At 42.2% G+C, this 288,358-nt stretch overlaps 5 protein-coding genes and 1 pseudogene across 9 annotated transcripts in view; 2 read left to right on the top strand and 4 right to left on the bottom strand.

Moving 5' to 3' along the window:
* LOC134359805 (immunoglobulin lambda-1 light chain-like) overlaps nucleotides 1–2,586 on the bottom strand; it is a 5,845-nt gene extending 3,259 nt beyond the window's left edge. The window contains exons 1-2 of the mRNA XM_063073474.1: nucleotides 2,492–2,586; nucleotides 2,040–2,390 (exon numbers count right to left, since the gene is read on the bottom strand). Coding sequence (XP_062929544.1) covers nucleotides 2,040–2,390; nucleotides 2,492–2,534 — 394 coding nt within the window. The 5' untranslated portion in view covers nucleotides 2,535–2,586. The remainder of the gene's footprint in view (nucleotides 1–2,039; nucleotides 2,391–2,491) is intronic.
* A 29,173-nt stretch (nucleotides 2,587–31,759) lies between these two features.
* On the bottom strand, nucleotides 31,760–37,208 carry LOC134359801 (immunoglobulin lambda-1 light chain-like; annotated as a pseudogene).
* A 26,789-nt stretch (nucleotides 37,209–63,997) lies between these two features.
* On the top strand, nucleotides 63,998–66,742 carry LOC134359796 (immunoglobulin lambda-1 light chain-like). The gene is made up of 3 exons (XM_063073450.1): nucleotides 63,998–64,099; nucleotides 64,209–64,568; nucleotides 66,268–66,742. The coding sequence occupies exons 1-3, from the start codon at nucleotides 64,018–64,020 to the stop codon at nucleotides 66,600–66,602; spliced, it is 777 nt and encodes a 258-aa protein (XP_062929520.1). The 5' UTR covers nucleotides 63,998–64,017; the 3' UTR covers nucleotides 66,603–66,742.
* Nucleotides 66,743–92,622: 25,880 nt separating this feature from the next.
* Nucleotides 92,623–232,272, bottom strand: LOC134342587 (protein HIRA). 3 transcript variants are annotated; one of them, XM_063040906.1, is made up of 26 exons: nucleotides 232,141–232,258; nucleotides 217,373–217,477; nucleotides 187,417–187,479; nucleotides 186,685–186,795; nucleotides 184,489–184,579; nucleotides 183,727–183,821; nucleotides 179,744–179,839; nucleotides 178,776–178,936; nucleotides 173,562–173,729; nucleotides 165,105–165,218; nucleotides 163,961–164,031; nucleotides 156,378–156,483; nucleotides 154,393–154,605; nucleotides 149,076–149,161; nucleotides 136,759–136,950; nucleotides 125,822–125,992; nucleotides 123,217–123,421; nucleotides 119,728–119,826; nucleotides 119,132–119,280; nucleotides 113,987–114,148; nucleotides 110,776–110,834; nucleotides 105,262–105,367; nucleotides 100,003–100,125; nucleotides 96,172–96,335; nucleotides 96,003–96,091; nucleotides 92,625–94,081 (listed from the first exon to the last, which is right to left on the bottom strand). In XM_063040906.1, the coding sequence occupies exons 4-26, from the start codon at nucleotides 186,761–186,763 to the stop codon at nucleotides 93,965–93,967; spliced, it is 2,916 nt and encodes a 971-aa protein (XP_062896976.1). In that variant the 5' UTR covers nucleotides 186,764–186,795; nucleotides 187,417–187,479; nucleotides 217,373–217,477; nucleotides 232,141–232,258; the 3' UTR covers nucleotides 92,625–93,964. The 3 variants fall into 3 exon arrangements, with proteins under 3 accessions (XP_062896977.1, XP_062896975.1, XP_062896976.1); XM_063040905.1 differs by lacking the exon at nucleotides 217,373–217,477 and having other exon boundaries at nucleotides 92,624–94,081; nucleotides 232,141–232,272; XM_063040907.1 differs by lacking the exons at nucleotides 136,759–136,950; nucleotides 217,373–217,477 and having other exon boundaries at nucleotides 92,623–94,081; nucleotides 232,141–232,272.
* A 1,192-nt stretch (nucleotides 232,273–233,464) lies between these two features.
* mrpl40 (mitochondrial ribosomal protein L40) lies at nucleotides 233,465–245,282 on the top strand. The gene is made up of 4 exons (XM_063040900.1): nucleotides 233,465–233,597; nucleotides 236,302–236,385; nucleotides 241,132–241,287; nucleotides 244,830–245,282. Exons 1-4 carry the CDS (start codon nucleotides 233,563–233,565, stop codon nucleotides 245,137–245,139), a joined length of 585 nt encoding a protein of 194 aa, XP_062896970.1. The 5' UTR covers nucleotides 233,465–233,562; the 3' UTR covers nucleotides 245,140–245,282.
* Nucleotides 245,283–246,771: 1,489 nt separating this feature from the next.
* c2h22orf39 (chromosome 2 C22orf39 homolog) lies at nucleotides 246,772–267,658 on the bottom strand. 3 transcript variants are annotated; one of them, XM_063040903.1, is made up of 5 exons: nucleotides 267,551–267,635; nucleotides 261,580–261,684; nucleotides 254,783–254,950; nucleotides 254,208–254,301; nucleotides 247,017–247,150 (listed from the first exon to the last, which is right to left on the bottom strand). In XM_063040903.1, exons 1-4 carry the CDS (start codon nucleotides 267,572–267,574, stop codon nucleotides 254,227–254,229), a joined length of 372 nt encoding a protein of 123 aa, XP_062896973.1. In that variant the 5' UTR covers nucleotides 267,575–267,635; the 3' UTR covers nucleotides 247,017–247,150; nucleotides 254,208–254,226. The 3 variants fall into 3 exon arrangements, with proteins under 3 accessions (XP_062896972.1, XP_062896974.1, XP_062896973.1); XM_063040902.1 differs by lacking the exon at nucleotides 254,208–254,301 and having other exon boundaries at nucleotides 246,772–247,150; XM_063040904.1 differs by lacking the exons at nucleotides 254,208–254,301; nucleotides 261,580–261,684 and having other exon boundaries at nucleotides 246,778–247,150; nucleotides 267,551–267,658.
* Nucleotides 267,659–288,358: the final 20,700 nt, after the last annotated feature.

Genomic DNA, 288,358 nt, shown 5'->3' with positions numbered 1-288,358 from the left:
AGGAATGAATTTTACTCTTGCAAACCCGGAGAGATAATAATGGAAGAAAGTCAATTAGCTTTACTCTGTGCTTGATTCATGCACTAACTTCTTCCGTGTCGCATGAAACACTTTCAACAACGTATCTCAAGAATCAAATAAAAACGAAGTCTCCCTCCACACAATTCGGTCAAATACTCCCGGGTCAGAAACGGTGCAGTGTAAATATTGGAAAAGTGTCCTGAACCCTCTGGCATCGATTACATGAGATACCTATTCTGATCATACAAAGCAGAGGGAGCAGGTGCCAGCCATGAAACATAACCGAGCAGTTAATGTCTAAAAATAGCCCAATCTGGTAACTTTCCTTTTCAAGATAACTGCAGAGTGATAGTTGCAAATGTAAATTAGGTTAATGCAAATTATTTAATGTTCTTGCCCGTTATTTTCGATTAATATTACTGTAAATTCAAAGAGAATTCACGTCATGTAAGCTTTTCAATGTTTGCAGTGTTTACGACAACCATACCACAGCGATGTAAGGTGAGGTGAAAGAAATCTCCGTGCAAAGTCAATCGTTTCTGGGTTTTTCAACCTAATACATGATTGCAATTGTTCACTTCAAACCATTATGTAACAAAGATGTACTTATTTCCATTAGTCCTCTGGGTTAAAATGTCCTGACGAAGGGTCTCGGCCTGAAACGTCGACTGCGCCTCTTCCTATAGATGCTGCCTGGCCTGCTGCGTTCACCAGCAACTTTGATGTGTGTTGCTTAAAATGTAGGTATTGTTTTCAAACTAACCTTCGTAACCAGTTCTATTTTAAGGTAGCTATAGATGGAATTAAGTTGCGAGCAATAAATCTCAGTAGTCTTATGTTTAGAAAATAACGAATACGTGCTGGTGATAGATTATACAGAAAGAGTTCTGCCTCTTATTAATTGTTGGAATTAGTTCGTTGACTCCCTTTCTCAGGTAAAAATATGATGCAAAGAGGACATGAATTTCTAGCGTTCGAAACTCATCCTTAAATTCTGTGTTGGTTTGGGAGACTTGGGGAGCTTCTGGTTATCAGATGCTAATTCTCGGCCCGAAAGGAATTGAGAGATATCCCTTTAGCCCAGGTTCTCTCCAGTCTTTTAACTACAGTGGCACATACACAAACTACTGGAGGAACTCTACAGGCCATGCAGCATCAATTCTAACTGTCCCTTTCAATTTTATTGAGTCAAACAGTCTCTTCTTTCCATCGCCCCCCACCTCAGAAAATGACACGAATTTACTGAGTTTGGCCTCATATATTTTGAGGAATAAATGAACCCCTAAAATAGGATAATAACACTCATGGATTAAATATTTTATCTAAAATTACTTTTCCTGCTGATAGCTCCTCACGTCCCTAAGTTAAATATATTGTAATTTACCATGTGCAATGCTTTGACAATTATTAAGAGCTAGGAATTATTCTCGCTGTTCACTACTTCTGCATGAACCGTGAGACGAATAAAAAATTTAAGCTTTTACTTCCAGAATGCTGCTTAATGCATACAAATGCATGATCGGCATTTTGTGCAATGCTGTATGACGTGGGCAATGATGGACTTCTCCTGGGCTCTGATTGCTCTTGGAAAATATTTCTACAGAAGTAGTTTGCCATTGCCTTCTTCTTGGCAGTGTCTTCGCAATCCATTATCAATACACTTCAGAGATCATCTGCCTGGCGTCAGTAGTCGTATAATCATATATTCTGATCATACGTCCATCCACCACTTGCTCCCATGGCTGCGCGTTACCCTGATCAGGGAGCTGAGTAGGTAATTTACCTTGCCCAAGCGTGACATGCAGGCTAGCAGAAGGAAGGAGAGCCTTACACCTCTTTTGGTGGAGACGTATCTCCACCCTACCACCCAAATATAATCATTAGACAGTTTAAATTCTGAGTGCCATCTTCACGTAATACTTGGAGCTATAATCAAATTGACTTCATGATTTTGAAAAATTGGATTCATTGAACGATAAAGAAATTCAACTGCACAAAATACAATAAGCACTGCTTACCTGTTACAGCCAGCTTGGTGCCTCCGCCGAAGTGCAACGCGTTTGACTGCCACCAACCACAGTAGTAATCGGCGTCATCCTCCGATTGAACATTGGTAATAGTTAAAAATGCGGCGTTGCTCGAAGACTGAGACCTTCCAGAGAATCTATCGGGAATGCCAGTACCCTTTACGTCCCGGTTAAGATCATGATAGAGGAGAAATCGGGGAGTACCATCAGGTTTCTGCTGAAACCATGCTATATCAGAATTTCCCAAGGTGGCCCCTGACACTCTACAACCGATCTTCGCAGTTCCTCTCGGCTGAACGGACAGAGATCCCTCTTGACTTAATGTGAACTCTGCATTTGAATCTAGAAAAATAAACCAGTATTAGATGGAAGGCTTCATGTGAACAATTATCTGCAACATGAACGCGCTCTGAAAATCCAAATAACTGTTATTGGACACTTACAGGCTACGCAAATTATCAAGATAACACCCAGCCTCCTGGACATCGTGAATTCGGAAGCGTTCTGTAAAGTGCACGGTTTGCAGCCAGAATATAACCCTGGCCGGCTCTCCTTGCCTTATCAGTGCAACGAATAGGAGCACGTGATTACGTGCTCTACATTTATGCAAATAAACGCTGAGATTGCGAGGCTTAATTGAGCAATTGTGTTCAGCTCGCCATCTCGTAACATTTCCCACCTGGAAATGGCGAAATTGACTGACAGACTGACAGTGATTTTGCACGTTATATGTGGAGTTCTTGAGAAGTAACTTCACAAACTTGCATCTATAACTGCATAAACAGCTCAAAGTTGTCGCGGTACCGATTGGTTAATTTGTCTAAATGTTTAACCTTCCTTTTACACGTGGCAAATGCAGCAAGTTTAAATCAGAGAATCAATCATCTTACTAACTTTGCGACAACCCCAATATTCTTCAATAAAGAAACCTATCCACTAGCCACAGCTATCTGTACCGTGCGTCGTGAACATGCGTGATCGTTAGAATTAAGTAGATTTTAATGATAAATCCAAAAATGCTTGATTGTTCCTGTTACTTACAGATGTTTCCAAGCTCCACGAGTAAGCGAGAGAGTAACAGAATAATTCAAAAGTGTACAACCTGCTGAAAATACTATATTCCGTGATTCAACATGCAAAATCAAATATAAAGGATTGACGGTGGATTTGCAATGGCAAGCATTTAAAGATTGCATGGATGAACTACAACAATTGTTCATCCCAGTTTGGCAGAAGAATAAATCAAGGAAGGTAGTGCACCCGTGGCTGACAAGAGAAATTAGGGATAGTATCAATTCCAAAGAAGAAGCATACAAATTAGCCAGAAAAAGTGGCTCACCTGAGGACTGGGAGAAATTCAGAGTTCAGCAGAGGAGGACAAAGGGCTTAATTAGGAAGGGGAAAAAGATTATGAGAGAAAACTGGCAGGGAACGTAAAAACTGACTGTAAAAGCTTTTATAGATATGTAAAAAGGAAAAGACTGGAAAAGACAAATGTAGGTCCCCTGCAGACAGAAACAGGTGAATTGATTATGGGGAGCAAGGACATGGCAGACCAATTGAATAATTACTTTGGTTCTGTCTTCACTAAGGAGGACATAAATAATCTTCCAGAAATAGTAGGGGATAGAGGGTCCAGAGAGATGGAGGAACTGAGCGAAATACATGTTAGTAGGGAAGTGGTGTTAGGTAAATTGAAGGGATTAAAGGCAGATAAATCCCCAGGGCCAGATGGTCTGCATCCCAGAGTGCTTAAGGAAGTAGCCCAATAAATAGTGGATGCATTAGTGATAATTTTTCAAAACCCGTTAGATTCCGGACTAGTTCCTGAGGATTGGAGGGTGGCTAATGTAACCCCACTTTTTAAAAAATGAGTGAGAGAGAAACCGGGGAATTATAGACCGGTTAGCCTAACGTCGGTGATGGGGAAACTACTGGAGTCAGTTATCAAAGATATGATAACAGCACATTTGGAAAGCGGTGAAATCATCGGACAAAGTCAGCATGGATTTGTGAAAGGAAAATCATGTCTGGCGAATCTCATAGAATTTTTTGAGGATGTAACCAGTAGAGTGGATAGGGGAGAACCAGTGGATGTGGTATATTTGGATTTTCAAAAGGCTTTTGACAAGGTCCCACATAGGAGATTAGTGTGCAAACTTAAAGCACACGGCATTGGGGGTAAGGTATTGATGTGGATAGAGAAGTGGTTAGTAGACAGGAAGCAAAGAGTGGGAATAAACGGGACCTTTTCAGAATGGCAGGCAGTGACTAGTGGGATACCGCAAGGCTCAGTGCTGGGACCCCAGTTGTTTACAATATATATTAATGACTTGGATGAGGAAATTAAATGCAGCATCTCAAAGTTTGCGGATGACACGAAGTTGGACGGTAGTGTTAGCTGTGAGGAGGATGCTAAGAGGATGCAGGGTGACTTGGATAGGTTGGGTGAGTGGGCAAATTCATGGCAGATGCAATTTAATGTGGATAAATGTGAAGATATTCACTTTGGTGGCAAAAATAGGAAAGCAGATTATTATCTGAATGGTGGCCGATTAGGAAAAGGGGAGGTGCAACGAAACCTGGGTGTCATTTGTTACGTACCCCGTAACTGGGTTGCCAAACCAGCAGAAATGGATCACTCAGTTGGAGTCTGGAGTACTAGAACTAAGAAAGTTTTATTAAAGAAACAAGCAACACAGTAATCGAAAGGATAATAAATGCAACAGTTCAGCGATGATAAACACACATGTGCACAGAATTAAGATAACAGCATCAATCAAGCTCTATCGTTGTCTAGGGGTAAATGACCAAATTTCAAAATGACTCAAAGTTCAGTCCAGTTCAGTTCGCAGTAATCGTTGCCATGGCGATGGACAACGTGGGGGAAGAGAGACAGAGAGAACAGGAACAACTGATCATTCAGAACACTGCTTCACTCACAGACCTGCGAGATGGCTCACAAGCAGCTTTTGGGCGGGTCCTTGGTGATGTCACCTGAGGTCACCGACTGTGACCCCTCCTCCAGATGCGGTCGATCCTCTGCAGTGAACCCGGCACCCAGGCAAGGGCGGACACACACCGGGTTCCCGCTGATCGTACCTTTCCACCCTGGTCGTTGTCTGATACTTCTCACCCACTCGTGAGAGGCGCACCGCTTCCAGGGTCTCGTTACCTCGGGTGGCGTGTGTCTGTCTTAGCGAACCTGTCCCTTTTTATCCCCCTGCTGGGGTATCGCCTGTCCATCACTTCAAACAGTTCAGGGTTCAAAGGGGGTGCCGCTCCAGACAGCTCTCTCTCTCCCACGTCCCTTCATTACACATCTCCAGACGCTGCTCCATTGTTCCTTATCTCTCCTTCCCCTGAGGGCAGGTGGCAGACCAACTGCTGATGCCACTGATGCTAGCCCAGGCCAGCAAACATCTTAATTTTATGTGTATTCTCGTAACACATTATACACCAGTCAGTGAAAGTGGGCATGCAGGTACAGCAGGCGGTGAAAAAGGCGAATGGTATGCTGGCATTTATAGCGAGAGGATTCGAGTACAGGAGCAGGGAGGTACTACTGCAGTTGTACAAGGCCTTGGTGAGACCACACCTGGAGTATTGTGTGCAGTTTTGGTCCCCTAATCTGAGGAAAGACATCCTTGCCATAGAGGGAGTACAAAGAAAGTTCACCAGATTGATTCCTGGGATGGCAGGACTTTCATACGAAGAAAGACTGGATGAACTAGGCTTGTACTCGTTGGAATTTAGAAGATTGAGGGGGAATCTGATTGAAACGTATAAAATCCTAAAGGGATTGGACAGACTAGATGCAGGAAGATTGTTCCCGATGTTGGGGAAGTCCAGAACGATGGGTGACAGTTTGAGGATAAAGGGGAAGCCTGTTAGGACTGAGATTAGGAAAAACTTCTTCACACAAAGAGTGGTGAATCTGTGGAATTCTCTGCCACGGGAAACAGTTGAGGCCAGTTCATTGGCTATGTTTAAGAGGGAGTTAGATATGGCCCTTGTGGCTACGGGGATCAGAGGGTATGGAGGGAAGGCTGGTGCAGGGTTCTGAGTTGGATGATCAGCCATGATCATAATAAATGGCGGTGGAGGCTCGAAGGGCCGAATGGCCTACTCCTGCACCTATTTTCTATGTTTCCATGTTTCTATATTGATTATGATTGTGTTTATTACTTTAAATAGTTTGCCAACCACACAGCATATATTTTGAATCAGAATATTGTCATGACATAAATACTTACGTTAGCTGAGAGACTACATAAAAAATGATCGATTAGCTGAGAGAGGGACTTTGAGAGTAAGCTTGACGAAGACATTAAACATTTTGAATTTTCTTTTATTATAGATGTATATATTTATGGCAAATTAATTGTACCCATAAGACACTGACATAAGTAATAGGCGAAAAAGGCAGCAATAAAGAACAACACTGCAGAACTTCATTGTGGAATATTTTGCAGGAGATGGTGTTGGGGAAAAAAGACATTTTAAAATACTAGATAAATAATTGTTATAGATAAAGTTGTAAACTCCTTCTCAATTTGATGATCCTCCAAACCACGGAACCTTTTGCATACAAATATTATTCACGCCAGTCTATTCCCCTCGTTAAAATAACATAGACTATTGATGCACTCTTAAAGGGGAATAACTCATGGCAATCAACGATTGAACGCAAAGTGACATGCAGTCCACCCATCGGGTTCTTTTTACTTACGCTTGTTCACATCATTACAGTTTGTTAGGTATGTATATCTAAATTGGAAAAGGCCAATTTTGATGGAATCAGAAAGGATCTGGCAAGTGTGGATTGGGACAGGTGATGATGCTGATGATGATCTGATGATGATGTACTTGGTTAGTAGGATGCCTTCAAAAGTGAAAATTAGAGTGTAAAAGCCCTACATGTGCCTGTTGTTACGTAACCCGTAACTGGGTTGCCAAACCAGCAGAAATGGATCACTCAGTTGGATTCTGGATTACTAGAACTAAGGAAGTTTTATTAAAGAAACAAGCAACACAGTATTCTAATCAAAAGGATAATGAATGCAACAGTTCAGCAATGATAAACATACATGTACACAGAATTAAGTTAACAGGATCAATCAAGCTCTATCGTTGTCTTGGGGTAAATGCCCAGTTTCAAGGTGACGCAAAGTTCAGTTCAATTTAGTTCAGTTCAGTTCGCAGTAATCGCTGCCGTGGCAGATGGACAGTGTGGGGGAAGGAGAGAGAGAGCAAAACGAATGAATATTCAAGGCTTCCACACGGACTTTCGCAATCAGCTTTTGGGCGAGTCCTTTGTGATGTCATCTGAGGTCACCGACCGTGACCCCTCCGTTTCCAGATACGATGGTTTCTCTGCGGTGAACCTGGCACCCAGGCAAGGGTAGACACACACCAGGTTCCCGCCGATCTTGCCTTTCCACCCTGTGCGTTTATGGCCCGATACTTCCCACCGACTTGTGAGAGTGGCACCGCTTCCAGGGTCTTGTTACCTCGGGTGTCGTGTGTGTGTCCTGCCTTAGCGAACCTGTCCCTTTTTATCCCCCTGCTGGAGTATCGCCTGTCCATCACTTCAAACAGTTCAGGGTTCAAAGGGGGAGCCGATCTTGACAGCTCTCCTTCCTTCATTAACATCCACAAATGCTGCGCCATTGTTTTCCTTAACTCTCTCTCTCCTGAAGACAGGTGGCAGACCAACTGCTGATTCCACTGGTGCCAGCCCAGGCCAGCTACGTCTTAATCTATGTGTATTCTTGTCACACTTCCCCCCTTTAAGGATTTTTACCGGGGGTAAAAATTACAAACATGAATACATTATTTGATACACACAAATACACATCGTTATCAGCTATTTGGCTAATACAGTGAATTTGAAGTTGTGAACACCTGACAGACAGTCAGCCATCACATTTCCTGTTCCTTTTATATGTGTTATTAATAATCCCTTAGACCAGACTCCAACTTAGCAAACTTCATAGTGGCCAAAAACACTGATGAATTGCGATCAATGTAACCTCTCATTGGGTTTCGTCCCAGACCACAATAACAAGGGTCGTCCCATTCCGACTTAGTTTTCTCTCGCAAGGGCTTAGTAGGAGGGGGAGGGGTAGTGACCGCAGAGTTATTGCAAAACTTCCTACAGTACCCCACCATCTCCAAGAGCCTCCTGAGGGCCCTCTTGTCTGTCGGGGTTGGGAGGTCAGCGATAACCCGCACTGTGGCTGGCATCGCTGCCAGCTGCCCCTGTGTCACCACAATTCCCAGGTAAGTGACCTTCGTGTGGCCGAGCTCATTTTTTTTCAAGGTTCGCTATCAAGCTGGCTTCAGACAGCCGTATGACATCGCCAATACACACCTCTGTGTTCGTCAGCCCTTTAGTCACTGAATTTCTCATTCTAGATGGATGTTGCTCGCTAGGCCACCTTAGTGTAACAAGCACCACCCAACGTCCCACTTCTTTGCATCGCCTCGGGACAATCAAACACACGTGTGCGAGTCGTTTAATTACTTCTCCTAAAGAGTCGCTTTGTTCGGAGATTAGGAGAGAGACCTTATCAGCAGAGCTGGCCAAAAGAATAGCCTTCTCCCATCTGGTCGATACCATACTCATCTTTTCAAAATGGTTTTTTTCTCTTATCAGGGGGACCCTAGCTTCATTGATTTCCGCGCTAAAACCGACTAGGTTTGTTAGCATATCAAAAGCCTGTGACCATCTCAGTTCGCGTCGGTCATAATTAATAACATCCTTCCTCCTGGGCAGCCAGTAAACCTCTTTCATGATTCCATCAACTGCTTCTTCCAGCACCGCAAAATGTCCACCGAGGGGTACCTTGTGGGCCAGGTTAAAAACCTCATCCCCATAACTCTTTTGCACTACCCCCCATTCCTGATCTGCGGGCACGGTACTTGGTCTCCCTTCCTTCCTTAGCACTTCCTCCTCCACCAAAGCCATCAGCCCCTTGTCTCGCTCCTGTGCCTGCACAAATTCCTTCCTGGCTAATGCTAAGTCTGTCTCAGCTCCCTCACTACCTCTTGTTTCACAACACTCCTTCTTTTCACTTTCTACCCCCTTCTCATACAAGGCTGGCAGAAACGTCTCAGCTAAATTTACTACCGCGGTCCCGTGATGAACCTGTGAGTCCATGGCGGGGCCTCAATGCTGGCAGGCTGACCTGTCAATCTCACTGCTTCGAACACGATTCCCCCGGCGAGGTCATTACCGAGCAAGACTTCCATGCCTTTCATCGGTAATTCGGACCTCACCCCGATCGTGACTAGTCCAGAGACCAGGTTGCTTTGTAAGTGTACCTGGTGCAAAGGGACTGTCTCTGTCCCTTCTCCAATACCTTTGACCTTGACCTCCCCAGTCTGGGTCTCTGAGCTAAACTCTAATACACTCTTCAGTATTAGTGACTGACACGCTCCTGTGTCTCTCCAGATCCGCACTGGAACTAGTTTTAACCCCTCCTTCACCGACACAAATACGGCCGAGATAAACCTCTCACGCCCTTCCTGAACTTTCGCAGAGCTGTCCTTCCCTAGCGGCTCGTTTACCAGCTCGATACAGCCAGTTAAAATCGCCGTTTTTCCTTTTCCCGTCTCCTTCTTTGGGGCAAAGCACCTGGGCGCAAAGTATCCGACTTTCCCGCAATTATAACAGACGACCCCAGGAGACTTCCTACCAGACTGCTCCCGGTCTACCTTATCCTTCTCACTAGGCCCGGCTTACTTTCTGAGTTTTCCGGCGGACTCTCCCCGCCGTCCTGACTACCCTTCTGGTAGCCTTTACTCGGGGCAAACTTCATTTTATGCGTCAACGCATACCCATCCGCTAACTTAGCAGTTGCGGCTAACGTGGCTGCCTCTTTCTCATCTAGGTAGGGTCTCATACCCTCAGGGACACAACCTTTAAACTGCTCAATCAGGATCAGCTGTAGCAGTCTGTCATAATCCCCCTCTACCCCCTTTGACGCGCGCCAACGCTCACAATATGTCTGCATCTCACGGGCACACTCTAAATACGAGCGGTCCCACTGCTTCCTCGCATTCCGGAACCTCTGCCGGTATGCCTCCGGGACCAAGTCATAAATCCTGAGGATAGCCTCTTTCACCACCTCATACCTCTGGGCATCTTCCGCGGACAAAGCTGAGTAAGCTTCTTGGGCTTTCCCTTTCAGTACACTCTGAAGCAAAGCAACCCACTTATCCCTCGGTCAGTCCTGACTTGTAGCAACTTTTTCGAAGTGGAGAAAGTACCGATCCACGTCGGTATCGTCAAATGGGGGACCAGCCTAACCTCCTGGGTCGCCCGGAACCCTCCACCTTGGTTCGGCACGGGCCCTTGCTCTGCCCTTATCTTTAACTTCTCCAGCTGGAATTCCCTTTCCCTCTGTTTCTCCTCTCGCTCCAGCTGTGTCTCTCTCTCTCTCCTGCCTTTCTAACGCTCTCTTCTGCCTTTCTGTTTCTCTTTCTCCCGCCTTTCTAACTGCTTCTCTTCGTGTTCTAACTGCCGAGCCCGGAACTCGTGCTCGACTCTCAGTTTTTCAAGATGCACCTGTACCGCGTCTCCAGCAGGTTTTTCAATAGACACCACCTCCAGCTCGCCTTGGGGAAACACACCTTTAGATACATAGTGCTCTACGATAGCTCTGTGTATCTCCTTCTCTCCTCATTGTCGACTTCCCCTTAGCAAGATTCAACCGTTTGGCCACAGCTACCAATTCCGTTTTCCTGGCATCCTCTAATGCCTCCAAGGTCGGCGCCTTTATAATTTCCTCAGCCTCCAATTCTGCTGTTTGTCTTTTCTTTCTTTCGGGAATGTTGACCCAATCAATTTACTCCGTCCCAAATTTAGCGTTCAAAATCGCGGACGAGAACCCCACTTATGTGACGTACCCCGTAACTGGGTTGCCAAACCAGCAGAAATGGATCACTCAGTTGGAGTCTGGATTACTAGAACTAAGAAAGTTTTATTAAAGAAACAAGCAACACAGTACTCTAATCAAAAGGATAATGAATGCAACAGTTCAGCAATGATAAACATACATGTACACAGAATTCAGATAACAGGATCAATCAAGCTCTATCGTTGTCTAGGGGCAAATGACCAGTTTCGAAGTGACGCAAAGTTCAGTTCAATTTAGTTCAGTTCAGTTCGCAGTAATCGCTGCCGTGGGAGATGGACAGTGTGGGGGAAGGAGAGAGAGAGCAAAAACGAATGAATATTCAAGGCTTCCACACAGACCTTCGCAGTCAACTTTCGGGCGAGTCCTTTGTGATGTCATCTGAGGTCACCGACCGTGATCCCTCCGTTTCCAGATACGATCATTTCTCTGCGGTGAACCTGGCACCCAGGCAAGGGTGGACACACACCAGGTTCCCGCCGATCTTGCCTTTCCACCCTGTGCGTCTATGGCCCGATACTTCCCACCGACTTGTGAGAGACGCACCGCTTCCAGGGTCTTGTTACCTCGGGTGTCGTGTGTGTGTCCTGCCTTAGCGAACATGTCCCTTTTTATCCCCCTGCTGGGGTATCGCCTGTCCATCACTTCAAACAGTTCAGGGTTCAAAGGGAGAGCCGATCTTGACAGCTCTCCTTCCTTCATTAACATCCACAAATGCTGCTCCATTGTTTTCCTTATCCCTCTCTCTCCTGAAGACAGGTGGCAGAATAACTGCTGATTCCACTGGTGCCAGCCCAGGCTAGCTACATCTTAATCTATGTCTATTCTTGTCACACTGTCAAAACAAAAGTTAAAGATAATATGTGCAGAGAACCTTGGGGTTTCAAGAGATATTGAGGCCCTTTCTAAGGAGAAAAAGGAGGAACATCGAGGGTGTTGGCAGCAAGGGACAAATGAGGTACTTCTGGAGTGTATGAACTGCAAGAAACCACTTCAGAAAGAAATCAGGAGGGCAAAAAGAAGGTCTGAAGTTTGCAAAGTGAATAGAATCTTAAGGAATTCTACAGATATACTACGATCAAAAGTATTGCAAGGGTCAAAACTTGTGCTCTGGAAGAACAGAATGGTAATCTGTGCGTGGAGCCAGAGGAGATGGGGAGATCTTAAATCTTTTTTTTTTTTGTTGCGACTCTATTCACTCGAGAAACGGACACAGAATCTATAGAAATGAGGCAAAGCGGAAGCTAAGTCGTGGACTCTATGCAGACATCAGAAGAAGAGGTGTTTGTTATCTCGAGGCAAATTACGGTGGATAAATCGCCAGGACTAACAAGGTGTTCCGTTCAACTCTGTGGGAGGCAATTACAGAAATTGCAGGAGCCGTAACAGAATGATCCTTAGCGACAGGAGAAGTACGGGAGTATTACAGGATTGCCAGTGTTATCCCACTGTTTAAGAAAGGCTCTAAACATAAACGAGGTAATTAAAGGCGGGTCAGCCTGACATCAGTCTTGGAAAAGTTGTTGGAAGGTATTCTAAGGGACCGGATATATGAGTATTTGGATACAGAGGGATTGATTAAGGATGGTCAGCATGGCTTTGTTCATGTTAAGTCGAGTCGAACCAAGTTTTTCGAGGAAGTTACCAGGAAAGTGCATGAAGGCAAGGCAGTGGATGTTGTCTACATGGACTTTAGCAATACATTTGAAAATGTCCCGCATGGGAGGCTGGTCGAGAAGGTCAAGTTGCTCAGCATTAAAGTTGAGGTAATCAAATAGACTAGGCATTAGCTTTGAGGGAGAAACCAGAGAGTGACAGTAGATGGCTAGCTCTCTTCCTGAAGGCCTGTGACTAGTGGAGTGTCGCTGCGATTGGTGCTGGGTCCGTTGTTCTTTGTCATCGATATCATTGATCTGGCTGGTAATGTGGTTATCTAGATCAGCAAATGTGCGGTTGACACCAAGGCTGGGGGTGTAGTGAACAGCGAGGAAGACTATCAGAGCTTCAAGCGCGATCTGTCCCAGTTCGAAAAATGGGCTGAAAAATAACAGATGGAATTTAATGCTGACAAGTGCAGGGTGTTGACCTTTGGTAGATCCAACCGGCCGGATTTACACACTGAACTCTAGGGCACTAAAGACTGTCGGGATTAGTGTTGACAAGCCGTACCCTTCTTTCAAAGGTCAAAGTACATTTATGATCAGTGATTACAACATTGATATCTATCTTCTGACAAGCAGCCACAAAACAAAGAAACGCAATAGACCTGTTAAAAAGGAAGACCATCAAACACCCAATGTGCAGGGGTAAAAAAGAAGTCGTACAAACAATAAAAGTACGTAAATAGCACTCAATACTGAAGTTCAGGGACAGCCACAAAGCCAGTCAGAAAGCTAGAAGCCCAACAGTCTCCTATGTTGTTTGTACAAGGCCTTGGTGAGACCACACCTGGAGTATTGTGTGCAGTTTTGGTCCCCTAATCTGAGGAAAGACATCTTTGCCATAGAGGGAGTACAAAGAAGGTTCACCAGATTGATTCCTGGGATGGCAGGTCTTTCATATGAAGAAAGACTGGATGAACTGGGCTTGTACTCGTTGGAATTTAGAAGATTGAGGGGGGATCTGATTGAAACGTATAAGATCCTAAAGGGATTGGACAGGCTAGATGCGGGAAGATTGTTCCCGATGTTGGGGAGGTCCAGAACGAGGGGTCACAGTTTGAGGATAGAGGGGAAGCCTTTTAGGACCGAGATTAGGAAAAACTTCTTCACACAGAGAGTGGTGAATCTGTGGAATTCTCTGCCACAGCAAACTGTTGAGGCCAGTTCATTAGCTATGTTTAAAAGGAAGTTAGATATGGCCCTTGTGGCTACAGGGGTCAGGGGGTATGGAGGGAAGGCTGGGTTCTGAGTTGGATGATCAGCCATGATCATAATAAATGGCGGTGCAGGCTCGAAGGGCCGAATGGCCTACTCCTGCACCTATTTTCTATGTTTCTATGTTTCTAATAGTATACTCACGTCCCATCTTAACAGCACGGTACCTGAAATTTTCATTTATTTTTTATTTATTTACGTGGCCCTTCCGACCCAATCAGCTGCGCAGCCGAGCAACCCACCTATTAATCTTAGCCCAACCTCAGGAAAAATTATAATATGGATTTTTGGAATGTGTGAGGAAACCATAGCACCCGGTGGAAACCCGCGCGATCACGGGGAAGAACGTACAAATTCTTTACAGAGGACGTCGAGATTGAACTCCGAACTCCGCTACCGAGAGCTGTAAGAGCGTCACGCTAACTGCTATACTACCAAGGCGCTCAATTGGAACAGGCAGTAAATCCTTTTCAAAGGATAGATGCGAATACGTTGACATGAAAAGAATTGTCCGTTTTGCATCTGGGCGGAGGGGCTAATTCTATGTGAACAGGTTACACAGAAAATACCTGAACTATCTAGAGCAGCCTTTCTCAACTTGTTTGCCCTGGAGGAACCTTTGTAAATAGCTTACAGTTCCTGAAATTAATCTCTTTCTTTCCCTTTCATAATTGTTAATAAACTCATTCGGAAAAATTCTGTTAATCAGCTGGCTGAAGGCAAAATGTGAGTTAATTTTTCTGAAGGTAGGCTCGGTAGAATTAACTTATAGCAACACTTTCAGTACGCTGGATGAACTCAGCAGGTCGGGCAGCATCAGTTAGAAACGATGAGTCGACGTTTCGGGACGGAACCCTTCATCAGGACTGAAGAATGAAAGATGGGGAAGGATTTGAAGAATGCTTGTAGCTTCAGTTGAAAGACCAGTAATTTGAAAGACAAAGCGGTTGGGGAGGGGAAACATTGACGTCATAGCCCTGAAAACAATGGGTAGTAGAAGAAGGAGGCGGAACCATGAAGGAGCTGGGGGAGGGGGTAGATTGAAATAGAGATAGAGGAAGGGAGGGGAGGGAATTACCGGAAGCTGGAGAATTCTATGTTCATACCAAGGGGCTGGAGACTACTTAGACGGTGTATGAGGTGTTGCTCCTCCAACCTGAGTTTAGCCTCATCATGGCAGTAGAGGAGGCCATGTATGGACATATCTGAATGGGAATGGGAAGTACAGTTGAAGTGCGTCGCTACCGGGAGATCCTGTCTCTTGTGTCGGACGGAGTGGAGGTGCTCGACGAAGCGGTCCCCCAGTCTGCGTCCGGTTTCACCGATGTAGAGGAGTCCGCACCGGATGCAATAGGTGACCCCAACAGACTCACAAGTGAAGTGTTGTCTCACCTGGAAGGACTATTTGGGGCCCTGAATGGTTGCAAGAGAGGAGGTGTAGGGACAGGTGTAGCACTTACGCTTACAGGGATAAGTGCCGGGTTGGAGATTAGTGGGGATGGACGTGCAGATAAGGGAGTCACAGAGAGACCGATCCCTGCAGAAAGCTGAGAGGGGTGGAGAGGGAAGGATGTGCTTTGTGTTGTGGTCCGGTTGAAGGTGGCAGAAGTTGTGGAGGATAATGTGCTGGATCCGGAGGCTCGTGAGGTGGTAGGTAAACTGGATTAATTTATATAAAGGTTGTAATTTCAATTTTGATTAATGCTATTTACAACGTGCAAAATTATTTGCAATGTTGAAGAAGTGCGTTGTGGCAGCATCAGAATTTTCTATTTTACAAGCGTAACGTCCTGGTTAAGATTTTTATTGCTATGCTGTAGGTATTTCATTTTAGCAGTTCTGTAAGAGCAGTCTGTTCTGCTTTCAGCCTGTTTGGGTTTGAGCTAATTTTAATTTAAAAAATTAAAAATGATAATTGTACATGTTGGCATTTTTAGGTTCTCACCAACTGTGTGACATATTCTTTTCTGGGTAATTGCTTGCTTCTGAATATTTTTACTGACTGTGACTTTATTAACAAAAGCTTTAGTCTGTTTTGAGATTCCAATAGCCAATTAGAATAATCAACATTTTTAAAAACACAAACAACAGGAATTCTGCAGATGCTGGAAATTCAAGCAACACACATCAAAGTTGCTGGTGAACGCATCAGGCCAGGCAGCATCTCTAGGAGGAGGTGCAGTCGACGTTTCAGGCCGAGACCCTTCGTCAGGACTAACTGAAGGAAGAGTGAGTAAGGGATTTGAAAGTGGGAGGGGGAGGGGGAGATCAAAAATGATAGGAGAAGACAGGAGGGGGAGGGATGGAACCAAGAGCTGGACAGGTGATAGGCAAAAGGGATACGAGAGGATTATGGGACGGGAGGACCGGGAAGAAAGACAAGGAAGGCGGGGGGGGGTCCCAGAGGATGGGGAAGGGGTATATTCAGAGGGACAGAGGGAGAAAAAGGAGAGTGAGAGAAAGAATGTGTGTATAAAAATAAGTAACAGATGGGGTACGAGGGGGAGGTGGGGCATTAGCGGAAGTTAGAGAAGTTTGCTTACATTTCACGTACATCTGCTCTCACTCCATCCTCCCGCCTCCCCACTAGGAATAGGGTTCCCCCGGTCCTCACCTACCACCCCACCAGCCTCCGGGTCCAACATATTATTCTCCGTAACTTCCACCACCTCCAACAGGATCCCACCACTAAGCACATCTTTTCCTCCACCCCTCTCTCTGCATTCCACAGGGATCGCTCCTTACGCGACTCCCTTGTCCGTTCGTCCACCCCACTCCTCCCCACTGATCTCCCTCCTGGCACTTATCCATGTAAACGGAACAAGTGCTACACATGCCCTTACACTTTCTCCCTTACCACCTTTCAGGGCCCCAGCCAGTCCTTCCAGGTGAGGCAACACTTCACCTGTGAGTAGGCTGGGGTGATATACTGCGTCCGGTGCTCCCGATGTGGCCTTTTATATATTGGGGAGACCCGACGCAGACCGGGAGACTGCTTTGCTGAACACCTACGCTATGTCCGCCAGAGAAAGCAGGATCTCCCAGTGGCCACACATTTTAATTCCACATCCCATTCCCATTCTGACATGTCTATCCACGGCCTCCTCTACTGTGAAGATGAAGCCACACTCAGGTTGGAGGAACAACATCTTATATTCCGTCCAGGTAGCCTCCAACCTGATGGCATGAACATCAACTTCTCTAACTTCTGCTAATGCCCCACCTCCCCCTCGTACCCCATCTGTTACTTATTTTTATACACACATTCTTTCTCTCACTCTCCTTTTTCTCCCTCTGTCCCTCTGAATATACCCCTTGCCCATCCTCTGGGTCCCCCCCCCCCCGTCTTTCTTCCCGGACCTCCCGTCCCATGATCCTCGCGTATCCCTTTTGCCTATCACCTGTCCAGCTCTTGGCTCCATCCCTCTCCCTCCTGTCTTCTCCTATTATTTTGGATCTCCCCCTCCCCCTCCAACTTTCAAATCCCTTACTCACTCTTTCTTCAGTTAGTCCTGACGAAGGGTCTCGGCCTGAAACGTCGACTGCACCTCTTCCTAGAGATGCTGCCTGGCCTGTTGCGTTCACCAGCAACTTTTATGTGTGTTGGTTGAATCAACATTTTTACATGTCCTATGACTGTGATTTGTAGTTAAGTGCCTTTTTAATTTTGCTGGCGCCATTGCAGGATTTCTACGTTGTTTGCCACAGAGTAGACACAATGGAATAGGACATCTTGGATCGCTAGTCCATGTAATACCCACTGAAAAGTAGCTTTCATTGTAAAGACGGACTATATAAGAAGAAAGGTTTAATAAATAACTGAACCAGAAAACCACAAAAAAATGAAAATTTCACAATACACAAATGAGAGAAAATCTGCAGGTGCTGGAAATCCGAGCAACACACACAAATTGCTGGAGGAACTCAGCAGGCCAGGCAGCATCTATGGAAAAAAGTACAGTCGACGTTTCGAGCCGACGGTAACGGTATGCCAGCAGCTGAGTCTCAAATTTCCTTCTTTAGAATGAAAAGTTCTCTCCAATTTTCTCGACACTGGTAGTTTGTTCGCTCCCATAAGTCAGTCGGCGCGCGTAGAAGGCAGTTGGGAGAGTGAATTGGTAAGGAAGAGGCTGACGTCACAGCCCAAGTTGGGCGAATCCCATTCAATGCTCGGAAAACGCACTTCACGCTCCTCAGCAGCAAACCGTCGTCCCGTCCGTGCAATACAGCATTCACCAATTATCTGCCTACCGTCCTCTATTCCGTGTAATACAGCACTCACCAATTATCAACGACAATCCCTCACCCCCATCTCGCATCAAAAACTGAGAATATCCTCAAGCAAGTAAACATGGTCCTGCTGCGCACTACCATAATGGGCTGAAGGGCCTCTAACGAAATTACTAACGGAACTACTCAGTCACTGCCCACCACTGCGAACGCTGGCACCGCGAATTGCTCGAAGTTCACAAAAAAACGATGTGTTTTTTTCAACCATGATCTCTCGAGGAACACCTGGCGACTCCACTCATGGAACCCCAGGTTTCCGCGGAACCCTGGTTAAGAAATCCTGCTCTAAAGTTTAGAGCGTTGCTTATTCATTCGAAAGTTGCTATTTGAAACCCATCATTTAGAGCAGCTGTCCCCAACCACCGGGCCGCGGACCGGTACCGGCCCGCAGAGCATGCGCTACCGGGCCACGAGGAAGCGATGTGATTTGGTGATATGAGTCAGCTGCACCTTTCCTCATTCCCTGTCACAGCCACTGATCAGCCATTACGCATGCGAGGTCATGACCCGCGCGTCATCCGTGTCAGGGCGGGAAGGCGATCAACTCCTCGAGCTTGCAAATGACAACGGGCTGAAAAGTATGTTTGACATAACATCTCTGTCCGCATTTTGGATCAAAGTCAAGGCTAAATATCCTGAGAGAGCCACGAAAGCACTGAAAACGTTGCTTCCATTTCCAACATTTTTCTGCGAACCGGAGTTTTCTGCAATGAATGCAACGAAAACTAAACTGCAGAATAGACTGGACATCAGGAACCCCCTGCGAGTATAGATGTCTCCCATCACCCCTCGATAAGACGGTGTTGTTGCAGGGAAACAAGCCCAGGGCTCCCACTGATTCAGCGATATTGGTGTGTTGCAATGATTTTATATATTCATACGGGGAAAATATGTGCTGTGCGCTTAATATCCAAATGTTACTTAAAATGTTATGATGCTATTGACTTATAAGTGACCTATATAACCATATAACAATTACAGCACGGAAACAGGCCATCTCGGCCCTTCTAGTCCGTGCCGAACGCTACTCTCACCTAGCCCGCTGACCTACACTCAGCCCATAACCTTCCATTCCTTTCCTGTCCATATACCTATCCAATTTTTCTTTAAATTATCATATCGAACCTGCTTCTGCCACTTCTACTGGAAGTTCGTTCAATACTTACTTCAAGATCCCCTGATAATTGACTTATCATTATATTCGCGCTCTGTGTTTAAGATTATATTCGTTAGATAAACCCTTTTAGAAACAAAATTGAGTTTATTACCCACTTATCACCTATATTCTGGTAATGATTAACACCCACGCCCACGAACAGAATCGCCAAAAAGGATTTGCTGGGGGGGGGGGCGGGGGAGGAGGGGAAATCGGCAGGTCACGACGCGCCTGCGCATTGGTTCCCGCGCAAAGCTTCATGGTTATTGTAGTCTTTTGGGTAAACAACGAATTTGACTGCTACTCTTGTCCGTTGACAACCCTACCCCTTCCCCCCCGGTCGACCGGTCCGCAAGAATATTGTCAATATTAAACCGATACGCAGTGCAAAAAAGTTTGGGGACCCCTGATGTAGAGAACGAAAGGGGTACGCTGGCAACTACAAGCAATTCAACTGCTCATTAATGGGAACAAAATGAAGCAATAGTTTGTATAATTACGGAACCGGAAAGAAGGCACTTGGAAAATAATAATAGGAATGGACTGAATCAGCATGGATTTATAAATAGGACCGACGTCTTAACGACTTGGCCATTCGCCAGGGTCTGAAAGTCTCCAGTTCGAGCCAGCCTCAGTTGAGGCAATATGTTGTGTCCTTGAGCAAGGCACTTAACCACACATTGCTCTGCGACGACACCGGTGCCAAACTGTATCGGCGCTAGTGCCCTTCCCTTGGACAACATCGGTAGCATAGAGAGGGGAGCCTTGCAGCATGGGCAACTGCCGGTCTTCCATACAACCTTGCCCAGGCCTGCGCCCTGGAAACCTTTCAAGGCGCAAATCCATGGTCTCACGAGACTAACGGGTGCCAATTATAAATGGGAATTCACGTTGATCTGGTTTATTGAAGGCTGTTCGTAGCAGAATACAGAAGACATAATCAGTGGCATTGTGTGTTTGGACTTTCAAAAGGCCTTCGGATAGAAGCATAACAACGGGTTAATAGTCAAGATTTTTTAAAAACACCATATTAGAGACAATATATTGACAGGGACTAAGGGTTAAGGGCTCGTTTTGTTTGGGTAATCGTGGTATTCAGGTAGTTTCAGAGCTACCACGACTACTGTTCACAATCTACGTCAATGATCTGTATACGGATACCAAATGCAACACATCCAAATTGTTTGCATTGTGGGTTGTGAGGAGGATACAGTAAAGTGCCGTGTGAATATAAAGGTGTTGTGGAAATAAGCCTATGAGAAATATCTCCTTATCTGATAGTTAGTTAACATGGGTACTGGAAACGGAGGATAACTACCTTAACAGATTCCTAAGGGATATAATCGAACTAATGAAATTGACAAACATTGGAGATATGGCGATTCCAAACCCCTCCTTCGCCCTTCTGATGTTTATTACTCGTTTCCACTGTCTGTGCGTTCCGGGCATATATTAGATTCTGCATAAAACTTAACTCATGTTGAAAATCTGAAGCAGAATACAGTGGATCTTGGAACGAAAAACGCTCAGCATAATGAACAGCTTCTGAGGAGTGAATATCATTTGATGTTAGTGATTTTAGGAAGTATTTCAGCATGCACAATTGCGTTAAGGCGCCCATTCCTTCTGTATTGCTCATCTAGAAAAGTTACCCTTACATGGAAGTGTCACGGTCTGGTCGTTGACTCCTCATTTCAGTTAATTTCCTTTTCCCCGTGTTGCACCGGGCTCCTTAATTAGGGCACCTGATCCTCATGCGAACTGGCAGCATAAAAACTCCAGCTTACATCGACTCGGGGCTGGACCGTCACACCGCAGCCCGTGCAGCAATGCACGTTCCGGAGCCGCCGAGAATACTGGACTCGAAGTTGCTTCGGTGCCTGGGGTTGCTTTGTGAATACCGTCGCTTTCGTGTACAGTTAAGTTTAGCCGCCGTCTGCCGCTACTCCGTGTCAAAATACGAATTCTGTCGTTTTCGTTGGCAGCTGAGAATTGTCCGCCGTTTGCCACTACTCCGAGCCAAGATACGAATCGTCTACCGTTGTTGGGTTTTGTCGTCTCGTGTCCAGCTGAGTGTTGCAGGCCGTTTGCCGCTAATCCAAGTCAAGTCCGAGTCCAGGCTCCGAATCCAAGTCAAGTCCGAGCCCAAGTCGAGTCCAAGTCAAGTCCAAGTCCAGGCTCCGTGTCCAAGCCAAGTCCGAGTCCAGGAGCGGTGTCCGAGTCCATGTCCAAGTCCGGGCTCACTGTCTGAGTCCAAGTCCAAGTCCAGGCTCTGCGTCCAAGTCCTCGTCCAAGTCCAGGCCCCGCTTCCAAGTCCAAGTCCAAGTCCAGGTACTGCGTCCGTGTCCAAGTCCAAATCCAAGTCCATTTTCCGTGTCGGAGTCTAAGTCCAAGTCCAGGTTCCGCGTCCGAGTCCAAGTCCAGGTTCCGTGTCCGATTCCAAGTCCCAGTTCTGCGTCCAAGTCCAAGTCCAGGTTCTTCGGGTTTGTTATCCAACGTCCATGTTTACCTCCATGTAAGCATCTAATCCTCGCTCTCCTGCCTTCCTGACAACTATTAATAAAACACACTTCTGTTAATGTGTCTGTCTCCTGCACTTGGGTCCGCCTCCAACGCCCCTTATAACAGAACGAACCAGTCAAACGCGGACCCAGCAGACACAGACACTGTCTTACAAACCCTCGTTAACCAGAGTCCCCTCCTGCCAAACACACCCCGCCCCAACCGTCGGTAATCTGGGCAAGTCTGTTGCATCGCCTGCAGGCTCCCATTTAGGGGGGAAACTTTCATGGTCCGATCTGTTGACTCCTCGTTTCAGTTAATTTCCTTTCCCCCGTGTTCTACCAGGTTCCTTGATTAGGACACCTGCTCCTCATCTGAACCGGCAGCATAAAAACTCCGGCTTACATCTACTCGGGGCTGGACCATAACACCACAGCCCGTGCGGCAATGCACGTTCCGGGGCAGCCGAGAATGGACTCCTGTGCTATGCGGCAATGCACGCTCCGGGCCGCCAAGAATAGTGGACTCTAAGTTGCTTCGGTGCCTGGGGTTGCTTTGTGAATACTGTCGTTTTCGTGTCAGTAGACAATAGACAATAGGCGCAGGAGTCGGCCATTCGGCCCTTCGAGCCAGCACTGCCATTCACTGTGATCATGGCTGATCATCCACAATCAATACCCCGTTCCTGCCTTTTCCCCATATCCCTTGACTCCGCTATCTTTCAGAGCTCTATCTAACTCTTTCTTGAAAGCATCCAGAGAATTGGCCTCCACTGCTTTTTGAGGTAGAGCATTCCACAGAACCACAACCATCTGTGTGAAGAAGTTTTTCCTCAACTCCGTTCTAAATGGTCTACCCCTTATTCTTAAACTTTGGCCTCTGGTTCTGGACTCCCCCGACATCGGGAACATGTTTCCTGCCTCTAGCGTGTCCAATCCCTTAATAATCTTATATGTTTCAATCAGATCCCCTCTCATCCTTCTAAATTCCAGTATATACAAGCCCAGTCGCTCTAATCTTTCAACATATGACATTCCTGCCATCCCTAGAATTAATCCAGTGAACCTACGCTGCACTCCCTCCATAGCAAGAATGTCCTTCCTCAAATTTGGAGACCAAAACTGCACACAGTACTCCAGGTGTGGTCTCACCAGGGCCTTGTACAACTGCAGAAGGACCTGTCTGCTCCTATACTCAACTCCCCTTGTTATGATGGCCAACATGCCATTAGATTTTTTCACTGCCTGATGTACCTATATACTTACTTTCAGTGACTGATGAACAAGGACACACAATCTCGTAGTACTTCCCCTTTTCTTAACTCGAAACCATTCAAATAGTAATCTGCCTTCCAGTTCTTGCCACCAAAGTGAATAACCTCACATTTATCCACATTAAACTGCATCTGCCATGCATCTGCCCACTCACGCAACCTGTCCAAGTCACCGTGCATTCTCATACCATCCTCCTCACATTTCACACTGTCACTCAGCTTTGTGTCATCTGCAAACTTGCTAATGTTACTGTTAATCCCTTCATCTAAATCATTATTGCATATTGTAAATAGCAGCGGTCCCAGCACCGAACCTTGCGCTACCCCACCAGTCACTGCCTGCCATTCTGAAAAGGACCCGTTAGTCCCTACTCTTTGTTTCCTGTTTGCCAACCAATTTTCTATCCATGTCAGTACACCACCCCCAATACCATGTGCTCTAATTTTGTCTACCAACCTCCTATGTGGGACCTTATCAAAGGCTTTCTGAAAGTCCAGGTACACTACATCCACTGGCTTTCCCATGTCCATTTTCACAGTTACATTCCCAAAAAAATTCCAGAAGATTAGTCAAGCATGATTTCCCCTTCGTAAATCCATGCTGACTCGGACCAATCCTGATACTGCTATCCAAATATGCCGCTATTTCTTCTTTTATAATTGATTCCAGCTTCTTCCCCACCACTGATGTCAGACTAACTGGTCTGCAATTGCCTGTTTTCTCTCTCCCTCCTTTCTTAAAAAGTGGAATAACATTAGCTACCCTCCAATCTGCAGGAACTGATCCTGAATCTATAGAACATTGGAAAATGAATACCAATGCGTCCACGATTTCTAGAGCCACCTCCTTAAGTACCCTGGGATGCAGACCATCAGGCCCAGGGATTTATCAGCCTTCAGTCCCATCAGTTTACTTAACACCATTTTCTGCCTAATGCGAATTTCCTTCAGTTCTTCCGTTACCCTAGGTCCTCTAGCCACTATTACATCTGGGAGATTGTTTGTGTCTTCCCTAGTGAAGACAGGTCGGAAGGACCCGTTCAGCTCGTCTGCTACTTCCTTGTTCCCCATAATAATTTCACCCGTTTCTGTCTTCAAGCGTCCAAATTTGGTCTTAACTAATTTTTTTCTTCTTCACATACCTAGTTTAGCTGGCCTTTTGCCGTTACTGCAAGTCAAGATACGAATTCAGACGTTTACGTGGGCAGCTGAGAATTGCTGGCCGTTTGCCGCTACTCCAAGCCAAGACGCAAATTGTCTGTCGTTGTTGGGTTTTGTCGTCTCGTGGCCAGCTGAGTCTTGCAGGCCGTTTGACGCTACTCCAAGTCAAGTCCGAGTTCAGGCTCCGTGTCCAAGTCAAGTCCGGGTCCAGGCTCCGAGTCCAAGTCAAGTCCAAGTCCAGGCCCAATGTCCATATCCAAGTCCAAGTCGAGGTTGTGCATTCAATCCATGTCCAGGTTCTGCATCCAAGTTCAGGTCCAGGTTCTGCGTCCGTGTCCAAATCCGGGTTCCACATCCAATTCCAAGTCCATGTTCCTCTGGTTTGTTGTCCAACGTTTACGTCTATGTAAGCATCTAATCCTCGCTCTCCGGCCTTCCTGGCAACTATTAATAAAGCACACTTCTGTTAATGTTACCTCCGTGTCTGTGTCCAGCATTTAGGTCCGACCCCAACGCCCCATTGTAATAGGAGGACAGGATAAATATTGCGATATTGCAGAGTTGAATATTAAGTCGTGACATTTAAAATTAAAAGCCGATATTCTGACATCTTCTCCGATGCGCTTTTTCGCTCTGCCCTCTTTAGTTTAGCAGCAAGTAATTTTAATATTAATTTGGATCATATTATTTCATGTTCCATTATGTATACTGTACATTATGTATGTAATTCCATTAAGACCCTGCTCAATGTGCATCTTATAGACCAATATCTTTATTAAATGTTGATTCTAAAGTTTTTTCTAAGTTATTAGCAAATAGACTAGAAAAAGTACTTCCTTCTATTATTTCGGAAGACCAAACGGGTTTTATTAAAGGTCGTTACTCTTTTTATAATATTCGTACATTGTTAAATATCGTTTATACTCCCTCACAAAATGTTCCTGAGTGTGTTATTTCTTTAGATGCCGAGAAAGCTTTTGATAGAGTAGAATGGCCTTATTTATTTAAGGTGCTTGAAATGTTTAATTTTAGCTTGAAATTTATATCCTGGATTAAACTGTTATATCACTCCCCTGTAGCCTCGGTTCGTACTAACTCTTTAAACTCACCTTTTTTCCCTCTCTTTCGTGGTACTCGACAAGGCTGTCCTCTTAGTCCCCTATTATTTGATATTGCATTAGAACCTCTTGCAATTGCTATTCGAGAATCTTCAAATATTACTGGGATAACTCGGGGATTAAAGTCCCATAAATTATCACTCTATGCTGATGATTTACTTTTATATATTTCTAATCCTGAGAGATCTATTCCTGCTGTTTTAGAGTTATTAGCACAATTTGGTCTTTTCTCAGGTTATAAACTAAATCTTAGTAAGAGTGAACTTTTTCCGATTAATAAACATCTTCCCTTATATTATAAATTTCCATTTAAATTGATTAATAATTACCTTTCATATCTTGGGATTAAAATTACTTGTAAACATAAAGATTTATTTAAGACTAACTTTTTACCATTAATAGACCATATTACTCAACTTTCATCTAAATGGTTTCCTTTATATTTAACTTTGGTTGGTCGTATTAATGCAGTTAAGATGTTTTTTTTGCCAAAATTTTTATATGTGTTTCAGGCATTACCAATTTTCGTTCCTAAATCTTTTTTTGATAAAGTCGACTCTAAAATTTCTTCATTTATTTGGCAGAATAAGAATCCGAGACTGGGTAAAATACATTTACAGAAAGCTAAGAGAGATGGAGGTTTAGCATTACCTAACTTTAGATTTTATTATTGGGCTATTAATATTCGACATATGAAATTTTGGTTACTTGACCGGGACATACTATCTATTCCTAAATGGGTAGCATTGGAATTACAATCTGTGCAAGTAATTTTAATATTAATTTGGATCATATTATTTCATGTTCCATTATGTATACTGACCATTACTCCAAGGTGTTGCTGAAATTGTACAGGGTGCTCCCGAGAGTACGGTACATGTGGAATACTGATTGCAGTCTGTTTCTCTTTACCTAATATAGCCTACACATGATTTGGAATGAATAAAGCATAATTTTACTGGTGTACTTCGGCAGTGAAGTCCTATTACCAGATATTTAAGAAGACTGGTGTAACGTCACCGGATTTCAGCAAAATGAGATGATCTCATTGCGACAGGCAAAAAAAAAGCTCTGACAAGATGAATTTTAGAATTCATTTCATCTTGCTGTTTAGGATCTATAAATGAATCACCGAAAATTACTGGAAACAATCTGCAGGAAGAGCAATAGGACATGATAATAATGGTAAAATATCATAGTGGACACACAGTCGCACCTTAACAGGACGTCACCTGAAGATTTTATTTATTTATTTAGAGACACAGCGTCTAAGATACCCTTCTGACCCAATGAGCCTCACAGCCGAGCAGTCCGCCTATGAATCCTAGCCTAATCACAGGACAATTTACAATCCAGATCTTTGGAATGTGGAAGGAAACCGGATCACCCGGAGGAAACCCGCGAGTTCACGGTGAGGAGCCTACAAACTCCTCACGGATTACGTAGGGGTTGAACTCCGAACTCCGGTACCGCTCAGGCTCGCGCTAACCATTACATTACATTATCGTGGTGTCCACATTGGACAAGTTGAAATTCACTCTCCAAGGAGGAATACGAATGCAAGGAAATGAAGAGGATTCATCAGTTTAGCATCTGGGAGTAGGGATTAATTCTATGTGGAGAGTTGTGAATGTTATACCTAAATTCTCCAGTGCTCAGAACAGAGTGGTCATCTCATCAAAATAGTGAAAACTCTTACCAGACTTGACGATGTGGATGTTTGAAACTAATATTAAAATAGCTTCCGACGAGATCGGATAAATCAAACGGAAATGGGGAAATCTGGAGTGGTGATATTTCATTCCGTATTTCGCGCCAAAGGTTGCGGTGGTGCGGAGCAATAAATCAAAGGTAATGTTTTGACTTTTATAATTAATTGACAGTAAGTCCATATTTCGACGCATCTTCTGACGTTTTCTTTCGGATCTTTCAATTTTGTTTGACAAATGTAATAGAAAGTGTTTACAATATTACTTTCATGCATTATTGTTTGGCTTCGCATAGAGGAGGTAAGTGGTATATTTAAATGAATTCTTCATATTTTACAGGAAGTTCCAGAGACCACAATTTTTTCTACTTAGTGCTTATTATCTGTGTCGAAGACAGGATATACTTGCTTGGAGCCAGTGCAGCACAAGAGACTGAATTAATTCCTAATGTGAAAACAATCTCCATTAAACAGATATTTAAGAAAACTGGAGTAAAGTTATTGTAGTCCAACAGAATGTGAGACAATTTCTGTTAAGAAGCATTTTACGTAGCCATTAAAACTAGACCTTGAGTCAACCGTCCTTGAGTGAAGATTTGGATAATCTGAGGACAAAAAGCTTCTTTTTATACGAAGCATTCCCAAAGTTCGCCTCAGAGATCAGTCATGTACGGTATTCATCGGTGACTCTGCTAGATTTTAGAATACCTTGTACGGGGAATACAGCGTACGAGGAACAGCAGGACAATGGGTAAGACATATGGTCCTACTGGAGTAGGGATAGGCAGTGGGTGGAGCTAGATAATCCTATATTGGTACTGCTGCATCTTTCTTCGGTCTTTGACTTGATGGATGTGACCAAAATATTACTAATTTACAACAAGGAACCTATAATATAATCAGATTTTTTAGTCTAAGATTGCATGCTTACGGAAATGCTGAACTGTGTCATCTAACTTTTATTTCAAAGATGACTATAAATTGCTGGAGAAATATTAAACCTGAGAACAGAACGAATGTGGTGATTAGAGATTTCACTGGGATTCACTTCGGAGAGTTCTTATTGACGTCACTTTCCGGTGGAATTTTTATGTACCATAGGAAGAGCCAAGTTTAAGCAAAGCATAACATGCAAGCATAAAATGGACGTTTATATAAGGATTGCTTCGACAATGAGTGGGAGATGGGCTAGAGGGATTTTGTATGCCTGGACAACGGAATCCATTCAGGTTACTCACAGTACCAGTCTCACACTATTGTTAATGATCTCAGCGACAGGGAGGAAACATCCGCCATTTAAATGCACTGTTGAGAAGTATTACTGGCCTCAGCCTCACACGCATGCTCAGGATCAATAAACACCTGGACAAATCCTAACTGTATATAATCCCAAAATTAGCATAATTAATGTCTTCTCGTTACGCACATTGATCATTGCTCTCATAAGAGTCATTGCCGGCGATGACTTCTACCTAATATTATTACACCCCAGCATTCGTACCCCTACTGCGACAACCACCAGAACATCTGACATCTTGTGCATGCGACCAGCAGTACATAGTAATCGTTCATCCCACATCCCACACTTTCAGTAAAAAGGTGGAACAGAGGTTGAAAATATGGTTTCTTTTTATCTATTATCAATGTATAAAATCTGAAATGTTAACAGTTATACGGAAACTCTCTGACTAGATCAGCACTCGCTGTTTTGATTAAATCTTCTTTAGACTACAAGGAATTGGTAATTCTTTGTAAGGTGCGCATTTTCAAGCTACGAGAACGATTTTTTTGAGAACTATCTGCATGACGGTCAGTTTTTGTTGGAGTACAAAAACCTGCGCTGTAGCAGAACCGAAAGGACAGCACCCAGAATTGTACTGTTATAGACCCTTGTGTCTTGGGCCACATTCACCACTGAAAACCATTGGAGACACCATTGTTTGTGGAATGTAAGTAAAAGATGAGTTGTGTAAAATGAAAAATGGATCGTAAAGATTGATTGATAGATTGTAAGATTAGCTTAAATTCATTTATTATTTTAACTATTTGTGTATTTATCTGTTTCACGAACAAATTTTAATTAAAACGTTAGTTTAGTTGTTTAATAACATGTTCCAATTTTACTATATTTTGCAAATATTTCAATATCAGAGTATATAACTTTCATGGTAGTGTTGTTTCGGCTTCCTGAAAGCCGAAGTGCCGGAACAACAGACCGCGAGGAAGACAAATGTTATCTTAGACTTTGTCTTGAGAGAGATCTAAGTACACGAACGGTGACATCATTCTGTAGTTTTGATATCGCCGCTTATAAAGATGGAGGGATTTCAACAAATATTCACCAGACTAGTTCCGGAAACAGTGGACTCACCAAATGAGAATAATTTGCATAGTCTGGACCTGTTTTCTCCAGAATTTACGAGTATAAGGGGAGATCTCGATGAAGTTTAAGATTCCAACAGATCTTAACACGCTGCATGAAGACAACAGACTCTCCAAGAACCATGGCTCCAGTCTCAGACTGGGCGGTTGCTACTTGGAACTGAAGTGGGAAACATTTCGGGCCTTTTAGCGGAATTCTGACTAGCGGCGTTCCGTCATGTTCCCGTAAATGGCAATTGGCACAACCTACTCATCAGTCAAGATCACGCACTTAATGTGCACTCGCTGGTGGAATTCTCCACCCTTTGAAGGCACAGTTATTAAATTCGTTCAAAAAATCGACGGATTTCTGAATATTAAGGCAGAAGGCAGGAACGTGACGCTGAGGTCGAACCTCAACTACAACTTGATGAATGTCTGAACATGTTAGGAGGACAAAATGCCCTTTTCCTCTTTCCAGTTTTATGGTTAATAACCGATACAACCAGGGTCACATCATCAGTTGTCAAAGAATTTTGACAGCATTTCAGGATGTAACTTTCTTACTGCTCCGCCTTCATTGGGAACAATGCAGAGCAGTTCTGAGGTATTTTGCGGTACCATTCCGAGTCTAGGTCGAGAGCTAAAGGAAATAGCAGCATACATAGACTTCATAGATTTTTGGCTTCTTTCTCTGAGATGACATGAGTACAAATTCCATCTGCAGCTAACTACTGCTGTTCACTTCTGACTATGGTTATCAACATACGCAGCGGAGTAGGCTGAAATTGTCCCATTTTTGCATCCCCACAATCGCTACTGCAAATCAACGCCCGTAGCTGCTGTTTTACTACCGCGGCATCTCCACTCAACACATTCCGCTGATGTGATAACTTGTAACCGCATCAAAGTTGCTGGTGAACTCAGCAGGCCAGGCAGCATCTCTAGGAAGAGGTACAGCCGACGTTTCAGGCCGATACCCTTCGTCAGGACTAACTGAAGAAAAAGCTAGTAAGAGTTTTAAAAGTAAGAGGGGGAGGGGGAGATCGAAAATGATAGGAGAAGACAGGAGGGGGAGGTTTGGAGCCAAGAGCTGGACAGTTGATTGGCAAAAGGAGTATGAGAGGATCATGGGACAGGAGGACAGGGAGAAGGAAAAGTGAGGGGGGGGAGCCCAGAGGATGGGCAAGGGGTATAGTCAGAGGGACAGAGGGAGAAAAAGAAGAGTGAGAGAAAGAATGTGTGTATCAAAATAAATAACGGATGGGGTACAAGGGGGAGGTGGGGCATTAGCGGAAGTTAGGGAAGTCAATGTTCATGCCATCAGGTTGGAGGTTACCCAGACGGAACATAAGGTGTTGTTCCTCCAACCTGAGTGTGGCTTCATCTTTACAGTCGAGGAGGCCGTGGATAGACATATCAGAATGGGAATGGGATGTGGAATTAAAATGTGTGGCCGCATGCACGCTTTTCGATTTCCGGGCAGTTTTGCCTTAAAAGACTGGCGATTTTTGGGATTGAGTTTAACACCCTGGTCATACCCCACTTGGAGTACTGTGCTCAATTCTGGTCGCCTCACTACTTCAAGGACGTGGAACCCATAGAAAGGGTGCACAGGAGATTTACAAGGATGTTGCCTGGATTGGGGAGCATGCCTTATGAGAATAGGCTGAGTGAACTCGGCCTTTTCTCCTTGGAGTGGCGGAGGATAAGAGGTGACCTGATAGAGATTGTCAAGATGATGAAAGGCATTGATCTTGTGGATAGTCAGAGGCTTTTTCCCAGGGCTGAAATGAGTAACACGAGAGGGCATAATTTTAATGTGCTTGGAAGTAGGTACAGAGGAGATGTCAGGACGAAGTTTTTTGTTTACGCAGAAATTGGTGAGTGCATGAAATGGGCTGCCGGCGGCGGTGGAGGAGGCGGAAAAGATAGGGTCTTCTAGGAGACTCCTGGATAACTGCAAAGCACTTAGAAGAATAGAGGGCTTTGGGTAACTCTAGGTAATTTCTAAGATAAGGACATGCTAGTCACAGTTTTGTGGGCCGAAAGGCCTGTATTGTGTTGTAGGTTTTCTATGTTTCAATGTTAAAAGACTGGCGCTCGTAGTCTCAATGTACTTAGATATTGATAGGTGCCCATGCTCTGTTTATACTCAACTGTTGACATACAAAATATACAGTTTGCCAGAAGAATAATATTTTATTTTATTTAAAAAAAATTCTAGGACTTAATTACAAAATGATTATTTTCTTATAATGTAGATATTGTTGAAGTTCTACTTTTCGAAAGCCGCTCGCCAATAGAAAGGAAACAATCGTAAAACGTTGCCGTGCCCAACCACAAGTAACATCGCGCACCCAGCCGGCCGGCTCTCTCTTACGCACAGCCCGACTTCTGGATGCTTCGCTTTGGTGGAGACCCGAGAGACTGGTGTGTAACCCCGCAAGTGTACACTTCGTGTGAGTTCCACTCGGAGGCGGTCAGGGTGAGGTAACTGCTCAGGCTGTAGGTCTGGTCGTTATTCCTGACGGTTCGGGTCGTCTGGACACCAGCCTTCACGGCATTACCGTCCATTTCCCAGGAAACCTCCACCAATCTAGGGGAAAAATTATTCACCAGACACACCAGAGTCGCGATCCGTCCTTCAGTGATCTGTTTTGATGCGGGTGGAAGAAGAGCAATCGAAGGACGGGTCAATTTTCCACCTGGAATGACAAAAAAAGTCCATATGAAAGAACGATAACAAATTGTGTCTGAATCATTTAATACTTCGTGGCTTGACGTGCGGCCTCTCAGATGGCAAGTTGCGGGTTCAGGTCCAACACCGCAGACGAGTGGCAAAAAGTGGACTGACATTGCAGAACGGTGCCGAATGCGTGTTGAACCATCGGCCTTAGGTTGGTACGGTGACTGGATACGACCTGTGAGATTATTTCAAGAGGAGCAGGAAAGATTATTGTCCTGGACAATGTTTATAACTCAGAAATATCACAATTACATAGCCGCACTGCAATTACTGACACTCTCCCGTGCTAGAATAGGCTGCGCAGTTCCAGTCACAAATCTAATATTTTTTGTCCGCGTCAATAAACACCCTTATATCTGAGGGTGATTTCTCTTATCCGTTGCAGAGCGGCTACCTCGCAGTCTTCACAGTGAGCTGTCATGCTCTAAATGCATGACTATACAAGAAGACTGGAGGTCGCTCTGCTTCATGGGTTTTAACAAAATGACCCAGGATACCAAAACAAACGGAGCGCTACTCGCACACTTCCAAATTCGCGCGGCATCACATACACCTTTCACCTTCAGCTCTCTCCCTATCTCATGCGATGAAGGCAGTAATAGCGAATTTCGAACAATCGCCCTGCGGTGTGTATTCCTGAGTTAAGAGCCGTCAATGCAATAACTGATCCATAAACGCACTTACCACTCTATGGCGATCAACACCTCATAGAAACACGAGCCGCATACTGGAATCCTAGAGTTATACAACAAGAAAACAAGTTCTTCGCTCACTTCGTTGATGCCGAATAAGGCGTCGATCAGCTGGACCCATTCATCTGCATTTGCTCCATATCTCTTTAAACATTACCCATCCGTGTACATCTCCAAATGTACTTTAAACTTCGCAACTGTTGCAAAACCTATTGTTTCCTCTGACACATTTTGCCATTTAACCACCATCTTTGTGAAAAAAAAATTCCTTTAATTTTCCTCCGTCTTCTTAAACCCATGCCCTCCAGTTTTAAGCACCGTGATAATGAGAAATAGACTTTGACCTAAAAGGATCTGGTGCTTTCCCGGCGTATATGACGAATAAACGCTTCTCGCGTTTCCTGCCGGATACAGGTATCCATTTTAACCGACGTTTCAATGGCAAACTCTCCACCTTCATGATGAAGATGGCACGGTTTGTCATCGACATGTCGGTAAAAAGCGATACTTGTACCCGTCTGGAAGCCATTGAGGGGTTTATTAGACGTTCACCGTTCACCTTATGTATTTCCGTCATGAATTAATAAACCTCTAATGTCACACGTCAGCCTCTTTGCGTTGAAAGGAAAGCAATCCCAGTTTATCCCAGTAGTTCATTATAATTCACGACGTCCATCCATGTGGTCAACTAGAGCCCTGCTCACATCAATTGTTTTGGTCACCTCTTCAAAACAGCTAAGTAAGTTTCGAAGACGTGATTTCTCACACATAAAATCATGCTGACTATTCCTAATTTCTTGCCTTTCCAAATGTATATAGAGCTCCTGTCGCAGAATCACCTAGAGTAGCCTTCAACTAATGTTAGGGTCGCCGGTCTGTAGTTCCTTAGCTTATCCTTGCAGTCTCATGTAAAAATGAAACTTTAGTCAAAATTTAGATTTCCGAAAGCATGCATGCCGCTAACAAAAATACAGAAGGCTCTGCAAAGATCCCAGCAATTTGTTCCCAAGCTTGCTACATGATTGAGGATATAGAGACCAAGGTCCCGAGATTTATCAACTGTTATTCTCCTCAAAAACGCCAACAGTCCATTTTCCATAACATCATTATGCTTCGGGGCATCGCATTGTTCATCGCCGATTGTCCGAGTTTCTATGACTTTTCCACTTTAAAGTAGATTAGAAGTATTAATTTCATTCCACGTCAGTCTCCTGAGGATCTACACATCTACGATCAAACTAATCCCTACGTGGAACTTTTTTCTCCCCAGCTGCCTTTCTACTCTTAATATATTTAAAGAATCTCTTCGGATCAACTTATCTGCTAAAGATCTGTCCACATTTGCTCCTATTTTCCTCATTAACTAAATTTCTAAATTCCTTACTTTCCCATCAGCTTTTGCTTGATCTCAGTTGGCTGTGCGTCGCATTTTCTGTGTCCTGAGCAGAACCGCAATAACCTACCTTGCCTTTCATCTGACAGGAACATATTTGCCCTGAATCCCCTGCGTGTCACTTTCAAAAACTTCCGACTTGCCAAACTTCACTGCACCTGCTAACAGCTTCTCCGAATCAATCTTTGAGAGTTCCGGTCCAATCCCATCAAATTTTACTTTGCTCCAATTTAGGCTCTAACTTGTGAACTACACGTATCTATTTTTCAAAAATACTTTAAAAACTAATAGATTTATGGTGACTGGTCCCAAAGCGCTCTTTCAATCGCTTAACAAGCCTCATGTCCTAAAACGAGATCGATTCTGATTCTGGAGACGAAACAGTGGAGCACTTTAACTAAATTCTATACAGTATTAGGTTTCAGGGTACGGTGCTACTGCAGAATTCCCATAACCTGCTGAGGATTGATACTAACGGACGGGCAGTCTAGGGCCTCATCTTTCCATCTAACTCGTGATGTCCTGGCCTTGCCAGTGTTTATTGCGATATTGTAAGTGAAATCGATTTGTGTTTAACTCATCATACTCGTACCCTTGGAGTGTTTGAAAGGAGAACCGTACAGGAATGGATTTTAGTCTTGCAAATACGGAGAGATAATGATGGAAGGAAGTCAATTAGCTTTACTCAGTAAAGTAACTCAAGAATCAGGAGCAAACTAAATCTCCCTCCACACAACTCTGTCAAATACTCCCAGGTCAGACACGGTGCAGTCTAAATATTTGAAAAGTAACCTGAACCCTGTGGCATCGAATACTTGAGAAACCTGTTCTGATAATATAAATCAGAGGGGGGAGGCGCCAGCCATGTAAATCCAATGCAGCAGTTAATATCTACAAAAATAGCCCAAATCCGGTAATTTGCCCTTTCAAGATAACTGCAGAATGATTGCTACAAATGTAGATTACTTTAGTGCAAATAATTGAATGCTCGTGCACTGTACTTTGATTAATGCTACTGTAACAACAAAGAGAATTCGCGTCATCGAAGCTTTTTCAATGTTTGCCGTGTTTACCGCAGCAATCTATGGTGAGGTGAAAGAAATCGCCGTGGAAAGTCAATGGTTTCTGTGATCATCATCCTAATACGTGATAGAAACTTGCAATTGCTCGTTTCAACCCATTTTGTAACAACGATGTACTTATTTTCATCAGTGCTCAGGGTTTAAATGTAGGTGTTGCTTTCAAATTAACCTTCGTATACGGTGTTATGATAATGTAGTTATAGATGGCATTAAGTTGCAAGCAATAAATCTCAGTAGTCTTATGTTTAGAATTATCGAACACATGCTGGTGATAGATTATTCCGAAAGAGTTCTGCCTCTTTTCTATTGATGGAATGAATTCATTGACTCCCTTTCTTATGTAAAACTCTGATGCAAACAGGACGTAAATTTCGAGCGTTCGAAAGTCATCCTTAAATTCTGTGTTGGTCTAAGAGATTTCGGGGAGCTTCTGGTTATCAGACTCTAATTCTCGGCCCGACAGGAATTGAGGGATATCCCCTTCTCCCCTGTTCTAACTACAGTGGCACGTACACAAACTGCTGGAGGAACTCAGCAGGCCAGGCATCATATGTTCTCGCTGTCCCTTTCAATTTACTTGAGTCAAACAGCCTCTTCTTCCAACACACCCTCCCTCCCGAAAATAACACAAATTTAAAGAGCCTCATATGCTTTGAGGATTCAAGGAATTCCGTAAAATTCACGCTGATGGCTTAAATATTTTATCGAAAATTACTTTCACTGCTGATAGTTCTTCATGTCCCTAACTTAAATATTTTCTCACTTTCCCATGTGCGATGCTTTGACTATTATTAAGAGCTGCAAATTATTCTGCTGACAGCTTCTGCATGAACCATGAGACTAATAGAAAATAAAGCTTTTACTCCCAGAATGCTGCTTAATGCATAGAAACGCATCATCGGCATTATGTGCAATGCTCTATGACGTGGGCAATCATGGTCTTATCCTTGACAAATTTGCCCTTGGCAATTTTTTCTACATAAGTGGTTTTCCATTGCCTTCTTCTTGACAGTGTCTTCAGAAACTATTATCAATGCACTTCAGAGAGCATCTGCCTGGCGTCAGTAGTCGCATAATCAGAAAATTTGATAATACGTCCATCCACCACTTTCTCCCATAGCTTCACGTTACCCTGATCAGGGAGCCGAACAGGTAATATACCTTGCTCAAGGGTGACATGCAAGCTAGCAGAGCGAAAAAGTCTCCTTTGGTAGAGACGTACCTCCACACTACCACCCAAATACAATCTCAAAATTGTTTAAGTTCTGAGTGCCATATTCACGTAATAGTTGCACCAATAATCTAATTGACTCCACGTCTTTATAAATTGGATCCCTAAAATGATAAGGTAATTCAACTGCACAAAAAAAACGCTGCTTACCTGTTACAGCCAGCTTGGTGCCTCCACCGAAGTGGAACGCGTTTGACTTCCAATAGTCACAGTAGTAATCGGCGTCGTCCTCCGGTTGAACATTGCTAATGGTTAAAAATGCGGCGTTATCGAAGACTGAAACCTTCCAGAGAATCTATCGGGAATGCCAGTACCCTTTACGTCCCGGCGGAGATCATGATAGAGGAGAAATCGGGGAGTACCATCAGGTTTCTGTTGGTACCAATTTATGTCATCGTTTCCCAAGTTAGTGCCTGACACGCTACAACCGATCTTCACTGTTCCTCTCGGCTGAACCAACAGAGATCCCTCTTGACTTAATGTGATCTCTGCATTTGAACCCAGAAAAATAAACCGGTATTAGATGGCGGGCTTCATGTTAATAATTATCTGCAACAGGAATGCGCTCTAAAAATCCAAATAACTGTTATTAGATACTTACAGGCTGCGCAAATTATCAAGATGACACCCACCCTCCCGGACATCGTGAATTCGGATGCGTTCTGGAAAGTTCACGGTTTTCAGTCAGAATATAACGCTGGTCGGCTCTCCTTGCCTTATCAGTGCAACGAATAGGAGCACGTGATTATGTGCTCTACATTTATGCAAATTAATGCTGCCTTACGAGGCTTAATTGGGCAGCTGTGTTGAGCTCGCCATCTCCTAAGATTTCCCAGCTGGAAATGGCGACATTGAAAAAACAAACTGACAGCAATTTTCCACGTTATACTTGGAGTTCTTGAGAAGTAACTTCACAAATTTGCATCTGCATAAACACCTCAAGAACATCACGCTACCAATCAATTAATTTGTATAAATGTCTAACCTCCCTTTTACAGTGTCAGTTACAGTAAGTCTAAATCAAAGAATCAACCACCTTACTAACCTGCAACAACCCCGATATCCTTCAATAAAGTGACCTATCCATTAGCTTTAGCTGTCTGTACTCTGTATCGTGATCATGCGTGTTCGTTACAATTAAGTAGATTTTTAATGAAAAATCCAAAAATGCTTGAATGTCTCAGTTACTTTGAGTTGTGCCCAAGCGCCAGGAATAAGCGAGAAATTAACAGAATAAATCAAATGTGTACGTCTTGCTGAAAATACTATATATAAGTGATGATATCGGGTGATTAAACATACAAAATCAAATATATTGATCATGATTGTGTTTATTACTTCAACTAGGTTGCCAGGCGCACAGCATATGTTCGGATTCGGAATATTGTCAAGACGCAATACTTATATTAGCTGAGAGTCTAGTTAAAGAGTGATTGATTCGCTCAGACAGGGGCTTTGAGAGTAAGCTTGACAAAGACATTTACTTTATGAATTGTCTTTTATTATAAATTTATATATAAGGAAAAATATTTATGGCATAAATATTTGTACCCATAAGACACTAACAGAAGTAATAGGCGAAACAAGGCGGCAATAAAGAACAACACTGCAGAACTTTACTTTGGAATATTTTGCAGGAGATGGAGTTGGGAAAAAAGTCTTTAAAATACTAGGTAAATAATTGAAAAAAATGAAGCTGCAAACCCCTACTTAATTCGATGATCCTCCAAACCATGGAAACCTCTGCATACAAATATTATTCACGCTAGTCTATTCCCTCGTTAACGTAACTTAGACTATTGATTCACTTTCAAGGGGGGAATAACTCATGCAATCAACGATTGAACGCAAAGTGACAGGCACTGCACCCATTGGCTTCTTTTTCTTCTTATTCGCCTCTTTTAAGTTTTTTAGGTATGCATATCTAAATTGGAAAAAGGCCAATTTTGATGGTATCAGAAAGGATCTGGCAAGTGTGAACTGGGACAAGCCGTCTTCTGGTAAAGGTGTACTTGGTAAGTAGGAGGCCTTCATAAGTGGAAATTTGAGAGTAAAAGTCTTGTATGTTAAAGGTAACAGGTTCAAGGAACCTCGGTTTCCAAAAGATCTTGAGGCCCTGGCCAAGGAGAAAAAGGAGGATCATCGCAGCTAAAGGCAGGTAGGAACAAATGAGGTACATCTGGAGTATGTGAAATGCAAGAGAACACTTAAGAAAGAAATCAGGAAGGCAAAAAGAAGGTCTGAGGTTTGCAATGTGAATGAGGCTTCTTCAGGTATATTACGAGAAAAGGATTGCAAGGGGAAAAAACTGGTCCTCTGGAAGATCAGAATGGTAATCTATGCGTGGAGCCAGAAGAGATGCGGAGATCTTAAATCCCTTACTCACTCTTCCTTCAGTTAGTCCTGACGAAGGGTCTCGGCCTGAAACGTCGACTGCACCTCTTCCTATAGATGCTGCTTGGCCTGCTGCGTTCACCAGCAACTTTGATGTATGTTGCTCGGAGATCTTAAATCCTTTTTTTCCTTTTTGAATCTCTGTTCACTCGAGAGACGGACACAGAACCTATAGAAATGAGGCAAAGTGGAAGCGAGGTCGTGGACCCTATGCGATTTCAGAAGACGAGGTGTTTGTTATCTTGAGGAAAATTAGGGAGGATAAATCCTCAGGCCCAACAAGGTGTTCCCTTAAACTCTGTGAGAGGCAAATGCTGAAATTGCAGGGGACAGAACATAATCATCCTTAACGACACGAGAAGCACCGGAGTATTACACGATAGCTGATGTTATCCCGCTGTTTAAGAAAGGCTCTAAATATAAACCAGATAATTAAGGTCGGGCGACCCTGACATCAGTCGTGGTAAAGTTGTTGGGAGGTTGTTCTAAGAGACCAAATATATGAGTATTTGGATGGAGAGAGATTGATTAGGGATGGTCAGCATGGCTTTGTGCGTGGTAAGTCGAGACGAACCAAGTTTTTCGAGGAAGTTACCAGGAAATTGGATGAAGGCGAGGCAGTGGATGTTGTCTACAAGGCATTTGAAAAGGTCCCGCATGGGAGACTGGTTAAGAAGGTCAAGTTGATCAGTATTAAAGTTTAGGTAATTAAATGGATTAGACATTGACTTTGTGGGAGAAACTGGAGAATGACTTTACATGGTTAGATCTCTTACTGGACGCCTGTGACTATTGGAGTGTCGCAGCGATTGATGCTGGGTCCGTTGTTCTTTGTCATCTATATCAATGACCTGGTTGATAATGTGGTTATCTAGATCAGCAAATTTGTGGTTGACTTCAAATTTGGGAGTGTAGTGTATAGTGACGAAGACTATCAGAGCTTCTGGAGGGATCTGGCCCAGTACAAAAAATGGGCTAAAAAATAACAGATGGAATTTAATGCTGACAAGTGCAAGGTGTTGACCTTTGGTAGCGCCAACCAGAGTAGATCTTACACAGTGAACGGTAGGGCACTAAAGACTGTCGGGATAGGTGTTGGCAAGCCGTACCCTTCTTTCAAATTTCAAAGTACATTCATGATCAGTGTTTACAATGTGACGGGGTCCTGATTTACCCCTATGAACTGTGCTTTTGAAAAAGAGAGAGAGAGTTATATAACACCGATATGTTGTTTTGAAAAGAGAGAGAGAGAGACTAAGACTAACTGTTGGACTGTCACTTTAATGCACTGGAAGTAACTTTTGGATTTCTGCTGAGTTGGAGTTGGAGATGGCACCGAGCAGCTTGTAAGTTGCTATGGTGACCGAAGGCGGTGTTAAATAATGGACACTCGATGTTATGATTCCCGGCAGGTTGTTGACACTCCTCAAGGACTTTTGCCTGCTTGCATTTCTTCACAAAGAGAGGAAGGAGGAGTTATTTGAATGACAATTGATGCTCAGCACGAGAAGATAAAATAGGAGGTCAGATGATAGACCTCAGACACATGCTCTGGACACTGAATGAGCATTGTTGTGCCCGCAGGAAAAGTGGGTTTTGGAGGATCGATCAGGCGGATCGATCAGTAGCTCTTGCAGTGGAAAGAGGAAAAGGGTTGACTGGTGAGGAGTTATCCATGTGTCCACCTTGGCCTGGGGGATAGCTCCACCACAGAAAACCGGTCCCCTTTGCTAAAGTCACAGTCGGTGACTTTTAAAGGATTTCTGAGGACAACGAGAAGATCGAACGGCGTCAGCTCACTTGAACACTCAAATCTCTCCCTCCCTCTCTCTCTCTCTCTCTCTCTCTCTCTCTCCATCACTACTTAACTAAATACCATGAACTGAACTGAACTGAACTTTAGTCATCATCGTAAGACTATATCTTTTTACCCCTAGACCTAAAGAAGCTTGGTTTTTCATACATATATTTCCACACTTACTGATATACTTACTTATATATGTAATCATTGCTAACCTGTTTGATTTATCTACATTTATATTACTGTTTTGCGTAGTTACTAATAAATATTATTAGTTAATAGCAATACTGGACTCCAAAGTGTTTTCCATCTCTGCTGGTTCTTTATTCCTGTTACGGTGTACGTGACAAAACTGGGGGTTCGTCCGGGATATGAACAATTTGGTCGGGAGGCTTGTTTGAATTGATTGGGAGAAATTCCCTTTTGATTTGGTTGTGTGGAAATACAGCAGAAATTGATGTTATTATTGAGGATAAGCTTCAGCTTCAGTTGGAAAAATTACGAATGGAGCAAGAATTGAAATTGAGACAGCTCAAGAGAGAGGCTAGAGAGGCAGCAAAACAGAGAGCAAAGGCAGCAAAACGGAGAGAAGAGGCAGAAAGGCAGAGGCAGCTCGAGAGGGAGAAATGGCAACGTGAGGATCACGTGGCAGACAAGCAGAAGCGGTTCGAGCTGGAAAAAATAGAGAGGTTGCAGCAAAGAAGTTCAGTGTCGGACCCTGATGATTTTTCCAGCTCCGAAGGGCTTGTTTTGTGTGATAAATTTAAAAGTTGTGTTCTTGATGATGTAAGGGCATACCCAGATGCAGAGGATGCAGCTACCCTGCAGGGGGTTGATAAAAAAGCAGACGAAGAAGTTTTAACCCACGAGGTTGAGTTTACTCCAGATGAATGTTTGCCAGAGAATAGCTGAGAGGTTCGGGATGACCTTGAATTTGAAACTGAGACACATGATGACAACCCAGAAGAGGCAGCTGTTCCGATTGAATGTGTTCAGGTTGTTGAAGTACCTCTGAGTTCACAGGATTCTAAACCTTGTGTTGAGGCTCAGTTGAAGTCTGAGGTGTCTGGCTTGGTTAGAAAAGAATGCAGTTTTTTGTGTCAGATGATCTTGGTTCAGTGAATAAGGGGTTAACCTTGGTACCAGTGGATTGTGAGGATTCTCAGTCATTTGTATTAGACCGTGTTTTAAAAGTTGGTGAAAAGGTGGAAATTAGTAAGGTCAGTGTTGCTGAAAATAATGGGAAAATTGCTCTTCCTGGACCTTTGGATAAAGTGCTGGAAAAGGGTGGATTGGTTGCGCGACTCTTGACCCTGCTTGCAGGACGAAGTTTGGACACCTACAAGGTTATGATGTTGTTGAGGAGAAGAAGAATTGTTATAGTTTTGGGGTGGAAGTTGCTAAGGAAGAAAGTCAAAATGGAAGTTGTAATCAAATGAATGTATTGTTTGGCCTCTTCCATAATGTATACATGGTTTTCATCAGCCTGGTGATGGTGCTGAGTTTAGTAAACAATGGAGGCATGTTGACACCTCTCCAAGATAAGAGTGTTTCAGCAATTCAGCTGATGAATAAGGCTGTTGTTGAGACCTATGATGGCAAAACCAGAGGTTTAAATTATAATGATGTGTCACAGTCTTTTCTACCTTCCAGATTTCCGCAGGACTTAGAGGGTAGTAAGGCTGAGGAAAGCAAGGAGAAAAGGAAAGGTTTGTCCTTATTGAGGAAGGAATTTATAGTGGAACAGAAGCGAGATTCTGAAATGGTGGCTTTAAAGGAGATAGCTCTCACAGGAGAGGAGGTTAAGAGAGAGTCAGTGGGGTGTTGATGAGGAGGTGGATACCAGCCACAGTGCCTGCAAGTCACGTGGTGGTTCTGGAAGTTTACAGGGCTGAAATTTTAAACATGGCTTACAGTATGCCTTTAAGTGGACATCATATAGTGAGAGAGACAGTGAACAGGATTACGAAGGAATTTTACTGGCCTAGTTTAAGAAAGGATGTTGTGAATTGTAACAGGGTTTTCCATACCTGTCAAGCTGCTGGGAAATCTAATCAGATTATTCAGGTAACACTACTTAAACCAGCGGTCCCCAACCACCGGGCCGCAAAGCATGCGCTACCGGGCCGCGGCGAAACGATATGATTTGGCGATATGAGTCAGCTGCACCTTTCCTCATTCCCTGTCACGCCCACTGCTGAGCCTTTACGCACGCGAGGTCAAAACCCGCGCGTCATCCATGTCAGCGCGGGAAGGAGATCAACTCCTCAAACTTGCAAATGACGGCGGGCTGAAAAGTGTTTGACATAACATCTCTGCCGGCATTCCGGATCAATGTCAAGGCTGAATATGCTGAGATAGCTACGGAAGCACTAAAAACATTGCTTCCATTTCCAACATATCTCTGCGATGAATGTAACAAAAACTAAATTGCGGAATAGACTGGACATAAGGAACCCCGTTCAAGTATCGCTGGCTCCCACTGATTCAGCGATATTGGTGCGTTGCAATGATTTTATATGTTCATACGAGGAAAATATGCGCTGTATTTTTAATATCCAAACGTTACTTAAAATGTTATGATGCTATTATAAGTGACTTATATAACCATATAACAATTACAGCACGGAAATAGGCGATCTCGGCCCTTCTAGTCCGTGCCGAAAGGTACTCTCACCTAGTCTCACCGACCTGCACTCAGCCCATAACCCTCCATTCCTTTCCTGTCCATATAGCTATCCAATTTTTCTTTAAATGATAATATCGAACCTGCCTCTACCACTTCTACTGCAAGTTCTTTCAACACATACTTCAAGCTCCCCATCCTCCCCTGATGATTGACTTATCACTATATTCATGCGAGGAAAATAAGCGCTGTGTGTTTAATATTAAATTCGTTAGATAAACCCTTTTAGAAACGAAATTGAGTGTATTAGCCACTTATTACCAATATTCCGGTCGTGATTAACACCACCTCCACCCCCGAACAGAATCGCCAAAAACGGTTTGCAGAGAAGAATAGCGGCAGGTACACGCATGCGCACTGGTGCCCGGGCAAGGCTTCATGGTCATTGTAGTCTTTCTCGGGGCAAACCCTACTCTTGTCCGTTCACAACCCTACCCGCCCCCCCCCCCCCCCACCGCTCCCAGGTCGGCCAGTCCGCAAGAATATTGTCAATCTTACACCGGTCCGCAGCGCAAAAAAGGTTGGGGACCCCTGACTTAAACGAATATCTGCTTTTCGTGAACTTTTTCCTAGTGTCCTTGCAAAGGAAAGTTTACAAGATCGAATCAAAATAAGACACTTGGTTGCTAGAATTACAGCTGGGAGAATTGTTATGGCACAAAATGGAGTCATGGAATCTGATAATGGAGTGGAAAAACATGTTTACCCACTGAATCTAGTCTCACCAAAATGTCAGAATTCCATTGTTTTGGAAAATATTACTGATAAGGTCCATCAGGTCATATAGTGCGCATGCGCCGGTCGTACATGCAGCCTGTTACAGTTGCTCCGTAGTTTTTTACTTCTAAACTTTTTAACTTAGTTATTTGTTGTATTTTTTTTCTCACGGTAGCACGTTGGAGCTGCACCCTCTCTAACACGCTGGTGGAGAGAGTTTTACTTGTTTCTAGCGCTGGAAATAGTTACATTCGGACACGTCTCGTTAGCGTGGCAGCAGGATGGCCGCATTGCGTATTCCAGGGACCAACTGATTGCGCTCATGTCCCCCGGTTTAGCAAACAGAGCAACGGACATCCCGGCTGAAATCTGGAGGAAAACATCAGAGGATGCAGAGGGGAATCAAAAAGGCGAGGGAAGAGGACCGGGTCGGGATAACAGAGGCTTATGGAGAAGAGAAGTTATAAGCCGTGTCTCCCCTCTCTCATCATGGGAAATGTGAAGATCGCCTGGGAATAAAATCGACGAACTGACGGCGCTTGTCAGGAGTCAGAGAACATTTCGGGAGAGCAGTGTCATGTGCTTTACTGAGACGTGGCTGAACGAGGACATACCCGATCGAAGCGTTTCCATAGAGAGCTTCCAGACCGTTCGGGCTGACCGGAATTGCACTGAGAGCGGTAAGCGTAAAGGAGGGGGCTGGCGGTTCTCGTAAACAACAGATGGTGCAATCCTGGGCATATTACTATCAAGGAACGTGTTTGTAGCCCGGATATTGAACTTTTTGCTGTTGGACACCGGCCTTATTATTTGTCAAGGGAAATCTCGCATGCAATTATGGTTGTTGTGTACATCCCTCCCTGGGAAGGTCAGATCACAACCTGGTGCATCTAAAACCCTGCTACGTGCCCCTGGTGAAGAGTAAACCAGCAACCTCGAGGACAGTGAGAAAATGGTCGGAGGAGGCTTATGAAGCGCTCCAGGGTTGTTTTGAGGTGACAGACTGGCAGGCACTCTGTGAGCCACACGGAGAGGATATTGATGGGCTCACATAGTGCTTCACTGATTACATCAACTTCTGTGTGGACTGCAATGATCCGACAAGAACTGTCCTTTGATATTCAAATAGCAAGCCATGGGTGACAAAGGACACTGAGGACATCCTGAACGCTAAAAAGAGGGCATTTAGAGATGGAAATAGGGAGGAGCTGAGGGCAATACAGAGGGACCTGAAAGCCAGGATCAGGGAGGCTAAAGACAGGTATAGGAGGAAGCTTGAGTGGAAACTCCAGCAGAACAACATGAAAGAGGTCTGGAAGGGGTGAGGACCAGCACTGGGTTCCGGCAAACTAGCAACAGAGGAGCTCAACGCAGTGTGGACAGGGTCAATAAACTTAACCTGTTCTTTAACAGATTTGACATTGTGACCCCTGCCCATCCCCCACATGAGCCATCTGTTGTCGGACCCAACCAACACCTATTGCACTCTCCCCCCCTACCCCTCCTCACAGTCCCGCACCCTGCTATCATGACTATACCCCTTCCCCACACGAAACCACCACGGTGGGCTTCACAGCTGAACAGGTGAGAAGACAGCTGAAACGTCTCAACCCAAGCAAGGCTGCACGACCGGATGGTGTCAGTACCAGGGTGCTCAAAGCCTGTGCCCCTCAGCTATGTGGAGTACTTCGCCATGTATTCAACCTGATCCTGAGGCTCCGGAGGGTTCCTGTACTGTGGAAGACGTCCTGCCTCGTCCCTGTGCCGAAGACGCCGCGCCCCAGCGGCCTCAATGACTACAGACCGGTGGCATTGACCTCCCACATCATGAAGACCCTGGAGAAACTTGTTCTGGAGCTGCTCCGGCCTATGGTCAGGTCACACTTAGATCCCCTCCAGTTCGCCTACCTGCCCCGACTAGGAGTTGGGGATGCCATCGTCTACCTGCTGAACCGTGTCTACGCCCACTTGGACAAGCCAGCAAGCACTGTCAGGGTCATGTTTTTTGACTTCTCCAGTGCATTCAATACCATTCGCCCTGCTCTGCTGGGGGAGAAGCTGACAGCGATGCAGGTGGATGCTTTCCTGGTGTCATGAATTCTTGATTACCTGACTGGCAGACCACAGTACGTATGCTTGCAACACTGTGTGCCCGACAGAGTGATCAGCAGCACTGGGGCTCCACAGGGGACTGTCTTGTCTCCCTTTCTCTTCACCATTTACACCTCGGACTTCAACTACTGCACAGAGTCTTGTCATCTTCAGAAGTTTTAGGATGACTCTGCCATAGTTGGATGCATCAGCAAGGGAGATGAGACTGAGTACAGGGCTACGGTAGGAAACTTTGTCACATGGTGTGAGCAGAATTATCTGCAGCTTAATGTGAAAAAGGCTAAGAAGCTGGTGGTAGACCTGAGGAGAGCTAAGGTACTGGTGACCCCTATGTTCATCCAGGGGGTCTGTGTGGACATGGTGGAGGATTACAAATACCTGGGGATACGAATTGACAATAAACTGGACTGGTCAAAGAATACTGAGGCTGACTACAAGAAGGGTCAGAGCCGTCTCTATTTCCTGAGGAGACTGGGGTCCTTTAACATCTGCCGGACGATACTGAGGATGTTCTACGAGTATGTGGTGGCCAGTGCTATCATGTTTGCTGTTGTGTGCTGGGGCAGCGAGCTGAGGGTAGCAGATACCAACAGAATCAACAAACTCATTCTTAAGGCCAGTGATGTTGTGGGGATGGAACTGGACTCTCTCACGGTAGTGTCTGAAAAGAGGATGCTGTCTAAGTTGCATGCCATCTTGGTCAATGTCTCCCGTCCACTACATAAAAGTGAGTTTGGCCATGCCACAGTTACATATCTGGGTTATGTAGTTGGCCAGGTCCACCTGGCTCCTGGACAGGCCAAGGTTCAAGCTGTTGCTCAAGTTCCTGTTCCGACTGGCAAGGAAGCTTTAAGAAGGTTTTTAGGAATGGTTAGGTATTATTATAAGTGCTGTAAGAACTTTGCTGACGTCGCTCTCCCCCTAACAAATCTCCTAGGGAAGAGTGAAAGATTTGTATGGAATGACCATTGCCAGGAGGCATTTGAACGTCTGAAAATCATCCTGTGTTATCATCCTGTGTTATCATCCTGTGTTATCATCCTGTGCTCAAAGCACCAGATTTTTCAAACCTATTTTCTATAGCAACAGACGCTAGTGATGAAGCTGCTGGTGCAGTACTGTTACAGGAAGAAGTGAATGACATTGAACATCCAGTAGCTTATTTCTCAAAGAAATTTAATGTACACCGGAAAGATTATTCAACTGTTGAAAAGGAATTATTAGCACTTATTCTGATCTTACAACATTTTGAGGTCTATGTGCAGAGGCCTCGAAATCTTTCTGTTGCCCAGAGATCACTTGTAGTTTACATGGGTTATAATCCGTTGATATTTCTAACTAAGATGAAGAATAATAGAAGGTTGTTAAATTGGAGTCTGATGTCATAAGTGTTATGTAAACGGCAACAATGAATATCAATCGAGACAGGTTATATAAAAACAACCAAACATTTATTAAACACGGATAAACGATAAGGAAAAAAAAACGAAAACCTGAACCGGAAGTTAACAGATATGCAGCCCTTCACCAACCCGCCACTGGGCTCTGGTTCTTAAAGCGTTAAATGCGAAAACAGTTCTTAAAGCGATAACTTCGTAAGTCCAACAGATTTACACGTTCAATTGGGAGAGACTTCTCTGGAGAAGGATTTCTTCACAGACGCAACTTTACCTCTGGTTCTGTCCACAGGATTCACGATGCCGAAAATAAACAGTTTAAATAGACTGACCTCAAATTCCTTTAGAGAGAGAGAGCATCTTTTTGCATGAACTCCTTTCTTTTTTTGGCAAGAGTTATCTTTAATGCAGGTAGCTACTACTCCAACGAAGACTCAATAAGGTCGATCCTTTATGAAACTGCCAAACGATGCCGACTCCTCTCGATCCCTCGATCCTGCACTTCGATAAATTCTTCACTCTCCCTCTAATGTTGGAATTGAGTAAATCAACACATTTAGCAAAAATTTCCAGTCCAAATAATAATTGTATCTTGCAACAGAACGCACAGCCGTTTTAAAAATGAAACTGCGTCATAAAAACAAGCACGCAGCAGAAACGGAGATACAGCACGTTCTACCTGGAAATCTACAAACTAAAAAAAAACCCACTGTGTCACCTGGGTCGACTCTTATATAGTCACGGAGGGCACATGTCATTACGTGACCTCACATCGGCGGGAAAATCACATCAGGTGACCTCCAAAAGACCATTACATCATTCTCACAAAAAAAACAGATCTCCTTGACCATGTAACACAAGAATATGACTTAAAAATCAAACATGTAAAAGGTACTGACAATATTATAGCTGATTAGTTATCCAGATATTAAGTTGGAAATTGTACACATTTTTGCTCTGTCATCTGATGATTTTACCTGTATTGTTTCAAACTGTGTACTTTACATTTAGACTAAAAAAAACTCTCGCCTTCGTCAGAATTTTTTTCTGAGGAAGGGGAGTGTGACGGGGTCCTGAATTACCCCTGTGAACTGTGCTTTTGAAAAGAGAGAGAAAGAGAGTTATTTGACACCGACATGTTGTTTTGAAAAGAGTGAGAGAGAGAGAGGGAGAGAGAGACTAAGACTAACTGTTGGACTGTCACTTTAAGGCACTGGAAGTAACTTTTGGATTTCTGCTGATATACGTACATATATATATATATAATCATTGCTAACCTGTTTGATTTATCTACATTTATATTACTGTATTCCGTAGTTACTAATAAATATTATTAGTTAATAGCAATACTAGACTCCAAAGTGTTTTCCATCTCTGCTGGTTCTTTATTCCCGTCACGGGGTACGTGACAACAATATACAACATTGATATCCATCTCCTGACAAGCAGCCACAAAACAAAGAAACCCAATATAACCCATTAAAAACGAAAGCCGTCAAACACCCACTGTGCAGAAGGAAAAACAAATCTTGCAAGCAAATAAAATACGCAAATAGCATGCATTACTGAAGTTCACGAACAGCCACAAAACCAGTCAGAATGTTAATGAAACAAGCCTTGCGGCCCCTTCTGTTGCTTCTAACCATCCACACGAATTGAAAATTAAAGCAATCGATTAAAGCAAGAGGCTTTGATCATATTGGTAAATAAACCAATAGTGTATTCACATACTATCTTAATAAGACGGCACCTGCAACTTTTTTTTTAATTTATTTGCATGGCAATTCCGACCCAATAAGCCGCAAAACCCAGCAATCCATCTATTAATCCCAGGCTAATCACAGGACAAGTTATAATATCGATCTTTGGAATATGGGGGGCGGGTGGAAACCCGCGCGTTCACGGGGAGGAATGTACGAATTCTTTACAGAGGACGTCGAGATTGAACTCCGAACTCCGCTACCGCAAGCTGTAAGAGCGTCGCGCTAACTGTTACACTACCGAGACGCTCAGGTTGTAAATCCCTTTCAAAGGATGGATGCGAATGCGCTGACATGAAAAGGAGTCGACCGTTTTGCATCTGGGCGTAGGGGTTAATTCCATGTGGACAGGATATACTTAACACTCTAGAGCAGCCTTTCTCAAACTTTTTGCCCTGGAGGAACCCTTGAAATACATGTCAGGTCTGCGTAACAATTATTATATCCACAGCAGACGGTACGTTAGCGTGATCAGTAAGTTGTCAATATCATAATGCAATAATAATTGTCGATACTCTTTTCAGAACAGTACGAATTTTTAGCCAATTTTTTCTTTAAAAAAACAGGTAGTTAAGCTTAGCTTGCCTTTCTTGAAATTAAGCTTTTACTTTCCCTTTCATAAATGTTAATAAGCTCAATGAAAACATAACAAATTTCAGTTAAAGAACTGGCTTAAGACAAAATGAGATTTAATTTTTCTAAAGGTATGGTCGGTAGATTCAACTTAAATAAAGGTTGTAAATTAATTTCAATTAATGCTATTTATAGCATGCAAAATTGTTTGCAATATCCAAGGAGTGTGTTGTGAGAACATCAGAATGTTCTTTTTAACAGGTGTAACGCCCGGGTTAAGATTTTTACTGCTATGCTGTAGGTATTTCATTTTAGCCGTTCTGCAAGAGGAGTCTGTTCTGCTTTCAGCTTGTTTGGGTTTGAGCTAAAATAAGAGGTTTTGTTCTTCAACTTAGGAATGTGCTGCCAGCCAATCAGGATAGTGGAATTCAGAGAAGGTTCTGGAGAACACTGCGTTGAAGGTTCTTGTTGGCGGCAGCGGGAAGAAGACAGGGGGGAAAGATGGCTGAGGCTGCCGTGCCTGTTGCATAAGGTCTTTGTGTAGATGAATGGCTTCAGAAGGAAGAACCAATACTCCCGTGGGAGACCCGTTTGTCCGAGATGGATTTCGAGCGACGCTCGGATAGTGATGTGTGCTTTCACCAGACCTAGGGTCCAGCGCGTGAGTGACAGACAAGTTCAAGATGAGCTCCAACTTAAGAACACATTTGACTGTTTTAGAGTAATGGGCTCTTTTTGTTTTTATTTTCTTTCTTTCATTTAATAACTATTTGTTTAAATCAACATTCTTAAATATATTTTATAAATTGTGTGCAGTGTACGATCTGTTATTTCCTGCCGAGGGCAGCGAATCATACAGCATTCACACAACCAGGATTTGCCTGTACCAAAGTTGTATACACCCTAGTCGTACGAAGCTGGAGAAAGATGGGTTTATCACCGCGGAATCCAATAGTTATTAGCGAGGGGCTAACGAGTTGGTTTTCCAGAGACAGCCAGTAAAAGCGGGTTTCACAAGAGAAACGTAACCTCTCATGGAACCAACCATTGATGGGGCACCATCAGTACAGTCGTCAACACAGTTCCCCCAAGATAGACACTTTGTTTCCAGATATGAAGACCAGACATTAAATATATCTAAGCCTATTCTTTTTTCGGTCAGCTCTTTGCAACGATAAAAAAAAGGTTTCTTGAATTTCACCATCATTTATAAATTTTACAAATGCTACAACATGACATTTATTGGAGAAATCTGTTGACTCATCAACCTTGATAGAGAAGCTGTTGTTTTTCAGTTTATCACACAAAACCTCTTCAGTATCATGTGACATGTCAACAATACATCGACTATCATACCGTTTGTAGGTGAAATCTTTTCAATTTTTCGTACTGCACCTTGCCCTAGAATTTTACCCATTATAATTTTACATCTTGGCATTGTTAAGTTCTCACCAACTGTGTGACGTTTCTTTTTGTGGGTAATAGCTTACTTCCGAAACCTTTTACTGACTGACTTTATTAACAAAAGCTTTACTCTGTTTGTTTTAAGCTTCCAATAGCCGCGTACAATAATTAGCTTTCTACGTGTCATACGGCTGTGATTTGTAGTTAAGTACCTTCTCAGTTTTTCTGGAGCCATTGCTGCATTTACAAGTTGTTTGTCACAGACTAGACACAATGGAATAGGACAACTTGTATCACCAATCCATGTAAAACCCACTGAAAAGTAACTTCCATTATAAAGACGGATTATATAATAAGAAAGGCATAATACATAACTGAACGAAAAAATAAACCGCAGAAAATACGAAAACTTCACAATACAGAACCATAAGAAAATCTGCAGGTGCTAGAAATCGGAGCAACACAGACTAAATGCTAGAGGGACTCAGCAGGCCAGGCAGCATCTATGGGGAAAAAAGTACAGTCGACGTTAGGAGCCAAAGCCCTTCGGCAGGACGGGTTCACAATACAATTCACTTCTAAACTACACAATCCACCTTTGCAAAATTTACAACAACAGCAAAGCCAAAAGCTGAGTCTAAAACTTCCTTCTTTAGAATGGAAAGTTCTCTCCAATTCTCGCTACATTGGTGGTTTGTTCGCTTCCCTTAGTCATTCGGCGCCTGTAAAGAGAAGTTAGGGGAGTTAAGTGATAAGGAAGAGGCTGACGTCACAGCACAAGTTGGGCGAATCCCATTCAAAGTTCGGAAAACGCACTTCGCGCTCCTCATCAGCCAACCGTCGTCCCCTCCGTGCAATACAGCATTCACCAATTATCAGCCTACCGTCCTCCCCTCCGTTCAATACAGCATTCATCAATTAACAGCCTACCGTCCTCCCCTCCGTGCAATACAGCATTCACCAATTAACAGCCCACCGTCCTCCCCTCCGTGCAATACAGCATTCACCAATTATCAGCCTACCGTCCTCCCCTCCGTGCAATACAGCATTCACCAATTATCAGCCTACCGTCCTCCCCTCCGTTCAATACAGCATTCACCAATTATCAGCCTACCGTCCTCCCCTCCGTGCAATACAGCATTCACCAATTATCAGCCTACCGTCCTCCCCTCCGTTCAATACAGCATTCATCAATTAACAGCCTACCGTCCTCCCCTCCGTGCAATACAGCATTCACCAATTAACAGCCCACCGTCCTCCCCTCCGTGCAATACAGCATTCACCAATTATCAGCCTACCGTCCTCCCCTCCGTGCAATACAGCATTCACCAATTATCAGCCTACCGTCCTCCCCTCCGTTCAATACAGCATTCACCAATTATCAGCCTACCGTCCTCCCCTCCGTGCAATACAGCATTCACCAATTATCAGCCTACCGTCCTCCCCTCCGTTCAATACAGCATTCATCAATTAACAGCCTACCGTCCTCCCCTCCGTGCAATACAGCATTCACCAATTAACAGCCCACCGTCCTCCCCTCCGTGCAATACAGCATTCACCAATTATCAGCCTACCGTCCTCCCCTCCGTGCAATACAGCATTCACCAATTATCAGCCTACCGTCCTCCCCTCCGTTCAATACAGCATTCACCAATTATCAGCCTACCGTCCTCCCCTCCGTGCAATACAGCATTCACCAATTATCAGCCTACCGTCCTCCCCTCCGTGCAATACAGCGCTCACAAATTATCAACGCTTTCCCTATCTCGCGTCAAAAACTGAGAATGGTCTCAAGCAAATAAACGTGGTGCTGCCGCGCACTGCCACACTGGGCTGAGAGCAATCTCGACCTCTAACGAGATTGCTAACGGGGCTGTTCGGTCACTGCCCACGGCTGCAAGCGCTAGAACCGCGAATTTCTCGAAGTTCAAAAAAACTATGTTTTTTTTATCACGGTCTGTCGAGGAATTCCTGGCGACCTCACGCGGAATCCCTGTTGAGAAACCCTACTGTAAATTTAAAGTGTTTCTTATTCATTAGAAGGTTGCCATTTGAACGCCATCATTTAGAGAATGACGCTGGCAACTGCAAGCAGTTCAACTGCTCATCAATAGGAGGAAAATAAAGCAATAGCTAACTATAGGAACTGGTAAGAAGGCACTTGGAAAATAATTATGGGAATTGACAGAATCAGCATGGATTTATAATTGGGAATTAACGCTGAGGTGGTTGATTGGAGGCTGTTAGTAGCCAAATGCAGAAGGTATAATCAATGGCATTGTGTATTTGGACTTTCAGAAGGCCTTCGAATGGAAGCATAACAACGGGTTAATACTCAAGATTTAAAAGAAACACTGCATTAGAGGCAATATATTGACAGGGACTAAGGGTTAAGAGCTCGTTTTGTTTGGGTAATCGTGGCTATTCAGGTAGTTTCAGAGCTACTACCACTGTTGTTCACAATCTACGTCAATGATCTATATACGGAGACCGGATGCAGGACATCCAAATTGTTTGCATTGTGGGTTGTGAGGAGGATACAGTAACGTGCAATGTGAATATACAGGTATGGGCACAGGAAACGGAAGAACACTACCTTAACAGATTCCTAGAGGATATAATGGAACTAATAAAATTGGCAAAATTGGAGATATTGTGACTCCACACCCCTCCTTCGCCCTTCTGATGTTTGTCACTGGTTTCCAATACGCATGCTGCTCATTTGCATTCTAAACTCCCAACCTTGTGGTCATATAAATCCATGTTGCTTGTGCCCTGACTTCGACTAAATCCCATTTACGCACACTTTCTGTGCGCTCTAGGCATATATTCGTTTCTGCATAGAACATAACTCATGTTGAAAATCTGAATCAGAATATAATGGATCCCTGAACCAAAATCACTCAGCATAACGAACAGCTTCTGAGGAGTGAATATCAATGCGATCATTTGAAGTCAGTGATCTTACGAATTATTTCAGCATTCACAGTTGTGTTAAGGCACCCATTCCTTCTGTATTCCAAATCTAGAGAGGTTAGCTTTTTATAGCAGATGGGATCGACATTGCGATGTTGCAGAATGGAATATTAAGTTGTGACATTTAAAATTTTAAAGTCGATATCCCGACATCTTCTCCGATACCTTTTTTTCGCTCTTCTCTCTTTAGTTTGTCATAATTAGCAGCAAACAAGTTTAATATTAATTTGGCTCATATTATTTCATGTTCCATTACGTATAATGACAATTATTCCAACGTGTTGCTGTAATTGTACAGGGTGCTCCCGAGAATACAGTACATGTGGAGTACTGATTTCATTTTGTTTCTCTTTATCCAGGATAGTTTATACATGCTTTGGAATTAATAACGCACAATGTTACTGCTGTATTTCTGTAGTGTAGTCCTATTACCAGACACTTAAGAAGACTTAAATGTCTGATAATAGGACTGCGCTACAGAAATACACCAGTAATATTATGCGTTATTAATTCCGTTAACGGATACCGGATTTCAGCAAAATGAGAGTTGCTTTCATTGCGACATGCAAAAAAATTTGGTGAATAACATGAATTTTAGAAGACCTTTCCTTTTGCTGTTAAATCCAGAACTGGAGAGAGCGCTGCCGGGATAAGATCCATTGTTTTAGAAGTGGAAAAACTGAGTATCCCTCTGTATCGATTATTTCAAATTTTCTTGCTCAAAGAGCTGAGGGTAATCCGTCACTGGGTGCATTCAGTGGTGAGACTGATAGGTTTTGGAACACAGCGGGGATCATCGATATAGGGATCAGCTGGAAAACGAGCAACTGATCGAGTAAACCATGATTTAATTTGAGACAGGAATGGGCAGTGTACTTAGGGGTTGCTACGGTCCTACAGCGATATTCCAGTCTCTTTACTTACGTTCGTATGTTGTTAATTGCGAATAAGATTTTATAAAGGTACCATAAGAATCCGAACAAAATATAAAATATGACGTGAGTACAGACATGCTGAACTATGTTGGAATATATTTTGCTTCAATCTTGTCTTTTCAAATCAATGCAAAACTGACAAATATAAGAACAGAACGCAAGCAGCAGTAGGCGGGAAATCTCGTCCATTGAACCCATTCTAATATCAAGGAAGATCAGGGATGATCGAGCTTTGCCTCGCCTCGACTTTTCAGCCTTTTGTTTTATAGACTGTCTCGCCGACGCCAAAGGTATTATTTGGCTATGAATAAATACATTGATCCAGCCTCCACAACTCTCAAGGCTAAAGAATTCGAATTTCGCTATGTGCCGTGTGAAGAAATTCATCCTCACCCTATTGCAATGACTGAGCCCATTCGAAGCTGATGTCCCTTTGTTCCAAATTCCACCAAGGGGAACACATCCTCAAAGCAACTTTTTTGTCACGTTCTCTTGGACCCTAATATACTTCAGAAGGATAATTTTTCGTTCTTCTTATCTCCAAGAAATAATGATCAATATGTCCCCATAAACCAGTGGTTTTTAAAGAATAATCCGACGTAAACAATGTGATTCACAAGATTCAACAGCATAGATTAAATAGATTTGTACAGTTGGGAAACAAGACAGCCCAAATTTGATCTGGTTCTACTTGCTTGCATTTGGCCCACCTCCCTCTAAATATTTCCATCAACCTGTCCAAGTGTCCCTTAATCGTTGTAATTGCACCGCCCTCTACCAATTAGTCTGGCAGCTCGTTCCATGTACTAATCACTTTCTGTGTAATAATCTTGCCCTTCAGATCCTCTTTTCCCCCTCTTACGTTGTACCTCTGTATTCTAGTTTTAGGCTCCCCTATCCTGGGGAAACGACTGACTATCCACCTTATGAATGCCCCCCATTATTTTATAGCCGTTTGGAGGGTCACGCTACAGTCTCATTCGCTCCAGGGAAAATAGTCCCACACTAGTCAGTCCCTCCTCCTAACTCAAGTTGTCCAGTCCTAGCGACTTCCTTTCTTCTCTGCTATACACTTATCATAGAACACTTATTGCATGGTGAGCGGAAACGCGCACAATATTCCAGCTGTTATTTGACATCTGACTGCTGTGCTCAACTGCCCCACCCGAAGAAGGCAAGCATGCCTCAGGACGACTTCACCAACTAGTCTACTGTGTAGTCACTCTCAGGGATCTGCACTTGAACCACATGGTCTCTGCGTTCACCACCACTCCTCTGGGCTCCGTAATAAGTTCCGACCTGAAATAACCTTCCAAAATGTATCACTTTTCTCTTCTCTGAGTTAACTTCCATCTGCCATTCATTTGCTCGCCATTCCAGTTAACATACACCATGCTGTAAACTTAGGCAACCTACTTCATTATCTACTATGCCATGAGTTTTAGTATCATCTTTCAATGTAATAATCTTGCCACCTGGATCCTCATCCACATCGATAATATATCTAACAAAAAAACAGGGGACAAAGCGACTGTCCCTGCGCCATACGAATTATCACACGACTCCAAACTGAATACCAGTCCTCCACTACTAGCCTCTACTGCCTTCCACCAAGCCACTTTATTACCCACCTGGCAATTGCTCTCCCGATCCTTTGTGATTCTCCTTCTGGAGCAGTCCGCCATGAGGAACCTTGCTGAAAGCCATCCTAAGATCCATTAGGTAGCTTCTACTGCTTGCTCTCGTCAAAATTCTTGGTCATACCTTCAAACCACTAAGCTAAATTCGTAAGACTACATTCTTTAATCAGCGTTAGCCATGCAAACTCAGATAGATCCTGCCTCTTAGAATTACCTTCCTAACTTCATGCTTTTGCAAATAAACTGCATCAAAATAAAATCTGCATTTGCTTCTACAGCTTCAAACTTAATCTAGTTTTACCAAGATATGAGCGATGTTTTGCTTGGTTCCCATTTTTATGTGATTATATGACTATGTTCTGTTATTTGTTGTGGCCTTTAAATGTATTAACCTAAGATGTTAACAATGAGTTCTGTTGATTCCAAAGCATTCCACAGGTTGTCCCCGTTTCCAACCTGTCTTTATCTTAACAAATTAAATGTAGAAAAGGAATAATTATATGCCAGCAATTTAATGAGTGAGTAACTCATGATCATTTTGTTCATATTTCATCCTGTCCCCTCAGTATTGCGATCGTGACCAGCGATTTATCATTCTTGTTCTTATTCTCTAAATGCAGTTTTGAGAGTAGTTCCCACCAGCTGAAGGCAGTGATCAAAGATTTCACTGCATCTCAGAGCGGAAGTGTTCAATAACTTCAATTGTTTCTGTGCTTTATTTTCATATTTGCAATCCATACTTAAGTAGGGCATAAAACGTCAGTGTCATGGTCCGGTCCCTGAAGTCCACGTTCCGATTCACGGTCAGGTTCATGGACTCCGGACTCCAGGTCTTCCGGCTGTTCCTTGTTTCAGTTGGGCTTAATCATAGGCACCTGATGCTCGTCTTGGGCCTGGTAATAGAAGTGGCTCTGGGTTCGAGTGGGGTTGCTGGTTCGTCTCGTCAGTATCCCGTCCTCGCCTCTGTAGGGTAAATCAGGCCGTCTTTGCCGTTACCCTGCAGTTGGATCCGTCCCTTCCTGTCCTTACCTCCGTTGAGTAAGCCAGGCCGTCTTTGCCGTTAGCTGAGGCTGAACTACTCCTTTCCCTTCCCCTTCCTTCTGAAGCCTTGCCTGCAACCTGTGTCTGGAGTCTTGCTTGCAACCTTGTCAAGTTCAACCACCGGAGCAAGACCAGAGCCTTGCTGTGTCAAGATAAGGAACTGCCTATCGCTGAGTTGGAACTGTCTGTGTGTCCACACCTTCGCTGTGTAGGTCCGGCCGTTTGCCTCTACCCAGTGTTGGGAACCGTCTCTGTGTCCACGCCTTCCCTAGGTAGGTCCGGCCGTTTGCCGCTACCTAGTATTGTGAACCGTCTCGTCGTGTTCAGCATTCTGTTTATGAGCCCCGACCCTACGTCCTGTTCCCAAGGAGGGGTCCCGGCTCTGTGTTCCATGTTCCTGTCTCTCAAGTCCAAGGCTCCGTATTCCCGTGCTCTAGACCAAGGCTCTGTGTTCCTGTCCTCGCCAAGACCAAGTCAAGGCTTCCAGCTTTGTATTCCGAGGTTCCTGTCTTCCAAGACCACATCATGTCCTCGCCTCGAGGAACTCAAACCATGTCCAGTCCTGTAGCCACGTCATGTCCTCGCCTGCTTCCGGAGTCCGAGCCCAGTTAAGACCCAGGTTCCTAGTTCCCAGTTCCTAGTCCTGGTCTCGCTTGCCCAGCCAATGTCCTAGCCCAAGTCTGTATTCTTGTCCCAGTTCCTTGTCTGCATCCAGTCACGTCCCTAACTCTAGTCTCCAGTCCTATCCTGTTCCTAGTACTTCAGTGTCTGTGTCTTGCATTTGGGTCCGCCAGCAGCGCCCTTTATGACAGTCAGCCTTTATTTCCTCACGAGTCCTGTATAAAGAGGTGCAGTGGGAAAATGGTTCCCCGGCGCTCAGAGGCCCAGGAATCCATCCAGATTACCATGAAACAACAGTGTTGGAGAAGGTCAGTAACATCCGTGTTAAGGACAAAAATCATTGATTGATGACATAGATCTATTGCTGGGAAAACACTTACTGACATCATGCACACGCTTATGATGAATACACACATTGACAAATACCAATAAGCAGACAACGAATATCCTAGATGGTTCAGTGGTTTGCACATACATCGCTGCTATAGCAATAACTCTCATCAACTGTCACCTACACCTAATAACGTTACACTACGGCAACTCTCACCCCACATTTGACGGCTAATACATTCTCCCAGCTAATTAGTTATGGCAGCCATTCACTAATACACAGCTTCCTATTTTCAGACAAGGTGGAACACAGTTGCAATGCTGCAAAGCCACGTGCACTCAGGGGCCTATGGGACTCTTCTTCGCCTTGGGCCCTTGGTGTTGAGGATCACTTTCTCCAGCCCGGTTCTGGGATGGCTACTGGGGCCAACGCAAAATCTGAAATATTTCAATCAGTTGGGGCAACATCTGCTTAAAAGCGGGGAGAAGTGATGGATCACTGGTAATTTGGTGAAGGTCTCCTACTTTCGCTATTGACACTGGGCGTCAATGAGCGCCCGTGAATGGATTTGAAGTTCCCAGTGCAACCTATACCGTTACTTTCCAGTTTATGTGTTTTTTCAACTTTCTTTCTAAGTATATATAGGATGCATATTACGTAAACAACATTTAAAGAGCCGCGCAGTGTTCAGGCTGTGTAAAAATTTCCTGCTCAGAGCAATTGTTGGGCCGTGCAGCTGTAAAAAAAAAAAATAGAGGAAGCGTTGGGAGAGCAATATTTTCGCCTCACCGACCGTGGAGGTGATTTTGAGTAATTTGGAAAAAGTGGAATTCACTTGTTTACTGAAGAATATGCAACACCAAATTGTTTCAACTTTACAGTCCAGTGAATAGTGCCGGCCGAAAATAGAACGAAGCCTGAAACCTCAACACCGTTTCTCTTTTCACTGATGCTACCTGAGCTGCTGAGTATCGCTGTAGCATGCTGCGAGCCTGTTCGGCCATTCAATAATATGAGAACTGCAAGAATACTTTCTTGAAGTAATCGCAGATTCTTTGACTCCTTAATAGGCATTTACACTTGCCTTGTTTACATTCCGAGACTGAACCTCTACCGCCCTCTTGGATAAAGAATTACAAGGACTTTCTAGATTCCGAGTGAAGATATTTGAGTGATGGGTAAAAAGCAGGAAATGGAGTGGATGTTCAGCAGGTTAGGCAACGTCTGTGGACGGAGCAACAAAAGGGAAGTGTTAATATATAAGACCATAACACCATAAAACTTAAGAGCAAACTTAGGTCATTCGGCCCATCGAGTCTGTTCTACGATTGCAAGGTTGCTGATTTCAGTTTCAATGGGTACACTTAATGCCAGAGAAATGTATCCATTATACATCCTGAATTTTTTTTTCTTCGCAAACTTCCTCGGAAACAGAAGAGTGCCTCAAAGAATGAATGACAGATAAACATTAGAACCCTAAAGTACCGCTGCCCACCAGCTCCCCTCTCCCACGCACAAGCAAGAGCAAGAAAAAGACAACCACCCTCCCCACCCCCACCAGTAAAAAAGCATCACCGCCCTCCACCGAGCACTCAAGCGTGCAGCAAGCAGCAATAAAGACACATACTTGCAGTACCCCAACGTCTACTCTTTCACCCGGTAATTCGATATACTACAGGCTCTCTCTCTCTCTCTAATAAGGAAAAAGAGGTTTCTCCGTTGGACAGCAAGAGGGGAGACATAACAAGCAAATTGCTGATTTACGATGTTAAAAGTCTGCTGCGTCTCCTTTTCCGAGCTCTGCGCCCAGAGAGTCGGCCCAAGAAAGGCGAAGCTCTCTGGGCACACAGCCCACGGCAGCTAACCCGCTGCTCCCGATGTCCCGTGTTCTCCAGCAACGCTTCAGTCAGGGGCACCGACGTAGAATCAACACGTCCCCAGAGCCACGAAACCCGAAACCCTGAAGGCGCACTCGCCTTCCAGCCGCGTCCGTGGGATAACAGAAAGAGGCCCGCCGTGAGGCCCTGAGAGCGGGTCCCACTCCCGCACAGAGCCGAAGTCAGAGTGTAACTCCAGGTCAGGGTCTTCAAAAGAACTTTGAAAAGGGAAAAAAGAGATATCAAAGATAGAAACTGTTTCCGAAGATGCAAGGAAAGGAGTCGCCATTTACCGGCCTCTCAATCTCATTCTCCTGCCTTCCCCTCGTAACATTTGATCCTCTTAGTGATCAAGAACTTAACCACTATCCGCCTGCACAGCCGTCTGCGGCAATGAATTCCACAGACTCGCCACCCTCTGGCTAAAGCAATCCCTCCTCATCTCTGTTCTAAAGGGACTTCCTTGTATTCTGAGGCTGTGTCCTTTGGTCCTAGACTCCCCCGCTACAGGTAAGATACCCTCCATATATTATCTTGGCCAATAAACATTCAATAAATATTCTCAAGCGAAGTCGAGCCAAAAGCCACCACACGCTCCTCAGACCCTTTCATTTCCAGGATAATTCTCGTGAACGTCCTCTGCAACCTCTCTAAGACCAGCAAATTCATTCATAGATAAGGGGCTCAAAACTGCTCGCAATACTCCAAGTGCGGTCTGATAAATGCCTTATAAAACTTCAGAATGACACTCTTGATTTTTTTTTTATTCTAGTCCTCTCAAAATGTCTGCTACCGTTGAATTTCCCTTCCTTACCACCAATTCAACCTGCAAGTTAACCTCTAGGGAACCCTGCATGAGGACTCCCTAGTCGTTTTGCACCTGCTTTTTGGATTTACTCCGCATTTAGAAAATAACCAATGCCTTTATTTCTCTTAGTAAAGTACATGAACATACACTTCTGTGCAACGTATACCATCTGCGACTTCTCTGTCACATTCTCCAACTCTAATTCCTGCTCCAGATTCCCTGCTTCCTCAGCACTATCTGCCCCTCCATCTATCTCTGATTGTTAGCTTCTCACTCTCAAACTGCGGGGTGAATTCTATCATATTATGATCACTGCGTCCTAAAATTGAATACACGCAGTAGACGGAATAAGGTAGATGAACTTGGAACACAGTTACAGATTGGCATGTACGAAGTGGCGGGCATCGTGACTGAATGAAGATTATAGCTGGGAGCTTAACGTCCAAGGATACATATTGTGTCGAAAGGACAGCTGAATTTTAACACCAGCACATCTGCAAAATAGCTGTGCAGAACTGTTCCAATGTTATGGGTTTTCCTGCCTGCAACACGCTGCTTGGTATGGTGGTAGAGGCAAATATATTAGAGGTTTTTTTTAAGAGACGTTTAGATAGGCGCATAGATATGAGGAAGATGAGGGGATATGGACATTGTGTGGGTAAGAGGGATTAGTTTTTTTTTAACTTAGTTTTTAGGACGTTGTGGGCTGAAGGGCTGTCCCTGTGCTGTACTGTTTTTCGTTCTATGCTCTATGACTGACAGGTAGGCAGCGGGAGTAGGTTGGCTCTGTTGGTAAAAAATGAAATGAAGTCAGTGAACGAGGTTATCCATTTCCAAACAGCATCTGTCCGTCATAAATCGGAACAATTCGATTCACACTGGGAAAAATGGTTTGACTACATAACACCCCACAGCCCTGATTTTATTCTCACAAATCAATGATTATGTTGTAAAAAACAGATCACTCCCTATTTGTACATAGTGTTCCTTTTGTTTGTTCTTTCTTTTCTTTTCTATAAGTGTATACCTCAGATAAATACTATGTGGAGATTTGTGGCAAACATGAATATGTGATCTTATTTCCTGCCATAATTTACATATTACTATTTAATTATTTATGGTTTTATTACCATTTAATTATTTATGATGCAAGTGTAACGAAAACCAATTTCCCCTGGATCAATAAAGTATGACTATGACTATGACTATACATACATACAGTATCTGAAACACATCTTACAGAAATGTTTGTATGATGCTGAATTTCAATTGAAAAAAAAAATAAATTACAAAGAAAAAGAGGTTATCTACGATCGGAAGGTGTAGAATCGTTTGGATTGTGATCATTCAATAATGTTACGACTGCCGCGCCGCTTTCATAAAGTAATCGTATATCAATTTACACTTGCCTTCAAATTATTCAGAGATCAAGCCTCCACATGCCTCTTGGGTAGAGAATTACTGAAATATTTAGCTTCTGAGTGAAGATATTTCTCGTCACCGATATCCTGAAAAGCCAAGCATTGATTTTTGAAGCTAAAATATGGCGAACCATTTCCAGCCCAGTGAGAATATTTCTCCCGTGTTAACTTGCAGGAACAAATATCTGACCCATTTTAAATAATAATAATATTGTGTATAGAATGTACCCCTACTTCAGCGATAAATTAGCGCGCTGGAATAGCATTTGCTCCGAATGCTCAAAGAAAAGCGTAAGCAGTTAAAAAAAAAGTACATTTTACGTTGGTATTGTTCAGGACGTCAACAGACTGGAATGGGTTGCAAGTGAACAAACCGCTCCCCAGCTGCTCTGTTCGTGAGAATGATCCCGCAAGACAAAAATACATATTAAATATGCTTTAATCTCCATGGAAATAATCTGCCCTGTTGTGCACTATCGGTCACAGTCCTTCGAATTGAACATAATATGCTTAATCGCAATCGAAAATAGAATAGAGCGTTATTAATGTCATATAATTGAATCAACACCGCAAACGCAGCGTTCGCATTTCCAAGACTGCTTTATTTGAAATTCATGACATGGGATTCGCTTTGAACACGCGACTTATTTATTCATTATTAATATACAATCTGATTTTGCAGCTAGCAATTAGTTGCCAACCCCGAAGATGTAATATATAATATGGCATAACCCCTATCTGCAGAAAGTCAGAACACCGTATTCAGAATTGTATAGCTCCGTGTGCATGACGCACTAACGTCATTCCTTACAGAGCTTGCGTTTGACTTGACCTCAGTTCAGATGCTCCAATCGTGTTCTGCCCTTTGGTTAAGGATTTGCATAAATTTGGATCCTTCTTCATAAGGCTGATAAAAGGAGATTGGGACACAGATAATCGATCAATTTCCGAGGCGTGTCATGAGCAGTTCTGGGTTTATTAAATTCTTCGCCATGTGTAAGCGTCTTGGTGTTGTCATTCTGATAGTGCTTCTGGTCTCAGGTAAGTATGTCGTTAGCTTTTCCTTCCTTGTTGAGCGCACCGTGACTAAGGTTAAAGCACTATATTAAATATTCTGAGATATTTCAAAATTGCCTGTCTTCCCTTTTAGAATCAAAGGCACAAGTTATTCTAAGCCAACCACTATCTGTTTCTACTGACTCGGGAGGGAACGTCGAAATTTACTGTACTTTGAAAGGCGTCGTCATGGGAAACGCTTTAATAACCTGGTACCAGCAAAGGACTGAAAATGCTCCTCCTCGGTATCTCCTGCGCCATAATTCTCAAGACCTAGTCAGGGCATCAGGTACTCCAGATCGATTCTCCGGTAGAAGTGACTCGTCACTCAACTCCAGATATTTAACCATCACTGGGGTTCAAAAAGAAGATGAAGCGAACTACTATTGCGGTGTGTGGGTAAGCTCCAGTAACACATATAACTTCGGAACTGGAACGAAGCTAACGGTGTTATGTAAGTAACCTTAATCCGTCGGATAGACGTACGATTGAATATTTGGTACCGTGGATTAATATTTTTTTCATATATGTAGCATATGGTGACGTTTTTAAAGGTATCCCTTGTATATAAATCTTGTTGTTTTGATGGAGAACCTGATGGGTTTCCAGCGCCATGGGTTATGTCTTAATCATTCGAACTACTCAATGAAAATCGTTAACTTTGAGACCTTTCTCTTCGGGACTCCATCTGAGATGCAGAGGCTAAATATTACTCTTCTTCCTTCCCCCCGCACCAACCCCCGACCTGTCCTACTTTGTTTTCCTGTATTAGACACTGCAAGAAGACTCAGCTTCAGTGTCAACATGGTTCATCCACACTTTCTCCGTAGAGGTCGATACACTTTTTTGTTTAAAGGAGTAAGATAGCAAGAGATAAAATTCACCATACAGTTTGAGAAGGAGAAGTTCAAGTCAGATACATCAGTACTACAATGAAGTAAAAGCATTTACAGAGGCATGATAGAGGAACAGGCCAACATTGATTGGAGCAGGAATGACTGCAGAAAAGCAGTTTCTGGGAGCAGTTCGGAAAGCACAGAATAGATACATCTCAAAGATGAAAAAGTAGTCTAAAGGGAGGATAATGGCCGACAAAAAAAGTCAAGGACAGCATAAAAGCAAAATAGAGGCATAAAATACAGCCAAAGTTAGTAGTAATTTGGCGGATTCGGAAACTTTTAAAACCCAACAGAAGGCAATTTACAAAAAGCCACAAGGTGAGAAAAGATGAAAAAAGGTGAGCTCGCAAATAAAATAAATACCGAGGATACCGGAAGTATTTTCAGATGTACGCAGAGTAAAAGAAAGGCGAGAATGGATATTAGACTGCTTGAAAATGATGCTTAATAAGTATTTTGCGTCAGCCTTTACTGTGGAAGATACCAGCAGTATGCTAAAACTGCAACAGTGTCAGGGGCCAGAGGAGTTTATACTCGTTATTAGTAAGGAGACTGAAGCTGAAAGGTCTAAAGTTAGATAAGTCACCTGGACCAGATGGACTACAGCCCAGGGTTATGAAGGAGATAGCTGAAAAGACTGCGGAGGCATTACGATTGAGTTTTCAAGAAACCCTGAATTCTGGAATGCTGTGTATCTTCGTAATAGACAGCTAGTTATTTATCGTTTATCATAGGGCAGACAAGATAGTCTATGGGGCCTTTTTATGGAAGCACTTCAAGCAGAATGGGAGCAGAGAGAACGTGGAATGAGATTTTAATTTTTATCTATATTACAACTAGAATTTTAAATGGAATGACCAAAGCGGGCCATTTATCCGCGCTATAATGCCGGCCCGATTACCATACCGGACGTTTTATATGTTGGTTATCTTTTCTTCGTTCGTTACAGTCCGCTATTGTACATTTATGGTGACCGATTGTCGGGAAGCAAATCTCAGCAAGACTGTAGTTACATGGTGATGTAAATGAATATTAACTTTCTGGGAAAATTCTAAACTGTGCCCCAAGGAAACTCTGTCAATGTACTTCATACCCAAAATCTTAGGTACATTAACAAATTATTTAGAGAATATTCCACCGTCGGTCCCGGGGCATTGGTAAATGCTAAGGATCTCCTCTCAAACAATTCTTTTCTTTCCGTTTCAAATGAACACCCTCATTATCTAGTTCCTCCAAATCTCTTTTTTTTTACAGCCCAAGAATTGTCCAGCCCTAAGGTCTCCCTTCTCCTGCCGGCGTCCGATCAGATCACTAAAGGAAAGATGGCGACTCTGGTGTGCCTAGTCAATAATTTTTACCCTGAAGGGGTGACGGTCTCCTGGAGCACCGACGGCATGGTGGTCAACGCAGGTGTTAAGACATCTCGAGCAGTGAAGGACACCGACCAGACCTACAGACTGAGCAGTTACCTCACCCTGACCGCCTCCGAGTGGAACTCACACGAAGTGTACACTTGCGGGGTTACACACGCGTCTCTCGTGTCTCAGTTGAAGCGAAGCATCCGGAGATCGGAGTGTACGCCATCTTAGTGGCCGCTGTTATTTACCATCGGCGACGATTAAACATTATTCTCAATAGATGCTTTCAGTCGTTATCGAACAAAAGTCGGGACTCTTCGTTTTTTTCCTTTCGCTGTAAACATGTTTGATGTCATAAGCATGCCACTCGTTCACGTTGTACAATATAATCACATTTCGTGAGCTATTACGTTGTTGTTATTCTTTAATCAACTCAACGGTTGCGAGGCTAGCCGTTATATAGTTCTACCAAAGGACCACTATCCCTTAAAATGTTAAGATTATTTCTGAGACAGAGACTGAAAATGCCGGAATCTGGAACAAAAAGAAACAAATTACTGGGTGAACTCAGGGGGTCAGTGGAGTCAAATGGTAGCAATCAAATTGTAGGGTCTCGAACCCAAACGTCGACTGCCCATTTCGCTCCATCTCACCCGCCGAGTTTTCTCCCCTGCACTCTGTACTATGAATCCAGCGATCCGCCTTCACATCGCGGCGGAACCCTATAACGAACCGGCGCTATTCTTTTGAGTCTATCGTCAAATGCACCACGGATCATGTGGAAGATTAGATTTAAAGCTGTGGTTATTGGCGCCGATTCAGAACCTGTCACTGTTCAATACTGGAGTCAAACAGGGCTGTATCATTACACCTTGATGTCTTTTTTTTGTTTCAATATTACTTCGTTCAACATTGATCGACTTTCCAGACCTGTGGTTCATATGAATTAGAAGTAAATATTTTTCAACCCGAACTTTTCAGACGTTTGGGTAGAAAACCTTGGCTGCCCTGTCTATTTCATACCCCTGAAATACTTCAGAAGTTTGATGGCGATGCACAGTTCTGTCGCCAGGAGCCACTTGTCTGCGTTTCGCTCATTCCTTCCCGCAGAGCCGAGGAGAAAATTGTGGGGAGGCGGGGGAGGAGGCACATTCTCAAAGTTCTACACCCCTCAGTTATATGTCCCTTTAACCTGCTCTGCTCCAGAGAAAACGACCCAGCCTGTCCATATTTTCCACATGATTAAAACGTTCCATGTCGAGCAAAATCTTAGCGACTGTTCTCTGCAACCTCGCCAGCACTGCCCCGTTTGTTCTATTTCATGATAACCAGAACTGCATGCAGTACTCCAGCTGCGATCTGACACAATATTTAATGTTGGAGCAGGACCTCTTTGCTCTTGCATTTGATGTCCCCGAATAATGAAGTCTACTACCTCATATGCCTTTTTTTACCAAGGTCATTATTAGGCCCGCACTGTAGCGCAGCAGTTAGCGTAACACTTTACAGCACCAGCGACCAGCGATCAGCGATCGGGGTTCTGTCTGTAAGGAATTTTTACGCCCACCCCCCCCCCCCACGTGAACGCGTGGGCTTCCTCCGGGTGCTCTGGTTACCTAGGACATTCCAAAGACATACTGGTTAAGTTCAGTTAGTTGTGGGCATGCTATGCTAGCGCTAGAAGTGTCCTGACACTTCCACCCCCCTCCCCCAACACATATTCGGACTGTGGTGGTCGTTGATGCAAAAACGACGCTTTTCGCATGTTTCGTTATGCTTGGTGCAAATAACGATAATCTCTAATCGCTCTCTCTCTCTCTCTCTCTCTACCTGCCTGTGCTGAAACCTTCAATGATCTTTGCACTTGGGCACTAAGTTACTGTTTCTCAATATCCCCATAGCATGATTGGTCCTCCTGAATGCATCACACCGTATGTATCAGAATTTAACTCCATTTGCCATTTAATAGACCATAGCAGCCTGGGGTTACCACCACTCCCACTAGCCACATCAACAACTCAACCAGCCTTCGCGCCATCTGCTAACATATTGTTCACGCCTTCTCAGTCGCATCCAAGTCATTCACGTATAGTCCCAGCCCAATCCCCGTGGAACACTACTATTCACAGGCATCCAGCCACAAAAGCAATCCTCTACCACCCTCCCCTATCTCCCATTGCCGTTGTAATTGGATCCAATTTGCCAACTAGAGCCTTATCTTTTTAGCCATTTCCGTGCGTGACCTTACCAAAGAGGTAGTGTTATCTTTGAACCAAATCTACTGCCCTGTCCTCATCAGTACACTTTATTATGTCTTAAAATTTTTCTAACAGATTGGTTAGTCGAGATTTTCTCTTGACATATATGAATATCATTGATTCGTTCCTACCTTTCTAAGTGATTATGAAGTCCGACTCTCAAAATGCTTACCAATAGATTCACAGCCATGGATAACAGGCTCAAGGGTCTGTGTTTAGTATGCATTTTCCTACTCTCATTATTACAAACAGACCTTTTTGCCATATCCCAGTCAGCTGATCATCGGGTACTTGAACTGCGACCAGCTAATGTTTAAAAATCTCAGCTAGATCCCTAGCAATCACCTTCCTTGCCCCTATCCATAGCAGCCTGGGATAAATCGCTTACAGCCCTGGGAATTTATTCACCTGTAATCCCACTAAAGCTTTAAGTGTCTCCCCTATTTTAATGGAAACCTGCACTGGACTTTCATAAACCTCTTCCATGCTGTCGCCATCTATAAATTCCTATCTTTAGCCAATACCAATGGGAAGTATTAATTTCGGACCTAGCCGATACGTTCTGGTTTCACGCACAAATTATCACGATGGTCTCTAGATGTACTACTCTTTTTCTGGTTATTCTTTTTTTCTTAATTAAAATGTCTTCCGTTTCATCATATCAGATCAATATATTTTTCGTGCATCCTCTTTTGTTTCCAAATTTCCTTTTAAGTGCACCCCGCACTTTGTAAACTCCTGCTGGACTTCTCCTGTCTATACGTGGCACTAACTTCCTTTTTTGTCTTTATCCAACTCTCGAAATCCCTCCAAATCCTTACATCTGTTGCACCTAGCTTAAATGCAGGAACATACTGGCCCTGAAATGTCGTAGTATTTGACGAATTAACGGAATGGGAATAAAATAAATTCCCATGACCTGCTGATCTGCACCTCCGTCTTTTGAAAGAGTTGACGATGGAGAGAGTGTTTGCTGAAGCTGTGCATTTTCTAACATTCCCAAAAATCAAAAAGCGAAGATAGTGACTAGAACCCTAAATCAGAAGAGGAGGGAAACTGGCAAATGGCAACAGGAGAGGAAAAATTTAATTACATTCGATTTTGAAGACAGCTAGAAAACAATAATGGGTTTATCGCAGAATGGGCATAAGTTTACGAAAGGGAACTGATGTTTGACAGATCTATTAGAGTTTTGTCAAGTATTCTACAAACGGAACACAAAGGACAGAATCGATGGATGTGATGTGTTCGGACTTTTGAAAAGTTGCATAACAAGAGATTATTAAGCAAGAATTAAAATACCCGTAACAGGAATAATATCCTGACTGAAGTGAAGATTGGGTATCTATTTATTTAGGAATTCAGCGTGGAACAGGCCCCTCCGGCCAAATGAGCCTCACCACCCAGCGACCCATGCATTTAATCCTACCTTAACCACGGGGCAATTTACAATGACCAATTGACCTACTAACTTGTATGTCTTTCGACGGTGGGTGGAAACTGGAACATCCAGAGGAAACCCACCCGGTTAACGGGGAGAACGTACAAGCTCCTGACAGACGGCACTGGAGTTGAACTCCAAAGTCCGGAACGCACTGAGCTGTAACAGTGTCGCAATAACAACGATGCTACGGCGGCATGTTAACATCAGGAAAATAGAAAATAGGATTAAAAGGTTACTTCGGTTGCAAGATCTCTCTAGTCAGGCGCCTCAGGAATCGGACTGCAACCCCGGCCATTCAAAATCCACATTAACGATTTAGATGAGGAGACGTTGTATAATATTTTAGGGATCATGAAACGATGGTTGCTACTGTGCAAACTATTACAGTATTTTCAGCTAGAAAATAATGATATTTAAGACATAAGGCATTAACTTGTTCATCGATAAATGTGAAGTCACAATCTGCAATTGCAGAGAAATCAAAAACTGACCATTCTTGTACCTCATCTTCAGGAAACTTTTCTTCTAAATGAACACAAAGACTATTTATAAAAGTCAACAGTGAACTTGTATTTACTGTGATGTTTTCTTCACGTTGTTGGCTTAGCAAAACTTTTGAACTTTGTCACTCTACGAAACATTGTCTCCCAGATACTGCTTTGTTTTCTTGTTAATTTTGCCTCGCGCAAAATGAAGTGAATCAATCGGTGTGAGGCCACTTTTTTGCAGAATCTTGCACAGTGCAGCCAGTTCGTCAAAGATATCACTAAAAACCTGTAAAGCTACTTCAAAGTGATGCTCATCAAAGACATTACTTAAAACCTGTAAAGTTCTTTTCCGCTTCACGCCCTTCGCTTCTTTTGAATTCGACATAGTGAATTTTTTTTCAATTAAAACTTAGTAAGCTATCTGCAGGATTTGAAACAGATCTTTGTAAACTTTACTGTACGAACACTGTCCGCTAAAAATAGTCCCCGCCGTGATGCAGCTGTACAAACCGGAACAGGAAATGTAAGGTGACGTGCATTGTGGTACTTGAAAAACCGACAAACTAGTTAACAGAAACATTTAGCTAAAAGATTATGTTCAATAAGTATAATTATTAATTACTACATTATTTTAGGTAGCTAACCTTTTGTGCGCACATTAATTTCCTTTGTGCGCCGGTTGAAAACCGCGTGTGCGCGCGCACACGCGCACAGCTTAGCGGGAACTCAGGTTGCCAGTATGATTCTAAGAGCAGTGTGGGTGAATACATCTAGGCTGTGGATGGAAACCTTTGGCATGAAAAATGTGAGGTCACGAATCTCGGTTAAAAACAAAATAAGTGTGCTTTAAGGGGTGCGAGACAAAGTTGTCAGTGTTTAGAAACACCTTAGGATGACTGAAAGTTGAAGTATATGTAAAGCAAGTAGTTAGAAAGGCACTATGACTAGTTTAAGACCGGACTTTTGTCTCATATTTACAACTATGGGAAGGATGTTCAGACTTCGGAGAGGGTGCGGAAGTTTACTGAGATGCTGCCCGGTTTAGAGTGCATGTGCTATCATGAGAACGTGGTCATGGACAAATTTGGGACGTATGTACAGTATTTCCAGAGAGCCATCCTTAATACATCGTTAAATGGATTCTGGCTTGCCAAAGATTGTTTGAATGTTCAGACGTGCCTGTCAATTGAGATGTATTTCCATTGAAAATATGTAACTCTGTGGAACTACTTGACCACACCTACAATACTGAAGTAAACTATGCAAATATAATTGTTGCAATTTTATGTAATTAACAGTTGTTTTCTTTGCACCTAAAGAGAATAAATCATATTTTGAATCCAGATAGATTCTTCCGAGAGGCTCTTCTACCATGCTTCTCCCTAAATATTGGATTGTACTAAATCACCTTACTTTTTACATTTTGCTCATCCTTTACATCTGAAGCTCCAGTTTCCGTGAGGATCCGACTCATAGCATATTCCATCAGCAGATTTTTTTTTCTTTGTCCGGGATAGAATACGACCAGGAAGTTTGTTCTCTTTCACTCTAACCCCCTTTTTAACCAAAGGAGATGCATTTAAACCTGGCAACATAACGTTTGGGGTCAAAACGTATGGCCGCAAACATTTATTCCTCTAGACGTATTACTATCACACGAAGTTATTCTCATACAGCAAGGAAACAGGCCGTACGGCCCAGCTTGTCCACATTGACCATGGTGCTCACCCGAGCTCGGCCATTGTTTTCTACCTGTGTCCTATATTCCTCTAAACACTTTCTATCTATGAATCTGTCTGTGTCTTTGAGTTATTATAATTGTACCCGCTTCTCGCAGTTCTTCTGACCGACTATTCCACATATCCATCAATGAGTGGAAAAGGGTACCACTGGAGTCGCATTTAAATCTTCCCCCTCTCATATTAAGTCTGCACCTTATAGGTTTAGACTCAGTAACCGTCGGAAAAAGACTGTAATAATTTACCCTATCTATGTACCTGCATGTACCACTTTCCTTGAAACACAGATGTCTGCCCCTTCTCTTCACCTCACCTACCTATCTCTTCACTCTGGTGCCTTTCCTCTTTCCTTTTCTCCCATGACCCATTCTCCTCTTCTAATAGGTTCCTTCTTGTTCACTCTTTTGAGTTTTCTACATATCACCTCAACCCGAATTCTTATTCTGACTTCTTCCCATTTCCTTTTCAGTCCTGAAACCCGAAATGTCGACTGTTTATTCTACTCCATAGATACCGCCTGACCTGCTGAGTTTCTTCAGAATTTTCTGTATTACTCTGGATTTCCAGCATTTACAGAATCTCTTATGGTTACCTTATCTATGGCCCTCGTGAATTTATAAACCCTTCGGCTTCTGAGAAAAACAGTCCCAGCCTATCCATTCTGTCCTGATAACTCAAACCATTTAGTCACAGTAACATGCTTGGATTTTTCTCCCTGCAAAATTGCTCATAATTTTTTAATCCACATTCATTAACCCTGCCGCAGTTTGAAAGTCTGGTGCCAAGCGGCAGCGAGCAGCTTCTTCACAGTTCCATCATTGTTCGGCCCGTCCATCTCCCTGCTCCTGAACATTTCTTGGCCTGTCTTTCCTCTTTATCCTGTGTTGCAGTTCCCGGGGAGACCTGCAAGTACCCTTCCATCGCCGGCACCCGTTTGGACTACTTAAAAACAAGGCCGCCTTCTTTCTTTCTTTCTCTCACTCTCATTCTTCAGCCAGTACTACCACACCACATATCACCCGTTTCCCCATTACCTTAACTTTAATTTAATAAATGTCTTTTGCTTGATATTCCTTTTGTGGCCTGACTCCTTCCTGTTACTTCTGGAGAGCTGACGTTGTAACATAATGGGGGTTCGTCCAATTTTTTTTTTAGTTTTGGAAGGGTGGGCCTAAGTTGAATTTGCCCCTAGATTTCTGTGTGCTGCACAGGCCTGTTGTGTGTTTGTTACTTTGTTTCATGACGTGTTGTTGCTTCGCCATTTATCTCCCTACTTGGTACAACTGCTGTTGGGTGAGTACTGTTGTTAAGAGTGCTGTTAAATTAACTAGTGCATGATGCCCCGCTTAGATAGGGGAGTGTTCCAGATGGACTGAGTAATCTGTTCTTCCTACGGTTCACTCGGTCATTATTTTCCCTTTATTGTTATGGTAGAGACTTATTCGCTGGCGGAGGTAAGCGTTTCAATACTGCATGACCATTCGCCTAATGGCCGATGCTTTCTGAAATTTTGCTGTTAAAGTCATCGCTTCTCCGGTACACCTCAGAAGATAGGTGGGATAGAGGAAAAGCTAGGCAGGCATATGGTTGGTTGCTCATCTGTATTTATTTGCGTATTGTTCAGATCAGCGCTCAATGGCTATACTCACCTTGCAGTGGGGGGGGGGGTGTTCTTTACGGTCCCGAGTTCCGTATTCATGAACACACACATTCTGATCTTCCATCCTCGTAAACTAACAATCCCTTTTCCCCCATTAAGACCTCCTACAAATAACCTTCCAAACCTGTAACTCTATATCAATAACATTCCAGTCACAACGCCCCGGCGGCATCAACCCTTCTCCATACTTTTTCCTCGAAGCAGCTCTGACCGAAGTCGCCAATGACATGCAACGTGATACTTTCACGGGCAATGTATCCATCATCTCCCTCGAACAACAGGAATTCTGCAGATGCTGGAAATTCAAGCAACACACATCAAAGTTGCTGGTGAATGCAGCAGGCCAGGCAGCATATCTAGGAAGAGGTGCAGTCGACGTTTCAGGCCGAACCCTTCGTCAGGACTAACTGAAGGAAGAGTTAGTAAGAGATTTGAAAGTGGGAGGGGGAGGGGGAGGGGGAGAGGATCAGCTCCCTCGGCCTATTTTCAACCTTCCACACCATCTTCTGGTCGAAATTCAAACCGCACGGCACTGGACACGCTGGATTTTGTCCGTGGTTTATTCAATCACGGCCTTAGAATCACCACGGCAGGTTTTTCTCCGCTCGCTCCCTTCTACTCCTCGTGTTGTCCAAGGGTGTAGCCAAGGCCTTTTCTAATTCTCATAATGTCTGCTGGCCGTCAGCAACATTATCCCAGTCACATATTTACCACACCCCCAGTCCTCACCACCATCCCCCCACCGCTGTCTCTGAATCGCTGCCTAACTGTCCGAACAGAAATGTTCAATCAGTTCTGTAACTACATCCTGACATTGATCTATCTGCGCTTTTTTTTTTCATATGTAGCCCTGAGCTGTGTGTTGGACAAAATATCATCAAGCCAAAGCTTTTAACTCTGTTTCTCTCTCCACAGGTGCTGCCTGAACTGCTGGGCAATACTTTACTTTGCATCACTATTCACTTCACCAGCACTTCTCCTCTGGGAGCTTTCATCTTGAAGGAGCTCCGCTCCTCCTCCCGACAGGATTTCCATTTCTCTCCCTTGCCTTGTTCACCTTTACTGCTGGAAAACAGAGAATGGAGGAAAAACGCAGCAGAGGAAGAGAGTTAAATCCGCTGGAGCTGACTTCACGTGCTAGGACAGACAGATCCCTGTCTCACCGGGCTATGAGGCCCACCAGCTACCCTCACCTGGTTTAGCCCTACTGTCGAAGCGGTGTACCGGGGTGCCCCACTGTTGTATGCAAACAGCTACTTGGAGCCACACCTGGGAGCTGATATCCCGTAGGGCGAAAGATGAGTGAGCTGCCCCAGAATGGACAAGACAAGTTCTCTACTAGAGTTGCTATCCCCCCGTCTTACCCTATACACCTCACTTTTGTTGCGGTTTCCTGTGGCATGGCCCGGCCCCAGAGGGGCAGACACGAGCCGTTCGTTTGGGTGCCTCATTTGTAGCGTGCAAATGGGTTCAATGTGGTTATAAGTGAGCTTAGAAGCAAGAAAACAGTAATTTTGAGATCTTCCGTCAGGTTATTCTGAAGTGATTTTTTCCAATTCTAAGAATACGTGAAACATGTGTCCAAGTTCCCTTGAATTGAGTGGAAGGGTAATGACACAAACAGTTCTTCGTCTAGTTCAGTGTCCTCAAGCACATACTGTGCATCAACGGTACATTTTGCATTTTTGTATACCCTCTATAATTGACTCACTTCTCTACTAATGTCGTGCTTTTCCTGATATAATCTACAGGAAATTTGCCTGTGGTATGATGACTGTTTGCAATTAAACTGTTTTAATAAACAGCTATTTCGGATAAGCCTCCCCGTGTGATCTCAGATTGATTGATTGAACTTGGCGGGTAACGTGGGAGCACAATAAAATCACAGGAGCTTAACAAGAGCGTCACTGATGGGACAGGGATGGGAAAGGGAGGCATTTATATCAAATACAAAAGAGTGTTGCAGTTACTAGGGTAGGTAATGGAAACAGAAGAGAGGAAACTGTGTGGACTAGGTTAAGGCTGGGACACTGTGCATTAAACAAAACATTGAAAATAATAGGGAAACACCAGACAGGATTGTGTGAGGAATGTCAGGAAGAGGAGTCAGTAGAACATGTAGTTTTGTGTTGCAGGAAGTATGGGATACAGAGAGAGATGATGAGAAATAAATTAAGGGAGTTGGGGATGCAGGAATTCACATTAAAAGGGTTGCTGGGCATGGGTGAGAGAGCACAAGTCCGGGTATTTTTAGCATTTTTAAGGGGTACAGGGGTTTTTTTATAGAATATGACGAATAAACAGGAATAGGATACTAGGATGGTCAAAGATGGGAGGGTGAAGTGTAGGTGAGTGTGTGTGTGTGTGATTGGGTGAAGGGATTTAGAATGTATGTCTAGTGCACATTCTGGAGCAGAGGGTGGCGGTAATGCACCATTAAGCTGGATGCCAACCGCCGTAAAACAAGATACAGACAGAAGAGCGTCACTGAAATTATGCCGACAGCAGAATCTCCTTCTTCGCCTTGCTGCCGGCAATGAGATCTGGAACGGTCTGCAATGAGCAATGGATTAGGCTTGAACAGTGTTGCTCTGTGTGCGGTAAATTGTATCATAGAGTCCTAAAGCACAGAAGCAGGCCATCCGGCCCATTTAATCTGTGCCACACTATTATACTGAGTAGTATCATCGACCTACACCTGAACCATAGCCCTCCATACCTCTCCCATCCATGTACTTACCGAAATTTCTCTCAAATGCTGAAATTGAACCCGCACTCACCACTTGCAGCAACCTGCCAGTTACTGACCTTTCAAATCCTAGTGTGGAAAAGAAATCGATTTTTCAGTTCTCGCTGCTATTTTCAGTGTTACGTCCTACCTTGTGTCAATTCTAGTTAGTTTCCGTCCTCATGACATTACCTTCTGTGGCATTTAGATAAATCATTACAAACGGTTGAAGTTTTAAACTAGGGAAAATTTATACAAATGTAGAGAGTGCTGGTAAGGTCATTCCTGGAATACTGTGCTAAGTTTTAACTTTCTAACCTAAAAAATAAATATTAAAGCATTGGAAGCAGTCAAAGAGAGATTCACCAGGCCAATTTCTGGATGTCCTAACAAATGAAGTTAAATAGTTTGGGCCAATAAACCTTGGATTCAGAAGAATGGGAGGTGTCCTTATTGTTCTGAGATACTGATAGGACACGACAGCATAAATCTTGAAAGATTAGGGGAGAGTCTTGAATAAGTGGATATGGTCTACACGAGGCGCTGGCTCAAGAAGTGAACATCTGTCATCCAAGATTCATACCATCTGACTGTGCCATCTTTTCACAGCCTCCATAGGTACAGAAGCCCAATGTCTATGCCAACAGATTCAAGAATATCTACTTCCCTTCAATCAGCTGGTCCTTGAAACAAGGTGCACAACCTTAATCCTCAGTATAACAACATTTTGACCACTTTGTAATAGTTTTTTTTATTATGTGTTCTTCCTTGTATAATTTTGTATGTTATATTCAATGTATGTTTTTTCTTGTGAATGTTGTGTTTCTAATATCATGTGCCTGTGAGGGTGACGCAGGCAAGAATTTCATTGCACATGTGCATACGTGTACTTGTGCATATGAGAATAAACTTGGCAAAATAAAGCTCTGATCATTTAAAACAAAGGTACATAAAAATTCTTTTTGCAGTGGATGGTAAATGCCTGGAATTCTATATTCCAGGGAGCTAAGTTATTACATGTATTTAACGTACAAGAAGATAAAGTGAGATCTGGAAATTGAGAGATATGGGGAACTATCACGGCAGAGAAATTGAGGCCAGCGTAGGTAGACCAGCTGAACAGCATGAACATACTGAATAGCAGGGCAGATTTGAGCAATGCAATTCCTATTGTGTTCTTGAGGATTCTTTTCTGTTGTAAGGGCTGGAACCAAGTTATTTTCCAACGTATGACATTTCTAATTGTATCCATCTGTTTTAAAGCAACTGCATTAACCTTCACTGGTTAGTTTTGAATACAATTGCAAAGTGATTACAGATATTTCGTTCACATGTGTTTGTATTCTCTTTCTGGAGCTCTTTCTGACTTTTATGGCTTCTGTTGTGTTCGTGCACCTGTAGCTACTGATGAGATCCGAAGCCAGTCAATAGAACAAGCTGGATTTCGAAATAACCGTTTATTCGGTAAAACAACACCAGTCTCAAACTCAAAGCGGTGTACTGGAGAGAGTGAGTTGAGTTCTTTGGTTTACCCCAGAACAATTGAAAACCTTGATTGGGACAACGACCTATCAGTGAAAGTGAGTCGAGGACTGGTTTCAGCTGATCGCTAGGTGGTGATTGTTTCCCTTGCTGTTTTCTTATCATGATTAATTTTCCACCGTCTCTTGGATCAAGAATACTCTCTTTTACGTTGCATTATATTCCAAAGTGTATGTTATGTTTATTTGGAAAGTGTTTCACTTTCTCACCGGGGATATATAACATACAAATTTTATCATCTAATTGATTATTGCTAATACACAGTTTACAGTAATTATTCGTGGCCTGAATACAGAAGAGTTTGCTGCAGAAAACTATTTTTAATGTGAACAAATTACTTTCCTCGACAGAGTTACTCTGCTTTCCCGAGTGTATGTATAAAATATGAAATCCCCTACTAATGCAACTTGATGTTTGCTGTATAGCTTTGCTAAACTCTGAAGTTAACCATTCTGCCACAGCACTCCCATCCGAACAGTGATCTGGCAGAATGCATAAATTCATAACATAGATATAACCCTATTCAGGCTTGCCTTATCCTCAATTTTAACCGCAGGTCTCCAATGATTTTAATTACTTATATTCTCCTGACAAGCAATTAAAGGCCACTCTTCCTTGCTGTAGTTGCCCAATCATTTCTAAATATCTGATAAACGGGAATACTAATTTCTAAATCGAACCAATTCTGATTAACAGACCACTATCAGTACGGAGAGGCAGCTACACCTCCGCCACAAGTATTCCAAACCCTGGTGCTCTGCAAGATTTCGTCCTCAGTCCCCTACTCTTACCTACCATTCCCCCCCCCCCCGTACACGGATGGCCGCGAGGTCAGAATTTGCCCTAACAAGTTGGTAGGTGATACCGGCATATTGGGCCGTATCTCAAACAACGAATCCAAGTACAGGAACGATATAGAGAGCTCAAGAACATGGTGTCATAACAACAATGTCCGCGAAATAAAAGAGTTCGTCATTGACTACAGGAAGTGAAGGCGGTGCACATCTCCTGTCTTCATCAACGGTGTAGAGGTTGAAAGGTTGACAGCATCACAGCCTCAATTTCCTGGGAGTGAACATCACCAAGCTCCTGTCTTGGTGCATCCACGTGGACTTCATGGCCAAGAAAGCTCACCAGCATCTCTGCTCCCTCGGGGGGGGGGTGTAAATAAATTTCGCATGTCCCCTTTGACCTTTAACAATTTATATCAATGCACCACAAAAAAGCACCCTATCTGGACGCATCACGGCTTGGTATGACAATTGCTCTGCCTGTGACCACAAGAAATCTCAGAGAATTGTGGATAAAGCTCAGCCTCCCCTCCATGGCCTCTGTTTACACTTCTCACTGCCCTAGCAAAGCAGCTGGCATAATCACCCACCCCAGACGTTCTCTCTTCTCCCGTCTCCTTAGGCAGAAGATACAAAAGTCTGGATGTAGATACCACCAGGCTCAAGGTCAACTTCTACCACACTGTTACAAGACTATTAAATGGTTCCTTAGATGAACTTCTCACCTCAGAATCTACTTCGTTGATACTTACAACTTATTGCCTACCTACATTGCACTTTCTCAGTGGTTCTCTCTATCTCACTGTGGTACTATGACTTAACTGGAGATTCTCCAGAAAAAGACATCTCTATATATCTTGGATTACTTCAATGTCCATAAACTTCTATCTTTTATTGTTCTGATACACAGTTTGAACTGATTATTCATTTATTATTTGCTCAGTTGGTAATTATACTTCAGATACAATAAATTTGCAAGACCTATCTTATATTTGGTTGGACATTTCGTTTTAAATATTATCTGCTCATCTATTGCACCCCAGCTTAAACTATTCGCCATTTCTTCCACCTTCCCATTACCACCAATTGCACATAACGTAACTATATAAAGTATAGTGAACAAGCCAAGGTGACATTTTTTCAAGTCCAGGTTTTTCCAAGTCCTAGTTTTGAAAAGAGCTTGAAGATGGCAGGGTAATTAAAGAGAACGCATTGGATGAAAATTAGGTACCAGACGTTAATAATGATAAAATGCCAAACGAGAAGCTGCAGAGGGTTGTACATTTTGTAGGCTCGTACCCAAGATGGAGCCCACTAAGTACCCAGGATATCTTCAGGGAGCAGTGTCTCAGAAAGGCAGTGTCCATTATTAAGGACGTCCAGCACCCAGGGCATGTCCTTTTCTCACTGTTACCATCAGGTAGGAGATACAGAAGCCTTAAGGTACACACTCAGCGATTCAGGAACAGCTTCTTCCCCTCTGCCATCCGATTCCTAAATGGACATTGAACCCGTGAACACTACCTCACCTTTTGAATATATATTATTTCTGTTTTTGCACGATTTCGATCTATTATATATATATATATATATATATATATATATATATATGTGTGTGTGTGTGTGTGTGTGTGTATATATATATATATATATATGTATATATATATATATATATATATATATATATGTATATATATACAGTAATTGAGTTACTTATTTTTCTTCTTCTTCTTCTATATCATGTATTGCATTGAACTGCCGCTGCTAAGTTAACAAATTTCACGACACATGCCAGTAATAATAAACCTGGTTCTGATTCTGAAAAGTTGAAGAGGAACAACTAAACAATAATCTCCAAATTGGCTTTGACAATTTTATGTTCCTGTCCTGAACATTAAAAGCACCCACAATTATTCTTACAGCTTTCATTCATCCCTATGTGAATTCTTGCTTTATAGTACCCTACAATAGAGCTGCCACTAGACAAGACTACCAGTGACTTCCTTTCCATGTTGTTTATTTCCAGCCAAACCAATTCTACTTCTTGATCGTGAGTCAAATCATTTGTTATGCCTGATATATGGTTTCTGAGTGCACCGTGTTGTATATGTGTACAGTCAGACAACAACAAACTTGAATGTGAACTTGCCTCATCTCATTTCCTCCTCTTTTTTGCCTGTCCTTCTGCGTTCAATTTGAGTGACCAAGGCTTGCAGTCTTGGTCACTCTACCACTATTGTGGTCATCACGTCACGTTTATTTCTGTTTGCGTCATAGAATACTATCGTAACTGAGAATAAAGAGATAAGAAACAATTTGATCTCAATATTTTCTCATGGTTTAGAAGCCTGTTCTTTAACTTTACTGAATATTCTTAGCATCTAATTAGAGATAAATCCCACACTGGTCTGATTTTGTCCTTGCCCACATCTTACTACGTTATAGTTGGTGTAAAGTGGAGACCTTTCAATGAAAGCAAATTAAGTTGTCAATAAAATAACATTGCTCTGTTCACAGCCTAAGTACTTCAACTTCTAGTCAAAGGTGCACAGTTTCTCTATCTTTATTTTTTTTTTAATTTATAGGAAGGTTTCAAATCGGGGGTGGGAAGGAATGCAACTATCCAAAGTTTCCAAAAAAATAGAATCTAACATTTAAAATGGACGGAAATGATTATTTCTCAAAACCAAACAAAATTATGTTTGTAGCAATAATATATTATAAAATAAACTAATCTCATGGAGTCATAGAAAGATACTGCCCCAGAAACCGTCCAATAGGTGAACGGCATGCTATTCAAATAACCTTTAACCCCTGTCTCCAGCTGATTGTATTTATGTTCCTTTTAAATCAATAAAAAGATTAATAAAGAAAGAAAGAAAGATCCAGCAGGGAAATGGGTCCTTCGGCTCATCATCCACATGCCCATCAACCATCTCATATTAATCCTATTTATTAATCTTCCCACATTTTAATCAACCCTCCAACCCTCACCCCCCCATCCTAGATTTTACCACTACTCACACACACGTAGTGATCTTACAGTGGCCAATTAACACAATTTTGGAATGCAGGAGCACCCAGAGGAATCCCACACTGCCACGTTGGAATTGAGCAAAGCTCACACAGGGGTGGCATCCATTGAACTGGGGCCTCTGGTATTGAGGCAACAGCTCTTCCAGGTGCACCATCAAGTCTGCTATCAAGTCTTAAATGTGAAGATCCCTGACTTCTTTTACTTCAACCATCTGCAAATGGCTCTGTGCTGTGAAATTATGTTAGAATGGAATCCATACACAGTGTCACCACCACATCATGGCAGCAAGTTAACTGAAGACACTGAAATTGTCTGAAAGTTATATGATGGCATGTCTATGGAAAGCAAGATGCTGCCTCGTCATTGACCATTGCTTAACAATTCAAGACGCAGTTGAGGTATGGAAGCTGCACCCTCTGTATAATTTTTATTTTTCTAACTTTTGAGAAGCAAGGAAGTACAATTGATCTGATCAGAAGTAGAGTGCTGTAATGACTTTCAATGGAGTGTTATCAAACAAAGAAAAGTCACCAAGCCTCGTGGAAGATATATCAGAATAGGCAGGCAAACCTGGTCTAGTAGTAGGTTTAAAATCTTAAATTAAATGGGTTTTGTGGATTTCTGAATAAAGCACTGCTTCTCTGTAACAGCGGAATACTGCAATCGAGTGGATAGCCAGAGACCTTTCCCCACCACTGTGTAAACCTACCTAACCCATTCCCCATACTTTCCTCCAATCGCCTTAAAAATATGCCACCTCGTATTAATCATTTCCAAGCTGGGAAAATGTCTATGGCTGCCCGCTTAATCTGTATCTTTCATCCTCTTTCAGTCCAAAGAGAAAAACTCCAGATTGCTCAACCAGAAGCCAAAGCTGCCATAAGCTGGCATGTCTCATAAGACATGCTCTCTAGTCCAGGTAGTATCCAAGTAAATCTCCTCTACACCTTCTCTAAAGTTTTCACATCATTCTTATAATGTCTTAAACTAAATTTCCCTCATCCTGTTGTGAGATCACCTAGCAACTTGCTCCGCAGATGACGTCTAAGCCGCTGAGTATTTCTAGCAGAGTTTGTTTTGGTTTCAGATTCTCAGCATCTGCACTTAGCGACTTTCCCATTTCAATACCAGCCATCTTAAACATGATTAAATACACGGACTGTCCATTTCTAAATCAAGCTGGAGGGGATGCAAACGTGACCAGTACAGCTGGGAAAGAAGGCAGAAGCTGACATAAACTGGCATGAGTTGGGGAAATTTTTGGAACCTAGCAAGCGGGAAGAAGAACGATGGCTGAAGAAGGACGTCAGATGCTTGAAACAGTTGGGAGAGAGCTTCACTTTGTATCTAATCACTTATTACTGTGCCAGAGTTTGCTAAGTATTTAACGGTACAGTATATACACAGAACATTTATCCCTGACTGAACACACATGAAGGTGATACACTAAACAGTAATCCTGTACATTTATCTACAGCTAGTAGATTACATTTGGAGTAAACTATATTTAATCTTTGTTTGACAAGCTGCGGAACTGAAAGTCACATCTGCTGCCTCAGAGTGTGAACTCCAAAACTGAACAATTGCTGCCCTCTAGTGGATGAAGCGTCAAGACCTTTTACTCCCGTCAGTCAGAACCACTTACAGTGTCTTGCTTCGAAGTAATTTCCAAAATTGACTCCAAACACTTTAAGAAAGAGAAGTCCACTTCTATTCTCGTCAGAATGTGCGAATTTTCCATAATGTTGCAATGTTATATTGTACATAAAAATGGAATATACCTTTCACCCACTCCACCAACCTTCACCAGCACTGCGTAGGATGAGAATCCTCGATCCCAAATGTTAATTCGATTTCAGTTCCCACCCTTGGAACCTGCCAAGCTGAGATTGTCCAGCGGTTTATTTTATGTTAGATTTCCAGCATCTGTGTGTTTATTTATTTTTTGTTTTGATTTTACTTTCAGCAAAATTAATGTTTCAGGTTGATGGCCATTCAACAGAACTTGATCACTCTTTTAAGAATTCAGAATTTTATTTACTTGGTTCCTGCCTGGATTCACTGCCTGCTTCCCAGACGTGCCCACTCCCCTTCTCCCCGCCTCCACACGCACACCCCCACTCTACCCCCTCCTAATCCATACTCCCTTATGACATTGAATGGCCCCCGAGTGCACACTGTTTTTCAGAATATTCTTATTCCAACTACCCGCACCCCCTTACACATGCAGATCTCCCTATAGCATCTGCTTCCCACATTCAACTCAACTACTTCACCACCACCCATTCTACAAATGACCCACGTTCTAGGGGCAATTTACTGCAGCCAACTGAACAATCAGCTCGCACGTCATTGGGATGTAGGTGGGAATTCGAGCACCCGCGACTCATGGACCACAAGCGACCTCCACTTAGGAACCGTAGGAGGTCAGGATTAAACCTGAATCTCCGGCTGCTTTGAGCAGCCGGTCTGTGAGCGGCGGCACTCTGCTGCCCTCATCTGACGGGAATCCAGTAAGACAGATCAGGCCGTGTTGTACCAGTCGGTGTCGGGCAGTTTGTTCCAAGATTCCAGTCTCAGAACAGCCTGACAGCCTTCCAGCGATCAAAACATGTAAAAGTCATTTTAACACCTTTTAGAATTACCTTTTTAAAATTAAATGTACACTAAAACACCAAAAAATTGAAAGTAAGCTAAGAAAGCATACATCTTTCCCACAACGTGAGGTGCCTCATGCAAGTGAATGGGATCACTATTCCCACGTCAGATCTTCCCAGTATAGCGCAAGGGTAGAATGCAAAGTGCATCTGGAATCACTCCTTTGTACTTCCCTCTTCAATCTCTAGACTCAAATATGCCAGCATCTGCCAACCAGAACCTCTGGAGCTACTAGCTATCAACCAGAACAACGTGGTCAATAATGTTTTCCAAACACAGTCCACAATGCCCTTATCATACCTTCAGCTGTTGATCCAAATTTTGCATATGCTTGACACGCAAGCGGGAAGAGGACAAAAATATTTGATTTGTGTAAATATTATAACCTCACAGACCCCTTATTCCAGGTAGGCAGAAGACAACAGAACTCATGGATATTGCACCTGAATATGATCACACTTTATCCCATAGAATGCCCATGAAAGAAATTCAAAATAGTCACTTGTATTTGTCAAGTTAATTTTGGATATCAATTTACAATGCAAGTTGACAGGCCCATGCTGTGCGATGCAGACAGAAGCTACATGAGCAGAAGTGCTGGTTTTTTGATTGGATATTAAATCTGCGTCCTCAGGTGTTTATAAAAGACTGCGGGATTTCAGGATACTGGGAGACATGATACGATTGGCCGTAGTCAGCATGGTTTCCTTAGGGGAAAATCTTTGAAGAAATAACAAGCAGAATTGACAAAGGAGAATTGGTCGATATTGTGCACTTGGATTTTAAGAAGGCCTTTGACAAGGTGCCACACATGAGGCTGCTATACAAGTTAAGAGCCCATGTATTACAGGAAATATTCTAGCATATGCCAGATTGGCAGGAGGAAAAGAGTGGGAATAAAGGGAGCCTTTTCTGACTGGCTGCCAGTGACTAGGAGTGTTCCACAGGGGTCTGTTTTGGGATCACTTTTTACGTTATATGTCAATGACTTGGATGATGGAATTGATGGCTTTGTGGACAAGTTTGCAGACAATACGAAGATAGGTGGAAGGACAGGTAGTTTTGAGGAAGAAGAGAGGCTACAGAAAGAATTTGACAGATTAGAAGTGGCAGATGGAATACAGTGTTGTGAAGTGTATGGCCATGCAGTAGAAGGGTAGACTATTTTCTAAATTGAAATTGAAAAATCTGAGGTGCAAAGGGTGTTGGAAGTCCTCGTGCTGGATTCCCTAAAGATTAATTTTCAGGTTCAGTCAGTGGTGACCAAGGCAAATGTGATGTTAGCATTAATTTTGAGATGACTAGAATATAAAAGCAAGGATGTAACATTGAGGGTTTACAAGGCACTAGTGAGGCCTCACTTGGACTATTGTGAGCAGTTTCAGGCCCCTTATCTAAAAAACGATGTGCAGACATTGGAAAGGGTTTAAAGGAGGTTCATAAAAATGATTCCAGGATTGAAAAGATTTTCACATGAGGAGTGTTTGATGGTTCTAGGCCTCTCCTCACTGGAATTTAGAATAATGAGAGGTGACCTCATTGAAATCCATCAAATATTGAAAGGCCTCAATAGAGTAGATGTGGAGAGGATATTTCCTGTGCTGTGGGAGTCTAAAACCAGAGCACAGCCTCAGAATAGAGGAGTGTCCTTTTAGAACAGAGATGGGGAGGAATTTCTTTAGCCAGAGAGTGGTGAATCTGTGGAATTTGTTGCCACAGGCAGCTGTGGAGGCCAAGTCATTGGATATATTTAAGGCAGAGGACGATAGATTCTTGATGAGTCAGGGCATGAAGGAATAGAAACATAGAAACATAGAAAATAGGTGCAGGAGTAGGCCATTCGGCCCTTCGAGCCTGCACCGCCATTTATTATGATCATGGCTGATCATCCAACTCAGAACCCTGCACCAGCCTTCCTTCCATACCCCCTGATCCCCGTAGCCACAAGGGCCATATCTAACTCCCTCTTAAATATAGCCAATGAACTGGCCTCAACTGTTTCCTGTGGCAGAGAATTCCACAGATTCACCACCCTCTGTGTGAAGAAGTTTTTCCTAATCTCGGTCCTAAAAGGCTTCCCCCTTATCCTCAAACTGTGACCCCTCGTTCTGGACTTCCCCAACATCGGGAACAATCTTCCTGCATCTAGCCTGTCCAATCCCTTTAGGATTTTATACGTTTCAATCAGATCCCCCCTCAATCTTCTAAATTCCAATGATTACAAGCCCAGTTCATCCAGTCTTTCTTCATATGAAAGTCCTGCCATCCCAGGAATCAATCTGGTGAACCTTCTTTGTACTCCCTCTATGGCAAGGATGTCTTTCCTCAGATTAGGGGACCACAACTGCACACAATACTCCAGGTGTGGTCTCACCAAGGCCTTGTACAACTGCAGTAGTACCTCCCTGCTCCTGTACTCGAATCCTCTCGCTATAAATGCCAGCATACCATTCACCTTTTTTACCGCCTGCTGTACCTGCATGCCCACTTTCAATGACTGGTGTATAATGACACTCAGGTCTCGTTGCACCTCCCCTTTTCCTAATCGGCCACCATTCAGATAATAATCTGTTTTCCTATTTTTGCCACCAAAGTGGATAACTTCACATTTATCCACATTAAATTGCATCTGCCATGAATTTGCCCACTCACCCAACCTATCCAAGTCACTCTGCATCCTCTTAGCATCCTCCTCACAGCTAACACTGCCACCCAGCTTCGTGTCATCCGCAAACTTGGAGATGCTGCATTTAATTCCCTCATCCAAGTCATTAATATATATTGTAAACAACTGGGGTCGCAGCACTGAGCCTTGCGGTACCCCACTAGTCACCGCCTGCCATTCTGAAAAGGTCCCGTTTATTCCCACTCTTTGCTTCCTGTCTGCTAACCAATTCTCCATCCACATCAATACCTTACCCCCAATACCGTGTGCTTTAAGTTTGCACACTAATCTCCTGTGTGGGACCTTGTCAAAAGCCTTTTGAAAATCCAAATATACCACATCCACTGGCTCTCCCCTATCCACTCTACTAGTTACATCCTCAAAAAATTCTATGAGATTCGTCAGACATGATTTTCCTTTCACAAATCCATGCTGACTTTGTCTGATCATTTCACCGCTTTCCAAATGTGCTGTTATCACATCTTTGATAACTGACTCCAGCAGTTTCCCCACCACCGACGTTAGGCTAACCGGTCTATAATTCCCCGGTTTCTCTCTCCCTCCTTTTTTAAAAAGTGGGGTTACATTGGCCACCCTCCAATCCTCAGGAACTAGTCCAGAGTCTAACGAGTTTTGAAAAATTATCACCAATGCATCCACTATTTCTTGGGCTACTTCCTTAAGCACTCTGGGATGCAGACCATCTGGCCCTGGGGATTTATCTGCCTTCAATCCCTTCAATTTACCTAACACCACTTCCCTACTAACATGTATTTCGCTCAGTTCTTCCATCTCACTGGACCCTCTGTCCCCTACTATTTCTGGAAGATTATTTATGTCCTCCTTAGTGAAGACAGAACCAAAGTAATTATTCAATTGGTCTCCATGTCCTTGCTCCCCATAATCAATTCACCTGTTTCTGTCTGTAGGGTACCTACATTTGTCTTTACCAGTCTTTTCCTTTTTACATATCTATAAAAGCTTTTACAGTCAGTTTTTATGTTCCCTGCCAGTTTTCTCTCATAATCTTTTTCCCCTTCCTAATTAAGCCCTTTGTCCTCCTCTGCTGAACTCTGAATTTCTCCCAGTCCTCAGGTGAGCCACTTTTTCTGCCTAATTTGTATGCTTCTTCTTTGGAATTGATACTATCCCTAATTTCTCTTGTCAGCCACGGGTGCACTACCTTCCTTGATTTATTCTTTTGCCAAACTGGGATGAACAATTGTTGTAGTTCATCCATGCAATCTTTAAATGCTTGCCATTGCATATCCACCGTCAATCCTTTAAGTGTCATTTGCCAGTCTATCTTAGCTAATTCACTTCTCATACCTTCAAAGTTACCCCTCTTTAAGTTCAGAACCTTTGTTTCTGAATTAACTATGTCACTCTCCATCTTAATGAAGAATTCCACCATATTATGGTCACTCTTACCCAAGGGGCCTCTTACAACAAGATTGCTAATTAACCCTTCCTCATTGCTCAAAACCCAGTCCAGAATAGCCTGCTCCCTAGTTGGTTCCTCGACATGTTGGTTCAAAAAACCATCCCGCATACATTCCAAGAAATCCTCTTCCTCAGCACCTTTACCAATTTGGTTCACCCAATCTACATGCAGATTGAAGTCACCCATTATAACTGCTGTTCCTTTATTGCACACATTTCTAATTTCCTGTTTAATACCATCTCCGACCTCACTACTACTGTTAGGTGGCCTGTACACAACTCCCACCAGCGTTTTCTGCCCCTTAGTGTTACGCAGCTCTACCCATATCGATTCCACATCTTCCCGGCTTATGTCCTTCCTTTCTATTGCGTTAATCTCATCTTTAACCAGCAACGCCACCCCACCTCCTTTTCTTTCATGTCTATCCCTCCTGAATATTGAATATCCCTGAACGTTGAGCTCCCATCCTTGGTCACCCTGGAGCCATGTCTCTGTGATCCCAACTATATCATAATCATTAATAACAATCTGCACTTTCAATTCATCCACCTTATTACGAATGCTCCTTGCATTGACACACAAAGCCTTCAGGCGCTCTTTTACAACTCTCTTAGCCCTTATACAATTATGTTGAAAAGTGGCCCTTTTTAATGCTTGCCCTGGATTTGTCGGCCTGCCACTTTTACTTTTCTCCTTAGTACTTTTTGCTTCTACCCTCACTTTACACCCCTCTGTCTCTCTGCACTCGTTCCCATCCCCCTGTTGTGAACTAACCTCCTCTCGCCTAGCCTCTTTAATTTGATTCCCACCCCCCAACCATTCTAGTTTAAAGTCACCTCAGTAGCCCTCGCTAATCTCCCTGCCAGGATATTGGTTCCCCTTGGATTCAAGTGTAACCCGTCCTTTTTGTACAGGTCACGCCTGCGCCAAGAGGTCCCAAATATCCAAAAACTTGAATCCCTGCCCCCTGCTCCAATCCCTCAGCCACGCATTTATCCTCCACCTCATCACATTCCTACTCTCACTGTCGCGTGGCACAGGCAGTAATCCCGAGATTACTACCTTTACAGTCCTTTTTCTCAACTCCCTTCCTAGCTCCCTATATTCTCTCTTCAGGACCTCATCCCTTTTCCTACCTATGTCATTGGTACCTATATGTACCATGACCTCTGGCTCCTCACCCTCCCACTTCAGGATATCTTGAACACGATCAGAAATATCCCGGACCCTGGCACCAGGGAGGCAAACTACCATCCGGGTCTCTGGACTGCGTCCACAGAATCGCCTATCTGACCCCCTTACTATCCCCTATCACAACTGCCCTCCTCTCCCTTGCCCTACCCTTCTGAGCTACAGGGCCAGACTCTGTGCCGGAGGCACGGCCACTGTCACTTCCCCCGGGTAAGCTGTCCTCCCCAACAGTTCTCAAACAGGAGTACCTATTGTTAAGGGGCACAGCCACCGGGGTACTCTCTATTACCTGACTCTTCCCCTTCCCCCTCCTAACCGTGACCCACTTGTCTGCCTCCCGTGGCCCCGTGTGACCACCTGCCTGCAACTCCTCTCTATCAACTCCTCACTCTCCCTGACCAGACGAAGGTCATCGAGCTGCAGCTCCAGTTCCGTAACGCGGACCCTTAGGAGCTGCATCTCGATGCACTTGGCACAGATGTAGACGTCCGGGAGGCTTGGAGACTCCAGGGCCTCCCACATCCGACACCGAGAACAACAAACTGCCCTCACACTCATACTGCCCCCCTCCTCAAATAACAACAGAAAATGAATACCAAACCTTCCTCGCCTCGCCTGTTGAGCCGAAGCCCTTAAGCCTTCACTCTGCTCCCGGCTCACTCCGCCACCCGCAAACTACACTGCCCGCTCTATGAGGCTCTGTTCCTTTTAAATCTGCCGCGCTTCACTGCCCGACGTCACACGCCTGCACAGTCCCGCCTCTCTGAACGCCGTTGGAGAAAGAAAAACATAGAGAAGGCAGGAGATTGGAGCTGAGAGGGAAAATTAATAAGTCACAATGAAATGGTGGAGCAGACTCGAAGGGCCAAATGGACTAATTCTGCTCCTATACCTCACGGTGTTAATTATTTGGAGAAAAGCAGGGAAAACATTTTTGGTGTGAGGAGCAATTTTACGCTAAACAAAGTTCAATAAAACAGCTTGCGAAAAAAATTGTTATAAGAACTCAATGAAACAGGATCTGTGGAAACAAACAGATAATTCACATTTCAGGTAGAGACCCTGCATCAGCCACCTGCTGGGTCTCAACCTGAAATGTAGATTATCCTGTCTCCACAGATGCTGCTCAACCTGCTGAGTTCTTCCACAATATTTTTATTTGCTCCAGACTATAACATCTACATTCTTTTGCGTCTCACTGAAATTTGCCATCTGGTAAACATTTTATTACATCGTGGGATCTTTTTGTGCCCAAGTTAAAACAACGTTTTTTGCCTTCAACATCGGCTGCATTTAGGAGCACTTCATTGGTCATAAAGAACTGAGGATGTGAAAGTGTTCTATAAATTTTTATTCCCATTTGACACACTGACTTGACGTCTCCTATTTTTAAGTACAGGTTATAGAGATTCCCAGCAATGTGCAAGGATGAACTACTCCAGTATTTGTGCATCAAATCCATCACCCATTTCCCTTTTGTTATCACAACTGCATCCAAATCTGTGCTAAATCATCAGTCACACCCTGCCTGCAACTTGCAGTAATGACTGAAGTGCTCTCAGCAGGAACAGCCGAAATGTTTCCACTTCGCAGTGTAGGGATGCAGAGGCCAATTAATATACTCATGCTTCTATCCGTATGTCCATGTATCCGTGTTTGTACCAACTTAACAAGGACTCCTTTTATTCGGACATTTCAGTCGTATACAGGACGCTCGGCTTTCTAATACACAAAACCTCTGACCCTGAGACACCACCAGTAGGGGTGCACTTACACTTTTTTTTGGAAAAGCAGTTATGCTCCCTTATTTTCTGCACAGGTGCCCAACTTGCAATAATTCTGTTCCCTTCCCTCAGAACAAGGTTCAGTCAGAAGACTGAATCCCAAAGTGAAGTACAAAATGAGGACAGAGCCCATGGTTGGTGACCACATTGATCTGCATACAGTTAATGTCAGGACTCTTAACCGTATTAATGTGCAGAAGGATCTTGAGCTTCAACTCCATGGTTCCTGAAAGAGGATCCACCAGAAAAAGGCAGCAGATGGTAGGTTTCCCTTCACTGACTGAGACATTAAGTATAAGAGCAAGGAAGTCATGTTACAGCTCTATAAAACTTTGGTTAGACGACAATTAGGACTATTGTGTGCATTTCTGGTACTCACAATAAACGGATGTGCAGACTGTGGAGAAGATACAAACTGCTTTCAGGAGAGATCGGAGAAACTTGAGTTGTTTGAGAGTATTAGCTTTCAGGAGAGATCGGAGAAACTTGAGTTGTTTTCTTTGGAATAGCAGAGGCTGAGAGGAGACCTGATGGCAGTTCATAAAATTATGAGAGGGATAGATAGGGTTCACATAGAACAGAACAGTACAGGCCCTTTGGCCCACTATGTTGTGCTGACCTTTTAACCTACTCTACAATCAATCAAACCCTTCCCTCCTACATAGTCCTCCATTTTTCTATCTAAGACTACCCAAGAGCTACTTTTTCCCAGGATAGATATGTGAAATACCCGAGGACATGAGGGGAGGGAACTTTAAAGGAAATGTATGGGGCAAGTGATGGTTTTAACGAGTGGTCGGTGCCTGGAACGGGCTGCTGGGGGTGCTGGTGGAAGCAGACACCATAGTGGCAGTTTAGAGGCTTTTAAACAGACACATGAATACGCAGGGAATACAGGCATACAGATGTACAGGGAGTAGCAATTCATTTTCATTGGACATTGTGTTTGGCACAGATATCATGGACAGAAGAGCCTGCTCCTGTCTATACTGGTTTACGTGCACAGCAGTTTAGCTTTACTTTATTTCCACATAAAGGTATCAGGGGACCATGCTGATCAGCAGGGCGCCAGTGGAAAGCCAGGAGAGCAGTCTTCAGATCCAACTGATTTCACACTTGGGTTTCAGGCCTATTACTGCAATGGAATAGTAATCCTGAACATCCTGGGCTTCGTGCAGCTGATTTACTGCAATGGTAAAGTTGTAAATACCAGTTTCCAGCATCTTCCAATCCAGCTGGAACAACCCGCTCCCTCCATATAATTCAGCAGCTTGCTGCAACCACATGCACCTCTCTGCCAGGAAAGTGCAGTCTCTCAGTGCCTGACACACAGTGTTTTACCTGCAAATCAAAGAGGCTTTACTGTGTACCTAGAAGGGAGAAACAGGGATGCAATATTCTATCTTTATTTTATTAAAAAAAAGACGAAAAATTTGCCTGTATAAAGTTAAACGGTACCAAAGGGCGAATTAGGTTTCTGTACATCTCTGCCGTGCCCATGGTGGCTCATTAGAATTCTTTTCTCCCCATTCACACATCTAACAAGGACATACATTAAACAAGTATGTAATTTAGTAACATCAGGCAAACAGAAAACTAACACCATGAAAAGTCTGAACTCAGCAGTTCATCTTCTAACCAAGAGGGTCCGAAGACTGACAGCTTTCAGTTGTGCTGTCCTTGCCTCTCCAAGGCAAGGAACAACAGTAAACTTCTGAGTGTTGAACAGTATTGGACTTGACAGTTTATAAAATGAGCAAGGACTGAGAAGTCAATATCTGGCAAGTAGGGAGGCCAGTGTTTGTCACACAGTGGCTAGAGATGTTAAAGTTTGGTTGCTTGTAACCATTCTCTGGGTGCAGTACTGGCTCCCTGCTCACCAATGTCCCCCAGTACATTTATCAATCATCTCTCCCGTGCGCTGCACGGCCGCTTGTTGTGAAGTGATGCATTAAGACCAGCACCGTCTGTTGCGCTGTTTCTGTGAGCATGTCATCCACTGCAGTGGGCCAGCCTAGTGTAGCTGAATACGGACTCTTCCCTCAGATTGAAACCCAAACCTTCTAAAGTCCATCGCTCCCAGGTAGGGTCACCTGCCGGCCGCAGCAAATCTCCCAGAGAGCGTTCGCGGTCAGATCCTCATCAAGCACCCACTAGGGCAGTGTTACTTGTCCCTCAAGAGATCCAGCTGGTCCTGATACTCTGTGAAGAGCCTCTGGAACCGAAGGTTCTGGCCAATCACTGGAAGCATCTCCTTCAGTAGCTCCCTCTTCCGAAGACCCTGGCAAAGGAACAAGGAGATTTAATAACTACAACATAGTTCTGTCATGCAAGCAAGAAGGAGAAAAATTATTAAGTATTTTAAGGAAGAGATTTCCACATACTAAGTTCACACTCACTGAGATGTAGAAATAGGTTTTTAAGCACCAACACTCACTCCCATTAACACAGCCACTTGTGGCATCTGCCCTCCCAGTTCAGTCCCTCATTCACATTTCACATTGCAGGCTACAGACCCAACGTCTCACTTGAACAAAGCAGCAAATCTGAACAGCCAGGCTCTCAAATAGCATTAGGTCCTTCCCTGTTTCTTCACCTTCCTGAATAATTAGGTAATGTAAAGCCATAAAATCATTATACAGGGAGACGGGCCCTCTAGTCCAGTATAGCCAATCCCTACACTAATTCCATCTGGCTCTCCCCAAATTCCCATCCACTCCTCCCGGATTCTTCCCTCCAACTCTATTCCAGGAGTAATTTACAGTGAAAGACTAACCTATGAACATGTACATCCTTGGGACATGGGAATAAACTGGAGAGCCTGCAGGGAATCAACACTGTCACAGGGAAAACATGCAAACTCTACACAGGCAGCAGAGGTCCCTGGAGCTGTGAGGAAACCGCTCTCCCCACCGCATCACAGAGCTGCCCGCATAAACTGAGTATCCTGGCAAATATTTGTACATGGACAAATACAGCACAAGTGAATACGTACAGATAAATGGAATAACTTAATTCATGTTGTTTTTGTAGCGAAATGATTTGTTACATTTCACTGCAAGGATTAATTACACGGAATGATTACATGTATTTGCCAACTGCTGGCCAATATGCAACACAGCTTATAAAGAAAATATACACATTAATAAACCCAAGCTTCCAGAGGAAAAGGATAAAGCGGGCATCATTTTCCTTCCTCTCCTGTGCTACAGATAGCATCATGTCCTGAAGCACAGTTCCACGTCCATGATTAGAAAAGCACAGGGAAACTCAGGGAATTTCAGTCTTGACTTCAATGTCTATCCACTTGTTAGCAGGGTTGCAGAGACTGACACTTTTGCTCTTTTTTCTCAACAAGATAGCTTGTAATAGACCCTACAGTCAGCTACCCCAGGTCAAGCACAAGTGCTTTCTGACCGGTCCTGTGCATTTGCCAACTACACAAGGCATGTTAAAATCCAAGGGAGTATACAAGAAAGCTCTCTTGAAAGCTAATAGATCAAACAGGAAACCAGCAGGTGTGAACTGCAACTACTGTATATTAGATGTACTGTAGTATATTCCGGTACACTGGGCCAGGTCGAGCTAAGTAGGCCTGTCATCCATGGCTCTTGCGCACGTACATTTAACTGAACTAAACGGAGCAAGCTGATCGCACAAGCTCTCTGCACCTTCAAATACAGCAGCTAGGCCTGAACGGCTGCTGGGCCTCAGGTCAGAGGACGCAAGAGACAAGCCCACTGGAATTTACTGACAGTCTTAATCAAAAGCAAAAGCTGGTCAAAGTCATAATTTATTATCAACGTATTTATATGTAACCACATACCACCTTGAGATTCATTTTCTTGCCGGCAATAAATAAGTTTAATAGAATTTATGAGAACTATACTTGAACAAAAGATAAATCAGACAGACAGACAGACAGATAGACAGATACTGAGGACATGAGTTGTAGTCCTTGAAAGTAAGTCTGCAGCTTAGCGCTCAGTTCAGGGTCGAAGTGAGTGAAATTGTCAATGCTAGTTTAGGAGCTTTTTGTACAATTTCTCTGATCCAGGGCGTTGGTATTTCCATACCAGGATATGATGCAATGCGTTGATGGTTTGTGCTTGAAAGATTAACTTTAATTTCTCTAAACTGTCAACATTATCACATTATGAATGTTTTCATTGTGTTTTTTGAAAAAAAACCGAACTGCCTACCAAAACAGTCGATTCCCACTGGCTACTGGAAGAGTTGTGAACTGGGCCGAGCAAATCTTTGCAGAGTTCCCTTAAGCGCGGTTCAAATCCTGCAATTACAAGTAAATGTCAGTGGAGTGTATGCTTGTGATTCAGATCACCGAGTCAAAGCAACAAGAAACTCCCTCACCTTCATTTACTAAATAACGGGTGTAGATGAGAAGCCAGTGCCGATATTCCTGGCTAGATTTTAGCGTCATTGCAGCTGCAACCTGGTTCTCGAGATAAGCCAGTGTGGTCCCTCGCTGTAAAACATGGGGCATCGAAGAGAGTCTGGCAGCCTGACGTCCAGCACTGGAAAACAGCACGTCACCAATGAAAACAGAACACAATAAAATAACCTACAACAGAGACAGTTAATTCCTTCACAAAAAACTACTGACTTTTGTGTGTGAAAACAGCTGATTCAACTGAAGTTGACTATGACAGCATTTAGAGGAATCTCCTCCACACTACCCCGTCAGTACAAACCATACATACAGTAGATTCTCCATTATACACTAATGTTATTTGCTCCAATGTCTCCATGTATTAGCAAGCTTCACATTCACACCATCCTCTGGATAAAGTGTTCGGGAAAGGCACAGTATGTACTGGCTTTCCCTCCTTAACCAGCAAGAACAAAGCAAAACCAATGCAAGTTCATCAAGTGGGGGAGTCTAGGACCAGAAGGCACAGCCTCAGAATACAAGGACCTTCCTTTAGTCATAGTCATACTTTATTAATCCCAGGGGAAATTGGTTTTCGTTACAGTTGCTCCATAAATAATAAATAGTAATAGAACCATAAATAATTAAATAATAATATGTAAATTATGCCAGGAAATGTCCAGGACCAGCCTATTGGCTCAGGGTGTCTGACCCTCCAAGGGAGGAGTTGTAAAGTTTGATGGCCACAGGCAGGAATGACTTCCTATGACGCTTTGTGTTGCATCTCGGTGGAATGAGTCTCTGGCTGAATGTACTCCTGTGCCCACCCAGTACATTATGTAGTGGATGGGAGACATTGACCAAGATGGCATGCAACTTGGACAGCATCCTCTTTTCAGACACCACCGTGAGAGAGTCCAGTTCCATCCCCAGAGTTTAGAACAGAGATGAAGAGATATTTATTTAGCCAGAGAGAAGTGAATCTGTGGAATTCATTGCCACAGACAGCTGTGGAGGTCAAGTCACTGGATATATTTAAAGTGGAGGTTAATAGATTCTTGATTAGTAAATCAATCCATGGCCTCTCCTGGTTTTCCCAATTCCCTTCTCAAAGGTTATGGGGAGAAGGAGGGAGAATGGGATTGAGAGGGATGATAAACCAGCCATGATGGAATGTGGAGCAGACTTGATGGACCAAATGGCCTAATTCTGCTCCTATATCTAATGGTCTTATGGAAAGGTTTGAGGTAGGGTACAGAAAGTAAAAGCTCTGTGCCAGCTATGCAGTGTGCTTCTGTATCCTACTGCACAACTTGCTGAGGTGCCAGATCCCCTGGCAAGCTTTGGGATTTGGATAAGTCATACAGGTCAAACTGAGAAGCATTTCATCAATGAACTGAACAAAGCAGAACAAAATGTGTCCAGCTTACAGAAAACATGGGAAAAATTAATGATTATATTCAGACCATGAAAATCATCCCTCTATCCTATGTACATAAAACATGGGAGCAGTACAACACAGGAACAGGCCATTCAGCTCATAATGCTCTGCCGACCAGCTAAAATGCCATTCAAAACATCCAAACACCAATCCCTCTACCTACATAATGTCCATACCTTTCCATTTTCCTTATACCCATGTGCCTATCCAAACCTCTCCTAAAAGTCTCTGCCTCCATACCAGGCAGCGCATTTCAGGCATCCACGATTCTCAGAGTAAAACACTTATCCCTCACATCCCCCCTGCACCCACCCCTTTCACCACAACATACCTTCCTACAGTGGGGCGACCAGAACTGTATGCATTACTCCAAATGTGGCCTAACCAGATTTCTATAAAGTTGCTACATAACCTTTTGACTTTTGAACTCAATGCCTTGACTAATAAAACCAAGCATTCCATAAGCCTTCTTAATCACCTTATCGACCTGTGTAGCCACTTTCAAGAAGCAATGAACCTCAAGATCTCTCTGCTGAGCGATACTGTTAAGGGTCTTGCATTTGCCCTACCAAGGTGCAACTCCTCACATTTATCTGGGTTAAACTCCATCTGCCATTTCTCTGCCCACATCTTCAAATGATCTACATCACACTGTACTCTTTGCCAGACTTCTACACTATCCATAGCTCCACCAGTCTTGGTATTATCCTTCCCATCTACATTTTCATCCAGGTCATTTACATACATCACAAACAGTAGAGATCCCAGCACAGATCCCTGTGGAACACCACTAATCACAGATCTCTAGCTCAAATAAGTCTCTTCAACCACTACTCTTTGTCTTCTATGAGCAAACAGTTCTGGATCCAAACAGCCAATTCACCATGGATCTTCTGGATTAGTCTCCCATGAGGGACTTCGTCAAATGCCTTACTAAAATCCATATAGACAATATCCACTGCCCTACTTTCATCAATCTCTCTCCTCACCTTGTCAAAAAGCTCAATCAGGTTAGTAAGACACAACATGCTGGCTTTTTCTAATTAGGCCATGAGCTTCCAAATGCTCATATATCCTATCCCTAAGAATTTTCTCTGCAATTTCCCTACAACTAACACGAGATTCACTATCTATAGTTCCCAGGATTTTCCCTTGTTCCCTTCGTAAATAGAGGTACAACGTTAGCCACTCGCCAGTTCTCCAGGACCTTGCCTGTGGCTAGAGAGGGCATGAAGATACTGGTCAAGGGCCCAGCAATCTCGTACCTTGCCTTCTTCAATAACCTGGGGGTAAATCCCATCAGGCCATGAGGACATCCACAATAACACTCATTAGGAAGTCCAACACTTCCTTCTCCTTGACCTCTAAATGCCCTACCATACTTATACACTCAGCACTGATCTCCTGGTTCTCCATATCCTTAAAAAAGTACTCGTTAAGTATGTCACTCACACTCTCTGCATCCAAGCAAATTCTCCCCCCTTTACCCTTGAGTGTCCCACTATCTCCCTAGTTATCCTCTTACTCTTGACGCATGTATAGAATGCATTGCGATTAACCTTAATCCTACTTGCCAAAGATGTTTTCTGGCCACTCCTGGCTTTCCTAAATCCCTTCTTCAGTTCTTTTCTGGCTTCTTTATATCCATGTGCTTCATTTGATCCTAAATTCCAAAGTTTTATATACTTTTCTTTTTTCTTCTTGAATAAATCCATCACCTCGCTGGAAATCTAAAGTTCTCTTATCTTTCCATCCCCGTCCTTCCTTCTAACAGGAACATGCCTTTCCTGTACTCTATGCAATTGACATTTAAACAACCTCCACATGTCTGATGTGGACTTGTCAGAAAAAAAGGTGTTTCCAATTAACTCTTCTTAATTCTGCCCCATCTAACCCCCTTGCACTAAGAAGGACCCAGTTTATATAAAGGAAGTTGAAATCGCCCATGACAACAACCCCATTACTTTTACAGATTTCCTTAATCTGATTACATATCTGATCCTTAATGTCCTGGTGGCTATGGGGGGGGGGGCGGTCTGTAGTACAATCCTATCTGTGTGATTGCACCCTTCCTATTCCTGAGTTCTACCCAAATTGACAGTGCCTGACCCCTCCGCTATTTCTCTCCTGAGTGCAACTGTGATGTTTTCTTTGATTACTCGGGTACTTTCCATAAACCCCTCACCCTCCCACTTTTACTCCTCCTCTATCTTTTCTAAAACTTTGAAAACCTGTTAAATTCATCACCCATTCCTGCCCCTCTCTCAACCAAGTTTGAGATACTGATCCATGTACTGATCTATGCTGCAAGTTCATCACCCATACCCATAATAATCCTAGCATTAAAACATACACGAATCCTATTACTCACTTTATTCCACATCCCTGCACAGTAGCCAAGGGTCCAGAACACAACATGGCCTCCTGAGAAGTTAAGCAGCTGCGATAATCTGCACACTGAACCAGTGAGTCCTGCTTATCTGAGATCAAATTCCTGTAAAATAAAACAATTAAATGAGATAATAGGTTGACACAGGTCAATTTTACTGGACTACTACTTCATCCCTCATTGGAAACAGATCATTACATATTAATAATGCCTTTGGAAAGTCACCCACAAGGATTAGAAGTATTAGTCACCTTCACAAAGTACTGGATAAGAGTCTGCGCATCATCTCTATAATGACGTCATATTATTCTTCCAGTAATGAAGAATTGGGCTGTAACAGTAATTGAAGTTCCCCATGTGTGCAAGTACATCATATAATAAGTCTATGCTGGATTGCTTCCAAGGACATTTGGCAGCACCAAGCCCATCAGGATCCATGGACTTACTGACAGCCTACCGAAGAAACAGGCTGTAACAAAGTACACTGCATTCTGGAGCAGCAGCCAAACAGAAATCTTCAGTGAGATTTCTGACTAAGCACGATGGCCAATTTCATCTGCTCTTTTTTTTATTGTTTTCAAGCTTGGGAGTAATACAACAACTCAATTTGGACAGAACACCTCCCACACACATACATGAAAAGTATCTGCTCCCTTAACCCTCACTGATCAGATGAATCGGTTAGCTTCAGTTCAGGTTCATATTGGCAAACACTTCATAGTAAATATCAGATGCTTTTACGGCAAGGTTGGTTTTAAGAGACATTTTCCACACAGTATTTTTGACAAAAACATAAAAATTACATTAATGTTCCCAATTACAATCTTGGGCCACTGCGAGAAACTCAACTCGAGCTATTCTCAAATATTAATAGTTATTTCTAACTGCTTGGAATACACATTGTACTTAATCACAACAAATTTGAAACTGTACACAGTTCAATATATTTGCATGTGGTAGTTGAGCAGTGTTCACAAGCAGACAATTTTGTAAGAAGCCGCAATGTAAATGTGCACCTGTGCAGCATGGGATCCATGCAGACGCGACTGAATGCTGGTCCTTCCTCTGCGGCTGTCCAATGCAAAGAAACGTAACCGAAAGATTGGTCTGTTATCTTTACATACAGCACTAGTGCGCTGCACAGAAATAGGTTGTTTATACCAAGGGGAAATCCCAAGAACACAAAATATCTAAATCTGACTGAAGAAACAATCCCAAGCACTATTTATGAATTATCTGACTACTGAGTTTGATCTATTTGGAAGTACAGGCATCCCCCTAGTTAGTCAAATCAGTTAACTGGTATCAGTTACAGATATTTAGGTTTATTAATCTCCTGGCGTACAAGACAACAGACCATAGTGGCTGTAAAAATAATACATCAAAAAGTTTCAAGTATAACTTGTTCCAACTATTCTGGGGCTACTCAAGAATTAAACTGTGTAATTAAGATTGTCATGCAATAGTTACATCCATTAATGAGCGTATTGTAAAACCTTCTGATAAAGGAGGTTTGGGCTGATGTGAAAGGATAATGACTGGGACTACCAACCTGTCCATCACACAATATTTGACAGGCTTTGAAAGACACACTGCATTGATCTACTTCGAAATTCCAAATACAAGTTCAAAAATGCAAAGTACATTTATGTATACAGAATACAACTCTGAGATTCGTTCTCCAGCAGGCAGCCACAAAACAAAGAAACATCATGGAACCCGTTCAGGAAAACATCAAACACCCAACACGCGAAAAAAAGAATAAATAGCACAAATACAATTTAATTATAAACACAAAATTAAAAATAATACGAATAAGAATTTGGAAAGAGAGTAGCACTGTTAAGAATTATGAAGTGAAAGGGTATGCTTGGATTATATGACTGTAATACTTATAAAGCATAGTGTCCCAATACTAAACCCTCAATGTCACTCGCCCTAATGCAACTTTGGCAGAGTACAACTTTCTCAGTTCACTGAATTATACCAAGAGCTGCTGCACTCACCATTATACATCATGACATTACAGACATTGCTAAGCAAAGGCAGTCCAGTACTTCACTTACAGAATAATAATGGGAATCAATTCACCAGAAATAAATTTCAATGATGTGCAGTTAATAATAACCGTATCATCCCTAATTACTACTCTGATGATTGCTGAAATTACAGCAAGGAAGGGGTGATTCACAAACAACTTGATCCTATTTAATCCTTTCCACTCTGTTACCTGCAGACACAAATCTTCTATTCCCTTATGTTTGATTCTCTAGTAGAACCAGCACAACCTCTTCTCCATGACAAATTACTGTCACGACAGTAGCCAACACCTACCTGGTGATACCTTGCAGAGATCGCATTATGCATCTAACTTGACCTGCCAGCTAGGTGTTTAGCACCACATGGTCTCATTTGAACACAACTCCTGAATTTCATGAGAAACATGCCTTTTGATTCTGACATCAGCTACCGAGCTGCCTACATTTTTATGATGCATTTAATGCAACAAGAACATTCCAAGATGATTTATAAAGTTGACAATTGGATACTGTTCAATCACAGAATGAGGAACATTTGGCGAAGGAGAGGACAAGGGGTTTGTATCCATTTATATTTATCCATAGTGTGGAGCAGATGAAACAGACAGTACTGGCTATGAAGGTGGGTATGGAAAGGGTAATGTCAAATGACAACAGACAGGCTACTGACGTATCATAATGAACAACGGTGGAAGATGATTGATTTGAAAAATCCATGGAGGATTTGCAAATAGCAAGACAGAGCTTTGAATTGGTTCAGAGCACAGCTCCAACAAACTGGCATCCTAATGGTTCAGCAATTAGCTCACTCATTAGTTTGGAACATGAGCAACGAGCCCAGGAAACAAGCAAAGTGTGGCCAGAGACAAAGGTCTAGGACAGGGGTCCCCAACCTTTTTCGCACTGCGGACCAGTTTCAGGTTGACAATATTCTTGCGGACTGGCTGACTGAGGCGGGGGAATAGTTGCCAACGGACAAGAGTAGCAGTCAAATACGTTGTGTTTACCCAGAGAAAGACTACAATGACCATGAGGCCTTGCGCGGGCACAAGTGCGCATGCGTGACTTGCGCATGCGTGCACCTGCCGATTATTTTTCTACAAATCGTTTTTGGCGATTCTGTTCGGGGGGGGGGTGTTAATCACTACCAGAATATCGGTGATCACTGGCTAATACACTCAATTTCGTTTCTAAAAGGGTTTATCTAACGAATTTAATATTAAACACACAGCGCATATTTTCCTCGCATGAATATAGCAATGTCAATTATCAGGGGAGTCGGGGGAGCTTGACGTAAGTGTTGAACGAACTTCCAGTAGAAGTGTCAGAAACAGGTTCAATATTATCATTTAAAGTTAAATTGGATAGGTATATGGACAGGAAAGTAATGGAGGGTCATGGGCTGAGTGCAGGTCGGTGGGACGAGGTGAGAGCAGCGTTCGGCACGAACTAGAAGGGCAGAGATGGCCTGTTTCCATGCTGTAATTGTTATATGGTTATATAAGTCAATAGCATCATAACATTTTAAGTAACGTTTGGATATTAAACACACAGCGCATATTTTCCCCATATGAACATATAAAATCATTGCAACGCACCAATATCGCTGAATCAGTGGGAACCCTGGGCTTGTTTTCCTGCAATAAGACAGTCCTATCGCGGGGTGATGGGAGACAGCAATACTCGAAGGGGGTTCCTTATGTCCAGCCTATTCCGCAATTTAGTTTTTGTTACATTCATCGCAGAGATATGTTGGAAATGGAAGCAACGTTTTCGGTGCTTCCGTGACTATCTCAGGATATTGAGCCTTGACTTTGATCCAGAATGCCAGCAGAGATGTTATGTCAAACATACTTTTCAGCCCGCCGTCACTTGCAAGCTCAAGGAGTTGATCTCCTTCCCGCGCTGACATGGACGACACGCGCGTAATGACCTCGCATGCGTAATGGCCCTACAGTGGGCATGACAGGGAATGAGGAAAGGTGCAGCTGACTCCTATCGCCAAATCATATTGTTTCCTCACGGCCCGGTAGCGCATGCTCTGCGACCCGGCACCGGTCCGCGGCCCGGTGGTTGGGGACCGCTGGCCTAGAACACCAGGGATCAGAAATGGGGGTAATTTTGCAGCTAGAATTGCAGCCTGCAGCACTTGCAAACGTTCTTCTTTTAAATTCACGGGTACTCTGGAAATAGTATTTTACTGCTTTGTAATGTGTAAAACAAAAAAAACAAAATGAAGCTGTGTTTATGTAATAATAAGAACATACAATTGTCCAGAAAATCTGCGAGTCCAGTACTGCCAAAGGTTAAATGATGCTGGATTACCAGAGTTCTACTGCAAAGTGTGAATATTCTTTTCCACATTTCACACATTTTTGCAACCATATGCCACTTGTAGCTTCAAGACATTGGGACACCATTCACCTACTGGGAAACTAAAAGAAAGCACGTAAAACCAGTAAGAGGCAATACTCAGTATGGATACTTCAGTGTGAATATCTAGAGCAGAGGTTCCCAACCTTTTTATACCATTGACCAATTCCATTAAGCAAGAGGCTAATGGACCCCAGATTGGGAATCCCTGATCTAGAGCTAACAACAGCATGAATATAGGTCTTGAGATGTTAGGGAAAAAGTGATGAAAAAGGCTGGTGACACCTTAAGGAAACAGGAGATCAGATGATGAACTGAGCTTGAAATTCAGCTGTCTTAAACAAATGCCCAGGCTGTTCAATGTCTGCCTCACCTGTGTCATCGGGAAAGAAAGAGAAATGCTGAAGCTGAAGAATATTTGGTTGCAGACAAACAAGTTGATTTCAATCCAAGGACACAGAGAGGAGGATGGCTTAGAACTGGAACAGCCACAATGCATGCTCTGAGGTCATGGAACAGCATTCATGCGAATGTTCACTCCATTCCCAGGAACAACCCAACATGAGCAGAATGTCAAACCTTGCCCATCTCCACATGGGGTGGGAATCATATCAGAGACAATGGCTATGTGGTACATCAGGTAACATGACAAATTGTAAGGTACAAGAGTGAGATACAACTACAGAAGCACACTGGATTGAATCTTTAACATAAAGCTCTCTGAATCCTTCCCTGCAGTTATTTGCTCCACTAACTAAAAAATACTCTTTCCATTTGCACAGTTTTATACAAGGCTCTACACTGGACCAATAAAACTTCAATTTCTTACCACGTGCAGAGGGACGTATTGAAGCAGTACGACTTGCCATTGGACAAAGTGACGACCGGGACACCATGGTGTGTAAGTAGTGATTGGGTTATAGTGATATCATTACCTGTGGACAAAATGCAAGAGTGTCTTAAAGCTTAGCCTAAAGATCATGTCACATTATTTAGTTTGCAATATTGAGAACTCCATCATATACCCTAACAGCACACCTTTTTGAAAGGTCAGGGAAGGCAAGGCCTTCTGCAACAGGACAGCTTAAAAGAGGGATTACAATGGGTTGTTTAATGCAAACTCGACAAAGCATAATGGTCTGAGGTTACAGTGTATTCTGTAATACAGCCACCTTATTCAGTGACTGCAATACACTGTAATACAGCATATTGTGTCAAAGGCTGCATAGTATTTAATAATATGATATTGTTAGGGCAATGATTTTAAATGGCACCTAGTTTATTTAGCAAGTACAACAGGAAGCCTACAATGATTCAAATTCACACACAACTTCCTCATGCCAATTTTCCCTAGCTGGTTCTCTGACAATCTTACTGGGATGTGATCTCATTCCAGACAAGAGGCAACTGTAAGAACTCAGACCTAATAAACAAATTTGTGGAGAAGCTTGTGATAGTTAAAAATGAACTGCAGATCTAACACTTTGTATTTGGAAAAATGCAGCATTCAGCAGTTGCAGTCATCGACTTCCACAGCATTCACATCTGTGCCCAATTTCTGAAAGCACTGACCACGTAGTCCCACTTTTCCCACACTTCTTCCTGAATTCTACAAATTCATTTTAGATACCCAGGTCGCTATTGGAAGTTGTTACACAATCTGCTTCCACTAATCATTTAAGCAATGCACTCAGATCATTACAATTCAAAGTAAAAACAAAAGTTTTCATCCTCCCTTAACTTCTTTCATTTTAACTCATCTGACTCCCCTGGTTATTAAGTGACCGCCAATAGAAACATCAATCCTTTATTCTCCTCTCAATTAAAATGTACAAGTCCAAACTCTAATAAATTCCCCATTAACCTTATTTGCTCCAAAGAAAGCAATCCTTTGGATCTGGATAATTAATTCAAGTGTACAGAATATAGGACTATAGATAGGGGAAATGCAAGCAACACACATCAAAGTGCTGGTGAACGCAGCAGGTCAGGCAGCATCTCTAGGAAGGGGTACGGTCGACGTTTTGTGCCGACACTCTTCATCTTGACGAAGGGTCTCGGCCCGAAACATCGACTGAACCTCTTCCTAGAGATGCTGCCTGGCCTGCTGCGTTCACCAGCACTTTGATGTGTGTTGCTTGAATTTCCAGCATCTGCAGAATTCCTCGTGTTTGCGTAGGGGAAATGTAAGCAGGTTTTTTCCACTAAGGCTTGGGGAGATGAGATCTACAGGTCATAGGTTAAGGGTGAAAGGTGAAATATTTAAGGGGAACACGAGGAGAAACTTCTTCACTCAGAGGGTGCTGAGAGCGCAGTACGATCTGACAGCCGAAGTGGTGGATGCAGGTTTGATTTCAACATTTAAGAGAACATTGGATAAGTGCATGGATGGAAGGGGTATGCAGGACGATGGTCCAGTTGCAGGTGGATGGGACAAGGCACAATCACAGCTCAGCCTGGACAGGATGGGCCAAAGGGCCTGTTTCTGTACTGTAATGTTTTATGACCCTATACACCCGAAATGACTTTGTTGATGTGCTGTTGGAGTAGCTTGTGGAAAACTGCTTCTCAAGTAACTGAAGAACAAGGAGGCAAGGATTTGATACACACAAGAGATTCTGCAGATGCTGGAAATCCAGAGTAACACACATAAAATGCTGGAGAAACTTAGCAGATCAAGCAACATCTATGGAGAGGAATAATGAGTCAACATTTCAGGCTGAGACATTTCATCAGGACAAGTCTTGGCCCGAAATGTTACACTATTCCTCTCTATAGATGTCACTTGACTTACTGAGTTCCTCTAGCATTTTCTGTGTGTTACTCTGCAAGGACTGGAAGATCACATAATGGCAAATAATTATTGATCAGGACACCAAGCACGACCCTGTTCGTTGCACCATTGGAATTTTCCTGATCTTCTACAACAAAACCCCATTTAGATGTGCCTCATAAAAATTCCATCTGGCAATAGTTGGGAACAATATGCCACAGTAGGTAATAATTGAAAAGAAAACTTGAGAATCTGTTGAACAATGGAACTTCACAATTCACATGTCTGTTGATTAATTATGATGTTAGTTTTGGTGACTGGAAGAGGAAGGGCTTGTTTATCTCAAGCTAATTTGACTATAAGGAAACAGATGTACAGGAAAAAGCAGAAAAGAAATAAGGCTGCACTGACAAAACATGAAGCACAGTCATTTTATTTTAGTTTATCAAAGTCGCTAGCCAGGTTTCAGTAGAGCAGGTGCAGCTAACAAACAGCTTAGGGAAGGTCCAATGATCCCCTGTTGGCACTTTACAGCAGTGTTTGAGAAATTTACAGAAATCAGCGAGATTAAAGTATTATAAAATAAGTAGATTTATGGTTACAGAAAACCAATATTTTGTTTATTTATGGTTACCAGAAAATGGATGAGCAACTAAGAGGAGCACACATTGCCCAATTCATCCCTATCACATGGTATTTTAATCTCTCAATCCATGATTACAGCAGAACATTCCAAAGCAAGAAAATAAAGATGCATTGCCAAATTTTGGATACTGGGGAATTTCCAGAATTTCCCCCCAACATCATAAATCACCATTAACTGAAAAAAAAAATGAACTGGTCCAATCACAGTAACTCTGTTACAGGAGCTGTGTATTTTTTTGGTGTTTCAAATAACACCCAAAGCTTTACTATCATCTACAAGGCACAGTCATGAGTTTGACTGAATACTCTTTATTTGTCTGGAAGAGTACAGCTTCAATACCATTTGAAGTTTAATACCATCAAAAACAATAACTACTGATTAGAAAACCAGCCATAACAGCAAGCATTCATCCCCTCCAACACCACTGCACTATTGTTACAATGTCCTGCATCTACAAAATACACCACAGTTGTTTACCCAAGTCATTTTGACAGCAACAGATACATGGGAAAGCCACTGCCAGCAATTGTCATTCCAAGTTCCACACCATGTTAACTTGAAAATTTATTGCTTTTCCTTCATCGCCTTTGAGGCTGAATGCTTCAACCCTGTCCATAGCAGTTTTGAGTGAGCACCTTCATCAGGATGACGACAGTCATTCAAAGTGCGGGATCACAAGGATTGTTAAGGACGCTAACATTGCTAGCTATGCCGATTTTGAAATATAAATAATAAATAAAATTCAATATTGCATGTGAAAGAAAGCAAATAGCTTCTAGCTTTTCCAACCAAGGATTGCTAAGCATTAATATTAATAATTAATAATTGTTAATAATAACTAATTCTCAATTTGGAAAATTAAGTCCCATGAAAGGATAATTTCCTAGATGTTCAGGTACAAGCCATTCAACTCTGTCAACTCCCAAAGAAATGCAATGGCAGAATAAAGAGAGGATTCTTATCTATTGAATTACACAGCCAAAAAGAACAAGTTGTTTCTTTCTGAAATAGTCGGCTATTTTTCCCAGTAACATCTTCTAATATAAGAACTATATGTACAGAAGCATAGATTACACTTTGCTATTGTTAACACGTAGGACAGAAATGCCCTCAAATACCATTTTAACATTGGGTGATAGACCTGTGCAAGCAAGTTCAACTGCAAATCTGCCTTCACAAAAAGGGTGACAGTCCGGTACCCCACAGAGGTAATTGAGGCAACTGATTTGGGGGAGGAAAGGTTACTTGTGACAATTTGCCAATGTATTTGTTTTTCCTCAACTTCTGGTGTTAGATCAGAACCTCTCTCATTAAATTATAAAATGATATAGGCAATTTTATAGGAAATGCATAAAGCAAACAAAAAAAATAATCTCAGTATTATAACTTCTGTATCGTGTTAAAAAGGAACCTTGTTTTAATTAACAATGGACTATGAGACTCAAATGCTTGACATTTCATGCATTTTCTACAGCAAATAACACTTACTTCCACTTCTGCAAATTAACCACATTTGTCCCTACCCCTTATTTTATTCGTTTTCTAACCTCGTGAATACTTCGATCACCTTTAGACTTGACCATTTCAATGATTTCTCTATAAATGTCTCTGGGATGCCACGTCCACATTACCCTTTGGCCTAACAACTACCCTGTTAAAATCTTACTCTTAACAGCCTCCCCTCCCCCACCCATCAGAACATTAATATTAAAGTCCTAATCTTGGATTTGTGTCTCACACCAAGACCAAGTTCACCCTCCAGATCGGGGACTTGCTTCAGCCAATACTGCAAACCAAGCATGCTTCCCCAATCCTAATTTTATATGATCCATACTCTTTTTTTGCTGTTCAACCTTTTCTACTCTCTAAAACTCCTCCTCTAAACCTCAAAACCTCATACTACTTTAACCTCTTTCTACTTTAAAACTTAATAAAACTCAATTGTTCAACAACATTCTCCTGAAAGCTCCCTTTTTGGTTCAATGTCTACTTCCTTTCTGTTGGTGGACTGCACATATTTTGTTTATCAAAACCCAACATAACATATATTGGTATCATTACTGACAGTGATTAAGGCTGTCCAGCCAGTAGGATGGCTGGAAGTGTCAAAAAGAATGAGCGCATTTATGAAAAGAAAAGGTGCTAAAACAGCAGGGTGGCATGGTAGCATAGCAGTTAGTGCCACACTTTACAGTGTCAGTTGGAAGATCAGGGTTCGATTCTCACCACTGTCAATAAGAAGTTTGCACGTCCCCCATGACTGCGAGGGCTCCTCCAGGTACTCCCACATTCCAAAGATGTACAGTTAGGGTTAGTGAGTCGTGGACATTCTATGTCGGTGCTAGAAACATGAGAAGACTAGCAGGCTACTCAGCACATCTCACAAATTTGATCCGATATAAACAATGAATTTCACCATATGTTTTGATGCACGTGACAAATAAAGTAAAACTTTTAAACTTTACAACAAAGAGGAAATCTGTGATTTGAAAACATGAAAAATAACTGACTGACAAAATAGTGAAGAAGATGGATGAAATAGTAAAGTCCAGTCACTACCATGCTACAATTTTACACTGGCTATGAGTGATGGGTCACTAACAACATCAGGCTGAGTCGAGACCAGGAACCCTTCATTCACCTTAGCCTTACACTAAATGTATGCAGCTCACCACCAGAAAATTGTTGCCGATATCCAAATATCTGTTCAATCTGATAAAAAAATTAAAATAAACCAAAAGTAGTATGAAAATATGAAAGCAATGTGCCGGTTGTAATTAAAGCTTTACAGAATTTGGATAGTCCAGGAAAACCAGAACTGGTTATAGAAGCAGTATGAGAATGATTTAATGATTCAACTTACACCCACTTTTGCAGTTAGTACATTCATATTCATTTCCAGCTACACAGTTAAAGCCCAGTACCTGATAATATAGTGATCAGTGACTCATCCTTCACCAACACAGTCTGTTTCTTGGCATCCCTGGAAGAAGAAGGAAACATGAAATACAACCTAGTTCCCAATTTGTACTCACTGACATACAAACGTTTTCCAGATCAGCAGTAACTCAACCCTCAGAGCTGTTCCAATCCAAAATTGCAAGCAATGCCAACAATATTTCTCCTCAACTATTTCCAATCTAAGATACAGTGCTGCTTTCTCACCCTTTTCCTATAAATTATTCCCATTTCTTTTAATAGATTTTACTCTTTGACACTGCTCCCTCTAAGCTGTACGGGTTGTGGCCACACAGTAACTGAAATGCTCCTGCACACACAGCCTTTGTTGCCATGCAGCTAGAATTTTTTTATACAATTTTAATATAATTTTGAAATTTTGTTAATATATGCCTAAAGATTTTGACCAACCCACAATATCGAGTAGCATTAACTGTCCTTAACAATGTTTTAAAAGATCTGGCATCTCTTTGTAAATTGCTTCAGAAAAACTGTTCAAATACAATTGAAGCACTGCAGTGTGCAAAAGCAAAAATTAACAAGTTACTGTCACAGTATCTTGGCGATACCATTTATTGGAGTGACAAAGTGGAAAATCGCCTTACATCTACAAATTCTGATGTCATTACTGAGCCTATTATTCAAATCATTCAATATGTGTAAAATATCTCAGATAATAGATTTCCTGGTGTTGAGTTAAGAGAATGGCAAGCTTTTGACCTTGTTGCTATTATAAATAGAACCAAGTTTGAATTTGGAAAAGAGAAAGTTGTACGACTGACAAAAAAATGTTACAAACTATGATGAAATTCTTGCCTCAAAAATATTGCAGCAATACTGTGATTTCAATTTGTAATTTCTGAGAAAGTTAAGACAAGTTTAGTTAATGTGTTCACTGCCACGTTGAACTACGTGCTTAGAAGTGAAGAGTTTGAAGAACTGTCAATTATTGCTGACATCATTGGACCATTAACAAACAGTGCTGACTGCAAATGTGGTTTCAGTCTTAAGAATTCAATCAAATGCAGATCCAGAAACAGACAAGGAGTGGAAGATTTGGATAATCTGATGAATTTTAGGGCACATCTTTCATCTGGATGCAAAAATTAATCTGGACAATGGACTTGTAATAAAGACTGATGAGAAAAAGTTCATGAAACGTGAAAGGTTTGCTTTGCTGTACAGTATTTCATTATACCCTTTAATTAATAAATAAAATCAAAAGTATGTGATTTTTCAATTTTCATTCTAAATACTCATAGTATGCGTATTTTAGAAAAAAACATTTGCAGTGCCACACAGATTTCAGGCCATGTAAAAATTTACTGCTCAGAGCAATGGTTGGTCTGCACAGCTGTTAAAGAAATTAGAGGGAACGTTGCTCTGATATATCGTCGATTCAAAGGTAATTTTCTCTGCTGGCAAAAAATAGATAGCAGATATATATCTGTGAAATGGATACGACAGAGCATCAACCTACCACCCTCCACCCGCCCCCCACCAATGATCCAGATCACTCTAATCAGACTTCTGGAAAAAAAATAACAAAACTTAAATTTAATGTTAAAGCACATAAAATATTTTAAAATAAATTACTATTTCAAAATAGATTAAACTTCAATGAATTATACCCATAAACACACATTACCAATATGAAAGATAAGCAAAAAAAAAGAAAAATTCCAAAACCTGTCAATAATTTCCTAAAAATTAAAAAACAATGTTGTAAGGCTGAAAAAGTATTTACCCCTTTGTAATTTTTACATCAACTTTCCTCAGTTGCAATATGGTATATTACCTTCCCAACTCACCCAATTTATTGATATAGAAAATTGGAGGATCGCCTGAATAAACACCAACTCTCTCTGTAAGGTCCAACAGTATGGTAGATTTTCAACAGACCAAAGCAAAATGAGGACAAAAGAATATTCAAGACAAGTCAGGGAAATGATAATAGAGAAGCACAAATCTGGGGAAAGCTACAAGACCATCTCAAAGGCACAGAGTATAGTGCAGTCCAGTGTGAAAAAAGTGGAAAAAATATGAAACCCCAGCCATACTGCCTAGGTCAGGCTGCCCCTCTAAACTTGCTCACTGAAGAATGGCACTTGTAAGAGAGGCTGCTGTGACTCCAACAGTCACTCTAAATGTTCTGCGGAAGTCACTGGCTGCAACTGAAGTCCATAGTCCTTGCACAAAAAGGGTATTTATGGAAGAGTGGCAAGGAAGAAGCCCTGGCTAAAAAGAAAAGAAACATACCTTTGCCTGTAAAGACTTTGCAAAGTGTCATTTAGAAGACACTGCAAAGATATGGAAGAAGGTCTTGCGGTCGGATGAGACAAAAGTGGAACTTATCGGCATCAACACTAACCGGTACGTGTGGTGTAAATCTAATACTGCATATCAGCCTGGTAACATTATCCCTACTATAAAGTACAGTGGACGTAGCGTCATGCTACGGAGATGATTTTCAGCAAAAGGGACTGGAATTCTGGTCAGGGTTGATGTAAAGATGAATGCTGATAAATACAGAGAAATCCCGGATAAAAATCTGCTAGCCTCTGCCAGAAAGCTTAAACTGAGGAGGAAGTTTGTCTTTCAGCAGGACAACGCAAAGCAGACTGCCACAGCAGCCATGAAATGGCTTCAAATGAAGAAAATTGATGCTCTTGATTGGCCCAGTCAGAGTCCTGACCTTAACCTGATCAAACATCTCTGGCGAGACCTCAAGACTGCTGTCTACTGCCATTCCCCATCTAACCAGGCACAGCTTAAGCAATTTTCCAAGGAGGAATGGGCAAATCTTGCTCCATTACATTGTGCAAAGCTAATAGAGGCTTACCCAAAAGTCTACTGGCTGTAGTAGCTGCAAGAGGTGGTTCAACTAATACTTTTGAACTGGTGACATGTCGGATATTGAAATTCTAGCTTTCATGCATTACAATTCTCCTTGTTTTCTGTGCTCTCGTGTAAAAATACAGCATGTGATTCACAATTTTTTTTTAGTCAAATGGATCAAAATCCCTGGTTGTAATACTCATTTATGTGAACGAAAGGTTGGGGGCTGAATACTTTTACAAGTCACAGTGCTGGAGTGTGATGTACAGTTTCTTATCCCACCTGCAACTCATACAAATGGGCATTTTTCCAATCATTTTCCCAGTGTCACACACTTACCAAACAGAGAGTGTAGCAGTAGCCATCAGAGCCATCACAAAGTGACTGGCACAATGCAACGTGGAGATGGGTGACTGGAGGAGAATGGCAGGCAGCAGACGTCGCCCACTTGCCGAAAATACAGACACCATCCGCTCCTCACAGGCAACGCTGACCAGGTCGCTGTGAAAAAAAAGAGGGATTATGATGAACCTGGCTGAAACTGCATCAACTAGTGACGACATCCACATCAACAAACCTGGTTAACCTCAGACTGGCAGCCGTGCAGGGGCAGGGAACCTGAGGTTTCGTAGGGAGAAAGAGAAGATGAGAGTCAGCTACCCAATGTCCAGGGACAGGAATCAGTCTGATATGGAAGCGGGAGGAGGAAGATGAGAGCAGCAAATGCAGAGTACAATGAAAGGAAGCAGAACAGAACAAAATAATTTAAAACAGAAGTGCTTTAGGGAATCACAAGGATATCAAGAGCAATAAATTAATTTTTTAGCAATTATGTTAAGGTTAAGTGGATGGTCAGGAGAAATTCAAGGCTTCTGAATTGCTAAAGCAAAGAAAACTGAAAATAAGTTAAAATGCCACACACCACATTTAAAGAAGATACATTTGTCTTGCAGACAGTACACTCAAGAAACTCAGCACCCTACAGGGCATAATGGGTAATCTGACTGGCACCCATCCATTACCCTGTAGATATTCTCTCTACCACCATCTCACAATGACTACAACACATGCCATCTACGTGCCGAGAGTACACAAGCAGTAGAGAGACTTGCAGCACGGAGACAGGTCCTTTGGTCCAACGAGCCCACGTCAACCATCAACGACTCATTTTACACTAACTTCACACTTCCCAAATCCTTGATATCTACACCCAGGTAGAGGATTCAGCAACAGACGAACACCACCACCTAGTTTAAGTGACACCATCCTTACTTTAACATACATATATTCCCATACCTTCAACATGGCCTCATTATAGGTTATTTATAATAGAAACTCCTCTTTGGTTTAATTGATCTATGCCACAATTTTGGCTTTTAAGGTTCGTGATGACTCTGTGTAGTCTGAATGTCAGTCCTTGAGCATATCCCTAACGTTTATAGGTTTCTTTTTGGTGTTTCTTCCCCGAATTTTTTATTTCATTCTGTGAAACAACTTTTGCCTTAATTTAGAAATTATTTTTAATTTAACTTAAAACATTGTAGGGGCAGTTCTACCAGAAGGACAGAGAACAATTCACCACCACCCTCTGGCAATTTGGGGTGGGCAATAAATGCTGACAGCTACATCCTAAAAAAGATGGACTTAAAACAATGTGTAAATAATTAGAACATAAAACAGTACAGCACAGGTCAAGCTTTAAGGCCATGATATTGTGTCCAACCCGTGAAGCCAATGACTCCTAACACCGGACAACAAAGATGTTGTTTCCTGAATACTTTTGGGTGCATTTTATGGATTTGGAGCTGCTGATCATAAAAATCACCATGAAATTTCCCTATCACACACCCTTTTTGTTTTAAATCTCCTATATTTGTAATTTCGATTCATAATTCAAGTCAATTAAAATGTTGCCCACAATGTAAGCTGAAAGGTTTTCTATCTTCTCCAGGCATACCTGGGTATGCTCAGGCAGGACGGATGCTGTATGCCAGAACAAGTTTTAGAAAGGCTATAAATTTCCATGAAGGATATTGATATTTGAGACAGATGTTTCCCAAAATAACTGATACCAAGATTAAGAAAGGCATTTTCACTGGTCCACAGATCAAACAACTTATCAATGACAGGCAATTCGAGGAACTTCTAGTGGGAACAGAGAAAACTATATGGAAGTCTTTCAAGGATACTCTTGAAAATTTTCTTGGCAACCAAAGAACACCAAACTATGTGCAGCTGGTTGACTACATGCTTCAGCATACAAAACCATGAAATGCGACATGTCACTAAAGATTCATTTTCTGCATTCCTATTTGGACTTTGTCCCTGCAAATCTTGGCGCTGTCAGTGACCTACATGGTGAAAGGTATATCATGACTGCATGATATTGCAGTCATGGAGAAATGGTATCAGGGCATCTGGAATCTATCAATGCTGTCTGTTATCGTTGGACACTTCAGCAAGAAGCCTCAGACACTGTGTACAGATGAAAATCATCAACATTTTTAGCTTAGTTGAACTATTGCAAAGTGTCGCACTGTTGTGCAATTAAAGTATTCACTTATTTCTCCAAATTCCTACTTCCAAGTAGTCTGAAATTATGTTTGTATTCAGCTTCAAGTGGTATACCATAAACCAAAAAAATTCTGAGGAATCAACACTTTTGAAGAAATGTGTTGTATAGTGCAATTAATCTGGTCCCTGTTCTCCACACATTGCCCATATCCTTCTGCACACAGTTACACATATTAAAGAAATTCTTAAACACTCCTATGCTATCTTCTTCAAGCCTCCACTGTTCTATGTAATCACACATCTCCATTGTATCCTTCTTACCTTTAATACATGCCAGCTAGTACTAGACATTTCGAGTGTACAAGAAGATACTAGCCATTTATCTTTGCCCCAATTTTATAAACTATCAAATCTCTCCTAAGCCTCTCTAGAGAAAACAGACCCCGTTCACAGGCAAAAGACCTCAATCCAGGAAGCAGTTGAAAAAGATTTGGCCCGATAAGCTGCCAAAGGAACTCCTGTAGTTGCTTTGAAGCTATTGAAAATAGACCTATCATCAACCACAGATATAGTCCTTCATGCTTGGTATGATGAGGTGTCCTTCTCATTCAACATCTGTAATCCAATTGACTACAGTGGAGAGAAACTACTTCACCAGTGAAGTCTGGGACTGGGGATGAAATTAACAATCTATTTCACACACCAAGTGGAGCAGGAAGTATGAACTCTCTTCTACAAACCAAAATCTGTAATCTATGTTAACCAGAGACTGAAAAATATCGCCAAAGATGAGTATAGAGAGTCAAGTTAGTCAAATTAGCCCAAGTGAAGGCTTTTGTTTAAGGAATACCTGAACAGTGTTCCAAAACTAATTCTGAATACTGGAGCCCCAAGAAAATGGACACACAAAATTATACTGTTTTTTCAAGTGAAGTATAACATATGAGAAGTGAAATACTTTCCACCTGACCTACTAATAAAGTCCTACAGCTTCTGTCCCACATTACAAGCCAACAATTAGTCTAAATGTTCTTATCCTTAGCATATCACGCATGAGTCTGCTGTCAATAGCTTGTGTTTTAGTCGAGCCAAGTTCCAAAGGTCCAGGATTTGGACCTCACTGGACACACAGTGCAGTGGAATCACTCTCACCCGAAACCTCTGTACTGAACTGACAAGTGAAGTTCAATATGCAGAAGGACTTCTGTTCTTCTGGATTTTCTGTATTACAAATTGGTTAGTCATTATATGTCTATTTATATCACATCTGGAAAGTGACTGCACTAATTCTCACAGTACATCAGAGCTGAAAGAAGTCTATGAAGAAATACCTAGAAAACTCAATTTAGATATAATTCTGTTGAATAATGGACTGTCACAGTAGTGATCATTGTGAATCATTGCCTGTAAACCCAAAGAATGGCTATCTATAGATAGGATTTTAAAGTATTGCAACAGCTCAGCAAGTTTTCTTTGAAACTAATTTAATTTCTGAGAAACACTATTCAGTGGATCAACTTTCTCTTTTAAAATTTAAAGCGCATATCTCAAAAGGCCAGTGCAAACAGTAAAATATTCATGAATAAATCACACCAATCCCAGAATCTTAGAGCGCAAAGAAAGATTATTCATTCATGGTCCCAGTATTTCTGGCAAGGTGTTGATCAGAAAACATAAAGGTCTTTCCATTAAAAAACTTTAATCTTCCCCGTTTAAACTGAGTTGATATCATTCTTCCTCATTCAGCACACAGCTATGCTTAAATATTGTATCTCAGATAAAGCATGTGCTAAATATACCAGGGGGTGAATGAGAACATAGACCAGCTGCATCTCTTCACAACTGGCACAGTACCAGTGTTTAAAGTTTATTTCTCTTACTGCAGTTTGCTTCTCTCTTTGCCCAGGGCCTGGCAGCAAGAATTTCTATTGTGCAACAAGAACAGACCACTTACACTACTGCACAGAAAAAAGTTGCCCTATTTGAGGTTCACTTGGAACTGTTTCAAAAGAAAACATAGTTTAAGGATGTTTATTGTCATACTGAAAAAAAATCTTAAAGCTATTGGCTGCACTACTTGAGTCTCAATACTAATCTTCATTGTTTTTCCCTCCCTTGCACTATCTCCTAGAATGTGAGTGGGGTGGAGGTGGGGGAGGTTATGGCATCTCCCAAAATACACTATGACCACCCAGCACCAATCATACTGACCAAGTGCCCTTTTTAAATACTTTTGTAAAACTGTATTAGCAACATGTAGCCAGTCACATTAAATTAACATAAATCATCTATCTTAAAACAATAATTGCATCAAAACCACATACAGAGGTGATTGATAAGTTTGTGGCCTAAGGTAGAAGGAGATGAGTTATTAACTTCAAACTTTCTGCATAATCACTCAAAGCGTTAACCTGCATGTGTATGTAACAAGAGCTGTATAACCCATCACCCATCTGTGGACACTTTCTGGAAGTCCAAGATCTGTATGCTCCACAACCGCTGGACTAAGTGCGTAAATGTAGGAGGAGAAAATGTTGAAAAATAAATGTGCTAGGTTTCCTAAAATTGACTCCTTCTACCTTAGGCCACGAACTTATCAATCACCCCTCGTACCTTTAGCAGCTTACAGGAAAGTAAACCAGAGGAGACTGCAGCAATTACTGCATTTTATTTAATTACTAAATCATATAAAAAATTAATGGATCATACATACAAACTTCACACAGACATGAGGCTGATATACTGCAGGTCTTAACACCGTAGGTACAGATTGTATGCCTCTCCATGATAAAATTAAAACCTCAACTACTTTAGAGAACTACAAATAAATATAATTTTTCCCTCTTTCAGTTCCATGTACAAATTGATCAGGGGTACACACAGTCATTCAGTCTGTCCCAGAATTAACACCCAGCAGTTCTGTACATCAACTCTCAGAATTATCACCATCAGACCTTTCTCAATACTCACCAGCTTCCAGCAGCAGCAAGGATTCGACTTGTCAGTAGTGTGTCCCACTCTTTGCCTTCTCTCATGCACTTTAGCCGGCTGAGTTTCCACCCTGTGACTGTTGGAACCTCGTTTTCCACTTCTATGTACATGGCTGGCTCAGTGCTCACCTGAAGTTGAGCAGAGAGAATACACACACACAGAAAGCAGACGTAAATTCTCTTAGACTGCCAACTTACATAGACTTAAACATTGTTCTAAATTAACTTTGCATTCCCCTTTTGACTTTTTGCAGTTATAGTATATCCCAAAGACTGTTTATGGAATTTGTAACAGGGAGAATGTTATATTCTTTATGGTAACACTTTACAAGACTAAAATATTGCTTGATGATAAATAGGCTAACAATGACACCACACCCTTCCACCTCCAGGAGGCTCCAGTCATCCAGAAAGTTAAGTATTTTGGTAAGCAGGGTATTCTCAAGGAGATTTTGGGAGTTTAATGTTAACTCAAGCCATTGCTACTTAGACAACATTCTTGGAATTCAAGCTGAAACTTGCAAAGACCTGAAGGAGGATTAAGAAGCACTGTTCCCAGTCAGTGCCATCTCTTACCTGTATGTTAAATGCTTTCTTTGGAGCTGGTGTTGGGAGTTTAAATACAATGACGGGGGCTGAGACACGTGATACCTCTTTTTCTGTTGAGGGAGCAGGCTGAAATAGAAGTGTAATAATTAGTGCAACTTCATTCAGCACCTGACCCTTTACGTAAATGGAGAGTACAAACCAGCAGAAGAATGGTAATAGCACTGCCCTCATAACATTGTCTTCATCCCAAGATCACAGAACTAGTCTTCAGCCAGTTCAGTTCACTTCAGATGATAGAAACCAGAACCACAGAGAGCACAAAGTACAGCAAAGGTATGAAACCAGACATCTCGTCTTCAGAATTAGCTGCATCTACAGCCAGGTTGTTACAGTACTGTTATGATTCCAGAATAAATCTGACACATGGAACAGGATTAATCCAATCCAGTTAATCACCATCTAGTCAGTCCACTCAGTCATGAACAAAATGATGAAAGGTATCATCAACAGTGCTCAAAAGCACCACTCATTCTCCAGGAACCCACTCATCAATACACAGTTTGGATTTTGCCTGGACCACATAATACAGAACAAATTGCAGACTTTGGCCCAAACAGAGTGAAAGAGCTGAATTCCAGAAACGAGTTGAGAAGGAAGAACACTCCAATGAGTGAAGTCATTTTGCAACGTTACTGTTAGAGGTCAATCATCCCAATCCCAGGACTTTGCTCCCGCAGATCTCCTGAGCCTGTGCCCATGACCACCATCTTCTGGGGCTTCACCACTGACCTTCCTTCCACTATCAGGTCAGAAATGATCATATTCATTGATTATTGCACATTCATGACTTATTGATAACTGAAGCAATATAAGCAACATATACCTTTGTGCAGCAAGACCTGAGCAACATTCAGGCCAAGTACAACTGTACGTTAGATATTCTATTGCTTTCAGTCATTAAATTCCACAACATCAACATCCCAGGGTGTCGCCACCGAGAGAAATTCAACCAGATTAGCTGCAACTGAAAGAGTGGGTTAGAGACTGGGCACATACACAAAATACTGGAGGAACTCAGCAAGCCAGGCAGCATCTATGGGAAAGAGTATAGTCAACATTCAGGCCGAGACCCTTCACCAGGACTGGAGAAGAAGATGAGGAGTCAGAGTTAGAAGGTGGATGGAGAGACTGATGAAGGGTCTCGACCTGAAAAAACGACTATTCTCTTTTTTCCATAGATGCTGCCTGGCCTGCTAAATTTCTCCAGCATTTTGTGCGTGTTGCTTGGATTTCCAGCATCGGCAGATTTTCTCTTGTTTATGATTACAGACTGTACTTCTGACTGCCTGTGATTTTCTCCTGACACCTCACAGAATTTATCCCATCTGCAAGACACACTGGGAGGTTTTTTTTTTGGGGGGGGGGTCATAGAATTCTCTTCACTGGCCCAGAGGCTTCAGCTCCATAATATTCAAACAACTCAACACACCCAAAACAAGGAAGCTCACCTGTCTAGGACTCCAACCATCAAAGTAAACATTCACCTCTCCACCACTGGCACACAGAAGCTGCAAAGTACATTATTAATTTAACTTCAACAGCTCTCCCAACCCAGAACCCATTCATTACTGCTAGCTCCATATCCGAGAACTCCCTAACCAACAGTAATTTGGCAGTAGTTTCACCAGATGGACTACAGTGGCTCAAGAAGGTGGCTCATCACCATCTTCTCAAGTTCATTACGGATGGGTAAAAATTACTGGCTTGTCAGTGCTACCAACTTAGCAAAAATATAACAAAGTTTGCTGTGCACAGGACACAGATCATTTTAAACATACACATGACAATGTTGCAAAGAACATTAACATCCGGAATATTTTATATACAGTGTAAAGTAAGCCAAGCTGAATGCATAACTGTGTCTGTGTCCAGTTCTGGTCGCTTCACTATAGGAAGGATGTGGAAGCATTGGAAAGGGTACAGAGGAGATTTACCAGGATGCTGCCTGGTTTAGAGAGTATGCATTATGATCAGAGATTAAGGGAGCTAGGGCTTTACTCTTTGGAGAGAAGGAGGATGAGAGAAGACATGATAGAGGTGTACAAGATAATAAGAGGAATAGATAGAGTGGATAGCCAGCGCCTCTTCCCCAGGGCACCACTGCTCAATACAAGAGGACATGGCTTTAAGGTAAGGGGTGGGAAGTTCAAGGGGGATATTAGAAGAAGGTTTTTTACTCAGAGAGTGGTTGGTGCGTGGAATGAACTGCCTGAGTCAGTGGTGGAGGCAGATACACTAGTGAAGTTTAAGAGACTACTCGACAGGTATACGGAGGAATTTAAGTTGGGGGCTTATATGGGAGGCAGGGTTTGAGGGTCGGCACAACATTGTGGGCCGAAGGGCCTGTACCGTGCTGTACTATGCTCTATGTTCTATAACAGAGCCAATGAGCTTATTGTGGTCCAAGTACATATATTTTCTTATTTGTCTTGTTTGAATAGTTTACCCAACTGAAACCACATAAACCCACAAAGCAAGACCTAAGATGTACCATAAAATATAGCAGAATTATGTAGCACCCCCTGGCTAAAGAAATTCCTCCTTATCTCTGCTCTAAAGAAACGAGCTTCTATTCAGAAGCTGTGCCTCCTGGTCTAAGACTCCCCCACTGTAGGAAACATCCTCTCCATGTCTAATCCATCTAGGTCTTTCAATATTTGATAGGTTTCAATGAGATCACCCCTCCTCCCCATTCTTCTAAACTCTAGCAAGTACAGACCCAGAGTCATCAACTGCTCATCCTACATCAATACTTTTATTTTGGACCATAAACCAGTCCCCTTTTCTAACATAATCTTTACTACATGTACATTTAGAAAAGCACAAAAGATATCCATGAGTAAACTGGCATTTCAATTGCCTGACGAAATTTTGAAGTGGAGGTAAAGTCCTGGCTCCCATTTCTTTCACAAGATACAAGCAGCAGATATGGATATTACTCTTCAAACCAAGCAGAAACAAAAAAAAAATCAGAGGCCTGAAAATTTAAACTTTTATCCTTCTTCAGGCTACTAATTACAAGTTACAGCAGCTGATGAGCCTTCTGTCTTCTTTCCACAGGAGGTGCATGAAACAGGAATGTTCACAATAAGAAACTTACAAACCTAAACAGTGCAAGTAATGCTTTTAAGTTAAAATTTAACTTGGAGCTGGAGTTTGAACATTGTCGATATTGCCAGAAAATGAGATTTGAAGATACACTTTTAGGGTCAGTGGTATCAGCACCTTGTCCTGTTTGTTTTATTCAAAACGTGTTTCCTTATTTCCCCTGAAGGACGAAATTTATATGAAGAAATACTTCCTTAAGACCCACAGCTCTGTAAGTAAGGAGCCACATTTTATATGAAATTAAAAGTGGCTGTGGACAGGTTATATGGTTTGGAGACGAAGAAACAGTAGTTATCCACATAAGAAAATTTACCAACAGCTTTAGGACACCAGTTATTTCACCCATACCTGAGATGCTAAGGCTACAGGCATCTGCTTTGTTTCTTTCCTTGGTCGACCTTTCTTTTTCTTTTCCACAACTTCTCCCTCGGTGTCATTCTTGCGCTTGGACAGTGCTGAGATTTTAGAAGCTGGAATCTTCTCTTCACTGTCACTGCTGCTCTCTTGAATTTCTCTAGCTTTGAAGTCTTTGGACAGGCCCAGCTCTTTACCCCTGGAAAGAGAACCACAGTGATTATAAGACCATACGATACAGGAGCAGAATTAAGCCACTCAGCCCATCAAGTCTGGTCCGCCATTCCATCACAGCTGACATATTATCCCTCTCAACCATAGTCCATTCCTCCTGAACCATTTCAGAATCTAGAGATTCTTTAAAGATCATTACTAATATCTCCACAATATCTCAAGAACCCTGGGTGTATTCCTTCTAGTCCAGGTGATTTATCTACCTTCACATCTTTCAGCTTCCCATGCACTTTCTCCTTAGTAATAGCATCTACTCACCTTTGCTCCTGACATACTCGCATTTCTGGCATACTGCTAGTGTTTTTTTGTAGAGAAGAGTGATGCAAAAGACTTATTAAGTTCTTCCTGCACTACTTTGTCCCCCATTACTACCTCTCCAGCATCACTTTCCAGGGGGCTTGTATAGATTCTCACTTCTCTTTTGCTCTTTTTATCTTTATCTGGAAAAACTTATGGTATCCTCTTTGATATTACTGGCTAGCTTACCTTCATATTTCATCTTTTCTCTCATGGCTTTTTTTTAAGTTGCCTTCTGCTGCTTTTTAAAAGCTTCCAAATCCTCTAACGTAGCACTATTTCTCGCCATATTATATGGTCTCTCATTCAGGAGCAGCATCTTCTCCTCTGCTGTCCGATTTCTGAATGCACACTTACCTCATTACTTCTTTATGTCTTTTATTTTGGGTTTTTTGCACTAGTTATTTAATTTTATATATATACAACAGTACCTTTATTTCCTGCGGAGCATCAAGAAAGCTCACCTCTGTCCCAGGATACTGATGGACTTTTACCGCTGTACTATTGAGAGCATACTCACCAACTGCATCTCAGTGTGGTCTGGCAATTGTCCCGTATCGGACCGCAAAGCACACCAGCGGGTGGTGAAAACTGTCCAGTGGATTATCAGCACCCAATTGCCCACCACTGAGAACATCTACCGTAAACGCTGCCTGGGCAGGGCGAAAGGCATTATCAAGGATGCATCTCACCCTAACCATGGACTTTTTACTCTCCTCCAATCCGGTAGGCGCTACAGGAGCCTCCGCTCCCACGCAAGCAGGAACAGGAAGAGCTTCTTCCCTGAGGCTGTGACCCTGCTGAACCTCACATCACAGCGCTAAGCAGTATTGCACCCATATTGGACTGTCTCGGTACTTTTATATTTGTGTGCTATAGCACTTACTTTTTATTCGCAGTTATTTTGTAAATAATACTATTCTTATGCACTTCTGGTCAGATGCTAATTGCATTTCATTGGCTTTGTATCTGTACTTGGCACAATAACAATAAAGTTGAATCTAATCTAATCTAATACACACACACACACACATGCACATATACATATGCGCACATATACATATATATATATACATATACGCACATACACATATATACACATAAATAAATAATCTCACAGTTGTTTTCTCTCCCTATTATTATGTATTGCATTATACTGCTACCGCAAAGTTAACAAATTTCACAACATATGCTGGTAATGATAAACCTGATTCTCATTCAAATTTTGATTATGACCTCCTTTGTCAGTCATGTTTGCCTTATCCTCCTTTAAAATACCTAATTTTCAGGATGTATCTATTCTGCATCTTCCAAATTTCCCCCCAGAAACTCCTGCCCTTGCTGTTCTGCCGTCATCACTGAAAATGTCCCCTTCCAATCATCTTTGGCCAGCTCCTCTCTCACGCCTCTGTAATTCCTTTTACTTCACTGTAATAATGATACACTTGACTTTATCTTTACCCTCTCAAACTGCAGGGTGAATTCTATCATATTATGAGCGCTGCCTCCTTAGGATTCCTTTACGTTGAGGTCCTAATCAAATAGGGTTCATTACACAACACCCAATTCAAAATTGCCTTTCCCCTAGTGGGCTCAACAACAAGCTGCTCTAGAAACCGTCTCTTAGGCTCTGCAAATTCCCTCTCTTGGGATCCAGCACCAACCTAATTTTCCTCAATCCACTACATATTCAAATCTCCCATGACACTGTAACATTGCCTTTTTAGCCTTAACCTATTAACAATATTAGCCTTTCTCAATCACCTTGGATGAACATATAAAGTCCCAATTGTCAAATGAAGCACGCCTTGAGAAAATATCCTCTTGAACCTCTTTTACAACATCAAGAATAAATAAGATCACCTACAAATAACATCTCAGAATGTGAGAGATACACCATAAAATATCTGTTTCCTTGTTAACAATGTTCCTGAGAAGTAATACACCTGGGAATATCTTATGGTGATATGCTGTTTGCAGTTAATTGATTGTAGTAATATTTTGCCATTGGTCTGCTAAGTTAATCAAAATAGACTCAACTGATGGCCTTGTGTTTCCATGCCCATACCTGTCCAAGTCACTCTGCCTGGCAACAGAAGAGATAGGAGTTGTTCCTGGAGTGGATTTGGATCGTTCAGTGAACCTAGAATCTAGAGCTTTCATCGGCTCAATCCGTGAAGGAGAAGTCAAAAGTTGAGTGCTTGTAGGTAGAGCAGTAGGTGTACTAGTGATTGCAGACCTGAGAAATAAAGACATGACTTTAATGTACAATTGACTCTCCCACCTACATCACATCTATAGTGTATTTGTATCCATCTACAATATGCTCAACTATGCACTGCAATCTGTCTCACTAAGTACAAGCTACCAGCATATAGTAAAAGCTACCAGGGACTTTTAAGAGACTTTTGGATAGGTACATGGAGCTTCAAAAAATAGAGGGCTACGGGTAACCCTAGTAATTTCTAAGGAAGGGACACGTTCAGCACAACTTTGTGGGCCGAAGGGCCTGTATTGTGCTGTAGGTTTTCTATATTTCTACATAGTCACCTCCACCACGACTGAATGCTTTTAAGTAGCAGTAATAAACACTAAGTGCTTGCAATTTGGCAATGATTTTTACTTTAATGGGGTAATAATACCACAAAATAGGCTATTTTATATGTTGTCGGAGATTTGTCAGTACTTTAGGCTCATATGTTATTTTAATTTTTTCTTATCCCTCAACTTGAACATGCAGACCCTCCAGTGATTTTGTTCACTTGACTTATGTATAGCCTGCACATATGAACAAGCATATGGGAGATTGGCTGGATAAATTTTCAGGTGGTTGCAAGTATCTTCAATCAGCTAGAAACTCAGTTTGTGCCACATTTCCAACTTAAGAACTGTCTGGGTTATGAAGTGTTCACAGGAACAGAACCCTGTCGTAACCTTGGAAGAACCTATATTAATATACTGAGATATTACAGAGGTATTGTGTAAATAACAACCCTTCATAATGAAGTCTAGAAAATGACAGTTTACAAGTTTGTCAGTTGCAGCAAGCTACAAGGAAACCTCATCAACATCCCAGTACAGTGACATGAAAGGCAAAATAATACTCAGGCTGAATTCCTACTCTAAGCCCAGAAATGCACAGGAAAATTCAGAACTTTTGATGCACATGAACAGAAATAATCCCATTTATGAGTAAAAACTATACTGCCTCATTAAATGTTTAAACAATTCAGAGCTTATGTCTCTATTATCAGCACTCTACTTAATATCTTCCTTGGCAGCTTCATAAATAAAAAAAATACAGTACAAAGAGGGCCAAGATAGAATTTCTGACATGGACCCCATGTTTGATTTTTTTCCAACACCCTTTTTTATTCTTTAATTTCAAGGGTTCCTTCAGGTCCACCTGCTCTACATCATTGTCCTCCCAAAGAGTCAACATATTGTGAACTTAATGCTATTAGCCCATGACTTTTTTGATTCCCTCTTCTGATGCTTGAGGATTGTATCCTTTCCATTCCTCGCCTGATGACAAGCAAACCATAACATGCAGAACCCTGGCTGCCTTCCAAATCTAAATGAAGCAGAGAAAATGCAAAAGCCATGGCAGCATTCCAAACTCTGAATAAGGAAGGCCACGTGTTCAGGCCCTTCTTCAAAGGTTTGAGCATCTAATCCATGCTGGCACTACAGTACGATATTGACTGTCTTCTTTTGGGCAAGATATTGGGCACATGTACAGGTAAACACCTATAGTAAAGAAAAGCTGTTAAATTCTCCCTTTTGCCCTCTTGATACCTATCCTTCAATACTTGCTGTGCCATTTGCAAGGTTCAGATTGGTTCCTGCTTTTACTTTCAACCCTGATCACATATCAAGGGTACTTAATCACTAAGTATTCAGGACATTGTTAGCCACAATATAAATGGAACTAATTTACAAATATTTTTAATTCTTGTAAGTCTCAGTCCACTGATGCAAAAACAATTTGGAGCCATGACTTTGGCAATCTATTTGAAACGGACATTACTGCTGAATATGAATTCTCATCATGGATCCTCACTGCAGACTGAGACGGGGAATGGCAGCTGTGGAAGTAAATTATTAGTATGGTATTCCTCACTCCCCTAACCCAGTACTTCAAACACCAGACAGCAGCAAGAACTTAAGTGTTCTGGATCAGTCAACTCCGCTAATACCAAATTGCAGAATTAAGCTTGATTGAAAGATTAAGCAGCTACCATTTATTTGCGTAGCAAAGCAGGAGCCCAATGAAATGTGATTAACAGCATGCAGAGAATGATAAACTCCATGGTCTACACGTGGTTCAAGTTGATTGAGTTAATTAAATGGAAGAATAATTCCACAGAACCTGGGGCCTTCAGAGGCAACTTCTTGTTGATTCCTTTTAATGAAAGCCTCGGACTAATATTCTCAATCATAATTTGTGATTAATATAAGAAAACACGGGAATATAGAAACTGAATATAACTACCTAAAGATGTATTTAGTTAGCCTGCAAAGAAAAAAAAATGCCTATATATGATGGCTGATGAAGAAACGTCATGAGTCTATATTGGCAATACAAACGTGATTAGCAGGATGCACTATTATGAACACATAGAGGAATCTGTTCAGGTGAGGTCACTTGGTTGTGAATATACATTCAGTGGCATATCTATTAGTTACACCTGTACACCTGCCCGTTAATGCAAATATCTAATCAACCAATCATGTGGCAGCAACTCAATGCACAAAAGCATAATAAGTGCAGTTGTTTTTCAAACCAAACATCAGAATAGGGAAGAAATGTGATCCGAGTGATTTTGATCCACAGAATGATTGTTGGTGCCAGACAAGGTGGTTTGAGTATCTCAGGAACTGCTGATCTCCTGGGATTTTCATGAACAACAGTTTACAGAGAATCATGCAAACACAAAAACATCAAATGAATGGCAATTCTGTAGGTGAAAATGCCTTGTTAGCGAGAGAGGTCAGAGAAGAAAGACCAGACTGTCTCAAGCTGACAGGGATGCCACAGTAATTCAAATAACCATGCCTCACAACAGTGGTGTGCAAAGGAGCATCTCAATGCACATCACATCGAACCTTGAAGTGCACAGACTAAAGCAATAGAAGACCACACCAGATTCCACTCCTGTAACTAAAAAAGTGGCCACGGAGAGTTTATCAAATTCGTAGGGATAACAGCAAAGAATTGCAAATGTCACTCCACTCTTTAAGAAGGGAGTAAGGCAAAAGAAAGGAAATTATAAGCCAGCTAGCCTGGCTTCAATGGTTGAAAAGAGGTTGAAATCCATTATTAAGGATGAGGTTTTGCGGTACATGGAGGCACATGATAAAATAGGCCAAAGTCAATGAGGTTTTCTAAAGGGGAAATTTTGTCTGACAAATCTGTTGGAATTCTTTTGAGGAAATAACAGGCAGGATAGACAAAGGAGTCAGGGGATGTTGTTCGTTTAGATTTTCAGAAGGCCTCTGATAAGTGCCGCACGTGAGGCTGCTTAGCAAGATAAGAGCCCATGATTCTACAGGAAATGTGCTAGCATGGATAGATGATTGGCCGACTGGCAGGAGGCAAAGAACAGGAATAAAGGAACCTTTTCTGGTTGGCTGCCAGTGAGCAGTGGTCTGCCTCAGGGGTCGGTATTGGGACCTCTTCTATTCATGTTGTATGACAATGAATTGGACGAAAGAATTAATGTCTTCGTAGCCAAGTTTGTGGACAAATCAAAGATAGGTGGAGGGGCAGGTAGTGTGGAGGAAGCAGGAACTCTGCAGAAAGACAGAGACAGATGAGGACAATGGACAAAGTAGTAGCAGGTGGAACACAGTACAAGGAAATGCACTGTCATGCACTTTGGTTGAAGGAATAAAGGCGTGGACTATTTTCTAATGGGGTGAAAATTCAAAAATCAGAGATGCAGAGAGACTCAGAAGTCCTTGTGCAGTATTTCCTAAAGATCAACTGGCAGGTTGAGTAGGTTGTGAGGAAGGCAAATGCAATGTTTGCACTCATTTCGAGAGGACTAAAATATATAAGCAAGGACGTAAGCTGAGGCTTTATCAGGCAATGGTCAGACACACTTCGGAGTATTGTGAGCAGTTCTGGGCTATCACCTTTGCTGGTATGAGAGAGGATTTCGAGGAGGTTTACGAGAATGATTCCAAAAATGAAAGGGTTAACACATGAGGAGCATTGACAGCTCTGTGCCTGTACTCGAAGGAGCTTAGAACAATGAGGCAGGATGTTAATAAAACCTATCAAATATTGAAAGGCCCATACCAGGGGTCCCCAACCTTTTATATCCAATGGACCAATAGCAATAAGCAAGGATGTCTAGTCGAGACAGAATGGACAGGGAGAGGATGTTTCCCAAAGTGAGGGAGTCTAGGACCAAAGGGCACAGCCTCATAAATGAAGGACATCCATTTAGAACAGAGATACAGGAGCCCCTCAGGGTTGTGTACTGAGTCCCCTCCTTTACTCCCTGTATACCCATGACTGTATCGCCACCCACAGCTCCAATCTGCTGATTAAATTTGCCAGCAACACTATATTGATTGGCCTTATCTCAAACAATAACAAGATGGCCTACAGGGAAGAAGTCATCTCTCTGACACAGTGGCGTCAAGAAAACAACCTCTCCCTCAATGTCGCAAAAACAAAGGAGCTGGTTGTGGATGACAGGTAGAATGGAGACAGACTAACCCCTATTGACGTCAATAGACCTGGGGTTGAGAGGGTAAACAGCTTTAAGTTCCTCAGCATCCATATCACCGAGGACCTTACGTGGTCTGTGCACACCAGCTGTGTGGTGAAAAAGTCACAACAGCGTCTCTTTCACCTTAGACGGTTGAGGAAGTTTGGTATGGGCTCCTAAATTCTAAGAACTTTCAACAGAGGCACAATTGAGAGCATCCTGACTGGCTGCATCACTGCCAGGTATGGAAACTATATCTCCCTTAATCGCAGGACTCTGCAGAGAGTGGTGCGGACAGCCCAGGGCGCATCTGTAGTTGTGAACTTCCCATGATTCAGGACATTTACAAGGACAGGTGTGTAAAAAGGGCCCGTAGGATCACTGGGGACCCAAGTCACCCCCACCACAATCTATTCCAGCTGCTACCATCCAGTAAGTGGTACCGCAGCAGAAAAGCCAAGACCAACAGGCTCCAGGACAGCTTCTTCCACCAAACCATCAGACTGATGTACTCACACTGATTTGAATGTACGCTATATTACATTAACTGTTCCATTTATTATAAATTATAATTACTATGATTACACATTGCATTTAGACGGAGACGTAATGTAAAGATTTTTACTCCACACGTGAAGGAAGTAAGAAATAGCGTCAATTCAATTCAGGAAAAATTTATTTATCCAGAGGGTGGTGAACATGGTATTCATTGCCACAGATGGCTGTGCAGGTCATCCGAGAGTTTGAGAGACTCTTGATTAATCAAGACGTCAAACTTGAAGAATGGGGTTGGGGGAGGAGCGGAGGAATGGGGTTGGGGAGGGTGCGAAGAATGGGGTTGGGGGAGGGTGCGAAGAATGGGGTTGGAGGAGGGTGCGAAGAATGAGGCTGGGAGGGGGGGGAGAATGGGGCCGGGAGGGAGGCAGAACGGGGCCAGGAGGGAGGAAGAATGGAGTTGGGGGGAAGGCAGGAGAATGGGGTGAAGGGAGAAAGCAGAAAAGTAAAGTTGAGAGGAATAAAGCAGCCATGATGGAATGGCAGAGCACACCTCAATGGGCTGAATAGTCTTATTCTGATCCACAGTCTTATGGTCTAAAAATGCCTCCCAGCAAATGCATAAAATTATTTAAATGATAGTATAGCCTATTGACTATTCTCATCAAATATACAGTAATTATATTGAGGTGCGTTTTATATTATTAAAAATGAGAAAACTTTAAATTCGTGCAAAATTAACTAAAACAATGAAATACTTAGAAAAGATATAGTGGGTAATGCTGCCATCTAGTGGAACTCTGAACAATTCTAATAAAAGAATTCAAAACCACATTTGGTTCAATCTTGCAGCTTCCGGGTTCAGTTTGGGTGGTGGAAGACCACAGACGCACAGATACTAACATGTTGCCACTCCCACTGAAAACACTCCACCTGGAAACAAACAGACCGACAACAAGAGTGACCCATAATGAAAATGATCACTTGAAGTTCAAAGTAAATTTTTTTATCAAAGTACAAATATGTCACCATGTACAACCCTGAGATTTGTTTTTTTTTTGCGGGCAGACTCAGTAAATCCAAGGAAGACTGCACCCAACAGGGTGGACAAACCAACATGCAAAAGACAACTAACTATGCAAGTATTAAAGAGTGCAAAAAAAATAACAAATAAATAAGAGATGAGGAATGCTCGGTTGTGGGAGCAATTCAGTGATGGGGGCAAGTGAAGTTGAATGAAGTTATCCCCACTAGTTCAAGAGCTTGATGGTTGAGGGGTAATAACTGCTCTTGTGGGTCTGGAAGCTTCTGTACCTTCTTCCTGATGGCAGCAGCAAGAAGAGAGCATGAGCAGGGTGTGGAAGTCCTTTGTGATAGATGCTGCTCCAACAGTGTTCCATGTAGATGTGTTCAATGGGGTGGGGGGGGGGCTTTACCCATGACAAACTGGGCCATATCTACCACTTTATGGAGGATTTTCCATTCAAGGGCATTGGTGTCAAGCTGTGATGCAACCCGTCAATATACTCTACACCACACAACTATGGAAGTTTGTCAATTTATTAGATTTGGCATGACATCTTCGCAAATGTTTAAGTAGAGGCGTTGCTATGCTTTCTTCAAAATTGCACTTACATGCTGGGCTCAGGACAGGTCCTCTAAAATGATAACACCAAGAAATTTAAAGTTGCTGACCCTCCACACCTTCGATCACCCAATGACATCTGACTCATGGACCTCTGGTTTCCTCCTTTTGAAGTCCATCATCAGCTCCTTGGTCTTGCTGCCATTGAGTGAGAGGTTGCTGTTGTCCATTCAGCCAGATTTTTGATCTCTGTTCTATAAACTGGTTCATCTCCAACTTTGATTCAGCCTGCGACAGTGATGCCATCAGCAAACGTAAACATGGCATCTCACAGTCATAGGTGTAAAGCGAGTTGAGCAGTGGGCTAAGCACACACCCTATGCTGATGGAGATTGTTGCCAATCTGAACTGACTGGTCTGCAAATGAGAAAATCGAGGATCCAATTGCCCAAGGAGGTATTCAGGGCAAAATCTTGAAGCTTACTGGTTAGTTTTGAAATGATGATACTAGTGAATGCCAAGTTGTAGTCAATAAAGAACATCCTGCTGTCTGCACTTTTGCAGTCGATGTGTTCCATGGTTAAATGAAGAGCCAATGCAATGGCATCTACAATGGACCTGTTGTAACGGGAGGCAAATTGGAGCAGATCCAAGTCACTTCTCAGGCTGGAGTTGATATATTTCATCACCAACCTCTCAAAACACTTCATCATAGTGGATGTAAGTGCTACTGGATTATAGTCATTGAAGCAGGATACCACGTTCTTCTTAGTCACCAGTATGCTTGAGGACTTTATGAAGCAGGTGGGTACCTCAAGACTGCCAAAGCAAGAGGTTAAAGGTATCAGTGAACGCTCCAGCTAGTTCATTAGCACAGGTCCAGTATTCAACCAGGTACCCCAACTGGGCCAGATACCATGGGTTCACCCTCAGAAGGATGCTCTCACATCGCCCTTAGAGACCGAAATTACAAGGTCATCAGGGGCTATCAGAGTTCTTTTATGCTTTGACAGTCAAAGTATGCACCAAAGGCATTGAACTCATCTGGAACTGAAGCCTTGGTGTCAACTATATTGCTCGGTTTCACTTAGTAAGAGGTAATAACATTCAAGCCCAGCCACAGCTGTCATGCATCTTTTATTGATTCAAGTTTAGTCTGGAATTGCTGATTTGTCCCTGAGATGGCTTTCAAGAGATCGTACCTGAACCTCGTGTATCTTATTTGGTTGCCAAACCTGAATGTGTCTGATCTTGCTTTCGGCAGATTACAGATCTCTTGGTTCATCTGGGGTTTCTGACTGGGGAAGACTAGGAATGATTTTGTGGGGACACACTTGTCTATGACTCTTTTTTATAAAGTCCATGACAACTGTGGCGTGTTCATTCAGATTCACTGATGAGCCCTTGAACACGGCCTCGTCCACTGACTTGAAGCAATCCTGTTGCCGCTCCTTTGCCTCCTGTGACCTCTTTATTGTCCTCATCTCTGGAGCCTTGCTCTTTAACCTCTGCCTGTATGCAGGTAGGAGAAGGGTGATCAGATTTCCTGAAATGTGATCTGAGCATGGAACAGTAAGCATTCCTTATTGTGGTATCGCAGTACTCTGCTATGTTGGGATCTCTGGATCCCAAAGTGACCACTTCTTCCCCAATCTTCATCTTCAACTTCTGTCCTTCGTCTCTGGTGCTATAGGTTATTTACTGATGTTAATTGGGCAGAGATTTCTTCAAACATGCCCGGTTGAAGTCTCCAACTATGATTTAAAATGCATCAGTGTGGACTGTTCGTTGTTTGGTGATGGCAGCGTACAGAAATGCCTGATTACATTCGGCCAATAGTGGTCTGTAACCTGCAGTCAGGACCACAGAGGAGAACCCACTTGGTAAATAGAAAGGTCGGCACTTGACCATTAGGTGATCCAGGCTGGGGGGTGGGGAGAGCATTATGACAAAACCACCTTATCAGAACACCACAGAGAGTTTATCATGAAACACACCTTTGGCCTTTCCCGAATCAGCAATTCAGTCCATCCTATGTATAGAGATGCCTTGATTGGCAACTCTGCCGTACTGAGAGTAAGCCACAGGACACAACAATTTCTTATTTCTCTTTGATACAGCAAACTTGCCCTCGCATCCTCAGTCTTATTCCCCAGTGACTCCACATTTTCTAACAAGATGCCAAGTAAAGGGGGCCTCATCCCTCTGCTTTTCAGTCTGTTTAGAGTTCCCTGCCTCACTTCCAGCCATGGCAATGAACCTTCATCTGCTTGAAGGTGCCGTACCTACTTGCTTGCGAATTAAGACTGCCGAGCCCTTCAGAAGATCTTGAAATCTATAGTTAATTAAATTGGTTCAAAATTACCTTGCATAAATAGGAATTACAGTACATGCTGAAGACTGTAGTGACAGTAATTCAAGAGAAGTATATTTAGAAGCTTTGTAAGCAGCCCGCAGAACCTTGCTATGGTTCACCAGCGCCACCTTGATCACAGACTTAACAAATGATTGAGAAACCTGGGGTATGTCCTGATTAAAAATTGAGTCAGGTTAATTATCAGCCAGCTTCCTGTTAACTATGGAAAATCATTATGGATGGTAACAGTTCACAGTTTCATTTGTTCATGCAGAACTTGTTTCTGCTCATTGGTCAAAAATATTATAAATAGATTTATGCGTGTATTTATGAATTTGAATCCAGACCCTGAGTAGTTATACAACGCCCCCTTTCCTCGCACTTTTTTATACTGTACCATTCATTCCCTTGCCCTTTATCTCAGCTACATCTCTTTTTATGATTGTACCTTTCACCTCCAACTTCACCTCTCATTCCAGAACAGCCTTACTGAACATCCACAAGAGATGAAAAACCTGTCCTTTTATCTTCTCCTTCCCCTCCCCAGGTCCCAAGGAGAAATAGTGATGCATTTTATTCACTGTATTCATGGCTCATGATGCAATGGGGAGTCTAGAAAGACACTGCTTTGAAGAAAACACCTCGATATACTCTTTTGTTCTCCTGTCAACAACTCTCTTCACTTTACTCTCTGTTCCTCAATTTCCATACATGCTTCAGTAGAAATTAAGTTCCAGAAAGATCACTTAATCTTTTTCCACAATGAATATACAACCTTTAAGACTCCGAATTCAACAAATTTAGATAAAGATGCTGAACTTCCACTTTACACTTACTGAGTCATGTTTTGTTCCTTTCCTTGTCACATAACTACAGTCCTTCTTCTTACACCCTCTTCCTTTTATTCGTAGATTAAAGGAGTCATTCAACATGGAGGCAGGCTCTTCAACTACTTCATGCTGAACAAGATTCTGAGCTAGTACCACTTGCCTACATTTAGTATCTCTCAGAACCCTCTCATCCACGTACCAATGTTAATGTATGTGCCTCAATCACTTCCTCTGGTAGCTCATCCCATATACCCTCCTGGTGAAAAGGTTGCAAATCAGGTTCCTATTAAATCTCTCCCCTCTCAACCTAATCCCATGCCCTCTGGTTCTCAATCCTAGGAAAAAGAATGTGTGCATTTAGTCCTATCTATGCCCCTCACAATTTTACACAACTCTATAAGGTCACCCCTCATTCTCCAGCACTCCAATGAATGAAGCCTCTCTCCATAACTCAGTCATTCAGTTTCTCCTGCTTGTCACCTTTACCTTTTTGTCCTCTCACCCCACTGTTGAAACCTTAACGGCTTCCTTCTTCCCACAGATGTTGCCTAACTTGTTATTTTATTACTTTCTATTTCAGTTCTGCAGTATAGTTGTTGTTTTGCTGTTGAAGTAATGAAGGCTTTCTTCAGTTCCCTTTTATTGCTTTAGTACTGACTCTCTGTCAATAGATGGCACTGTTGCTCCACTAAAACCACACGAGTTCACTGCACCTGCTTTACTCCTTCCTCCAAGTGGGGGAAGGGAAGAATCTTTTGTTCTTCTGTACTTTTTGCAGAAAACTACGCCTTTAAACTCAAATCAAACAAATCTGTTTTGATTTTGCTCAGCACCAATCAAATATCCAATAAGGAATTAAATAAATGTTCTCACGCTTGAATTTGCATTGCATCTGAACAAACTGGGTTATAAAAGACAGCATTATGCCCAGTGGCAGATGAGAAGTGGGTTTAATGTCAATGTATGTTTGCACCAATATTCAAATCAAGTTGCACTTAGCACTGTGCACCTTACCCGTCTTTGCTAGGGATGTCTTCCGGTGGCTTTGCAGTGGCTGGTGCGGGGTCCTGAGATAGTTTAGCAGAGACAGATTTGGCAGCATTAGAGTCAGAGGAAGGCTGTGGCTGGCTGATCTGTGAAGGCAGCACTGACCCTGGAAGTGCCCCAGTGATGGGGACACTATTAAAAAAAGCAGTTGAAAAATCCCTAATAATAAAAAGAAAAATAAGTAAGTTGTAAAAGAAGCCATTTCATGGTATTACTAGTTTCTTACACCATTGCTCTTAAACCACAAGATATAGGAGCAGAATTATGTCATTCGGGCTATTGAGTCTGCTCTGCCATTCAATTGTGGCTGGTTTTTTTTGCCATTCAATCATGGCCCTTTTTTCTCCCCCCAATATCATTCTCCTGTCTTCTGCAGCAAAGAATTCCAAAGTTTCACCAGCCTATGGCTGAAAAAAAAACACCTCCTCATCTCATTTCTAAAGGAACTGCCCCATTATTCTGTGCTCTCAGATCCCAGACTTTCCAACTAAGGGCAAAGCCTCTCCACATCCACTCCATCCAGCCTTTTTAATATTTAGTAGCTTTCAATGCGATCACCTCATCCTTCCAAATTCCCTTGAGTGCAAGCCTAGTAACATCAAACGTCTCATGTAACAGTACAGCACATGACAGGCCCTTCGGCCCACAATGTTATACCAACCTTTTAACACACTCCAGGAACAACCTAACCCTTCTGTCCCACAGATCTCCCTGGTTTTCTTTCATCCATGTGCCTATCTAAAGAGTTTCTTAAAAGTCCCTAATGCCTCAGCCTCTAACACCACACCCAGCAATATGTTTCATGTGCTTACCACAACCTATGTAAAATACCTACCTCTGACATTCCCCTATACCTTCCTCCAATTACTATCAAAGTATGTCCTATTGTATTAGCCATTGCCACCCTGGGAAAAAAAGTTCACCCCATCTATGCTTCCTATCATCTTACACACCTCGGTCAAGTCACCTCTGATCCTTTTTTGTTCCAAAGAGAAAAGCTCAAACTTGCTCACCCTTTCCTCATAAGACATGCTCTCTAATCCAGGCAGTATCATGGTAAATCTCCTCTGCATCCTCTTTAAAGATTCCACATCCTTCCTACAATGAGGTGACCAAAACGAAGCACAATACTCCAAGTGTGGTTCAGTTTTATAGAGCTGCGACATTACCTCACGGCCCTTGAACTAGTTCAATTCCCTGATGAATGAAGGCCAACATACTATATGCCTTCTTAACCACCCTGTCAATTTGCAGGCATCTTTGAGGGAACTACGGTATGGAATACATGCTCTCCTTGAGAATTAACCATTGCATTAATGTCACTCAAGTGAAAACAATTTTGTGGAATTCATTAATTCAAAGCATCAATTGTCATTGATTTCATCCCCACACTATAACCAATCTCTATGAAGCTGGGCAACAGCGCACAATTGCAAGGCTACAAACACACTGAGTCACACGAAACAAGCCCAACAAGGAGGGGTGTGCAGACAAGTTCTGGCTGGGACAGTTCATAAAATCTCACATCACTTAGGACATAAAGTCAAGAGTCTACAATGAAAAAGCCTACTGGAGTATGTAGAGTGACAAGGATAGAACACTTCATGATATGTATTAATTTGTTACTGCTACACATATTGTACTTCATCGTGAGTTGGGAGCGTTGAACAAATTACTGCTCCTGTTTGGTTCTCTGCTAATCTAAAAGTTCCTCAACACTAGCAGCTATTATCAAGTTAAACCATTATCTGGAATCTGGATGGTTCAACACTGAGACCACCCCAATTTCTCAAAACTCTACATTCACAAGGAATAGAACTTTACAAACATCTCATAATATTCAGAAATGGGATTAGTGACATACAAGTGGGAGACTACGATTGGCACCCACATCAAAGTGTTTTTAAATCACATTCTGTTCGCTAATACCTCTACTAATCCTTTAACCACATCCTCAGACAGGAGGTCACCAGTGATAGAAACCTTAACAAGTTAGGTACATAAATATGTCTACCCTTTGGCAAGAGATTCACCTCCTTTCTTCTTACTGTCCACCATCTGCAAAGAACATGTCAGATGTGTAAACTGCCCAGAATAATGCAGCTGCTGGGCAAAGCAGCTCACTTGATTTAGACCCACCCACCTAAAACTCTGCTCCCTCCACCACTGGCATATCACAGCTGCACTGAGCATAGCGTTCACAATGCACGGCAGCATATGATCAGGGCTTCTTCAATTTCGCCAACCCAAGCCTTCTATTCCTGGATGCCCAATGGATCACCAATTCTTCACCATTGCTGGTCTAACTACTATGATTTCCAGTTGAAAAGCACTGTCCAAATCACTAAACTTAGATGACAGGAAGTGACCACCCACTCAATGATGTGATGACATGGGCAATTACTGTAGGCCTCGCCAATGGATTCCACACCTTAACTATCAGACCATATCTCTGAGTAAGGAAAGATCAGCAGCAATTTACATCACAGTGCAAATTTCTTCAGAAAACCACCAGCTACCTATCAGTATTATATGCCTATTATTTCTCCTGTAGCAGATTCCTTCTCTGCATATTCATCTCAAACATCTCTGTGAAAATAAACTTTGGCATGTTTGTTTCAACAAATATAAAAGGTTCAAACTGCACTGCCACACACGGCTGTGGAGGTCACGTAATTGGGTATATTGAAAGCTAAGGTTGATGGGTCCCTGTTTAAGGCTGTCAAAGGGTATGGGGAAAAGGCAGGAGAATGGGGCTGAGAGGGACAATAACTCAGCCATGATGGAATAGCGGAGCACATTGATGGGCAATATGGCCTAATACTCTTCCTATGTCTTATGGTTTTATTATTTGGATTAATTGCAAGTAGTAAAAAGAATGAGAATTGCATATAAAGAAAGGAAAATATCTGTGAGTAAATGGAACAGCTTAATATCTGGTAATTAATGCTTGATACATAAATAGTTGTAATACACAATCTAGTTCTTAGAAGCCCAAATTCACGTGCATCTGAGTATACTGATGATAACAGCACCATGTCCAATGCACTGAGCTCAATGACGAGGAGCTTTTTGAAGACTTGCAGGATACAAGGGGGCATGGATCGAATCAAAACGCTATTACGATAATCAGCCCCTGGGAAATTCTACATTATTGCATATTACACAAATAAATCATAAATCACATAGCAACTGGGAGTCTGCATACAGCTTAGCACTGAAATAATCTTAAAACACAAGAAATTTTGCCTCTTCAACAGTGGCACATCCAGCAACTGAGTTAGGCCAAGGATCTGTGAACCTGATAATTTATTGACAAGCACCACAAAACTATACACACTGAATTGCAGAAAAGCTTGGAAGTTTTAGTCTATAAGCTAGGAAGAAAAAGAATCCAATCAAGTTTCTGAAAAGTTTTCAATATCTGCACAGAGGTCTGTTAATTAGAAACAGTCAAGTTCTAATTTCCACCAAAGCAAAATGTAATTTGGAAGACGACTTAAAAATCTATTTCTAGACTCAAAAACTACGAGGGGTGATTGATAAGTTCGTGGCCTAAGGTAGAAGCAGTCAATTTTAGAAAACCTAGCGCATTTGTTTTTCAACGTAGTCCCCTCCTTCATGTACACACTTAGTCCAGTGGTCATGGAGCATACAGATCTCTTCTTTGTAGAAGTGGTCCACAGCAGGGGTAATTGATAAGTCTGTGGCCTAAGGTAGAAGGAGATGAGTTATACAGTTCTCGTTACATGCACGTACAGTTCAACTCTTTGAGTGAAAATGCAGAAAGTTTGAAGTTAATAACTCATCTCCTTCTACCTTAGGCCACAAACTTATCAATCACCGCTGCTGAGGACCACTTCTGGAGGTCCAAGATACCAACTTCTACAAAGAAGGGATCCATATGCTCCACGACCACTGGACTAAGTGTGTAAATGTACAAACCTATCAATCACCCCTCGTATAATCCACATTACACCCAGCAGTGCAGAAAATTTCTGGCCCACGTAGGTACATTCAAAAGTGTTCAGAAACTAACTAAATGAACAAAACTTCTGTTTTTCTATAGAAGTCCTCATCTTACAACATCCAGTATATACAATAAAGCTAAACGTGTAATTGTTGTGCTGCGGCTAATTTCCACTGGTGGCATAATTTTCAAGTAAGAATTTGTTTATAATTAGTCAATGAGGTTTTGTATTATTTCCATCTGAAATTGTAGCCACTTTCCAATAGACCCTCAGCAAATTCTCCATCAAAATATTGAATTCAAGAACCAAAATGTTGCAGCTCTATAACACCCTGGTTAGACCACACTTTATTGCATTCAGTTCTGGTTGACTCATTACAAGAAGGATGTGGAAGCTATAGAGAGGATGCAGAGGAGATTTATCAAGATTCTGCCTGGATCGGGGAGCATGATAGGTTGAACAAGCTAGGGCTTTTCTCTTTGGAGCAAAGGGAGCTGAGAGGTGACATGATAGAGGAGTACAACATGGTAAGAGGCATACATCATGCGGATAACCAGAGACTTTTTCCCAGGATGGAAATAGCTAACATGAGGGGGAATAGTTTTATGGTGATTGAAAAAAAGTATGGGGGATGTCAAAAGTGATTTTTTTTGAAACATAGAAAATGATGGGTATGGATAGGACTGCCAGGGGCGGTGGTAGAGGCAGATACATTCGGGACTTTTAGGTAGGCACATGAATGATAGATGAATGAAAAATGGAAGGATCTGTAGAAAGGAAGAGCTAGATTGATCTTAGAATATGTTAAAAGTTCAGCACAACGTCATGTGCTAAACAGCCTACACTCTGCTGTAATGTTCTATGTTCTCAATAGAACCATTTAATGCAAGTAATATTCCATGAGATTACAGAACTATCTCTGGTGCTCTCTCAGCTTCCTTACAGAGCAGAGGAAATACAGTAAACTGCTGAAAGATGATCTTCGTATGGTTGCCTTATTCTGGTCCGAACAGTTCCTTTCATGGTGATATCTGAAGTTTCTCATTAAGTAGTGAATAAACATAAGGCCATAAAATACTGAAGCAGAATTAGGCCATTTAGCCCATCAAGTCTGCTCCGCCATTTCATCACGGCTGATCCAATTTTCCTTTCAAACCTGGTCTCCTGGCTTCTCTCATATCCCTTGATGCCCTGACCAATCAACAATCTATCAAACTCTGCTTTAAATATACACAAAGACTTGGCCTCTACAGCTGCCCATGGCAAAGAATTCCACAGATTCACCACTCTCTGACTAAAGAATTTCCTCCTCATCTCCATTCTAAAAGTACGTCCATCTATTCTGAGGCTGTACCCTCTGGTCTTACACTTTCTCACCTTGAGGAACATCCTCTCCACGTCCATTCTATCAAGGCAGACATCCCACCTCTTCCGGAAGTTCCGGGAGTCTCCCGCATATCGATAGTGGCTCCCTGACGCCCGGAAATTATATATAATATTCCAGAAATAGATTTTTTTGAGAGGGTGAGGGAGAGCGCGCATCCTGATTGGTCTCTCTTCATGCTAAGAGTGGTCCCCAACCACCGGGCCGCTAGGAAACAATATGATTTGGCGATATGAAACGATGAGTCAGCTGCACCTTTCCTCATTCCCTGTCATGCACTGTTGAACTTTAACGCACACGAGATCATCAGTGACCCAAGACGTGCAAAGGAATGGGTCCGTGACCCATTTGTGAATGTCCCCGGTGAATCACCCATGTCAGCGCGGGAAAAAGATCAACTCCCCGAGCTTGCAAATGACGGTAGGCTGAAAAGTATGTTTGACATAACATATCTGCCAGCATTCTGGATCAAAGTCCAGACTGAATATCCTGAGTTAGCCACGAAAGCACTGAAAACGTTGCTTCTATTTCCAACATCATATCGCTGCGAAGCGGGGTTTTCTGCGATGAATGCAACGAAAACTAAATTGCAGAATAAGACTGGAACCCCCTTCGAGTATCACTGTCTCCCATCACCCCTCGATGGCACCGCCTTGTTGCAGGAAAACAAGCCCAGGGCTCCCACTGATTCAGCGATACTGGTGTGTTGCAATGATTTTATACGTTCATACGAGGAAAAGATGCGCTGTGTTTAATATCCAAACGTTACCTAAAATGTTATGATGCTATTGCCTTAGAGGTGACTTATAATTCAGTGGTCCCCACCCTCTGAGCCACAAAGAATAAAGCGGTACAGTAGTGGCCAGAACGCACCCAGCACATCTTTAAGAAAAAAGCCGAAATAAACAAGCTAATTAATTAGGTGCTGCCCGGCACGTAAATGTCAGCCCAGATCAGCGGTGATTGCTGATTGCGTTGCCTCTGATCTGGGCTGACATTTACGTGCCGGACGGCACCTAATCAATTCGTTTGTTTATTTTGGCTTTCTTCTTAAAGATGTGCTGGGTGTGTTCTGGCTACTGCTGCATTCTTCGCGGCCCGGAGGTTTGGGACCACTATATTCATGTGAGGAAAATATGCAGTGTGTGTTTAATATTAAATTCGTTAGATAAACCCTTTTAGAAATAAAATTGAGTGTATTAGCCACTTACAAGTGACTTATAGTTGACGTATCACCTATATTCCGGTCGCGTTTAACACTCCCCCCCCACCCCACCCCCCGGGGTCGGCCGGTCCGCAAGAATATTGTCAATATTAAACCGGTCTGCAGTGCAAAACAGGTTGAGAACCCCTGATTTAAACTAGCTGGCTGGCTGCCAAGGAGCTACGCTATTGATGTCCTACGTGATGAGGCCAAACTCCCTGTAGACTTGCTTAAAGTTGTAATAGAATAAACATGATAATATAATATAAGTACATATTTTAATGTCACATTTGCTGCATATATCCAAGTTGGTTTACAGATTAGACAAAATCACTAAACAAAGTATTACATACACCCTTGGAGGTCAAGGGTGGGGGGGATATGGGGTTGTGGGGAGGCGGGGGTGCTACCTCCCTGAAATGGTGGTGCTACCTCCCTGAAATGAGTTTTTGCAGGGTGGAATGTCTGTCAAGGCCTTTCACTGTTCGATAGGGTTCACCTCATTCTTCTGAATTTCAGTGATTACAGCCCCACAGCCATCAAATGCTCTACATATGACAAACTACTCAATCCTAGAATTATTTCTGTGAACCTCCTTTGAATCCTCTCCAGTTTCAGCACATCCTTTCTAAGATAAGTGGCCCAAAACTGCTCACAATACTCCAATTGAGGCCTCACCAGGTGTTTTTTTAATATATAAAGTCTCAATATTACATTCTTGCTTTTATATTCTAGTCCTTTTGAAATGAATGCCAAAATCACATTTGCCTTCCTCACCACAGACTCAACTCGCAAATTAACCTTCAGGGTATCCTGCACAGGACTCACAAGTCCCTTTGCACCTCAACTTTTTGTATTTTCTGTCCATTTAGAAAATAGATAACCCTTTCATTTCTCCTACCAAAGTGCATGACCATACACTTCCCAACACTATTCCATCTGCTACTTCTTTGCCCATTCACCTAATCAGTCTGTCCTTTTGTAGCTTCTCTCAATAATACCTGGCCCTTCCTCCTACCTTTGTATCGTCTGCAAACTTTGCAACAAAGCCATTAATTCCATCATCCAAATCATTGAAATGTAATGTAAAAAGAATTGGTCCCAACACAGACCCCTGACGAACACCACTAGTCACCAGCAGCCAACCAGAAAAGGCTCCCTTTATTCCTACTCTTTGCCTCCTGCCATCAGCCACTGCTTTATCCATGCTAGAATCTTCCCTGTAGTACCATGGGCTCGTAGCTTGCAGAGCAGCCTCATGTGGCAGCTTGTCAAAGGCCTTCTGAAAATCCAAGTACACAACATTAACTGATTCTCCTTTGTCTATCCTGCTTGTTATTTCTTCAAAGAATTTTAACAGATTTATCAGGCAAGATTTTCCCTTGAGGAAACCATGCTGACTATGACCTATTTTATCAGGTGCTTCCAAGTACCCTGAGAACTCATTCTTAATAATCAACTCCAATATCTTCCCAAACATTGAGGTCAGACTAACTGGCCTATAGTCTCCTTTCTTTAGCCTCTCTCCCTTCTTGAAGAGTAGAGTGACATTTGCAATTTTCCAGTCTTCCAGAATCTAGTGATTCTTGAAAGATCATTACTAATGCCTCCATAATCTATTCAGCCACTTCTTTCAGAACCCTGGGGTGTACACCATCTAATCCAGGTGACTTGGCTACCTTCAGACCTTTCAGTTTCCCGTAGCACCATCTCTCTAGTTAACACACACCTCATGACCCAACACCTGGAACTTCTACCAAACAGCTAGTGTCCTCCACAATGAAGAATGATACAAAATACTTAATCAGTTCACCTGCCACTTCCTTGTTCCCCATTACTGCCTCTCAGCATCGTTTTCCAGTGGTCCAATATCCACTCTCGTGACTCTTTTACATTCCATATATCTCAAGAAACTTTTGGTATCCTCTAATATTATTCGATAGCTTACTTTCGCACTCCATCTTTACCTTCTTAATGATTTTTTAAGTTGCCTTTGGTGATTTTTAAAAGCTTCCTACTCCTCTAACTTCCCACTAATTTTTGCTCTATAATATGCCCTCTCTTTGGAGATCATTTGCAGATGGGACACACAGATTTGCTATTTTAACAGTGAAAGCAAAACCCTCTTTCTGTTCCAACTTAAACTAAGTTCTTCTAACTTTTTTTGATGAATTTTTTGATAAACAATTTGATGAAGTCACTATCATTCACAAAGTTAGTGGAGGCCTGTTAACTTGAATGAATAGCAAAAACAGAATGTAATACACAGGCCCCAAATTCAGCAGGAACATCCTCTCAGGAGACAGCAACCACAACACGTGTATACACCATTAAGGCTGACTACAGCCATCAGTCCCATAACAATCCAAATACAGCCTGTTTCATGGCCTACTGCAAAGGTTAAAGTTCACTGTTCACCATAAATCATATTCCCCCTCAAATATGAACCTGAAGTTATAAAAGAGAATGTTTGTCTTGAATATCAGAGCAACACCTGAATTATAATGGAGCCACATGCAGTTCACAAGTTGCAGCTTGGACAACCATACACAATGCATGTTATGTTCAGGATTGCTAACTTTGACAGATGGTCGGCGCATAAATGGTACAAGTTCAGAGACGTTTACCAATGATCAAAGAAAGCATCAGAAAGTGATTTCAGAATTATGTAGTTCATCTGTCAATTATGGACCGAACTACTGGAACACTATCCAAGTACGGTTTAAAATAAAGTTGTATTTACATCACACCAGCCATGCCCAGTCCAGAATGTACAAAAAAGTTGGGAAATACCAGCAGTCATGAAATGGATGGATAAACTACCCAATTCATCCGAGCCCCTCTGCATGCCATAAAGGATCCAAAGTTCAGCCTGAAACCACTACAAACATTTTACTACAATTTCTTTCCCAGTGTAGCCACAGGTGGCTTATTTTGCACCAGAGCTACTTCCTTTGAAAGCTTCTGACTGAAGCTAGATGTCTCTCCCATCATTTGTTACCAATTTTGTTAATTTATTAATTTTGTTAATTCCCTATTCTCCATTTCCTTCTGTTTTCTGAAGCATTTTCCACATCCTGTCCCTGTTGGTACAGTTGGGCATGGAACAATGATACTGTGGGGCAGAGACATGATCTAATTGAAGAGCTGGTCAGGCTTGAGGGGCTAAAGGAGGGAGCTGAGTTCTGACACTGTGCCAATAGAAGAAAACTAATTCCAACAAAGAGTGCTATCTTATAATCCAAAACAGCTGCCGATTTCCTATCTGATGTGCTGCAGAAAAGGCGCAGCTAGCCAAGGCACTAGACTTGGTGACCTTAAAAATTGTTCCATAAAGATTACACGTGCTACATTTCTTCTGTAATTATTCCATTTTCTTCTATACATTTCTATATATTCGTCCCTATATATTTCTTCTATCTTCCATAAAGATCGAAAGGCAGAGCTGCTCATTACAAGTCCAAGAGTAGCAATGTACAGTATTTCTGACCAACCCTATGGTCCCATTTACTCACATTTTCATTTCCTGTAGCATTCTTGAGGCTGCTCCATCAACCACAGTGAATCAATTTTTTATTATTTTTATTTATTTGCAAATACATTATGGTTACAGGCTCTTCAAGCCCAACGAGCCCACCCAATTACACCAATGTAAACAATTAACCGACCAACTAGTATGTCTTTGGAATGTGGGAGGAAAGTGGATTACCTGGAGGAAACCCGCGCGGTTACAGGGGGAATGTAGAAACTCGTTACAGACAGCAGTAGGAATTGATCACAGGTTGCTGGTGCTGCAGTAATGTTGTACTAACCACAGAACCACCGTACTGCCCCCAGATAATATCATGGTAGAAATTAAATTATCCTGAATTTTCTCCAGCTTCACATGCACAAGACAAAGCCTCAATTCTAACTCCATAATTTCAGCCTCACCAATAACCAAGGCACATGTTTCTTCTGCAGCCTCACTTTTCTCACCCGCCTTGCCCAGACACCATACTATCAGGTACTTGAGCAACAATTCTTTCATGGGATGTGTGTTGAGATAAATATATCTCACTGATATCTACCATAAAATATAAGGACCAGATACGCGTCTAGGAAGGCAACATAACCTCAAGAAAATAAACCTGCAGCACAGTAAAGGGAGAAGCACTGTACATCAGACAACTCTTCGCAAATCGCTGATTCTGGAGTTCGAGCCTATTGTTTGGGGTCTCGTCATTGGCGAGTCTGGAGTTTGAGGCCTGGTATTCAGTGGGTTGTGGGTTTGATGCTGAGGATTGAGGCCAGAGGGTTGAACTGGAAGTTGGGGTAGTCAAAAGCTGAACGTCAGCATGTCAAGAGTCCAAAGACCAAAGCTTGAGCCTTGGGGTTAGAGGACTGTGTGTGTGTGCGTGGCTGGGAGGGAGGAACAGGGCTTACTTTGCTTTGTTGCTTTGTTGCTTGTTTTGTTCTGCTTTGTTGTGTTCTGTGTTGTTTTGCCAAGTATTGTGGGCATGTTTTATCGGCACTGAAACATGTGGTGAGTGACACTTACAGGCTGCCCCCAACACACCCTGGTTGTTAATGCAAATGATGTTTTTCATTATGTTTCAAAGCACGTGTGATAAATAAACTTAAATCTTGAAGCAGTCAATGAAAGAGAACATTTCTTGGCAAGAAAGGCCCTTACTGGAGAACGGTATTCAATTTAATTCTTCATTAGACTGCAGATAAATTAACAATTTCATCCTGAAGAGATGCTGAAGATCTTTCAAACTGTACAGTGCCCAAAGATGAGTCATGCAAATGTATGCCAGTCATTGAAACAATACCTCTTCAACAGACATTCTGATAGACAGTTAATTTTAAGAATACTCAAAAATAAATTTCCAACAAGAAGTTCAGAGTATTGCAGCCTCTAAGGTCCCTGCGAGCAGCAGGCATATTATGACCTCCCTTCTGTCTAACCAAAATGAGCTTTACCAGTGATCATACAAATCTACTCAGCCATGACAAGCCTCTCAATGTGGCCTGACAACCTCCAGTGGCCATAATCACAGCACAGCTGCCTCCTTACACTCCCTGGAGTTCTGAAATTTCTGGAAAATCAATCACTTCAGAGTCTGTGCTGAACACTTCCTGCCTGCGGTGCTTGCTGATACCACAGCACAGCCCAAACATTCAGATACGGCGACAAATTCTCTGACCACATCCTCTTCACCTTCATCTAAGATATCAGTATCCCAAGACCAATGGAACAAAACTTTTGTTCCTCTGTACTGCGGCAATCTCAGGACAACTGCTGAGCAAACAATCTGCTGTGTTCAGGCCTGCCTGCTACACGTGAGATTTATAAAGTACCCTGATGATCCGTCCATAATGCACAATGAAGCAGAGCAGTGTGAGCAGTTAGCTGGAGAGTTGCAAATCTGTAAATCAATGACTGATGATAAAATGACATCAAGCCCTCGGCATTTGATAACCATCTAAACAAAACAGATTAAACTAACTGCCCCCTCAGCTTTATATTAAAGATTAAATGCACATGGGTCTGAGAACAAGTTCTTCTTGAAACTGTCAGTGATTATACACCAAACCAGCATCTTAGAAGCCTAACGTAGTGCAGTGCTGCTCTGAGGGCAACAATGGGATCTCAAACGTACGTTTGTTTCTTCGCGGGTTCCTTACTGTGTAACACACATTGCAAAACTTTTCAAAGGGTACAGAAATGACCTCTTACCCAGTGTCTAACTGAGCAATACAAAAAGGAGTGATTCTTCTCCGTCCGTCAGCTGTCCTGGTTTCAATCTGCTTCTTTAATAAATTCTGAAAAGGAGAACAAGAGAGAAAGAAAATTCACATGTTATTATCCAGCACACTATTTGCTTCCCATTGAAGCTCTCCGTAATGTGGCCAAGGCTTTTAATTGTTTTTTAAGGCTCACAGTTATTCAGACTGCTCTTTTAATCTCACAGACCACAGAAAGCAGCGCACTTCAGAGGAGCTTTCATTCAGAAGATGAATCCTCTGAAACAAAGACCAAATGTGATGGGAGTAAAATACCTACACAAAACACAACAGGCTCTGCTACAACTGCCATGCAGACGATTCTTGTGAATCGCGCTCTTGCCATCTTTCAGGGGATGTTTGAAACCCAACACCTCTTGGAAACAAGCTGCATTGTATTACACTAGACCAGCATAAAAGCTTTGGAGCAATCAAGACCATGTCTCAGCACAGGATGGCAATTAAGTTATTTATTAAAAAGTGACAATTCTTCATTACAAAAATTCCGATTTGAGTACAGCTCATTAACACTTGTACTCTGGAATATTTTAGTCCATGCTCTGTACAAATGTACCAGGTAGTCTCCTCACATGCACCAGAGTTTAAAACAAAACAAAGGATCATGTTCTGCCTAAGTTTTATCAGTAATAGGAGCGGTTATAGCCCTGACTGCGGGCAATGACATTAAAAGAAAAGCAGATTTTTGGACAGATAGAACGTGATCACATAAATTCAAGCTACATAAATTCACCAAATAAAGTGCCCAACCTGTTTTATTTGATTTTTGCATGGAATTGATCAAAGGGCTAACTGTCTGATAGGCTATGGCATCAGCCAAACACCTTATAAGGACAGTTAAGACCATGGATAAGGGTTTCTTTAAGTTTCCACATCAACAAATGCAAGGATCCTACCTAAAGTTAAATCCGTATGACTGCCATCAGGCACCGTGGTAGCGAAGCAGTTAGCACGATGCTATAATAGCTCGAGGCATTCCAGAGTTCAGAGTTCAATTCCCGCGCTGTAATGGAAGGAATCTCTGTGTGTCCTCCTCACGGAATGCGTGGGTTTCTTCCGGGTCCTCCGGTTTCCTCCCGCAGTCCAAAGACATACCGAGTCAGTTGCCCCACAATTAGGTTAGGGTTAATCAGTATTGTGAGGTTGCTGGGGCAGAGGGGCCTACTCTGCGCTGTATTGCTAAATAAATTAATTAAGAGATTTTGAAAATCCTTTTCAGATCTGCAACTGTCTTCACCAAGGAATCACACCATCTGTAGATTCCCCTACAAATCAAACACCTGACTTGTAAATGTATCACTCTCCTTTTATCATCACCAGGTTGATACCCTTCTACAGTCTCTCTTTAACTATAAGTACTGAAGTGTTTCATGAAGGATCTCAGCTCAAAACGTTGACTGCTTATTCCCTCTATGGATGCTGCCAAACTTGCCCAGTTCCTCCAGCACTCTATGTACATAAGGTGCACTTGTCAAGTTGAATAAATTGGGAAGGACGACTCTAGAAGTCTAGAATAAGGGCTCCCAACCTTTTTCATGCCATGGACCCCTACCATTAACTGAGGGCTCCGTGGACCCCAGGTTGATAACCCCTGCTCTAGAGTCACATTGGGGCTATAGACGCTTCCCCAAGAGATATTACCAAATGAGACGCATCGCTTTTAACCATTATTCCTCGTGTTCATAGTCCCTATTGTGAATAATTAAATAATAAATTCAATTTCAAAATTTCCCAGCTAACATTTCAGGAATCTGGACTTCAGTCCCTGGGCCTTAGATTATCAGATTGTATCTGAACCACATCATTGTTCCCTTATTACAAAAGCCACTGGTAATGATGTACAAAAGACTTGACCACAGTTTCCACAACAATCCCAGTGATTGCTGGAGTTCATAGATGGTGGCTTCCGGTTACCTTTTTCAGGAAGTGAGAAATAAACAAGCAAACTACTTGGAACTTAGCTCTGTTCCAACTTAGGTTGCAATTGAAATAATAAAACAATATTCATCAGCTACAGCCTTTTGCATTTTATTCAAAGTATCATGAACCAGAAGTGAAAAATCTAAAGTAACAACAGAAAATTATGGAAATATTCAGCAGGTCAGGGTATTTCCAGCATTTTCTGTCTTTGTTATGAAAAGTCTGAGAAAATTAAACTGGCCTTGGGTACAAAACAGGTGCAGTTTAAAATCAAACAACAAAGTTATTGTTTGAACAGCATCTTTACCTTGAGAAAGACTGGGTGCAGCTTGGTAATTTCATTTTAGGAGGGAATTAGTAACAGTTTATTTTAGGTTCGTAGAGTGGAAGGAACTACTATCAACTTGTTATTCAGTCAAGCATGAATTTTAAGACTTTGGAGAACTTGGTCCTTGGTGCTAGATCAATAGCAGCACAATTAAAAGACAAAAGCAAAAACTGAGAGATCAAACTTGGGCTGCTTAAATGCAGACCTCTCTATCTGGTGTAAATAATTTAAGTCAAGATTCAGAGCAGTTAAAGAAAAAAAAACAAGTACCTGCCACCAACTTTTTCTCCAGTTTGGTCTTTCAACATTATACTTGTCATTGATTGAGCAACTGCTCGTCTAGAACACTTGCTGCTCAAATGTCATGATGGCTGACTAAATCATTCTAAACCTGCTGCAACAAATTGGTTTGCATCCAAATTGTCAAAGTAATTATCGAAGTACGTACAGTACATGTCATTTATCTTAAGATTCATTTTCTAGCAGCATTTACAGGAAAAACTAAGAAATGTGATAGAATATATGGAAAAAACAAAGTCATAAACAAAGACTGACAAACAACCAACGTGCAAAAGCAGACAAATTGTGCAAATAAAATGAAATAATTAATACTAAGAACATGAGTAGCGGAGTCCTTAAAAGTGAGTCTGTAGGTTGTGGAATCAGTTCAAAGTTGTGTTGAGCAGTTATCCACACTAGTTCTGGAGCCTGGTGATTGTATTAACTGTTCCTGAGCCTGATGGTGTGGGACCTAAAGATCCTGTACCTCCAGCCTGATGGCAGTAGCGAGAAGAGAGCATGGCCTAAATGGTGGGGTCCTCGATAATGAACGGGGCTTTCTTGTGGCAGCACTTCTTGTAAATGTGTTCAGTGGTGGGGAGGGCAATGCCTGTGATGAACTGGGCTGTATCCACCTCGCTCTGTTGTTTAACAGTTCTTTCCTATTAAAACTATTATCTTTAGGATCTAGGTGTTACGAGCAAAGACAGTACTTATTGCCCATCTTTAAATGCCCTAGAACAAGGGTTCCCAAACCGGGGTCCATGGACGCTTTAGTTAATGGTAGGGATCCATGGTATAAAAAAAAAGTTGGGAGCTCCTGCGTTGGAGAGATTATCAATGAATTACCTTCTTGAACCCTGTGGTTAATCTGAAGTTAGCCCCATAGTGCAGATCTAAAATTTTGGGAAGTCAATTAGGATAAATCCAGTGAACAGTGGAGCATTGAGGAATGTTGATGAATAGAGAGAGCCAAAGATCCTAAAAGTGACAACACATGTGGATAGGTGGTGGAGGCTTGCCTTCATGGGGCAAAGAAAGTAAGAGCTGCAGTGTTATGCAGCTACTTCACAAAACACTGTTTAAGCTGAATTTGAAGTATATAAGATTATCAGAGGCATAAATAAGATAGTCAACTTTCTTTCCCCATAGTTGGGGAATCAAAAAATAATAGGACATAATCTTAAGATGAGAGGCAGGAAATTTAAAAGGGATCTTAGAAGCACGTTTTTGTTTCTTACATTGGAAACAGTTGAGCAAGTGGTAAAATCAGGTACAACTATTATGTTTAAGAGATATTTAGAAAGACACACTTAAATAGGCGCGGCATAAAGGAATACAGTTATAATGTGAGCAAATGGGATTAGTGTAGATGGGTAAAAAGGTCAGCATGGGCATGCTGGACCAAAGGAGGTACAGAAGCCTGAAGGCACACAGTCAACGATTCAGGAACAGCTTTTTCCCCTCAGCTCTGTATATATTTTTTCTTATTTGCACAGGTCGTCTTTTTTTGCACAAAGGTTGCCTGTCAGTCTTTCTATGTATTTCACAACAGAAACAGTACGTTGGATGTTTCTATTGGATCTTTCCTGACCTACAGTCCCAAAGTACTTCAGTCAATCAAAGATTTCTGAAGTATAATCATCACAACTAACATGTAGGAAGCATAGTAACTAACTCGCACTCCTTAAAAACCTACAAACAGAAATACAAGAGATAACCTGTTTCAGTAATATCAGTTTGGTATGAGTATTGGCCTGGACATATGGGAGGATGAAAGGACCAAAAATTCCTCCTCAGAGGAAAATATACCTGAATGAACATGTCATTTGGCCAAAAGCAATATGACTGAGATACAGTGCCAAGTACTGCAAAGAACAGGCTGCCTTCCTCTTAGATGCCATTTGAGCAGAGAGATATTGCAAGTTATATCAAATAGTACAAAACTTAATTGACATTACAAAATAATAATTACATTCCATCCACAATATTAATGAAAAGGTTTTTTAAAAATCACAGAGTAAATAGAGTTTGAATGTATGATTGAAACAGGGTATTAACAAGAAGTGCATGTTTGGAAGCTCCTCTCATTTAATTCAGGTCTAATTTTTCTAAAATGGTTCTAAATATTGCTCTAATATAAATTGAAATTCTAAATTAATTGAAGCCATATTAAAGTGCTATTTCAAATTTCTCACTTTTAGGTTGGTGTGTCAACTAATGTGGCCATTGAAAAGAGCGCAAAAGATTTTTGCTAAACCAAAATATAAAACCCTTTTTTAGCATAAAAATATTGCAGGTACTGAAAGAGCAGAAGTGAACACCAACTGTATTCACATGAAACATTTGAGTGTATTTCAGTGAATCACAAACAGCAATGAGTTATAAAGACACATCTGCTTCAGGCCCCATAACTGAGAGTCTCCCTGGGTACCAGCTGTAACCATCGCTGCAATATTCAAAAGCACATGAGATTCTGCAAGTGCTGGTAATCCAGAGTAACACACAAAATACTGAAGGGAACTCAGCAGAATAGGCAGCATCTATGAAGGGAATAAACAGTCGACATTTCAGGCTGAGACCATTCATCAAGACTGGTGGCCTGTTCTGCTGAGTTCCTCCAGCACTTTTTGCACTGCACTGCAATATTCAAACCCGTGACACAAAAGCATCGGCAAGATTAATTTAAATTTCAATTCTCAAGAGCTGGTTTCTCATCCATTACCTTTCGAATGTCCTCCAAGCTCTCTCCATTCAGCATATTCGGCAGTTTGGGAGCCATCAGCTCTCTGGAAGCCAGTGCATTCTTCTGTTCCTGTAACTGCTTCTGCTGTTCTTGGTACTTCAACATCTCGGGATTCTCGATGATAGTGGTGGACAGCTGCTGCTCCGTCGTAATGGCTAAGCTTTTGCCATAAGTCTTCTGGTGAATCATGTTCTGTAAGGCAGAGGAAAAATAATAAAATATTTGGGTCACCAAGCAGGTGAAGAGTTATAATATGCCTTAAAGGGAAATCTTTAATATTCTAATAACCAAATTTAATGCTGCTCCCATTGAGTTATGTTCTCTCGACAACATGAAGCAATCTTAAGTAGGCAAGTGCAACATCAGTGGGCACTGAATGATTTATGCTCTTTTATGGAAACTGTGATCTTAACTCAAAATAATGTTACAGCTTGCATTGAAATGGATGAAAAAAATGCATAACATGGGAATATTAAATTTTGCCCTCGTTAACTTTACTAGTGAAAAAAGTATTATAAACAAGAATGTGTATGAGGTTAACTTCAGTCGTCCAGCAGCATTGTTGAGCTCTCTCCCCCACCTCACCCCCACTAAGATTTCATAAGTAGGACAAAAATTTAACCCCAACCACATATTCCAGTAACATATATAAAAAGGATTTGGTGTTCCGTAGTTGTACAGTTTGGTATGGCCATTGCTTTGCTCAAGGCTACAAGAAATTGCAGAGAGTTGTGAATGCAGCCAAGTGCATCACAGAAACAGCCCTCCTCTCCATTGATTCTACCTACATTTTTCATTCCCATCAGGTAGAAGATACAAAAGCCTTAACTGGCATACTACCAAACTCAAGGACTGCTTCCACTCCACTTTTATAAGACTACTGAACAGACCTTTTGTACAATAAAATGGATTCTTGACCTACTCATCATGGCTTGCATCTTATTGTCTGCCTGCACTGCACGTTCTCTGGAATTGTAAGACTATATTCTGCATTCTATTATTGCTTTTACCTCAATGTACTGACGTAATAAAATGATTTGTGATGAACGGCATGCAAAACAAAAGTTTTTCACTATATCTCCTTACATGTGACAATAGTAAACCAATTATCCACACTGTTAACAAATCATCCAATGTAATTCACTCTACAGGTATAAATGACAAAATTTAAAAACCCAAATGTCCACATGAAATGACACCCAACATGCACATTACAAACTGCAGTATAAACAGTGTTGAGCCTAGTCTGAAGAAACAGCAGAAGTGTTGAGGGTCACAGAGGTAAGCAGCTTGAATGATCCATAATCTTAGCACAAGATGTGAGAGCTAGGCATCAGTGAATACTACACTATAAAACTCTACCTACATGAGGCCTGTGGCACAGTTTGACTGCATTTGTCGAAGCATTTAATTTGCTCCTTGCCTTAAACATGGTTGACTAAGACAGCATAGGAGATTAATTGCTTGCATGTAGCTTTGTAGAAAATGATGGTCTACAACTTGTCCAATAAGCCACTCCACATAAGGGCACCCAAAATATCTACTCCTGTCAAAACTTCAGTGATCCATCATAAAAGAACATCACTCATTAGGAAACAAGCACATTTGCAGAAATATTACATTTATTTTATTCTAAAAGCTTCTTTTCATGTTGTCACTCTAAGAGAAGGGATATAAGCTGTTGTTAATATTTTTTATCTTCCACCTTTTACTCTACTTTCAGGTTTGTCTTCCACCTTTTACTTTATGTTATCATTCACTTTCTTCTGTGATTGCTTCAAAACTCAAGAGAAACATTATTAGTTTCAGAAAGTTAGATCACTATTATTACATCTTTGCTTGAAGATTACTCTTTCTCTGTCGTAACATGACCACTTTACAAGCAATTTTGTCATTTGCATCCAATTGAGACTGCAAGCACACATTTGATGCTTCTGTACAGCTGGAGAACCAGCTTTTATTACCTTCTCCTCCTCAGTCAGTGGATCACCCAGTTCTTCCTGTGAGAAATCCAGAAATGCCACTGTTCCATCCATTGAGCACACCAGCAATCCCAAACCTGTTAAAGTCCTGGTGTAAAAAGACATATCTACATATTTAACACCTTCAAAGTCAACATTTTGCACTCAAATTACCAACTACCTGCCAACTTCCCCGATCAATGCAGAATATCTGAAAAGTAGACATTCTTCACTTTGGGTCATCTACAAACACAAGTAAAATTAATTCATGGATGTAAAAGGGATGTTCTTAACAATTTGTAATGAGTGCAAATATGATGTAAAAAGAAATTGAGATTGACATGAAAGCAGTGCCAGAAGAGCTGGAAAGCTGGAGGTAGCATTTCAATACAGGGAGTAAATGGATCATAAAAGGTAACAGTGAAGAAACAGAAAAGAAAGGTAGTCATACTTATCAGGAACTAGAATCTGAAATGTTAGAAATACAGTAGTTGGATAAGGAAGGACAAAAGAGCCTGTAGGAGCACTTTATTACTTTATTACAATCAATCATGAAATAACAGCCTTTAAAAAGGAAATGCAAACGTCCTGGGAGTTTCAATTTACATATAAACTGGATAAATTGATGTGGCAAAAATGAACAGTTCACAGAATTTATTTGAAACAGTTTCCTGGTACAATATACAATGGAATCAAATAGGAAACAAATTATTTTAATTTTTCCCTTAATGAGTTTAGTAATTAGTAATATCTATTAATTGGTAATAGTAAGAGACCCTTGAGGAAGAGGCAACCACAGTACGATTGCATGCAAGTTTAGCATACTTTCAGACATCTTGAAGCAAAATCATAATTCTAAATAAATCTAACCACACAAGTATAGGAACACACATCAAAGTTGCTGGTGAATGCAGCAGGCCAGGCAGCATTATTGCAGTGAAACAAATCTTTAAATGTGAACTGACTATCAAGCACCCAAATACACTAAAACCTACTTTAGTTACACAAGTTCTGTCACATACGGGGATTGCACCGCAGAGTAACAGTCATGTCTTTCTGGTTGAATAAAGTTCAAAGTAAATTTGTTATCAATATATACCATATACAACCTTAAGATTCATCTTTTTGCAGGCAGCCACAAAACCAACACAATAAAATCCATGATAAACCCCACACAACAAAGACCATCAAATACCCAATGTATGGAAAAAAATTGTGGAAACAATAAAAAGGTAAACAAATAATACACAGAACATGAACTGGAGTTCTCGAAAGCAATGGAGCCAGTTCAGCGCTAAGGCGAGTGCAGCCAGGCCAGGAACCCAATGGCTGCAGGCCAGAGCTGCAGAATCAGTTCAGTACTTTGGTAACCAAGACACGGAGTAGTGAACTGAACAGCAGTTCCTCCGCTGCCCTCAACCTTGATGCCTTGATCTTTTTAATCTGGTTCAGCACTTAAATCAGCTAAACATTGGTTTGTATTTCACTCTCAGGCCCTGGCCCCACCTCTTCAATGGGGCCCAAGTTTCAATCCAGTCTAAAGTCTGCTCCAGCAATGGCCGCAGCCGAACCTGCATTCTCAAGAGTCCAATTCGCCAAATCCTTCAGGATACCATTAAAAAAACCTGATTGTTCAGATTACTCAAAAGCACATCTCCCAAAGGAAAATTACAGACTGCGGACTGCTGTGATCGTAGTCCAGAAAAAAGTATATTTAGTAAAATAGTTAGTCGAATTGCTAGCTGCCTGCTAAACATTGCTGAATATCATCAGACCCATCTTAAACATGATAGAATCAAGGAACCTGGACGATAAGAAGGTGGCTGTGGTAGTGAAAGTGCTCACTAAGAATTCCAAGCGAAGGTACCACAGTAGCGTAGAGGCTTTACAGTCCCAGTGATCAGGGTTCAATTCTCGCTGTTGCCGGTAAGGAGTTTATATGTTCTCCCGTGGACGCATGGCTTTCCTCCAGGTACTCTGGTTTCCTCTCACATTCCAAAGACATATGGATTGGGGTTAGTAACTTGTGGACATGCTACCTTGTTGCCAGAAACATGATTACATTTGCGGGCTGCCCTAACACATCCTCGGACTATGTTGGTCATTGACTTTCTCGTCTTACTCCAGTATAATTTAAATATCGCATAAAAACATAAGCATGTAAGAAAATAGGAGCAGGAGTCCGCCACTCAGCCCCTCAACCCCTCCAAGTAATCAAGGCTGATCCGCCTCAGGCCAAATCTTTTCCATACCAATTCGCAATCTTTGAAAAAAAAATACTTCCTCTTTAAATACATCCAGCGGCTTTGACACTAAAACCCTCTGGGGTGGAAAATACCGGTGATTTAACACCATCTGGGAGAAAAATTGCTAAGTATCTAAGTTTTAAGTAACCACCCCCAAATCAATAAACACATCCTTTGAGAAAGGATCCAGTGCTTTCACAGCGTGTGTGACACACAAACTTTTCTCGGGCTTTCAGCTGGGTCCAGGTGTTGATCTTAACCAATGTTTCGATGACAAACTAGCTACAAGCTCCTCCTCGGTGGTGGGTTTCCTGGTTTTTCCATCTGCCTATCTTCCATATATTTCCACAGTTTCTGGAAGCATCACCAAGATCCTGAAGAAATACAAGATAAATATCATCCTCAAATCCCAGCTAACAGGGGTCAAAGGTGACCCAGGTCTCAGGGTAGTTGCCGTTCACAGGATTCCCCGTGCATGCGGAACAGCGCACAGCAACCAGACGAGGTACACAGTGTAATCCCGTGTCAAGGAGCATAGAAGGCTTATCTGTTTGGGTCACTCAGACAAACCGTGAGTAGCAGAACATGGCATGTGCAATGACCACAGGATTGACTTCGATGGTACAGGACCACTGTGCCACACCAACGGCTTTTGGGACTGCCTGGTGAAGGAAGCCATTTAAATAAGATGAGAGAATAAGAATTTCAACAAAGATGAAGGTCTCGCTCTAAGTAAGAACTAGAATACAATTTTAAACAAGGTGGGACAGCAGAAACCTGTTTGGTTGAGATGTAACCAGTCAGAAAGGATGGACGACAGGAGCTGAGCATATATACCAGTGGTCCCCAACCACCGGGCCGCAGACCAGTACTGGGCCGCAAAGCATGTGCTGCTAGGCCGCGAGGAAACGATATGATTTGGCGATATGAAACGATATGAGTCAGCTGCACCTTTCCTCATTCCGTGTCACGCACTGTTGAACTTGAAATAACCTACCAAATCATACCAAATAACACATAAAACCTAAAATAACACTAACATATAGCAAAAGCAGGAATGATATGATAAATACACAGCCTATATAAAGTAGAAATAATGTATGTACAGTGTAGTTTTGCTTAACAGAATCGGGAAGAATAAGCCAAAACCAATCTGTAGAAAAAAAATCGGCGCATATACGCATGCGCACGTCACACATGCGCACACAGGTGCCTGTGCAAGTCTTCATGGCCATGGTAGTCTTTCTCGGGGTAAACACAAGTGTCCCATATTTGACTGTTACTTTTGTCCCTTATTTGGGAGTTGGAAAGTTGGCAACCCTACTTGAGCACCCCCCCCCAAACTGGGTCGGCCGGTCCGCAAGAATATTGTCAATATTAAACCGGTCCGCGGTGCAAAAATGGTTGGAGACCCCTGATATATACCACCGGACTTGACATGCCTAGGCTTCGTCCTTGATGAAGATGGCGGAGTTAGCCATCGAAACGTTAGTTAAAATCAACACCTGGACCTGACTGGAAGCCAAAAAGAGTTTATGCAACAGATCCCCTCATTTGAGCTTCTTCCTTTAGTGGGAACACCACAACATCTACCCAATTCATGCCTCCTTTGGATATTATATATTTCATTCCTCCAGACTGCGAAAAATACAGATCTAACTTGTTTTTCTGCTCAAGACAACAAAACTTTCATTCCCAGGAAAATGCTGAGTGAGTTTCTTTTGGACTGTTTCCAATTTCTCAAGTAAGGGGATCAGAACTGCACAGCACTGCAGGTGTTAGCCTCACCAACACACTCTACAGTTGTGGCCATACTACTGTACCTCTAAACTCCAACCCTCTTGCAATAAATGATAATATGCCATCTGCCTTCTTAGCCCCATCGCATTGGACTCCTGAGTCTGTATGGCCCATGACTGATCAAAATGGAGGAGCTATTGAGAACCTCGAGGTGTTGCATCGCATCGGGAGCACACAGCGGCCCTACATACAGTAAACTGTGAAAGGAGTAAACAATGTCAAATTACATCCTCCTGCCTATCTGTACTTACCATACTGACATCAGCCACCTCAGAATCCACAAAACCAGGGCATGATCCAGAAGGATTACAGAAGCAAAGCAGCAGCAGTAGAAGATTTCATCAAGCAATTAACTTGTTTACCTCACCCTCTCATCAGACACTTTTCCTTAGTCATTTTCCTCCTTACCAGCTAAGGAACACCAGCAGTACCTGAGGCACATGATATGGTTCCTGCCACAAGTATAATTATAAGGATGTGAAAAGGAAATCTGATAAAATTGCATCCCACATGAGATAGGTTCCAAATATTCCCGATGTATCTTTAAAATCAGATTAGCTTTATTTGTCACATGTACTGCTGAGCATTTTAGAAAGGTACACCTTACAGCCATACTATGCTGACAGTGGGCAGAGTGAATATCTAGGTTAACACACACAAAATGATGGAGGAACTCAGCAGGCCAGGTAGCATCTATGGAAAGGAATAAACTGTCAACGTTTCAGACTAAGACCCTTCTCAAGACCAGAAAGGAAGGGGGAAGAATCCAGCATAAGATAGTGGGGGGAGAGGAAGGAATACAAGCTGGAAGGTGATAGATGAAGCCAGGTGAGTGGGGGAGGGGGATGAAGTAAGAAGTTGGGAAGCGATAGGAGGAACAGGTGAAGAGGTGAACAAGAACGAAAGTGATAGGAGGAGAGTGGACAGTGGAAGAAAGGGAAGGTTGGGGGGGGGGCACCAGAGAGAGATGTAGGCAGGTGACAAGAGAAGAGGTAAGAGGGGAACCAGAGTGGGAATGGGAAGGGGGAGGGGGGAAATTACCGTAAGTTAGAGAAATCGATGCTCATGTCATCAATAAGCAACATTGCTTTAAGATGATTTTTAAGATCTATTGATCCTCAAAACTGGCGGACCCCGGACGCAAGTGCAGTTCCTTTTTAAGAAAAAGGAAGTGGGGAAGGCGCGCTGGGCTGCAGTACGAATGAAACACAGAGGCCTTAGAACTCCCCCCCACCCCACCAACCAACCATGGGCACCTGAATGTGCCCCAACTATGCCAGCTTTTCCTTTGGCTAATGCAACAGTCCATGTTTCAAGTCTTCACTGGTAATGCTCTCCAACTCTTCCTGCGCTACTTAGATGACTGCATTGGTGCTGCTTCAAGCTCCCATGCTGAGCTCGTCAATTTCATCAACTTTGCCTCCAATGTCCACCGCCCTTAACTTCTCTAACTTCCGTTAATGACCCACCTCCCCTTTGTACCCCGTCCGCTATTTATTTATTATTATTAATTTTTTTCTCTCTCTCTCTCCTTTTTCTCCCTCTGTCCCTCTCACTATACTCCTTGCCCATCCTCTGGGCTTCCCCCCTCCCCATTATGTCCCATTATCCTCTCATATCCCTTTTGCCAATCACCTGTCCAGCTCTTGGCTCCATCCTTCCCCCTCCTGTCTTCTCCTATCATTTCGGATCTCCCCCTCCCCCTCCCACTTTCAAACCTCTTACTAGCTCTTCTTTCAGTTAGTCCTGACGAAGGGTCTTGGCACGAAACGTCAACTGTACCTCTTCCTATAGATGCTGCCTAGCCTGCTGCGTTCACCAGCAATTTTTGTGTGTGTTGCTTGAAATTCCAGCATCTGCAGATTTCCTCATGTTTCCACTGCCCTTAAATTTACTTTGTCGATTTCGAACACCTCGCTCCCCTTTCTCGATCTCTCTGTCTCTACTGTAGATACAAGCATCCACTGATATCTTCCGTAAATCTACTTACTCTCACAGCTATCTTGACAATACTTCTTTCCACACTGTCAGCTGTAAAAATGCCATTTTCTTTTCTCAGTTCCTTCATCTCCGCTGCACATGTTCCCAGAGTGACTTTTCTTTCCTGAACATCAGAGATGCCCTCCTCTTCCTCCACTACTGATGCTGTCCTCACCTGCATCTCCTCCACTTGCCAGACATCCGCCCTCACCCCATCTTACCACTGCCATAATAGGCATCGAGTTCCTCTTCTCCTTACCCAACACTCATGAGCCTATGCATCCAGCACCTCATGCTCCACAACTTCCACCACCTTCAACAGGATTCTACCCACCAAACACATTTTTATCTCCCCCCTCCGCTTTCCATAGGGATCACTCCCTCCGTGATACCCAAGTCCAAACTCTCTCCTGGCACTTATCCCTGCAAGCAATAGAAAGGCTTCATCTCCTCCCTCACTTCCATCCACGGCCCCAAACAGTCCTTCCAGGTGAGGCAACACTTAATCTGCAATCTGTTGGGGTCATCTACTGTATCCGGTGCTCCAAAGTTGCCTCCTTTGCAACGCTGGGAACTGATGTACATTGGGGAAACACTTCATTGAGCAACTTCGCTCCATCCACAACAAGCAAGACTTCCCAATGGTCAACCATTTTAATTCCAATCTCCACTCCCATTCTGACATGTCGGTTCACAACCTCCTCTACTGCAACAATGAGATCACTCTCAGGTTGGAGGAACAACCCCTCATACTCCGTCTGGGTAGCCTGCAACCTGATGGCATGAACATTGATTTCTCAAACTTCCGGTAATGCACCCCCCCACCTTTCCCTATTTCATTCCCCATTCTGGCTCCCCTATTCTCCGCTACTCACTTATCACCTCCCCCTGGTGCCCATCCTCCTTCCCTTTTTCCCATGGTCCACTCTCCTCTCCTAGCAGATTGCTTTTTCTCCAGCCCTTTACCTGTTCCATCTATCACCTCCCAGCTTCTCAACATTCCCTCTCCCCCACCCACCTGGCCTCAACTATCAGCTTGTACTTCTTCCCCTCCTTCCACCTTCTTATTCTGGCTCCTTTCCTCTTCCTTTCCAGTCCTGATGACGAGTCTCAGTCTGAAACATCAACTGTTTATTCCTTTCCACTGATGCTCCGTGGCCTGCCGAGTTACTCCAGCGTTTCATGTGTGTCACTCCAGATTCCGAGCAGCGCAGAGTCTCGTGTTTTAAATATGTAGCTTGGTAGATTAGGCACGAGCCAAGTGCGATACTTTCAAAATCAAATGGCTTGCAAAAGTACAAAATGACCAGTTTCTAAATTATGTCATACTGATTGAAGAACAGATCAGCTGACATTTTATTCTTATTCAGAAGCAATTAAACATGCAAAAATGGAACACATGATTGATTCTAAAATTAAAATCTTACAAAATGATTTTTCCTCTAATTATTGAATTAATTCAGTGAATTTTCTATTGCAATACTATTATGAATTTCACTCTCATATAATTAAGTACATATGAAATGGAGCACTATTTGAGCAATCCAATGTGACCCTTACCAGGAGATATCCATAATTGATTTGTCAAATAATTCATGAATCACCACCAGGGGGCGTTTCAGGCACGTAAGCTGCAGAAACAAAGCAACAAATTAACACACAAGCTGCAACCCGGTGTTTCTTTCCGTTACCTAATCCAGTTAAGACTGGCAAAAGCAAATCACAACCAAATGCCCAAGCACAAAGGAAACCAATTCCAATTGAAAGCAAAAAGCTTAATCAAAGGGATCGGTTATAAGGAGTGCCTTAAAGGGAAGAGATAATAAGCCGGGAAACAATGAGAGAATTTCAGGATTTATTGCCTGGACTGCGGCAGACCATTTGTAGAATGAAGGAAGTCAGCTCCCCAGTATTGGAGAAATGCAGTTCCTGGACTGCTGTCAAACATGAATATCAAAGGTCTGAAGAAATTCAAACAGAAAGACATTAGGGATCTGGGAATCAATACAACTTAGCAAGTGTGGGGGAGACTCAGCGAGCTGGATTTTGTGCTGGTTAGGAACTGAGCAGTAACATTTGAATGAGCTGCAGCTTACAGAGGATTGTGAAGAAAGCAGAATCTGGAGGTGACAACAATATTGATGAAAATCTTCAGCAGTACATGGGTAGAGCAGGGAGATGTTACAGGGAAAGAAACACACACTATGACTGGGGTGGAAAGCACAGTGTCAACTAAAGAGTCAACAGTCTGATTCAGTATGTGGGGCAGGTGGGGAGGATATGGGGTTGGAATCAATGGCCAAAGAACAGTGTTTACGGCAGAGGCTCACACTAAGCACAACTGAAAGTAAGTTTATGTAATCCGGGGGATCCAATGTACTGGATTACACAAATCACTACAAGAGCTCTAAATCTGAAGTTAAAACAAAAGATGGAAATTGTAGGCAGGTGATGCAACAGCTGTAGTAAAAGAAATTGAGAAAATATTTCAGTTCAAATATTCCTTCGTAAAATTGCAAAATGTTAGTGACTATGACTATGACTATAAATCATGCTCATGAAGCAGAAAAGCTATTATGCATGTAAGGGGGAGAAAGTGAAAGAAAGGAAGACAGAAGAAAAGCACGTCTGCAAGGCTGTGAAGGTCAGGGCACTTTCTAGGTACGTCAACCCAAGACCAAGATCTCTAGGTCTCAGAACTTACCCAAACTGAGAGGGACCGGTCTTTACTCCCCACCGCACAACAACAGTAAGGACAGCTGGGTTTATTAGAGCTTCCATTCCGCGGCTTCTTCTTGAAGATCTTAGGGTTAAATTTCTAAAGATGGGAAAAGAAGAAAGCTATCAACATCAAGAACAGCTTTACATCCAATGTACAACGAAGCTACTGATTCACTCTGTCCACTGATCAGCACATGCAGACACGTAGCAGGTTTGAGTACGTGTCATCAGTAGATTTCAAAGCTAGTGGCATTCAAAATTTTCAAGACTAAAGAATTCACTCACTCCTCTCACATGGTGTGAGCAGAATTATCAGCAGCTTAATATGAAAAAGACTAAGGAGCTGGTGGTAGACCTGAGGAGGGCTAAGGCACCGGTGACCCCTGTTTCCATCCAAGGGGTCAGGGTGGACATGGTGGAGGATTACAAATACCTGGGGATATGAATTGACAATAAACTGGACTGGTCAAAGAACACTGAGGCTGTCTACAAGAAGGGTCAGAGCCGTCTCTATTTCCTGAGGAGACTGAGGTCCTTTAACATCTGCCGGACGATGCTGAGGATGTTCTACGAGTCTGTGGTGGCCAGTGCTATTATATTTGCTGTTGTGTGCTGGGGCAGCAGGCTGAGGGTGACAGACACCAACAGGATCAACAAACTCATTTGTAAGGCCAGTGATGTTGTGGGGATGGAACTGGACTCTCTCATGGTGGTGTCTGAAAAGAGGATGCTGTCTAAGTTGCATACCATCTTGGTCAATGGCTCCCATCCACTACATAATGTATTGGGTGGGCACAGGAGTACATTCAGCCAGAGACTCATTCCACCGAGATGCAGCACTGAGCGTCATAGGAAGTCATTCCTGCCTGTGGCCATCAAACTTTACAACTCCTCCCTTGGAGAGTCAGACATCCTGAGCCAATAGGCTGGTCCTGGACTTATTTCATAATTTACTGACATAATTTACATAATTACTAACTAACTATTTATAGTTCTATTACTATTTATTATTTATGGAGCAACTGTAACGAAAACCAATTTCCCCTGGGATTAATAAAGTATGACTATGACTATAAGACAACTATAGTTGGGTCATGTTCTAACCTACTCCAATAGATCAGAAGCACATAGCACAGAACAAGGCATTCATCACAATTTGTCTGCATCAGTCAAAACAAACTAATTATGCTAATCCCAAATCCCGACTCTCAGGCCATAGCATTGAAAGTTCTAACTCTTCAAGTGCTCATTTGTGATGAGAGTTTCTCCCTGTATCACATAAGACTGACAGTCACCAGTTTGGGAAGAAAATCTTGACTTCACTAATTACCTTGAACCCATTGTTTAAAGTTCTTGAACACATTCCCAAAGGAAAGTGCTCAATTAATTTCTATAAAGCTTTTAGTTGGCAAGCTATTGGAATGTTTGAGATCGAAATGGACATTTTTTGCTCTGCAGAACATCTGGAATACACACGATCAGACCACCCAATCTTGCAAGCACTTCCCTAGTCAAATTAGAAAAAATATCTGATCAAGACATGCAAATTGGAATATTGAAGTGTTGAGCTACAACCAGGATATATGTTTGAAATGGCACTTAGAAAATGTTACATCCACTTCAATAGCGAGTTATAAGACCATAAAATACAGTAGAGGAGCAGAATTAAGCGATTCAGCCCACTGAGTCTGCTCAACCATTTTATCATAGCTGATCCAATTTTCCTCTCAGCCCCAATCTCCTGCCTTCTCCCTATAGCATTCATGTCCTGACCAGTTAAGAATCTATCAACCTTTGCCTTAAATATACATAAAGACTTAGCATTACCAGCTGCCTGTGGCAAAGAATTCCACAGATTCACCACTCACTGGCCAAAGAAATTCCTTCTCATATCGATTCTAAAAGGACAGCCCTCTATCCTGTGGCTGTGTCCTCTAGTCTTAGACTGTTCCACCATAGGAAACATCTCTCCGCATCTACTCTATCAAGGCCTTTCACCATTCGATAGGTTTCAATTAGGTCATCCCTCACTTCTCAATTCTAGTGAATACAGGCCTAGAGCCATTAAACTCTCTTCATATGACAAGCCATTCAATCCTGGGATCATTTTCGTGAATCTCCTTTGAACTTGCTCCAGTTTCAGCACATCCTTTCTTATATAAGAGACCCAAACCTGCTCACAACACTTCAAGCAGGTCTCACCAGTGCTTTATGAAGTTTCAGCATTACATCTTTACTTTTATATTCTAGTCCTCTTGAAATGAACGCCAACAATGCATTTGCTTTCCTTACCACAGACTCAACCTGCAAATTAACCTTCAGGGAATCCTGCACAAGGAGTCCCAAGTCTCTTTGCGCCTGGATTTTTGTATTTTCTGTCAACCCTAGGAAATAGTCAACCCTTTCATTTCTTCTACCAAAGTGCATGACCATACACTTCCCAACACTATTCCATCTGTCACTTCTTTGTCATTCTCCTTCTTAACCTAAGTCCTCTGTAGCCTCTCTACATTCTCAAAACTATCTGCCCCTCCACCTATCTTCATATCATCGGCAAACATTTCAACAAAACCATCAATTCGATCGTCCAAATCATTGACATATAACGTAAAAAGAATTGGTCCCAACACTGACCCTTGTGGAACACCACTAGTCACCAACAGCTAGCCAGCAAAGGCTCCCTCTATGCCCACTCTTTGCCTCCTGCTAATCAGCCACTGCTTTATCCATGCTAGAATCTATCCTGTAATACCATTGCTCGCAGCTTGTTAAGCAACCTCACCTGGTCAAAGGCCTCTGAAAATCCACCACATAACATTCAACCAGTTCTCTTTTGTCGAACCTGCCTATTTCTACAAAGAATTCCAACAGATTTGTCAGGCAAGATTTTGCACAGGAAACCATGCTGACAATGTCCTATTTTATCATGTGCCTCCAAGTAACTTGAGATCGAATCGTTAATAATCGACTCCAACATCTTCCCAACCACTGAAGTCAGACTAAATGGCCTATAGTTTCCTTTCTTCTGCCTTTCTCCCTTCTTGAATAGTAGAGTGCAATTTGCAACTATCCAGTCTTCAGGAACTATTCCAGAATCTAGTGATTCTTGAAAGATCATTACTAATGCCTCCACGATCTCTTCAGCCACCTCTTTCAGCATTCTCAGGTGTACACACCAGGAGTCCCCAGCCTTTTTCGCACCGCGGACCGGTTTAATATTGACAATATTCTTGCGGATCAGCTGACTGGGGGAGGGGGGGTGGTTGTTCAAGTAGGGTTAAACTCACCACAACATGTCTTTTACAGTTAGGGTTGCCAACTTTCTCACTCCCAAATAAGGGACAAAAGTAGCAGTCAAATCCCGGGACAGTGTTTACCCCGAGAAAGACTACTATGACCATGAAGCCTTGCGCGGGCGCCTGTGCGCGCATGCATGATGTGCGCATATCTGACGTGAGCATGCGCCGATTTTTTTTCCACAAATCGGTTTTGACTTAATCTTCCCGACTACACTGTACATACATTATTTCTACTTTATATAGGCTGTGTATTTATCATATCATTCCTGCTTTTACTATATGTTAGTGTTATTTTAGGTTTTATGTGTTATTTGGAATGATTTGGTAGGTTATTTTTTGGGTCTGGGAACGCTCAAAAATTTTTCCCATATAAATTAATGGTGATTGCTTCTTTGCTTTACGCCATTTCAGCACGAAAGGTTTCATAGGAATGTTCTACCTTAGCAGGGGAAATACGGGACAAACCAATTTAGCCCAATATACGGGATGTCCTGGCAAATACGGGACAGTTGGCAACCCTATGTTCAAGTTCAACAGTGCGTGAAAGGGAATGAGGAAAGGTGCAGCTGACTCATATCGTTTCCTCACGTCCCAGTAGAACATGCTTTGTGGCACAGCACCAGTCCGCGGCCCGGTGGTTGAGGACCGCTGGTGTACACCATCTGGTCAAGGTGACTTAGCTACCTTCAGACCTTTCAGTTTCCCAAGAACCTTCTCTCCAGGTTTTGTAACTTCACGCAATTCATTCACCATAACACTGTTACGTTACACCCTCTGTATTGCTAACGTCTTCCACAGGGAAGACTGATGCAAAATACTTAATCAGTATATCAGCCATTTTGTTGTCCCCCATTACTATCTCTCCAGCATCATTTTCCAGTGGCCCGATATCCACGCTGACGTTTTGTTTATATGTAACATACTCTAAGGTTTCAATGCCAATGTATTGGCTTCTCTGTAATGCTCTACTGCTAAGGTAATGGTTTCTCTGTAGCAGCAATGTTTGGGTTATGACTAGAAATAACGGGGCGTAGTAGCCAATGAGCAGGATGTTGTTTTTTCTTGTGTGTCTGGGAGCCAGGAATTCGCGGTCTTTTGCCAGGGAGAGATGAGGAGAGAAGACGCAAATGGAGAGAGTTGCTAGACTGCTGGACGGAGTGGACTTGGAGCGAGGGTCCGAAGGTCAGCAACACGTATCAGTGAGCTCCAATGTTTGCGCATTAGACTGTTTCATGAGAATGGGCCCTTCTCTTTTTTTTTTGTTTCTTTACTAACCATATAGTCAAATTAAGAATTATAAAGCTCAATCGTTTAATCGCATATTGTGTACTGTTTGTTATTTCATGGTACTGACTTGTAACAGGGGACACATCGCGCGGCATCCACCCAAATGAGACTTCTTAAGTTTGGCCAGGCTAGAGGCTATCATCCCTATATTAAGCTGCTAGCCAAACAGAGATACAATTGTGGAGGCTCATCTGGGATTGATTCCATTGAATGCTGTGTGATTACCCTCAGTATTGAACCCGAGGGGTAGATATTCATAGACTGGATGAATTGTTAATTTGCCTGTTAAATACTGTTAATGTTGCGATTGTGGACTATAGGACTCTGAACAGGCGCACCATCCCTAACCAGTATACTATCCTGAGGATTGAAGACACACTGGCCTGCCTGAGTGGTGTGGTGATTCAGTGTGCTGGACTTGAGTGGATATTACCAGATCCCCATGATTGAGGCCGACAAAGAGAAAACGGCATTTATATGTTCCCTAGAATTTTTCCAGTTCCAGGGCATCTTGGGAGTTCCTAAAACCTTCCATGGGGTCATGGAGAAGACTGTGAAGGAGGTGAACTCGCTTCAGGTATTGGTATATCTGGATGACCTCATAGTGTTTGGATCCACCTTGGAAGAACGTGAAGTGAGGCTGCTGAAGGTGCTGGGCTGCCTGAAAGTTGAAGGGTTAAAACTTTCCCTGGACAAGAGCCAGTTCTGCCAAACATCTGTTAGCTATGTTGGGCACAAAGCCTCACGGGATGGAGTAGCTACAGATCCAGCTAAGATAGAGGTGGTTACCACCTGGCCGAGACCCCAAGACTGTGAATGCTCTGCACTCCTTCCTCGGGTTCTGTGGTTACTATCGGAGGTTCATGAAAGGCTACGCAAGAGTGAGTCACTCATTGAATTAGCTTCTGTGTGGTTACCCTCCCTTGGGGAAGAAAGGAAGGGGGAGAAAAGGACAGGAGGGTGGAGAGTATCTTAGCCCATCTGAGCCCTTTGGACCGAGGTGGGATGCAAAATGTGAGAAGGCCTTTCAGTCACTGAAGGAGCTGCTGACCCAGGCGCCAGTGCTGGCTTTTGCAGACTCCCGACTGTCGTATGTACAGCACATGGATGCCAGCTGAGAGGGTTTAGGGGGCATCCTGTATCAGGATTAGGGCACCGGTTGAGGCCTATTGCGTTTGTCAGCCAGAGTCTGTCGCCCTCCGAGAAGAACTATCCAACGCACAAGTTGGAATTCCTGGCGTTGAAATGGGCGGTGGTGGATAAGCTGAGTGACTAAGAGGCCAAGTTTGAGGCGAGGACCTGAATGTGTGGTATATGCCGCCTTTTGCTAACTCCCCATTGATTGAGGAAAAGACTCCTAGTCCTTCTCCTGCTGAGTCAGGTGAAGTGGCGGGTGGCTATCTGTGGGCAGCCTGGGTTGCAGCGTGATTCTGCAGGGGAGGAAGCGAGGCTTGGCCACAGGACAGAGGGGTCCGAGTTGCAGGTGGGCACCAGTGATAGGTCAGGGGAGGCCTCGCCAGGTAGACCAGAAGTATCCCCAGTAGTGTCTGAACCTGAGGAGTTAGGTGAGGGGTGCGGAAGTCTCAGAGAATTAGGAGACCACCAGATAGGCTGGCCTGCGTAGCACCAGGGGAGCAGAGTGTGACCCCTACCGTTTTGGGGGAGCTATGTCACTGCCTTATACACCTGGATTGGTCTTTGTGTTTTACAGGAAGGGTTAGCGAATTATCTCAATGTAATGAGGACATGACTAAATTTAGTGGGGGGGGGGATTGTGTAACACGCTGTAAGGTTTCACTGCTAATGTAATGGCTTCTCTGTAATGCTCCTCTGCTAAGGTAATGATTTCTCTGTAGCAGCACTGTTTGGATTATGACAAGAGATAACAGGGCACGTTAGCCATTGAGTGGGATGTTGTCCTTCCTTGTGTGCCTGAGAGCCGGGAATTCGCGGTCTTTTGCCAGGGAGAGATGAATGGAGAGAGTTGGTAGACCGCCGGACAGGGTGGACTTGGAGCGAGGGTCCAAAAGTCAGCGACGATCGGAAGAGGTCGATGATGAACGAACGGTCTTATCAGTGAGCTCCAAGGTTGCACATTAGACTGTTTCATGAGAATGAGTGCTTTTCCTTTTTTGTTTCTTTACTAACCATAGTCAAATTAAGAATTATAAAGCTCGATTGTTTAATCGGATATATTGTGCACCTTTGTTATTTCGTGGTACTGATTTGTAACGGGACACATCGCGCAACGTCTACCCAAACAAGATTTCTTAAGTTTGGCCAGACCAGGTGCTACCATCCCCTACATTAAGCCGCTAGCCGAACCGAGAGTTACATATATTTTATGTATCTGAAGAAATTTTTGGTATCTTCTTTAATATTATTGGCCAGCTTATTTCCATCTTTATCTTCTAAATGACTTTTTTTTAGTTGTTTTCTGTTGGTTTTTAAAAAGTCTCCCAATCTTCTAACCTCCCACTAATTTTCGCTCTATTATATGCCCTCTCTTTGGTTTTTATGCTGGCTTTGACTTCTCTTACTAGCCATGCTTATGTCATCTTTCCTTTAGAATACTTCTTCCTCTTAGTGATGTATATATCCTGTGCCTTCCGAATTGCTTCCAGAAATTTGAGCCTTTGCTGCTCCACCATCATCTCTGCCAGTGTTCTTTACTAACCAATTCTGGCCAACTCCTCTCTCATGCTTCTGTAATCCCCTTTACTTCACTGTAATACCAATACATCTTCTCCTTCTCAAATTTCAGGGTGAATTCAATCATATTACTTTCCACTAAAGGTTCTTTTACCTTAAGCTCTCTAACTAATTCTGGTCCATTGCACAACACCCAATCCAGAATAGCCGATCCCCTTGTGGGCTCAGCCATGAGCTGATCTAGAAAGCCATCTCATAGGCATTCTAGGAATTTCCCCTCCTGTAATCCACCACCAATCTGATTTTCCCAATCTACCTGCATACGGAAGTCCCTCATGACTATTGTAACATTGCCCTTTGGGCATGCATTTCCTATCTCCCATTATAATTTGTACTGTTTGGTGGTCTGTATATAACTCCCATCAGCGTCTTTTTACCCCTGCAGTTCCTCAGCTCTATCCATAATGATTCAATATCTCCCAACCCTATGTCACCTCTTTCTAATGATTTGATTTCATTTTTTACCAACAGAGCAATGCCGTCCCCTCTGCTTTCCTGCCTATCCTTTCAATAGAATGCGTATCATTGGACATTAAGCTCCCAGCTATAATCTTGCAGCCATGATTCAGAGATGCCTACAACATCATACCTGCCAATCTGCAACTGTGCTGCGTTCATCTAATTTATTTCATCTACGGCGCGTATTCAGATACAACACCTTATGTTATGCAGCAAGGAGGTACGTCTTCAATAATAACTTCAAGGTTTTCATATTTTCTTGGGCATCTGCCCTTGCCTGAAATTGCTGTGTGATTTGTGGATAATCAACCAAGTCCGTTGAAGGCTAGGCCTGTCCTGGGGTGAAAGGATCGTGCAAGTGCATGGATGGGAGGGCTTGTTATGCCGTTGTTTCCTTGCTTGTTATCCGAACATTGTGGTCATGCTATATTGGTGCAGGAATGTATGACAACACCTGCGGGCTGCTCCCAGCACACCTGTGGGGTGTGTTGGTTTTTAATGCAAGTGCCGTATTTCACTGTAAGCTTCAATGTATATGTGATATGTAATCATGAAGAGTGAATGATCATTACGTTAACAGAAAATCCATGCTCTCTCTGCCTCCTACTCTTTTTTCACTTCTGTAAATCAGAACACTCATTTATAAATCGCATTCTGCCAAATGCCAAAGGCAGATCACTTACCACCACAGTAACTGCTTTTCGATGACCAACAAAGTCCATGTTTGTCTTCCAGCCATCCCGCTCGATAATCTGGGCTGTGGGACCTGAGTTGTTCATAGCATGTGCAGATACAAGGTAGTGGCCATCTGGGGACCAGCTTAAACGCAGTACGTGTGTCGTGCCTGCACACTAAAGAGAAATGACAAAACTAGTAGAGAAGCCTGGCCAACATATACCAAGACAAGACCAGTTACACCAAATTCCATACCAAATAATGGAACTTAAGTCTTGCAAATTTAAAATCCCCTCTGAAACACAAGTATAATTTTTCTTGTTCTTTCAAAAAAAAAGCATCGAAAACATAAAGTAATGGTGAACAAGTATTATGCTGACTGGTTGTCTGTGACCAGTGGTATTCCACATGGAGAAATGCTTGGATCTCTCTGTTGCTGATGATAAATATAAATGATCTGAATAAAAATGTACGTGGTCTGATTAATAAATATGCAGGGAACAAGAAAATTGGAGGAGCTGAGAGTAGTGAAGAAGGTTTTCAAAGGATTCGGCAGGACATTATCTGGAAGTTTGAGCAGAAAATGGTCAGTGGAGCTTAATCCAGACAAGTGTGCACTACTGTATTTTGGGACAAAATGCAAGAGGAAAATGTACAGAAATGGGAGACTGAAGCACTGAAACCCTTAGGAGAAGTGATATACAGAAGGTTTGGGATTTAAGTACATAACTCCATGAAACTGGCAATAAAAATGGATAGCATGGTAAAGGTGGCATGCAGCATGCTTGCCTTCATTGATCAGAGCAGTGAGTATAAAAGTAGTAAAGTCACGCTTCAACTGTATAAAATTTTGGTTGGGCAACTGTTGGACTAGAGTGTAAAATTGTTATTTTTCTTCTAATGTAACTTTCCTATGCTGCTTTAGATTTTTATGTAATCATCTATATGTGAGTAATTGTTCAGAGAATCTTCCAGTAATTGTAATGTAGCTGATTCTGCATCTCAAGAAAGACAAAATAATTGATAATGACAAATGATGATATACTTTACTTTATACTTTATTGTCGCCAAACAATTAATACTAGAATGTACAATCATCATAGCGATATTTGATTCTGCACTTCCCGCTCCCTGGATTACAAATCGATAGTACGTATTAAAAATTTTAATTATAAATCATAAATAGAAAACTGGAAAGTAAGGTAGTGCAAAAAAACCGAGATGCAGGTCCAGATATTTGGAGGGTACGGCCCAGATCTGTACCGGTGCCCCACAAGGCTGTGTACTCAGCCCCCTGCTGTACTCACTGTACACCCATGATTGTGTAGCCAAGTTTCCATCAAACTCAATATATAAGTTTGCTGATAACACAACAATTGTAGGCCACTTCTCAGGTAATGATGAGTTTGAGTACAGAGAGGAAGTTAAGAACCTGGTGGCATGGTGTGAAGACAATAACCTATCCCTCAACGTCAGCAAATTAAAAGAATTGGTTGTTGACTTCAGATGGAGTAGTGGACTGCACGACCCAATTTACATCAGTGGTGCGCAAGTGGAACAGGTCAAAAGCTTTAGGTTCCTCAGGGTCAATATCACAAATGACCTGACTTGGTCCAACCAAGCAGAGTCCACTGCCAAGAAGGCCCACCAGCGCCTTTACTTCCTGAGAAAACTAAAGAAATTTGGCCTGTCCCCTAAAACACTCACTAATTTTTATAGATGCACCGTAGAAAGCATTCTTCTAGGGTGCATCACAACCTGGTATGGAAGTTGTCCTGTCCAAGACCGAAAGAAGCTGCAAAAGATCGTGAACACAGCGCAGCACATCACACAAACCAATCTTCCGTCCTTGCACTTGCTTTACACCGCATGCTGTTGGAGCAGTGCTGCCAGGATAATCAAGGACACGACCCACCCAGCCAACACACTTTTCGTCCCTCTTCCCTTTGGGAGAATGCTCAGGAGCTTGAAGACTCAACTTCAAGATCAGACTTAAACATCTCAAGAGAGACAGAAACCAGGGCTCTGGAATAGAGCTGATCTCTACTCCACTCCACACCACCAGTCACCCTCCTTGCTCCTCCACCTTCACCAATGCAGATAGCTTCTGGATTTTCATTTGCCAAAATTAGAACAATTGATTCACTTAACAGTCATTTTTCTCCCTCTCCTAACGAATTCTTCATGGATGAGCTACACTCCAAGCACTGAAACCACATGCCTCCCTAGATTCTGTATTGACTGACTAGCTTTCTCAAGGCCCACTTTGTCCACCTCCTTGAAAACAACTGTGATTCCCTCGGTTCCAATTCTTTTATTCCTATGATGCATGTTAACTGATACATTAATGGTTCTCTTAGATACTGTCTCACTCCTCTATTAACATGTCAGCATCAAGTCCTTGCTCGAACACCCACCTGTTTCCTGTACCTTTGCAAACTAACAGCCCATTTCCAGTTGCTTCTTTAATGTCCTTTAATATGTTTACTGCTCCCAATAACAAGCCCACCATATTTGTACAACTAAACATCTAAATCCATTCAATAACGTTTCATACGCTGCCACATAACTGTAACAATTGTCAAAGACAAAAGAACTACTCTTTCAATACTCTTTAGTGATCTGGAGTCTTTGACCTAATGAGCACATCATCATTCAATATATTTCCTCTTATAGAATTGCCCTTGTTTGACTTTATCATTATGTTTCAAATCTCAGTGAAACAATTATCCACAAGGGTTCCTCTTCTCATAGCCCTACAAGCCTGTGGACCAACTCAAGAATCTGTCCTTGGTCCTCTTCTATTTCGCATCTACTTCCCAGCCCTTGGTGGTATCATCAGGAAGCAAGACATTCAGCAATGTCTCACCACCATCTTCCAGGATCCCCCCCACTTTGACGTATCACAAAGCACCTGCTTGCAATCCAGCGATGGACGAGCAAAGATTTGCTCAGTAAACGTGAGCACCACTGTCTTTGCTTCTGACCATAGTCAGTTCGGATTGGCAAAAATATTCTAAACCTAACCCTCCACCATCTCCATCAGCATAGGGGTGTGTACTTAGCCCCCTGCTCTACTTTCTTTACACCAACAACTGTTTGGCTAAATACAGCTCCAACACCAAATTCAAGTTCGCTGATGACACCACTGCTGTTGGCTGGATCAGAGGTAGTGATGAATCAGCATACAGAAGGGAGATTGAGAAATTTGGCTGAGTGGTGTAATAACAACGACTTCTCACTCAATGTCAGAAAGACCAAGGGACTGATAGTAAACCAGGAGGGGAAAACTAGAGGTTCGCAAGTCAGTAATCATTGGAGGATCAGAGGTGGATAGGGTCAGTAACTTTAAATTTCTGGGTGTCACCATCTTAGAGGACCTGTCCTGGACCCATCATATAATTATGAAGAAGATGTGACGGTGCCTCCACTTCCTCAGGAGATTTGGCATGTCATTAAAAACCTTGGCAAATTCCTACAGCTGTGTGGTGGAAAGTGCGCTGACTGGCTGCATTACAGCCTGGTATGGGGACCCCAATGCCTTTGAGTGGAAAATACTGCAAAAGGTAGTGGATTTGGCCCAGTACATCACGGGTAAAACCCTCCCAACCAATGAGCACATCTACATGAAATGTTGCCGTAGAAAAGCAGCATCCATCAGAGATCCTCACCATGTAGGCCAGGGGTAGGCAACCTTAAGCACAAATGATTTTCTAGTATGCATTATTCATTAATTTGAGGCAAAACATAACTAGATGTATTTAAATGGATAATTCCCATATTTCAAGTTTTTTATGGCATTTATCTGGCCCACCGTCCGCTCATTAATATGCGATCCGGCCCACAGGGTCAAAAAGGTTGCCTCAGGACACACAGCAAGTTCAAGAACAGTCACTACCCCTCTGTTGTTCAATATTAAACTAATTGCAAAGGACATGTGCCTTCACTCCAGTGCTTGCTGGTTTACATTGGCTCCCAATCCAAAAGTGCCTCCATTTTAAAACCCTGATCCATATTTGTAAGTTTTCTTCTGATTTTTTTAAATCTCTCTACTCCCAAAATCTCCTCCAGGCTGCAAATGTTTTGCAATTTCTGAGCTCCTCGAATTCTGACCTCTTTCAAATCCTTAACTATAAATGCTGCACCAACAGTTAACATGCTCTCAAAGGCCTTACTCACAAGCTTTAGAAGTCCCTGCTTAAATCCGTCCTCATACATACCTTTCACTCATGCCTCAAGACATCTCTTCAAACTTAGTTTTAGATCCAACGTTCGGCTACCTGCTCTGATAATCCACCTCCGTAGTTCAATGTTGGAAACGTATTTATCGTTATCACTTACTTACAATATTCTGGAATCTTATAATATTACAGCTCCTACATAAATCTATAATCAGAATCAGGTTTATTTTTACTGGCATATGTCATTAAATTTGTTGTTTCCAAGTTATATAATCCAAGTTATTGTTCTTGCAACCCTGATGGTATGGGTTATTATTGTGCCCAAAGCTGCTGGAGAGAGATTGGGCAATAAATGCTTTGCCTACTCCCCAAGGTTTTCTTTCAAAATCTGTAAAACACCTCTTTGTGGATGGCTTGCCATGATCCCAATAACATTCACAAGGTGGTAGGGTCCCTATCACAGCGGGGGGGGGGGGGTGAGGGGAGAGTGTGAGGACATACCATGCTCATCTATTTTAAATAACATACAATGAAAACACTATTCCAAGAAAAAGTAGGTGTGATAACTTTGCTGCATTTTCAATCAAACCTGCTGACCACATTCCTGTAAATGGTCAAGATTAAACTGAAGCTCTCTACCCTCTGTATTTCTGGACAAGTACTGACAAATACTGCAGTAGCGCCTTTCACAAGTTCCATTTCATTAATTGTTTGAACATATTTTTCTGAATAAATTGATGTTATCCACTGCAGTTGACTGCTGTAAGCTATAACCCCATCTCACATCCAATTTGTGAGCTGATGTAGTGTTGAAACCCTAATCTTAAATAGACTCATAGTACCAATTGCTGAAGAAACAAATTAAAAAGACAACTGCTCATACTGAGCTGCACCATGAGTGAACAGGGTAGAAGGAGTACATGGTGACTATACTGATAGCTCCAGGTGTATTGTAATGGATAGGTCTTCCCTGAGTGAGAAAAATCAGCCAGAAATTACAGACCCTGGACAACTGTTCAGATATTTGTTTCAAATACGTACTTCATCAAAGGGTTTAGTTATGTTGGTCTCCAGCTGCCAATCCATGGTCCTCCACACTTTTAAGCTCCGGTCATCAGCTTGGGATGCAATGTACTTTCCAACAGGATCCCAGGTAAGACCCTTTACCAGGCCTGAATGACCCCGTAATGTTGCAATGATTTCTGTAAAAAAGCATTGAAAAGCATTCACAGTTTTTTCATGTTTGAAGCATATAACATTCTCAACCATCAATAACCAGTGCAACATCCACAACCTGTATAACCAACCATAGCACTGTTATATTTGGAAGTTCAAACATCATGACTGCAATGGAAACATATTCTGCAAAGAATATATTTGCTGAAAGTGAGCTTTTAACATTGCTTTGTGGATAATTCCTGTTCACACCTGGTCCAGTCCTGCCTTTATCAGAATCAGGTTTATTAACACCAGCATGTGACATGAAATTTGTTAACTTAACAGCAGCAGTTCAATGCAATTCATAATCTAGCAGAGAGAAAAAATAAAAGTAATAAATAAAATAATAATAAAAAACAAGTCAATTACGTATATTGAATAGATATAAATATCGTGCAAAATCAGAAATACTGTACATTTTTAAAAAGTGAGGTAGTGTCCAAAGATTCATTGTCCATTTAGGAATCAGATGGTAGATAGGAAGAAGCTGTCCCTGAATCACTGAGTGTGTGCCTTCAGGCTTCTGTATTTCCTACCTGATGGTAACAGTGAGAAAAGGGCATGCCCTGGGTGCTGGAGGTCCTTAATAATGGACGCTGCCTTTCTGAGACACCGCTCCTTGAAGATGTCCTGGGTACTTTGTAGGCGAGTACCCAAGATGGAGCAGACTAGATTTACAAACTTCTGTAGCTTCTTTCGGTCCTGTGCAGTAGCCCCGCCATACCAGACAGTGATGCAGCCCGTCAGAATGCTCTCCACGGTGCAACTGTAGAAGTGAACATCAAATTTACCTGGGAATTTCAGAGCATTCCAGATAACAACAGTGTTATCAATACTGCAGGATGAGAGCCAAGCATCGTGGGGTGACCAGGCCAGGTCCATCACATCTACAACATAAGATAGAATCCCTCACTTAGTATACTATACATTAGGATAGCTATGCATACATGTATCTGCAACACCTAGGCAGTTGCACAATGGAGTAACATTTTAATCTTTATAGCAAGCAAGTTTATTTGTATAGCACTTTTCAAGCACAAGGCCATTCCAAATGCATTACATAGAACAAGATATAAAAATCAAACATCAAATTTCAGACAATGTATAAAAGAGAATAAAATCACACAAAAAATAGATATGATAAATATAAGTTACAATGCAGGAGATTCTAATTAAAAGCTATAGTGAAAGAAAAGTTTCAAGCCTCGATTTAAAAGAGCTTAAAGTTGGGGCAGACTTCAGATCCTCTGAAAAGTTATTCCAGATATGTGGAGCATAGTAACTAAAAGCTGCTTCACCATGTTTAGTTTTGACCCTGGGGACAGTAAGTAGACTTGCTCCCAGTCGACCTGAGAGTTCCGGAAGGTTCATAATGCAGCAAGAGATCGGAGATGTATTTTGGCCCCAGACCATTCAGTGGTTTATAAATCAGTAGTAATACTTTAAAGCCAATCCTCTGATGGACAGGAAGCCAGTATAGCAATCTGAGAACTGGAGTGATGTATTCTACTTTCTTAGCCTTAGTGAGGATTCTTGCAGCAGCCTTTTGAATGAGCGGCAGCTGTGAGGGATTTTTTTTTTACAGAGACCTGTGAAAACGCCTTTACAGTAGTCAAGCCTACTGAAAATAAATGCACGGACGAGATTTTCTAAATCTTGCTGAGACATAAGCCCTATAACTCTCACAATATTTTTTAAATGATTAGTAGGCTGGCTTTGTAATTGTCTTAATATGGCAGTTAATATTTAAGTCAGCCTCCATCATAATACCAAGATTTCTGGCTTGGTTTTGTGGTCTGTAATGACAGGGATTCTAAATGAACACTGAATTTTAATCTTTTTTTTGACATCAAAAACAATTATTTTGGTTTTCTCTTTGTTTGACTGGTAGAAATTTTGGCCCATCCAATCAGTGATTTGTTTAATACAGTTCTTTTGTGATTGTATAGGACCATAGTCACTTGATGACACATATAAATCTGAGTGTCATCTGCATGATTAAGGCAAAATATTTTGTTGCTTACCATGATTTGAGCTAGAGGGAGCATGTATATGTTAAACAGAAGAGGCCCTAGTATGGACCTTTGAGGCACTCCGCATGTCATTTTTGTTTGGTCAGATATGCAATCAATACAAAGTAGTCCCGGTCCTGTAAATATGATTTAAACCACTTTAGGAGTGCACTGCAAAGTCCCACCCAGTTTTCCAGTCTGTCCAGTAATATGCCATGGTCAACTGTGTCAAAAGCAGCACTAAAGTCAGTAAAACCAAAACTGATATTTTATCATCATCATTGTTTAAACAGACGTCATCTAAAACCTTGACTAGAACAGTCTCAGTGCTATGCTGTTGTCGAAATCCAGACTGGAAAACACTCATACAGTTGCTTACTGCCAAAAAGGTATTAATGATTTTACTTCAACATGGTCATTTTGATATAGGCCTATAGTTATTAATTACTGAGGCACCTAGGTTGTTATTTTACTCAAATTGCTGAGAATGTGATTTGAAGTCATAACCATCTGATTCAGATAATAGTACGACCAACGAAGCAGTAGCTGAGCACAAAGGTAAGGATAAGAACACAAGGCTAGGACCCATAGCACTGTGAACCATATGGTGAACTATATCTGTGAAGAATGGGAGGCTGAAGGGAAAGCACAGTAGTAGGTCAGTCACTAAAAGACACAAGGCATTTGACCCCGATCAAGAGTCTCACATTCTCAGGTCAGAATGAAGGTGACGGAGCTGCTTTTGCAAATAATGAGCCAACACTTTTATGCTTCTCAATGGATCAGATCAACTCATAATAAAACAGCATGGAAGTGCTTTATGGAAAAGCAGGATATCCAGGGTATTAATCCATTGAAACAAAACAATGTAAATCTTACTGGATTATTTTAGGAGATATTTTAGCTATTGAGTTGTGGCACAGAAAAATTCTGCCAAATCAACAGGTTTGACAGAAGTTAAAACAGTATCACTATTTTCTTGAAAGAAGTTGCATGGCAGGGTAACAAAAATATTTTGGACAATATTCTTAACCATCTTGTCAAGCTACAAAGAAGAGGTAAAGCACTCAAAGAGAAGGGCAAAGCAAGAAACTCTGAAGAGCAAAGTGGGTACTGAGAACTACAAGTGCATTGAGCAGGAAACAAAGTGAGCTTATCAAAATGAATGGACGTGACAAAGTCTGGAGAGAACATGACTTTGGATTGTGCAAGAGTGGAACACAGATTTCAGGAGAGATAGCAAGACAAAACATAGAAGCAGCAGATACAGGCACAAGGTAGATGAGAAGTCACATAACATTTTCTCATTGCAAACTTGAAACAATATTGGTGATACCCTCTGGAAACATAAAAATTGCCACTGTAACCATTTGTACAATTTCACCAGGATTCTGCCACAGTCCTAACAAGCACAAGTTCATCCCAAGAAAGGGAACTCCAACATGATGATAGTGACAATCAATTTGTGCAATTAGAGTACACTTATAATTAAAGACCACAGAGGAAGACCACTGAATGGAATTATGAACAGTCTGCACTTGGTAACAGTGCAAATAATGGGACAAGAAAGTGACTTGAAGGGGAAATAGTGACTTGACCTGTCAGATTCACATTGAACATAGGCAATTATAAAGTCTATGATAAAGACAGTGCACTGGAAATTAGCCAACTTCAATAGGCGGAAAGGGACTGCATATAATAAGATTGAGTTCAAAAACCACCAATGGAAGCTCTTTAATAATAATATGGATACAGTACAAATTACATAACTTTCAATAGAATACACCACATGGACTTGTGGCTAAAAGGAGAGTGGATGAAAAATCATTTCTTATACAAAAGAGCTATCACAAGGAGGTTATAAGACAGAACAAAACTAGCATAGTTTAAAAGGTTATTGAAAAATAAAGTAAAAAAAATAGCAAGGATAAAAATTAAGCACGATGGCAAATTTGCTATCCATGTGAAAAATGAGTGTCTTTTTTAATTACACAATTAAAAAAGATCAACAAAGGATGTGTGGATTCATATGGAGACAAACAGCCACCTGTACTTGAGAGCGACATTTCTTGGAAAAGTTTAGAATTATTTTTATTATGTAGGAAGTTGAATATCAACTGTAGAAAATGACTAGAATATGGAAGAGTTGCTCATTAAAATAATTAAGACAATTCAGTAGTGTTAACCAAAAGCAACCTAAAGCCATATTATATTTAAACCATGATATTTTCCTACTTCTTTCTGACTTCAGGATATTGTTTCCTACTTCATCTCAGTTGTACTCTACATACAAAAATAACTACACACATGTAACTCTGAAATATGAAGAAGCTACAAATGATAAAACAACTTATAAAATTTAAGGTTTCAATAAGCAGCAGTGTCATTTGCTTTTAATCAGCAAAATATAATACGTATCAAGAGAAAAGTTTCAATATTTTTCATACCTATATCTGTAATAATGTAAACTACTTTACCATAAGGCAGATACTATACAGGGTTTAAAAGAAAATTATATACTTGAAAAATTTAAATAATGCACATAAAAGACAAGGAGACCTGCCATATTTCATTGTGCAAAATCTATTTGAAAGGTAAAAGCATCTTTCACTTTCCCAGCAACACACACAAAAAATGCTGGTGAACGCAGCAGACCAGGCAGCATCTATAGGAAGAGGTACAGTCGACGGTTTGGGCCGAGACCCTTCGTCAGGACTTTCCCAACTCACCAGGACACATATAACGTGACCTTAAGCTCTTACCTCCTGTATGACTTCTGAGAATAGAAACACACCGCCATTGCTCCACATTAGCTAGTTTGCTACTAGAGCCAAAGACATTGCTTGGCCCAATATACCTGCAGAAAACAGTCACACAGTTATCAACATAAAACATGACTTTAGTTTCTTTACATCATTAAATTTTCAAAATGTTAAAGCATTTCATACATTGATAGGACAATGTATTAAATATGCCTTAACTAAACTATGTCCAACCTCATTTCAAACCAATTATATTTGGCATCCTTGAATGATTTATGTGTTGCAAATATTTACTTTGCCATTTGGTAATAAATTCAAAGCAGTACATTTTGGATTGTACTTGACCAATTTGTAATAAACTCACTTTATTAGGTACACTTGCACATCTGCTCATTAATGCAAACATCAAATCAGCCAATTATGTGGCAGCAACTCAATGCATAAAAGCACGCAGGGATATTCAAGAGATTCAGTATTGTTCAGACCAAACATCAGAATGGAGAAGAAATGTGATCTACACAAGTGACTTTGACCACGGAATGATTAGGTACAGGAGGTATCTAATAAAGTGGCCACTGAGTATATAAAGTGTAACAGCTTATGTAAAACTATTACATCTGTAAGTACTGCACTGTAGTGCAAGATTGATACTCTTTGCATCATTACTGGACATCATTATTTTTCAAAAGCTCAAAACAAAAACAGCTACTCAAGACTATATTCTTGTGAAGCCTCAGTGACCATATGGACTGAAATACTTACGCTGCTCTCTTCCACAGCATTATCAATTTGTCATCTCCACCTGATGCCAGGTATAAACCATTATTAGACCAACGCACACAATTTACACAGGCTGCAAAAAAAAAAGACTAGATGTGTAATTTACTGGTTATATACAAAAATACATAGCATAATAAATAAAACTTTAATGAAAAAGAACAAGAGCTCAGCAAGTTTAGCCAGTGACACGCTCAATAATTTTTACGAAGACTTTCCCACATGGAATCTCATTCCTGTTGAGTTACATGCGGCAAAAGTTATCCTCTGATTGAGGCGCTGTGTCCAAAGTACGGAGAACATGGCCAAAGTGCGAAATAAAATGGCTTTACTATTAATTAGTATAATAAAAGATACTAATTCGTCTAATCAACACAGTCCAAATGAAGCTATACAGCAGCAGAAGCAGCAATGTCAAAAAATGTTCATCCTTTTAGTTGGAGAAATGATTAACAGCCTCTCATGTAATTCTACTTGAGTAAAAAGCTACTGATATTAAAATAAGATACATGAATATGGCTAGTGATATACCTAATTAATAGCAAAAACTGAACTGCTGGAAGGACTCAGGTCAAGCAGCACCTGTGGAGACAGAGATTTGGTTGACATTTCAGGCAAGACCTTGCATTGGATGAGACCATAGAGTGAAAATAGCTGGCATATAGAAGTGAGAGGGAGGGAGAGAAAGAGATCAGAAATTGATAGGTGGAACCAGAGAAGAAAGAGATGAAGGACAGATGGAACCATATGGGGAAGGGTGATAAATGAACTTAAGATGGGGGGTTAGAAATTGAAGAAATCAACAAAGGCAGAGACACCATGGGTGGAACACAGGGAAAGTGGATTATCTGAAATTGGAAAATTCAGTATTCACTACCTAATTAGTAGCTTTGCTCATATGGAATGTCTATTTTAAATTATATATTGAAGGATTAGCTAACTCACAAAAAATGAATGTGTTTAGCTTGTAACAAGGAGAAGTTACAACCACTCAAGGATAAAGGAGGAAGTTTATGCTGCAGCAATTAGCGTTGCATATTACAGTGCCAGTTACCTGAATTCAATTTCCCCCATTATCTGTAAGGATTTTGTGCATTCTCCCCATTCCAAAGACGTGTGGTTAGGGTTAACAAGTTGTATGTGTGCTATGTTGGTGCCAGAAGGCATAGCTACCCTCAGCACATCCTTGGACTATGCTGGCCGTTGACGCAAATGGTGCATTTCACTGTATGTTTTGATGTCTAGGTGTCATGTGACCAATAAAGCTAAACTTTAAATCTTTATCTTTAGAACCACAGAAAGAGGGGGAGGGGAAGACTAAATAAGTACTTCATATTGCTGTTCATCAAGCGGGAGTGGGGGGTGGAATAAATGCAAGTGGAACTTGTACTGTAAAAGCCAAGACCATCAGAACATTGACTTAGAGGGAACTTGGGGTGCAAGTCCATAGCTCCCTGAAACTGGCAACACCAGAATAGTGGTGGTAAAGATGCATTTGCCTTCATCTTTCATGGTATTCAGCATAAAAGTCAGGAAGTCATGCTGCAGCTGTACCTGACTTTTTGTTAGGCCAAATATTCGGTATTGAGTGCCATTCTGGTCAGTGCATCACAGAAAGCATGTGGAGGCTTTGGAGAGGGTGCAGAAGAGGTTCACCGAGATGTTGCCTGGATTAGAGAGCATTAGCTACAAGGAAAATATAGACAAATTTGGATTGTTTTCTCAGGAGCATCAGAGGCTCAGGAATGTATATAGAATTATGAAAAACAAAGATATGGTAGGTAGTATGTTCCCTAGGGTGGAAATGTCAATACTAGAAGTACAAGGAGGAAATTTAAAAGGCAAATGTTTGTTTAATTGCACAGTATATTAAGTGCCTGGTACACTCTGCTGGGGAAGTAGTGGCAGCAGGTATGATAGTAGGCATGTAGACAGGGTTATGAACAGGTATGGAATGGATAGATGTAGTCCACTGCAGGTAGATGGGATAGCCAAAAATGCTATCATTGACTTGAAGGACCTGTTCTTGTGCTGTACTCTTCTAAGGTCAATGTTCTATAATTATATACAGCCCTCTAAATGGAGCCCTCTATGCACTAGAATGAGTGGAATATCACTGAAATATACAGCAGTAAATTTGTGAGACTCTAAAGAAGCTTTTCACGTATATTTCACACATACCCAAGTGGTTATCCATTTGGCAGAGCATTTTGGGGATAGCCTCATTCTTCTCATCCTCCTCTCGAACAACTGGGGGCATATTCCATATGACAACTTTCCCTGAATCCTCCCCTGCAGACATAAAATGAATAATTGATAAGATTTTAATTGATAAACTAAGATTTTAAAACAAAAGAACTCAAGCAGCAGTCTTTTGGTTCCATAATGACAAGGAAAGGTCTGGTTGCATGGGCGAAGGAAACCTCTACCGAAGGAACCAAAACAAATCAAGGGGTAGGAATTGCAAGAACCCACATTCTCCCATTGACTGTGGGTTTCCTCTGGGAGCTCCAGTTTCCTCCCATATTCCAAAAAAAATTCAGTAGGTTATTTGGTCACGTGGATGTAATTGGGTGGCATGGGCTCATTGAGCCAGAACGGCCTGCTACTGTGCTATATTTCTAAATAAAAGAAATAAATATTACGCAGCTAAGCACAAGTGGGCACTTTAAAGCCCAATGCATACAGGAAAATCATATTATTCCTGTAGCAAAGCCAAATACAAACCCAGAATCTGTAATCCATGATAGAAAGAACAAAGTGAAGGAAAATAACCTGTTTCCCAACCTAACATGTACATTTGTCAACATTACAGGAATTTCACCTAACTACAAGTCAAATGATGAAAGGGGACACCTTGAGTCTCTGGCTCTTACTGCCTCTAAATGGCAGGCAGCTTGTAGCTTGGCTTACCTTGTCCACCTGTTGCAAACTTGGTTCCATCAGGATGAATGTCCACTGAAAATATTGGCTTACCTGGAAGACAAACAGATCATTGATCAGAATATCACATATCAAGCCAATCAAGTTTCAAAACAAAATGAATGGCAAAATTCATCCCAGTTACATCAAAAGCTTGTATTACAGCCTCGCCAGTAACATCCTCAAAATAAGCTGCCACAGGTTATTGACACTTACTCTTGCAGTTTTTAAATTACACGTCATTCATTCACCAGAAATTACTTGTGACACTTCATTCATTTTTCAATTTTTGATTACTGTTTTTATTTTGCTTACCAGCTCACTTCCTGAATTTATAAACGCAAACACGAGGAATTCCACTGGTGCTGGAAATTCAAGCAACACACATCAAAGTTGCTGGTGAACGCAGCAGGCTAGGCAGCATCTCTAGGAAGAGGCACAGTCGACATTTCGGGCCGGAGGGTCAGGACGAAGGGTCTTGGCCCGAAATGTCAATTGTACCTCTTCCTAGAGATGCTGCCTGGCCTGCTGTGTTCACCAGCAACTTTGATGTGTGTTTCCTGAATTTATAATTCATTTGAATTGGATTTTTAAGAGAATATGTCAGCATCTATTTAACTATTTATGGTTCTATTACTATTTATTATTTATGGTGCAACTGTAATGAAAACCAATTTCCCCCGGGATCAATAAAGTATGACTATGACTACCTTCAGAACTCATTTAGATTTAAACAATTCAGTCAACCTGTACTTTCCATTTTTCCCCCTTGTTAATTAAAGAACTTTTCAGCTTAAAATTATAAATTTTGTGCCTTCATTTCACCAAAACATTCAAGATTCAAGGTTGTTTATTATCATTCTTCAGTACACAAGTGTGGAGAGCAAAATGATGATTACTCTGGATCTCATACAGTGTAAAATCAGAATAATATAAAGAATACACTTAACATTAATAAATATAAATTCATATGACTAGCTTATATACACAGAATGACTGTATGTACATTAAGTGATGAGCTAGAAGAGTGTCTACACATAAGGTGACTCTGACAGGAATGATAAAGTAGTGGTGGTGGGTGAGTTAATGGTGGAGGCATTGATCGGCCTGATAGCCCTACATGTTCAAGTGTTAACAATAGCAACATTGCAGTAGGCATCTTGCTGGCAATACAGATCTAGTACAAAATTATCCTCAGTACAATTTACCATCCATGTCAAATATTGCACTAGCTCTATGAAGTGAAGGTAGCTTCACATAGATCCTAATTGAAATCAAGGAAAATTAAGTTATATTTTTCTAATACAAAATATTCTGTTCACTGTTTCACTGCAATCATTCCCTCTTCCTTAGAACAGCAAATTTAATCAGACAACACTGTACCAAAAACTATGCGTAAAATCTGAAACAAATGGAAGTGCTGAAAATTCATGATAAGTTGATTAAATTACTGGTTTAGACGGATACGTCACATCTAAAGAAAAGAAGCATCCCTGCCAAAAAAAAACATATTCCTCTCTTTCCCTTTTCCCCCACCACAAACACACCATTACATATTAGTGAGTGATGGTCATTTGCCCAGAGCTAAAATCACCTTCAAATAAATAAATAAATAAATAAATGAATGAATGAATGAATGAATGAATGAATGAATGTAATTTCAGTTCCCCTTCCCATTCCTACACTAACCTGTCTGTCCTTGGCCTTCTCCACTGCCAGAGTGAGTCTAAACACAAACCACAAAGCATCATGTTCTGTCTGCTAATCTACAACCTAATGGTACAAACACCAAATTTTCCCATCGCAGATAATGTGCACATCGTGTTGCTTTCATACTTCTTCTGATCCACCTAGGTTCTTGTACCCCACCTCCTTTCCAACCATCCCTCCCAGCACGTCACCCCCCCCCCACCAATTACCCAGCTTCTTCCAACTCCCCCACATGGTTCCATTTGTCCATCACCTGCAGACAAACTACTGGACCTTCATCCCCCTCACCCACTAGTTCCATCTATCCATCATTCCTCAATGATCTGGCTCCACATCATCATCCAGAAATTGCAGCCCTTTAACATCTCCACTTATTCCTTCCCAAACACTGTCTCTACTCCACCATCTTATCCCTCCACCTGCCTCCATCTTACCCAATTTTTATCTTTCCTCATCTGTTGACTGATTCCCCCACCTGGCTCCATCTGCCTATTACGTCTCAACTCAGTTGGTTACAACTTCTGTCTGCCAATCCCTACCTCACCACTCCCCAACACTGTCTGCACTGTTTATTTCCCCTCTATAGATTCAGTCCTAAAGCAGGGCCATGACCAAAACATCAACTATCTCTCTGCCTCCACAAATGCTGCCTGACCCAGAGTTTCTCCAGCAGTCTACAGATTCCTGAAGTCTCCTATGACTCCACAGAAAATCAATATATACTCAGTGGTCACTTTATTAGGTACTGGAGTGGAACCAACTGTGGTCCTCAGCTGCTCTAGCCCATCCACTTCAACGTTCGACATGTGTGTTGAAAGATGCTCTTTTTCACACAACTTTCGTAACAGGAGGTTATCTGAGTTACTGTCAGTTTGAATCAGTCTGGCCATTCTTCTCAGATCTCTCTCATTAACAAGGCATACGGTTATTTGTTTCTCGTACCATTCTCTGTAAACTCTAGAGTCTGTTGTGCATGGAAATCCCAGGAGATCAGCAGTTTGAGATACTCAAATCACCCCATCTGGCACCAACAATTATTCCATTGTCAAAGAAACTTAGATCATATTTCTTCCCCATTCTGATGCTTGGTTTGACCAACATATGAATCTCTTGACCATTTTTGCATGCTTTTATGCATTGAGTTGCTGCTGCATGATTGGCTGATTAGATATCTATGTTAACGAGCAAGTGTACAAGTGTACCTAATAAAGTAGCCATTGAGTGTATGATATAAATGCAATGTCAGGTTTATTACACAGAACTCTGCATTGTTATTTTTAAGGGAGAGCGAACGGATAAAAATACAAATCAGAGAAAATACAAAAACCATTCGCTTCTGAAAATGCTAACGCAGAAAATAATTGGTCATGGAACTGATGTTTCTACATGACCTGATGTTTCTGACAGTATTAAAGGAAGTAAATTTAGAAAATGCAGAAAGGATTGCTGTAATTATTCATAGTTTTCAATTTGGAAGTTATGCCATTCTCTCCAGATTGCTACACTCACTGTTATTTGTGAAGGCTCTGGGGGAAAACAAGTAACGTTAGAACTGCCAGCTTAAAGTGAATTGTTATTGAGCTAATCAAACCTGTCAGTAGAGAAGAGTAATTCAATTATTTGAGTAAATACAACACACGAGCAGAGATCCAGCATAGCTTTGTCAAGGGTGAGTGACTCTCTTAGTTAAATTCATTGAAATGATCATTCATAAAGCTGGTAAAGGATACAAGGTTCCACACAAAATAATATCAAAAGAAAACCAATTGGCTTTTATTAGACCAACAGCCCCGGCATGGAGATTTGGATCATAGTCAATCAGTTCGACTATCAGGACCACTAAGTCATAGAAACATAGAAAACCTGCAGCACAATACAGGCCCTTTGGCCCACGAAGTTGTGCCGAACATGTCCCTACCTTAGAAACATGTCCCTACCTAGCTCTCTGAATCTTTTGTAAGCTTTTCTTTTCTTCTTGACTAGATTTATTACAGCCTTTGTACACTACGGTTCCTGTCCCTACCATAACTTCCCTGCCTCATTGGAACGTACCTATGCAGAACTCCACGCAAATATCCCCTGAACATTTGCCACATTTCTTCCGTACTTTTCCCTGAGAACATGTGTTTCCAATTTAAGCTTCCAATTTCCTGTCTGATAGCCTCATAATTCCCCTTACTCCAATCAAACACTTTTCTAACTTGTCTGTTTCTAACTTGTCTGTTCCTATCTCTCTCCATAAACCTGTCTCCCAGTCTGCTAAAACAAGTCCAAAACCAAACAAGTCTGGTATGGAAGGTGGGGTGGTGATGGCTATGGCACCAGGATCGAAATAAGCAGCAGAAACTTAAAATTAGTCAGCTCCAGCATAGACACTAGCCTCCAAAGTATCCAGAACATCTTCAAGCAGCGATGCCTCAAAAAGAAGGCATCATTATAGTAGTCATAGGGAAATTGGTTTTCGTTACAGTTGCACCATAAATAATTAAATAGTAATAAAACCATAAATAATTAAATAGTAATATGTAAATTATGTCAGGAAATAAGTCCAGGACCAGCCTACTGGCTCAGGGTGTCTGACCCTCCAAGGGAGGAGTTGTAAAGTTTGATGGCCACAGGCAGGAATGACTTCCTGTGATGCTCTGTGTTGCATCTCGGTGGAATGAGTCTCCGGCTGAATGTACTCCTGTGCCCACCCAGTACATTATGTAGTGGATGGGAGACATTGTCCAAGATGGCATGCAACTTAGACAGCATCCTCTTTTCAGACACCACCGTCAGAGAGTCCAGTTTCATCCCCACAACATCACTGGCCTTACGAATGGGTTTGTTGATTCTGTTGGTGTCTGCTACCCTCAGCCTGCTGCCCCATCACACAACAGCAAACATGATCGCACTGGCCACCACAGACTCGTGGAACATCCTCAGCATCATCCATCCCATCACCCAGGTCATGTCTTGTTCTCATTGCTACCATCAGGAAGGAGGTACAGAAGCCTGAAGGCACACAGTCAACAATTCAGGAACAGCTTCTTCCCCACTGCCATCCCATTTCTGAATGGACATTGAACCCACGAAAACTACCTCATTACCTTTTTAGTTTTAATTTTCAACAACTTATTTAATTTAACTGTTTAATATATACACTAAATGTAATTCACATTTTCTTTTCTATTACATTTTACCACTGCCACATAGACAACAAATTTCATGACACATGCCAGTGATATTAAACCTGATCCTGATTTGAAGAACGAGAGCTTTGTTGAAGAGTTCTCCAAGTCTCATTAGGAAAACTGCATATGTAAACTAACACAGGAATGTTACTGGCCCGAAGACATTCCAACTGAGAAACCTTCTTCAAATCACTCTTAACAAGAATACAAGGAAAGCAAACACTATTACTTTAGTAGCTCAAACTAAGCATCAATGCCCTTCCTCTCTGCACTTGCTCCCCCAACCCCACTACCTGCCAAAGCAAAGGAAAAGCTGTAAAATCTGGCAAATAACTCATTGCCCTCTTCGGGGCCCAAAGATCAAGGGGAAGCATCCGTGTTTATGGAGAGCAGCTTTTATGGATAATTACAGTAAGGGTAACAAAGCAGTAATAATTGTATTTCAAAAAGGCAAGGGTGAAGAAAACTAAACCCATTTTAGACCCTTTGAGATTTATGGCCTGCATTTTGTTGGCATGAAGGGCTTTGTGAAGGATAAGCCTCAGGCAAAATAAATTCAAGCTCAGGAACAATAGCAGCAGAAATTTTCTCAAGGATCAGGCATCCCAGGAGGTGGCCATTCCACAACTTAAAGGAGTACAGGACAATAAGTATTTAGCTGCTCAGAAGGGTAGGAACAGAAGGAATTGACAGATTTGTGCTACTTCCAAGCCAATATTCAGTACAAAGAAACAGAAGGGTTGATGACTCCATAAAGGAGTGCAGTACAGAACATGGGAACTACAAACAAGCGCAGAGGATGAAATACTCCCAAGTTAAAAATGCTCATGGTCAGGGGAAAGTATTTCTGTAACCACAATGACACTCTTCCATGGTGTACTGTCTATCCAAGACCATACTTCACCAAGCGAGCGCAAAACATTCTGCAGACAGCAACCAGAAACCCAGGCTCATGTTAGAATCAACAATATAGAGAAGACAAAAAATGCAGGTCTCACAATTAATGTTTCAGTAGCAGGAAGGAAAATTAAAAAGCCGGGCCATGTACACAGCAGTCTCTGGATAACTTCCAATACTAATCATCAGCAAGAATAAAAATCCCAGGTACCAATTCCTCAACAAAGGCTGAAACTCAACACCAATTCTGGCAAACAACAGGAATTCTGCAGATGCTGGAAATTCAAGCAACACACACCAAAGTTGCTGGTGAACGCAGCAGGCCAGGTAGCATTTCTAGGAAGAGGTACAGTCGACATTTCAGGCCGAGACCCTTCGTCAGGACTAACTGAAGGAAGAGCCAGTAAGAGATTTGAAAGTTGGAGGGAGAGGGGGAGATCCAAAATGATAGGAGAAGACAGGAGGGGGAGGGATGGAGCCAAGAGCTGGACAGGTGATTGGCAAAGGGGATATGAGAGGATCATGGGACAGGAGGTCCGGGAAGAAAGACAAGGAGTGGTGGGGGGGGGGGACCCAGAGGATGGGCAAGGGGTATAGTCAGAGGGACAGAGGGAGAAAAAGGAGAGTGAGAGAAAGAATGTGTGTATAAAAATAAATAACAGATGGGGTACAAGGGGGAGGTGGGGCATTAGCAGAAGTTAGAGAAGTCAATGTTCATGCCATCAGGTTGGAGGCTACCCAGATGGAATATAAGGTGTTGTTCCTCCAACCTGAGTGTAGCTTCATCTTTACAGTAGAGGAGGCCGTGGATAGACATGTCAGAATGGGAATGGGATGTGGAATTAAAATGTGTGGCCACTGGGAGATCCTGCTTTCTCTGGTGGACACAGCATAGGTGTTCAGCAAAGCGGCCTCCCAGTCTGCGTCGGGTCTCGCCAATATATAGAAGGCCGCATCGGGAGCACTGGACGCAGTATATCACCCCAGCTGACTCACAAGTGAAGTGTCGCCTCACCTGGAAGGACTGTCTAGGGCCCTGAATGGTGGTAAGGGAGGAAGTGTAAGGGCATGTGTAGCACTTGTTCCGCTTACAAGGATAAGTGACAGGAGGGAGATCAGTGGGGAGGGATGCGGGGGACAAATGGACAAGGGAGTCGCGTAGGGAGCGGTCCCTGCTGAATGCGGGGGGGGGGGGAGGGAAAGATGTGCTTAGTGATGGGATCCCATTGGAGGTGGCGGAAGTTACGGAGAATAATATGTTGGACCCGGAGGCTGGTGGGGTGGTAGGTGAGGACCAGGGGAACCCTATTCCTAGTGGGGTGGCGGGAAGATAGAGTGAGAGCAGATGTGTGTGAAATGGGGGAGATGCGTTTGAGAGCAGAGTTGATGGTGGAGGAAGGGAAGCCCTTTTCTTTGAAAAAGGAGGACATCTCCCGCGTCCTGGAATGAAAAGCCTCATCCTGAGAGCAGATGCGGCGGAGACGGAGGAATTGCAAGAAGGGGATAGCATTTTTGCAAGAGACAGGGTGAGAAGAGGAATAGTCCAGATAGCTGTAAGAGTCAGTAGGCTTATAGTAGACATCAGTGGATAAGCTGTCTCTGAGATAGAGACAGAAAGATCTAGAAAGGGGAGGGAGGTATTGGAAATGGACCAGGTAAACTTGAGGGCAGGGTGAAAGTTGGAGGCATACCAATTCTGGCATGCTACACTTTTGATTTCCTGAGAAGAGTGTTTGAAGGTCATGACTGCAAACCAGCATGAAGGTCAGGCTCAATGAGACAGCAGTGATTTCTGTCCTCCAGTGTGCTTCCAAGATAAGGGCTTCTTTTAACAGGGGCCACAAAAACTGTCTCTGCAAAATCCTTCAAATCCACTGGAAAAATAAGTGAACCAGCATCCTCTCCCACCAGCACCAGGGCTAATCTCCATCACCAACTCCAATGATAGCAGTAGCTGGAAAGAGACCATGAAGAATTGATGCAGGAATATGAATATACAGTGAAGTCGTCACTGTGTATGATTATGAAGTAGTGCCAATAACCACATCAAAGCTCAAAAAATAGAGGAGGGCAAAACCAGAATTTTATTATTCCTGGATCCAGGATGTTTACGAAACATGGGGTAAGGTTAAAAAAATGTAAGGCATCTCTACCCATTGAGGAAGAAGGGAAGTCTTTGAGAGGTCATTCACCAATCCACTTTGTTAAAGTAAACTAGGAGGGCCTTACCATGCCACCAGGTTTCTCTACATGTCAGTAATAGTGAGAGGGAGACAGAGCAGCAAATCTGCAGGGATATACCAGTATGCAAGTACTGTAGTATAATATTGGGACATTTCAGTTACCTCCAATATCGACTGGAACAATGTTAGCCCTGAGGAAGAGTATGACATAAATAAAATTTTGGCAGGATTATGAGTGTAAATGGGAGAGATTCCACTTTGCTAGTTGTGTACATACATCTACTGATGCTTCTGGACACATCTTAAGTGATGTTCCTGGAATCATCGAGTGTTTTGGGTCTTTCAACATCATACAGCCTTCTCCAGGTGGCTGTATCAGACCCCAGCTTGTGTCTAGATGGCTAGCTACTTATGACTCCATGGCTCCCCTCTTTTGAGCCACAGCCATCTTGAGGCCCTCTCTGCCGCATCGGTGGTACTGCGGATGGCTCTCCTCTTCCTCTCTCCCTCGATGCCCAAAATGCTGAAGGCTCTAGCTAAGGAACGGGCTGCGAATCCCCTACAACCAACCTCCACTGGGAGACACCTTGCTCTCCATCCAGCCTGCTGACAGTTGCTGACCAGTCCTGTATACTTGGTGAGCTTCCTTTCAAAGGCCTCTTCCAGCTCCAGCAGCACCACTTGCTTAGTAGGCTCAGACACTAGGACAATGTCTGGTCGCAGGGTGGTGGCTGCAATATGGTTGGGGAACTTCAGCTGCCGTTCAAGGTCCACCAACAGCTGCCAGTCCCTTGCAGAGGTCAGGATGCCTGCAGATGTTCTTTTGGCAGGTATTGGCTGCTCCCCAGCTCTGACAAAGGCAATGGTCTGCTTGGAGGGTCGGGACCGCTTCTCCCACTCAACTCCTGCACTGACGGCTTCAGTGATGGTCTTCAGGACCTGATCATGCCTCCACCTGTACCATCCCTCACCAAGTGCCCCTGCGCAGCCGCTGAGGATGTGCTCCAGGGTTCTTCTCTTGGAGCACAGTGGGCACACAGATGACTCTGCCTTGCCAAAAGAAACCAGAATAAAGTGGTAAGAGATTACTCTTCTGGGGGGGGGGGGCATGATCTGTACAAAAAGGGACAGGTTACACTTGGAGCAAGATGGGATATACCCAAGGTAACTATAGGAAGTGAGAGAAGAGATTGTTGTGCCTTTGGTGATGAGCCTTGCATCCTCACTGGCCACAGTAGTACCAGAAAATTGGAGAGTGGCAGTAAATATAACTCCATTGTTCAAAAAAAGTAATGGGATAACACTAGGAATTATAGACTAGTGAGTCTCAGTGGGCAAACTATTGGAAAGGATTCTTACAAGCATAGTCTTATTTGGGAGGGTCAACATGGCTTTGTAAGGGACAGGTCGTGCCTTATGAAACCAATTTTATTCTTTAACAAAGTGACAAAACAAATTGATGAAGGTAGGGCAGTGGATCTGACGTATATGGATTTCAGTAAGGTGTTTGACAAGGTTTCCATGAAGGTAGGGCAGTGGATTTGATGTATATGGATTTCAGTAAGGTGTTTGACAAGGTTTCCATGAAGGTAGGGCACTGGATTTGATGTATATGGATTTCATAGAAACATAGAAACATAGAAAATAGGTGCAGGAGTAGGCCATTCGGCCCTTCGAGCTTGCACCGCCATTTATTATGATCATGGCTGATCATCCAACTCAGAACCCTGCACCAGCCTTTCCTCCATACCCCCTGATCCCCGTAGCCACAAGGGCCATATCTAACTCCCTCTTAAATATAGCCAATAAACTGGCCTCAACTGTTTCCTGTGGCAGAGAATTCCACAGATTCACCACTCTCTGTGTGAAGAAGTTTTTCCTCATCTCGGTCCTAAAAGGCTTCCCCTTTATCCTCAAACTGTGACCCCTCGTTCTGGACTTCCCCAACATCGGGAACAATCTTCCTGCATCTAGCCTGTCCAATCCCTTTAGGATTTTATACGTTTCAATCAGATTCCCCCCTCAATCTTCTAAATTCCAACGAGTACAAGCCCAGTTCATCCAGTCTTTCTTCATATGAAAGTCCTGTCATCCCAGGAATCAATCTGGTGAACCTTCTTTGTACTCCCTCTATGGCAAGGATGTCTTTCCTCAGATTAGGGGACCAAGACTGCACACAATACTCCAGGTGTGGTCTCACCAAGGCCTTGTACAACTGCAGTAGTACCTCCCTGCTCCTGTACTCGAATCCTCTCGCTATAAATGCCAGCATACCATTCCCCTTTTTCACCGCCTGCTGTACCTGCATGCCCACTTTCAATGACTGGTGTATAATGACACCCAGGTCTCGTTGCACCTCCCCTTTTCCTAATCGGCCACCATTCAGATAATAATCTGTTTTCCTATTTTTGCCACCAAAGTGGATAACTTCACATTTATCCACATTAAATTGCATCTGCCATGAATTTGCCCACTCACCCAACCTATCCAAGTAAGGTAGGGCAGTGGATCTGATGTATATGGATTTCAGTAAGGTGTTTGACAAGGTTTCCATGGTCAGCACATTCAGAAATTTGGGGTAGATTAGTAAGTTTGTAGGTGACATGAAGGTGGTGATGTTGTGGATAGTGTAGAAGGCTGTCATGGATTACAATGGGACATTGAGAGGATACAGAACTGCAATGAGAAGGGGCAGATGGAATTCAAAGAGGAAAAGTGTAAAGTGATTCACTTTTGAAAGTCGAATTTGAAGGCAGAATACAAAGTAAATGGCAGCATTCTTAGCAGTGTGAAGGAACATAAGGATCTTGGGGTCCATTTACATGGATCACTCAAAGTTGCCTACTCCTAAACCCGAACATGACCCCTAAGTCCCCTTCCTGCCCACAAAACTACTAAGAACTTAAAAAAAAAACAAGCAAGTCTGAGCCACGACCTTGAAAGAAATCACAGCTAGACACCATCTTGATAGAGGTGTGTGTAGAAAGTGGACAGCCAGAGAGTTTTCCTATTTCAGAAATGGCTAATATGAGGGTAGGGACGGGGGGCATAATTTTAAGGTGATTGAAAGAAATTATAAGGGACGTCAGAGATAAGATTTTACACAAAGTGATAGGTGTGTCAAATGTGCGATCAGAGGTGGGTGGTAGAGGCAGATACATTAGGGACATTTAGGAGATACTTAGATAGGTGCATGGATGATACAAAATTGGAGGGCTATGGGGGAGAAAAAGTTAGATGAATGTTAGCGTAGTTTAAAAAAATCAGCACATCATTGACCAAAGGCCTGGACTGTGCCGTAATGTTCTATAAGGCAATGAAGAGCTATCCTCATAAATGAAATACAGAAAGTTGGCATGGGGAGAGGGGGGCAGCAAATGATCTGGAATGCAAACGGAATACAATAGATTCTGGTTAATTGGGCCATCGGTTAACTGGGGCAGCCACTTATTTAGAACAACTCTTAAAGAACAAAAGCAAATCGAGAAAACAGCCGGAAAATTCCCTTTGTTTATTTGGGACACTATGCCATTTAATTGGAACAGGAGATTGTTGCCAAACGGTTTCTAACTCGCATCAGTCCATAGGACACAGCACCATACACAATGCTTCAAGCGAACAGTTTTTAAAATAGCATCAGCTGAGTATGTTTGTGCTGAAAAGAACAGCAATTTTTGTTACTGATAGTTAGTGAGAAATAAGCAGCAAGTCAATTCAGAACTGCTTTGCTCACTGCGGTTTCAGTTCAGACTTGGGAGACGTCAGGAACAGCAGGGAGTGAAAATGAAACATTTTCACTACTTCAACAAGTTAGGAACTACAAAGAATTTGAAGGTATTAACAATCATCTTGGACGTTACAATAAAAACAAAGATTTGTAGGATGCATTGTTTGAAGAAAGTCCATTATCTGCACTAAGTGTCTGCATTGATTTTGTACACTTACAGTCAAAAGAACACAACACAGGTGATTTCCTCCATCAATAAGTATTAGGAGTAAGTAACTGGACGTAATACACAGTTTTATGGTACTCCAATAGCATTCTGATTTGTTGCTCTGTATTTATTTAAATACATACGTTACTGAGTTTGTCCTTTTATGTTTCCATGAAATTTTGACTAATTGGGACAGCCACTTAACTGAGCCAAATGTACTGGTGCGGATGTGCCCAAATTAATCAGAATCTACTGCATTGGTTATTTTGCAAAGTGAATGGATTCCAAGCAGAGATCAGTTGCTGCAGAAGTACACCGTTTGGTGAAACCACACCCTGAGTACTGTACCCTGCTGGTTCAATAGGTTGACTATGAGGATGAAGAAACTAATTTATGAGAAAAGGTCTTGTGGACATAGTTTCAGAATAAGGGAATACCCATTTAATTTCTCCTCTTCTCTTTCTTTTAGCATGTCACATACCTTTTCCCTTCTTTACTCCGGTGTAGGGGTTGACTCATGAGTATACCCGGGCCTGAAATATACATACTTTTGGTCTTTTGAAAAATCAAGGGTTAAAGGGCAAGAGCAGGAAAGTAGAAATGAAGTCAAGGTCAGAGCATCTTCTCAGATCGCAGAGTTGCTGCTCGGGACTTTATGGCTTACTTCTGCTCACAGTCCTTAAGTTGCACTCACGTGCAAAATAACATTGTCCAACCGATAGCAAATGCAGTTAGACTATGACTGACATACTGCATCCAATATTGATCACTCACTGCACTTTAGAAAGGATTTTAAAATCCTGGAGAAGATAAAGAAAACTTGGTTTCATGGATGGAGGGTATGAACTGCAAAGTTAGACTGAGGAAACTGGGACTTTGCTCCTTGGAGCAAAGAAGGTTCACAATGGTTAAGAACCAGGTTGCACAAATTTTAGGTCCAGGAAAAAGATTCAAGGAGAATGTGTAGGGTAGCTATTTGTGGTTTGCATAGGGAGGAGTAATCTGAAACTTGACACTTGGATAGAATCAAAGGAATCAGAGTGTTATCATGGAAGAAGAATTCATCAGGGCATTCAAAAGGGACCTGGATTTGCGCTTGAGGAAGAATCATTTGGAAGCTCACCCGCAAAACAAAGAGATAGAAGTGACAGGATTAATTTACCAGAGCTTGGCTAGAAGCGTTTTGGCCAGTAATCTTTCCATTATTGTATTTGTTTTTAAAAAGATACTGACTGGGACTCCCGCTTTTCTTCAGGCACTACCACTGGATGTTTTACATCAATCCGAGGAGATGAATACATCATCCAGTAAACATTCATCTGCACCTCTTGTGAATTTGAATAAATATGCATTAATATTACAATGAACAAATCAATCAGAGCAGAACTAACTTTTGAAATAAACATTCTGCTTTATAAAGTAAAACTACGCAATTGCTCATCAAGAAGCTACACCCAAGTAAATCATGAATCTTTAAAAATAAAATAAAGCAATAGTTATGAAATTCTGTGGAGCACATTACACTCAACAGAGATGCCATTATTACCTATCATTACAGATTTGTCAGTCCAAAAGTTGGTGTTCCTTTTTGCACCTTGTGGTGCAGCAGCAGGTGGCAATTTGCCATTTCCTTAGCATCTTTCTGTTTTTTTAAACGAGCCCAAGTTTTCATGCATCAACCCAAAACAAATGGAAAGGGTGCAAGGGGCCAGCCGGATTTGAACCCAGGACTATTCGCCTCAAAGTCCAGTACCGGTGCTACTACACCCCTGCCAGCTAATCCGAAAGTAGTACAACACAATATTCAGGCTCCTCTCATTGAGAGAAAGGCAGAAATTTACAACAGAGTATTTGGCACATTGTGTATGTGCCAACTGAAAAGAAGCTACCACCAGCACTAGATCTATAGCAATGATAACATAGTCATAGTCATACTTTATTGATCCCGGGGGGGAATTGGTTTTCGTTACAGTTGCACCATACATAATAAATAGTAATAGAACCATAAATAGTTAAATAGTAATATGTAAATTATGCCAGGAAATTAGAACCATAGAACCATAGAAACTACAGCACAGAAACAGGCCTTTTGGCCCTTCTTGGCTGTGCCGAACCATTTTCTGCCTAGTCCCACTGACCTGCACACAGACCATATCCCTCCATACACCTCCCATCCATGTATCTGTCCAATTTATTCTTAAATGTTAAAAAAGAACCCGCATTTACCACCTCGTCTGGCAGCTCATTCTATACTCCCACCACTCTCTGTGTGAAGAAGCTCCCCCTAATGTTCCCTTAAAACTTTTCCCCCCTCACCCTTAACCCATGTCCTCTGGTTTTTTTCTCCCCTTGCCTCAGTGGAAAAAGCCTGCTTGCATTCACTCTATCTATACCCATCATAATTTTATATACCTCTATCAAATCTCCCCTCATTCTTCTACGCTCCAGGGAATAAAGTCCTAACCTATTCAACCTTTCTCTGTAACTGAGTTTCTCAAGTTCTGGCAACATCCTTGTAAACCTTCTCTGTACTCTTTCAACCTTATTTATATCCTTCCTGTAATTTGGTGACCAAAACTGAACACAATACTCCAGATTCGGCCTCACCAATGCCTTATACAACCTCATCATAACATTCCAGCTCTTATACTCAATACTTTGATTAATAAAGGCCACTTTTAGGTAATTTTGTATCTGTATTCCCAGATCCCTCTGTTCTACTGCACTCCTCAGTGCCTTACCATTAACCCTGTATGTTCTACCTTGGTTTGTCCTTCCAACGTGCAATACCTCACACTTGTCTGCATTAAACTCCATCTGCCATTTTTCAGCCCATTTTTCCAGCTGGTCCAAGTCCCTCTGCAGGCTCTGAACACCTTCCTCACTGTCTACTACACCTCCAACCTTTGTATCATCAGCAAATTTGCTGATCCAATTTACCACATTATCATCCAGATCATTGATATAGATGACAAATAACAATGGACCCAGCACTGATCCCTGTGGCACACCACTAGTCACAGGCCTCCACTCGGAGAAGCAATTCTCTACTACCACTCTTTGGCTTCTTCCATTGAGCCAATGTCTAATCCAATTTACAACCTCTCCATGTATACCTAGCAACTGAATTTTCCTAACTAACGTCCCATGCGGGACCTTGTCAAAGGCCTTACTGAAGTCCATGTAGACAATATCCACTGCCTTCCCTTCATCCACTTTCCTGGTAACCTCCTCGAAAAACTCCAATAGATTGATCAAACATGACCTACCATGCACAAAGCCATGTTGACTCTCCCTAATAAGTCCCTGTCTATCCAAATGCTTGTAGATTCTGTCGCTTAGTACTCCCTCCAATAACTTAGCTACTACTGACGTTAAACTTACTGGCCTATAATTTCCCGGATTACTTTTCGATCCTTTTTTAAACAACGGAACAACATGAGCCACTCTCTAATCCTCCAGCACTTCACCCGTAGACAGCGACATTTTAAATATTTCTGCCAGGGCCCCCGCAATTTCAACACTAGTCTCCTTCAAGGTCCGAGAGAACACTCTGTCAGGTCCCGGGGATTTATCCACTTTAATTTTCCTCAAGACAGCAAGCACCTCCTCCTTTTCGATCTGTACATTTTCCATGATCTCACTACTTGTTTCCCTTAATTCCATAGACTTCATGCCAGTTTCCTTAGTAAATACAGACGCAAAAAACCTATTTAAGATCTCCCCCATTTCCTTTGGTTCCGCACATAGCCGACCACTCTGATCTTCAAGAGGGCCAATGTTATCCCTTACAATCCTTTCGCTCTTAATATACTTGTAAAAGCTCTTTGGATTATCCTTCACTTTGACTGCCAAGGTAACCTCATGTCTTCTTTTAGCCCTCCTGATTTCTTTCTTAAGTATTTTCTTGCACTTCTTATACTCCTCAAGCACCTTATTTACTCCCTATACATGTCATACAACTCCCTCTTCTTCTTTATCAGAGCTGGAATATCCCTTGAGAACCAAGGTTCCTTATTCCTATTCACTTTGCCTTTAATCCTGACAGGAACATACAAATTCTGCACTCTCAAAATTTCTCCTTTGAAGGCTTCCCACCTACCGATCACATCCTTGCCAGAGAACAACCTGTCCCAATCCACGCTTTTTAGATCCTTTCTCATTTCTTCAAATTTGGCCTTCTTCCAGTTAAGAACCTCAACCCTAGGACCAGATATAACCTTGTCCATGATCAAGCTGAAACTAATGGTGTTATGATCACTGGAACCGAAGTGCTCCCCTACACAGACTTCTGTCACTTGTCCTAACTCGTTTCCTAACAGGAGATCCAATATTGCATCCCCTCTAGTTGGTCCCTCTATATATTGACTTAGAAAACTTTCCTGAACACATTTTACAAACTCTAAACCATCTAGACCCCTAACAGTATGGGAGTCCCAATCAATATATGGAAAATTAAAATCCCCTACCACCACAACTTTATGTTTCCTGCAGTTGCCTGCTATCTCTCTGCAGATTTGCTCTTCCAATTCTCGTTGACTTCTGGGTGGTCTGTAATACAATCCAACTAATGTGGCCATGCCCTTCCTGTTTCTCAGCTCCACCCATAAGGACTCAGTAGACAAGCCCTCTAATCTGTCCAGCCTGAGCACTGTTGTAATATTTTCCCTAACAAGCAATGCTACTCCCCCACCTTTCATTCTTCTGCCTCGATCACATCTGAAACATCGGAACCCTGGAATATTAAGCTGCCAGTCCTGCCCTTCCTGTAGCCAAGTTTCACTAATTGCAATAACGTCATAATTCCACGTGTCAATCCACGCCCTCAGCTCATCCGCCTTCCCCGCAATACTCCTAGCATTGAAATATATACACCTCAGAAGATTTTTACCACCACTCACAACCTTTCTATTAGCGGATTTGCTTGAACTTTTAACATCATTTATTTTCACCCCAGCCACACTGTCAGCTCAAGCACTCTGGTTCCCATCCCCCTGCAAATCTAGTTTAAAGCCTCCCCAAAAGCATTAACAAATCTCCCTGAAAGGATATTGGTCCCCCTGTAGTTCAAGTGTAACCCGTCTCTCTTGTACAGGTCCCACCTGCCCCAGGAGAGGTCCCAATGATCCTGAAATCTGAAACCCTGCCCCCTACACCAGTTCCTCAGCCACTTGTTCATCCTCCAGAGCATCCTATTCCTACCCTCACTGGCACATAGCACAGGTAGCAATCCTGAGATTACCACCCTCGAGGTCTTCCTTTTCAACTTCCTACCAAGCTCTCTATACTCACTCTCCAGGACCTCCTCACTCTTCCTTGCTATGTCATTGGTACCGATGTGCACCACGACATCAGGCTGATCACCCTCCCACTTCAGAATGTCATGCAATTGATCAGAGACATCCTTGACCCTGGCACCCGGGAGGCAACAAACCATCCTGGATTCTCTGTCACGACCACAGAACCTCCTATCTGCACCTCTAACTATTGAGTTCCCTATCACAACCGCTCTCCTCTTTTCCCCCCTCCCTTCTGCATTGCATTATGAAATTATGAAATAAATCCAGGACCAGCCTATTGGCTCAGGGTGTCTGACCCTCCAAGGGAGGAGTTGTAAAGTTTGATGGCCACAGGCAGGAATGACTTCCTATGACGCTCTGTGCTGCATCTCGGTGGAATGAGTCTCTGGCTGAATGTACTCCTGTGCCCACCCAGTACATTATGTAGTGGATGGGAGACATTGACCAAGATGGCAGCTCATGCAACTACTTTTTACTACAGTAAGGCTTTCTACCACTACCACCCATTAAGACAGTGAGCTCCACATTCTTATCACTCTCAGGGTGAGGAGGCGTTCTTGACATCTTTAAGATTTGTTTTAAATACTTTAATTAAGTCTGCCCTCAGTCTGCTTCAAAAAAACTCTTCTCCGACCTTTTCTTAGTTACAGATTTCAAGTCCTGTCTAGAACTTTTTAAATTTCCTCTGCAATACTGCCTGTGCATCAGACCCTCTCTGTAATTCTGTGACCAGAAAAGTACTCAGAATTCAGGCCGCAAGCTAACCAATTTTGCTTCTTTACCACTTATTGTCCAAATTTCTATGAATAAAACAACAAAGGTCAGTATCTACAGCTTCTCTCACAAACAAGACATCACATACAGGTTCAAGAGGAATAGGTTAAATAAACCAATTTCCATTTACAATTTAATCAGAACTCAGAAATATTACTCATAGCTGCCTGTGCAATAATGTAGATTAACACTCTCATATAATATCAATTGATTGATTGGATGTCCATTATATCCAACCATGACAGTTATTTGCAACCTGTGTGGGAGAGTTTTCCAAGTGGAAAAGCCATTGTACTGGGGCAGCTCCACTCCCTTGACCTCTGAAGTCCAGTTCCAGTAGTGCAAGTAGTCATCACAACCGGGGTCTTCCTTGGTTGCTGTGAGCGACTATGACTTCTGTGCCTTGCCATGCCCTTAATTCTCCATTAAGTGCTGCACAGCCACCTTCTTGACAGTTGGATCTAATAATATTTTACAGGCTCTCAAATATCACCATAAATTCCCAACTGGCAAACCTAAGGCAACCACTTCTAATTTCAGATGACATCAGCTCCACTCAAGAAAAAAAAACATGTCATTATTTTAGGAAGGCAATAAATATAACCTCTGATGATTCTATGGAGTCCTGGTTAGAAACATAGAAACATAGAAAATAGGTGCAGGAGTAGGCCATTCGGCCCTTCCAGCCTGCACCGTCATTTATTATGATCATGGCTGATCATCCAACTCAAAACCCTGCACCAGCCTTCCCTCCATACCCCTGATCCCCGTAGCCACAAGGGCCATATCTAACTCCCTCTTAAATATAGCCAATGAACTGGCCTCAACTGTTTCCTGTGGCAGAGAATTCCACAGATTCACCACTCCCTGTGTGAAGAAGTTTTTCCTCATCTCGGTCCTAAAAGGCTTCCCCTTTATCCTCAAACTGTGACCCCTCGTTCTGGACTTCCCCAACATCGGGAACAATCTTCCTGCATCTAGCCTGTCCAATCCCTTTAGGATTTTATACGTTTCAATCAGATCCCCCCCTCAATCTTCTAAATTCCAACGAGTACAAGCCCAGTTCATCCAGTCTTTCTTCATATGAAAGTCCTGCCATCCCAGGAATCAATCTGGTGAACCTTCTTTGTACTCCCTCTATGGCAAAGATGTCTTTCCTCAGATTAGGGGACCAAAACTGCACGCAATACTCCAGGTGTGGTCTCACCAAGGCCTTGTACAACTGCAGTAGTACCTCCCTGCTCCTGTACTCGAATCCTCTCGCTATAAATGCCAGCATACCATTCCCCTTTTTCACAGCCTGCTGTACCAGCATGCCCACTTTCAATGACTGGTGTATAATGACACTCAGGTCTCGTTGCACCTCCCCTTTTCCTAATCGGCCACCATTCAGATAATAATCTGTTTTCCTATTTTTGCCACCAAAGTGGATAACTTCACATTTATCCACATTAAATTGCATCTGCCATGAATTTGCCCACTCACCCAACCTATCCAAGTCACCCTGCATCCTCTTAGCATCCTCCTCACAGCTAACACTGCCGCCCAGCTTCGTGTCATCCGCAAACTTGGAGATGCTGCATTTCATTCCCTCATCCAAATCATTAATATATATTGTAAACAACTGGGGTCCCAGCACTGAGCCTTGCGGTACCCCACTAGTCACTGCCTGCCATTCTGAAAAGGTTCCGTTTATTCCCACTCTTTGCTTCCTGTCTGCTAACCAATTCTCTATCCACATCAATACCTTATCCCCAATACCGTGTGCTTTAAGTTTGCACACTAATCTCCTGTGTGGGACCTTGTCAAAAGCCTTTTGAAAATCCAAATATACCACATCCACTGGTTCTCCGCTATCCACTCTACTAGTTACATCCTCAAAAAATTCTATGAGATTTGTCAGACATGATTTTCCTTTCACAAATCCATGCTAACTTTGTCCGATGATTTCACTGCTTTCCAAATGTGCTGTTATCACATCTTTGATAACTGACTCCAGCAGTTTCCCCACCACCGACGTTAGGCTAACCGGTCCATAATTCCCCAGTTTCTCTCTCCCTCCTTTTTTAAAAAGTGGGGTTACATTAGCCACCCTCCAATCCTCAGGAACTAGTCCAGAATCTAATGAGTTTTGAAAAATTATCACCAATGCATCCACTATTTCTTGGGCTACTTCCTTAAGCACTCTGGGATGCAGACCATCTGGCCCTGGGGATTTATCTGCCTTTAATCCCTTCAATTTACCCAACACCACTTCCCTACTAACATGTATTTCGCTCAGTTCCTCCATCTCACTGGACCCTCTGTCCCCTACTATTTCTGGAAGATTATTTATGTCCTCCTTAGTGAAGACAGAACCAAAGTAATTATTCAATTGGTCTGCCATGTCCTTGCTCCCCATAATCAATTCACCTGTTTCTGTCTGTCTGTAGGGGACCTACATTTGTCTTTACCAGTCTTTTCCTTTTTACATATCTATAAAAGCTTTTACAGTCCGTTTTTATGTTCCCTGCCAGTTTTCTCTCATAATCTTTTTTCCCCTTCCTAATTAAGCCCTTTGTCCTCCTCTGCTGAACTCTGAATTTCTCCCAGTCCTCAGGTGAGCAACTTTCTCTGGCTAATTTGTATGCTTCTTCTTTGGAATTGATACTATCCCTAATTTCTCTTGTCAGCCACGGGTGCACTACCTTCCTTGATTTATTCTTTTGCCAAACTGGGTTGAACAACTGTTATAGTTCATCCATGCAACCTTTAAATGCTTGCCATTGCATATCCACCGTCAATCCTTTAAGTGTCATTTGCCAGTCTATCTTAGCTAATTCACGTCTCATACCTTCAAAGTTACCCCTCTTTAAGTTCAGAACCTTTGTTTCTGAATTAACTATGTCACTCTCCATCTTAATGAAGAATTCCACCATATTATGGTCACTCTTACCCAAGGGGCCTCTCACGACAAGATCGCTAATTAACCCTTCCTCATTGCTCAAAACCCAGTCCAGAATAGCCTGCTCTCTAGTTGGTTCCTCGACATGTTGGTTCAAAAAACCATCCCGCATACATTCCAAGAAATCCTCTTCCTCAGCACCTTTGCCAATTTGGTTCACCCAATCTACATGTAGATTGAAGTCACCCATTATAACTGCTGTTCCTTTATTGCACACATTTCTAATTTCCTGTTTAATACCATCTCCGACCTCACTACTACTGTTAGGTGGCCTCTACACAACTCCCACTAGCGTTTTCTGCCCCTTAGTGTTACGCAGCTCTACCCATATCGATTCCACATCTTCCTGGCTTATGTCCTTCCTTTCTATTGCGTTAATCTCATCTTTAACCAGCAACGCCACCCCACCTCCTTTTCTTTCATGTCTATCCCTCCTGAATATTGAATATCCAAGCTATGGTAGAAAAGGAATACACTAAATCAAACTTCAGAACACACACTTCTGACAGTTCATACAAAATTCACTCACTCATTTTCAACACTGTGATTATAAACTGGCCAATGGTCAAAATAACTGCAGATAGTAACACTCAGATTAGAGAAGGCCACACATTTTGCCATAGGCGAGCACCTAGAAATATTCCACTCAACCCAAGTTCCTACAGGGCCACTTTGGAGCTTATACAATCAAACAGCTAACCAACCAATCAAAACTACACAGTTTTCACAATATACGTCAATGCCAACAAATGTACATGATTTACAGTGACATTGCTTGAAAATCTACAATAAAATCAAGACTTCAGATGCAATTAAGGAATGACTTGACGTGAACCTAGAAAGGCAAACACGAGGAATTCTGCAGATGCAGGAAATTCAAGCAATACACATCAAAACACTCTTCGTCAGGACTAACTGAAAGAAGAGCTAGTAAGAGATTTTAAAGTGGGACGGGGAGGGGGAGATCCAAAATGATCGGAGAGGACAGGAGGGGGAGGGATGGCGCCAAGAGCTGGACAGTTGATTGGCAAAAGGGATATGAGAGGATCATGGGACAGGAGGCCCAGGGAGAAAGAAAAGGGGAAGGGGGGAAACCCAGAGGGGTATAGTGAGAGAGACAGAGGGAGAAAAAGGAGAGAGAGAGAGAAAGAATGTGTGTATATAAATAAATAACGGATGGGGTACGAGGGGGATGTGGGGCATTAGCGGAAGTTTGAGAAGTCAATGTTCATGCCATCAGGTTGGAGGCTACCCAGGCGGAATATAAGGTGGTGTTCCTCCAACCTGAGTGTGGCTTCATTCTTACAGTAGAGGAGGCCTTGGACAGACATATCAGAATGGGAATGGGATGTGGAATTAAAATGTGTGGCCACTGGGAGATCCTGATATCTTTAAACTAACAGCAAAGCATTAAGCATTATTTCAAGATTCAGAAATAAATGTCATTCCAACAGGCCTTACTGTAAGCAGATAAAAACTTAAGCTTTAACTGATTCATATAAATACAAAAACCAAATCTAAATACAGTCAATTCTGGTTAATTGGTCCATCATTTAATTGGGGCAGCTGCTTATTTGGGACAACTCTTAAAGAACAAAAATTGATAAAATATCCATGATTCCCTTCATTTATTTGGGACACCATGCCACTTAATTGGGAAGGAGACTGTTGCTTAACAGTTTCTAACTCATGTCACTCGAGTGAACTTGTGTACCAATTAGACACTACACAATGCTTAGAACACACAGGTTTTAAATAGCATCAGTTGTGTGAGTTTGTGTTCAACAAGCAGTGATTTTTGTCACTGATAATTGGCAAGAACTGAGCAGTCAGACAATTTAGAATTGTTTTGCCCCCTGTGGTTTCAAGCTTGGAGATGCCAGAAACAGCAGGGAGTGAAAATTAAACAATTTCACTACTTCAACGAGTTAGGGACTACAAAGAATTTGAAGGTATTGACAATCATCTTGAATGTTACAGTCAAAATTGATTGATGTTGAAATGAAGATTTGGTGGATGCAATCATCGAAAGCATTGTAGGAAGGCAGTCCACTATCTGCACAAGGTGTCTGCACTGGTTTTGTTCATTTACAGCTCATCAAAATTACATGGCAGCATGCTGGTGTCTGTCGTATTCAACCACAACAGTGAAACTTGTGTGGGAGAGTTGTTAAAGTGTTATACCTTTGAACTGGGACAGTTCCACTCTCCCAACCTTGGAAATCAGAATCAGATTTATTATCACCGGCATGTGAAATGAAATCTGTTACTTAAAAGCAGCAGTTCAATATATATATAGTTCAATCATATAGAAGAATAAATGAATGAATGAATGAATGAATGAATGAATGAATGAATGAATGAATAAATAAATAAATAAATAAATAGCTGGATAAATAGATAGATAGATAGATAGATAAATAAATAAATAACAGTATATTAGATTAGATTCAACTTTATGGTCATTGTGCCGAGTACAGATACAAAACCAATGAAATTCGGTTAGCATCTGACCAGAAAAGCAAAGCATAGTGTTATTTACAAAATAAATGCAAATAAAAAGTGCTACAGCACACAAATATAAAAGTACTGAGACAGTACAATATGGGTGCAATACTGCTTATTGCTGTGATGTGAGGTTCAGCAGGGTCACAGCCTCAGGGAAGAAGCTCTTCCTGTGCCTGCTGGTGCGGGAGCGAAGGCTCCTACGGTGCCTACCGGAAGAGAAGAGAGTAAAAAGTCCATGGTTAGGGTGAGATGCATCCTCGATAATGCTTTTCGCTCTGCCCAGGCAGCGTTTATGGTAGATGTTCTCAATGGTGGGCAATTGGGTGCCAAGAATCCGCTGGGCAGTTTTCGCCACACGATGGAGTGCTTTGCGGTCCGGTACGGGACAAGTGCCATACCACACTGCGATGCAGTTGGTGAGTATGCTCTCAGTGGTACAGCGGTAAAAGTCCGTCAGTATCCTGGGACAGAGGTGAGCTTTCTTGATGCTCCGCAGGAAATAAAGGCGCTATTGTGCCTTTTTGATCAGGATGGAGGAGTTCAGGGACCAGGTGAGATCCTCGGAAATGTGGACACCAAGGAATTTGAAGCTTGATACACGCTCCACTACAGCTCCATTGATGTAGATGGGGATGTGAGTGTGGTTCCTAGCATGCCTGAAGTCCACAATGATCTCCTTGGTCTTCTGGGTGTTAAGGGCCAGGTTTTTGTCGGCGGCCAGGTGCTGGCCCTCGTCCCTGTAGGCCGTCTCGTCGTCCCCTCTGATCAGGCCAACCACCACGGTGTTGTCTGCGAATTTGATTATGGAGTTAGAACCATGTACAAGAACGCAGTCATAGGTAAAAGGGAGTACAGAAGAGGGCTCAGCATACAGCCTTGAGGCACGCCGGTGTTCAGGGTGAGAGTGGAGGAGGAGAGGTTGTCTAACTTAATTGATTAGAGTCAGTTAGTCAGAAAGTCCAAGGTTCAATTGCAGAAGGAAGAGCTGATATCAAACTGGCGAAGTTTGGCGATCAGCTTGGAGGGGATCACAGTACTGAATGCCAAACTAAAGTCAATGAACAGCATTCTGACCTAAGAGTTGGGGCTGTCCAGGTGGGTCAGGACAGAGTGAAGTGCCGTGGAGATGGCGTCCTCAGTTGACCCGTTGGTGCAATAGGCAAATTGATGGGGGTCCAGGGTAGTGGGCAGACAGGATTTCAGATGTGATCAAACCAGTCTCTCAAAGCACTTTGCAATGATGTACATTGAATAATTAATAATCATGCAAAAACAGAAATAATAAATATTTTTAAAATGAGGTAGTGTTCAAGGGTTCAATGTCCATTTTGGAATCGGATGACAGAGGGGAAAAAAGTTGTTCCTGAATCGCTGAGTGTGTGCCTTCAGGCTTCTGTACCTCCTACCTGATGGTAACAGTGAGCAAAGGGCATGCCCTGGGTGCTGGAGGTCCTTAATAATGGATGCTGCCTTTCTGAGACACTGCTCCTTGAAGATATCCTGAGTACTTTGTAAGCTAGTATCCAAGATGGAACCAACTAAATCTGCGACCCTCTGCAGCTTCTTTCGGTCTGTGCAGTAGGTCCCCCATATCAGACAGTGATACAGCCTGCTCTACACGGTACATCTATCAGAGTATTTGAGTGTTTTTGTTGACATGCCAAATCTCTTCAAACTCCTAATAAAAGTATAGCTGTTGTCTTGCCTTCTTTATAGCTGCATCGATATGTTGGGACCAGGTTAGGTCCTCAGAGATCTTGACACCCAGGAAACTGAAGCTGCTCACTCTCTCCACTTCAGATCCCTCTATGAGGATGGGCATGTGTTCTTTCATCTTACCCTTCCTGAAGCCCACAATCAGCTCTTTCGTCTTACTGATGTTGAGTACAAGGCTGTTGCTACGACACCACTCCACTAGTTGGTATATCTCACTCCTGTGCATCCTCTTGTCACCATCTGAGATTCTACCAACAATGGTTGTGTCATCAACAAATTTATAGATCATATTTGAGCTATGCCTAGCCACACGGTCATGGGTATAGAGTAGGGCAGTGGTCTTAGCATTCACCCCTGAGGTGCACCAGTGTTGACCAACAGCGAGGAGATATTATCACCAATCTGCAAGAATGTGGTCTTCCGGTTAGGAAGTCGAGGATCCAATTGCAGAGGGAGGTACAGAGGCCCAGGTTCTGTAACTTCTCAATCAGGATCGTCGGAATGATGGTGTTAAATGATGACCTATAGTCAATGAACAACATCCTGACATAGGTGTCTGTGTTGTCTAAGTGGTCCAAGGCCATGTGAAGAGCCATTGAGATTGCATCTGCCATTGACCTATTATGGTGATAGGCAAATTGCAGTTGGTCCAGGTCCTTGCTGAGGCAGGACTTCAGTCTAGTCATGACCAAGCTCTCAAAGCATTTCATCACTGTAGGTGTGAGTGTTAACTGGGCTATAGGTTTGCTAGCATGGTTCGGGAGGGTTTAAACTAATTTGCGAGGGGGATGGAACCCAGAGCGATAGAGCAGTGAAAGAAGTGCATGGCCAGATCTAACATACAGAGAGGCTTTGAGGAAAGAGAAGCAGAATAAACGGTGTAAGGACAGTAAGGTAGAAGGGCTGAAATGTGTGTACCTCAATGCAAGCATCAGGAACAAAGGTGATGAACTGAGAGCTTGGATACATACATGGAATTATGATGTAGTGGCCATTACAGAGACTTGGCTGGCACCAGGGCAGGAATGGATTCTCAATATTCCTGGATTTCAGTGCTTTAAAAGGGATAGAGAGGGCAGAAAAAGGGGAGGAGGGGTGGCATTACTGGTCAGGGATACTATTACAGCTACAGAAAGGGTGGGTAATGTAGCAGGATCCTCTTTTGAGTCAATATGGGTGGAAGTCAGGAACAGGAAGGTAGCAGTTACTCTACTGGGGGTATTCTATAGGCCCCCTGGTAGCAGCAGAGATACAGAGGAGCAGATTAGGAGGCAGATTTTGGAAAGGTGCAAAAATAACAGGGTTGTTATCATGGGTGACTTTAACTTCCCTAATATTGATTGGCACCTGATTAGTTCCAAGGGTTTAGATGGGGCAGAATTTGTTAAGTGTGTCCAGGATGGATTCCTGTCACAGTATGTGGACAGGCCGACCAGGGGAAATGCCATACTAGATCTAGTACTAGGTAATGAACCAGGTCAGGTCACAGATCTCTCAGTGGGTGAGCATCTGGGGGACAGTGACCACCGCTCCCTGGCCTTTATAATTATCATGGAAAAGGATAGAATCAAAGAGGACAGGAAAATTTTTAATTGGAGAAAGGCAAATTATGAGGCTATAAGGCTAGAACTTGCAAGTGTGAATTGGGATGATGTTTTTGCAGGGAAATGTACGATGGACATGTGGTCGATGTTTAGAGATCTCTTGCGGGATGTAAGGGATAAATTTGTCATGGTGAGGAAGATAAAGAATGGTAGGGTGAAGGAACCATGGGTGACAAGTGAGGTGGAAAATCTAGTCAGGTGGAAGAAGGCAGCATACATGAGGTTTAGGAAGCAAGGATCAGATGGGTCCATTGAGGAATATAGGGAAGCAAGAAAGGAGCTTAAGAAGGGGCTGAGAAGAGCAAGAAGGGGGCATGAGAAGGCCTTGGTGAGTAGGGTAAATGAAAACCCCAAGGCATTCTTCAATTATGTAAAGAAAAAAAGGATGACAGGAGTGAAGGTAGGACCGATTAGAGATAAAGATGGGAAGATGTGCCTGGAGGCTGTGGAAGTGAGCGAGGTCCTCAATGAATACTTCTCTTCGGTATTCACCAATGAGAGGGAATTTGATGATGGTGAGGACAATATGAGTGAGGTTGATGTTCTGGAGCATGTTGATATTAAGGGAGAGGAGGTGTTGGAGTTGTTAAAATACATTAGGACAGATAAGTCCCCGGGGCCTGACGGAATATTCCCCAGGCTGTTCCACGAGACAAGACAAGAGATTGCTGAGCCTCTGGCTAGGATCTTTATGTCCTCGTTGTCCACGGGAATGGTACCGGAGGATTGGAGGGAGGCGAATGTTGTTCCCTTGTTCAAAAAAGGTAGTAGGGATAGTCCGGGTAATTATAGACCAGTGAGCCTTACGTCTGTGGTGGGAAAGCTGTTGGAAAAGTTTCTTAGAGATAGGATCTATAGGCATTCAGAGAATCATGGTCTGATCAGGGACAGTCAGCATGGCTTTGTGAAGGGCAGATCATGTCTAACAAGCCTGATAGAGTTCTTTGAGGAAGTGACCAGGCATATAGATGAGGGTAGTGCAGTGGATGTGATCTATATGGATTTTAGTAAGGCATTTGACAAGGTTCCACACAGTAGGCTTATTCAGAAAGTTAGAAGGCATGGGATCCAGGGAAGTTTGGCCAGGTGGATTCAGAATTGGCTTGCCTGCAGAAGGCAGAGGGTGGTGGTGGAGGGAGTACATTCAGATTGGAGGATTGTGACCAGTGGTGTCCCACAAGGATCTGTTCTGGGACCTTTACTTTTCGTCATTTTTATTAACGACCTGGATGTCGGGGTAGAAGGGTGGGTTGGCAAGTTTGCAGACGACACAAAGGTTGATGGTGTTGTAGATAGTGTAGAGGATTGTCAAAGATTGCAGAGAGACATTGATAGGATGCAGAAGTGGGCTAAGAAGTGGCAGACGGAGTTCAACCCGGAGAATTGTGAGGTGGTACACTTTGGAAGGACAAACTCCAAGGCAGAGTACAAAGTAAATGGCAGGTTACTTGGTAGTGTGGAGGAGCAGAGGGATCTCGGGGTACATGTCCACAGATCCCTGAAAGTTGCCTCACAGGTGGATAGGGTAGTTAAGAAAACTTATGGGGTGTTAGCTTTCATAAGTCGAGGGATAGAGTTTAAGAGTCGCGATGTAATGATGCAGCTCTATAAAACTCTGGTTAGGCCACACTTGGAGTACTGTGTCCAGTTCTGGTCACCTCACTATAGGAAGGATGTGGAAGCATTGGAAAGGGTACAGAGGAGATTTACCAGGATGCTGCCTGGTTTAGAGAGTATGCATTATGATCAGAGATTAAGGGAGCTAGGGCTTTACTCTTTGGAGAGAAGGAGGATGAGAGGAGACATGATAGAGGTGTACGAGATAATAAGAGGAATAGATAGAGTGGACAGCCAGCACCTCTTTCCCAGGGCACCACTGCTCAATACAAGGCTTTAAGGTAAGGGGTGGGAATTTCAAGGGGGATATTAGAGGAAGGTTTTTTACTCAGAGAGTGGTTGGTGTGTAGAATGCACTGCCTGAGTCAGTGGTGGAGGCAGATACACTAGTGAAGTTTAAGAGACTATTAGACAGGTATATGGAGGAATCTAAGATGGGGCTTATATGGGAAGCAGGGTTTGAGGGTCGGCACAACATTGTGGGCCGAAGGGCCTGTACTGTGCTGTACTATTCTATGTTCTATAGTCATTAAGGCAGCTCATATTTTACTTCTTCGGCACTGGTATAATTGTTGTTTTTTTGAAGCAAGTGGGAACTTCTACCCGTAAGTGACAGGTTGAAAATGTCCTTGAATACTCCTGTCAGTTGGTTGGCAAAAGTTTCCAGAGCCTTCCCAAGTACTTCATCGGGGCCTTCCGCCTTGCGAGGGTTTTGCCTCTTTAAAGAGAGCCTGACATCGACCTCCAAGACAGAGATCACAGGGTCACCGGGTGCAGCAGGGATCTTCACAGCTGTAATCATATTCTCCCTTTCAAGGCAGGCATAGAAGGTGGTTCCAGTTAGAGTTGTTGTCACAAACTGGTGTATTCTTCAGTTGCAGGGATAACTTCTTGGGTGCCTTACGCCCTTCAACCTGCACGAAGTGTTGCAGTGTTGCCTCTTGCCCATTGAATCACACTGATAATCTAATCTACCCAGTCCACCAGAGATGACTTCACATGCAAGAATGGGCATGTTCCTATTTCACCGGGGGTTTGAGGCCTACCGGCTACCCAACATGATTTAGCCCACCTGTCAAAGCGATGTACCAGGGTGTGGCTGATGTCTCATGCAAACAGCTAATTGAAGCCACAGGTGAGAGACAAATGTCCGATGAGGACCAAAAGTGAGTGAGCTGCCCCAGAAAGGACATGACAACCTCCTTCACCAGAGGTGCTAACCCTCCCTGGACAACCCATACACGGCAGTGTATACTGAATTCCTCCATCGATAATTATCAGGAACTAATACAGGGTTACAGTATTGTAATAGCATTGGTAGTGTTCTAATCTGTTCTGTACTTCATTTAAATACATAATTTGTTACTCAGTTGGTCTTTTTTTTAAATATACCTTTTTAACTATTTCCAGGAAACTTCAGCTAATTGGCCCTGCCTCTCAATTGGGCCAAAATGCACTGATCCCAATGTGTCCCAATTCACCAGAATCCACTGTTCTACCAACATGAAATTAGTAAACATTGACGGTATCTATAGGTTGAAAGTACTCAAAATGCTTATCCTCTTCTTTTATCCACAACTCACCCACAAGTGCATCTACTCGCTGGGATATCCAATTTGCAAATCATTTCTTGTTTCTCTCAACATGACCCTCAACAGTTAACCTGGAAAGATGTTCCATCAAGGTTACTGGGGAGATAAGAAATCCCATTTTCTGCTGATTATAAACACATTTTTCAGCAAAAATTACTGATAACCTGAATTAGGGTATTGGAACAATATTCTTATTGTCTCCTATATGGTACTTGGATATTCTAAATTTCAAAATCTGCCCAAACATTCTAACATAAAGTTAAATAATTATATAAATCCATAAGGCCACAAGGCATAGGAGCAGAATCCAGCCATTCAGCCCATCGAGTCTGCTCCTCCATTCCATCATGGCAGATTTACTATCCCTCTCAACCCCATTCTTCTGCCTTTTTCCCCACAAACTTTAATCCCTTTCAAAATGAAGAAACTATCAACTGCCTCTTTAAATATATCCAATGCCGCCTTCCACAGACATCCGTGTCAATGAATTCCACAGATTCTCCACCCTCTGGCTAAAGAAATTTCTCATCTCTGTTCTAAAGGGACGACCTTCTGCGGTGAGACTGTATCTGCTGGTCTCTATGAGAGATAGCCTCTCATTCTTCTAAACTCCAGCAAATACAGGCTCAGAGCCATTAAATGCTCCTCACACATTAACCCTTGCATTCTCAGAATCACTCTCATGTACCTCTTCTGGACACTGTCCAATACCATTCCTTTTCTTGACATATAGCACAAATCTGATTTTCCCAATGCACCTGCATATTAAAATCCCCCATGACTATCATAACTTTGACCTTTTTAAATACCTTTTCTATCTCCTGTTGTAATCTGTACCCCACATCCTAGCAACTGTTCAGTGGTTTGTCTAACTCCCATCAGGGACTTTTTACTCTTGTAATTTCTTATCTTTTCCCACAAGGATTCTACATCTTCTGATCATGTCTTCTCTTTCTAAGGATTTGATTTCATTTTTTTTTACCAACAGAGCCACACCACCTCCTCTGCTTACCTGTTTGTCCTTTTGATAAAATGTGTATCCTTGGATGTTAAACTCCCTATGATCCTCTTTTAGCCAGGACTCAGTAATGCCCTCATTGTCATACCTCCCATTTCTAACTGTGCTACAAGATTCCTGAAATTTTATAGTCATAACTCATTTTGTGGGACTTGGAATCACATTACCATACACAATACAGACATCCCACCTCTCCCGGAAGTTCCAGGAGCCTCTCACATATCGATAGCGGCTCCCTGACACCTGCAAGTTATCTATAATATCCTGGAAATTTTTTTTTGAGCGCAAGCCAACGACAGGGAGAGAGAGAGTGTGAGTGACAGACGTAACGAGAGCGTGTGAGTGACAGACGTAGCGAGAGAGTGACAGAGCGAGCATCCTGATTGGTCTCTCTTTGTGCTAAGTAGACCTATCAGTTTTCTCTGTGGGTGGGCTTTACGTCAACCTCTCTCTCTCTCTTTCATTGTCCATCAGTTCAGTTTAGTGTCCTGCAGTGCCATGGCAGAGTGTTCCAAAAAAAGAAAATATAAAACATACTTCACCCCAGACTACACTAAAGTGTACCCCTGCCTAATAGGGGTCAAAAATAATAGTGTTGTTCACTGCACTGTTTGCAACAGTGACTTTTCTATTGCCCATGGTGGGTTAAATGACTGTAAAAGACATGTTGAGGTGAGTCCTGGATTATGTCTCAACTAACCTTGAAGGACTGGTGCCAAACTACAAAAGTTTGCCAGTTGATCAGTTCTGGGGGAAGCTGTCCAAAGTAAAATCTGTGAGCACAGGGCAGTTGAGATTCAAAGAGCTCTGCCAGTTGATGAAGCTGCTTTTGGTGCTGCCAAGTTCTAATTGTGATGTAGAAAGGGCATTCAGCATGGTGCGTCACATTAAGACTGAATTCAGAAGTCAGCTGTCTCACAAAACACTTGTGAATCTGATGTCTTGCAAAATTAACAAATTCATTGACACAGACTGCTATGAGGTTGAGACTTCTGGTTGAGACCTCCCTGAAATTAGTTTTTGCAGGGTGGGATGTCTGCCAGTAATAAAAGCCCTACCACCAGAATATGTCAGCTTGCCTCAGTTGGCAATTTAGGATGTTATTGCAAATCCCAGGCATGGCAAAAAAATATTAACATGAATTTTATTAACTTTATTCAACTTGGAATGCAGAATATTTTGCATGACAGATCAGAGACAGGTTATTCCCATGATTATTAATTAATACAGCTTTTAGATGCCAATTTGTCCAGTGTTTTCCAGATAGTTCCAAGATTATAGAAATTCAGAGGACATTTCAGGTGTGCATTTATCATCAATTCCAGACAATGGCCTAATGTTGTAACCTCCTTCTGGTCTATATTCTGTGTTCCCAATACTGAGTTCTTGGATGTTCCACACACCTTCACCTCGGCACTGGTTACCATACCTGCAGTTGCCTGCGCCCCACTCTCTGAAACAAGCCCACTCAAAATATCATGGCCTTCCTCTCTCCACATAGCTAAGCATCAAATCAACTTTTGGTCATCTTTTCTGAATTATCCTTTGACTAGATGTCCATATTTATTCTCCTTATGGATCTGACGAAGCTTACATTTGTCATGTTAAGAGGCTCACTATAATGCAAGTACTGTTAATGCAACACAATAATAATCTAGCAAAATATATGTATTTTTATCCTAAATTAACATTTCTGTTGGAGTTTAATGTCTGTAGCTAAACAAGTTTGAAGTGGAGCCTGTTTTTCCAAATATTTTCAGAAGCTAAGCTATAGTTAACAATAAGGAACAAATTTGATTAAAATAAATAATCTTAACGGATTATAAAGCGCCAATTAATTTTTTAATTCATTTATGGGATGTAGGCATCATCAGCTAAGCCAGTACAGTCGGCCCTCCTTATCCGCGAGTTCCGCATGCGCGAATTCAACCAACCGCTAATCGAGAAAACCCGGAAGTGCTCTTCTAGCACTTGTTGTTCGAGCATTATTCACCTTGCATCTCATTCGTTCACTACTTTGTTACTGTGAAAAAATGCCTCCTCCAAAGCGTCCTTATTCCCTAAACAAGACAGTGTAACAACTACTGTACAAGTATTACAAGTTTTACTCCTTGTTTGATCATTGTTCACCTCAGGTCTCATTCGTTCGCTGCTTGTTGTGAGCGAGAGGAATATGTACAGTTTTTTTGTCAATATTCCCTAAACATTACAGTGTAACAACTATTTACATAGCATTTACATTGTATTAGCTATTATATGTAATCTAGAGATGATTTAAAGTATACAGGAGGTTATATGCAAATACTACGCCATTTTATATAAGGGACTTGAGCATCCACATTTTTTGGTATCTGTGAGGGGTCCCAGAACCAATCCCTCGTGGATAAGGAGGGCCCAGTGAATTTACTGCCCATCAAGAGATTCAAGTGACTTCATAAATCACAAGATTCAAGCTCAGTTCTTGAGCCACCAGGCCTACAGATTGGTGTTTGATTACCCTGTTAACAGATTTGATGGAGTATCACGTCTTCAGTTAGTAAGCTTCTCACCTTTCCTTCTAGAGTTAGGCATTATATTTACTGCCCAGATGTAATTGTTTAACATTAACAATGCCAAATATTGATGAACAGAGCACCACGAATTTCTGTACACTTAGCTCAGCTGTGACAATGAGACTTAATTAATTCATTCCATGTGTGTGTCAGTGTACTACCATGGCTACTTCAGTCACTTTTTTCCAATTCTGTGCCAAGTCACTGTTTGTCTAACTTTGCCTTTAAATCCTTCTGCTTCTAATGCACTTCCGTTAATATTAAAATACTTCCAGTAAAAAGGAACTGTGCAGTATTCCAAAAAAAATGCTGAGATTCAACTGATATTGAAATTAAGTACTTTGTACTAAAGATAGACTGAGTAAATTTACGACAATTGTTCTGCTTTATTCTAACAGTTTTAAGTGTCTCAAGGGTGTGGGAAACTTACACCCACCGGTTGCCTACATGGCAAAAATATCAGAACAGCAAAAATAAAAACTTTAAGTAGTAAAACTGGGAGATAGCAATGTATAAAAATCAAAATTGTGCTAAAGCATTACAACAAAGTATACAAATAAAAACAATAAACCACCACACATCAACCAGGTGCCGAACTTGGCCACACAGGCAAGATACAAGAACTAAACCAGTGACAACTCGAGCTGCACTGTCTTAATCATACAATAATACACCTAACATTCCAAAAGCTCCTCTTAAACACCACCACCCACCACGGGAGGTTCCCTGTTTTGTCCCAGTGCCAGGACCAATCAACCTGAAAGGCCAGCTCAGCATACAATTGGGCGGAGTAACACTGGGAGACTTTGTATTCAATCAAGTGTAACAGCACAAATTTAAGGAAACCTGCTGAATGCAAACCTCTCTCTACTAGTAAAATATAGAACTTCTCTATGCAGCCAGGGCACAGAATGTACTCTGGATGTGAGATCTCCAACATCTATGAGAATGAATGGCTCAGCAGTAGCAATGCTTAACAAGTTGGCCTGCTCACGAAGAATGTAGCTCCAGAGTAACTATGGTAGATGATGAAAGAACCAGCGTGGGATAAAGTTACACACATAAAAGTTGCTGGTGAACGCAGCAGGCCAGGCAGCATCTCTAGGAAGAGGTACAGTCGACGTTTCAGGCTGAGACCCTTCGTCAGGACTAACTGAAAGAAGAGCTAGTAAGAGATTTGAAAGTGGGAGGGGGAGGGGGAGATCCGAAATGATATGAGAAGACAGGAGGGGGAGGGATGGAGCCGGTGCTCCCGATGTGGCCTTCTATATATTGGCGAGACCCAACGCAGACTGGGAGATCGTTTCGCTGAACACCTACGCTCTGTCCTCCAGAGAAAGCAGAATTTTCCAGTGGCCACACATTTTAATTCCATGTCCCATTCCCATTTTGATATGTCTATCCACTGCCTCCTCTACCATAAAGATGCAGCCACACTCAGGTTGGAGGGACAACACCTTATATTCCATCTGGGAAGCCTCCAACCTGATGGCATGAACACTGACTTCTCAAACTTCCGCTAATGCCCCACCTCCCCTTCCTACCCTATCCGTTATTTATTTATATACACACATTCTTTTTCTCTCTCTCCTTTTTCTCCCTCTGTCCCCCTCACTATACCCCTTGTTCATTCTCGGTTCCCCCCCCCCACCTTTTCTTTCTCCCCGGGCTTCCTGTCCCATGATCCTCTCATATCCCTTTTGCCAATCAACTGTCCAGCACTTGGCTCCATCCCTTCCCCTCCCGTCTTCTCCTATCATTTCCGATCTCCCCCTCCCCCTCCTACTTTCAAATCTCTTACTAGCTCTTCTTTCAGTTAGTCCTGACGAAGGGTCTCGACCCGAAACGTCAACTGCACCTCTTCCTAGAGATGCAGCCTGGCCCGCTGCATTCACCAGCAACTTTTATGTGTGTTGCTTGAATTTCCAGCATCTACAGATTTCCTTGTGTATGGGATAAAGTTACTCATTCTTTTTCTTAACAATCTAACAATCGCAAGGATACATTACTCTTGATAACACTGGAAGGAACAATTGCTTTACAATCTTTATGGGGAAAAAGATCCATATTTTCATTGAAAACTGCCTCCATTATGCTGCCTGTCACAATTTCAATGCTAAACAAGACGGATTCAGGCAATGTTCCCTTAAAGGTGCAAGCGTGCAAACATCTTTTGCTACTAGAGCAAAAGGAATTTAAACTGTGCACAAAAGGTTGTCACCCTCTACTTCATTGCCATGTTAGGTATATTTCATGATCGTACAGAATCACATTTTCATTTCCGGTTACTGATGCAGACAGTGTTGACAACGTGGACTTTGCAATGATTTGGCTGTCGATTTTACAACTAATTTATTTATACTGTTTTTATTGAAATTATTGATTTACTGTGTCGAATTCTAAAGAAACTGGTGTAACCTGCATGTATTGTCATGATGCAAAAGTTGCTGGAGAATTTGCAAGTGATAAGAATGCAGTGGTATTGGAAAATTTGACTTTTTAAAAGTGTCATTTAGCAAGCAAATCACATATGGACAGTGTGCAAAAGCTCCAGCGAGAAAATCCTCATTACCAGCTCCACACCTGCTATGTACAGTTGCAAGAAAAAGTTTGTGAACCCTTTGTAATTACCTGGTTTTGTGGGTTAATTACTCATAAAATGTGGTCTGATCTTCATTTAAATCACAATAACAAACACAATCTGCCAAAACATAAGACACAAACAATTATACTTCTTCTCGTCAATACTGAGTACACCATTTAAACAGACTAGGCTCAGAAAATTATGTGAACCTCTGGAGTAATGCCTTCTACAAAAGCTAGTTGGAGTCTGATGTTCCAATCAATCAGACGAGACTAGAGGTATGGGTTGTAAAGGTGACTTACTCTGTAAAAGACACACAAAGTCAGGTTACTGACAGAGTCTGTTCTTCTTAAGATCTGTCTATGTGCACCATGCCTCGATCAAAACAACTTTCAGAGGACCTTAGAAGAATTGTAGAGATGCATGAAGCTGAGAAAGGCTACAAAAGCATTTCTAAAGACCTGAGTGTTCATCAGTCCACAGTAAGAGAAATTGTCTACAAATGGAGGAAACTCAGTGCTGTTGCTACTCTCCCTAGGAGTGGGTGTCCTGCAAAGATCACGCCAAGAGCACAATGCGCAATGCTGAAGGAGGTGGAAAAGAACCCAAGGGTAACAGCAAAAATCCTGCTGAAATTTCTAGAACTTACTAAAGTCTCTGTTCATGTGTCCACTAGAAGAAAAACACTGAACAAGAATGGTGTTCATGGAAGGACACCACAGAGAAAACCACTGCTCTCCAAAAAAAAAACATTGCTACATGTCTCAAATTTGCAAAAGACTAACTGGATGTTCCACAATGCTTCTGGGACAATGTCCTGTGGACAGATGAGACAAAAGTTTAACTTTTTGGCAGAAATGCACACTGAAATGTTTGGAGGAAAAAGGGCACTGTCAACCAACACTAAAATGTCATTCCGACTGTGAAGCACGGGGGAAGAAGCATCATGGTTTGGGGCTACTTTTCTGCCTCAGGGCATTTGGACAGCTTACAATCATTGCAGGAACAATGAATTTAAAATTATATCAAGACATTTTACAGGAGAATGTCAGGGTAGCAATCTGTCACCTGAAGCTTAATAGAAATTGGATGATGCTTAAGACAGTGATCCGAAACACAAGAGTAAATCAATAGCAGAATGGTTTAAAAAGAAGGAAATTTGTGTTTTGGGATAGCCAAGTCAGAGTAGAAGATCTTAACCGAATTGAGATGCTAGGGCAAGACCTGAAGAGGGCTGTTCATGCAAGGTATCCCACAAATACTGATGAACTGAAACAGTTTTGTACAGAGGAATGGTCTAAAATTCCTCCTCACCATGATCAGCAGCCACAGGAAACACCTAGTGGAAGTTATTGCTGCAAAAGGAGGTTCTACCAGTTAATAAATACAAGGGTTCACATAATTTTTCCAGCCAAGACCATGAGCAACTAAATAAGGTGTTCAATAAAGACATGAAAAGTACAATTGTTCATATGTTATCAGTTAGTAGATTGTGTTTGGCTATGATGGTGACTTTCTATTAAATTTTGGGTAAGCTTGGCTGCCTGCAGAAATTCACCACACTCATCCGCCTGCTCCACGATGGCATGACAGGAGAAGTGTTCTCAGATGGTTCCCCATCTGAGACTTTCAACATCTCAAATGGCGTGAAGCAGGGGTGAGTTCTAGCACCAGTGCTCTTCAACCTCTTCTTCACCCAAATGCTGAAGCATGCTGTTAGGGATCTAGACCTGGGTATTTACATAAGATATCGCCTAGACGGATCGATGTTTGACCTGAGACGCCTTGCTGCAAAGACCAAAACGCTGAGGAGGCTCATCACTGAACCCTGTGTGCTGATGACTGTGTCCTCATGGCCCACCAGGAGAACCACCTGCAGACGATTGTCGACAAGTTCTCTGCAGCCTCAAAGCTGTTCGGCCTGACAATCAGCCTCGGTAAGACAGCAGTTCTCCTACAACCTGCACCAAACAGTTGCCCTCCTCAGCCATGCATCACCATCGACGGCACTGTCCTGAAGAATGTGGAGAGCTTCAAGTATCTAGGAAGCACCATCTCCAGTGACGGATCCCTTGATAAAGAGATCATAGCAAGGATCCAGAAAGCCAGCCAGGTACTCGGGGAAACTCCATGTCAAAGTTCTGGAGCACAAGGATATTCAGCTTTCAACCAGGCTCAAGATGTACAAGGCTGTGGTCCTCACCTCTCTCCTGTACAGCTGCGAAACCTGGACCCTGTAGCACAAGCACATCAAACAGCTGGAGCAGTTTCACATGTGCTCTCTGCGGTCGATCATGAGGATTCAATGGGAGGACCGAATCACCAACCAGGAAGTCCTTGACAGAGCCAACAGCACAAGCACTGAGGCAAGGATCCTCCAGGCCCAGCTACGCTGTACTGGCCATGTAATCTGCATGGGTGAAACAAGAAACCCCAGGCAGCTGCTCTACGGTGAGCTTGAGCATGGCAGTTGCAATCAGGGCCGCCCCAAAAAAATATTCAAAGACAATTTGAAATCATACATCAAATGCGCAGACCTCCAGCCTCGACAACTTCAGCAGTCCGCAGCCGACAGGAATGCGTGGCACGCCCCGACCAGAAAAGCTGCATCTGACTTTGAGGATGACCAAAATCAGCACCTTGCAGCAGCACGAGACCGATGCCACAAAGCTGTGAATGCATCTGTTCTAACAACCGCCATTCCACGTCCAACCTGCAACCACGTGTGTGCTTCGGCCTTCAGCCTCTGAAGTCACATGCGTATCCAGATGACTGCACAATGTTTAGTCTTCCTAGCACCCCGAGAGACAACCATCCATGATTGTGACTCAGATGAAGATCAGACCACATTTTATGAGTAATTAATGCAGATAACCAGGTAACTGCAAAGGGTTCACAAACTTTTTTTTTTGCGACTGTACGTTTTGTGAGAGTGCAGATAAATGGGAGTGAAAGTAATCAGACCCAGAGGAGATCAAATTTCTTACTGACAGTTATTTTATTTTTTTTAAAACAATGAACAACAAACTGGACTTTGTAGTTTATTATTCTTAGTATAGCTTCAGGTTTACTTCCACTTAAAAATTCAGTGCGCACGTTGTCCCTGGGCAAAAAAATAACACAGCACAAGATTTTTGCGAACACTGGTCATTACAAATTAGAGGGAACATCAGATTCAGGGCAGATACAGCAAAATCGATAGCTGAAAGACATTGCCAGTTACGAAACTGTATCCCAGACTTATCCTCATTTTCATGACCTCGGTTTATGTTATCAGGCCAGGGAAGCAAAATTAGTCTGATGAAGAGTGTGCAAGATCACAGGAGGGGTCAGACAAACCTAAAACAGCTCATTGTGAAGTCAAATGGCAGGTATGTTAAACAGAGAAAGCAACACAATGGAGCTGGGATAAGTGATTCAACAACCCAGTGATGAGATTAAAGCTCTGCAAACGTAGATACCACTTGCGCTGGATAACTAAAAAGCTATCCATCCTCCAACATGGCAAAGCTCAGAAACAGAGTACAAATGAGAAAGCTGAACTTTCTACAACCAGTTTAAACCAAACAGATGACCCCCTACAGTCTCCAGCACTACAGAGACAGTTTTCGGACAACCTGACTTTCTCCCGGGTATTAGGAAATTAGAGACCCACTCACAAACTTATCCCATCTCCATAATGTTGCTTTCTCTGTATAACACAATTGCCATTTGACTTCACAACTACCTATTTCACTTTAGTATTTGTCCGTATTTTCTGTATGTTACAGGACAGAGCACACTTTAATATCTATGGAATCATGAACGGAACTAAATACTGCACAATCAGCAAGCATCTCTACTTCCAATATTATGAAAGGAAAACAATTGATAAAACAGCTGTTTGTGACGAAGACTACCATTTTGAACTTATTCTTCAATACCCTGGGACTGAGATGAAAGACCGCCACAAATTTTGTTTTCTACTATATTTGATTCCAGCCAGTGGAGAAGTTGTCCTGATTTTCTTTGGCGCAAACAACAGGAATTCTGCAGATGCTGGAAATTCAAGCAACACACATAAAAGTTGCTGGTGAACACAGCAGGCCAGGCAGCATCTCTAGGAAGAGGTGCAGTCGACGTTTCAGGCCGAGACCCTTCGTCAGGACTAACTGAAGGAAGAGTGAGTAAGGGATTTGAAAGTTGGAGGGGGAGGGGGAGATCCAAAATGATAGGAGAAGACAGGAGGGGGAGGGATGGAGCCAAGAGCTGGACAGGTGATTGGCAAAAGGGATACGAGAGGATCATGGGACAGGAGGTCCGGGAAGAAAGACAAGTTGGGGGGGAACCCAGAGGATGGGCAAGGGGTATATTCAGAGGGACAGAGGGAGAAAAAGGAGAGTGAGAGAAAGAATGTGTGTATAAAAATAAGTAACAGATGGGGTACGATGGGGAGGTGGGGCATTAGCGGAAGCTAGAGAAGTCAATGTTCATGCCATCAGGTTGGAGGCTACCCAGACGGAATATAAGGTGTTGTTCCTCCAACCTGAGTGTGGCTTCATCTTTACAGTAGAGGAGGCCGTGGATAGACATGTCAGAATGGGAATGGGATGTGGAATTAAAATGTGTGGCCACTGGGAGATCCTGCTTTCTCTGGCGGACAGAGCGTAGGTGTTCAGCAAAGCGGTCTCCCAGTCTGCGTTGGGTCTCGCCAATATATAAAAGGCCACATCGGGAGCACCGGACACAGTATATCACCCCAGCCGACTCACAGGTGAAGTGTTGCCTCACCTGGAAGGACTGTTTGGGGCCCTGAATGGTGGTAAGGGAGGAAGTGTAAGGGCATGTGTAGCACTTGTTCCGCTTACACGGATAAGTGCCAGGAGGGAGATCAGTGGGGAGGGATGGGGGGGACGAGCAGAGAAAGCAGGATCTCCCAGTGGCCACACATTTTAATTCCACATCCCATTCCCATTCTGACATGTCTATCCACGGCCTCCTCTACTGTAAAGATGAAGCCACGCTCAGGTTGGAGGAACAACACCTTATATTCTGTCTGGGTAGACTCCAACCTGATGGCATGAACATTGACTTCTCTAACTTCCGCTAATGCCCCACCTCCCCCTCGTACCCCATCTGTTACTTATTTTTATACACACATTCTTTCTCTCACTCTTTTTCTCCCTCTGTCCCTCTGAATATACCCCTTGCCCATCCTCTGGGTCCTCCCCCCCCGTCTTTCTTCCCGGACCTCCTGTCCCATGATCCTCTCGTATCCCTTTTGCCTATCACCTGTCCAGCTCTTGGCTCCATCCCTCCCCCTCCTGTCTTCTCCTATCATTTTGGATCTCCCCCTCCCCCTCCAACTTTCAAATCCCTTACTCACTCTTCCTTCAGTTAGTCCTGACGAAGGGTCTCGGCCTGAAATGTCGACTGCACCTCTTCCTAGAGATGCTGCCTGGCCTGCTGCGTTCACCAGCAACTTTTATGTGTGTTGCCTGATTTTCTTTGGCTTCAGTTTTACTGATATCAAGGTTAATCACCTTCACCTCATGAATTCCATTAGAAGGTTCACTTTTCAAGCATTCAGCTGCGGTACTGAATGCTTGTTCCTCAAGTAAAGTTCATTCGCAACACAATTGAAAAAGGGGAAAATAGCAAAGATAGATTCCGTAAACATCAAAATAGTGGATATGGCCCAGTCCATCACATGTAAAGCCCTCCCCATCATTGAGCACATCTACATGGAGCGCTGTATTAGGAAAGCAGCATCCATCATCAAGGATCCTCCCTCCACCATCCAGGACATGCTCTCTTCAAATTGCTGCCATCAAGAAGTACAGGAGCCTCAGGACCCACACCATCAAGTTCAGGAACAATCACTACCCTTCAACCATCAGGCTCTTGAACCAAAGGGGATAACTTCATTCGCCCCATCACTGAACTGTTCCCACAACCTATGGACTCACCATCAAGGACTCTCCATCTTATGTTCTCAATACTTATTGTTTTTTTTTAATTATTTCTTTTTGTATCTTTTGTATTTGTAGCTTGTTGTTTTTTTCTGCATGTTGTTTGTTTGTCCTCCCTATCAAATACAGCCTTTCATTGATTCTATTATTTTTCTTGTATTTAATAAATATGCCACAAAAATACAAACTTCAGGATTGTAAATGGTGACATATGTACTTTGCTAATAAATTTATTTTTAACTTTGAAACTTTTTCCTCAGAATGCAAAACAATCAAATCCAATCTTATCAGCCTATCAGCAAAACGATAGAATAAATCTATCTGTTCTCGCAAGTTGTACTTTGAATTCTCTACTCAGTGCTCACAGTAGGCTTTTGCCAGCTCCTTCTAACTTCATGTTCTATGGCAACCTTGCTCAAAGTATGGTTAAAATAGTTGCATTCCAAAGACAAGAATGGCTATTTTTGACAAATACAGTGCCGATAAAAAGTATTCACCCTGACTTGTGCTTTTCAATAACACCAACTATCTTCATTGAACACGACGTATATTCCAAGATGGTGGCTAATCATCACCTTCTGAGTGATTAGCCACAACCAATAAATACTGCATGCCCAGTGACACCATGTCCCATGAATGAATATTAAAAGTACACACACAATTTAATGCATATTCCAGACAGGAGACAAATGTCATCTTGGGTATCCAGCCAGGTACAGGTATCGACTTTAACCAACGTTTCAATGACCAGCTCTGCCACTTTCATCAGAGATGGAGCCTGGGCATGCCTAGACCGGTGGTATTTATACCCCGTCATCTGTCCCTCCTTATTGGTTAGTCTTCATCCAATCGGGTGTCTGCTGTCCCACCTTGTTAACAATCGATTTCCAGTACTTAAGAGTAAGACCTTTGTCTTTGTTAAAATTCTTTTATTCTGGTTTTATTTCAATAGCTTCCTTCATCAGGCAGTCCCAGAAGCCACTGGCATGGCATAGTCGTTTTGTGCTGAAGTCTGGCCATCCTGGAGCTCAGGACGGCTGGCATTTACACAATTCCCTGATAGGACGCATGCTGGAAACCTGCACCAAGGAGCACAGGAGGTGTATCCATTTGGATTACCCAGAGAATCGACAGTAGAAGAACATAGGATTGGCTTCGACAGCACAAAACTACTGTGCTGTGCTGATGGCTTTTGGGACTGCCTAGTAAAGGAAGCCATTGATATAAAACTAGTGCAAAAGAATTTTAACAAAGTCAAAGGTCTCACTCTAAAAAAGAAGCAGAAATTGATTGGAAACAGCAGAAACCTGTTTAGATGAGAACTAACCAATCAGGACAGGTAGACGATGGGGGTATAAATACCATCGGACTAGACATACGCAGGCATCATTACTGATGAAGACGGCAGAGTTTGTCATCAAAGTGTCAGTTAAAATCAATATCTGTACCTGGCTGGAAGCCCACGAAGAGTTTATTCGTCATATACGCCGGGAAAACACTAGATCCTCTTTCAAATGTCCTTATCTCCTGCCCTAACTTAGAAAATAAGCAAATATTTAGTCAAAAGTGTAAGTATTGAGGTAAGAGGTAGAGGGAAGCTTCAAGCCGAAAGCATCGCTTTTTATTATTTCTTAAAACCATACAATCGGTGTATCTGCCTTTGTGAACATAAATGGCCAGAATTTTTCTTTGCACTTGTGCAAGCCCTTTATTGCAAAGTGACTCTGCCAAGCTTTCAAAATTTAGACTCAAGAAATTAAAGACTCATCATGCCAAATAAAAGAACTTCCCAATTTCACTCCACACCTGTTGAATTTCTGCTCACCAAAAGCTTTAAATACTTCTCTTGAACCTTGTGCAAGTAACTCTTGAGCTCTGCACTCCTTGTCATCTGCAAACCTTCCCAAGGTTTATTCTTCCATACATAACTGTTGTAAATCACCATATCCCAAAGGATGCTAAAGCCTGTCAGCATGCCTCACTAGGCTCAAGGACAGTTTCTCTCCCCTGATACAAGACTACTGAATGCACTTCTTGTATGTTAAAATGGACTCTTGACCGCACAATCTACCTCATGGTGGTCTTCCACCTTGTTGTTCACCGACACTGCATGTTCTCGATAATTGTAACGCTCTAGTTTGTTTTCTGTTATTGTTTTCCCCTTGTACTGTCTCGATGTGGTGAAATGATCCGTGTGGGTGACATACAAAAAAAAGTTTTCTACTGCACCGCGATACATGTGACAATAATACACCAATTCACAATTAATATTCCTTGAGATCCATCATTACACAAGTTGAGGCTCCTCTCCACTACTTTAATGTGTAAAACCCGATCAACTCTTAGAGACAATTGCCGTCACTCCTCATCCCATTGCTCGCCCTCATGTCCCTTCCCTAAGAATCCGAAGACCCCGCCGTCCACATTCCGCTTTCCATCCTTGCCTCCCACATCGCTATTTCAGCCCGGGATCTTGTCTCTGGCGCCATTCTTTGCACCCTCCCACAGGTGGATTCACTCGGTAGGTCCTGCACCTCCGAAATCGTACCGACTCCCTCCCATCCTCCCTCCAACTGACCATTCCCATTCCCAGCCCGCCCACCGGTCACTGCACAGCATCCCTCCTCATTCAGCCCGTCCCCGCACCCACTCACCATTGTGATGGACCCAAGCAGGTTTAAGTAGCTTCATGCTGGGCCGCGGGACCTGGGACTCACGCACGAGCCTCTCGGTCTCGGTGTCGGTGTCACTGTCCCAGGGCGGCCCGGCCTCTCACTCCGCTCCGCCGGAAGGGAGCAACACACTCAGCGCTCCCCACAAACCTCAGTGCCCCGAGCACAACGGCTCGGGAAAAATATCAAGGTCACCATAACCGTTCCGAGTATCAAATAAAACTCAAAAAGTTAGATTAGGTGTATAATTTTCAATGTAGTTGTAAAATATATACTGAGGCTTCCATATATTAAGGCTTAAGAAAAGACTTATAATCTCCATTCATTCATTGGGTTGCAACTTGTTCAGCGTTTAACAATACCTCAACCATCCCTACTACAGAGAAATATTCTATTAGTCACTGCTATATTCAAATAAACATTAGATCTACTATAAACTCAGAATATGTATGTACGGGATTAAGAAAGAAATAATGGCCGGATCATCTGGTTTAGTTGCTTACATTGGAAAACAAATAGATACTGTCTTTTTTTTCTCCGAAAAGTGTCTGGAAACTTTTAAGATCATCTGAAAAGTTTAATGCGTCATTGGAAAATATTTATTTCAAAAGTGCAGCATTTCTAAATGATGTCCAGTGTACATCTTGTGCTCAAGTCACTTAGTTGTTTTTAAAAGGTGAAATTAACTGATAAATAATTTGGTATCATATAAGCAGGTTCCATTATTGTTTGTAGGAACTGGCAAAAGACCCAGACAAATTATTCACTACAACAAATTACTAGATGTGAAAAAGAAAACAGTTATGCAAAGCAAATTCCTGTTGTATTTGGGAGACAAAACTAAATTAGGGTCATGACAGGGGGCCAGATGACATTAAAACAAAGGATAAACTTGTTTAGCACCATAATGTTTTACTTCACTTTGTCTTAGCATTCTATAAATACTTATTTAAACATTTCTTTATGAAAACTCGAACATACACGTTCAGTGCAAATCTATTGTTCAAGTTATCTGACAAGTTTTAATATAATGTTTTGGCGAAATCAAGTATCTAATTTATAAGGCTTTTCTATTTATTTCAAGACTGAACTTTAGGTGCTCTGACAACGAAAAGTATGCAATTAGATTGTAGTAGCTCCAGTTGCATGCTTCATAATGATTTTAATATCCTTTAAGAATTTAGAGTAAATGTTCAATTGTAAACAGACTACTGCTGCCGATATTCTGAGGTCCTTGATTTTGTAGGTTGGGAACAACTGTCATGAATTGTGTATCCGAGTCGGATATTATTATGTGGGGAGAAGTGGCTGGTGGTGGTGCAGCGCATAAGTGGCTCGGGTAATGCGGACTGGTTGGAGAAAGGCGCTGTGACGGCGTGAAGGACTCAAGGTGCCCCGGTTAACATGGCATGGTCGGCCCAGCCATTCCTCGGCTTGATGTGAGTATTATAAGAGTGGAGGGGCCATAACTGGTGGCGTCCAGCCTGAGGGAGGCAGAGGCGGTGGTGGTGTACGGCCCCGGGGAGCGGCGGCGGCACCCAGCCGTGTGAGTGGACGTAGGGCGATATTAATCTCCTGGACACGTTTATTTCTACTAACAGGAAAATCATCACAATACGCCTCGAGACAGCGGACTCCCAATAGATAAATAAAGGTCTTGCATTTATATAAACCAAAGCGTCGGGGGAATCTGAATTCGACCAAGTGAATCCATGGAGGAGTATACTTGAAGGACCAAACGTGTGCATGATACAACTTTATCAAAGAAGGTTAACGCGAATCCAAAGACATTTTATAAGTGCATTAGGGGGAGAGAAGGGAGGTTATTAGACAGAATAGTGGAGCTGCAGGAAGTGGTTGATGAATATTTCTCCTTTTAGCCATGGAGCCAAGGATGTTAGATAGTTAATGGAATGCTCTGGCGATATCTGCAGCACGGCAGAGGAGGTGCTGAATGTCTTAAAAGTTATTAGGGTGGTTAAATCTCAGGGGCTTGGTCGGGTATATCCAAGTACACTCGAAAGCTAGAGAAGAAAATGTGGGATCCTTGATTGATATATGCTCACCATCGTCAGTGACAGTTAAAGTGCCAGGAGACTGGAGGGTGGCTAAGGCTCTGCCTTTATTGAAGATCTGCAAAGGAAAAACCCTGGACCAGTCAGCCAAACATCTGTGGTAGGTAAGTTACTGGAGGGGATTCCGAGGGATACGTTTTATGTGCATTTGGAAAGACGAGAGGTGAATAAGATAGTCAGCAAGGCTTTGTATGTGGGAGATTATGTGTCCTAAGCTTCAGTTTCCTAATAAATCTCCTTACTCTCACCTGAAATGTGCGCTAGTCATTGATCCTCCAACCCAGTGGGAAAAATATGCATTCATTCTATCTCTGCCGCTCATGAGTTTATACATCTCTTTCAGGTCACCCTTCCTTCTCCTACTCCCTCAGGAATAAAGTCCAGACCTGCTGAAACTCTCTCCATAACCCAGTCCTGGTCCCGTGAGCCCTGACAACACACTTGTAAATTTCCTCTGTACTCTCTTAGCAGTCTAATGGCATCATTTCTGTGGTAAGGTGATCAAAACTGAACACTGTATTCCAGATGTAACCTCACCAATATCTTGTACAACAGCAACGTAACCACCCATTTCTAGCACTCCGACTGATGAAGTCCAGTATGCTAAAAGCCTTGTTCACCACCCTGTGAAACCGCTTTTGAGAAACCATGTCGTCCTATTAAGTCTCTCTGTTCTACAACACTCCTGGGCCCTACTATTCACTGTGGAAATCTTACCCTGATTTGCCTTCCCAAAATACCTAGCAGTGATCTGAATTAAACTCCATTCACCATTCCCCAGCCCTCTTGCCCAACTGATCAAGATCCCTCTGTCATTCCTGATAACCCCCTGATAGCACCTATTTTGCTATCATCTGCATATCTGCTGACCATGTCTTGTATGTTCTCATCCAAATCACTGCTACAGATGAAAAATAGCAATATGCAGAACCGTATCAAAGGCCTTACTGGGATTCCAAATAGACTACATCTACTGACTTGCCCACTTTGACCTTCTTCGTTATTTTTTTCAAAAAACACTATTTGGGAGTGAGCTGCAGAGTAAGTGATTGAGACAGGTACATTAACCACATTTAAAAGGAACTCAGACGGGTACATGGATAGGAATGGTTTAGAGTGATATACAGTAGGTCAAACATTAGCAAATCAGTCTACCTTAGATGGGAATTTTGGTAGGCGAGGCCCAATTGAGCCGAATGGCCTGTTTCAGGGCTATATGACAATGACTCCCAAAAGGCATTGTCACAAACAACTGTCTGTGATGGGCACCTATAAGTTAGGAAACACAGTAACCAAATTCGTGTTAATTGTAATACCAAACATTCTGTCGTTAATCCTATTGGTCAGTGAATGAACATTGTTGGGTGTTGTGTGGTGAGTTTTTGTGAGATCCTCAGCATTCTCTGCCCAAAAGACAGGGGAGGCTTATTAATTGTGTATATTCAAGAGGTGGTTTGATTTTCTACTTAAATATTTGTTAAGGGAATCCGGGTATTAGCACTGAAAAGAGTGAAATATTCTCAATGATTTTAATGGATCATGGAGTAGGCATGAGAGACTAAATGACCCGTTTGTACTTCCATTTATTTATGTTCTTATCTTCGTATGAGAACAGATTTATGGACTGCATCTGTTGCTCACAATATGACTCTCCTAACAGTGCAGCACTCCACTCCACTAATATCAGACTAGGTTATGGGTTCAGGAAGCAATTTGAAGTCAACACTGGTAACTGATGAAATTCTGATCTTGACTTTGGATTGACTCGAAGAATGCACGATTTTGCTACAAGGAGATACCATCCTTTGATGGGATGTGAAGGAGGTAGTCCCAATCGGACAGAAATCTCACTTCACCCTGCTGGACGTGAGATCATTATTGCAAGCGGAAAACAGGCTGTTTGAATTGGCATTGTCTGTGTGCATTTCCTGAAAGCAATGTTCTTTCCAGAATTTCTCACAGCTGACGTTTTTCTGTCATTTTTAGAGTCTGAGATATAGGAAGCTGTTCTGAAAGGAGTTGACTTTGTTAAGGCAACATTACCAATCTTGAGAATTTTCTCTTCCAGTCCTCGTGCATTGTCGAATGCTTTGGTTCGAGGCAGCCACTGGCATACATCCCTGCTGGCACTCAGAGAATCTTTGCCCACAAGGTACAGTATACAGTACGGGCTTCTGTCCTTTCTAAGTAACTGCCTGAATTTGTATCGGAAAATAGTCCACTCAGTGCTTTCTCATGGATCAGACTCTCTGCTGTTGGTAATTTATGTGAAAATCCTTGCAAGTGCCTTACCTGAAGTCCGTCTAGCCCTGGGTTCACTTATTTGCAGACAAATATTATAGGAATGTGATTGGCATATATCTGCAGTTATTATAAAATAAAATGAAGTGCAATGTAGGATAAATATTACATTATAGTGAAAATAAACACAAAGGTAAAGCTGGAAATCTGAACCAAAGGGAAAACTTGTTTAAAAGTAAAAGAAGTGCAACAAGCCAGATAGCATTTGTGGACCAGAACAAGAGGAGAATGTTCAAACGAAAATCAAAACGAAAACTGCACAGTCTGGAAATCTAAAATAAAACAAGAAATGCTAAAAATACCCATTGAGTCAGGCTGCATCAATGGGAAGAGAAAAGAGTTATCATTTCAGAATCCTTCCTCAGAATGTTAATCTATTGGGCTCCATCTCTTCAGATCCTTTTCAATGGAATTCAAATTGAGAGAGAGAGATCAAAGGAAAAATGTAACAGATGTTTCATTAATACAAAATAAGAATTAAGTTTTTTACGTATACTGTCTACTAAATAATACTCAGTATAAGACTCCTTTCCCAAAATATCACTACATTAGGTCACCTGTGTCATTTGTTGCCGGGTAGAGCTCCATCACGTTCAAGCATTGACCATCTTCCCAGCCTGGTAAAGCATGTAAAATAGAACCAGCTGTGAAGTTATTAAGTTAGGAGAAAATACTCCACGAGAGGCAAGTCCAAAAATTGCTAAATTCTCATTTATTTTTCTCTTCCTTCTGTTTCATTAATTTAAAATTTTTGACTATATTTTCCTTCTGTTTCATTAATTTACAATTTTTGACTAAATTGTACTCTTGTCTTAGTGTTCACTCCTTCTCTGGCTAAATACTCCATAGATTTTGATTCAGCATCATTAGATATTTTGGCATATATCCTTTATCCTTGTTTATCCCTTCAAGAAACTGATCCTTTCTGAAGTTTTTAAATACATCCATAATCCTATCCCAAACCTTTTGTCTGTTGGGTTAGTGAGATGTTTAACTCAAGCATAAGTGTCAGTGTGATAAGCATGGAAGTGGCTGTGCTACGAGCAATCTAGAATCATGTGAAATACCTGAGGAACACTATTCCTGACTGTACCAGTGAATTAAAACTCATCACATTGGAGATCATGAATCTTTCCCCTCGTGTGTCTACCACGCACTACCTCGATCTACACTGGCAAAATTGCTAGGAAAATCAAATGGGAGAAGTTCAAAGTAAGTTTATTATCAATTTTATGACACAATTTTTTTTGCAGGTATTTACAGGGGGGTAAAAAGAAATACAATGGAATTTAAATTAAAACTATACATTAGCAGACAAAGTCTGACATCCCTCCCTCCCTATAGACGGAAACACCAATGTGCAAAAGAAGACGAATTACGCAAATAAAAAATTACTGAGAATGTAAGTTGTAAAGAGTCTTTGACAGTGTGTCTGTAGGTCATAGTGGTCGTAGGAGGTCAGAGTGGTGGTGAAAGAAGTTATCCACGTCGCTTCAGGAGCACATTCGTTGTAAGGTAATAACAGTCCCTGACCTGTGTTGTGGGATCTGAGGCTCCTGTACCTTCTTCCTGATGAGAACCTACAATGAACTGGACCGTATCCACTACCTTCTTGTAGGATTTTCCGTTCAAGGACATTGGTGTTTCCATACCAGGCTGTGATGCAACCAGTCCATATACTCTCCACCACACAACCATAGCAGCTTGTCAAAGTATTAAATGTCGTGCCAAATCTTTGCAAACTTCCAAAGAAGTAGAGGCACTGTTGTGCTTTCTTCATAATTGTATTTATGTGCTGGGCCCAGGACAGGTCTGCTGAAATGATAACACCAAGAAATTTAAAGTTTTTGACCCTCTCCACCTTTGATCACCCAATAAGGACTGGCTCATGGACCTCTGGTTTGGTCCTCCTCCTGGTCAATAATCAGCTCCTTGGCCTTGCTGACATTGAGTGAGAATTTTGCTGTTGTAGTGCCACTCAGCCAGGTTTTCAATCTCCCTGTTGAGATGCATCCAGAGATCACTAATATTGTTAGGTTATGCACCATGAATGCTAGGGTCTTGGGGAATATTGAGGGCCTTGTACAAGTCCATAGATCCTTGAAGACGACAACACAGGTAGACAACATGGTTAGGAAGGCATACAGGATACTGGCCTTCACTTATCATGGCCCTGAATATACCAGTAGGGAGGTTTTCTTTTTATAAAACCCAGGTCGGACCTCGGCTGGAGGTCTGGATGCAATTCTGTTCGCATCTTATGGTAAGGACAGATAGTGCTGAAGAGGGTGCAGAAAAGATTCACCAGGGTACTGCATTGGTTGGAGCAATTGAGTCATGGGGAGAGACTGGGGAAGCTAAGTCTGCTGTCCCTGGAGTAGAGGAGGTTGAGAGGGGACATACTGAGATGTATGAAATTAGAGAGGCATAGATAGGGCTACATTTCTCCATATCAGAGCTAGATAAAACAAGAGGACCTAGATTTGGGGTAGGGGAAGAAATGCAGAGTAAATATGAGGGGAGATTGTTGACCCAGAGTGTAGTAAGTACCGAGAATGCACTATCTGAGAGTGGTTGAAGCTAGGAAAATGACAGCATTTAAGAAGTCCAGGAGTCAAGAGTCATGCCCAGAGTGGCATGCACAAACATTTTATTGGCACGCAACATGCAGTGCTGCCTCAAGATTCTTTAAATCCAACCCATAATAAAAATACCTTTACTGCCAAATTAAGATTCACTGTGTTCAGGTCATTTGGAGAAACTATAAAATACATAAAGTATACAGATAGCGTAACATGAGACAAACTGAATTTGGAAGGTTGCAGTAGAATTACATGAATAGTTTTGAAATGCAATTGATTGATTTACAAGCAGCTCAATTTGTCAACTTAAGGACTGAAGTGGAGAATATTGAAAGAGATTGGTAAGCACTAGATCAAAATTGAAAAATCCAAAAATTTGTCAACTTAAGGACTGAAGTGGAGAATATTGAAAGAGATTGGTAAGCACTAGATCAAAATTGAAAAATCCAGACAATGGGGTTCTGAAACTCTGGAATTTAATTCCTGAAACTTTTAACTGCCTGAAAAATCTTCCAATGGCAATATTAACTGCATTGCCATCAAAGTATTCATGTCAATCAGTGTTTTCAGTGATGAACAGGGTCAAGTCTAATTATAGGAATAGACTTAGTGATGAAACTAATCCCACATACATAGCTCTCAAAACAGTCAAATACGATCCATATATAAAATATTTGGCACCATCAGTGCAGCTACAAAAGTCTCACTGAGAAAGGAAAGGAAAGTTTATTTTCCTTTCCTTCGGGGGTTCCCAACTTTTTTTTATGCCATGGACCAATATATCATTAAGCAAGCATGGACCCCAGGCTTGGAAACCTCTGCTTTGATCTTTTATGAGTATCCACCAAAGTTTATAATTTCACATTCTAATTTCTTATGTATGAGGTAGAATAACAACACTATATAGAAATGTTATTTTTCAATTCTTATTAAAAGATTAAAATTAATAATTTTGAACAGGTTTTGGAGGATGCAATCGTTGAGAGTATTGCATGAAGGTGTCAGCACTGACTTTGTTTATTTACTGTCATTTAAAGAACACTTTAGCGAAAAATGAATGAATTCCTTTATCGATAACTGTTAGGAACCAATACACAGTTTTATAGTTATGCGGTACTGGTAGTGTTCTAATTTGTTCTGTATTTCATGTGAATACACAATTTGTTACTCAGTTTGTCTTTTCTACACATTTTTAACTATTTCCATGAAACTTCAACTAATTGGGGCAGCTTAATTAAGCTAAAATGTACTGGTTCTGAAGTGTTCCAGTTAACTGGAATCTACTGTGTATGCTTGTTTATATAAAACTTTTCATTTTTCTGTAATTGCCTGCAAGACAATGAATCTCGGGGTAGTATACATTTTTTTTGTGTGTGTGTTTACTTTGATAATAATTTAACTGACTTGGTGATCATTTTAATTAGTTTTAAAAATATAATACAATGCTGCAAATCTAATAATGTTACAGCCCAATAAACAAAGCTTATCATTATCTTTGAGCCTGATCTGCTTGTGCTGTGTGAGCCAAATAAAAGTTGTCGATCTCTGGAAAGAACATATCAACTAATCTAGCCACTTTGCAGCAACTGTTCATACCTTCAGAGGTCAGAAAGAGAGAATATATGGATGAACTAAATTATTCGATTAAATTTTTAGAATAGGAAACAGTTAAGTAATGAGGCTGATGTAACTCAGTGCACGTCCAACAAATTTATTGACATCTGTAATCAAAACCCTTGCATCGAATTGTGTTATATTATTTTGGTTCAAAATGAACGTCAGAGATTTCCTCAAGGCTTAATTCCAACATTGATTACCGTTTCTGCTAGGTCAGGGAGTAAACCTGATCAAACGTGTTCATCATCACTGGATTTCTCCTTTGCTAGAGTGGCTACAGTAGAAACTAGGAGCAGGTCTCCTCGCCATCATGTTGACAGCAAGAGGAGGTTGGGGAATGAAGATGCGGACAAAATTAATCCGCTTACTCAATTTGCAGGGGCTAATTTATTTTGCAGAGCTGAGCCTAAGAAAAAGAAAAAAGTGGATCCCAGAAGAGAGCAGGCGGTGAGAGACCGCTTGAGAAAGAAATTGAAGAAATTGGAACGGGTCCCACCAGAGCTGATCCCAATTGAAGACTTTGTCTCTCTCACAAAGTTCTTTGAAGAGTCCAGGTTTGTGTGGTCTGAGATACTAAATTTCAGGTGGAAATATATACTTTTCTATTGCTTTATTTCTTTCTGTTATGAGATTTCTTTGCAATTATTGCCACTAAGAGTTTATTTTCCAGCCGGACTTTACTTTCATGTTATGGAACTGCCTTGGTGTCATCATCATTATTTATCTTCCATCAAGTGGTTAAAAGGCCCCAGATGCAACCTGGAAATGGTAATTGCCTCAGCTAAAGGTGCGGGAAAAGGAAGTTATGGCAAGATATGAGGTGTAACCCAAATGTACAGAAGTAGTGAACACAGGTGAAGAAAGCAGAGTATATCTAAAAAAAAATTAAACTAATATATTCTTCAGGAAGCTAAGATATTGATTATTTTTCTATTAAGCTTGTAACAAGGGGAAGGTGTAAATCTGGTGTGCCAGATTTCAGTCAACCAAAGGCTCTTTGAGCATCAATAAATGAATTAGAAGCAAGAAGGAGTTATTAGCCCTTGAAGCAGAGACCAACATTCAATATGGCTTACAGTTTCAAGAAAAGTTTGTGAACCCTTTGCAATTACCTGGTTTTCAGACCACATTTTACTCACAAAATGTGGTCTGATCTTCATCTAAGTCACAATAATACCTAATACACAATCTACCTAAACTAATAATACACAAACATTTCATGTATTTATTGAACACATTGTTTAATCATCCACAGTCCAGGCTAGAAAGTATATATAAACTCTTGCATTTAATAACCGGTAGAACCTCCTTTAGCAGCAATAACCACCAAAAGTTTTCTGTTGCTGCTGATCAACGAGGAGAAATTTTAGACATTCAAAACTCCATTCAAAACTGTTTCAGTTCATCAATATTTCTGTGATACCTTGCATGAACAGCCCTCCACAGCATTTCAATTGGGTTAAGCTCTGGACTCTGATTTGGCCATTCCAAAACACTATTTTTCTTCTTTTTAACCATTCTATTGTTGATTTACTCTTCTCTTTTGAATCACTGTCTTGTTGCATCAACCAACTTCTATTAAGCTTCAGGCGACAGACTACTACCCTGACATTCTCCTATAAAATGTCTTGATACAATATTGAATTCATTGTTCCCTCAACAATTGCAAGCTGTCCAGGCCCTGAGGCAGCAAAGCAGCCCCAAACTATGATGCTCCTTCCACCATGCTCCACAGTTTGGATGAGGTTTTGGTGTTGGTGTGCATTTCTGCCAACGAGTTCAACTTTTATCTATCTGTCCACAGAATATTATCCAATTTGGATTGTAAAGCATCCAGATGGTTTTTTTGCAAACATGAAATGTGTTGCAATTACATAAAAGTGGCGTCACCGGTAGATAGGGTCGTAAAGAGAGCTTTTGGTACATTGGCCTTTATTAATCAAAGTATTGAGTATAAGAGCTGGAATGTTATGATGAGGTTGTATAAGGCATTGGTGAGGCCAGATCTGGAGTATTGTGTTCAGTTTTGGTCACCAAATTACAGGAAGGTTGAATAAGGTTGAAAGAGTGCAGAGAAGGTTTACAAGGATGTTGCCGGGACTTGAGAAACTCAGTTACAGAGAAAGGTTGAATAGGTTAGGACTTTATTCCCTGGAGCGTAGAAGAATGAGGGGAGATTTGATAGAGGTATATAAAATTATGATGGGTATAGATAGAGTGAATGCAAGCAGGCTTTTTCCACTGAGGCAAGGGGAGGAAAAAACCAGAGGACATGGGATAAGGGTGAGCAGGGGAAAGTTTAAAGGGAACATTGGGGGGGCTTCTTCACACAGAGAGTGGTGGGAGTATGGAATGAGCTGCCAGAGGTGGTGATAAATGCGGGTTCTTTTTTAACATTTAAGAATAAATTGGACAGATACATGGATGAGAGGTGTATGGAGGGAGATGGTCCGTATGCAGGTCAGTGGGACTAGGCAGAAAATGGTTCGGCACAGCCAAGAAGGGCCAAAAGGCCTGTTTCTGTGCTGTAGTTTTTCTATGGTTTCTACTTTTTTTTTTAGAGAGCGGTGGTGTCCTTCCATGAACACCATTCTTGTTCAATGTTTTTCTTAAAGGGTCCACCTGAACAGAGACTTTAGCAAGTGCTAGAGATTTCTGCAGGTCTTTTGGTGTTACCCTTGGGTTCTTCCCACTTCCTTCAGCATTGCACGTTGTGCTCTTGGTGTGATCTTTGCAGGATGCCCACTCCCTGGGAGAGTAACAACAGAACTGAATTTCCTCCATTTGTAGCTAATTTCTCTTACTGTGGACTGATGAACACTCAGGTCTTTAGAAATGCTTTTGTAGTTTTTTCCAGCTTCATGCATCTCTACAATTCTTCTAAGGTCTTCTGAAAGTTGTTCTGCTCGAGGCATGGTGTACAGAAACAGATCTTTCTTGAGAAAGGCAGCTGTCAGTAACCTGACTTTGTGTGTCTTTTATAGAACATGGCACTTCTACACCCCACACCTCCAATCTCATTTCATTGATTGAAACAGCTGACTCCAAATAGCTTTTGTAGAAGGCATTACCCCAGAGGTACTTTTTTGAACCTAGATTGTGATTGTTTAAATGGTGCATTCAGTATTGACGAGAAGTACACACGAAAAAAATCTGCAGATGCTGGAAATTCAAGCAACACACACAAAATGCTGGTGGAACGCAGCAGGCCAGGCAGCTGCTACCTGGCTTGCTGCGTTCCACCAGCATTTTGTGTGTGTTGCTTGACGAGAAGTACAATTGTTTGTCATTAATTTAGGCAGATTGTGTTTGTCTATTGTTGTGACTTGGGTGAAGATAAGATGACATTTATGTAACCCCGTTGCTAACAGATTTTGTTGTAATTTTCTGAATGCTGTTTATGGGAGATGGCTGTACACAAATTGACTATACCTTGCAATGTCCCACTGTCACAAAGATCCACAGATTATCCTTTATTTTGTTCTTCTTTCAATTAAAACTTTGAAACAAGATTCCAAATTACTCCCAAGTTTTAAAGTAGTAAGTTCTGGCAAAGTCCTTTAATTAATATCATTGAAGATTAACTAACTACTCATACATTTATCATTTAAGTGAATAAAATTCCCTAAACATAGTGTGAAGCATCCGGTTATCAGTTGAAGTATGACACAGCTGGTAAATCCAATACCTGCCAGAAAGTTCAGCTCTGATCTTTCTTGCTGTCACTGTGAGTTTATATATTCTTGTAGTGACCCCAGTACAATTTCCTTTCACGTGCCAAAGATGTGTAGTTTGTATGTCACTCATCCATTGAATTTGCCCACACAGTGTTGTTGAGTGGTAGAATCTTGGGTGCTGATCGGACTGTGGGGATAATGGATGTGGATTACGGGTGGATCAGTGTAGAGACGTGATTGATGGTTAGCCTGTACCTGGTGGGCTGAAGAGCCTGTTTTTGTGCTGTTTCTGATTATTCTGTGACAACCTCCAGCGCAGATACTGAAAACATCATCTCAGGCCAGAAAGTGGAGGGCTAACCTTGTTTACTAATGATGGCCACTTGAACAGCCTGAATAACATTATTTATGTTACCTAGAGTTCGAGACCCACCCAAATTGACGGAGGAAGAGAGTGAGCGGCGAGCACTTCTGATGAAGGAATGGTCACGATATAAGCAGAAGGAACATGAAAAGGAAGAGGAAATGATGCAGTCCATGATAGACGCACAGCACGAAGCTCTACAAGAACTGCGACTTGAATCGGAGGACTTGTACCAGGCTGCTATTAAACGGGATCAAGGACTTTTTCCATTGGAATTACCAGGATGTAGTTACACTCCTCCTATAGCTGACTATCAAGCACCTGATGGAAAATACAGAGATACTACCAAAGTTTATACCCAGTGATGTGTATCAGAACCCTTTATTTTCCACTTGTCCTTTCAAACTGATTTTGCTAAATAAAGTAAATATTGTCATAAAGTTTATATAATACTGCAGTATTTATGGAAGATTTGAGTCGCAAGTTTTCAGAAAAGTTGCCATCTCCTTGAACACTTATCAGTGCTCTTTGAAAACTGTGGTAAAAATATATGTAGAAATTAACAATAGTATTGTTAATTGACTACCTAACTAAAGAGAAAATGGGGGATATCCCCCATTTGGAAATCTCAAAATAAAAGCATAAAAGTACTACAAACACTTAGATCAGGTGACATTGGTGGAAAGAGAAACAACTAACACCTTCAGGTTGAAGATCCTTCAGAGGGAGGGAGAGAGAGAGAGAGAAAAAAAACGAGCTGGTTTTACGCTGCAGAAAAGGTAGGGGTGAGAGGGGTAGGACATACATACCACAGCAAATTCATTGCTATGACGCAAATATATAGGTTGTCCAGTTGGGGGAAATTAGAGAGAAAATGCAATGGAAGTGAAAGTACAAAAGTGTGAAAGGGTGCAAAGTGCAAGACTATAGGTCATGTCCAACAGCCAGGCTCTACCATGCAGTGAAAATAAAAGAAACTCATAACACACGGTGGATATTTTACAGCAGAAATGGCCGTATCTAATGCAGAAATAGTGATCTGCAGTTCTGGAATTTGATAGCAAGGCTGCAACATGACCAAATACAACATGTGTTGCTGTTCGTAAAACTTACTGTGTATACTGTTATATCTATGCAGAAGACAAATAGAGTGAAAGTAGAAATAGAAAATTAAAGTGGCAGGCCACAGAGTTCTGCCAGCCCTCCCCATAGCAAACACACAACCTTTTCTCCAACACAGAGGAGACCACATTGAGAACTCCTAATGCAGCACATTAGACTGGAAGAAATGCAAGTGGGTTGCTGCTTTATTTGGTAGAACTGTTTCAGTCCCTGGATAACAGATAGAAAAACAGGGAAAAAGAAGGTGCTCATGTTTGCCTGAGAACCTACACCAGGAGTAGGTGATGAGGTGGTGATAGAAAAGTGGACCAGGATGTCACAAAGACCAGTCACTGCAAACATTGAAGGAACAGGGGATGGGAAAATGTTTCTGTTCATGGAATCTTGAAGGTGGGTGGAAATAGTAAAAGATCTGTTAAATGCAGAAACAGGTAGGCTGGAAGACTCTGTCCAGGGGAACCTTGACCTGTCCAGGAGGGTGTGAGAGCAGGAAAATAGATGAGATACAATGAAGAGTTCTGTCAGATATGTCAGAGGGGAGGCCATGAGTGGGAAGAGATATTTTGGAGGCCCTTCTGGAGAGTCTCTTCATTAGAATATATAATTAAGATAAAGGAACTGGGAGAATTGAGAAGAGTCTTTACAGGAGCTAGAGTGCAAGCAAGTATTGTTGTCATCACAGTAGGAGGCCATGAGCTTGTTAATATTTGATACTCACTAGTGTACCTGGACAAATGAGGAATTCAAATCACCTAGCAGCTATCATTCATATTGTACACTTCAAGAAGGTTTGGGTTCAGAGTTTCTGCAACCACAAGTGGAGATAAAAAGGCATTTCAAGAACCCAGCAGATAAAATTAATCAAACTTTTATTATTGAACACAGATCTTTAAGGTCGCGTTGCCTTTAAAACGTTTCCAGTATCTAGCAATCACTTATCAGCCAGAGTATTTGATTACAGACAGACATTGTACCATACTCCAAAAGTAAATCAGATTAACTGATGCTATTAAGACCCTGAGAAACTATTTTGAGTGGATTGACCTGAATCCAATAGATGCACAGCTGACAAATAATGGACTGTTATCCAATAGTCTGTAGTTTAACTCCAGGTGTGAGTAATCTCCTCTATTTCACTTTTCCATCATTCAGGGGAAGATACCATTCAGCTGGTGGATTCTTCCTCATCTCCCAGATTGGAAGATGCCTTTTTTGTTCTTCTAACCTTTTCTTCTCACTCTCACATAAGGCTTTCTGTGAAATTTAAAATAAATTTTTACAGTTAAAGCCGTATTTGCTTTCAGCCAGAGGCTGCTGCTAAAGCTGTTGTAGAAAGAATATCAATAAAGTTTTGCATTAAAAAAATACTCTTTTAGGAAGCTTAATAATAAAGAAATAGTGATTCCTGACTGGGATTCTTTTTTGGTACTTGCCAGTTACTTGTTCAAGGATAGCTCATTCATGCACGTATCTCAATTCAAAGGTTCAATTATTATCAAAGTACACAACTCTGAAATTTTTCTACTCCAGAAAGCCATGAAACCAAGAAAGAAAAGAAAGGCACCACGATCATCAACCCCCAAATCCCTTCTCCCCGCACAAAAAAAAATGAACAACAACCTAACAGGCACATCAACCCTTTCTGGGTGACAGCAGGGTATCGAGTTTGCTCAACCACATGCCGATGGTGAGCAATCAGGAGCAAGAGCTGCTGCTGACATTTCCTTCCATCTAACCAATGGCATTGGCCAGCTGCACCCCAAACTTGTGTCACAGTTCAAATCAAGTTACTACATGCACTGGAGATCTGGGATCTTCCCAATCTGTATGACCAATTGTTGGATAAGAAGCGAAACACAGATTTATTTATTTCCAATTAAAACATTTTTGCAATCATCCTACCAGACTCTCAGATTTTTTTTAGACTAATTACTGTTAATTATTTTTCACAAGGTCATAACATTTAAGAGGTTAAACTAAAAAAAGACGATTCAAGCATTTTGCCAACTGAAACCAAAATGTTCCTTCCATCTTCCACCAACTTATTGCCACTTGTTCAACAGTGGCTTCAGAGTTCCCACCGCATCACCACCCTGATACTTGTTAGTACACACAACCCTGGGGAAAGTACCAGTTACATGCACGTAACACCAGAAGCATCAACAGCAATAGAACATACCTGGAGTTTGGTTTTGCTGTTAACAAACACTATTTTATTAGTAACTACTAATTATAGTAAACTTAAACCAGATAATCCAAGAGTTAGACGTTAGGCATATATAGGTGTATAGTTAAAGTTCCCAAACTTAACAAGCTCAGGTGGTAAAATGATACAGTATTACGATGGTGTGGTAAGCAAATTCAGTACAGTTCATGGGATTGAAGTGAGAGAGAGGTATTTGTAATCCAAACAAACAAATGCCGTCGATCTTCTTGTTGAACTCGGAATCCTTCAGGTCAGCCAAACTTGACTACAGAAAAGGGGGTCCCTTCTTGTAGTGGTGAACCACTAACCCACATGAGGGTTAAGCACACCAGTGGTTCCCACAGGGTCACCCTTACACACACGGCAATGACCACTGATCAATCTACAACCCACCCTCGTGGGCACTCAAAGAGTTCAGTGACTCTTTCGTCACCAGCCTTTATGCGTCCCCTCTGTGTGTCTGCAGGAAAGACAGTTGTCCTTGCCTAAGTGCACACACACTGAACACCAGCTGTCCATCATATAACTCCCTCTCAATATCTCTCTCTCTGTGCACAAAGGCATGGTTCTTAAAGGCATAGTCCATAATGAATAAAACTCAAGAGTCCATCACAATACTATAGGTCTTACATTGTGGTTCATTCTGATGAATCAACATTTAAGACAAAATGAACAGCTCCTTTATTTTTATGCTTGCTACTATCAACTGCATTAAAAATAATATTCTATCCACAGTTCTTCCTGGTACTCCAATTCAGAGACCAACTATACTGCAGAGTGAAAATATCCAAAAATCACTCACCTTACTTAAGATTGAACTTCGCATTTGTATCCTCCAGCTCTGTCACCCCTGTTTCATCCCATTCAATACTTTGGATCAAAGATGGCTTTACCACTAGTCCAGCTACCTGCCATTGCTGCAATCACCAGCTACACTTACCCATAAAAATTCAGCAGTGAAATTTTCATTTGACCCAGCATCCATTCCTTATTGGGAAAGAAAGTTACATACTTAACAATTATTTCTTATGTGGAAAGTGTTCCTTGATTAAACCTTTAAATGTGTATCCTCTCAGTTTAATGTCCTCAAGGATTCTTTCTCTACACTATAGAACCTCTATCATTTTAAAGGCTCTCAACTTTCTAAACTCAAAAGTGTATGCACAAAGTTTATCAATATCCTCCTTTTTGTGGTAGGACAGTTCTCAAGCTGTATAGATAAATATTTATTCCCCATATAGAAGTAGATTCAATGGTCAATTATTAAGTTGATGATTGCAAGTCAAAGAACTCTGTTGGCAGGAACATACGGAAAAATATCCAGTAAATTAAAAGTTCATTCCTTCTTTACTAACTTATTATTTCAGTTGATGTACTCTAACAAAATAATTCTTCTGCCATTCAGTAACTTCCCATAGATGGCTAAAACTATTTGGGTGTATACTCACTGGCCACTTTATTCAGTACCTCCTGTTCCTAATAAAGCGGCCACTGAATGTATGTTTATGGTCTTCTGCTGCTGCAGCCCATCTACTTCTGGTTCAACATGCTGTGAATTCAGAGATGACCTTCTGAACAACATTGTAGCATGTGGTTATTTGAGTTACTGTCTCCTTCCTGTCAGCTTGAACCAGTCTGGCCATTCTCCTTTGACCTCTCTCATTAACAAGGCATTTTCACCCACAGAACTGCCACTCACTGGATGTTTTTATTTGTTTTTCGCACCTTTCTCTGTAAACTCTAGAGAAGGTTTTGCCTGAAAATTCCAGGAGGTTGTTAGTTTCTGAGATACCAACAATCAATCCACAGTCAATGACACTTAGATCACATTTCTTCTCCATTCTTTTATATTTGGTCTGAACAACAACTGAACCTCTTAACAACACTCACAACACGCTGGAGGAGCTCAGCAGGTCGGGCAACATCCGTGGAAACGATCAGTCAACGTTTCAGGCCGGAACCCTTCGACAGAACTCCAGAAGCTCTTAACTATGTCTGCATGCTTTTCTGCATTGAATTGCTGCCACATGATTCATTGATCAGATATTTCCACTAACAAGCAGGTGTACCTAATAAAGTCACCACTGTATTGTGTTAATGTTTTGTATTCCTGGGCCAAGACTCTCAAACTAGGTCAACAATCTTGATCCCCAATTGTTGAACTTCTGAGTCCACCCACAGAAAACACATATCAATGAAGTTTATACAGTAAGTGGTTCAGCTGCTGGCAGTTTTGCTTCTGTATGAGAAAACTGTAGGTTCAATCTGGCATTCAAATACAATGTAAAGAAAGATACAAAAACAAGAATTAGCCTGACACCCCACCTGTTCTTCTGTGTGGATTTAAAAGACATAATGGCAATATTTCAAAGAAGGCAGGGCCTGAATAATATTTGTCCCAGGAAAAAAGATTATGTTGACATTTGCACTTTTATCTGCACAAATTATTGAATGTGTTATAGCAACGGGGCCATACATGGAAAGTCCTAAATTGGTTGCAAAATTCTTTGGAAATCCAGAGCACATTATTTAAGGATATACTTGTAACAAAGAGAGTGCAAAAGAATAAAGATTACTGGGATTGGTGGGGGTTGCCTCTAACAAAACATTAGGCAATCTGGAAACAACAGGAATTCTGCAGATGCTGGAAATTCAAGCAACACACATCAAAGTTGCTGGTGAACACAGAAGGCCAGGCAGCATCTCTAGGAAGAGGTGCAGTCGACGTTTCAGGCCGAGACCCTTCGTCAGCACTAACTGAAGGAAGAGTGAGTAAGAGATTTGAAAGTGGGAGGGGGAGGGAGAGATCCAAAATGATAGGAGAAGACAGGAGGGGGAGGGATGGAGCCAAGAGCTGGACAGGTGATTGGCAAAAGGGATACGAGAGGATCATGGGACAGGAGGTCTGGGAAGAAAGACGGGGGGGGGGACCCAGAGGATGGGCAAGGGGTATATTCAGAGGGACAGAGGGAGAAAAAGGAGAGTGAGAGAAAGAATGTGTGTATAAAAATAAGTAACAGATGGGGTACGAGGGGGAGGTGGGGCATTAGTGGAAGTTAGAGAAGTCGATGTTCATGCCATCAGGTTGGAGGCTACCCAGACAGAATATAAGGTGTTGTTCCTCCAACCTGAGTGTGGCTTCATCTTTACAGTAGAGGAGGCCGTGGATAGCCATGTCAGAATGGGAATGGGATGTGGAACTAAAATGTGTGGCCACTGGGAGATCCTGCTTTCTCTGGCGGACAGAGCGTAGGTGTTCAGCAAAGCGGTCTCCCAGTCTGCGTCGGGTCTCACCAATATATAAAAGGCCACATCGGGAGCACCAGACGCAGTATATCACCCCAGCCAACTCACAGGTGAAGTGTCGCCTCACCTGGAAGGACTGTTTGGGGCCCTGAATGGTGGTAAGGGAGGAAGTGTAAGGGCATGTGTAGCACTTGTTCCGCTTACACGGATAAGTGCCAGGAGGGAGATCAGTGGGGGGGGGGATGGGGGGGACGAATGGACAAGGGAGTCACGTAGGGAGCGATCCCTGTGGAAAGCAGAGAGAGGGGGGGAGGGAAAGATGTGCTTAGTGGTGGGATTTTATCCGCTCAGGGGATCTCCCATCCACTGCTGCCAACCTTACAGTTCCCACACCTCGCACTTCCCGTTTCTACCTCCTGCTCAAGATCCACAAACCTGCCTGTCCCAGCCGACCTATTGTCTCAGCTTGCTCCTGCCCCACTGAACTCGTTTCTGCATACCTTGACACAGTTTAATCCCCCCTTGTTCAATCCCTTCCTACCTATGTTCGTGACACTTCTCACGCTCTTAAACTTTTCAATGATTTTAAGTTCCCTGGCCCCCACCGCTTTATTTTCACCATGGATGTCCAGCCCCTATATATTTCCATCCCCCATCAGGAAGGTCTCAAAGCTCTACGCTTTTTGGATTCCAGACCTAATCAGTTCCCCTCTACCATCACTCTGCTCCGTCTAGCGGAATTAGTCCTTACTCTTAATAATTTCTCCTTTTGCTCCTCCCATTTCCTCCGAACTAAAGGTGTAGCTATGGGCACCCATATGGGTCCTAGCTATGCCTGCCTTTTTGTTGGCTTTGTGGAACAATCTATGTTCCATGCCTATTCTGGTATCTGTCCCCCACTTTTCCTTCGCTACATCGATGACTGCATTGGCGCTGCTTCCTGCACGCATGCAGAGCTCGTTGACTTTATTAACTTTGCCTCCAACTTTCACCCTGCCCTCAAGTTTACCTGGTCCATTTCCGACACCTCCCTCCCCTTTCTAGATCGTTCTGTCTCTGTGTCTGGAGACAGCTTATCCACTGATGTCTACTATAAGCCTACTGACTCTCACAGCTATCTAGACTATTCCTCTTCTCATCCTGTCTCTTGCAAAAACGCCATCCCCTTCTCGCAATTCCTCCGTCTCCGCCGCATCTGCTCTCAGGATGAGGCTTTTCATTCTAGGACGAGGGAGATGTCCTCCTTTTTTAAAGAAAGGGGCTTCCCTTCCTCCACTATCAACTCTGCTCTTAAACACATCTCCCCCATTTCACGTACATCTGCTCTCACTCGATCCTCCTGTCACCCTACTAGGAATAGGGTTCTCCTGGTCCTCACCTACCACCCCACCAGCCTCCGGGTCCAACATATTATTCTCCGTAACTTCCGCCACCTCCAACGGGATCCCACCACTAAGCACATCTTTCCCTCCCCCCCCTCTCTGCTTTCCGCAGGGATCGCTCCCTACACGACTCCCTTGTCCATTCGTCCCCCCCATCCCTCCCCACTGATCTCCCTCCTGGCACTTATCCGTGTAAGCGGAACAAGTGCTACACATGCCCTTACACTTCCTCCCTTACCACCATTCAGGGCCCCAAACAGTCCTTCCAGGTGAGGCAACACTTCACCTGTGAGTCGGCTAGGGTGATATACTGCGTCCGGTGCTCCCGATGTGGCCTTTTATATATTGGCGAGACCCGACGCAGACTGGGAGACCGCTTTGCTGAACACCTACGCTCTGTCCGCCAGAGAAAGCAGGATCTCCCAGTGGCCACACATCTTAATTCCACATCCCATTCCCATTCTGACATGTCTATCCACGGCCTCCTCTACTGTAAAGATGAAGCCACACTCAGGTTGGAGGAACAACACCTTATATTCCGTCTGGGTAGCCTCCAACCTGATGGCATGAACATCGACTTCTCTAACTTCCGCTAATGCCCCACCTCCCCCTCGTACCCCATCTGTTACTTATTTTTATACACACATTCTTTCTCTCACTCTCCTTTTTCTCCCTCTGTCCCTCTGAATATACCCCTTGCCCATCCTCTGGGTTCCCCCCCACTTGTCTTTCTTCCCGGACCTCCTGTCCCATGATCCTCTCGTATCCCTTTTGCCAATCACCTGTCCAGTTCTTGGCTCCATCCCTCCCACTCCTGTCTTCTCCTATCATTTTGGATCTCCCCCTCCCCCTCCAACTTTCAAATCTCTTACTCACTCTTCCTTCAGTTAGTCCTGACGAAGGGTCTCGGCCTGAAAAGTCGACTGCACCTCTTCCTAGAGATGCTGCCTGGCCTGCTGCGTTCACCAGCAACTTTGATTAGGCAATCTGGGCCTATTCTCATTTGAGTTTAGGGAAGGCAGATAAAATTTTTAAAGGGTTTGACAGGGTAGGCATTGGCAAAATGTTTCCTGGATTGGGGCATCTCAGGCTGGATTACTGGTCTCAAAATAAGTGATCATTCAGGAAAGGAATAATAAAAAAAATCATCTTCATCCAGAGGGTAATAAGTTTTTAGAATTAGCCAGCCAACAAGGAATGGAGACTTGATCACTGAACTTAGCCAAGAAGGCTATCACTAAATTCTTCAATATTAAGGGTCATGGAGTTAGTACTGGGAAGTGATATTGGCATGAAAGAACAGTGACGATCTTAATGAATAGCAGAGTAGATAGAAGGAGCCAAATGGTCTACTTTTGCTTCTAATTTTCCTGGGGAATAAACTGATTACATGTTTAAAAATTATTACCTCAAATGAAGGACTATAACCACATCTAGCACACACCACTAGCTTAACAAGAAAAATATCAGACAATACCTTTCAAAATATAAGTAGTTCACAAATATGCAAATGGTGGAAATCTGAACCAAAAACGTGAAACGCTGCAGGTATACAACAGGTTAGGGAGAATCTGTGGAGAGAAACATTTAGACGGCTTCTATCCTACTGAGTAGTCCCCCAGTACAACAAGATGGACTCCTGACCTCACGGTCGACCTCATCATTGCCTCACATTGCACTTTCCCCTGAAGTGTCAACACTTTTTTTTCTGCTAGTGCTTTCTCTTGTACTTTCTTATTGCTCTGTTGTAATGAAATTACCGTATGGATGATATTGCAAACAAAGTTTTGCACTGTACATCAGTACATGGTATAACAATAAACCAAGTTAATGTTAGTCAGAAGCACCCAGATTTGAATTGGATGCTTCCACAGACACTCCCCGACCTAATGAGTGTTTCTAGCATTTGCTGGTTTTTATTTTAAATTATAAATCTAAGATTAAAATAAGAAAAAGGGCATATTTCTAAAAGAAATCCCAAGAAAAATTAGGGTACTATTTAGCTAAATGCAGAAATACTACCTCTATACATGTTTTATTGGGAAATCTCACCTTAGACTCTTCGGACTTATGTTTTTCCCATTCCCTGCAATTGTTGTAATCTATCTTCCACTGCTTACATGATGGGTACTCTCCATAGGTGTAGTAATGATGGAAGAGATTCCTCACACTCCGACAATGCTTCCATTCACTCCAGTAATCATCACACATTCGAGGAGGCTGTAATGATGATAGGCAATCACAGGTTAGAGACAGATGACAGAACACAAACTTTCTGAAGGAAGTCTTGTGTCAGGGAGCAAGAATGCTGCCTGATTTCCCCTCATACTGCATTCTACTCTTTGATTTATTTATTTGGAGATACAGCATGGAACAGGCGCTTACAGCCCAGTGAGCCGCACCAACCAGCTACCCAGCTATTTAACCGTAGCCTAATCACTGGACAATTTACAGTGACCAACTAACCATTTAACCGGTATGTATTCAGACCATGAAGGAAAACCAGAGCACCCAGAGGAAACCCATGCGGCCACAGGGAGAATGTACAAACCCCTTACAGACAGCGTCAGAATTGAACTCTGAACTCCAATGCCCCAAGCTGTAACAGCATCGCGCTGACCACTACGTGACCAGGCGCCCCAGTCTTGCTCATTTCAACCTAGATTTGGGCATCACCGTCCCATCCATAACTGAGGTGGCTAAATTGTACCATCCTGTTAAAGTGCCACAGTCCATTTGGTGAAAGATAGTGGTGTGGGCTAGCAAGACCCAATGAAGAAATAGTAAAATACATCTACGTCAAGTTGGCATGTTACGTGGAAGTAGTGGTGTTCCCACACACCCCCGTTCTTGTCATTCTAAGTGATTGGATTGTGGACTTCTATTCCACTGGAGTTTGACGGCCAAAGACAGCTTGTCCTGGGGTTGGATGACTGTTTATGTTCATGGGTGAGTGGGTGGGAGGTTTTGCTGGTGTTGTTTCTGTTGCTTGTTGTGTTCTGTGTTCTTCTCCCAAGCATGGTGGGCTTGCTGTGATGGCGCTGGAATGTGTGGCAACACTTGCAAGTTGCCCCCAGCACATCATCGAGAGTGTTGGTTGTTAACACAAACTATGCATTTTCACCATATGCTTTGACGTACATGTGCAAATCAATGTGAATCTTGGATCTTGTGTTTCATACTCTGCACAGGAACACTAACTAAGCTGAGACTGACCAGTGTGAATATACAGCAGCACAATGCTACGTCGGCCAGTAAAGAATTCTAAATGTCATTATTGGCTGCCTGAGTGGGGAATCGTACAATGAGGGTACACACTTTGTGGATGAAGATTACGGTTAACACACGCAGTCAATTATCTAAAATAGCATCCAAGTTCTACAACATCATGAGATTTATTAAAGACAAGATGATTTCTGTAGACATATTGGTCCAGGACATAATGAGAAATGATGGCAACTCCACACCAAATTGTCATTTTTTTCCCCAGTAATTATCAAGACTCCTGCACAAAAGCCGAAATCCAGAACTTCCAGACCTGTTGTCACTGGGGTATTGGCAATTGTGCCTCTACAGGAGGGATCCAGCAGCAGAATGTGACTCTCAGCAATTGATCTGCCTGTCCACCAGTCCATGCAGGAGTGGCAAGTCCATTTTAATGAAGGGAATTTTGACTTGTTTAATTTACAACTGTTTAGGTTTGATTATTTTAATAAATTTAATTACTTTATTATTATTAAGTAATTTTACAAGTTTCTTAATGCTTCTGATTAACCAAAAGACATTGGGGCAGAATTAAGCCATTCAGCTTATTGAGTCGACTCTGCCATTCAATCATGGCTGATTATTTTCTTTCTCAACCCCACTCTCCTGCCTTCTCGCTGTAAACTTTGACACTCTTATTAATCAAGAACCTGTAAACCTCCACTTAAGATATACCCAATAACTTGGTCTCCACAGGCATCTGTGGCACTAACTTCAACAAATTCACCACCTTCTGGCTTACAAAGTTCCTCCTCCTCACTGTTATAAAGAAACATCCTTTTATTCTAAGTCATCAAATGTTCCTCGTAGCATATACATTAACCCTTTCATTCTCATAAACCTCCTCTGGACCCTCTCCAATGCCAGCACATCATTACTTTGATAAGGGGCCCAAAACTGCTAACGATAGTCCAAATGTGATCTGACCAATGCCTTATAAAGGCTGAGCATTACATCCTTGGTTTTATATTCGAGTTCTTGAGAAATTGAAGCTAGCATTGCATTGCCTTCCTTACTACCGACTCAATCCACATGTTAACCTTTACGGAATCCTGCACTGGGACTTCCAAATTCCTTTACATCCCCAATTTCTGAATTTCCTCCATTTGAAAAACAGTCTTTCTACCAAAATTCATGACTATACACTTCCCTACAGCGTATTCTATCTGCCACTTCCTTGCCCATTCTCCCAATCTGGCCTATTCCTTTACTAGACTCCCTGCTTCCAACACTACCTGTCCCTCGACCTGTCTTTGCACCATCCACAAACTTCACCACAAAGCCATCAATTCTGTTATCCAGATCATTAACATTCAATTTGCAAAGTAGTGGACCAAACAATAACCCTGCAGAAGGCCATTAGTCACAAAAACATCCCCCTTTATTTTCATTCATTGCTTCCTGCCAATCAGCCAATCTTCTGTCCATGCTAGTATCTTTCCTGTAATACCATGGGCTCTTAGCTTGTTTAACAACCTCAAGTGTGCCACCTTGTCAAAGACTTTCTGAAAATTTAAGTTAAAAACAACAACCACTGACAAAAACAACAACCACTGACAAAAACAACAACCACTGACTTTCCTTTGCCTATCCTGCCTGTCATTTCCTCAAAGAATTCCAACAGATTTTTCAGGGATGATTTCCTCTTAATAAAACCTTGCTGACTTCAGTCTATTCTATCACATGCCTCCAAATACCCCAAAACCTCATTCGTAACAATGGACTCCAATATCTTGCCAACCACTAAAGTCAGGTGAACAGCCATATAATTTCCTGTCTTTTGTCACCCTTCCTTCTTAAAGAGTGCAGTGATATTTGCAATTTTCCAGTCCTCTGCAAGCATCCAAGAATCGAGTGATTGTTGAAAGATCACTACTAATGCCTCCACAATCTCTTCAGCTACCTCCTTCAGAATGCTGGAACATAGTATATCTAGTACAGGTGACTTATTAACCTACAGACCTTTCAGCTTCCCAAGCATCTTCTCCTTGGTAATAACAACTAAACTGACTTCTGTTCCCTGATCTTGAATTTTCAACATTCTGCTTGTGTCTTCCGCAGTGAAGACTGATACAGAATAGTCATTCAGTTTATTCGCCATTCTTTTGTCCCTGTTACTACCTGTTGAGCATCATTTTCCAGCAGTTCAATTTCCACACTTGCCTCTCTTTTATTTGCCATTATTTTGAAACACTAAACTTTTGGAATCCTCTTTTATATTATTAGCTAGTTATCTTCATATTTCATCTTTCATCTCATTGCTTTTTAGTTGCCTTCCATTGGTATTTAAAGCTTCTCAATCCTTTAGCTTCCCACTAGTTTTCTTTTTTCGCTATTGTATGCCCTCCTTTTTGCTTTTATTCTTTAACTTTCCTTGTCAGCCTCTTTAATATACTTCCTCTTAGGGACGAACCACTCCTGCGTCTTCTGATTTTCTCCCAGAAACTCCAGCCACTGTTGCTCTGCTATCATCCCTGCTAGTGTTCCCTTCCAATCAACACTCACCAACTCCTCTCTCATGCACCCGTAGTTCCCTTTATACCACTATAATCATGATACATCTGATTTTAACTTCTCCTTCTCAACTGCAGGGTGAATTCTATCCGACAAATTCTCTCTCTTGATTCTGCACCAAACTAATTTTTCCAAACTACCTGTACATTGAATTCCCTAATACTGCTCTTTTTACATGCTATTCTATCTCCCTTTATAATTTACCCCGCATCTTGGCTACTGTATGGAGGCCTGTAAGTCATCAGGGTTTTTTCACTCTTGTAGTTTCTTGTCTCTACCCACAATTATTCTACACCTTTTGATCCTATGTCCTTTCTTTCTAAGATTTGATTTCTTTTTTTTAAAGCAACAGAGCCACCCACATCCCCTGCCCACCTGCCTGTCCCTTCAATGTGATGTGGATCCTTGGATGTTAAGCTCCCAGTTATGATCTTATTTCAATCATGACTCAGTGATGCCCACAACTTCATGCCTGGCAATTTCTAACAAGATTATCTATCTTCAGAATCAGAATCAAGTTTAACATCACCAGCACATGTCATGAAATTTGTTAACTTTGCAGTAGCAGTACAATTTAATACATAGGAATACAAAAAAAGTACTGTGAATTGGAGCAATTACATATAAATTTAAAAAGTAGTGCAAAAAAAATAGAAATAAAGTAGAGAGGTAGTCTTCACAGATTCAATGTCCATTCAGAAATTGGATGGCAGAGGGGAAGAAGCTATTCCTGGATCCTTCAGGCTCCTGTACCTCCTTCCTGATGGGGCAATGAGAAGAGGGCATGACCTGGGTGATGGTGGTCCTTAATGATGGACGTCGCCTTCTTGAGGCATCACTCAAGATGTCCTGGATACTACGGAGGTTAGTGCCCATGATGGGGCTGACTAAGTTTACAACTCTCTGCAGCTTACTTTTATCCCCACCACCCCATACCATACGGTGAAGCAGCCAGTTAGAATGCTCTCCACAGTACATCTGTACAAATTTGCGAGTGGTTTAGGTGACATACTAAATCTCCTCAAACTCCTAATGAAATATAACCACTGTCATGCCTTCTTTGTAGCTGCATTGACACGTTGGGTCCAGGATTTTTTTCCAGAGTTATTGACACCCAGGAACTTAAAATTGCTCACTCTTTCCACTTCTGATCCCTCCATGACAATTGGTGTATTCCCGCATCTTATCCCTTCTGAAGTCCACAATCAGTTCTTTGGTCGTACTGACATTGAGTGCACGGTTGTTGCTGCGACACCACTCAATTAGCTGGTATACCTTGCTCCTGCACACCCTCTCGTCTCCATCTGAGATTCTACCAAAAATGGTTGTATCATCAGCATATTTACAGATGGCATTTGAGCTGTGCCTAGCCACACAGTCATGGGTCTTGAGAGAGTAGAGTAGTGGGATAAGCACACATCTCTGAAGTGCGCCTGTGTTGATTGTTAGGGAGGTGGAGATGTCACTTCCAATCCGCACAGATTATGGTTAGGAAGTCAAGGATCCAGTTGCAGAGGGAAGTAGAGACCTAGGTTCTGGAGCTTTCTGATCATAACTGTAGGAATGATCATGTTAAACACTGAGCTGTAGTCAATTAACAGCATCCTGACATAGGTATTTGTATTGTCCAAGTGATTCAAGGCCTCGTGGAGAGCCAACGAGATCGCGTTCACCGTAGACCTATTGTGGCGAATAGGTGGGTCCAGGTCCTTGCTGAGGCAGGAGTTCATTCTAACCACGACCAACCTCTCAGAGCATTTCATCACCTTACACGTGAATGCTACTGGACGATAGTTAAGGCAGCTCACCCTGCTCTTGGACACTGGTATAGTTGTTGCCCTTTTGAAGCAGGTGGGAACTTTCGACTGTATCAATGAGAGATTGATGGCACAGGTTTTCAGGGCCTTACCAGTTACTCCATCGGGCTCTGTCCCCTTGCGAGGGTTCACCCTCTTGAAAGACAGCCTGACATCAGCCTCCAAGACAGAGCCACAGTTTTTGATTTGGGTGTGTACAGAAAGTTCTCGTCGGCACACACTCATCCACACAGGTTTTAATGAAGTCGGTGACAGCTGTGACATACTTATTCAGACTCAAAGATGCATCCCTGAATACAGTCCAGTCCACCGATTCAAAGCAAACCTGTAAGCACTCCTCCGCCTCCCTTGTCCATACTTTCCTGGTCCTCACTACTGGTGCTGCAGTCTACAGTCTCTGCCTATACCCAGGGAGTAGGAGTACTGCCAAGTGATCAGACTTTCCAAAGTGTGGGCGTGGGTGTGGGCTAGCAAGGTAAGCACTCATGAAGGTGGTGTAACAGCTGTCCAGTGTTTTGGTTCCTCTGGTACTATAAGTGATTTGTTGGTAATAATTATTTAGAGACTTTTTCAAGCTGGCGTGTTTAAAATCCCCCAAAATAATGGGGAAGGCTACAGGGCGTGCTGCTTCATGCCTGTTGAGCACATTGCTCAGTTTGTCTGGAGCCTGTTTCACACTGGCCTGGGGTGGGATGTACATGGCTACCAAGATCATCGCTGAAATCTCCCGCGGCAGATAAAACGGACAACACTTGATCGCTAGGTGTTCCGGGTCAGGTGAATAGGACTAGGACATCACCAGCACGTTTGTACACCAAGAGGAGTTGATCATGAAGCATACTCCTCCTCCTCTACCTTTGAAAGACTCAGCAGTCTTATCTTGGCGATGTATTCTGAACCCATCTATCTGAATTGCTGCATCCAGAATGGAAGGGGTTACCTAAGATTCTGTGAAACAGAAGACATAAGTAGTCCTAATGTTCCTCTGATAAAGCGTTCTAGCTCAAAGATCTTCTGTTTTATTTACCAGAGTCTGTACGTTTGCCAGCAAGATGGTCTGTGTTGGGAGTCAAAAGCTGTGCCTTCTTAAGTCAACTTTTAAACCAGGTTAGCAACCTCCCTTTCCCTGTCTTCTCGGCATTCGCGGTCTTAAAGAGGAATCATGCTAGCAACCAGAATCTGTAAGAGTTCCGTTGATTAATAGTAGCGATAGATTCTTAATTGCATTAAAATAACATTACTAACTGTACAAACCTTACACGTACAGTAGCTGTGGTTCTCAGCTGTAGCAGACTGAAATGGGAGGATTTGATGGTATCCATCAGAGATGGTCGTGCAAGTCGTCTTCTTGGTGGCACCCTGAAATTATATTTCATACACCTCATGCATTCAATGAGAAACATAGAAAATAGGTGCAGGAGTAGGCCATTTGGCCCTTCAAGCCTGCAGCGCCATTCATGGCTGATCATGGCTGATCATCCAACTCAGGATCCGGTACCTGCCTTCTCTCCATACCCGCTGATCCCTTTAGCCACAAGGGCCATATCTAACTCCCTCTTAAATATAGCCATGAACTGGCCTCAACTGTTTCCTGTGGCAGAGAATTCCACAGATTCACCACTCTCTGCATGAAGAAGTTTTTCTTCATCTTGGTCCTAAAAGGCTTCCCCTTTATCCTCAAACTGTGACCCCTCGTTCTGGACTTCCCCAACATCGGGAACAATCTTCCTGCATCTAGCCTGTCCAATCTCTTTAGAATTTTATACGTTTCAATCAGATCCCCCCTCAATCTTCTAAATTCCACAGAGTACAAGCATAGTCGATCCAGTCTTTCATCATATGAAAGTCCTGCCATCCCAGGAATCAATCTAGTGAACCTTCTTTGTACTGCCTCTACGGCAAGAATGTCTTTCCTCAGATTAGGGGACCAAAACTGCACACAATACTCCAGGTGTGGTCTCACCAAGGCCTTGTACAACTCCAGTAGTACCTCCCTGCTCCTGTACTCGAATCTTCTTACTATGAATGCCAGCATACCATTCGCCTTTTTCACCGCCTGCTGTACCTGCATGCCCACTTTCAATGACTGGTGTATAATGACACCCAGGTCTCGTTGCATCTCCCCTTTTCCTAATCAGACACCATTCAGATAATAAATCTGTTTTCCTGTTCTTGCCACCAAAGTGGATAATCTCACATTTATCCACATTAAATTGCATCTGCCATGACTTTGCCCACTCATCTAACCTATCCAAGTCATCCTGCATTCTCTTAGCATCCTCCTCACAGCTAACACTGCCGCCCAGCTTCATGTCATCCGCAAACTTGGAGATGCTGCATTTAATTCCCTCGTCTAAGTCATTAATATATATTGTAAACAACTGAGGTCCCAGCACTGAGCCTTGCGGTACCCCACTAGTCACCGCCTGCCATTCTGAAAAGGTCCCGTTTATTCCCACTCTTTGCTTCCTGTCTGCCAACCAATTCTCTATCCACATCAATACCATACCCCCAATACCGTGTGCTTTAAGTTTGCACACCAATCTCCTGTGTGGGACCTTGTCAAAAACCTTTTGAAAATCCAAATATACCACATCCACTGGTTCTCCCCTATCCACCCTACTAGTTACATCCTCAAAAAATTCTATGAGATTCGTCAGACATGATTTTCCTTTCACAAATCCATGCTGACTTTGTCCGATGATTTCACCGCTTTCCAGATGTGCTGTTATCACATCTTTGATAACTGACTCGAGCATTTACCCCACCACCGATGTCAGGCTTACCAGTCTATAATTCCCCAGTTTCTCTATCCCTCCTTTTTTAAAAAGCAGGGTTACATTAGCCACCCTCCAATCCTCATGAACTAGTCCAGAATCTAAAGAGTTCTGAAAAATTATCACTAATGCATCCACTATTTCTTGGGCCACTTCCTTAAGTACTCTGGGATACAGACCATCTGGCCCTGGGGATTTATCTGCCTTTAATCCCTTCAATTTACCTAACATCACTTCCCTACTAATATGTATTTCCCTCAGTTCCTCCATCTCACTAGACCCTCGGTCCCCTACTATTTCCAGAAGATTATTTATGTCCTCCTTAGTGAAGACAGAACCAAAGTAGTTATTCAATTGGTCTGTCATGTCCTTGTTCCCCATGATCAATTCACCTGTTTCTGACTGTAAGGGACCTACATTTGTCTTAACCAATCTTTTTCTTTTCACATATCCATAAAAGCTTTTACAGTCAGTTTTTATGTTCCCTGCCAGCTTTCTCTCATAATCTTTTTTCCCTTTCCTAATTAAGCCCTTTGTCCTCCTCTGCTGGGCTCTGAATTTCTCCCAGTCCTCAGGTGTACTGCTTTTTCTGGCTAATTTGTATGTTTTCTTCTTTGGAATTGATACTATCCCTAATTTCCCTTGTCAGCCACGGGTGCACTACCTTCCCTGGTTTATTCTTTTGCCAAACTGGGATGAGCAATTGTTGTAGTTCATCCATGCGATCTTTAAATGCTTGCCATTGCATATCCACCGTCAACCCTTTAAGTGTCATTTGCCAGTCTATCTTAGATAATTCACGTCTCATACCTTCAAAGTTACCTTTCTTCAAGTTCAGAACCTTTGTTTCTGAACTAACTATATCACTCTCCATCTTAATGAAGAATTCCACCATATTATGGTCACTCTTTCACAAGGGACCTCGCACGACAAGATTGCTAACTAACCCTTCCTCATTGCTCAATACCCAGTCTAGAATGGCCTGCTCTCTAGTTGGTTCCTCAACATGTTGGTTCAGAAAACCATCCCGCATACATTCCAAGAAATCCTCTTCCTCAGCACCCTTACCAATTTGGTTCACCCAATCTACATGTAGATTAAAGTCACCCATAATAATTGCTGTTCCTTTATTGCACGCATTTCTAATTTCCTGTGTAATGCCATCCCCAACCTCACTACTACTGTTAGGTGGCCTGTACACAACTCCCACCAGCGTTTTCTGCCCCTTAGTGTTATGCAGCTCTACCCGTATTGATTCCACATCCTCCCGGCTAATGTCCTTCCTTTCTTTTGCGTTAATCTCCTCTCTAACCAGCAATACCACCCCACCTCCTTTTCTTTCATGTCTATCCCTCCTGAATATTGAATATCTATGTCTCTGTGATCCCAACTACATCATATTCATTAATAACTATCTGCACGTTCAGTTCATCCACCTTGTTACGAATGCTCCTTGCACTGACACACAAAGCCTTCAAGCTCGCTTTTACAACACTCTTAGCCCTTATGCAATTATGTTGAAAAGTGGCCCTTTTTGATTTTTGCCCTGGATTTGCTGGCCTGCCACTTTTACTTTTCACCTTACTACTTTTTGCTTCTACCCTTTTTTTACACCCCTCTGTCTCTCTGCACTTGTTCCCATCCCCCTGCCACATTAGTTTAAATCCCCCTGAACAACAGTAGCAAACACTCCCCCTAGGACATTGGTTCCAGTCCAGCCCAGGTGCAGGCCGTCCTGTTTGTACCGGTCCCACCTCCTCCAGAACTGGTTCCAATGTCCCTGAAATTTGAATCCCTCCCCCTTGCACCATTTTTCAAGCCATATATTCATCTGAAATATCCTCCTATTTCTACTCTGACTAACACGTGGCACTGGTAGTAATCCAGAGATTATTACCTTTGTGGTCCTGCTTTTTAGTTTATCTCCTAACTCCCTAAATTCACCTTGTAGGACCTCATCCCATTTTTTACCTGTATCGTTAGAATATCTTCAGTCATGTATTCATGACTCTTCTTTTCAAATTTGTCTCCATGTTGTCTGAAGATAAATTATTCTCCCTTTCTAAACCTTTCACCTTATTCTTTAATTCTGGATACTTCAGTGACCTCCCCTGCATTCTCCTTACCTTTTACTTTATCCATACTTTTCCAAGCTGTTGAACCCATCCCCTGTTTAGTTTTAAACTCCATCCAGGGCCAGTTCAGAGATTAATGAGGCACTTTGCCACTATCCAAACTTCAGCAAATGGTTGACCCTCCTGACAACTGTTTTGTGGATGAGATCTTCCATGGGCAAGCCTACACTACAAACACGTCAAACAAGTAGAGAAAGAAAGAGGCACCATTTATCCACCAAGCTAGTGGAGATCATAGGTAGCTCACCTCCGGCAGTAAGTTCTTGCTACTAAATGCAGCCTCAACAATAAATTATAAACTTGATTACAGTTTACAAATTCTGATAAACTACAATCAAGGATTTATAAACTGAAATTTTAAAAATAAGAAAGCTGGACGCAGCTCCGCCTGAATTGCAGGGTATTTCCAGCATTTCATTTCCAGGTTTATCGTCTTCTGCAGAAGTATATGCATGTACGTGCAACAAAAAAACTTTGTGTTGTTATTCCAGAATGTTGCCCTAACTGAGATATTCATCAATTACCGACATTACCTGGCTGATCTGCGTCACAGAGAACCTCGAACAATTTAGCACAGGAACAGGCCATCTTGTGTCAAACTGGTTAAGCTATTGACAACTAATCCCTTCTTCTGAACATGGTCCACATCAAAAGTTCAAAGTAAATTTATTATCAAAGCACATATATGTCACCATATACAAACCTGAAATTCATTTTCTTGTGGTCATACTCAATAAATCTACAAAATAATAATGATAACAGAATTAACAAAAGACTGCCCATCTTGGGCGTTCAACCAGAGGGTAGGAGACAACAAACTGTGCAAATACAAAAAAAAGAAAGTAATAGTGATAATAATAATAAATAAAATGGCAATAATTATCAAAAACATGAGATGAATAGTCCTCGAAAGTGCTGTGGGAACGTCTCAGTGACGAAGCAAGTGAAGTTACCCCGTTGGTTCAAGAGCCTGATGGTTGAGGGGTAATAACTGTTCTGGAACCTGATGGTGTGAGGCTTCCGTACTTTCTTTCTGATAGCAGAAGTGAGAAGAGGGCATATCCTGGTGGCAGGGGAGTGGGATCCCCATATGATGGGAACTGCTTTCCTGCGACAGCATTTCATGTAGATGTGCTTGAAGGTGGGGAGGGCTTTACTCATGATGAACTGGGCCTTATCCACTAGTTTTTGTAGGATTTTCCATTCAAGGGCATTAGTGTTTCCAAAAATGTTCAAAGGTTCATTTATGATCAAAGTATACAACTCTGAAATTCTTCTTCTCCAGATAGCCACAAAACCAAGAAAGAAAAGAATGGCTTCCGTGCTGGGCTCAGGGCAGGTCCTCCAAAACTACATCTAGGAATTTAAAGTCCGTAATCCTCTCCGCCTCTGATCCCCCAATGAGGACTGACTCATGGACCTCTGGTTTCCTCCTCCTGAAGACAATAATCAGCTCCCTGATATTGAATAAGAGGTTGTTGTTGTGGCACCATTCAGCAGATTTTCAATCTCCCCACCGCCCCATATGGTGATTCATCACCTTTGATTCTGCCGACAACAGTGGTGTCATCAGCAAACTTAAATGGGCATTGGAGCTGGACTTGGCCACACTGTCAGTAGTGTAAAGCGAGTAGAGGGGGCTAAGCACACAGCCTTGTGGTGCACCTGTGGTGAAGGAGATTGTGGAGGAGATGTTGTTGCCAATCCAAACTGACAGCGGTCTGCAAGTGAGGAAATCGAGGATCCAATTGCACGAGGAGGTATTGAAGCCAAGGTCTTGGAGCTTATTGATTAGTTTAGGGAGGACGATGGTATTGAATGCTGAGCTGACTCCCCCTGCATCCTCATTCTCTGCATATCCATGAGCCTCTTAAACGCCTCTATAGTATCTACCTCCATCTCTGGGAGGCGCATTCTCGGCACCCAACAGTATCTGTGTTAAATAGGACCCGCCTAGTACATCCCCTTCGAACTAACCCCCACCCGTCTTAAGTTCATGCTTTCCAGTAGGAGACGTTTCGACTCTGGCATGAAGATACATATTTGTCTATGCTTTTGATAATGTTATCCAACCTCTCCTGACAGTACATACCCTCTAATTCAGAAGCAAACCATCTGAAAAGAAAGTGATCAAGACCCAAAACAGACCAATGTTTCCACCAAAAACACGGACCCATTTTTACAGTGGTAATTTGCGTTTCTGGGAGGAATCACATAATTTCAAGTTAACGCCAAGTAAAACAAAAACCACGTGGTGTAAGGCTGCGATCTGTACCGCAACCCCAGACGGTACAGCCCCGGGCCCACACTCACCCTCCAGAACTCAACATTCGCCATCCTCGTCCTCGTCGGGAACTCTCACCAGGACATCGCTTCGGCAAATCACCGGAAAAGCCGCAGCTCTGGTTTGACCAATCAGCGTTATCCGTCTGAAGGAAGCCCCGCCTCTACACTGAAACGTCAGTGTTCAGTCTGACTTGAATTAGATGTGGTGAGAGAGCACAAGTCCGGGTATTTTTAGCGTTTTTAAGGGGTACAGGGGTTTTTTATAGAATATGACGAATAAACAGGAATAGGATACTAGGATGGTCAAAGATGGGAGGGTGAAGTGTAGGTGAGTGTGTGTGTGTGTGATTGGGTGAAGGGATTTAGAATGTATGTCTAGTGCACATTCTGGAGCAGAGGGTGGCGGTAATGCACCATTAAACTGCATGCCAACCGCCGTAAAACAAGATACAGACAGACAAACATGTCAACATTCAGCCAATCGGTGCATTGGTAGGACGAGGTTTCACCCGGTAGCATGCGACCGTGGGGAAAGTCAGTACTGAAACCAAGGTTGCTAATGCAAATTGGCGACGTGTTGAATTTCAGTCTAATATTTCCACATTTTATATCAGGTTAGTTGGAATTCAGAAAGAAGCAGTCTGTCTTTGTTTACCCGCGAGAAGAATTTTGTGGCAAGCGCTGGTTCCCTTCCTGATGCTCCACCGTGTTTCCGTTTTTCTTTCGCCTGCCAAATCTGTGATAGTTCAAAGTAAATTTATTATCAAAGCAAGTATATTCATCGATAATTACCCTGAGTTTATTTTTCTTAAGACCATAAGACAAAGGAGCAGAAGTAGCCCATTCGGCCCATCGAGTCTGCTCTGCCATTTTATCATGAGCTGATCCATTTTCTCCTATTTAGTCCCACTCCCCTGCCTTCTCACCATAACCTTTGATGCCCTGGCCACTCAGATACCTATCAATCTCTGCCTTAAATACACCCAATGACTTGGCCTCCACTGCTGCCCGTGGCAACAAATTCCATAGATTCACCACCCTCTGACTAAAAAAATATCTTCGCATTTCTGTTCTGAAAGGGCGCCCTTCAATCCTTAAGGCATGCCCTCTCGTACTAGACTCCCCCATCATGGGAAACAACTTTGCCACATCCACTCTGTCCATGCCTTTTAACATTCGAAATGTTTCTACGAGGTCTCCCCTCATTCTTCTAAACTCCAAGGAATACAGTCCAAGAGCGGACAAACGTTCCTCATATGTTAACCCTCTCATTCCCGGAATCATTCTAGTGAATCTTCTCTGTACCCTCTCCAACGTCAGCACATCCTTTCTTAAATAAGGAAACCAAAACTGCCAACAGTACTCCAAGTGAGGTCTCACCACCGCCTTATACAGCCTCAACATCACATCCCTGCTCCTATACTCTATTCCTCTCGAAATGAATGCCAACATTGCATTCGCCTTCTTCACTACTGAATCAACCTGGAGGTTAACTTTAAGGGAATCCTGTACGAGGACTCCCAAGTCCCGTTGCATCTCAGAACTTTGAATTCTTTCCCCATTTAAATAATAGTCTGCCAGTTTATTTTTTCTGCCAAAGTGCATAACCATACACTTTCCAACATTGTACTTCATTTGCCACCTCTCTGCCCATTCTTCCAATCTATCCAAGTCTCTCTGCAGACTCTCCGTTTCCTCAGCACTACCGGCCCCTCCACCTACCTTCATATCGTCAGCAAACTTAGCCACAAAGCCATCTATTCCATAATCTAAATCCTTGATGTACAATGTAAAAAGAAGCGGCCCCAACACTGATCCCTGCGGAACACCACTGGTAACCGACAGCCAACCAGAATAGGATTCCTTTATTCCCACTCTCTGTTTCCTGCCAATCAGCCAACGCTCTATCCACGTATGTAACTTTCCCGTAATTCCATGGGCTCTTATCTTGTTAAGTAGCCTCATGTGTGGCACCTTGTCAAAGGCCTTCTGAAAATCCAAATATACAACATGTGCTGCATCTCCCTTGTCTAGCCTACTGGTAATTTCTTCAAAAAATTGTAATAGGTTTGTCAGGCAGGATTTTCCTTTAAGGAATCCATGCTGAGTTTTGCCTATCTTGTCATATGCCTCCAGGTACTCTGTAACCTCATCCTTGACAATCGACTCCAACAACTTCCCAACCACGGATGTCAAGCTAACAGGTCTACAATTTCCTTTTTGCTTCCTTGCCCCCTTCTTAAATAGCAGAGTGACATTTGCAATCTTCCAGTCCTCCGGAACCATGCCAGAACCTATCGACTTTTGAAGGATCATCGCTAATGCCTCCGCAATCTCCACAGCTACTTCCTTCAGAACACGCGGGTGCATTCCATCTGGTCCAGGAGATTTATCGACCTTTAGACTATTCAGCTTCCTGAGTACTTTCTCTGTCGTAATTGTGACTGCGCACACTTCTCTTCCCTGCCACCCTTGAGTGTCCGGTATACTGCTGTCTTCCTCAGTGAAGACTGATGCAAAATACTTGTTCAGTTCCTCTGCCATCTCCTCATCTCCCATTACAATTTCTCCAGCATCATTTTCTATCAGTCCTATATCTACTCTCACCTGTCTTTTACTCTTTATATACTTGAAAAAGCTTTTAGTATCCTCTTCGATATTATTTGCTAGCTTCCTTTCATAGTTAATCTTTTCTCTCTTAATGACCTTCTTGGTTTCCTCTTGGTTTCTTGCAGACATTCGAAACAGAAGAAAGAAATAAGAATTAGTTTTTAAAAATCTGTACACAAACGAGACTGACAACGTGCAAAAGAAAATAAACTGTGCAAATATAAAAAGAACAGTAAGTCAATAAATAATACTTATTTGTAGAGTCATTGAAAATGAGTCCATACGTTGTAGAATCAATGTTGGGTTAGGTGATGTTATCCACGCTGGTGCAGAAGCCTGATGGTTACAGGGTAATAACTGTTCCTGAACCTGGTGGTGTGTGACCAAAGGCGCCTCTACCTCCTTCCTGGTGGCAGCAGAGAGAAGAGAACATGGTCTGGATGGTGGGTGTTCTTGATGATGGATGCCGCTTTCTTGTGGCAATGCTCCATGCAGATGTACTTTTTCTGAGCTATTCCGTTCAAGGGCATTGTTCTTTCCATACTAGGCTGTGATGCAACATATTCTCCACTGTGCATCTATAGAAGTTTGTCAGGGTTTTAGATGACATGCCAGATATTGAGAAGCTTATAAGAAAGTATTGGTGCTGCCGTGTCTTCTTTGCAATGACACTTACATTCTGGTCCCAGGACAAATCCTCTGACATCAGGTGAGGAAATTAAGGATCCAGTTGCGCAAAGAGGTACCGAGGCCTAAGTCTTGGAGCTTATTGATTAGTTTTGAGAAGGTGATAGTGTTGAATGCTGAACTGCAATCAATGAAGAGCATCGTGATGTATTCATCTTCATTGCCCAGATGTTCCAGGGCTGAGTGAAGAGTCAGTGAAATGGCATCTGTTTTTGACATGTTGTGCCAGTCGGCAAATTGGACCACATATATTTCATTGACAACCTCTCAAAGCACTTCATCACAGTGGATATGTGGATGATAGTCATTGAGGCAAGTTCCAGTATGATTGAAGCCTGCTTGAAACTGCTGGGTACCTCAGACTGCTGAAGCAAGAAGTTGAAGATATCACTGAACGCTCCAAGTTCCCTGAGTGGGCCAGATGTTTTTTGTGTGTTCATCTGCCTAAAGGGTGCTTTCTCATCAGCCTCAGAGACTGAAATCACAGGGTTGTCCAGGGCTGTGGGAATTGGTGCAGGTGTTTTCATGTTCTTTTGGTCAAAGCAAGCATTGAGCTCGTCTTGGAGCGAAATCTTGTTGTCACATATATCACTTGTTTTTGATTTGAAGGAAGTGATAGCATTCAACCCCTGCCTTAGCTGTCAAGCATCCTCCTGTGATTCAAGCTTGGTCCGGAATTGGCACTTCGCATATGAGATAGCTTTCTGGCAGTCATACATGGCTGAACCTTTTGTAGTTTCCTTAGTCACTACATAAATACAACCAATCTAGCCCTCTGTAGATTGAGGATTTCTTGATCCATCCAGAGTTTCAGGTTGGGGAAGAATCTGATTTTGTGGAGACATACTCATCCACATTTGTCTTTATAGAGTCCGTGACAGGTATGGTGTCATTCAGGTCCTCTAATGAGACCTTGAACATAGGCCTGTCCACTAACTCAAAGCAATCTCATAACTGCTCATCTGTCTCCTGCAACCACCTCTTTGTTGTCCTTACCTCTGATGCCTTTCTCTTTAGTCTTCGCCTGTATGCAGATAGAAGGAGGACAGCCAGATGATCAGATTTTATGAAATGCCATCTAGGTTTGGAACTGTAGACAATCTTGATGGTGATCCAGCAATGGTTAAGAGTGATGGGGCTCCTGGTGCTGCATGTGATGTGCTGATAGTAACCAGGCAAAGATTTCTTCAAGCTAGCCTGACTGAAGTGCCTGGGGAGAATGTGAAAGGCATCAGGGTAAACTGTTTTCTATTTGAACATCACGGCACTCAATACATTGAGGACTGGCTTAATGTCTCCTTTTGGCATTGTATAAAGTGAGGTCAGGATCACAGTAGGAAACCCTCTCAATAAGTTGAGTGGTCGGCACTTAATCATAGTGATAATCTTAATGATAACACTGCCATGGACGATCCCAAGACTGGCTGTGAAGGGAGGGGCGATGGGCCTGGGGCTAGCAATCCCATCCTGTAAAAACTCAATGCTACAAAAGTGCCAGCAGAAGCTCCAAAGACCTCATTCCTGGGAGAGGGAGGATCTTCACCCAGAAGATGCATGGAATTGTGTGGTGAAAGCCGCTTCATGGAAGCCACTGGCCCAATCACCCTTCTGTCATCCAGGACCACCACCAGACTGGGCCAGGACAGAAGACTCTGGCAAGCTGCTGTCGATGGTTTATGCCCCTGTAGGGGTGACAGGCTTAACTAACTAATTTTAATGATAACAGAGCTCCTTTATTCTCACTGAATAATGCGATCCAACTGTGCTGTGGTGCTCACTATCTGATTGGTCCTTTGTTATTAATATTGAATGACATCAACCACACAACATAGGACCAAGTTAGGCCATTTGGCCCATCATGTCTCCTCTAACATTTGATCATGGCTGATGTATTTTCCCTCATAATCCCATTTTTCTACCTTCTCCATATAACCATATAACAATTACAGCACAGAATCAGGCCATCTCAGCCCTTCTAATCCATGCCAAACTCTTACTCTCACCTAGTCCCACTGACCTGCACTCAGCCCATAACCCTCCATTCCCTTCCTGTCCATATAGCTATACAATTTAACTTTAAATGACAACACTGAACCTGCCTCAACCACTTCTGCTGGAAGCTCGTTCCACACAGCCACAACTCCCTGAGTAAAGAAGTTCCTCCTCATGTTACCCCTAAACTTTTGTCCTTTAACTCACAACTCATGTCCTCTTGTTTGAATCTTCCCCACTCTCAATGGAAAAAGCCTATCCATGTCAACTCTATCTATCCCCCTCATAATTTTAAATACCTCTATCAAATCACCCCTCAACCCTCTATGCTCCAAAGAATAAAGACCCAACTTGTTCAACCTTTCTCTGTAACAAAGGTGATGAAACCCAAGCAACATTCTTGTAAATCTTCTCTGTACTCTCTCTATTTTGTTGACATCTTTGCTATAATTCTCCCTGTAACCATTGGCACCCTTGCTAATCAAGAACCTCCACTTTGTATACCACAGCCAAATATGGCAATGAATTCCCCAGATTCACCACCGTCTGGCTGAAGGAATTCCTCATCTCTGTTCTAAAGGAACGTCCTTCTAGTCTGATGCTATGCCCTCTAGTCCTAGACTCTCCCACTAATGGAAGCATCCTCTGTGTGTCCACTTTATCTTGTCCTTTCAATATGTTTCCATCAGGTTCACTCCAATAGCCTGGAGTGGTCTGTGAGTTATTGGGTGGGCTGTGGTGAGCAGTGCAACCATTCCATGTAGAGGTGTGTGATTGAGAGCTGTACCCTGGCCAGCACAGTCACTATAGGCTATTGCCTACTTTAAATAACACCATAATTAATAACCTGCCATTGCTACAGGAAGTTGAGGGTCAATCAGGGCAGAGTAAGTATGAGGGGAAGGGAGAAACTCAGGAAAGGGCTGTGCAGACAAGAGATCAGTGTTCAGGGGGTGACATCAGTTATTAGAAAGAGGGTGTTGGTTGGACAACCGATTGGGGCCTGGATTGGGTTGTGTGCAGGTCGGAGGCAGGGAAGGGATGGGAGCAAAAAAGAAGCAAATCACAAAACTGCCTTGAACCCCTGACAGCAAACCACACCAAATGCTGAATAAGGCCTCCATCAATAACTCCCAATGCTGCCCCCCTCACCACACACACACACACACACACACACACACACACACACACACACACACACACACACACACACACCGCTTCCTAGTTCAATTATCTTTACTGTGAGTGGTTTGTGCTATCCATTGACCTTGCATACACACAAATATTTTTCAGTAACTGACATCAGAATGTGCATTAGTTCTGCTTGATGTTACAGCACACATCCCGTGTGTACATGGAATGACAGATTTGCTGAAGTCCACTGTCTGTGCACTAAACACTTGATCATAGTCAGAGTTTTGATAGAATTTGATCGTAAAGCATGCTAAAACAGTATACTGTGTAACAGAATACCTTGGCCACATCTGAGAATTACAAAGGAATAGCGGGGTAATGAGGAAAGTAACAGAGATATAAATGAAAGGAAATCAAGGAAAATGGCAGAGTTTAGCCCATATCAAAGCAAACTATCAGCTAGTTACAAAAGGAAATGCTAAATTTTTAAAAAAGTCTTCCGAGTAAAACTTCTGAACATGGAGTGTAGAGTGCAGCAGAAAAGAAAATATCATTCTGAAGCAATCACAAGAAAGAATAGTAGAATTAGCATAGAAATTCTAATGTGCAGTTAGTGCTCTTGGTTGTAATTGTATAAAAATGCCCGAGGAAGAAACAGTTTCTTCCAGATGGAGGAAGAGTTGGAAGGTGCATTCCCTGTGGCATCTGCGAAGCTGCACAAGAATTGCGTGCTAGCTGGGGAAAGAAAAATTATGAGAGGAATAAGCAGGTTTTTAAAAATCTATATAGTATTTTTTCACCTTAAAGCTGGGTCATCATAAGATTAAAAAATATACCTTGTGGAAGTATAGTCCTATAAGATTAAGTATGTAAATCTTGTAGCTACATCTGAAAGATATGATCACAGAAACAATTGATGCTTAGTTTGTTAGTGTTGCTTTGGATTTCCAGCACCTGCAGACTTTCCTGTGTTTGTAAATGTTGAAAAGGCACAAAGACACGGTGAACAGTGAGGAGGTTTGCAACAGACTCTGAAGGTACAGTACATGGGGCTGCTGGTATAATGAGGAAGTATATCTTGGTAAGAAGATTGAGAAAGGGCAGGATAATCTTTGAGGCCTCAACGTCAGAGAGATACAAATTGCTTATGTGGTTTAAGCTTAAAGCATTGAAGATGCTGTATTTAAGTGCACATAGCATTCGGAATAAGGTGGATGAACTGTACTAGCTAACAATGTACTACAGTAGTGAACAGGCCTGGAAATAACACAGATTCTTCAGTCCAGAATTCTCATGATATGCCAATGACAGAAGTGTCACATTGCTTTTCAACAACTATAATGCACTTCAAGCAAAGTCTATGAGGACAGTAGGTTAGCAAGAGATGTGATTACCTGATCATTGCAGTCAATTTTGAGGCACTGAGGACCAAATACTTATAATAGCTAATTCATTTCTTAAATTAAGCCTGTAATCCCTCAGAATCCCCCCTCCCACCATCAAGCACCCCTAACTGCCTTTTATCTTTATTTCCACACTAGAAACTCCCACCTCCCCAGGAGTTCAATATCAACCACTTTGGGAACCACTGATATCCACACAACATATCTAGCTCTGTGGACAGAGCACTACAGCACAGAAACATGCCTTTGTCCCATCTAGTCTGTGCTAACCTAGTTTTCTGCCTAGTTTCAACGACCTGCAGCCAGACCATCGCCCTCCATACTTCTCTCATCCATGTACATACCCGAACCTCTTAAATGTTACAATTAAACCCACATCTAACACTTCCACTGGCAACTCCCTCCACTCTCTGAGTGAAGAAGTTCCCCTTCAGATTCCCCTTAAATAATTCATCTTTCACCCTAAACATATGATGCCTAGTTCTAATCTAGTGTGATATAATATGTTCTACTTACACTCATAGGCACAGCCGTATAACAACTAACAAAATGCATTATCTGGACTGAACAGTCGGCTTGGTAGCACCATTGTCACAGCTGAATCCTCACTCTATGAGAGGCCTCTGTTGGTCGGGGTAGTATGCAATGAAGAGCAAGCTGTTGCCCATGCAGCAGGCTTCCCCCCTCCATGCAGCTGAGTAGTCCAAAGGAACGGCAAAGATCGATATAGTTTGGCAACAGTAGCATTGCAGGAGTTGTCAGTCAGCATTGAACTCAACGTAGGACTACGTTATTGACTCCAGCTCCGGATTTTTCCTTGGGGTTTACTCCCGAGCCTTCGCTCTGAGTGGGTATAGCCGCAAAGCAGCGAGAGGTTGACATCAGAGTTTTCCTTCTCCGAGATGAGCTGCCAAGCCCCATCTGCCCAAAGTGACTACGAATGCATTTATCACCCCATTGCAATCGATTCTTGAAGAGCCTTGAGGCAAATGAGCAACTGAATTACAAGTTACAATGGTAAGAATGGATCAGTGGTGATGCCTGGATTTACACCATCCTTTCGACTGCAGTGAAATCTTCCTCTCTATTGCAATAAATCTTGAAACATCTGATAATGAAAGCCTGATTTCAGCAGCCTTTTGCATAAATGTTCTCATTTCCATTCATGTTCCTAAACCTCCAGCACACTTTACCCTGTTTTCACCAGAATGCTGCACCCCAAGGAACAAAAAAAAATAGAAAATAGTTTTATATGACTTCATTACTGTTGAATATACTGTAACATTATAGAAGCAGTGATATTCTAGCTCTAAGACATACTGTGCAATTTTCCAAAATTATATAATCCTTTTGTGCCAACCCAAATAAAGTTGGCATGTTGCTCAAATTTTACCCCTACTTTAGTAAAAGAGACATAAATTGGGTACATTACAGTCAAAGGTAGTATGTAGGGATCATACATTGAAAATCGAGGAGTTGTGGGCAGGTAATAGTTAAGATGGTTAAGATGCTCCCAGTTCATTTTCTCTTTCCAGAGGGATGCAGATCAACATGAGTGATTCCAGTCGCCTGAATGTAGATCAGGTGCAGATGGCAGCCTCTTTCTATCTTTGAGTCAATATCATAAGTTCTTCTGGAACTTCACTCATTTTATAATGCAAATTCTGGAGAAGGCAAGAGCACCTGGTTAGATAAACTATAATAAGTTTGCATCTGCAGTGGGTAAATTAGACTAAATGCATGGCAATAAAAATGACAATTGTGAATCTTAATTCCAAGCATCACTCCAAGTTTATCCATGGTGCTAGTGCTAAAATAATATTATCCAATGATAAACTATTATTCAAGGAGACTTCTCGGTTCATGTAGATTTATCTAAAGCTATAAAACCTGAGCAAGTGTCAAATTGAATCTTTCATGAAGTTTCTCCCCCAGAATTTGTGCTGCAATAGTATTACTTGAAGTACATTTGAGACTTCATTGGTGGCAAACCTATGCATGCATTCATGCCCAAAATGGCACTGGGAAAATTTTTTAAACCGCACCCATATTAAAAAAAGATACATAAATGATTATCTTTACTGCCAAATGAAGCCGCGAATGTTTTTTTTAGCAACCTGAGAGTAGTGAGATGTTGGCTTGGCACCAACCAAAGGGTTGCAAGAACAAATGTATTTGGAAACTAAACAAATGGGCCAGTTGCGATTGGTTTTGCTGTGCTTGTATTTTTTCCTCTGTCATTTCTGTGTGAACAAATAATTCAGTGATAATTCAGCAACAAATGTCTCACTGAGAGTGAAGTGTTTCATTTTCCTTTCCTTGAATGTTTATGATTGCGCACCAAAGCTTGTAACTTCATGTTCACATTTCTTATTTATATATGAGCTACAATAATATTTGGAAATGATTATTTTCAATTACCTTTTTAAAAGATTAATATTAATTATTTTTGAACAGGTTTTCTAAAATGCCTTTTATTTCAATCTTTCAGTTACATTTTTAATAATGCCAAATTATTAGAAAACATCATGGATGTTCATGAAAAAAAAAGAATTTCAGGATGTATATTGTATACTGTACATTATTCTGACATTAAATGTACCTGTTGAACAAACATAAACATAAATAATCAAAGGTGCGTAACTATTGTTACTATTTCATTGGTCTACTCAAAATATCAAGGCATGTAAGAGAATTGCTTTAGAAGGTCATTGCCATTTTGGGCATAGGCTCTCAAGAAAGTTCACCACACCTATGTCAATAATCTGCAACAAGACCATTAATAAAATTAAATGTCATATCACTTCAGAGTGATGAAAACAACTGGACTGAAGACTGGACTGAAGACTGTGCCGACTTGGTAGTTCTTGAAGGAAAGCAAAAGGGATAGAAATGTAGTCTCATAGAGTCCCATTGCAAGCTGTGGGGGTAGATGATGAAACAAGAGGGTTTGCAGAGGTCCAAGCCTAAAGACTTTAATATGTGTGTATAACATAGGACATTGCTGAAGAAAGGAGAAGCCACGTAGATTAGGAGCAAAAATTTGAAATTAATATAATTGGAGAGAGAAAAGAAATGAAAATTGATAAGTTAAGGAATAATAGGAAAATGAAAGTTAAAGATGTGTGAAATATAAATGACAAAGTATGACCAACTTGAGAAGAATGACTCAGAAATCTTTGAAGCAACCAATTCTGAAAGCAAAATGCAATCTTCTCTGGGCTAGATTTTCTGATGTCAATGACATAGGCATACACCACAAAGTAGAGATAAGATGGTCTTTTTTTATATTTTACATTTTGGACATTCCTAAATAAACCTTAATTTTAGCAAATAGCTTGAAAACACTTTTGCCCTATTCCTTGTAGAACTGTCTGCTTTTTGATCTATTTTGAGTTAACATGGAAGGACTGAAAATAATGTTCTAACACCGTTGAATAGTCACTTGAGGACAACCAAAATTACTTACTGCATTCTTTTTGTGCAATATATCTATCAGATTTGGTGAAAGAACCAATATGTCTATTTATATCTAGTTCATTTCTTTCTGATGAACTAAGTATTATATACAGTACATATGTACATTGAAGATCTGGAGAAAGCCTCAACATCCATTGCTATTCAACAGAGATGAGCATGTCATTAAGATAGTGTATAGAGGATTCAATCATGGCTATCATTTTTTATATATTTGACAATCGCACTGTGACCATTGTACCAAAGTGAAATAATTCTACAATGTAATATTTTGCCAGAGAGCTACGATAGTCATCCAGCAACTCACTGGCTTTGTGGTCTCAAACTCAGCAAGGTAAGGCCTGAACAAATGAGTGTACCTCCCTCAAACCATAATCAGTACAAATTTGTACCAGCTGTCTGCCCATAGTTACACAGATACACACTCAGTAGCCATGCTATTAGGTTAATGCAGATATACAATCAATCATGTGGCAGCAATTCACTGCATAAACACATGCAGGCATCGTCAAGCAGTTCAGTTGTTGTTCAGACCAAATATCAGAATGGGGGAAGAAATGTGATCTAAGTGTCTTTGACTGTGGATTGATTGTTGGTGCCAGATGGGGTGGTTTGAGTATCTCAGAAACTGCTGATTTCCAGGGATGTTCAGACAACAGTCTCCAGAGTTTACAAAGAATGGTGTGTAAAACCAGAAAAAAAGCATTGATTGAATGGCAGTTTTGCAGTTTGAAAACACCTTTTGAGAGAGGTCAGAGGAGAATGGCCACAGGAAGGTGACAGTGATTCAAGTAACCATCTATTACAACGGTGGTGTGCAGAAGAGCATCTCTAAACAATTTGTCAAACCTTGAAGTCAATGGGCTACAGCAGAAGAAGACCATGAACATACACTCAGTTGCCCCTTTATTTGGTATTGGAGTGCACATTGTCAGCTGAAGCCAGGAAAGAGCCAACTGCTTGAGACCAAAGGAAGTTTAAAACAAGAATTGGGAAATTGAAGATTGATTTTCCTGGTAGGTTGCCAGATTAAACAGTGTGATCAATTTACAAATACAGTGTAAGTGAGAATATTCATGTCATTAGCCAATGAGTATATTGTACATGTTCATGTATACTATAGGCATACTATAGGAGTGTCCTGACGAAGGGTCTCGGCCTGAAACGTCGACTGTACCTCTTCCTAGAGATGCTGCCTGGCCTGCTGCGTTCACCAGCAACTTTGATCTTCATATCAGTCTTGTTTCTTGACAGTGTGAACACTGATTCTAGGCTCATCCACCCCCAAACCAGGGTGGTCAATTCCCCCCTTCCCCCTCACATTCAGCCTGTTGAACCCTGTCAGAATTTTGTACCTTTCAATTAGATCAGATCTAAACCTTTTGCACTCTAGCGTGTACCCTACTTGATCAAACTTTCTCTCATAAATGGTCTTGCTATCCCAGGAGTCAGTTTGGTGACATTTTGTTGCACTGGCTCTATAGCAAGTACTGGATCTGCTTTCTGGATATAATATCCTGTGTGGGCTTATAAACACTATATAACCACAGTAAAATATCTAATGTATCATTAACCTTCCTGACTGGTGACCTCACCTTGCATTTTTGTTCTCAGTGACTGGTGTACCACCTCCCCAGTTTCAACATTCTGCAATCTAACACTGATACAACTTATTCACTGCCTTCAGAATCAGAATCAGGTTTATTGTCAACGGCATGTGATGTGAAATTTGTTAACTTAGCAGCAGCAGTTCAATGCAATACATAATCTAGCAGAGAGAGAAAAAATAAATAAAACATAATAAATGAACAAGTAATTCAATTATGTATATTGAACAGATTATTAAAAATGTGCAAAAACAGAAATATTGTATATTAAAAATGTGAGGTAGCGTCCAGGGTTCAATGTCCATTTAGGAATCAGATGGCAGAGGGGAAGAAGCTGTTCCTGAGTCACTGAGTGTGTGCCTTCAGGCTTCTGTATCTCCTACCTGATGGTAACAGTGAGAAAAAGGCATGCCCTGGGTGCTGGAGGTCTTTAATAATGGATGCTGCCTTTCTGAGACACCGCTCCCTGAAGATGCCCTGGGTACTTTGTAGGCTAGTACCCAAGATGGAGCTGACTAGATTTACAACCTTCTGCAGCTTCTTTTGGTCCTGTGCAGTAGCCCCTCCATACCAGACAGTGATGCAGCCTGTCAGAATGCTCTCCATGGTACAACTATAGAAGTTTTTGAGTGTATTTGTCACAGAGCCTTTCCCGCTCAGCGGCGCACACATAATGGCGCCATGCGGAGACTCGCGGCAGGTGGGAAGAAGCGGAAGTACGCCTGCGCAGCGCTAACTGTGGGTGTTCGAATAGGTAAACGGCTGAAAAAAACATTGGAATGGTTCTGGGTCGCGAGTGGGGAAATGTTGGAGTTACATTTATGGAAAGAAGGCTTGTTAAGAATTGTATTTGTATAAAGGTGTAAGATGAGTGTACATTGTCATAACTGAGATGCAGAAAGTACCCTAAACGATATTTTGTGTCTCTTTATTTAATTGATTTTTTGAAAATTAAAGTTTGAAGCCACCATGGGCCTCTTTAATGGGAGTAACCACACACATCAAATGCGTAGAAATTATGAGCAAGACACATAAGGTATTTTTTTATCCTGACGAAGGGTCTCGGCCCGAAATGTCCTCTGTACCTCTTCCTAGAGATGCTGCCTGGCCTGCTGCGTTCACCAGCAACTTTGATGTGTGTTGCAGGTATTTTTATTACTAATTTTTTATTGCAACACCAACAAATTACATTCAATATAACCAGTTGCCAATTACATTTTGACTGTTTCTCCCAGCTACCCCCCAACCTTCATCACCATCCCCCCTCCACCAACCAACTGAATAGTAGTGCATACACAGACAAAGCATTCCCATTTTAACAAAAGATCTTTTAAGTTAGATATCAAATTTGTCCACATTAAGATTGTGTTTGGTCGTCCATCATTTACTCTTGCTGATGAAAGTTCCAGGTAAGAAATGTCCAAAAATCTCCGAAGCCAGTGAGTATTTGAAATATCATGGGGAGGTTTCCAATGCTGGACTACAATCTGCTTAGCTGCAGTCAGGCCTGCCAGCCAGACTTTGCGTGTTTTTTCCATAAGGGAAAGGTGGGAGTCATCGTTTAGAAGATGTATAGCAGGGTCCATTGGTAATTGTAAAGACACAGAAGGTATTTGAATAATAATCCATGCGAGAGGAGCCTGGGATCGAATACACTCCTCGATTACAATGTTGAATAAATTGATTTTTTTTCCCACAGACAGACCCTAAAGAAGCGTTTCTGGGTAGGATGCTCAAAGTTAATTAAGCTCTATTGTGAAACTCCTAGAAACCGGCATCCTCGTGTTGTTGATAGAACCAGATTAGTTATTTTCAAGATTGTTGGATGTTACTCTATAGTACCCAAGCATGATGTTATTTCATTTTTCTTCACACTTTACTCTGTTGTGTAAATGTTCCCGTGAACTCGGTAAATTTAATGGTACGACCCCTCCCCTCCCTACCTTTGGTTACAAACCTATCAAATTCTCTTCCCTGACTCCAGCCTCAGTGCTCCCCACTTTCTGAGCCCTGGTATTCTGGATTGCGGGGCTGTCTCCAGTCACGCATTGCACTCGTAGTCTAGAATCGTGGCTCAAAGCTGACTGATGAATTATCCATCAGAATTTCCAAACAACTGCATGTAGATTTTTTAATGTAAAAGGTTTATTAATAGTTTTCAGTAGCACCATTGAGGTACAAACAGATCAAGAAATGAAATTGCCAGATCATACTTTTTAAATATTTTGGATGCTTCAGCTTCTTAAGAGTACATGCAAGAAAATTGGATCAGGAGTAAACCATTTGACCACTAAAGCTTGGCCCACATTCAATATACCATAGCTGATTTACCCTGGCTTCAGCATCTGTTTTGTGTTAGTTTTCCACAATTCCCCAATCCTACAATAAAAATCTATCTCCCATTTATCTATGTCCAGTCACCTGTCCTTAACAGCCTTCTGAGACAGGAATTTCCTGTAAGAAAATATTCCTTACCCAGCACACACAAAATGCTGGTGAACGCAGCAGGCCAGGCAGCATCTCTAGGAAGAGATACAGCCGACGTTTCGGGCTGAGACCCTTCGGCAGGACTAACTGAAAGAAGAGATAGTGAGAGATTTGAAAGTGGGAGGGGGAGATCCAAAATGATAGGAGAAGACAGAAGGGGGAGGGATAAAGCTAAGAGCTGGAAAGTTGATTGGCAAAAGGGATACAAGGCTGGAGAAGGGAGAGGATCATGGGACGGGAAGCCTGGGGAGAAAGATAGGGGGAGGGGAGCCCAGAAGAAGGTGGAGAGCAAGCAAGGAGTTATAGTGAGAGGGACAGAGGGAGAAAAGAGAGTGAAAGAAAAAAAGGGAAAAAAATGAAATAAATAAATAAGGGATGGGGGTAAGAAGGGGACGAGGGGCATTATCAGAAGTTAGACAAGTCAATGTTCATGCCATCAGATTGGAGGCTACCCAGGCAGAATATAAGGTGTTGTACCCAGACGGAATATAAGGTGTTTGTTTGTTTGTTTATTTTCTTCTTTTTCTCTCTCTCTCTCCCTCTCTCTTTTCTCTTGAAATGAATGCTACCTCCTCACCACTGACTCAGTCTGCAAAGTAAACCTTGAGGGAATCCTGCACGAAGACTCCCAAGTCCCTTTGCACCTCAGAATTTTGAATTTTCTCCCATTAGAAAATAGTACACACTTCTACTTCTCCTGCCAAATTGCATAACCATACACTTCCTGACACTGCCATTTCTTTGCCCATTCTCCTAATCTGTCTAAGTCCTTCTGCAGTCTCCTTGCTTCCTCAATACTACCTGCCCCCACCTATATCCATATTGTCCGCAAACATGGCAACAAAGCCATCAATTCAATCATCCAAATCATCGACATACAATGTAAAAAGAAGCAGCCCCAAAACTGACCCCTGCAGAACAACATTAGTCACCAGCAGCCAGTCAGAAAAGCTCCCTTTATTCCCACTCTTTGCCTCCTGCCAATCAGCCAATGCTCTGCAACACACATACAATGCTGGAGGAACTCAGCAGGCCGGGCAGCATCCAGGGAAAAGAGTACAGTCGACATTTCGGGCTAAGACCCTTCATCAGCCAATGCTCTATCTATATTAGTATATTTCCTGTAATTCCATGCACACGTATCTTGCTAAGCAGTCTCATGATACAACATGACACAACACCCACCAATTCTTTGTCTATCCTGCTTGTTAGTTTCTTAAAGCATTCTTACATATTTGTCAGGCAATATTGGCCGTTAAGGAAATCATGCTGACTATGGCCTGTCTTATCATATTTATTTATTAATTTCATATTTGCATGATTTGTCTTTTGCACAGAGTTGTTTGCCATTTATAGTTATTTATAGTTTTTCATACATTCTATTCTTTTTCTTTATCTCCTGTAAATGCCTGCGAGGAAATGAATCTCAAGGTACTATATGGTGTTCTATATGTACTTCGATAATAAATGTACTTTAAACGGTGCTAGAGGGTAAAATTGAGGAAGTTTGTTGAGACGCTGTGGCTGAAGGCTAACATGCTATTTCTGTTCAAAGGCTTACGTAAGTATGTATGTATGTTGAGATTGTTTTTAAATCCAGACCCAGACATTGAGATTAGCATTTGGAGAACAATTTCAAATGTGTTTTATTGAATATGCTATTGTTGTGTATTCAATCAGTTGCTCAGTTTACAGGCATATTGTTTATAGAAAGGCACTGCATCATTGTAATATAAAATACTAACTGATAATGATCAAAGAAGCATTCAATGAATCTAATTCATATTTAAATTAAATCATGGGTTTAGTAGGAATTCCATTTAGAAATGGAATTCTGATCAAAGCAAACATGTTTCCTAAAAAAATAATGTTGGCTGGATCTACTGAAAAACAGAGAAGCAATTACTGTTTTTAAATAACAGCTCAATCTCTATTCAAGACTTTATGTCTAAATGCCACACAGTGAATATTGGATGCTTTGCACAGTCAACTGGATAAATTTCAAGGAGTTTAAAGGTGATGATTGAATTAATGGAACCTTGTTTCACAGAAAAAAAATGAGTAAACATCATGTAGTTAAATTAGGACTGTCTACAGGGGCACAATTGAGAGCATCCTGACTGGCTGCATCACTGCCTGGTATGGGAACTGTACCTCCCTCAATCGCAGGACTGTGCAGAGACTGGTGCGGACAACCCAGCACACCTGTAGATGTGAACTTCCCACTATTCAGGATATTTACAAAGACAGGTGTGTAAAAAGAGCCCGGAGGATCATTGGAGACCCAAGTCACCCCAACCACAAACTGTTCCAGCTGCTACCATCCAGAAAACGGTACCGCAGCATAAAAGCCAGGACCAACAGACTGCTTAATTCATGCTGACACAACCGTATTTCTATGTTATATTGACTGTCCTGTTGCACATAATATTTATTATAAATTCCTATAATTGCACATTGCACATTTGGACGGAGATGTAACATAAAGATTTTTACTCATGTATATGAAGGATGTAAGAAATAAGTCAATTCAATTCATTTCAAAATGGGAAGGGGAGGGGGTATTACATTGTAAATGCTGCAGTGTTGAAATAATCACAGGCTGTAGTTAACCTCTAAACTAGGAATTAACATTTTGTTAAATTGGTTTTCTCTTTAGTACAAATATGAGCTTTTATTCTGGCCATAGAGCCACTCTCATGCTCTCTCCCTGTTCATGATATTCAGTGATACTCCTCTTTGCAGATTATAGACTGATGGCATGTTGGAAAGATAGGCATGTTATCAGACAGACTGGGAGTGGTATTCCTTTCTCCATTGTTTTAATCTGGATGTGAACCCATTTATTTCACGCAGGTTAAAGTTGAATTTAAAGAGTGGACCTGAAGTAGAGCACACACATATCGTAGGCATTAATCGTAGGCATCCATTAATTGTATCAAGGGTAATCTGTAGCCTTGGATGTTTTCTAAAACAGTCTGCACTGAGTAATACCTTTAAGGGGGAACAGCTGTATCTCCTAATTGGTGCATGTGTAACACATTTTTAATTTTACTTTATTTAGAGAGAGAGTGCATGGTAACAGGTCCTTCAGGCCTAACAAGCCTGCACCACCCGAGTGACCCATTAACCCTAATCCATACGCATTTAGAATGTGTGAGAAAACTGGAGCACCCGATGGAATTGTACACGGTCTTGGAGAGAATGTACAGTCTTGTTACATACATTCTGACAATCTGAGGGAACAAAATGATGCACCATAGTTAATAAGAAAAAGAAAGGTAAAATCCACAAATATATGCACTTCGTTCCCTGCAGATTGCTTTTGGGCATTATGTTTATGGCAGAGAATAAGCTTCAATAACTAGCGGAGAAATTTGTTTCACCAGTGGCAAAGGCTTGTGAGACCTCAATTATCTCTGTACTCACAAATGCAGTCTAGCTTGTCATGAATCAGCAATGTAATGTACAAGAGAGAGAACAGCGACTCTCATTCACACACACACACACACACGTAGAGATGGTGATCAAATGACAACTTTCAGTCCCATTTTATTTTTCCCAGTGTATTAACTTTTACAGACACGGGCCAAAATATTTCACCTGCACGACTTTTCCTGTGTTAAAATGGTGTCAGCAATCCCACTATAGGCTATCTTAATGGTATATTTTTGTTTTGTGGCTGTCTGTGGGAAGACAAATCTCAGGGTTGTGTACTGTATAATAAATGTACTTTGAATCTTTAAAAATAATCATGTGTTGTTGCCAAAACTGCATGAGGAGGTTCGCTCATGTAGTGCCACTCTCTATCAGGAGGTCTTGAGGATAGGAACATCTTTCCTTAAGGATCTGACCTCAAGAAATGGACATCACAAGGTCACACCACAATGCAACTGATTACTGGAGAGAGTTTGCAGAGAAGACTACCATAGTTTAGGAGTTGCATGGAGGAAGCAGATTGAGAAATGGCAGATTTTCCCTGGTACTTGGAAGGAGGCTTCTAAAGAGCTGTGTTTTGCAGGAGGTAGCTCATGAAGTAAAGACCACTAATGGAAGGAAGCTGCCCAGAAGGATAGAGGCAATCTCTGTGAGTACCTCAGATTTTGGGAGCCCTGCGCTGCATGCAACTATCTCTTTTTTTTTCTGTCAATGTAGAAGTTACGTTCGCCCAGAGTGCAATGTCCCCCATGTTGCCAATAGAGTTATTCTTGAATTTTGCAATGCTTCAGTTCATAGCAAAATGCAAAAGATCTGGGGCAAGGTTGCTGAGAGCAAACTGAAGCAGAGGAAACATTTGTGTTTTTATTTACTATTTGGCACAGCACTTTGTCAAAGGCTGGGTTACTTTAACTAACAGAAGCCTTACCTATAGGCAGCACCTATTGAAAAAAAATTATACATAGGTGCTTTGCTGTTCACTGCTGTATTGCAGAAGTCAAGACTGGCTCTGCCAGCAAAGTGGAAATCTATTTTTGATAAAGATAACAGCTGTATTCACACCTGGAAGGGATAATTGGTTCCTAAAAACATTCATAGAGGGTACCTCTCTTTGTGCCAAATTTGTGCCAAATTTTCTCCCGTTTCAAACATGGCAACTTAGAATCACTTCATTTTTAAACCTGCATTGGTCTGCTGTATGCGAGCCCCTGCGACACCAGTAACACAATTTGTTCAGCCAAGCCTGTTTCTGTTTAGACATTGCAATTTTGGCATGCTCACTTTCATTCCTGACTGAAACTCGATTGCATTTCTGGGTGCTGTTTCTATTGATACTGCAATTTCAACTGCTCTTTTAAATATGAGTTGTGCTTCAGTTAGGAGCTGTTTTTGAATGCTTTCTTGTAGGATTCCACAAGCAAAACTAACTCAGTACATCATTAGCCCATCACTGAACTGACAATACTCGGACAATTTCTTCATTTCAGCCATGCAAGTTGAAATGAACTCCCCTTCCTTTTGATTACACTTATGCAACCTAAAGTGTTCTGCAATCAACAATGGTTTTGGTTCTAAATGTTCCTGCATTACTTTCATAATATCAGCAAAACTCATTTTAACTGGTTTGGTTGGAGCAGTTAAGTTTCTAAGCAAACTGTATGCCATTAAACCCAATGCACTCAGCAAAACTGGCGCTTGCTTCTCATTGGCAATTTTATTCACTTTAAAATATTGCTCAATTCATTTAGTATACACCACTCAGTTATCTAGTGTGTAACCAAAGTAAGTCTATCTGACTGATGTAGCCAGCCATTTCTGCTTTTTTAAGAAATGTATTATTATTACTGGGTACACACTTTTTATGAAACCATGAATTTCATCCATTTTCTGCTTTCTTTTTAAACTCAACCGTCTCTCTCTCTCCCCCTTCCGAAGAGACACGTGCTGCATTGTTTTTTTAAATATTGAATGTTTCTTTTCCCTTTCCAGAGGCGGAGAAA

This window comes from Mobula hypostoma, chromosome 2 (genome assembly GCF_963921235.1).
Source record: "Mobula hypostoma chromosome 2, sMobHyp1.1, whole genome shotgun sequence".
NCBI classification, from domain to species: Eukaryota; Metazoa; Chordata; class Chondrichthyes; order Myliobatiformes; family Myliobatidae; genus Mobula; species Mobula hypostoma.
This window is presented reverse-complemented; position numbering and strand designations above follow the sequence as displayed.

Coding starts and splice junctions, on each gene's coding strand:
- LOC134359796 (XM_063073450.1), top strand. CDS start 64,018: ATGAGCAGTTCTGGGTTTATTAAATTCTTCGCCATGTGTAAGCGTCTT. Junction 64,100..64,208: donor GATAGTGCTTCTGGTCTCAG/GTAAGTATGTCG, acceptor CTTCCCTTTTAG/AATCAAAGGCACAAGTTATT. Junction 64,569..66,267: donor AACGAAGCTAACGGTGTTAT/GTAAGTAACCTT, acceptor TTTTTTTTACAG/CCCAAGAATTGTCCAGCCCT.
- LOC134342587 (XM_063040905.1), bottom strand. CDS start 232,177: ATGAAGCTACTTAAACCTGCTTGGGTCCATCACAATG. Junction 105,368..110,775: donor ACTGATCACTATATTATCAG/GTACTGGGCTTT, acceptor TTTTGTCCACAG/GTAATGATATCACTATAACC. Junction 94,082..96,002: donor AGTGGGAATCGACTGTTTTG/GTAGGCAGTTCG, acceptor TTCCTTTGCCAG/GGTCTTCGGAAGAGGGAGCT.
- mrpl40 (XM_063040900.1), top strand. CDS start 233,563: ATGGCATGGTCGGCCCAGCCATTCCTCGGCTTGAT. Junction 233,598..236,301: donor CAGCCATTCCTCGGCTTGAT/GTGAGTATTATA, acceptor TTTCTCTTCCAG/TCCTCGTGCATTGTCGAATG. Junction 236,386..241,131: donor AGAGAATCTTTGCCCACAAG/GTACAGTATACA, acceptor TTTATTTTGCAG/AGCTGAGCCTAAGAAAAAGA.
- c2h22orf39 (XM_063040902.1), bottom strand. CDS start 267,574: ATGGCGAATGTTGAGTTCTGGAGG. Junction 261,685..267,550: donor CGAATGTTGAGTTCTGGAGG/GTGAGTGTGGGC, acceptor ATATAATTTCAG/GGTGCCACCAAGAAGACGAC. Junction 254,951..261,579: donor ACAGCTACTGTACGTGTAAG/GTTTGTACAGTT, acceptor TCATCATTACAG/CCTCCTCGAATGTGTGATGA.